This window comes from Melopsittacus undulatus, chromosome 2 (assembly GCF_012275295.1).
Source record: "Melopsittacus undulatus isolate bMelUnd1 chromosome 2, bMelUnd1.mat.Z, whole genome shotgun sequence".
Taxonomy (NCBI): Eukaryota; Metazoa; Chordata; class Aves; order Psittaciformes; family Psittaculidae; genus Melopsittacus; species Melopsittacus undulatus.
Genome location: NC_047528.1, coordinates 115,283,252 through 115,571,609, shown reverse-complemented (window position 1 = coordinate 115,571,609; position 288,358 = coordinate 115,283,252). Strand labels below are relative to the sequence as shown.

The 288,358-nt window shown below is 43.0% G+C and overlaps 3 protein-coding genes across 4 annotated transcripts; 1 reads left to right on the top strand and 2 right to left on the bottom strand.

Moving 5' to 3' along the window:
- Positions 1 to 26,893: 26,893 nt before the first annotated feature.
- On the bottom strand, positions 26,894 to 49,737 carry LOC115945989 (protein CIP2A homolog). The gene is made up of 14 exons (XM_034060229.1): positions 49,568 to 49,737; positions 48,098 to 48,245; positions 47,447 to 47,559; positions 46,287 to 46,381; positions 45,572 to 45,668; positions 44,596 to 44,718; positions 44,300 to 44,445; positions 43,544 to 43,619; positions 42,263 to 42,490; positions 41,627 to 41,783; positions 40,818 to 40,959; positions 40,413 to 40,567; positions 39,769 to 39,890; positions 26,894 to 27,552 (listed from the first exon to the last, which is right to left on the bottom strand). Exons 1-12 carry the CDS (start codon positions 49,667 to 49,669, stop codon positions 40,552 to 40,554), a joined length of 1,443 nt encoding a protein of 480 aa, XP_033916120.1. The 5' UTR covers positions 49,670 to 49,737; the 3' UTR covers positions 26,894 to 27,552; positions 39,769 to 39,890; positions 40,413 to 40,551.
- Positions 49,738 to 84,229: 34,492 nt separating this feature from the next.
- On the top strand, positions 84,230 to 114,945 carry CFAP91 (cilia and flagella associated protein 91). The gene is made up of 18 exons (XM_005143030.4): positions 84,230 to 84,263; positions 84,969 to 85,036; positions 87,685 to 87,842; positions 90,375 to 90,458; positions 92,023 to 92,079; positions 92,996 to 93,177; positions 93,899 to 94,076; positions 94,412 to 94,569; positions 94,830 to 95,012; positions 95,108 to 95,250; positions 100,676 to 100,795; positions 104,156 to 104,227; positions 105,742 to 105,888; positions 108,268 to 108,489; positions 109,739 to 109,887; positions 111,077 to 111,168; positions 114,348 to 114,664; positions 114,743 to 114,945. The coding sequence occupies exons 1-17, from the start codon at positions 84,230 to 84,232 to the stop codon at positions 114,644 to 114,646; spliced, it is 2,346 nt and encodes a 781-aa protein (XP_005143087.4). The 3' UTR covers positions 114,647 to 114,664; positions 114,743 to 114,945.
- An 11,116-nt stretch (positions 114,946 to 126,061) lies between these two features.
- Positions 126,062 to 267,972, bottom strand: GSK3B (glycogen synthase kinase 3 beta). Of its 2 annotated transcripts, XM_005143029.3 has the most exons (12): positions 267,747 to 267,972; positions 215,307 to 215,500; positions 189,768 to 189,851; positions 176,909 to 177,019; positions 173,906 to 174,036; positions 172,040 to 172,146; positions 162,253 to 162,350; positions 151,848 to 151,943; positions 141,676 to 141,714; positions 139,203 to 139,389; positions 133,342 to 133,440; positions 126,062 to 126,644 (listed from the first exon to the last, which is right to left on the bottom strand). In XM_005143029.3, the coding sequence occupies exons 1-12, from the start codon at positions 267,832 to 267,834 to the stop codon at positions 126,577 to 126,579; spliced, it is 1,302 nt and encodes a 433-aa protein (XP_005143086.1). In that variant the 5' UTR covers positions 267,835 to 267,972; the 3' UTR covers positions 126,062 to 126,576. The 2 variants fall into 2 exon arrangements, with proteins under 2 accessions (XP_005143086.1, XP_005143085.1); XM_005143028.4 differs by lacking the exon at positions 141,676 to 141,714.
- Positions 267,973 to 288,358: the final 20,386 nt, after the last annotated feature.

Below are 288,358 nucleotides of genomic sequence, written 5' to 3'. Positions count from 1 at the left end.
TACACCAGACTGGATACAGTACTTCCCTCTTCTACAGGTCAAAATCTAGTTTATTACTTAATGTGTATGCTGGTGGTAGCTTAAGATATGATTTTAGTCCTATGGTTGCTTCTAGAGTTGAAAACTATTACATTGGTACTAAAAAGCCATGAAACATCAGCTACAGAATTGACTACAAAAAAGGCAGAAGCCAGTGGCACTTTACCTTTATGAATTATCTGTATATGTCTTGTGAATATGCAGATTCTCTAAATCTGTTATGCTACACTTTGGAGACTAGGAAGTTGATGATACATGTATTTGAGCTCAACCAAAGCATTTTGGCATACCAAAAGAGAATACATAGCAATTGGCTTCCAGGCATCTAATGTCACTGGACTCAGCTGGCAGGGATATTTCTGTATTCTCGTCTCTGCCTCTTTTCCATACTCACTAGGTAGTCTCCAAAGGAAAACAATGGCAGCCAAGGAAGAACAAGTACTAAAACATTACAGTTATAAATGACTCCTCCAGTCCTGCTCCTTCAGGCTTTCTGTGAACTACAGAGGAATGGGACACTGGCTGTATAGGAGGAGGAGTTAAAAATCAGGGCTGAGAGGAAAGGGGAAAGAAATGGAGAAAGATGGGAAGTCCAAATAAGAATAGAATTAAGAAATAACCGAAGAAGAATCAACAAATTATTAAGACCATGGAGGTTTTCCATATATTCATCTCATTTATAAGAGATCAATCATTCTGAAGAAAAAGTGCCAGGAAAACAAACCAAACAAACATCAGTGATCACGTTTAAAAATGACAACATGTGAAAGCATACAGAAACACTGAGTTTGTACAAATGTTCATTAAAAATACATCTGTGAACAAGCCAAAGTGGACCACTATTTGTTAGTCCCTCTATTTATAGATGCGGTAGGGAATTAATCAAGTTTCCACTTACCAGTAAGGAAATGGTCCTTTCATTACTCCTTTTCCTGAGCTATATGCAGAAAACAGGCAGACCGTGTCTTCTATGTAGCCTGGGGAAAAAAATGGAATAGGAGCACCTTACAGAAAGTACTACCAAAAGATGAAAGAAGTGGACCTGTTCATTTGCTGAGTGTTTGAGGATGGCACCGTAGGCTTAAGTGCATATTTAAATGCATAGGCATTAAAAAACGATGCAGCTGTTGAGGCTCTGCTCAGTAGTATTTTTAGAGGACTTAGATTTCAGCAGGTTATACACCCACAACCTTCCACGGTGTGCCCAAATTTGCCCAGAAGCCACAATTTTTACATGAATTTCCAGAAGCGTTTTTGAAATGGTACAAACTACATACAGATCCATTCTTGCAATGTTAAAAGTTCTGAGTTCCCTCTACCTTGATCCCAAGTGAGCAATTTCAATAGAACTATCTAATGATCAATTCCTGACCTTTCCTTCACAGGAATAAAGGCAACATGATGAAAATAACCCAAACACAAACCCACTGCATCAATGGCACCACTAGCTAATGGAAGAGACAAACCTGAAGCACTCTTGAAGGTTAATAGGGCTACAAACACGCTCATCTACAGATAAGTGAAGGCTCAGATGTTGCCTTAGAAGTATCTGCAGACAAATCCTCTTGTTCTCTTGTTGTCCAAGACAACGTTTCCCCCAGGCCACAGGAGACTCAGCCATTGAAATGGGCAAAAATGGAAGAAAAATAATAAATTAGGTAGTGCTGTATAAAACAATGAATGGAATTTCAGGCTTCTGTGTCTGACAAGCCTAGAAGTCTTTCTATATAGTCTTAAAAATGCTTTTAGATAGCACTTGTCATTATATATGTATATCTTATTGAAATAGCTTGCTTGATTCCTAAACAGAAAGGACTCTGAGAATGTAAAATAAGCCTTTGCTTTATCTCAAACTGTCAAAGCACTCTATGGTAATGTGGCAATGAAGCCATTGCTCGTAAGCATAATATTTAGCATCAGATAAAAGCTGGTAAGTACATAAGAATTACAGACTGGTTTGGGTTAGAAAAGACCTTCAGAACACTTAATTCCAAGCCCTGTCATGGGCAAGGACACCTCACAATAGACCATGTCACCCAAAGGTTAACTTTGCAAGATCATGAACCAATTCTTTCAAGTCCCCAATGCTTAGCTAAACAACAACAATAAAAACCACCAAAGTGATAAAAGCAAGTCAGTGACAATATCTTTTAAGCTGAGGGAAAAAAAGCAACATCAAAACAACCTAAGCCATATCGAGAGTTACCAATATATTTAATTAGAAATGGATGTTAGATACAGCCGCAGGCTTTGCAGCTCACACACTAACCTCGGCCAAACCACTTCATTCCTTTCTTGCTCAATTTGTTTAAGTAGGAAATAACAATAAAGACTCTCCCTTCACAACAGCTTAGTCAAAAGGTTTACAAAGTGGAGATCTCAGGGGACAAGTCAGAACATAACAGCATAATATTTTTATTGCAATGGACAGGTATATTTTATCACCTGCTGGATAAGTCAGAGTGCAGAGGATTAAAGGAAGGGCATCAAAAGAGAAGTGTTCATGTCTGTAAGCTCCAATCTATGTAAATATATCCAGCTACAGTCTCCTCACGCCTCAGCTACTTAATAAAAGGCATGCAACCAAGCCACCACTCTGAGCAGAATGCCTTTAACTTATTAATTCCTCATGGACAAGATAAGGAGATGGGAAACCTCTGAGGCATGTAAATTCCATTGTTTTAAAGTGTAAGCTGTTTTTAAGTGTAAGCTCTTTTAACCCTGCATAGCCACGCCAGACGTTTGAAGCACTCTGTCAACATCTGACATGTCCTAATTTTGTTGTTCTGCTTCAAATTGCCTTGATCCAGGGAACAGCTTCCCTCCAAGTGTCAGCTAAACAACTCAGTGGGGGATTAAAATCACTGGTAAGGTTCCACACTTCAGTAATGGGAGAAAGTGGAAACTGTAGTGGGCAGCCTCGTGAAGCACTGGTGAACAACAGGGCAAGGATTTAGAAGAGTGAGAGTGTTCTAACTTTAGCCATCATCAAGCATGCAAAGACACCCAGCTTTCAGACTGAATTGAGAGCAGACAGGGGCTGAGACCTTGCCAGCAGCCGATTGTTTCCCCACATTGGAGCAGAGGAACACTGAAGTCCTCTCCGAAGCAGGAGAAAATGTTCCTTTTCCCTCACCATCTCTCAGTATCTTCAGAGAAACTCCAAAAGTTTGGAACAACCTTTAGTTTTCCTCAACAAAACTTGTTAATTACAAAAGCCACTGAAAACCATCCTTATGGAAGTAGCAACTTGATTCTGGAGACTTATGTGACAGAACTCCAGAAACGACAGATTTGTTTCCCTGAGCAGTTTTACCCTAGTACTTCTCTTGGCTTTATCTAAAGCAGCATCTAACCCTCTCATAGACTGTAAGTCTAGGAATCCATCCAGAAATAGGTATTTATTGCTGACAACCAAAAATACTGTGTAATAAACGGAATTCTTTTCTCTCCTGCACTGTTATTATCAACTCAAGTAACAAGTTCAGTGAAAAGAGCTTTTGCTTTACAGCAATTGGTAACAGAAATGGGAAAACATTTACAGGATACCCCACTAAGCGCAGCTAACAGAGCAGTTTGGCTGTACAGAAGCAATGCAGGGATAACTCTTACTCAGGCTATGGATCTCAATAGAAAAACACCCTGCTTTGCTCTGTGATTTCTCCCCATCAGGTGCAGATGTGGAAGAATTCAACTGATGCTCACCAACCCCAGTGTGCTGCTCCATGTAAAGGTAATGCTAATTCTTTGAGGCCTGTTGCATTTTAATGTCTTTCAGATTAGCTCCTCATGTCTCCTTGTTTGTCAGCAGCAGCTCCTTTAGCAGTTAAGCCACTAATGCTAGGACAAAGTGGCTGGTGAATAGAAAGACTGAAGAAGAAATAGTGAACTGTTTACCGAAGTGCAATCACTTCTGGTGAATCAGTGTCACCAAAATAAAGTACTGAGCTGGTACTGGACAGTCTTGCTTGAGAATGTCAGATCAAGTGATTATTACACTTCTTAGGTTCATTCTTTAAAAAGCAGACCATTGTAACTTGTGCTAGGAGTGAGTATATAAAGGCACTCACCTGCCAGTATAAGCTCAGAGTGGACGGGAAGTTAAACCTGACAGAACTTCCCTCACTGGTAACAGCCAAGTTCATAATGCATTTCAGTACCCAGAAAGGAAGGAAAAGGTTTGGAAAAGGAAAATATTGTAAGTTTCCAGGCACACCATAATATAAGCTGTTGAAAACATAATAATGTTCCTCTGACACCACTGCATCCTGGATGGATTTGGTATTTCAATCCTATAGTAAAATAGGAATTAAACCCTCACTTTGTTCTGATGGAAAACATAATTCAGTGCTCCAATAGGCAAAATTTTCATATATAAAAATGCACTGGATACACAGATGAACACGGGAAAAGAAGCAGCTGCTTCACGAGATACCTATGGGGTGCCAAAACATAGACAAAGTCTTCCAGACAGAGTTAACTGGGACACATATTGAGTAAGCTCCTCAGTGGATTTACATCAGCAGAGCTTCATTAGTCTTACCTTCCAGCTGCACAGCTGATCATCAGTTTGTTGTAACTGTGAGAGGCAGAGGTTACTGATTCAGCTGTCACATTCTCAGAACAGACATCTTTCTTTTCAGTAAGCGTGGGGGGAGATGTGAATTCCTACAAATAGGTACCAAAATGACATACCATTGCATGTCTTTCTTCTAGCAACATTTCCCTCTGCAGATGAAACAAGAGAAGCAGCAGTATCTTTTGTCTTCCATGATGTGAAGTTTCACTAAGAAAGCCAGGGCTCTTAAACTGCAAGGCTACTTTTGGTAAGCTGGTCTTCTACATCCTGCAAGGAGCATTAAAAAGAAGAGAGAAAGAAAATATCAGCTAGCATCTTATTATAGGGAAATCACATATATACATATATATTTATATATATAACTTGTATACAAATGTAGAGTGCAGGCAGGGCCAGCAGAGAACAATATTGGAAAGCTTTCTGAAATCAGAGCAGGTTTTCCAACAGAGGAGAAATTCAAAGACAGAAATACAAACAGGAGCCTGAGCATTATTCTCCCTACAAATATTCACTGCCACAGGTGATGAAAGCCACACAGCCTCCTTTCTTTGCTGAGTATGAGTCCAAGAGGTCAAGGAGCACAGCAAAAGAGACCAAAGCAATACTTTCCAGCTCCCAAAACATGATCACTGACCTCACTAGTTGTTCCCCCTGATAAGGTCCAAGTACTCAATGCGAGCACAGCACCTTTAAATCTTCTTTTGCTGGTACAGTATAAATGTCTCAACCCTCTTCCCTGCTTGTGTCCTAAAGATGAACCTGGCCAAAATAATTGACTCTCAATCTTCCAGATATAGCTACTGAAAATAACTTCATCTAATGTAATCTCTTTATTGCTATTGTAAAACACTTTCCCTTTCTTCAGGTCACAGCAGAAGGATAAGCTGCTTGAATGCCTCGGTGGTCCCAGGAATACAAAACCCCAGCAAATATTACTTGAGCTTCATATATAATTAGCACTGCTCTCAGCTGCAAGGAAATCTGATTTACATCAGGCTCCCACTGCAGCAAAGCCATGAAAGGTCCTGGAGAGATGCATAGCTCTCATAAATTCAGAAGCCATTCCAGAAATTAAACTGAGGGTCACATTCTGCTCCTGGTTATGCTGGAGTAATGGCCAGAGTTGTTCTTGATTTATATCATACCTGGTAGCACTACCTGGCCATCAGCCTCCAGAACCAGGCTCCATTCTCCAGAGAACTTTGAAGTATTTCTAAGCTTGTTATTTTTAAGCTTGCAGTAAGAAACAACAGAATGCAAACTTCTGGAAGCAAAGTATTTCCTCCTCCCTAATGAGGGTGGTAGAAGCAGAGCTCACTTGTGTGGTTCTCAAGAACATACAAACCCATGCTGAAAATAAGGAAGCAAAACAAAATCTCCCTAAGTTTGAAGGACCATAAACCATCACTTCTCAGATAATTAGTGGACCTCAATCACTAAGGACAGGATCAAAACAAAACCCCACAAACAAAAATCCACCCACTTTCTCCATCAGTGTATCACCAACATAGACGCTTTGAAGTGTCTATGAAGCATCCAGGGTCAAAGGAGTGTAAGGAGACAGAATACTTGAGTACCTGAAATGTTGACCTAATCTTGTACGTTAATTCCTACACTCATCATCTGAAGTAACAAAGAAGACTTGCTTACAGAAACACCAAATCTCACCTCTTCTGTAACAGCAACACTGTTGAGTTGCCTGCTATTCATTACAATAGCTAGCACCTTACAAATGCATCAGTTAGATGCAGATAACTAACTAGGCACACTATCTGAAACTAAAATCACATACACACAAAGCAAAAAATGTGTTTAAGATACACTTCCTTGTAGAATATACAATACAAAAGAAGAATACCAGATTGCTGTCTGCAGAGCAGTTGAATAGAGAAGTTTTTATGTCAGCATCTCATCCTGACCTCTTGTTTTCCAGGCAAAGTGAGACAGGTATGTGTTCTCCACCAGTGCTGAGAGCTGAAACAATCTCACAGGGTCTGCCTGTAGCAAAACAACATCAAGGCTGCAGCAAGATTGATTCAAGCCATTTTGGCTATTTAACTAATACGACCACTTCTCACTTCTTAGCCAGAGCCAAACTAAAAGAGCCATAACTAAAAGAGCTCTGCTTACATCCATCTCTTGGAAGAGAAACCTTCTTGTCCTCAGCCACTGTGATCTGCTAAATTCTACCCTAAAGGGTTACACATTTAGTGCTTATGATTCTAAGTTCTGTCTTCTAATCACAGGTAAAACAATCATAAAGTCAAGTGAACAAGCCATCACCCCCACCTCCTCCCAGGTCTGAGCTCACCCAATACAAAAGGTGAAAGAAGGCCACAGAAAGAGTGACTCATTTCATGCTCACTTTTCCAGTGCAGTGTGTACCTGTAGGTGATACTGGACTGTATCTAGTAATGATTTGTGCTGGATGTTTTGATCTTGCCCCATTACTCAGTGGAAAAAACACCTGCATTTCTATCAGAGACTGCAGAGCTGGAGACCTCCATATGCACCTGGGGTTAAAGCAAAGCTGTGTTACAAATCATGGTGCAATTAAAATGATTCAATATAACTGAACATCGGGATTTCATTGCAGAAGCTGGCAGATTAAAAATAGAAGGACTTACCCACAGGCACCAGATAACTGCTGTGCCAGGACACACAGCCTTCAGATAGTAGCGGGTTTTAATCAATATTTAACATCTGAATGATAAATATGCATTATGAAAACATAAGCCTAGTGTTCAGAAGAGATATATGAAACCCACTACATATTACAGCAGGGGTTCAATCAGAAGGGAACAAAACTCAAACTAAACAGCTTTAGAAGGTGACATTGGTAGATGTCATATAAGGAAAAAAGTATATTAAATACTAATTAATAATTTAATACCTATTTAACACATATAGACTGAAAAAGCAAAGACCCAGGTTACTCTAAAAGAAATTAAAAGAATTTATCTTAAAGACATCCATCCCTACAACAAGAACAAAAAAAGCCAAGACAAAATGAAAAGCAAAGATGAAACAAAGCATGGGACAATAAAGCCATGAAACAAGATCAATTATAATAGCTGTAGCATGAAATAATTGCCTAAGAAAGATCATCCAGGAGAACCATATCCTGACAATGATGCTTTGAGAGTTTTTTCCCCACTTTATTTCTTTTCTATCCCACATTCACAGGGTATATACCCCAAAAGACTGAACGACTAACTAGGGCTTTAGTGACTGGCTTCATGCACTGGTACAAACAGAGGGACAAGACTGACTCCTTTTGCAGCTGTTCTGCCTTTACCATCCTGTAAATGGAGGCAAAGCCTAAGCCCTACAGAACTGCATTTCTTTTCAGGTGCCATGGAAAGGAGGAAGTGCTATATCTTGGAAGCCCTCCATCATAACAGAACAGTGCAAAGGCAGAGATTAGGGCTTAATGGATTCCTTATCCTAAGGGTGATAAAAGCAGGAAAATTATTAAACTACAGACTAATTTTAATGAGGAAAGATTTCACTTCTACAAAACAGACACAGGAATGGGGAGAAATGGATGACAAATGGCTGAAACTTGGCTGACATTCAGTGAAACCTGGCTTTGTACTTTCATGTTCCCAGTTCTGAGGAGAGTACTGAAGAAAGTACCAGTAACTCTGAGCATACCCAGAGGTGCTGGTTGGTGAAAACAGATGTTAGAACCAAACTACTGTGCTTGGTTAATCAAGAAAACCTGAAGAAGGTGGATACAGACTGAAAACAATACTACAGAAGAATTATAGATGACAGCCAGGAGTAGAGAATATCCAAAGAAAACCCAATGGGAAAGCTACCTCTTAGTGCAGAAATCTTCCCTCACTTCAGCAACCACATTTCAAGAATCATCTGGCATCTACAAACAGGAACCTCTCCAACCACAGAGTTTCAAGGACAAAGAAGTACCACCACAACGCCAAATCTGCCTTTCATTATATTAACAATATCCAGTATCTTAATTCATTAGATATGAACACACAACCTTATATTGATCCACACAGGGCAAAAGTTACGTTCATTGGTTACCAGGCTGACAAGCTCTCTCTTCCGACCTTTTTGTTCATGGAAAGGTACAACTGTCTCTCCCATTCAGTATTTCCTCATCTGACACCTTCCACATACACTACAGAGGAATCAATTTAAGATGCCTCGAACAGCTGCTTACAGCTACCAAGTGTCTGCTTATAATTTTATACCTTCTCTTCCCACAGAAAGAGTAAGGATTAAATGGGGGGAGTTATTGATGTAAAATGAGTTTCTCTTTGCCAGGCTGGAGACTATAAACTGCATGGAACCCTTTCAAACCAAGCTGTGAGAGTGCAATAGGCACAGGTTTTCTTTCGCTCCAGCAAGTAAGTACTTGCTGTACTTACAGCCATCTGTCTTACGTTTCCTGCAGAAGCAATTTCCCCATTCTGCCTTTGAAAGCTGTACAGGGAGCTCATGTCAGCACTGGGGTGACATTGTCCTATGGCCTTGAGAAAAGCAGCTTTTCCAGTTACTGCTTTGAGCCGCAGTGTGCAGTCTCACACTACAGTAACATTATGCAGGAAAAGTGAGGGAGCATGGAAGAACAGAGGATGTCAATGGGAAGAAAGGGTTAAATAAGTGTGGCAGGAAGCATGAGGGTCAGGGGAAGAGCTATAAGTAATTTGGGAAAGAACACTTTAAGTATGGGTGAAGGATGTAGGCACATGAGCTCAGAGGAGGTGAATTTTCCACAGGTGACTGTAAGAGAAGTCAAGGCAGGGGGGTACAGACACATGAAGCAGGAGCACTGGGAAGACTTCTAGGCTGTGTGGGGCAAAAAGCCCATTATTATTCCTCTCCTCCGGCTTTTGCCCTTGGGCATCTCTTTCAGAGCAGAGCTGCATCCATCAGGGGAAGAGAGGATATTATCTCGCTCCCTTCTCAGAGGCTTTGGGAGGCAATTGCAGGTACTTGGTACTCCAACTACTATTAAAGTAAATCTAGTTCAGTGCACATGAGGCTACTATCTCCCGATTCGGATTTAGCCCAATGTTTCTAAGACAGAAAGCAGATGGTTCTGAGGTTAATTCTCTGACAAAAGCAGAACCTTTAAAATGATGCTGTGCAAGAGTCCTGCAAGACATTTGTTTAGAAGCACTTTCCTAAATAACACTGTTTGTTATTTGAAGAAAACAGTATTTGTGGACTGCTCTCACCTTTCAAATATAGAGCACATGCTGCAACAAGAGTCTTAATATTACTGTTTCATTTTTTATGCAGACATAGGACAGAACAGTGGCAAGGAGATTACAAAGCATCATAGATTAAGATACACTAACACTGACAAAGAAAGGACACAATATGTCCTTACTGAAGTGTAGAATGGTCTACTTGCAAGTGCACAAAATTCATTAATGCACAAGTTCTTTCACTCACCACTGCAAATTAGCAGACTTACTGTTCTGATTATGGGAATGGAAATGACAGAGGGACAAAGGAAAAGCTTTCATTTTCCAAAGCCTGAAACCCCTTCATTTTTATATCAAAGTAGATGCCTGAAGTCAAGGCAGTTTTTTCCCTGATTCTACCATTTCTGGATCACACATAATGTGTTTGATTTTCCAAAAGGCAAAGAACATATGTTTAATCATATACTGTATATGAAGCATGTACATATATATATAAAACAGCAAGCTTCAGCTATCTTCAAAATATAGTTAATTATACAGAATAGCTAGTTGTAAAGATTAATGAAGACTCTTAGTGCAAATTCCTACATTAAAGGATGACTCCTTCAGCAAGAGACTTCTACCATTTAAAATGGTTCAATTTACACGTTTATGTTTCTGAGATTTAAAAGCAGGACATGCACACCTATGTTTTGCTAGACATCCATGGCTGCTTTCATTGGGTTTTGACTCTATTGCTTCAATTAAAAAACTCTCCAACAAGACATTTTAGTAGCAAAATCTTATTTTAGTTTAGCAAAGTACCTTGATGTGGAAAGGGTGAGCTGAAACAAGGGACATTAGTGACTATACAGCATTAAATCTCTTACAAAAACAGCAAGACAAACAAGGTTTAGGAGTCGCAATGAATTTTGCTGTATGTTCATATTCGTTAGTTAATGGTACAGGTAACAACCCAACAGACTCAGGAGGTTCAGGCCAGTTGGCAGCTCCAGAAAGAGGATGGAATTCTTGCTGGAAACATTCTATGAAAAGACTGTACATTTATGTATGTTCCAATTTAACAGTTGCTGTTTGGGTTTCCTATAGTCTGCTCTCCTTAAATAAAACCCCATACCCAAACAAAACCCTAATAGCTAAAAGAGCAAAACAGCCTCCATGTTTATGCCAATTACCAGAAATGCCACCTATCTTTAGTGATAATGAGCCAAAGCACTGGCTTTCAAAAGCATGTGGAATAAGCCACAGAACTGATGCATACTCATCGTGCTGCTATTAAATTTGTTGCCTAAGTAAAATCGATTGTTTAAATCTCTAGAAGCTGTATGGGAAGGGAAAAAAAGGTTAATTCTTTCTACGCCTTTACTTACAAGGCTTCCCTATATTTAGAGAACAACCGTTCAGCTAATGACTTCCATCATCTTCAACTTGAAGGATCACAGATCCACAAAAAATGCTAGTGGAATTTGTATCAGAACAAGTTCAATGTAGAGCTTGAAAATATGAACTTTGAAGATCTGAAAATCCACTGAGAAGCCAATATTCAAGTGTGTCTTATTATTCAAGCCTGTTTAAAAACATGTAAGAAGGCTTAAGTCTTCTTGAAGTCCAACTAACTCAGATTACTGACAACTTGAGGCTAAGAAAGGGAGCAAAAGGCAGGCAGAAGTGAGCTGAGAAGCAGTCTCCCTGCCACCTAGCAGAGTTTAGCAGTGCTAACATCATCCAGCACGGGATGGCTTTTCATTAAATGGAAGGAGGATCACACAATAGCTGTCCTTCTCAGTCACTTGGTTCCCTGTGTATTCACAGGGTAGGTAGGAAATGCATGTACATCATTGGATCAGGATTGCACTTTTGGAGCAGCTCTGCTTCACCAAACTTTAGGTATATTATGGAGTAGTTTTGGAGTGTGAAAACTGGATTCCTTTTGAAAGAAACACAATCAGATGGTGCACTTCAAGAGTCCACCTCATGAGGCAGCTGATTACAATTACAGTAATGATCATTTAGCTCCACACTGACACGAATCTGTGTATTTCATTACACATATATTTCACAATATATGTTTAGGTGCATAGCTGTGCACTAGAACCTCATAAATTTAGACTGCAGAAACACAAGAAAAGGAGGACAGGACAGGTAATGCCCTCAGATGCCCTCTGTACAATAAATGGTATGACCTCAAAACCTGCTTGCTTGTACTCAAGAGCATGCAATTTTGTTAGGTAGGAAGGTTTTTAGGTGCCACAGCCTCCCATGGGAATACAAAAAATACTCCTTTTGTGTGGAGAAAGCAGAATGGTTTTCCTCAATACTGAAACACACCCAGACTGACCTGTGGGCTGCACAGACTCGTACCCTGTAGCTTTATCCTGTGCAGTCTTCAATGCCATAATCTAGGCTACAGAACAGCCCTTCCCTATGCTGCTTGGCTTGCTTGTTAGATCAACCTGAAACACGATGGAATATGGAAGTCTGTAGCCATTCAGTGATCAGTTAGCACAGCAAGAGAATGAGAGCAATGAAATACAGCTCAGGAAATAAGGCAGATAAACAACATCTGAATGCTTGGGTTTTCCCCCATACCACCTCCTTTCAGCTCTCCTCTGTCACTCTTACATGTTCATATGGCAGACAACTTGCATTAAGCTTGAAATGAGCTTACCTGTGATGAGGGTTGAATGTGCTTTCACATTTCTGCTGGTGTTTTCCTTTGGGCTGAGATTTATTAACAAGTCAGGTAAATAAAGCTATAACTAAAGATATTCTGCACAGCAACCTGCAGTGAAATAAAATACATGGATTTCTGGTAGTAAAGAGTAAAGATACTAATAAAGATTTTTATTCCTTTTGTTCTTATCCAGAACGCACAAGAGTTTCAGCACAGAAGTCAAACACGAGAGGACAGAAAAGAGACAACAGAAATGCAACACCAATAGCAATCTTATATTAAAATGAAGACTTAAACCTTAACCACCGAGTTAGGGAAAATCCAGTTATCATATCTCAGCCTGGTCAAAAGAAACAAACACTCACAGTAAGCAGCACATCCCTGACCCTCTTGACCTTCCAGATTTCTCTCATTAGTGCCATTTTGTACCAATCAATACACTGGTATTATCTGACAAGCAGGCCTATTGTAAGTACAGAAAACAACCTGTGCCACAAAAAATACTACATCACTGAATGTTCACATGTGAGAGTAAATAATTCAAGCAGTGCTTATACATTACATTGGCTTCATCATTACTGGAGGCATGTATTGAGAGTACACTGCCAGTCACTGAGATTTGGTTTGGCCAAATGAATCAGAATCACACACCACTTGCCCTGTGTGAAGTAAACAAACACACAATGAAAGATAAATGGACCTGGTGAACAAACAGTTGTGAGTCATCTCCTCTGCTGTCCCCTCCAGAGCTCATCACTCACCTTTCCTCCCACAGCAGATAGAAGGGAAAACCAACACACAAACAAGAAACGGTGTTGAAACTGTACAGTCAAGCAAGAGGTCAACACTTCTGAAGCCCATATTCACAGATGTAATGCAGTAATTTCATCATCGATGGAAAAACCTCTCAAGACCTTGTGGCCATTCAAAGCATACCTGAACAGCTAAGAACTAATGAAAATAGAAACAGAAGAAACCAAAGTGGAGATAATGCAGTCCCCCAAGATCAGCCAGCTCTCCCAGTGATCCTTGCTTCTCCAGAACAGGGGAGTGAAAGAAGAGGAGAAAGATTAGGGAATTAGAGAATTAGCTGCAGCAGCCTCACCAAGAAAAACTCACAGCACTCATGGACTTTCACATCACTGTTTTACCATGCTTTCTTTTTTGCAGGTCAGACCCACTGGCAGGCTGTACATCACAGCCCTTTTGATGTTCTTGGTGACAGACCAGGAAGGGCATTCAACATACACACGCCATAACCAACACAAGAGTTTTCTTGAATTAACACATAGAGGTAATCAACAAGGCTCAATAAACACAGACCTGTTCTTGCCAAGAGCATGTTACTTCTGCATTTTATACCACAGGTTGCTCTAGGACTTCAGCAAACCACAAGTAGAAGATACTGTACTTCTTTATGGGAAGGTTTTGTGCATCCTAAAAAAAACCCCAAAAAATCATAACTAAAAAAAAATAAAAATCATTCAATAAAATGCTACAGAAACCCCATAGATGTATACAGAAATTATTGTGAAAATGTGTACAATTTGTTTGATAAAATTCTGTTATTCTACAGAAATTAATGTGACAGAAAAGAATTTTATTAAACAGTACAGCATGGTCCAGTTTAAGATTGGTTGGTTTCCATTACTAAGACTCCTCCAGAGGACTTACCTGCAGTTGTCCTAGACCATACATATGTTATATGCAATATTATATATAGGTTTTGCTTACATATTGTACATATAAAATATATACACTATACTTTAATATTATATTTATGCATTAAATCTATATATTTCTATTCCCATATTTTGAGCTGTTTTACAATACAATGCCCAAGAGCAACTGCGAGTATGTAAACAGCTTTGTATCAAAGGACAACAGGTAATAAAATCATTACCTACAGTAGCTGAAACAGTATTAAATAGTCATAAATATTGGCTGATTCAAAGCACACCGGGGGGGGGGGGGGGGGTGGGAAAGGAAGCTCTGTTCTATGAAAAGCTGCAGGAATTGGAAGTTGCAGTCTGTGACACAGAGTGAGATCCAGAGAGCAGCAGGAAAATGGAAAGGAAGCATGAGCAATGAACATTATCATCAGCGGTAGAGAACAAACAGCAACAGCAAAGTATTGAATTTTATCTGAAGAAATGAATCAGAACCTCTTAAATAGTAATGAAAAAACCCCACAGAAATACAATACAAGAACTTAAAGTCATTTATAAGAGAATATTGTAGCGTTTTTCCAACCTAGTGCAGCAGGAAAATTCATGAATAATATTAGTGGCATTTATGTGATCCACTTTCTTCTTGTACAGTGTTTGTCTAATGTAATGAGATCTGGATTGACTGAATGTAATACAAATTTTAGAGTGTTACACCTGAAGCTCATCATGCATATTAGGAGGTGTGTGGGAGAGGTGTGTGGGAGGAAGCAAACAAAGCCTTTTTAATACATACAACCCTGTGTGTTAATATTGACATTCAACTGCACTAATATAGGAGGCGATTGCTACTGAATTAACAATGCTCACAAATTAGCATCCCTACAAGCCCTACAGATTACACAAGCCATATCTATATAAATATGTATTTTTTTAATTCTTGTTTCTATTCAGGTCAAGGCCATGACATTCTAATTCCATTTGAACAATTCAAATCCCATTCTCTAAGGCAGAAAAGACAGAAGAAGTATGACTGACAGGAGATGGATTTGCTTTATTCTCTGAAGTGAAAATTACTTTTGTGTCACTACATTTTGATACACTCTTCCCATGCATATACATATCAGTATACTTAACATATATATGTATGTGTAGAGATGCAACTTATTACCATTCTAGACACTAAAAGCTGAGTAAGTCTCACTTACAGTTCCAGGAATTCAAACAGGACTAGACAGAAAACTGTTTTTGCTTGCAAGCACTTCATAAGCCAGATCCAGTAGTTTTCACCAAACAGACAATATGCAAGTCTCTTCTACCCTGAGAATAAATGCAGACAATTTTAGGTAGGATAGGACTGGGCTTGCCTGCAGCATAAGAGAGAACTCTATGTTTAAAAAGGGAAGCAAGTCAGCAGTTTGGTAATTGTGGTCTTATGTGTCTCTTCCCTGCTTTCAGCTCTGTTTTCCAGGTTCTTAATTTGTGCCTACTACCATTCCAACCACCTTTTGAATAGCCAGACAAATCCCTAGTAGCTATAACTATGTTCGTGTCTTCAGAAAGTTTATGTTTGTTGGGGGAACCAAAGGACACCATTCCCTTTCCCCTGTGAAGAAAGTGACCTTCAGGGATTATTTTTGCTCCAAGCACACTGCTTACTTGATGAGGTTTGTACCCCCAGACCATTTAGGGATTATAGTCCTAAAGTAACTGCTAAACTAAGACAAAGTGAAAGCCTGGATCTTACAACTTATAAGTTCCACTAATCCGTTACCTCTCAAAGGATGGAGCTGATTCCTAGCTTGCACTGCTATCACTGCTCTGCTGAAACTGTGAGACTTTACAACAGTAGAGCATCTGTCTACAGAGAGCATTTATACCTATTAAGGATTTGCTCCAGAGTTTTGCTGCCTTGTAACAGTCCTGGTGACTACAGTCCCGGGAAGGCCTGTCTCCTGTAACATGTAAATGAGCTATGCATTTTTATCTCTTTTTCAAGCACTGCCTTTATGTCATCTCCCTTGTAACAGGAAAACTGGAGCTCACGTGTTTATATTTGCATCAGACATGAGGGTCTCAAGACAATTTCTTAACAAAACCTTTATAAGCCTGCAAGCACACCTGCCAACCTTGATAGAGGAAATATGTCATGCAGAGTACAACAGGTCTTTAGGGAAAGAATACAGAGCAACAGACCTCGTGACATGGACAGGAGAGGTTTTCAATGTGTAGATTCAGAACAACAGGGACTCCTAAAAGGTAAGAGCAGTTAAGAAGTCTTGAAGTCTAATATATGTATTGACATCCTTTAATGGAGTAGGTTTGTGAGATAAATGTGTTATAATATTGGTCTTGGGAAATAGCTATGAGTTGAAAGGAGATGACAGGTCTATATGCAAGGCTCAACAGACTCCTGTAAGTACACCAGTGAAACTGAGATTAGAGCTGACTCTATATCCAAATATCATAATAGCCAAGACAGCTCTTCCACAGTAGAGGCTGCAATAGCTCAGATTAAATGTAAGTTAAACCAGTGCATAACTTTAACTCCAGCTTGTATGGATTCTTGACAGAAAACAACCACTTTTCACTTTTTACCTACCCTGCAGTAAACTGATTAGGTTGGCATCCATTATAGACACTGCAGTTTTGTTTAAGCATAATCAGACCTTCTGGTACAAGTGAAAAAATCAATTACTCAACTGAATAATATTTAGACATAACAGAACAGTAAAATACTCCTACCTGAAGCCCGTAAGTGACAAAATGCTAACACTAGTTATGCACGTCCCGACCCGAGTAAAAGAGCAAAAGTCCAAAGAAATCATCATAGGCTTGTCATTACAGCACATGAGTTAAAGACAGGAAGGGGAAAGAATCAGATCTCACTCTAACTGAACAAACATATGGCAGAAAGCATAAGGAAGCATTAACACAGTGATATTCTAATATTACTTGTTAAGTTTAATTTCTTTCTCCAGGATATGTCACTGCCAAACTGGCTGTGTTTGGGTCTGGCTTTATCAGATTTACCAGTGCTCTGAAACACTGATTTAAAAAAGGTGTACATCACAGAAAGAAGAACAAAGAGCAGGTATACATTTTGCTGATCCAGAAGCACCACTGCTTAAAATCATACGAGTGATCCTTGCTAGTGCTCTTGATTGAATGCATTTACCCTGGATGCCAATGTAACCACCTAGAGCACTCCTCCCTCTCACCAAGCCATCCTACTCACCTCCATCCAGTTGCTTTTGCCTCTCCCACAGTTCTTATGTATTTTCTTTTTACCTCCCCTAAAGATTCTGCTAAAAATAAACAAACCAGTTCTCTTTACAAATGAGGAGGGTGCTGCACAAGTGCAGTGTGCTGCAGAGCCACAAGCAGCAGCAGCAGGAAGCAGGTGACTGAGGATGGCTGAGCTTCCCTGTGTGCTCACTCCAAGGAGAGCAGTGGAAATGCCCTGGAGAAGTGAGTGATCATTGTACTGGGCTGCACTTTGCAGCCTGTCAAAAATGGACATACAGACTGTTACAGACAAACTGGCATGATGGCATTTCTGTGTTCTTCCACTTCAAAACTTTATACCCATTCACGCCTGGTCCTGCTTTATTCATCATAGCATTGTTCAGTTAAATAGTGTAAACTATCTGCAGGTATTCCAACAAAACCTTACCTTTCCTTTTCCAAAACAAGACTACACTGTTTTTATTCAGCTCCCCTATGGCAGATCAATTCCCATCCACCATCAGCAGTAGTAAGTGGATATCTAAGGTAATCAGGGCAGCAGGAGGAAGAGAAGCCTTATAGAACTGAAACCCTGTCTATTTTGAGCTTTAAGTTAACATTTACAAAGTGCTGAAGTGATTTTGAAAGCTGAAGTCTCCAAGGAAGTGAATGTAACTTTGACACATAGGTCACTTAGCCACTGTTAACCTTACTCCATTTCAGACAGACTAAAGGTATCATGTAAAGAGTGAGAGTTCTTGTTTTCTTTTCAACATAGGATTCAAGATAGGATGTGCTTTCTTGGAAAGCTTTCTGTATTCCCCTTGTTTTATAGCCTATTACAAAAAGAGCAATTTGGCCACATTCTTTTCTTTAACAGGAGGAAAAAAAACTCCACCAACCTGAACTTTGGGAGGCTTAAGATTTTTAAGGCATTTCTCCATAGCAAAGGGTGTTTTTTCCCCCTTCCAAATGTTACTATTCAAAATATATAAAAGAAATCAATAATACAACAGGTTCAATAAAAGAGACACACCAAAACACACCTCAATGGATTTAATCAGCTTTCACTTATCTCTGATCCCATCAACCTAATCACAGTCTAGCTATTTGTAAGTATCTTTCAGGCAGAAGAGCCTAAACTAAAAGGCTCTGCATGTGCGGACATATTTGTGTAGTGGGAAGCTTACTGGTTGGACCATTTTCCACAGGAACACACAGCCTTCCTTTTGGCATCAAACAAAGCCAATACAGTCCAACCTTGAATCTGCAAAGAGTCACTGTCAATCACTTCAGAGAAAAATGTGGATCCACTCAGTAGAGCTGGCAGAGAGCAGCTCTGTCACGTTGTCTACCCTATGGTTCTCCAAAAGACTGCCCAAAGCATGAGGTTAAAACATCTCATCCAAAATTGGTCACCAGGAATAATGCTGTCTATTTGCAATCACTGCATATTACGCCCTCATTCTCAGAAACACCTTATGAAAACGAGCTTCCAGTTCAAACACAGGCATTGCATTTCAACTTTCTAAACCTGGAGCTTCCCAAGTTCTAATGATGAAGAACTTGCTGCTTGCGTAATTTAAGAAGGTCCTTATGTGCAAATTTATGCAAATCAGAGCAGAGAAAGGGAACAAACCACCAGTTAAGAGTTCTGTTTTGTTCCTAAGTCCCTTTTTCAGTTGAAGCCTGAATTCAAGTTATCTGTCACCTGAAAACACCTGAAAATAACTGTCACAATGATATTCCAGTCATTAAGATAATCATCTTAATATTAGTTCTACTCATTCTTCCAAATAGTTAATACAATTCTGCAGTATTTTGGTTCCAGCATGGGAAATTTGGGGCTCCAAATCTATCTTATGCATATTTGTCTTTTAACAGTACATATTAGACTCATACCAATTGTAGCTCCTGTGTAGTTCTTTAACTATAGTAATTACATCTAGCATAAAATCTGATAATTTTATTTCCCTCTTTAGCTCAATACGTCTCTTCTGTTCCTCCTCAGATAACTCTGGTATCTATTTCCTCCTTCAGAAAACCCACTTCCATTGCAAATCAACTACAAAGATAAAACATTTGTATCCCTGTAACCAGAAGATTGCCCTTCAGAGAAGGAACTTTGATAATGTCCTTTTTGGACATACAGCCTCTGCAACCCCAGAGCTGTAAAGGTTTCTCCAGGACACTCTCTTCTGCATTGGAAGCCACTTCGTATGATGCAACTTCATGAAAAACAAGCATGCCCTTTGTGTTTCTTGGATCAAGAATCAATAATTTAAAGCAGCAGCAGCGTACCTCAAACTAAAGCAAAGCTGAATTTAGAAGTTAGAGCACTTTGTATTCTGCAAAAGGAAAACGTAAGGGAGATGGGCTTTTGTCACAACTCAGACTTTGATGTCTTTTTGTCTAAGAATGAACACTTTATATTGTTTTTGTTTAACAGCTTTCACTTACTTTCATCTTTGACATCTCTGGAGTTCACAGAATACTGCCAACCACCACCGCAACATCTGCTAGGGAGGGCAGAAATAATGTGCTGGCTACTGACAGCAGCTGCAGATTGCAATACATTGGGTTTAAACAGAGGACATGGGATGGAAATTAGTGGCAAAAAGCTTCCCTCATCCCCACCCTCTGCTATTAAAGCATTGCACAATCCCAGCAAAAATAACAAATCCTTCTCATTACGTACAGAATTTCAAGTGTGAATTCCCAGGTTAGTCAGCTTCTGGAAACTGGTGGAGTCTCAGTCAGACCTTTACAAAGCAAACAAATGCTTCTGGACCAAGCTTGGCTTTTGTTGCTCTCTGTGGCTTACGTGTATGTGTGACTTCATCCTCACATCATTTCTGTGACTAAAACACATAATTCTCAGTAGGCAGGCGGAAAAATGAGACCTGGAGATGCTGAGGACAAAACAGCAGATGTCCTTCAAAAACTGTTAGCTCTGTTTCCAGCTGAGTCAAGAGGAGCTTTTTATTTTGACAGTGGAGTTAGGCCTACACTAAACATTTCTAAACATCACATCAGAAGCAAATTGCCCAAAGGAAATCAACAGAAAAACTAGGAACTGAACTCTGACCTCCTGAACTTTGGGCTAGTACTTTAACCACAATGCCATCCTCTCCACAAAGCCATAGTGGTGGCTTTACAGGTGCTTTACAAAGTCTAAAGACACTGAGACACAGCTCTACTGAAACTGCTTTCAGCACTTACTCTGTGCTTTCAGCACTTGAATTCAAGTTGTGTATTCTCTTGAGAACCACACAGGGATAGAACCCACCCTAAGAGTTCAAGTCAGCTTTGTAGCTCTAATTCATAAAAAACCAACTTAAATATATGTAACAACTTAAAAATACTTACATATTAAAAAAAACCCAAACAAACATCTGAAAATACCAGACAATGAAAACCAGCCAACCAAACGCATGTAATTTGGATGATAACTACTGGTTTCTAAGAGCAGCTGTAAGAGACTGGATGCAAGTGGCCTGCTTGTACATTTAGGTGATGCTGATGTCCTTCTGAATGATGTGTTTGTTCAATTACTGTACAACCTCAACACAGCTATCTGAAGCAACACATTCCTGGAGAGATACTTTTCAATGTCATGGCACTGACTAAAAGCAAGTGTACTTCAACAAGCTGGATATACTCTTGCGTACATACAGTCAAAGAAGGAGTTCGTAAGTCTTTGCATAATCCAACTCCAGGACCTATGACTGCCTCAAGCACTAAGTGGATGAGTGTATTGTACAGTAAGGCTCGATGATCCGTCACCTGCAGTGCAGCCTGCTGAATTATTTAGTCTCTACTGGTTCATAACTACTTTCTAAGAGTTTCAGTTTAACTGAAAACTTCCTATCTGAGTCCTTTACAAACCCTGTTCTCTCATTACGTTGAGAATGTGACTGCTCTCCAGCATACACCACTGTGAAGAAAGGAAGCTTCTTGAGTTAAGACATGAGCCTGTCAAGCAATTCCATTTCTAGTATGCACATGCTGAACACTGCTATGAATCCAGATCTTCCAATGCATAACCAACAGGGTTTACAGCTACTAAAATGTGACTCATACATTGCACATTTTCTTTAAATAGGGCAAAGGATGATGGGCTCTGGAGGAAACAGACACCTTACTACTGTTTAAAACATCTCTCAATAAGCTAAAATATCCAAAGAATCAATAAGTAAATGGGGTTTATTGTGTTTGTACCTTGCTAATTGAGTGAGTCACTATCCAAACAGATGCTTTCTGAAAGGGACCTTTCTTAGCCTCTGGTGCTGCAGACAGTGGTGTAATGTACTAACCCACTGATCCACGCTGCCTTCAATTTTCTTTGATACCTACTATTTTTCACACTCTGAAGCATAACGTTAACCTTGCAAGTGTAATACCTATTTCTGACATAGTTACCTCCTGCAATTTATTTGGGCACATTTTCTAAAGACAGTACTTTACAGATGGAGACCTTCTACAGGCAGACAGTGCCAAAAATAAATAAATAAGTAGATAAATAAATGTCAACCTTTAAATCTCATTTTGAAGACAAACCACGTTATCTCATCAGCTGGAGACTACATCAATGGTTGTGACTTAGAGGCTTTATAAAACATTCTCTGCACCTCAGACAAAAGGCACGTTATACAGGAAAAATAGTGTGTGCAGGAAATACACATTGTATATCTACAAAATGGGCCATATCCCACTGCCATTAAAATTGATGGGAGTTTTGCCATTCACTTCAATGGGATCAGCAGCAGTATATAAAGATGAATTGGCTATAAGCGCACACACTGGCGCTTTATGGGCGTGACAATATAAAAGCCCTGTGTGAAGTATTGAAATGAATTATAACAGTACTGGGTATGTCAATCTTCCTTTTCCTACCTTCAGTTTCTGTACCAGGAACATTAAACATTTCCCTGGTTAGCCATAGAATCACAAGAATTACAGATAAAGAAGTATTATTAAGTCTACTTCCTGCCAACACAAAATTATTCCTTCCTGTACCTTTTCTAATCCTCTGTGCAGTCAACTTCTACACCACTCAAATGTTCTGGCATCTTCTCCTCCCTGTAAAGAGTTATTCCATCAGCTCCTTAATCACACACCCAGCCAAGCTGGATTTTTCCTACAAAATAAATCAACAAAGGTAAAAAAAAACCCCAAACTCTATGAAAAGCCCATGATGTATCGCTCTGAACTTCATTTTGGGACAACTAGGTTAATACTTTTTGAGAACTCTACCAGTTGGATAGTGGAAAGGACAAGGTAACATCATTGCTAATCAGCTGAAGCACTAGACTCATTTGAATTTGTGCTGCCTTCTGGTGCTTCTATCTCCTGTAACAAGACTCATTTCTGCAACAACTTCTGGAGAACTTATTATGGCATTTATTATTACGTGTGGATTTAGAGTAGCAGATCCATTTCCTCTTCCTGTGAGACCATGAAGGGTTACATCGCCATGACACACTGGTAAGTCACTATGGTACTGCAATGTCTGTAGGAACATCACACAGTGAAGCAGCAAGAAAACATTTATGTGGATTACCAACCTTAAACACAGCTGCAGGGAGTGGAAATTCTTCAGTGAAATACAAAGACCAACACGAAATCCTCGTTTATGTTCCATCCCTTCCTTGCAACAGTAGTTGCGACTTTCTGACTCAAGCATGTCATTCTGGTACCACCTTGACCTCAAATCTTAAGATGTCTCATGATTGCTATGATCTATCTTATAAAAGTCTATCTTTAGTCAAGAAACATACAGTGGGGACACAGCAGCACCATCTAAAAGCTAAGACTAGTGACTGTGTATGTGCTCTCAGATCCAAGTTTGACAAATTCATACTTGAGAACTTCCAGTTTCACTTTTACCTGGAAGGACCAATAGGTGCTGCTCAAGATCACCCTGGAAGAGTCTCATTTATAGCCAATATTGCATCAAGTTCAATCCATTTACCAGTAAGCCATATCCTCCTACAGAACAGGCTATTTAAGCCAGATCAGATTGTCAATCTTTCCTCCCACAAAACCAATGCTTCTGATAGGAACACTACCATTCATTTTACAAGAAATAGGTAGCAATGCTCTATTTAAATGCTCACAGCTAATTTAAATGCCCTGCAAATTTAAAGCAAGCACCCTGCAGTTTCATGATTGATGTTCTCAGAAGACAGTTTTCTCCTAAGATATCCAGATGAACTAAGGGGCACCTCTCATCCCAGGACAGGTAACAGACTCTCTGCCCAAGGAACTCTCCCTTCCAGCCAGACACTCACAAACCTTTCCTTGTGCAGGATGCAGCATTGCTGCTATTCCATGCTAAAATCCATGACATCTCTTCCCCAGTAATATACATTTTTCTCCCATAGGTGTAGCTTTGATCTTTCTGCATGTGCTTCAAGTTCTCTTTGCACATCTTACTAAGAAAGCCAAGTGTTCATTAGTCCCCTACTTGACTGTAACAGTCCACAGCCATTTGTGTGTAATCTGTTTTTCCACTCTGTTCCACACTGGAGAATGCTTTTGGCAAGCTGTAACTGAATTGTGTCACATGTTACTGAACAAGTGATACAATCTGGCACATACCAAAGTTGCCTTCACAGAAGGTCTCAGTTTCTTTTTGTGCCACCCCCAAAAAACTAACAGGGAAATGGCTTTTGGTATGTTTGAAAAGGGAATGGCAGAAAAGCAGGATAGTATTTCAGCTCAAATTCTCTCTGCTGCCTCTGAAGTACACTGGCACTGATGAGCGCAATACATATGATGGTGAGTAGCTGCACACTCTCTCAATTGCCTTCATTAGAGATCATGAAGATTCCTCCAGTGACTCCACAATCCAACAAAAATAGTAATGACTTGCTTACCCTGGGGCTGCAATTTCCTCTAAGACAGACTGACTTGTTTGCTACCCCATTTCCATCAGTGTTGCTTCTTAAAGAGGAGACTGGACATAGTAAGGAATTCAAACACAATTCCCTGGAAAAAAGGTGCAAAAAAGGAAAACATCGCAGCCTTATTCTTAAGGTGAGCAGAAGCCATCTTAGGACCTCAGAAGCATCTAAAAGGTACCTGAACAGACACAAAACCTCTCAAGAAGCATCCCTGAGAGGACACTGTTTCCCAACAGGAGCAAACTTTGCCCCTTACTTCTACAGGCATGCCACCCATCCTTTCTGCTTTTCCCTTTTCACCCTTCTTCCCTGACATGTGCTTACCATACCACCAGCATCCCCCAGAACCGATTAGAACAGAACACAGCACTCTGGACTAACATTCATCTGCTGCAAGGCAAAAGAAATTACTTCTTAATTAGCCTCATTTTTACCTCCCTTTTGGGTGCATTTTCAGATTAGTTAAAAAGAAACTCCAGATCAGCAAAGGATTATGCAGAACACAGCGCAGCTTTTACACACACTAGGAGGCTTTGCTGCCTAGTTTAAGTCTCAATGCAGTACAGTTCACAGGGACTCACCCATATGCTGAAATTGAGCTAAGTTCCATCTTCAAAGACCCCTTTGTTCTTTCTGTGATTACCTAGACCATGTTCTCCTCAGCCATTCAGTTTAACTACATATTTGAAAGTTACATTCTTGGCTTGCCAGTTCAATTTCCACAGGGCAAATAAAACTGATGGAGAACATCTTGACAAAGGTATTGTTATTTCATCCAGTAGCCTGAGATGACTCCAAACCTGGATATTACATTCAACATTTCTGGGACAGATGCTGTTTGTTAGGTCTTTTTCATAGGAACACAATATCACCTGCATACATTAGTAACTCCAGTGCTTCAAATTGCATATGCTTTATATCCTCTTCAGTTTTCAGAAACACTGTTGACAATTTATTACTACAGAGACACCTCAAAGATTTTCATCTCAAAGTAGGGGAAGGAATAACCAAGGAAGCTCATGCACAGTACCTTCTCCATTCATTTCCTTCAGTAAAATGTGGACCAGCAAGACACCATTGTGAGGGCGAACCCCCCAACCCATCCTCTTCTTAGTCACAGAAGCCTGAAGAACCAAAGCTACTGCTCAGGATCAGCACCTGCTTTTAGGCAACTAAAGTCTTCCTCAGCTCAGGTGCTATGCCTTTAAACAGTACCCCCTCATTGCTCTAGTCACTATGGACAAGACCTTCCCAGCAGCCGCAATGCTCAGAGCGCTCCATGACCATGGGTGTACTGACAAAGTATTGCTGTGAATGCAAAGCTGAGGCTCAGCAATGTAACAAAGGGAGCAGGGAATAAAGGCAGTGAAAAGTCAAAGGAATTCTTCAGAGATAAAAGGCAGCTCAGTCATAGCTGTAACAAGTATTTGTGAGCTCACAGCAAAAGAATCCCTGGAGAAACTAATGTAGAACTACTGCATTTCCAGGGTGGTTACATGGAGGTACTTACAGGAGACCTCATGCAGTCAACTTCATTCCTGCCTTTGTTCATGAGGGGCACATTCACCAGTTTGGTAGTTTTTCCAGTACTTACATGCTGATGTTCTTTTGTATTCAGAAAAAAAAGATTATCAATTACGCATTAACAAGTCTCATTTGTGATTGCAAAAATACATAATTCCATATACAGAGATGTACACACATATCATGAAACATATAAACATGCACAGTTTCACAGACACATTTCCACACAAACAACTCATCTACCAGAAAGAAAACCCAAACTACTCTTTAAGCACCGTTTCTTAAAAACAATTGACAAAAGCTTCAAACAGAGAAAGGACTCCTCTTTGCTTCCAGAAGGATGAAAGGGCATCATTCTACTTCAAGACAAGCAGCTGACATAACATGTACACTATTACACGATCCACTCACAGGCATAACTCAAGCTCTGCTGGACCAGAAGTTCTTACACCTAAACCACAGGCATGTGGATACACATGAACATGTCTACATATTTATCCACATCATTATGTAACAGAATTGAGGGAACCCACAAACATCAGAACATGTTTGCACCGGGACTCTTTTTCCTTACACACCACAGGTAAATGCTAGTGAATTCGTCATGTGGATAAGCCACTTCTCCAGACTGCCTGTTCTGCTCTTTGTGACTGTAATTGTGTAACAAAACTCTCTGCATACTGTGCTATTATTGTGGTTATTAATCATTCTGCTTCTGTTTCAAATACATGCTCTAGAGACTGCTGGATATACTGCATTATGCCACGAAATTCTATGAAATGAGTACCAAAGCTAAACACATCTAAATCCACTGTTTTAAGGACATCTCAACATAATTTACTCATCAATTTATGTACTTTTAGAAGCTCAAAAATATAAAAAATACAGAAAAAGCTGTTGTCAATACAGCTGCTGACCTTTGCAACTGCAAGCAAAAGACAGTTTTTAACCAGTAAACAACTTAGCAAATATGAAACCTGTGCTTGGAATAGTCAGCGCTTAAGATGACAGACTCCGCATACAAATCAGTTCTTACAGAAAACCAGGTTTCTAGATGTGTTTGAGAGAGAATACAGGATTTCCACCACTTCAGACCATTGAAACCATTTATTTTAAAACATGATGTATTAAAATCAAGTAATTAAAAAACCACAAATGCAAAACACAAAGCCCAGGGCAAAACCCCACCGCATCAGGCTCCTGTTCTTGAACACAAATCCATTTAAAAGCAGCACCTTGAAACTAATACAAAGCTCTGTTGACTTCATAAGGACTTCACAAAGGCCCACAGGTCCACACTGGAAGACACATTCAGCATTTCTAGCTAAACTGTCTGGCTATCCTTTTATTAGTCATGAGTTGGTACAAAACAACAATGCTCTGAATTCAGTGGCCTTGGACATGTTCATATAGACAAATTACATTAGAAATCAATGTTCATTTATCACATATCCCTTATAAAAAACTAACAGGCATCAGATGGACTACATTTTCCTTAATTTAGCTACTGTACATTGGACCCCATGCTCTCCCTTTCTCTGGGAGAACCAGAACTTCATGCTGTTGCATACCACTGAGAAAACTGAATTCATGAGAAACAGCTTTGGCCATTTGACTTATATCTATAGGCATAACATTACTGCAGGAGTTCAGAATGAGGTTTATTACATCACTGTTTTCTGCCTTTGAGAGCGTGCATGTAGAATAGACCAACAATCCACCAGGACGCAAGGCTTTAATAGCAGACCTGCAAATAATGGGAAAAAAAAAATCAGATTAACATAAGAAGTGACATACTGATGATGTACAGCTGAGAATAGAATTTGCCATGGTCCTAGGACAACAATGGGTGGGAGGGGGAACATCTAAACATTTATAAATCTAGAGTTATAAATAGGCTATAAGTGACTGACAAACATCGCATTGCCAAAAGAAGTGATAAATGCTCCATCCCTGGCAGTGTTCAAGGCCAGGCTGGATGAAGCCTTGGGTGGCATGGATCTAGTGTGAGGTGTCCCTGCCCACAGCAGGGGGGTTGAAGCTAGATAATCTTAAAGTCCTTTCCAATCCCTAGCCATTCTTTCATTCTATGACTGGTTTTTACAGTATATAATTGACAGTTTAGGAAACTACCCACAACACATTTGTGCTTTCCCCTTTATTAATGTAGTCTCAGTTAACTGAAGGTATTTTATATACAGCAGTGACAGGTAGAAAGCAGCATCCATTCAGAGCTGCAGAATATACTTCAGACATTCATATGCACAGCACAACTGTGAAAATGCTGCAACCAGCTGCATACAAAATGGGTTCCACCACATCAAAAGTGCTAATCAGACAGCTAGCTGCTTGTGTGAACAGATCTCAGAATGCACAGTTGAAGCAGTAGCCTGAACTTCATCACTGGGCTGTACCTTTACAACCACTTTCTGCAAATGCTGCAACTTACACTGCAGGTAAGAGGACTCATGGGTTTCACTGAGCCACTGCTTTTCAACCTGATTTCCTAAGGAAATATGACTTATCAGATAACACTATCGTTCTTATTTGCCTTTCACCTATTAACCTGTTGACAAATTTTGACTAAACAAAAGCAAAACTAGTGGCTTAAGATTTTAAGTATCCCGAAAAGCTTCATGACTGGTGGACGGATGGACAGAACAGAGGGGTTTTTTTCCACTTTGTCACTGAAAGCGAGTTTAAGCAGACTGCTTGCTTTCCATTAAAGCAGATCTGCAAGGTCTATTTTCAGACAGACAAAATACAACCTATGATAGTACAGAAACGAGATGTGCAGTCCATATTCAACTACTGCAAATCCTAATAGAGTAAGGAGAAATATCCCAAGATCTTGCATCACAGAAGAACTTTCTCCAATTCTGGTACCACCACGTAACTGAAAGGGGAAGCTCCACTAGAAAGTTCATTTTGCTATAGAAATGCTCTCTTATCATAATCTCTTCTAATCAGACATTTTGGAAGCATTCAGGGACACAGTGACTCAAAGAATGAATTGTAAGCTCAACAGATCACCTCCCCACTCCTGGAAAACAGATACTACCGTTTTCCAGTACCATATTAAAGCAAGTATCACATTAAAATACAACTGTTCCCAATCAAACTTCTTTTGTTTAAAAACCAAGAGAACCTGATCAAGCGAATGCATGTTACTCAGCTTGTAAATAGCAGAGAGACAACAAGGTGCATGCTCAGGGGACTGCAAGCTGTGTCACTGGGAATTTAGTAAGTGCATGAGGGCAAGGCAGATACTGGAAGCATGGACTTGTGAAGTACAATGACACACAGAATCACACTGTATGGCCAAACACTTGAATAAATCTTGGATTGGTCAGTATTACTGATAATACTGCATCATTGTTTTCCCCTCTCAAAAAAAGGGGAAAAAAAAAATAAATCTAAGGGAAAAATAAACCAGTAGCTCCTCAAACTGAGAACTTGACAAGGGTGATATCTCAACAAAAACAATTGGGAAACGAAAGGAGAAAATACAGGGGGAAAGAGATAACTCCTTTCAACAGGATTTGGCCTTTTCAGGAAAAGGATAAAGAAAAGCCTCATCAGAAGCAGGATCAAAGCAGATCACAGATCAAAGCTAGTCTGAAAGTCTTGTCCAAAGTAAGAAGGAAATACCAGGACAAATGACTGTTTCAGACAGATAGAACACAACTTCTCTTCACTTTCCCAGGTGAAAACTCCTATGTATTATACCAAATTTGTTTCTCTGTGGAGTGTACAAATTACCTTGCCCATTTCTTCTGAGTCTTGGTTACATTAATCAGCAAGCCAAGTATGTATTTTACTTGCAGTCTATACCACTCCAATTTTAGTTAGCAGAAGAGAAGAAAAATCAGTGTTTAACACCTTTGTTGTACCAGTCTTCAGTGAAAAGCTGGATTGCGAGCAGATGGCTAGCACATTTAGCTGAAGTGAGTGAGCAGCTCAAGTTCAGCCTGTTAGAGGTGAAGAACAGATTACACAGTATTTAGGCAATCTGAATACCTTCAGTTTAACTGGGCTTTATGGACTCCTTCTAGGATTCTTCCAAAATTAGCTAAAGCTACCACAAACCTGCAAGCTTGTCTCAAACCTCTAAGTAGATTTTGAGTCTGTGAAGATGTTTAAGAATGTTTTAGACACAGGCTGATATACAACATTACACTGCCACCTTGAGACAGCAAACCAGAGCGTGTGTCGTTCCAGAAGCACTTCCAGATCTTATTTCCTAAAGTTCTGCAGTTGCCAGCATGCATTTGAACTGCCCAGCTCCAGATATTACATGCTTCTTCCCCTCTGTATCCCAACACACATATACTTCTTAGCAGGCTACAAAAGCAATAGTAACTGGACCGGAGGACTGAAACTGTCTCCACTGTCTCTCTAAGCTGCCTTCCTTGTCTGCAGCTGTCCTGCTGTGGCTGCAGCTGCCCATTTAACAAGCCAGCAAGAGAACTGTGTACTGATTCCTTGTCTCCTTGACCTCATATCAGCTCTGGAAAACATAAAAGCATTTTTTCCCCATGTCGCTTGCTTTTTAGCTTTCACATTAGAACTCAAAGAGAACCAGGACCGAAGTCTAAATGTGTTCTCAAAGTTGAGCTGATCTGCCCAGTATCATTAGAAACCACCTTCTTTAGTGATTTTCATAGAATATCCCCTGCAGCTATACGTTTTCCATGCATACAGGAATGCTGAGCCATGAGAGCAGCTAGTTGGCTTGGAAGTGTGAAAATGCTTTTGCAATACAGTCAAGAAGTACTTTTAGCATATCGGGTAACTTGACTCATAGAAGCAGATAACAGCAACTGCTTTCTTACCCATAAGAGAGATACTACATGAAACAAGTAAGAAAGTATTTTTATCATGTAAAAGTGGAAAAGGCAAAAGGTATACACCAAAGAAGTAGACATTGCTAAAGCAAGTATTAAAATATAATCACTGATATAGCAGAATTAAAAGCCTGGACATTCACTATGTGTCCTTTTCTTACCATATACAAGAGTAACAACCACTTAAGACAACACTTTCAAAGGCACCATGCTCTGACAGCTGAGTCACTGGGGCAGCACAGTGAAATCCCCAAAATCTCACATCAAACCCCCCTATTCTAAGCCTCCTTGGCCTGGGAATCTTCACTGGCCCATGACCCAGAAAGTTCAGGCTGTTCAGTGCAATTATCTTTATTCTGAACCCAAGTGGTGAATTAAACTATCTAAGGAGGATTACTTTACACTGCAAGGTTAATCAATGTATCTATCCTATCTTGTCAAGTTCAGCAACAGTTGTTTCAGTGCCTGTGTTCAAAGTCAACCACACGCCATCCCTGATTAAGCTGTGCTTGGCTTTTGATAAACCTGCACTGAGCTGCAAAATTCAAAGTGAAGAAGAGCTGGGCTCAAAGTCACAAGGGTGATACTGTGCTGGGCTAAGCAGATTCAGGGAGTTTGATCCCCTCATCATCAGCATGACAGAGGATTCATTCATAACAGAATCTGTCCAAATAAATTTGACAAACTGGTTTTCCTTCATAAACAATGGATGAAAACAAGCTTATCCAAGGGATAGGTTGGAGCAAGAGTATAAGTTGCAGGCATCTAGCACAACCCACTACTACCTATAATGACTCCATGGTCCAGAATGCAAGATCAATTTTGCATCAGGGCATCTTGATTATCCCCCAAATTCTTACTTAAAGCTCAACTCTTAGCCGAAGGAATTATATTATAAGGTACTATATTATAAGGCCTATTATAAGGTACTTTGTAACATCCAAAAATGGGCTCCAAACCTAGAATGACTTACAGGATGCTAGGGCAAGAGACCCTAAAATATTTCCTCACCTTCCTCTTATTACAATACAATGTTTAAAAATAAAATACATCACTTCAATATAATTAATCTGCAGCTATTTTTCTTTCCAGTGGTACAATGTTTATTAAAGAACTAGAACTTTCAGTCTCAATATAAACCTAGTTATACTTGATTCCATAACGTTAAATTCAGCTAGATACATTTACCATAATGAATTTTACATGTTGCAGGCACTTAATACTGCAAAGTTTCAAGATTCATATAGAGAAATGTAAGAACACATATTAAAAGCACAGGAGACTTTTCCTCGAAGCCTCATAACTTGTTCATCTTTCCCTACAACCGTTTTTGCTCTAGTAACATGATAACCCCTTAGTACTTGCAATCAAGACCCCAAAGAAGCAGCACCACTGCTGGCAGCTGATATGTGTAACTCAAGCTTTTATGCTACAGGCTGTTATGCTACTCCACATGCAGAAGTGTGAGGTTATAGACTTAAGGGATCACAAGATAGTCGAGGCACAGCAGAAAAGGACTGAGATGCACAACAATCCATTAACATGTCCTATTTACCAGGTAAGACTGTGTACAAGATCTCCATAGGTAGTTCTTCCAGGAGATGCTATAAAACAGTATGCAAAAGAAGTAATTACATAACTGCAGGATAGACTGAGGATCACTGGCACATCATTCTACAGATATTCACCTGATGCTTCTCCACACTTGCTTTGAACTACTGACCTTATGGCTTTACAGACACCCTATCCACACTCAAATCCTTCCAGCACATTAGCACAAGGCACCTCTGCAATCCAAACAAGAAGGTGGTTCATGTCCACTCCCATTCAGGAAGTAATCTAAAACGATTTAACACATGCAGATTGCTCCCCTCCTCATTCTAAACTGAGGTTGAAAAAAACCAATTATAAATACTTTATATTTTTGCAGGGTCTGCCCTAACCCCTCTTACTTACAGGAGCACTGGATAAGGTTTTTAAAGAATATTGGTCTTATAAAAGCCAATATTAGTTTATTTCTCAAGATTTCCTTGAAATCTAACAATGGAAGAGATAATAAATTCGGGGAAAACACAACAGTATTTTTATTTCATATCTATGGGGAAAAACACCATTCTAGTGGCACATGACGACTCAAAACCCAAGAAACCCTGACATCAACTAAATTTAGTTAGACACAACCCAAAAAAGAGGATATTTGAACTTAGAGAAAATGAAACATGAAAGGCTGACATTTTGTTCATTCTAAAAGTCCTGGTGTCTCAAACATCCTTTTAAAAATAGGCAAGGCAATAAATATATATTTCATACTATAGCTAGCACCTGCATGTCCAGCCTATTCTTCCTATGCTTGGGTTTATGTTGCGTGCCATAGGAAGGGTCAGCATTAATTATGTTAATCATTCAACCATTATCACTATTAAAGTAAAACGATTATATACATTTTAGGGCAATTATAAAAAGAATACAATACTTCAACAGTGCCATCTTTTGGCAACTGAGATGTATTTCTGCTCAATATGCAAGATAATATCTGATCAGAATAAAAACAGCCAACCCTTTAATCAGCTATTCAAGAGACAAAGCCTGTCAGGATGTATTTGCTTTCACCCTCAATCCTATCCTTTTTATTGACTATACATATCACACATTTGCTTCTTCCTCTCACAAGAGTCCCTCTAAATCATGGTCATACATGGCCTGCATGTTAAAGGTTTTCCTTTTATTTCTCCAAACCAACTCAAAATGATAAGGAAATCCCTCCTCTGTCAAAATACCATTATTATCATACTTTGTGACAGGTGGTGACAGAAGTGCACAGGTGACAGAGACACTAGTTCCAACATTCTCTCCATATCCAAAGCATGTACTCCCTCTATTCCTCTCTAAAGCAAGCTTTGCTACTGTGGAAAGACATTACAGTTCAGAATAGCATGGTAACAATAGGAAAAACCTTAAGTGAACTGCTTATTTTTGGCATTAGATTGAGCTATAAATAAAAGTAGACGTAGCCACCAAAAAAACCCCAATAACCAAACACCACAAACCCCAACCCCAACCTGTTCAGCTCTAGCCAAAATCTGTCCCCAAAATTCTGATAAGTAACATGGGTTTAGCAAATCATTTTAAATTCTTCTAAAGCAACGACCAAACCTTCAGTTTAACATTATTGAGCTTTCTCCTCTAAGGCATGGCTGACTTCTGAAATACTCATCCTGTTAAGACAGGGCTAGGAGACATCCTTTGCATTACCTAGAACTGCAGTCCTCAGTAATGGTAACTGAGTGGTTTACTTCCTTACTCTCAGATTCAAGAGCCACACGTGCAACTGCTCAAGAATTTTGCTCCCATTCCCAACACTGCAGCTGCCTTGCACACTCATGTGCTGGGTTTCCTGCATGCTCAGTATCACCAACAGTAAGGTTGTTCCTAGATGGCTAGCCTCAGCAGCCAGAGGTAACCCACTGTGACAAACCTTCAATCCTCCCATCACTTTAGTCACCCCAGGATTACTTTCTTACCTTACACACTTACAGAGCTCCATCCCTCTTCCCAACTTAAATTCACTGTCTACAAGAAGAAAAACATATATAGCCCAAGCAGGACCTTTTCAGCCACAGAAGGGAGAACAAGACACCTTTGAAGCCTACTACAGACTTTCACATACAGCTTTAGTGTTTTTTTCCTTACAGCTTATAAAACACACATATACATCGAAAGGACTGAAAGTGGAGTTTAAGTAAAATGTGTGTTTGAATGCAAATCCATAATCTCAAAACAACTGCCTAGCTGCTGGCTATCTTACTTGGTTATTTGTGCATTTATTAATTCAAGTTATTTATTAATTCAATACACTTTGTTTTGAAACATATCAAAAGGGACTTGATCCATAAATTACTCCCAGGGCACTACCAAAAACTTATGGAAGTAGGCAGTACTTAAAACCTGAAACTGTTTAACAGCTCATTTCTAAGGTAGAAAGTGGTTAAAGAAGGAATCATCCACACAACCTACAGATGTGTTGGTCCAGCAGTTGCAATTCTAAAGAATTCCCAGATAAGCTAATAGACTATATGGTTATGGATAACAAGTGGATTACATAGGCAGCTACAGAGGAGCAAAGAGAAAAATTCCAGGGAAAGAGCTAAAGCAGGATGATGAAGCAATCCTCATCATGGTTTTGCCCACTTTCCTATGTGCTTTCTTTCCCTTCTCCACAGAAAACAGCATCCACTTCTTTTCTTTCCCCAACTCACCTCTCTCTCCACCTAGGAACCATGATTCAGAATTCCCTAAGGTCACTTCAAACCACCCCTGAATTTCACCCAGAGAGCCCAGGACATCCCAAACCAGAAATCTGTGGCACAAGTCAGCTGCTGGATTTCTGGAGGAACTCTTCCTGTGCCTCTCCTTGCCCCACAACATTCAGCCTTGTCATCCTCTGTAATGCCCAACACTAAAACTCAGGCAACTTCTATGACAGTAACTTTTTGTAAGGTTTCAAGACACTGGATCTCCTTACCTTTACAAGGAATATTAAAGGCTGATAATCTGTTTTGTCAGTAGCAAATCACAAACAAAACTGGATTGCTTTGACTGGACAGAACAAGCTAATTGCAAGTATCTTCCTTTGTACTTCATCATTACATGCTCATGTGCTATAAAGGCTTTTGTCTTAAACAAAGCAGAAATAGTACAGTGGTACCATCTTCTATGAGAGTACATTTACAAAAAGAGATTTTACCTTCACACTATAGCAACACAAACCCCCACAATTAAGAGCATGCAATTCCTATTATAGGTACATGTAGAAAACTAAATGTCAATTAAAACACAGAAGTGACACAATGTGGGAGGAGAAGTACCAGGACTTTTTCCAGTAAATCACACTATTTACTACACACAATGTGAAAAAGACTTTCTCAACAAATAAACTACAACTATATGTATTCTATGAAACCACACCATTAATTTTCACATACCACAGAAAAAAAAGAGAAGCTTGTAATGTGAGGTTTGCTGTATCTGTGGCCTACGTTTTCATCACAACCTTGAACATTTATTCTAAGTAAGGCAAGGCACACTTTCAAAGGTTTGGACTGGAGAAAATAAAGCTGGTCCTCTAGCATGTAGATTAGCCTATAGAGACTTAGGGTTGCCAGTTGTACATGATGACTTAAAAGGAACAGGCAACTCCATCTTACAGCCCATGTGTGCAGACTGGTAAGCCACTATGCAAAGTGGCTGCATGATCAGCAGTCTCTGTTGTGGGAAGACAAATACAGATCAACAGTTTCATGAAGCCATTTGCACAACACCTGGTTACTTACACAGCATTAACTCATGGTTTAAGTACCCTTTAACTAAAAAAAAAACAGGTTCAGAATATTTGAGTTGAGGTTTTCATTCTTCTTTTTCCTTCCAAGTATAAGCATGAGCACAACCCTGCTACCAGCCTAAACTATGCAATGAGAAAGTAAAAACAATAACCTCAAAATTTCTAGAAACCTTGACTTCAAAAAAGATCACCAATTTCAAATGCCCTGTTCTGATGGATATCCAAAGCAAAATAGTTCCTTGTACAGAGGGAAACTTTCATTTTATCTGGCTATGTCAGCTGCAGAAGGTTTGTAAGAGGAGGTTTGTCTGTTATACAGAACCAGGAATAGTTCCTTAAAAATCATAAGCAAAAGAGGTATCGAAACATTTCCATAACTAGGAAGCATAAAGGCTTTTCTGGTTTTCTCAAGTCATGTTTAATGCTTCATCCCAAGTTTGGATGAAAGACAATACATACAACTCAAAGGAGAACAACTAAGAAAATAAGCATTTTGTGTGACTTATCTTGCTGCCAAAAGCACACTTCAAACCTCTCATGCACCCTGGAATCCCCCAAACCTCTTGATTTCGCATGTGCATGTCTTATGTATTCAAAACAATCTCCCTGTAAGATAACTACTAGGGAGAGAGAGGTGAAAAAGGAAATTCAGTCAATATGTATCTTTTAGTCTGCGATCCTGTGGACCAGAACTCTATTACACCAACTAGAACTATTTAACTACCAAGAGACGTGGAGAGAAAAGTTGCAGTAGTCTAAAAGCCTTTGCTGCACTTTCTAAACTGTGTCCTGTTGGATTTAGTTTCAGCTAAACCCTACCACAGTTTCTTCCAAAGGCAGTAACTGGAATAATCACAACATCCATAATAGCTTCACCACTAAGTTGTTATGCACTCCAGCTTAACCCAAAATTTAATTTCTATCTAAGAACTGATAACACTGGTAAATTCACTTACAGGAACTGCTCTATTTTGTGCTGGCATTCAGTATCAGGAAATGAACATTCCTTCCTTACTTCGCAATTTGTTTTCTGCATGAACAACCCAAATAATAACAAGATTTGCAATGTGTTCTTGGATTATAGCACTCAGCAGGGATGCTTTGGTTCTGGTATTAACAATCATTACAGTCTCAATTTCCTTCAAATCAATGGTGCCCCCACTGCTTATAAAATCTGATGTTCAGCATTTCTGACACTTATTTACATTTCAGATTTTGTTCAGACTGAAGTAGAAAGATCACTGCATCACTTTCAACACTCGTCCCAGCTCTTCATTCTCTGAAGCCTCTACGTACTTAACAAATTACATTGTATTGCAAGAAATACTTTTCCTTCCTTCACTTCCTCTCAATTAAGAAAGAAGGAATCTCAAGTTTTGGGCTGAGTGCCACTTGATAGAAAATGAAAACACAACTCCCCTTTGCATTTCATTCTTCTCATGTCTGTGTTATCCTTATACTTAATAGAATCATAGAATAGTCAGGGTTGGAAAGGACCTTAAGATCATCCAGTTCCAACCCCCCTCCCATGGCCAGGGACACCTCACACTAAACCATATCACCCAAGGCTTCATCCAACCTGACCTTGAACACTGCCAGGGATGGAGTATTCACAAACTCCCTGGGCAACCCATTCCAGTGCCTCACCGCCCTAACAGTAAAGAATTTCTCCCTTATATCCAAAACTGCTAAACTGAAATAATGCTTGGTCCTTATACTTGTAAGCTTCATATTCAAATTACATAGTATTTCTTACACTACCCTGAACAAAATTGCTGTGATCTGGCTTTATGCTTCTTTTTTGGTTTACAGATAAAGGAAACAAGATGAGAAACACCCACCAAGCACAAAGTACCAGGTAATCTGAAGAGATAAACCAGAGGTAGCTCTGCATGAGCTGACTCACATAAGATGCAGTACAGCTACATCTTTCCTGGTCTCATTTTACCATTTCCTTTTTCCTTTTCACAAGGGATCTGAGATGTCTTTAGTATTGAAAGTTCATTCATCATAAAAGATCAGATAAAAGGAACAATAAAAATGCAGTGGATAGCTATAACATTAACTAAGCAGATGTCAAATATTTTACTCAATAACGGTTGTAATCTCCAACTCTTGAACTTCGTCATTTATTACATATGCTCAAAAAAACCCCAAAACAAGAAAAAAAATCCAGTGCACATAACAATAGATTGGTCAATAGACAGAACTACTTGGACCTACGTTGAGCAATGAAATTGAAATTACCATTCTTTTACTCCAATTTACGTATCAAAAGTATTTTGTCCTTACCAATCTAATTGCCATTGCTGTTGCTACAGTAAATGCTACTTCAAATGGAAGCAAAGTTCTCTTCTTGATTTAGGAATAATTCAATTAAATCTTATTTGGGTTGACAGAAATTCTCCTGTTTTAAAAAACAAGGTTCCTGCTGTCACGAGTTCTGAACTTCAGGATTACACTCTGGAGTGATTTATGCAAATCCTCCAAATTTCTCTGCATGATATATGCTCTCTTTTGGTAGGGGTTCACAAATTGGATTTTATATGTCAAATATTGAAAAGGGAAAACTGAAACAGGTCAGTGTTTTAAATGTGATTGATTTCTTCAAAGGAAATGGGTGACATGATGCATTACTGCAATAAGATACTCATATTCCTGTTATAAATCATAGGCTTCCGCTAGGCCTTTTTCAACGGAAAGTCATGCAAAACTATCTTGAACTGCTGCAATGGGAAGTTTCCATAAAAACTTTCTTTCTCTCTCTTATAATATGTTATTTTTCCCTCAATTTGCCTTGACAGATGGACTTCAGGCATGAATGTTACTTTTGAAGAAACATTCAAGTCTAGAAACCACTTTTTTTTGCCCAATGACAAAAACTGTAGGGTTTGAAATGCTTCACAAATGTCAGCCTATGGCTGGTATCATTAAAAAGTGTAACACATGACAACCTTGATTTGGATTACTGGGTAGATGCGCTTGAAAAACAAACAATCTTCTCTTCCCCACCAAACCCCACATTCTTCTGCTTTTTTGCCTTACCAGTGATGACCAGTAGTCTTTCTGTGCTACAAACAGTCAAACGGGCATTAAATTCAAGGAACGAGTATGGATGTGCAACAGTGGACTCAATCTCTTCTTATAAATAGCCCAGAAAGCATATTCTGAAGCAACATTAGCTAATGACCAGCATCACTTAATGATGGTTGGCCACTCGTTAAATCCTGAATTACAGCTCAGTTATCAAAAAGGGGTGATAAGGAACTGTGAGGGACAATTCTGTAATACAACAGGAACAACAACAAAGGGGGTTTAGGGAAGAATATCCAGCTTGCCAGGTTTATAGACTACTTTCACAGATAAATGTTAAAACTAATGCTATTAAAAATCATATGCACGTTTTTGTTTCAGCTGAGGAATGTATCTGCAACCATTTTAGCTGTGTCCACCACAAATACTTCGATATGGTACCAAACTGTTACGAGTCATCTGAAAATGGATATATATGAGAGTTGAGGACTGTAGAAAAATGTTTTGGTTTAGATGTTTAGAAGATTTAGGACCTAAGCTTCACTGCTTATACTACCCCATACAAATTCCCATATTCACATTAACCTAGATCAGCTGTTTATTCCAACCAGCATTGCAGCAACATAACCTGCACATTCTTTTCACACAGTGAAACCTGATTTTGATTATTAAATATGACAAATCTTACTCCCGTGTAATTTTTATTAAGAAAAGCTCCTTAACAAGTTTCCTTTGAACTTCTCACCTTATCAGTTATCATCTCTGCAATTCCAGCTATTTCCTCTGTATTAGCCTAAGTGTCACTTGCTGAATATCAGAAGAGAATAGCCAACTTCTGTCATTTGAACAAGGAGCATCAACTAGTACCTATACAACAAATAAGAGCAAACAAGACAATTCACAAGATATTCACTTTCTGAACACTGTATGCCAAAACTATCTACTCAACATACTTTTTCACTTAAAATACCCTTGTAATTTTCTTGGGTTTTAGAGGCAGAAATTATCTAATTACTATTTTGAAATGTTTTTATGAGGCTACTCAGGGGAAATAAAAAATTACTGCTTAAGATGTACCATCTATCTGAATAGCTCTCACTCGCTTGCTCCTTCTTCATAATTACACACCATTGGAAGAACATAGCTACAAGGTCTTCAGAATACACTACCACAGCCAAATGGGTAACATTTGATTAAATGCACAACATACTTCGTAAGGTAATTCCTGAGGCTTTGCAAATCCTCCTGTATGTGACATTGGTTCCCTTTGATAGGTCAGATATTTGGGGAGTGGGGGAGAGGGCAAAGAATTAAAGAGAGAGCAGCATAGGAAGAAAAAAAAAGCAGCAAAATGCAGAAACATAATACGCAAATAAATAATATTGTTACCTTATCATATAATTCAGGCTTCAGATCTCCAATCTGTCTACCGTCCAGTTTAGAGACCATTATCAAGTTAACCAAAGGTTCTGGGATGAAGGATTCTATTGTCTGTTTCAACCATCTTGACCTCACATCATCATATTCATTACAGTGAAACTGACCTTCAAAAAGAGTAATAAAAAAGGTAAACACCCTAAAGTAAGTCTTTATGTTTGGTTGTCTGTTTTAGGGTTTTTTTCCCCCAATATAAGGAGTTACACCAATTTCAGAAGTTCTACCGTATTGCCATGACTGAGTTACACCTTCTGTTTATGCTATTGCACATTTTAGAACACTGCTGATATAAGCCAGAGTAAACAATGTCACAAAGAGTCTTACTAGGTTAGATTTTATATAAACTTGTGTGCTCACCACATTTTAGAGTCTCCTACTTTTGTCCCAAAACCAGGATCGATCCCACTATAGGTAAACTGGTGCTCTATTAGAGACGTGCATTGGCTGGCAGTCAGTACCTTCGAGGCATGCATTTTCAGCAAGTCATCTCTACAAAGCAGTAGACTGAGTTAAGAACAAATTTCACACTTATGCCTAGGTGTTGGCGCAAAAGGCAGTATTTCCTAATAAAAGAGGACACAAAAGCTGGTGTATCAAAGCACAAGAGCCTCCAAAAGCGTTTTTATAACCCAAATACATAAACCACTTAAGTCATGTTTAACTGACAAACCAAGTAAGCTTCACTTATCAATCAAAAACACTCATTTGGACACAAACAGCTAAGGAAACAACAGTAAAATGAGTGGCATAAAGATGAGCAAAAGCAGTCAACAATCAATCCCCAATACAAGAACAGGTTATCTAGGAGTGAACTAGCAAAGAGACTTCTTCACAGAACTCAGCTTAGATGCAGTCATGTTCTCCTCACTACGTGACACTGTGGACACTGAGGACTCCAAGAGGAGTGCAAAATTGTGTCACATCACATTATTTTTCCTTATTTCATTGATCTAAATTTCATCCTGCACCAGTATATTACAAAATAATTTCTTAGCAATTACAAAGCTACTTAAGGTCTCTCAAGATGACAGTCCTAACTAAAATTAGGGCAGTTATTGCCATTAAAAGATATTAAAGTCACCCAAGATAGACATTTTGTCTACTATATTAAGAGCAGATTATGGTCAGGAATAAATTAACAGTCGATAGGCACACAAAAAGGATATTCATCAGGACATCAATAGCCTTGGCCATTCTTTCACACTTCTTCACTAATAGCTCATCCACAATCTGCTCTGGCATCTGAAGATGATCCAGAAGAGCAGGCAGCAAAAGATCCACAAAATGCTCGGCTGAGGCACTGTTCCCACTATTAATAACATCCTGCAGTAAAGACATTTTATGGCAACTTTTAACACTACCCAGCAAGGAAGCCAAGCCTACTCTGCCCTCTCCTCCCTCAGGTGCCTTCTTGCTCTCCCAGCCTCTTGCTAGTTCAGGTTTAAGACTGCGGATCAGTAATGTACTTGAGGAGGGAGTTCAATGAGAAACAGCAGAAACTTCCACACTGCTTCAAGCCTTAGTAAGCAACTGTTTGATAGCTTTGCTAGCATCTACCTCATGACTTCACAAACTACCGCATCTTTCACTTAATTTTCAACACTGGCATATTTCCCTAAACTACAGCATGTCTTTAAAAGAAAAGTTGTTTTACCAAGTATGGAATTCTAGAACAGGAAGAATTTTATTTAGGATATATTTTTACATGCTATTTTTCAAGTAAAATGCTAACAGTTGCTTAAAAATCAATTAAAAATATAGCTGCTAACAAGCTCTTTAAGCTGAATTATCAGTCTTGGTACCTCAAAAATCTCTTTGAATAGCTGCAATGCTAGAACAGAAGAGTCTTCGGAGCCTTCCAATGGTTGGTTAGACAAGTGCACCAATGCAACAGATGGTTCAAAAGTCTTTGAGCGAGTTACAAGTCTGGTATTTCCAGAGACTGGCAAGCCAGATGGTTCCAGTATTGCCTGCCGCAGGACATGACGCAGTTCTAGCACAGAACAGAAGACAAGCAGGAGCTCGAAGATCTGTGTGAAGTGAATGAGAGTTTAAACGCTTTGAAATCAAGTACTTACACAGGGATTGTAACTCCCATAGCACAGGTCTAGAAAGATATACAAATTCTATGCAGCGCCTTTTAGCACTTTAAAAGTTATCCAAAGAACGGACATCTTGTCTTTTAAGTCAGCAACAGAACACAGTCCATTAGACTGGTGAAGGCTTGTGACAGCATTCAGTGTATTGCTTTCCCTTCTTCTGTAAAAAGCATGACTGCTGGTATCCAGTAAGCAGTAGAAATGCACACACACTCAGAATGAAGAAAACTGTGGAAGGGAAAATACTCTAAGCCATGAACAGATGCACATGTGCATACTTGGGGAGGAAGAGGAAAGCACCCTCGAAGGCTCCTTGCCAGTGTCTTGATAAATCAACAACAATATCACATATATAGAAACCCTAGCATTTATTATTTATTGTGATGTGAAACACATTCCTAGGAAAAGCTTCAGAGTTGTTTCACAGATGTATTTAGCCCAAATATTTTCACAATGTTTAATATTTTAGTCTTTAGCAACAGAAAGCCAATATTTCATTTATGCAAAGTGATAGTGAGTCAAAGTTGAATACAACAGTTAACTGCTTAACGAAATGTGGCATCAATTTGTTCAACTAATATGCGAGAATGTATGAATAAGTCTTGGAAGTGAGCATCACTGTTCCCTGATCAGAGAGCTAGTAGTATTAATTCAAGCTTTAGCAGGTGAACTAAGGTACACACTGCACTTGTGGTCAATCCCAAAATTTCCTAACAGCCAAAGCACAAAAGGTGTTCATGTTGCCTTTTTGCCTTTAGGTTTGCTAACTGAAAGCAGACACAATCTGGCTACACATCCAGCCTGACAGCCTTGAGAATAACTAGAGTATAGAAATCTGGTGTATACTATAGGTCATTTAAGAATCCCAAAGTCAATATATTTCATTATCAATCCTTGTACACAAGGAGCCTACTTATGTAGGCAGAAGTAGAACTCGATTCGGAGTTGCACCCTCTTAGACTTAAATTGGAAAAGTGTAAATACCTTAGATGATGAATTGGGATCCCTTCCATGAAGAAGATCTAATACTTGACCAAGGCATGAGGTAAAGTGCTCGTACCTACAGCATGCACAAAGGAGGAAAGAAAAATTAAAGGGAGCTTTGTTACCCCCAGACATTTGTACCAAGTGACGAATGCAAGTGCCCTGCTCCTCTCCTCACTCCTGAACACTTCAACTACAGTGACAGTTTTGATAATGTAACTTCTACTTAAAATAAACATAGCTTTAAAAATATCCTAAGAAAGAAAGAAAATTCCCTAAAATAAGCCAAGATTTTCCAGATATTTTTACTATCACATTTAGATCAAAATTCAGTCACTGAAATCTGCTAGCTCAATTTGCAAAACTAGTCAAGCTCTCTACAGCTTTAACACCCTTCAGTAAAATTCTTACAGCTTCAACCATACTATTCAACTTTGAGACAATATAGACCTGCAACAGGCAAAATAGCTCCTCACCAAGATGTCTGACCACCAATACTGTCCAGACAAATTACTGACCACACTATTAAATACTCCTTAAGGGATAATAAAAAACCACATTCATTGACACATGCATGTGAAACCAGTAACACAAGAAGCTTTCAGTTTCATATACAGCTGTTATTATCAACTAGTAACATTCAAAAAGCATCTAGGGACTTTTTTTCCAGGGTTTGGTTCAAAATACAAATAGCACAAAGAAACTGATCAAGAGCTTAGGAGAAATACCTTGTACTTTAAGGAAGTTAAGCCATACCTGCTAAGATAATCGGCAACTTTGGGGTTCTTCAGAAGATCCATGAATAGGTCGACAGAGTATTTTCTTGTTAGGGTACCATCTCCATTTACAACAATATTGAATATTAACTGAAATGTCTGATGGATATTTCGAGCATGGAAGAGCTGAAAGGAAGAAGAAAGTTATCTACAGGTATGTACTTACTTTGCCTAGGCTTTTAGTAAAACTAGCTGGAATTAGAAGCTTATTTGGCCAGTGTGAGCATTAGCTTTACCTACAAATTAAGAATATAACAGATTCAAAGCATTACTTACTTTTTCTCCTACTTCTTCATTTAAAGTAAGGCTTGACAACAGGGAAAGTGCAAACACAACCATAGTCAAACTACTATGGGCTAGGAAGCTTATTAAGGTGCGATAGAAATTCTTCACATGATTCTAAAGCAAGAAGGAGAAACACAGGCATTACAAACTTAATTCTGTTCTATAAAAATACCAAACTCACAGACTGCACATCCTTAAAAATAAGCCATACAAATAATGAACAATACAAGAAACATACGAGAACCATAACAGTTCTCTAGGAAATGCATGTTAGTCTTATACTGCACAATACTGGTGTTGATGTCAAGGACTAAATTATCTTTTGAACTTTCATAATGAAAATAAGCAAACATACAAAAAAACAAACAAAAACCAAGCCCAAGCAAAACAACAAAACCATCCAAGGAAGAAATTCCATCATTATTTTAATTTTACTGAAATTAAGCAGTTGTACTGAAATCTCCAATAGCAAATCACCACTGCAAACTGAGCCCTGTCCCTTCTCTGCTCAGAGAACAGTACTCATTATCTCTGCTTATCAAGATCAGTGGTGTTTTAATGTCTTTTAAAAGGCAAATCCCTTTCTTGGCCAAAATTACCAACCCAGCTTATGGAAAAATAAAATCCAAGCACAGTCTTTCTATGTTAACAACATTTATTTCTTCTAAGGAAGAATGCTTGAATTTTAAATTCAGCTTTCATTCACAGAGAACAGCTGCAGACACCGAACACATAACACAGGCTAGTGCTGTGACACAGCAATGGGGAGAAAGAAAAAACACCCAGTTTCCTGAGCTACTGGTTATTCCCTCAAACATGTGAGACACAAACACCAGCACTGCAGAACAAGCAGGCCAGGGTTATTACTGCCACAAAAAAGGGTGCCTAAGAAATACAAAGGTAATTCCCAGAGTCAAGTCTGTTGCACTCAAGCCAGACGATCACGCCACAAAAGCAAAACTCTCACCAAAGATTTGATCCGAGTTTGAACAGACAAGTTGTGACGACAGAGATTTGCCAGGAGGCCCAAACAGGGCATCGTTAACTCATCTTCAGTGTGTTGACTTCAACGTCCAGGAGTTTAAAAAAGAAAACATGTATTTATTAAAGCATCCAGAATTTAATTACAAGAAGTTGGAGCACGAGGGGCAGAGGGTATGGAGGATGTTTGGGTTTGGGTTTTTGTTTGGTTTTTTAATTAGATACCGTCCCACCAAGCAAAGCAAAACTCTAACTGCAGTCACCACAGTGTGAGCAGTTTTTAATGGAGTACCTCTGAAAAAACCCCAAACCCCAGTACCAGAGATCAATCCTATCAAAGATAACTTATTGCACGTGTTAACAGTCATTAGACCTTTCATGAGTACATGTGCACAACATTTGTATTCATCTAACAAGTTCACTCCTAATGACAGGCAGGAATTTTCTTTTGGCTTTTCTCTTTGTCAGCTCCCTGCTCCTAAAGGCGTGGGATGGGCTACAAGGCAAATGAATATCCAGTCACCCAAAGCTCCAAAATCACTGCAGATGGCAATCTGTAACAGCATGGGTTTCAAAGAATTCAGAACAAAAATGCCACAGCTTCTCCTGGAGCCCAGCTTAGTGCAATATGCTACTGGCCTTTGGAGAGTTTGGAAACGTAGCTACTTCCCAGAAGAAAAGACAACCAAGTACACACTTACACATGCTGCATTAGGAATGAAATCAGTTCATCGATGTTGGCACCAGCGGAAAAGACAGGAACATTGTAGGTTAGCTTCTGCAGCAACTGAATACTCTGAGGAAACAAAAAGATACATATGTCTTTTCTATAGCATATCACTGAAGAATGCTACAAGTTACAAAGCTGAAACCAAAAGAACAAAGAACAAGACACCACCACTAAACTGATTTTCAGACTCTCTAATGTTAACATAACAATTACATAAACTACTGCAAGCACAATGAATAATGTCCTACCACACTGATCCACTCAGTAAAAGCCCAAACAGATAAATATGATTTTATTTTGACAGAGAAGTTACCTTAAGTCCATTCAGTTCTCCCCATTGCCTCATTAGCAAATTCTCCATTCTGTCAGTGAGAAAGGGGCTTTTCCCTATTGGAAGATCTACAAGTACCACCAAAATCCAACAAGTACCTTGCAACCTCTAACAGAGAGTATGTTTACAGGAAAACAGGTTTGCTGTAGACTGCAAACAGATCCAGTGGTAGTAAAGTCCTCCCTTCAGCATTCTTTCAGCCCACAACTGCATTCATATGAAGTTAATGGAGAATCATAGATTGACTTGGGTTGGAAGGGACCTAAAAGTTCATCCAGTTCTAACCCCCTGCCACAGGCAGGGACACCCTCAACTAGATTTGTCTGCTCAAAGCCCCATCCAACCTGGCCTTGAACAGCTTCTTTCATGCCTTCACAATGACATGACAAAGATGATCAGTGTCCATGCTTCTGTTACAAACATTAGGAGAAATAACTAAATACCTCAACTGAAAGTAACCTTCCAAGCCCTCAAGCAGTGATTTCTTGAAGTAATTCAAAATATGGGGTAGCTTTTCTTTAGTTGGTTGTTCTTTGTGGTTTGTTGGTTGGGTTTTGGTTTTCTTTAAATTTAAGCAGGTGAGAAACACAAGCAGGATTAAAGACTGAATACAAGGAAATCTATGCAGTCTTATAATCCTGTTATACTAGCCTCATACAACAAATAAAACACACAGCTAAGATTAACTCTCCCTCAACACATTATCACAGACAGCACTTTGGAAGAGTTATAATATGCATACAGTATAATGCACACCACATAATTATAGTCAATTATAATTAAGCATTAGTTCTTGTTACCTGTAATAAGACTGGGTCGCTAAGATTAGTGGAACTTAGATGAACCACTCGTGCCAGCACGCTGGTCAGATTGTAGGTATCTTGAAGAGTTTCTCTGGTCTCATTGTCTACAGCTGGAATTTAAGAATTATTAAAACCAACACAAATCACCTATCTAACAGCAAAAGCAACTGGTGCATTGGCTACCAGTCTAAGCAGAAACAAGCAAGAGGCAGCAGAACCTATTTTGTAATTGGGAAACTTGATGCATACAGGCCCAGGCCATTGGAGACCCCAAACTGCAGCCCAGCAAATACTCCAATGAGAGAGGGAAACTAAAGAGATGACAGCTCTTGATGTAATAGGGCTTCTCTCCATCTCTGCATCCCCCTGGGCAGGTTTTGTCACTTCATTTAAAAGAAAAAGGGAGTATTTAAGCATCATTGTTGTTTCAGTGCTGACTTCAAATCTGCTTCTCATGGCCATATATCATCTTATCTGGCCTTGTGCACACATTCATGCGGCTCAGCCAAGCGCTCCACTAAAATGAAAACCACTTCATCTTTCACACCTTAGACTTTGTCCAGGTTCATCACCCACACCACAGAATCAGCACCCATCTCGTCTTTCCTTTCCCACATCAAAGATTAAAAGTTTAGATGCAAACCTTACCTAGCTGGGACAGCAACGTAACCACAGACAAGGTTAGAGATGGGCTTACATGAGCATCCTCAAGGAGTTCTACTAGGCAACTGAGATATTCACTTGGCAGAATCTGATTTGAAGCAAACAATCGTGTAAGCTTCAGTCCAGAGATAACCTGGAAAGGAAAGGAGAAAACCAACCTTCATTACTCAACTGCAGCAAAGTATTTAACACAGAAGCCAAAACACAGCTGTATTAAATACACTTTGCCCTATTTGCCAGGCTCAGAATGTAAATGTACTCTAACAGAACATTTGCACTCACATTTGTGGGAAAGGGGAAGGAGGGAAGAAGCCTGAAAAAAATCCCGTTTCCTTGTTGTGGATGTGCTCTCAGTACTTTTGGAAAACAGCAAGTTTTCATTGTGATCATTCATAACACATTGGGGCTTCTTTGGTTTGCTTGCTTACAGCATTCACAGTAACAGCATCCTTTCTAATCTCACAGCTGTAGCAGAGCAACACCTGTATTTCTGCTCACATTCAACAGAATTAATACCAGGTCATTCTTCCTACATGTGCTTTATCATCGACAGAACACAAGGATTATTAATTGTGAAAGAACAACCAAACAGATTGCAGACATTCTGTAAGCAGCCCTCAGCTCAGCCCAGCAGCCTGCTTTCTAACGATGCGGACAGGAACCCAAAGGTGCTGCTCTGCAGGAAGGATCAGCAGCAACAGGCAGTGCTGCTTTGGGACCACTCTGGGCTCGAGATGAAAAAATGGGAGTTCAAGGAAGCCTATAGAAGATGCTGAACATTATATACCTGTACATCAGTACAGGCAGAAAGCAATTACCCTTTCCTGTCAGAGCAGCATAATATTGTTGTTGCACATCCCATGGATTTATCTCTTAAACGGATACAAAGAAAAATTTAGGCTGAACACTAACTCGTACATTAGTGCTTTAGCAATTACAAAACCAATCTGTATTTGACAAAGGTCCCTTGCAGATCAAGCAGCTCAGTGTGCCCATCTCTCACCGTATCGAGCGTGCCTACTTGGAGATCTGCCAGACGGACAGGCCTCCCCTGAGCAACAAACACTTCTGATTACACGTTCCATTAAACCAGCAAACCCCAGATACAAGGGGTGAAAATGAATGATCCTCGAGGGTCAGAAACAGGGGATGGAGGAGGAGGCAAGTGCAAGTCACTCATAGGGCCCGTTACACGCTCAGCTGATGCACATGCAAGCACACTGACACAAACCCACCCCACAACGGTGTAAAGAAGAGCACAGCACTGGTCCAGAAACACTGCTCAACACTGAAACGTCTCCTCTGTCCGACGGCCTCCCCCAGCCGGTGACGGCGAGACGGAGACAGCCGAGGCCGGGCCCCGAGCACAGACCCGCAGCCCCCATACCCCAGGTGGCAGCACGGCCACCGCCATGTTCCCGGCCGCACCAGCACCCCCCGCTCCGCTCCCCACACCTCCAGGCTGCGCTGCAGCAGCGCCGCGTTGGCAGCCGTCGGGGCAGCCCGATACTGCCTGGCTGCCCGGAGCAGGGACTTCATGCAGCCTGAGGCATCCATGGCGCCGCAGCCCCGCTCCAAGCAGCGCTAACGGAGAACACAACTCGGATCTCCCGCTGCCGCCGCCATCTTGAGGTCACCACCCACGGAACGGGAGGGGCCCCGGTCCCGCGGGGCAGGACGGGTGGGGACCGCGGCCGCCATCTTGCTTCGGGGGGCGGGGCTTGAGGAGGGTGGGAGGGATCCTCACGGGTCCGGTACCGGTAACCAAACCGATGGGCTCGGACCGACGGGCGTGTAAAATGTCGGTGCTGCTGCAATCCAGCCCCGTTCGTCCGCGTTAGAAGCACTTCAGACTGGTTGATGGCGTTGGTTCACTCTCGGTCAGTTGCTGAAGTGAGTGCCTTGAGAGAGAGCACCTGCAGCACCGGAGCTGGGGGAGATCAGGGCCCAGGAGCCTCACCCCAGAGCGACAAGAGCCGCTGAGGAGGGAGCCTCAAGTCCTCACAGGACTTGCCCAGGAGCTCAGCTCAGCTCACCCGAGGAGCTGACTCACCGGGGCCGGAGCCAGGAGGAGCGGCCCCAGCCCTGAGGGGTTAAAAACCTGCCCAGGGAGCAGAGTGGGCAAACAGAGCGGGTCGAGGCAGTTTGCACTGCAGTTGGAGCGGGCAGGCGAGCGGGATAACTGCCTCCTCAAGAGGACTCGCCTGGAGCGCAGGAGGAGGAAGGACCGCTTGTTTGTGGGCAGAAACGTAGATGTGATTGATTTGCAAATCGACAGAGGTACTCAAAGATAGAGCCTTGGATAACCCTTAGTTTGAATATATTAGCACTTCTTTTTTTTCCAAGGTGGAATATATTGTCATCATTGAATTAAACCACAAGCAGTCTGCCAGTGATAAGTGTAGTTAATAGCTTTAAACAATTGCTGTAATTTACTTGATTTTGTAAAGTAAGTTTGCAAATAAATTCAAACCTACAATCAGCTGTCACTTTGTAACTCTCATAGTTGTTTTCAACATAGGGTAAACACAACAAAAGTTTATAAATGTTCCCAGATGTCAAAGTAGATGTTCCATCCCCATTAATGCAAGTTGTTTCTCTTTATCACATAGCTTCTTAGGCTTCAGCTGCACCCTCACACAAATGCTTATATATGGAAATATACCTACATCTTTAGTCAAGGATGAATTGCAAGTTTGGGTTTTTATTTAACCAAATATTGGTTGTAATCATATTTGTCAGTATCTAGTCAGCCTCCCATTTAAAGCTGTCCTGATTCTGCTTTGGTACTACCCATGAAATGAATGTTTCATAACTAACCTTTCAGGGTGATCCGATGGAGCCACATGGCTGTAAATGAGAAACTAATCATGAATAGCTCAATTTAAAAAAAAGAAAAATCCAAATAATCCAAATGCACAATGAACTTGGCAGCACCGACTCCAGCCTCTCAAAAATCCTAAGGGATGGCTGTGATATTAACTGCAAAACACCAGTGAGCCTTTCTTTGTTCAGTCTGCCATTGCTTGTAATTGAATTAGGATGTGCATTTTTCATGCTTAATACTCACAGGTAATTATGCATTCTCCAAATACTTACCTGTTGACATATTTTCTCTAAAGAATGATGCTGTTTGGCCTTTTCCTATTTCATCAAAACAGATCCTCAAGTGGTAAAAACCAGTTACGCTAAGCAGGCCACGCCATCTTTTAACTTACTTAAGCACACCACACTTGCTGTATGATGGAGAGGTTTCGAGCAGCAGTGAGACCCAACAAATAACTCATTGTTTCAAGTTCTTTGCAGAACTAAAAATAAATAACCCTAAAAAGCTGATGATTTTTGTCACCTTTGCTTTATTACTTACAATGAATGGCAACTCCAGAGCTGGGGAACTGTAATTAAACACAAAAGTTATACATCAGGAAAACAAAAAGAGCTTCTGTTTGCTTGAATTGACTTCTTTTGTAGGAAACAAATGACCTGCTCTTTTATTTGTTTTTCACCCTACAAAGCGTGATTCCTGGAATTGCTGGGAAGAGTAAATACAACAACTAACAAAACTTGAGCTTTCATAACGTAAAAGACACTTGGCTGCTCCTCCACTTTGCTAAAATCACAAATCACCTCAAAGAGTAAGAACAAAAGAGGAAAAGATGGTGAGGGAATGGGGAGAATCAAGACATGAGCTGCAAAGTAATCAAACCACTTAAATGAGAAGTAATGAGACTGCTTTAGAAAAGTGACATTGCTAATCCCATCTTCCATTTTTGACTTTATGCTTTTATATTCAGATTACTAACAACAGGGGGTCACGCTGGGTAGGCCACCAACAGGCAGAAAGCTGCTGGGGCACAGGAGTGGGGCAGGGAAATGGCCCTCCCCTGCTTACAGGGTGGCCTGGGCTCCAAGAGAGCTCCATTTCCCTCGGGTGCGGAGACGCAGGCTCTAACCCTCCTTACAGGGTTGCCACGCTCTCCGGGCAGCCAAAGGAGCAACACGGCCAAAGGCCAAAACCAACAGTAGCAAAGACCTGAGCCCTGCTTACAGGGAGGTCGCCCAGCACACAACATTCCTCACGGCACCCCAAAGGTGCCATCATGCTCTTACGTGACCTCCCCCTGTGCCCACAGGGGGTCCCTTTGCCCAGGGTGCCTTTCTCGTGCCCCCTCTTCTGCCCCACGCCGCTCCTCGCCGTTCCACACGAAGCCTCTTCTCTCTTCTCTTGACACGCCGCCTCTTCTCTCTTGACACGCAGCCTCTTCTCTCTTCTCTTGACACGCCGCCTCTTCTCTCTTCTCTGACAGCTTCTGCCAAGGAAGGAAAATGTCATTAGCTCTGGGAAGCGCCAACTCTTCTCCCTGAAGGAAACGTGGATCCCTAGCCCTGGAGGGAGCTCCTCAAGGCACCACCAGCCCACCCACTCACCCACCCGCCCGCACACCCTCCCTCAATTTCAGCCTGGCTCACCGCACAGATGCGCCGCAGAGTTCTGGCCGGGGCTAGAGCCGGGCTCGCAGGCGGGCACCCTGGGCAAATCCGCTGGGCATGCAAAGCAACGGCCACAGAGGCTGCGCACCCCTGCTCACAGGGGGCCCGAGCCGTGGCCTGCACTGTAAAGCGCCCAGGACTCATGGCCGGGCCCTGACTTACAGGGTGGCCCTGGTCCTTAAGGCATTCGGAGGCTCCTTCTCTCCGACTGAGGGGCACCTTCACCCTCACCCCACTAGCGGGGCGGTCACACCACACAGGCTGCCAGCTGAGGGAGCACAAAGGCTCCCAGACCCAGGACCTGCTTACAGGCTGGACGACACCCAGGGAGCCGCAGAGCTCGGCCTTCCCCCTGCACCAACAGGAACGAGACTCCACAGCCAGGTACCGGAGCTTCAGAGCTAAAGGCCGGGGGACTGGCGGATACAGCCCCGAGCCTCTCAAAGACTAGGGCCAGACATTCCCAAATAAGCTCCAGGGAGCCCAAGGCTCCGACCTGCGTCCGAGTTACGGGCGGGCCTCCTGGCTGCACCACACCATCAACATTACCATTATCATTGTCATTATCATTGTCATTATCATTATCATCATCATCATTATCATTGTCATTATCATTATCATTATTATCATCATCATCATCATCATCATTATTATTGTCATTATCATTATCATTATCATCATCATCATCACGTAGTCCTTCAGGAGCCCAGCGCACAACCTCGACCCCAACCAGGGGGAGGTCAGCCCAGCCAAAGGTGGGCCTGCAACCTGTGGCACTGCATTTCCTCAACCTGCACCCTCTAAAGGGCGAGGGAGGGCTCGTTCCTGTGGGCTGGCTAAGAACAACCTCCCATGCCCTGCTTAAAGCAGGCTGGGGCTGCTCCAGGGAACAAAGGGCTCCACAGATTGGGACTGTGCGTGGAAGCTGGAGACCTTCAACACGCCAAGGGGAAAATACTGCGACACACCCTGACAACAGGGGGTCACGCTGGCAGGTCACCAGCAGGACAGGCAGCCATGCAGGCAGAGACCCAGGTCCTGACTACAGGCAGGTCGCATTGCCTGCACCACAACTAAGTGGCTTGGCACCGTCCTTGGAAAGAAGGGGCGAGTCCAGACCGTCCCTCCGCTCATGGACTTAGAGGGGACCCCCCTGTTACTGCACAGATCCCTGCTCTCCCTCCAGGGAGGTTTAAGCTAAGCTGCAGCAATTAAAACAGGGGCCTAAAGGATAAGCTCACTCACTCCCTCACCACTCACACACATTGATTGACAAGGACAAGACACACAAAACAGAACGTCCCAAAAAGGGAGACGGTCTCTGTGCAGCCAATGTCTGGGGTTTCACCCTACTCACCAGCAAGAGAGGAAAGCCTCAGACCATGCCCAGGCCTGTGTGGAAGCCAGAGAACTTCAACAGGCCAAGGGGCAAATGCTGTGACACGCCCTGACAACAGGGGGTCACGCTGGGTAGGCCACCAGCAGGCAGAAAGCTGCTGGGGCAGAGAAGTTGGGCAGGGAAATGGCCCTCCCCTGCTTACAGGGTGGCCTGGGGGTCCAGAGAGCTCCATTTCCCCCTTGGGTGCGGAGACGCTGGCTCTCACCCTCCTTACAGGGTTGCCACGCTCTCCGGGCAGCCAAAGGAGCAACACGGCCAAAGGCCAAAACCAACAGTAGCAAAGACCTGAGCCCTGCTTACAGGGAGGTCGCCCAGCACACAACATTCCTCACGGCACCCCAAAGGTGCCATCATGCTCTTACGTGACCTCCCCCTGTGCCCACAGGGGGTCCCTTTGCCCAGGGTGCCTTTCTCGTGCCCCCTCTTCTGCCCCACGCCGCTCCTCGCCGTTCCACACGAAGCCTCTTCTCTCTTCTCTTGACACGCCGCCTCTTCTCTCTTGACACGCAGCCTCTTCTCTCTTCTCTTGACACGCCGCCTCTTCTCTCTTCTCTGACAGCTTCTGCCAAGGAAGGAAAATGTCATTAGCTCTGGGAAGCGCCAACTCTTCTCCCTGAAGGAAACGTGGATCCCTAGCCCTGGAGGGAGCTCCTCAAGGCACCACCAGCCCACCCACTCACCCACCCGCCCGCACACCCTCCCTCAATTTCAGCCTGGCTCACCGCACAGATGCGCCGCAGAGTTCTGGCCGGGGCTAGAGCCGGGCTCGCAGGCGGGCACCCTGGGCAAATCCGCTGGGCATGCAAAGCAACGGCCACAGAGGCTGCGCACCCCTGCTCACAGGGGGCCCGAGCCGTGGCCTGCACTGTAAAGCGCCCAGGACTCATGGCCGGGCCCTGACTTACAGGGTGGCCCTGGTCCTTAAGGCATTCGGAGGCTCCTTCTCTCCGACTGAGGGGCACCTTCACCCTCACCCCACTAGCGGGGCGGTCACACCACACAGGCTGCCAGCTGAGGGAGCACAAAGGCTCCCAGACCCAGGACCTGCTTACAGGCTGGACGACACCCAGGGAGCCGCAGAGCTCGGCCTTCCCCCTGCACCAACAGGAACGAGACTCCACAGCCAGGTACCGGAGCTTCAGAGCTAAAGGCCGGGGGACTGGCGGATACAGCCCCGAGCCTCTCAAAGACTAGGGCCAGACATTCCCAAATAAGCTCCAGGGAGCCCAAGGCTCCGACCTGCGTCCGAGTTACGGGCGGGCCTCCTGGCTGCACCACACCATCAACATTACCATTATCATTGTCATTATCATTGTCATTATCATTGTCATTATCATCATTATCATTGTCATTATCATTATCATTATTATCATCATCATCATCATCATCATTATTATTGTCATTATCATTATCATTATCATCATCATCATCACGTAGTCCTTCAGGAGCCCAGCGCACAACCTCGACCCCAACCAGGGGGAGGTCAGCCCAGCCAAAGGTGGGCCTGCAACCTGTGGCACTGCATTTCCTCAACCTGCACCCTCTAAAGGGCGAGGGAGGGCTCGTTCCTGTGGGCTGGCTAAGAACAACCTCCCATGCCCTGCTTAAAGCAGGCTGGGGCTGCTCCAGGGAACAAAGGGCTCCACAGATTGGGACTGTGCGTGGAAGCTGGAGACCTTCAACACGCCAAGGGGAAAATACTGCGACACACCCTGACAACAGGGGGTCACGCTGGCAGGTCACCAGCAGGACAGGCAGCCATGCAGGCAGAGACCCAGGTCCTGACTACAGGCAGGTCGCATTGCCTGCACCACAACTAAGTGGCTTGGCACCGTCCTTGGAAAGAAGGGGCGAGTCCAGACCGTCCCTCCGCTCATGGACTTAGAGGGGACCCCCCTGTTACTGCACAGATCCCTGCTCTCCCTCCAGGGAGGTTTAAGCTAAGCTGCAGCAATTAAAACAGGGGCCTAAAGGATAAGCTCACTCACTCCCTCACCACTCACACACATTGATTGACAAGGACAAGACACACAAAACAGAACGTCCCAAAAAGGGAGACGGTCTCTGTGCAGCCAATGTCTGGGGTTTCACCCTACTCACCAGCAAGAGAGGAAAGCCTCAGACCATGCCCAGGCCTGTGTGGAAGCCAGAGAACTTCAACAGGCCAAGGGGCAAATGCTGTGACACGCCCTGACAACAGGGGGTCACGCTGGGTAGGCCACCAGCAGGCAGAAAGCTGCTGGGGCAGAGAAGTTGGGCAGGGAAATGGCCCTCCCCTGCTTACAGGGTGGCCTGGGGGTCCAGAGAGCTCCATTTCCCCCTCGGGTGCGGAGACGCTGGCTCTCACCCTCCTTACAGGGTTGCCACGCTCTCCGGGCAGCCAAAGGAGCAACACGGCCAAAGGCCAAAACCAACAGTAGCAAAGACCTGAGCCCTGCTTACAGGGAGGTCGCCCAGCACACAACATTCCTCACGGCACCCCAAAGGTGCCATCATGCTCTTACGTGACCTCCCCCTGTGCCCACAGGGGGTCCCTTTGCCCAGGGTGCCTTTCTCGTGCCCCCTCTTCTGCCCCACGCCGCTCCTCGCCGTTCCACACGAAGCCTCTTCTCTCTTCTCTTGACACGCCGCCTCTTCTCTCTTGACACGCAGCCTCTTCTCTCTTCTCTTGACACGCCGCCTCTTCTCTCTTCTCTGACAGCTTCTGCCAAGGAAGGAAAAAGTCATTAGCTCTGGGAAGCGCCAACTCTTCTCCCTGAAGGAAACGTGGATCCCTAGCCCTGGAGGGAGCTCCTCAAGGCACCACCAGCCCACCCACTCACCCACCCGCCCGCACACCCTCCCTCAATTTCAGCCTGGCTCACCGCACAGATGCGCCGCAGAGTTCTGGCCGGGGCTAGAGCCGGGCTCGCAGGCGGGCACCCTGGGCAAATCCGCTGGGCATGCAAAGCAACGGCCACAGAGGCTGCGCACCCCTGCTCACAGGGGGCCCGAGCCGTGGCCTGCACTGTAAAGCGCCCAGGACTCATGGCCGGGCCCTGACTTACAGGGTGGCCCTGGTCCTTAAGGCATTCGGAGGCTCCTTCTCTCCGACTGAGGGGCACCTTCACCCTCACCCCACTAGCGGGGCGGTCACACCACACAGGCTGCCAGCTGAGGGAGCACAAAGGCTCCCAGACCCAGGACCTGCTTACAGGCTGGACGACACCCAGGGAGCCGCAGAGCTCGGCCTTCCCCCTGCACCAACAGGAACGAGACTCCACAGCCAGGTACCGGAGCTTCAGAGCTAAAGGCCGGGGGACTGGCGGATACAGCCCCGAGCCTCTCAAAGACTAGGGCCAGACATTCCCAAATAAGCTCCAGGGAGCCCAAGGCTCCGACCTGCGTCCGAGTTACGGGCGGGCCTCCTGGCTGCACCACACCATCAACATTACCATTATCATTGTCATTATCATTGTCATTATCATTGTCATTATCATTATCATCATCATCATTATCATTGTCATTATCATTATCATTATTATCATCATCATCATCATCATCATTATTATTGTCATTATCATTATCATTATCATCATCATCATCACGTAGTCCTTCAGGAGCCCAGCGCACAACCTCGACCCCAACCAGGGGGAGGTCAGCCCAGCCAAAGGTGGGCCTGCAACCTGTGGCACTGCATTTCCTCAACCTGCACCCTCTAAAGGGCGAGGGAGGGCTCGTTCCTGTGGGCTGGCTAAGAACAACCTCCCATGCCCTGCTTAAAGCAGGCTGGGGCTGCTCCAGGGAACAAAGGGCTCCACAGATTGGGACTGTGCGTGGAAGCTGGAGACCTTCAACACGCCAAGGGGAAAATACTGCGACACACCCTGACAACAGGGGGTCACGCTGGCAGGTCACCAGCAGGACAGGCAGCCATGCAGGCAGAGACCCAGGTCCTGACTACAGGCAGGTCGCATTGCCTGCACCACAACTAAGTGGCTTGGCACCGTCCTTGGAAAGAAGGGGCGAGTCCAGACCGTCCCTCCGCTCATGGACTTAGAGGGGACCCCCCTGTTACTGCACAGATCCCTGCTCTCCCTCCAGGGAGGTTTAAGCTAAGCTGCAGCAATTAAAACAGGGGCCTAAAGGATAAGCTCACTCACTCCCTCACCACTCACACACATTGATTGACAAGGACAAGACACACAAAACAGAACGTCCCAAAAAGGGAGACGGTCTCTGTGCAGCCAATGTCTGGGGTTTCACCCTACTCACCAGCAAGAGAGGAAAGCCTCAGACCATGCCCAGGCCTGTGTGGAAGCCAGAGAACTTCAACAGGCCAAGGGGCAAATGCTGTGACACGCCCTGACAACAGGGGGTCACGCTGGGTAGGCCACCAGCAGGCAGAAAGCTGCTGGGGCAGAGAAGTTGGGCAGGGAAATGGCCCTCCCCTGCTTACAGGGTGGCCTGGGGGTCCAGAGAGCTCCATTTCCCCCTCGGGTGCGGAGACGCTGGCTCTCACCCTCCTTACAGGGTTGCCACGCTCTCCGGGCAGCCAAAGGAGCAACACGGCCAAAGGCCAAAACCAACAGTAGCAAAGACCTGAGCCCTGCTTACAGGGAGGTCGCCCAGCACACAACATTCCTCACGGCACCCCAAAGGTGCCATCATGCTCTTACGTGACCTCCCCCTGTGCCCACAGGGGGTCCCTTTGCCCAGGGTGCCTTTCTCGTGCCCCCTCTTCTGCCCCACGCCGCTCCTCGCCGTTCCACACGAAGCCTCTTCTCTCTTCTCTTGACACGCCGCCTCTTCTCTCTTGACACGCAGCCTCTTCTCTCTTCTCTTGACACGCCGCCTCTTCTCTCTTCTCTGACAGCTTCTGCCAAGGAAGGAAAATGTCATTAGCTCTGGGAAGCGCCAACTCTTCTCCCTGAAGGAAACGTGGATCCCTAGCCCTGGAGGGAGCTCCTCAAGGCACCACCAGCCCACCCACTCACCCACCCGCCCGCACACCCTCCCTCAATTTCAGCCTGGCTCACCGCACAGATGCGCCGCAGAGTTCTGGCCGGGGCTAGAGCCGGGCTCGCAGGCGGGCACCCTGGGCAAATCCGCTGGGCATGCAAAGCAACGGCCACAGAGGCTGCGCACCCCTGCTCACAGGGGGCCCGAGCCGTGGCCTGCACTGTAAAGCGCCCAGGACTCATGGCCGGGCCCTGACTTACAGGGTGGCCCTGGTCCTTAAGGCATTCGGAGGCTCCTTCTCTCCGACTGAGGGGCACCTTCACCCTCACCCCACTAGCGGGGCGGTCACACCACACAGGCTGCCAGCTGAGGGAGCACAAAGGCTCCCAGACCCAGGACCTGCTTACAGGCTGGACGACACCCAGGGAGCCGCAGAGCTCGGCCTTCCCCCTGCACCAACAGGAACGAGACTCCACAGCCAGGTACCGGAGCTTCAGAGCTAAAGGCCGGGGGACTGGCGGATACAGCCCCGAGCCTCTCAAAGACTAGGGCCAGACATTCCCAAATAAGCTCCAGGGAGCCCAAGGCTCCGACCTGCGTCCGAGTTACGGGCGGGCCTCCTGGCTGCACCACACCATCAACATTACCATTATCATTGTCATTATCATTGTCATTATCATTGTCATTATCATCATTATCATTGTCATTATCATTATCATTATTATCATCATCATCATCATCATCATTATTATTGTCATTATCATTATCATTATCATCATCATCATCACGTAGTCCTTCAGGAGCCCAGCGCACAACCTCGACCCCAACCAGGGGGAGGTCAGCCCAGCCAAAGGTGGGCCTGCAACCTGTGGCACTGCATTTCCTCAACCTGCACCCTCTAAAGGGCGAGGGAGGGCTCGTTCCTGTGGGCTGGCTAAGAACAACCTCCCATGCCCTGCTTAAAGCAGGCTGGGGCTGCTCCAGGGAACAAAGGGCTCCACAGATTGGGACTGTGCGTGGAAGCTGGAGACCTTCAACACGCCAAGGGGAAAATACTGCGACACACCCTGACAACAGGGGGTCACGCTGGCAGGTCACCAGCAGGACAGGCAGCCATGCAGGCAGAGACCCAGGTCCTGACTACAGGCAGGTCGCATTGCCTGCACCACAACTAAGTGGCTTGGCACCGTCCTTGGAAAGAAGGGGCGAGTCCAGACCGTCCCTCCGCTCATGGACTTAGAGGGGACCCCCCTGTTACTGCACAGATCCCTGCTCTCCCTCCAGGGAGGTTTAAGCTAAGCTGCAGCAATTAAAACAGGGGCCTAAAGGATAAGCTCACTCACTCCCTCACCACTCACACACATTGATTGACAAGGACAAGACACACAAAACAGAACGTCCCAAAAAGGGAGACGGTCTCTGTGCAGCCAATGTCTGGGGTTTCACCCTACTCACCAGCAAGAGAGGAAAGCCTCAGACCATGCCCAGGCCTGTGTGGAAGCCAGAGAACTTCAACAGGCCAAGGGGCAAATGCTGTGACACGCCCTGACAACAGGGGGTCACGCTGGGTAGGCCACCAGCAGGCAGAAAGCTGCTGGGGCAGAGAAGTTGGCCAGGGAAATGGCCCTCCCCTGCTTACAGGGTGGCCTGGGGGTCCAGAGAGCTCCATTTCCCCCTCGGGTGCGGAGACGCTGGCTCTCACCCTCCTTACAGGGTTGCCACGCTCTCCGGGCAGCCAAAGGAGCAACACGGCCAAAGGCCAAAACCAACAGAAGCAAAGACCTGAGCCCTGCTTACAGGGAGGTCGCCCAGCACACAACATTCCTCACGGCACCCCAAAGGTGCCATCATGCTCTTACGTGACCTCCCCCTGTGCCCACAGGGGGTCCCTTTGCCCAGGGTGCCTTTCTCGTGCCCCCTCTTCTGCCCCACGCCGCTCCTCGCCGTTCCACACGACGCCTCTTCTCTCTTCTCTTGACATGCCGCCTCTTCTCTCTTGACACGCAGCCTCTTCTCTCTTGACACGCCGCCTCTTCTCTCTTCTCTTGACACGCCGCCTCTTCTCTCTTCTCTGACAGCTTCTGCCAAGGAAGGAAAATGTCATTAGCTCTGGGAAGCGCCAACTCTTCTCCCTGAAGGAAACATGGATCCCTAGCCCTGGAGGGAGCTCCTCAAGGCACCACCAGCCCACCCACACAACCACCCGCCCGCACACCCTCCCTCAATTTCAGCCTGGCTCACCGCACGGATGCGCCGCAGAGTTCTGGCCGGGGCTAGAGCCGGGCTCGCAGGCGGGCACCCTGGGCAAATCCGCTGGGCATGCAAAGCAACGGCCACAGAGGCTGCGCACCCCTGCTCACAGGGGGCCCGAGCCGTGGCCTGCACTGTAAAGCGCCCAGGACTCATGGCCGGGCCCTGACTTACAGGGTGGCCCTGGTCCTTAAGGCATTCGGAGGCTCCTTCTCTCCGACTGAGGGGCACCTTGACCCTCACCCCACTAGCGGGGCGGTCACACCACACAGGCTGCCAGCTGAGGGAGCACAAAGGCTCCCAGACCCAGGACCTGCTTACAGGCTGGTCCACACCCAGGGAGCCGCAGAGCTCGGCCTTCCCCCTGCACCAACAGGAACGAGACTCCACAGCCAGGTACCGCAGCTTCAGAGCTAAAGGCCGGGGGACTGGCGGATACAGCCCCGAGCCTCTCAAAGACTAGGGCCAGACATTCCCAAATAAGCTCCAGGGAGCCCAAGGCTCCGAGCTGCGTCCGAGTTACGGGCGGGCCTCCTGGCTGCACCACACCATCAACATTACCATTATCATTATCATTATCATTGTCCTTATCATTATCATCATCATCATCATCATTATCATTGTCATTATCATTATCATCATCATCATTTTCATCACGTAGTCCTTCAGGAGCCCAGCGCACAACCTCGACCCCAACCAGGGGGAGGTCAGACCAGCCAAAGGTGGGCCTGCAACCTGTGGCACTGCATTTCCTCAACCTGCACCCTCTAAAGGGCGAGGGAGGGCTCGTTCCTGTGGGCTGGCTAAGAACAGCCTCCCATGCCCTGCTTAAAGCAGGCTGGGGCTGCTCCAGGGAACAAAGGGCTCCACAGATTGGGACTGTGCGTGGAAGCTGGAGACCTTCAACACGCCAAGGGGAAAATACTGCGACCCACCCTGACAACAGGGGGTCACGCTGGCAGGTCACCAGCAGGACAGGCAGCCATGCAGGCAGAGACCCAGGTCCTGACTACAGGCAGGTCGCATTGCCTGCACCACAACTAAGTGGCTTGGCACCGTCCTTGGAAAGAAGGGGCGAGTCCAGACCGTCCCTCCGCTCATGGACTTAGAGGGGACCCCCCTGTTACTGCACAGATCCCTGCTCTCCCTCCAGGGAGGTTTAAGCTAAGCTGCAGCAATTAAAACAGGGGCCTAAAGGATAAGCTCACTCACTCCCTCACCACTCACACACATTGATTGACAAGGACAAGACACACAAAACAGAACGTCCCAAAAAGGGAGACGGTCTCTGTGCAGCCAATGTCTGGGGTTTCACCCTACTCACCAGCAAGAGAGGAAAGCCTCAGACCATGCCCAGGCCTGTGTGGAAGCCAGAGAACTTCAACAGGCCAAGGGGCAAATGCTGTGACACGCCCTGACAACAGGGGGTCACGCTGGGTAGGCCACCAGCAGGCAGAAAGCTGCTGGGGCAGAGAAGTTGGGCAGGGAAATGGCCCTCCCCTGCTTACAGGGTGGCCTGGGGGTCCAGAGAGCTCCATTTCCCCCTCGGGTGCGGAGACGCTGGCTCTCACCCTCCTTACAGGGTTGCCACGCTCTCCGGGCAGCCAAAGGAGCAACACGGCCAAAGGCCAAAACCAACAGTAGCAAAGACCTGAGCCCTGCTTACAGGGAGGTCGCCCAGCACACAACATTCCTCACGGCACCCCAAAGGTGCCATCATGCTCTTACGTGACCTCCCCCTGTGCCCACAGGGGGTCCCTTTGCCCAGGGTGCCTTTCTCGTGCCCCCTCTTCTGCCCCACGCCGCTCCTCGCCTCGCCGTTCCACACGACGCCTCTTCTCTCTTCCCTTGACACGCCGCCTCTTCTCTCTTGACACGCAGCCTCTTCTCTCTTCTCTTGACACGCCGCATCTTCTCTCTTCTCTTGACACGCCGCCTCTTCTCTCTTCTCTTGACACGCCGCCTCTTCTCTCTTCTCTGACAGCTTCTGCCAAGGAAGGAAAATGTCATTAGCTCTGGGAAGCGCCAACTCTTCTCCCTGAAGGAAACATGGATCCCTAGCCCTGGAGGGAGCTCCTCAAGGCACCACCAGCCCACCCACACAACCACCCGCCCGCACACCCTCCCTCAATTTCAGCCTGGCTCACCGCACGGATGCGCCGCAGAGTTCTGGCCGGGGCTAGAGCCGGGCTCGCAGGCGGGCACCCTGGGCAAATCCGCTGGGCATGCAAAGCAACGGCCACAGAGGCTGCGCACCCCTGCTCACAGGGGGCCCGAGCCGTGGCCTGCACTGTAAAGCGCCCAGGACTCATGGCCGGGCCCTGACTTACAGGGTGGCCCTGGTCCTTAAGGCATTCGGAGGCTCCTTCTCTCCGACTGAGGGGCACCTTCACCCTCACCCCACTAGCGGGGCGGTCACACCACACAGGCTGCCAGCTGAGGGAGCACAAAGGCTCCCAGACCCAGGACCTGCTTACAGGCTGGTCCACACCCAGGGAGCCGCAGAGCTCGGCCTTCCCCCTGCACCAACAGGAACGAGACTCCACAGCCAGGTACCGCAGCTTCAGAGCTAAAGGCCGGGGGACTGGCGGATACAGCCCCGAGCCTCTCAAAGACTAGGGCCAGACATTCCCAAATAAGCTCCAGGGAGCCCAAGGCTCCGACCTGCGTCCGAGTTACGGGCGGGCCTCCTGGCTGCACCACACCATCAACATTACCATTATCATTATCATTATCATCATCATCATCATTATCATTGTCATTATCATTATCATCATCATCATCATCATCATTTTCATCAGGTAGTCCTTCAGGAGCCCAGTGCACAACCTCGACCCCAACCAGGGGGAGGTCAGCCCAGCCAAAGGTGGGCCTGCAACCTGTGGCACTGCATTTCCTCAACCTGCACCCTCTAAAGGGCGAGGGAAGGCTCGTTCCTGTGGGCTGGCTAAGAACAGCCTCCCATGCCCTGCTTAAAGCAGGCTGGGGCTGCTCCAGGGAACAAAGGGCTCCACAGATTGGGACTGTGCGTGGAAGCTGGAGACCTTCAACACGCCAAGGGGCAAATGCTGTGACACGCCCTGACAACAGGGGGTCACGCTGGGTAGGCCACCAGCAGGCAGAAAGCTGCTGGGGCAGAGAAGTTGGGCAGGGAAATGGCCCTCCCCTGCTTACAGGGTGGCCTGGGGGTCCAGAGAGCTCCATTTCCCCCTCGGGTGCGGAGACGCTGGCTCTCACCCTCCTTACAGGGTTGCCACGCTCTCCGGGCAGCCAAAGGAGCAACACGGCCAAAGGCCAAAACCAACAGTAGCAAAGACCTGAGCCCTGCTTACAGGGAGGTCGCCCAGCACACAACATTCCTCACGGCACCCCAAAGGTGCCATCATGCTCTTACGTGACCTCCCCCTGTGCCCACAGGGGGTCCCTTTGCCCAGGGTGCCTTTCTCGTGCCCCCTCTTCTGCCGGACGCTGTTCTTGCTCAATGTTGCTTTTTTTTTAAGTTCAGCTGCATTCTGTTTTGGAAAAACAACACCAGGTTTTCTCAGATCAGTATGTTTTAAAAGCTACTCTGAGGTAAAATATATTATTTGGAGTAATAATCTGATATCTATACACAAACAAGACATTAGTGCAGTGTAATGTTTCACCTTCCCTCTAGATTTGTCTCCCAACTTCCTTTTTTCCCCTCTGCCAGCACCTTTCCTTTTTTTTTTCCAATGTCAGCTCTCTTTTTCACCATTTTGCCCTCCTCAAGCCAGCACACCTCCCCCCTTTCCCCTCACTTTCTCTTCAGTTATGCATGAAAATTCCTTTCTCATTCCCACTTGGATGGTGGTGGGAAAAGTCCTTCATACATCCCTCCTAAGTTTGTAAAAGCCTCTGCCTCCCACCACACCCATCCATTAATGTCTAAGGCACTAACGGCAAATGCGGGGGCTCCGCGCACCTCCTCTCTCCTCTGTTCCCCTCAGAGCTCTGAGGTGACCCTCTCCCGCTGCATTCATTTATAGCCCCCCCTTCCCGCCGAGCGCTCTGATAGGCTGGCTTTCCTAGCCCGCGAAGAACCCAGCCAATGGCAGGGCGTCTCCTCCGGTGCCTTGCCTTTCCCGTCTCCCCCCCCCCTTCCCGCCTCACCCCCTCCTCCCGCCTCAACCGCCCCCCGTCCCGCCTTCCCTGTTGAAAGAGGCTAATGGCGGCTCAGTGCCGGCTGAGGGCGCTGCCGTGGGCAGAGACACCTCAGGCTTTGGGTTTATCCTTTCGTGTGTTTATGCCTTTGTAATAGGAAACACAAACTTCACTGTTTGTGTTTATCTGTCTGTGTGTTTATTCCCTTCCTAACAGTGTTTGACAACACACCCCAGGGGGTTCCTCCACTCCACCGGTGTCTGAGGGAGCTAATGGACAGCCATTTTGTGCAGCCTTTCATGGTGGCTGGTTATTTTGCAGGTGCCAAACAAAACAGCATTCCAGATGTTCACTGTGATTAAGGGGTTTTATCTTTTATCAGTTCACTCCCAAAGTTGAACCAGAAGCACTTCTTGCACACTTGATGGAGCCCTAAGAAGTTTTGGACTAACTCAATTATAGAATTTATCAAAGCCCTTTACAACCAAAAACTTTTCACCAAACCCTTCCACTATTATTTTTCTAGTGAGGAAAATGAGATAAATGCAGGTATGTTTGCATCCAAAATGCCTATAGGCATTTTTCTCTTGCACCTTGACAGCCCTCAAGGAAGTGCAGAGTGGCCAATTAGCCAGCTGTGTATATAGGTAAGGAAGAAAAGAAGTTCACATAATAAAGCTAAATTATGTTTTGTTTCTTTCTTTACTTTTCACAGAAATAAATTAAAAAAACAAAAAAAACATAGGTAAGAATCATTCTTAAAGTCAAATTGCTCAGAAAAAGCATCAGAAGACTGAAGATGAATCAGATTATAAACCACTTTGGTCAGTCCATCGCTTTAACTCCAGCTCCTAGAGCCATTAACCACTGTATTTCAGATTGAGCTACAAGGTATCTGCAGATTGGCACTAACTGAGAAAGGTGTCTTGCAAAGATAGTGCAAATGTAACAGAACTAGATTATTTGTTTATATTTATAACATATTTATTATTATGAAGTTGATTCAGTGACAAGACACTGAAATCTTCCAGAGTGTGGCACTGGCAGGATGTATTTATCCCTACCTCTAATTTCTCATGAAATCAGAAAGCCATTATATCTCAGAATGCTCCAGTCCTATCAGGGCCATCCACACTGTACCCACTTCACAGCAGACATTCACATAACTTTTACAAAATAGCAGTTATAATTATGACTCACCATGCTTTTGGAGCAAGAAAATAATGTTGACCCCATTTTATAGAAAAGTATATTGAGACTAAACTAAATCATTTGTCCAAAATCATCACTGGTACCAATCCCAAATCCTGCAGGCCTTGTGACATTGGTTAATTGGGTTGGGCTGTGCTTTATCCAGTTTCCTGCTTTGACTTTATATAATGTGCTTCTATAAATCCTTGGCATACAAACTGAAAATCCAATCTCAGAGCAAACCAACAACCTCATTCAACACACAAAGAAACCATTCACAAAATTGAACGTCCTTTACTCAGCTCCTATTAAACAACAACCCCACACTATATCCTACAGAAACCCCTTAAATTTTGTCCGAACTTCATCCTTCTCTAGAGCTGGAAGCCAGCTCTGTTTCATACTCTAAAGAACCACACGTTCAGATGAGCATAATAAACTAGCAGAATTTGAAATGGCTGTGCTTGTTTTACAAGTGTACTAAAGGCAATGAATCATCTCATTATACCAGTGAAGAAAAACAGTAAAAACAAAATATCCTCACATTTAACTGCTCTTCTGGCTCCAGTCATGAAGTACTCGTGTGTTTTATTCAACAGCAATATTAACTGCTATGGGTATATAAGTGTTTTGTTGGATCATAACCTCAAAATATTAGTCAACAACCACAAAAGGTACGAAAGATTATTCACAGATTCAGACGATATGGCTGAACATAGGTTTCATGGTTTATGCAAGCCTGAATTACAAACATCTGAAGGGAGCTGTTCAGTTTAGAGACCTACAAAGCTCAATTTAAAAATGATATCATAATTTTTGCATTAACAAAAAAGTGAAAGCGTAACACCTGTAATTTATTGCATACCTAAACCTATTAAATATGCATAATGATTAAATTGGGAAAGAATAAAAGCTTATTTGAACAACGAATTCATTATAAAAAGCAGCTCTCAGCCCAAGAATGGACTTCTGCACTCTAGCTATAAACTCATACAAATGACTCTCAAAACCAAGAATTCCATCACACCATGTGCCATGGTGGTTTTGAACTTCAAGCACCACTACCAAGTAAGAATCCTTAAGAAAACAGCCCATCATTACATGGCAAGTAGACAATCACCTGCTGACAAGCTCTAATCTAATTCAAGCTTTTAGTTATATAATAAACTTTATTCCAGTGAATTAGGAATGGCTAAAATGGGGGAGGCAAGGCATTTAGATACTGTGACAGGCAGGCATTGTAAGAGCTAAGAAACTACATTTACTTCTTTTCATCATAAGCAGATTAGGTGGGTGGGAAGTAAAAGCAGAGAGACAGAGGCAACATCTGAGACTACCAAGCCCACCAAATACTATGTTCAACATGCCATGTAATATAACACCTTATTACATCAGCACAAAAAAAAGGAAATTTTAAAACTGTTAACATGTTAAACCTATCCATTGCAAAAGAGGATATGCAAATACCAGAAGAACATGATTTTTTAAAGCCCTACAAAACATTCAGGTCAGAATGACACAAAGAACAGGGGTAGGCACACACATTTTGCTTCTTCAAAGCATAGATAATGTTATTTTTAAGTTAAGATAAAGCAAGCAGTGTCTTCCTCTCCCCCATAAGAACAAATACATGGTAATAGCCCAGGCTCAGAGTTGTGCAGTTCCCCACCATTGTCAGATCATTCAAAACATGTACCTCAGCAGACAGTGGTTTCTGACCACCTGTCTTGCACCAGAGATGTTCGTGGTACTTCTGGTGCACTGTATGATATTGTAAGTAAATGAAACAATGAGAATTGAAATGAAAACATCATTTCTCAGAATTTGTTTACCCCTTTCTTTCCCTCTAAACAGCCATCTTATGATGTCTCATTAACGTTCCTTGAACAATTATGTACGTAAGAAAGATATATTCACTTTTCTGTAACTGTTACTATCTTGTTTGAGGGGTACAGACAGATGGAAATACAGTCTGGAAGAAAGTTCTTATCCTTCATGTAAATTTGTGTTAGAATATTTAGGCAACATTATCCTTTGAACTATACCTACAGTGTATGAGGAATTTCTAAAAACCTCACAGATGTAAATGTTCTTTTCCTCTTTTCAGATGTTGTAAGCAGAAAATAAGTCTTTTTTCTGCTATTTCTAGCATAAAGGGTTTTAGAACTGGTCAGATGGAAGAACTGCAAACCAGCCATAGCCAAAACACACTGCAGCTAGCAACTGCCTTGGGAGACTGATAATACAAGACTTGCCACTTCAGAGTCCCTCAGGTTTGAACCTGCCCTAGGTATGTCGTACACTTCAATGAAATATAACAGTTGCAACATATTTCAACATGGAAAAGCAGAAGATAGGAAAGAAAATAGTTGATCTACACAGATGTTAACAGCTACAAAGCCTGCATAGTTGGACAGAATCAGGGTCAAAGTTTAAATGTTTAATACAAAGAATTCAAAGTTAACATCTTGGCATTCAAATATGTATTAATCTTTGGAAACAAAACTATCTTCCACAATAGAGGATTATACTTGTACATTTGAGGGAAGCCTGGTTTTAAGGATGGAATTGGTAGAGCCAAGCAACAGAAGGGCAAAGTACTCAGACAAAAATTCATAGAGATATGAAATTCTAGGAGACTAGGATGGTTTAGATTCAGAAGCAAAACAAGAAAAGTGAAAATATCACAGCACAAAATAAGCAGACGAACACACACAGCTGCCTTTTTGAAGGGACAATGAACCAAAGATAGCCCCAGAACAGGCAATGGGCTCTTAACATGCAATTTAATATATCATGGTGGTAGTACATATGTTAGAAGAAGCACCATACATGCAGTACAGCAACTGTAAATAGAGAGGGCAGTCTTGGGCTGAAGAGCAACGTGTTTAAGAGAAGAAAAGTTGGCACAAGGTACCATGGATATTTCAGACTCAAGAGGAGGAACAAGGGGAATATAAATCATTACTGCTCACCCACATACACCAACCTCTAATTAGAATTAGAGGTTTCTCTAATTCATAGATACTTCTGTCATGGTAAAGGTTCTGTAAAGTAAGGCGCATCTGTACACACCACAATGTAGACCCTGCCTGAGAGCCTAGAAGTAAACCTTTGTCTTTGAAGCAGAAAGAAACTGTTTCTACCTGCACTAGGAACCCAGAAGAAATGTACCATTACTGAAAATTATCCCCCCCAGTGAGTAGAATTGAATGGCTAGACATCAGGACAGTTTTAACATCATAACTACTCATGTACACTAATTATAAAGGAAAGCAGCAGTAATTCTCCTCTGCATGGTAGATATGCTGAAGTTCCTTTTGGGGTGGGATGCTAGGTCTGTTTTTTAGCAGTACTGTAGTTCATAGCCACCGGTGCCTACTTAAGTCACCAAATGAAGTTTGTATCAATAACCTGGACCTCAAAGTCAGGAAAGGATGTTAAAATTAGAACTAGCATCTAGCAGAGTTGACTAATAGGCTGCAGAGATCAACATTGATCAGACCGTGATTGAAGCTGTCAAATACGTACACCTAACTACACAAGTAGGGTTCAGCAATTCAAGGTACCAATATATCAGTGACAACACATGCTGGAAGAGGCACTATACAATTGAATGATTCATTTTTTCGTTAGATCTGTAAACCCCACCATTTCTGACCCTCATTTTTCAGTCCATGCAGACACCCTCTCTTCTGCTCTGTTTTGTAATGCACTCAGTGGTCATTAAAGAAGTGTTTTCTGCAAACCTGATAGAACTTTTCTTTGCAAGCAGAGAGCATTCATACCATTGCTACAGGCTGTGCAGCCACACTGAAGGAGCTCTGAACACAGATACCAGGGCTCTAAGTCTTGGGCAGATGGTTACCTCTCAACACTCAAGTACTGTCTGCATCAGAGCATCTTCCTTTGAGAGCCACTACCAGTACATAACACCAGGCTGTAGAGGACTCAGGTATTAATAAACTCATACAATAGGTATGAGCCTGGAAACATTCACAAACATTCTGTGCCATATTTACTCCAGCTCTTCAACATAGATACACTCATTTCTAAAACCCTCCTGCCCATGTATGAATAGAATGGTCTTTGGCTGAAGACTACATTAGCTGTGCAGAGGGTTGGATAACACAGAGGGTGTTCCAGATGACTGTTTCCAACATGACAATGTAACAAATGTTAGTGTACTCTTTACAAAAGTTTATCTAGCTTTCATGCTCTGATTTTTTATTTGTTTTTTTCTGAATTTTCCACTATTTTTAGTCAGATACTTTGTCCATTTACACAAAAAGAACTTGTCAAATATGTGGCCTGAACTTCTTAAAGCTTTATTTCCAGATGTCAAGTCTTCAATCTGCTGTCAAGTAATCTCCAAATAAAGCCTTTGAAATTGGCTCTCTCATTCAGGATCCTAGTATAAAAAAGCCCTTAATTTCTGTGTTAGGAACTTGGGAGAGGAGGTAGTTGTTTGGATGTGAGGTTGTATTTGTTTTTCTTCTTATTTAGAAAAAGAATCCTCCTTAGACCAACTTTCTTGTCTCTTTGGGAACTGAGGGAAGCTGCTGAGCTGAAATCTAGTTGTTCAGAATAACCTGTGCTCAAATCACTCACTTCTGCAATGTGAATCCTGCAAAGCTATCCCTAAAATAGTCAAAACCCCCACACATTTCAAAGGGATGTGTTTATTTTATATAGGGAAAGTGGAACTTAAATAGCATTAATATATTTTGGTTTACTTTTATATTTAAAAGAAGTTTGCAAAGCAGCTTTCACTGTTTTTTTCCACAGTTTGAGGTATGCACAAAAAATTAACAGAATACAAAAGCAAAAATTACCACTTTGTTTCAGCTCCAGCAGAAATATCTTCATGATCTCAGGTACGTTGGAAAACATGGAGGGATTCGATACATTTCCAAACTCAGCTTGGCTTTCCAACAAAAACAAACCCATAAAGGTAAAACTTTCCGGCAGCTTGGGTCCAACAACCGACCTAGATGACAACTATGCTAAAAGCAGCAGTACTTATATTTGGGAACAACCCACCAAGGTCCAAGAAAAATGAATACCAAAACAATGGGCAAACACAGAGAGAGAGGCTTATAGTATCTAATACGTAGTTGTAGGCAACATGCACTTGGCATCCTACTTCCATATAGGCTTCACAATGAAACCTGAATATTAGGCTCATCCCCATTAAAGTGTCAAAGCAGTTTTGAGATGAATGTGAAGCAGCTAAGTGATCCAAGGCCAGTTTTTAAAGGTCAAATGCCTGTAGAAATAGTACATTTGTCAGCAAGTCAGCTGATGCAAGAAATTGCACTAGCACAGAAATTTGACTGCTACTCATCAGTGCTAGAACAAGTCCCTGAGGAACAATGCTGAGGTACATTAATAGGGCAATGTGGAATAAATGTTTTTAAAATGTGAAGTTTTACTTCTGCCAGAGCAATTCACAGGCCTTCGAGGGAGACCAGTATGTCATCCTTCCCACACAAAGGATTCCTGTGCACTAAGGATTACCTACACCTAGGTAATACCTAGGATTATTCTTCATAAGCAATGCCTAACAGAAAACACATTGATCATAAGGAATCCTCCTTGGTGCAAAGGACAATTATATCCTACAGAAAGATAGTACACAGATTTACAGCATGTATTGTTAGAATCTTTCAGCTACAGATATCCAAGCACTTTACAAGCAACTTGTTTTGTGTTCTCTCAAGAAAAGGCACAGTAACTTGGCCTTGGCTGCAAGTTTAAAATATTTGGAAGTGTAAATATTGTCTCCGCATTTTATGACACAATAAAAAGTGGTTTAATACAGCAATAAAAGCTCAAATATGCCTTGACAAAGTTATTTTAAACACAGTTCAAAAGCTCATAGCTTAAAGTTTTAGACAGATATAATTTCAGAAAGGCCTTGACACAAGTCCATTTAAAATGAAAGTAAAGTATTCTGCATATCAAGACTTACTAAATAAATCTCAAGGTTTTTATGGCACTAATGAATGAGTATGAGCACATTGGGACTGTTGAGTTGATGCGCGGATAGACTCCACACTCGCTTCGTAGCTATGCTACATCTCAGCCACACAGAAACACGAACTTACACATGGGATCCCACACACTCCCACTATGGTTCCGCTTACCCTCCTCCTGCTTCTTATGGTCATGGTCCTCAGAACTTCTTACGGTCATGGTTCTCAGAACTGAGATGCAGCAGAACCCTGGTGGGTTCGCTTACCCTTCACCTGCTTCCCTTGGCAGGTCCGGGCTCCCAAAACTTGGGATGCAGGAAAACCCGGGCTCACCCGATCCGCTCCCAGGATCGCTGGCAGCCGCTCTATCGGCCGGCGAGCCCCCCGCTTGCAAGCCACCTACCAAGGGGAACTTCGCTGTGCGCCAGACGTCTCTGCACGCCTTACCAGCACCCCGGGACACGCGTACGCCTTACAGGCCCCCTAAGTTACCATAACCCCAAACATACCGTTTCTCCGCAGCCGGCACAGGTCGTTGTCTGTCCCCGCAGTGAGCAGACGGGAAGCGGAGCTCCTCCAGGCAAGCAGCGGTGGCACCGAGGATGTGCACCCCTCGGCCGATCCTGCAGCCGGACAGAGGCCTCCTGCCTGGCTCGCCGAAGTGATGCGCGGACAGACTCCACAACTAGTTAAAGTTGTAAAGTAGGTGTGCTTTTATTCAGCGCTGAGGTGCATGGGGATAGCTCCTCCAAAGCATTCACACCTCAGGGGTGTTCTCCCTTTACATTTGTTCTCTTAAGGTATACATAGACATGAGGTTGCTCAATCCGCCTATACATATTTATTACCTATCCCCGCTTGGTATTATAATGAGCCGGAAGGTCCTTTGCACCTGCGCAGTGCCCCTTCTGGTCATGGGCAGGGGTCTCAGGATGAAGTAAATGAGTCTTCTTCTTGTGGGCAGGGGTCTTCAAGATGAAGTAAACAAGTCTTCCTCTTAAACTTTACACCTTTTAACCTTCAGACATGGCCTTAGGGTCTGGTCGGCGCCCAGTCTGCCTCTCCCAGGCTTATCAGTAGAACCAATCATCTGCTTTTGTCCCTTGTCAGTAGAACTGGCATCTGCTTCTCCCCCTGCAGCAGTGATCAGTGCCTTGGCAAGATGGCAATGGCAGGTACTTAGGCCAGACAATACTTTTGTTTAAGCAAAGGAGTTCCTTTAACCCCTTGTACAATTTCTCTGTATTACCCCCCTGTACATTGGTTACCCCTGTATCAGAGTCATTTGCATTAAAACTATATATTGCAGATGCAAAAGCAGAAACTGGCATATGCCTTAGTACTGAAAATGGGGTTTAGGACTACCTGGAATAACAGGGCTGCAAATGGGGAATTTTTTGTGGTTCAACAGTGACCTAGGACACAAGCGATACCAAACCATTTAAAGGATGAGAAGCAGCATGCACTACATTGTGCCTGTCAAAACCTTACACAACCAAAACAGTGAAAAACTATAGTGGGTTAAACTTGTTTGAAACAAGTTGTTTCAAAGCAAATAAGCCGCAGCAAAGGTACATGAACCTCACACCCTCTGTGATGAGATTTAACTTGCAGTTTTCCCAGCCACTGCATGGAAGGCCAGGGGTCCATGCCCTACCCAAGCCAAGTTCATGGCATTAATTACCTCACATAGCAGCAGGGGCACCCAGCTGTCCCCCACTCATCAGGACCAACCCCAAGGCGAGGGGGATTGCCAGCACACATGCTGCAGTAGTAGCCACACAGTCATGGCCAAAGCACACACCACTTCGGCTAAGCAGGACAAGGATGGGCAATTATCTGTGAAAGGTCCGTCCTCAGGAAGGCTGATGATGGCAACAATTATGGCTCTAGAAAACAACTAAGCTCAAGGTTAAGAGCCTGGGGAAAGCATTTCTCCTCAGAGCACCCACTCAACTGCATAGAAACTAGACTAGCCAAACCTTTACTTTTTAATTGAAATGAGGCAGGCACTGCTCTCACAAACAGCTGAGTTGACAAGTCCAACAGGACAGTGGGAGTCATCTGTTTCTCTGGCACCAGCACCCCCAAAGCTACACCACTCACATCACCCTCCCCACATAGATCCCTTTACTACCTTAGAGCTGCTGCTGCAGCACCAAGCATATGGACTAGGAAAAGGCAATTTTTTTTTCCTAAGCCACCACAATTAATTCCAGAACTGTTAAACCTACAGGGTAATGAGCCACAGATGCTTAAACATCTAGTGTGCAAAATATAATAGCACAGGTTTGGCTTTTGGAAAGTAGTTCAATTTGACTTTAAAAAATCACAATGAACAGAAGTTAAAGCACAGAAGTTTTACAGCATATGTAATTTGTCCAGGAATTTGCACTTCCATTCACCTGTGGTTTTGTTCCTTTTAATGTGGAAAATAAAAGGGGCTTATCTCATTTTAATTACTTTTTTTTTTGGTGCAGAGAAGCCTGATACCAACTGTTCCTGCACTTCTCTGGCATGAAGTACTTTTCCCTTACCAAGATCAGTCAGCACACTTCCAGGGAGTCAAGACAGTAATACAGCAAGATAAAAATACACAGCACCCCCACATCACAGGCAAGTAACTGGCAGAAATAAGACTCAGTCTTCTGAGTTAGACACTGTGGAGCCCAGTTGTTAATTCAAACAGGTTAGGTGAATGATTTAGGTAAGTAATTCAGAAGAATTATGAACCTTCCTAATCCTTTGTTCCAAATAAGAGCTGAAGTTTCTGGAGACTCAAAAAAGCTAACTTTAGTCACACATTGTGCTATGCATGCAGACATACACATGTGCACACCCTGTAATGCTTGTATCAATAATACATTTCTCACCCCATGCTGCCTTCAGTACTACCAAGTTTATTGTTCAGGGTCAGAACCCCAGAAATAGCTTGCCTATTTTTTGAAAGTGATAACTAAAAGGGTGATCCAAGTAATAAGGGATAAGATTTTGTTGTCAACCCAAAAACCCCCATTTTGATTAATTCCAGTTTGTACCTGACTCTTCAAAATGCCATTCAGGATGCACAAAAACTTATGAGAATCTTTAAAAAAAAGTGCTTTTTGACACCTCTAACCACATGATTGTTAACACTTTAAATGTGAAAGAATGCCCATTTTGAAAATACTGCTCAACAATTACCTTATTTGCTTTTCATCAGCATTAACACCTGCTCAAAAGAGCAATAGATGACCCCAACTCCTGTCCTCACCATGACTCATACGCCACCTCCAGTCCAATAGCTGTATAAACCACTTACACAGCAGCCCTAGGATCAAGGTGGCAGACCCTGCCAGCATGAGCACTGGGCTAATGTCATGATAACAAACCTGCTAGCTAGAGCAGTCTCACAGCTCATCTTTCTGAGCAGAGCAACGTCCTTCTGCCTATATAACATCCATGTAAAAATGCTTGCAGTACTAGTCATATATGTATCATCCAAAGAAACAATTATATGTAACTTCCATTAAAAACCAGAAAACAATAAAGTTACCAGAGACTGGGAGGTTTTATCTTGAGGCAAAGTGCATTCATTCCCAACACCAAATCTGAAAGAAAGAAGTTTGGGAACCTCTTTTGGAAACCCTTGAGAACGCTCTCTGTTCTAGCACCTCTGTTGTTACTGCGGTAGGGCTATGTTCCTGTTCTCCTAAAATCAGCATTATAAAGCTACATTATTGTAATTTACCACCACTAACTCCAGTAGCTCTCACTTCAGTACATCAGCCACGGTTTTTTCAGTCTGGAACAGCAACATCGTGAATCAGAGACCTGACATCTTGCACAAGGCAAAGTACCATTTAAAACAAAAACCAGAATTAAAAAAAACCCATTAAAATATAAAATGTGCAAATTTGTCAAATATTATACACCATTATATGGAACCATAGCAAAATCATCCTACACATACCAGGAGTTAAACCTCCAAATATTTCTTCTCTTGGGATCTTATCTCTTTAAAATGAGATGATCTAAGCTTTGTTCTAAGTATTCTGAAATCAGTTAAAAGGCACAATCCATTAAGAGAAAAACATTCAAACTGCAAAGTAAAAACAAGGCTGGCTTCTGCACAGGTTTCTACGTGATTCGTGATTCTATTTTGGTCAACTAACTCGAAATTCATACACCATTTCATGCAAAATGGGACAGTAAGTATTCAATTAGACCCTGAAACTGCATAAATGTGAGATTACGCATCAGTTTCACTTCCTCACTGAACTGGTCTCCTATATGTGATTCATTTGTGGAGATAAATATTGCAGAGGAAAGAAAAATAAACTTGATAGAATTCTTCCACCCTCCAAATAAAACATAAAGACAAGAACATGGAAATAACCCTGGCCTGTTATTTTGGTCACAGATCTATTTTACTTCTTTCATCTGCATAAAATGCTATGAATTAATCTGTTTATAATTGCACAGATGGAAAATCCAACACCTAATTAATGAATCTATCTGAACAGCATTTGAACTACTGCTTTTATATAAAAAGGCTTATGTTTCCCCCCTCTCCCTCCCAAAAGGCTACACATTGCTTCCTTGTTCATCTGCAAGGAATTTACAGGTGTTAAATTAGCCACAGCAGCCTTACCTTTTGTTCCCTGAATGCTATCAAAACATATTGAGAATTACAATAGAAACATATTGAGAATTACAGAGGAAAAGTTTATTAGAAACTTAAACATAAGCACTAGAAAATTCAAACAGCAGATTTTTCCCTAGTTTATACCAAGATCAGGCTGCATGCAAAATTACACAAAAATCAAAGCCCTCTGCTTCTTCAAAAAAGAAATAAACCTTTCCCCTTAAAATGTGGCTATACATTTATAAATAACCAGGTCCCCTATTATAGTCAATATCTTGTAGATATGATGTTGAAGTGATAAGATATGCACAAAAGGACCAAAATTCCAGTGATTTGTACTTCTGAAGCAATTTGCCAGGTTCCCCATGTAAACCCATCCTATAAATAGAGGTATTCTAATGGAAAAAAAGTTTACCAAGTATCCACTCTAGTCTAAAGACAAGTTCTCTCAGTGTCAGCTTACCACAAATAAATGATTGAGTTTAGCTAATTTCTAATTACATTCACAGTCAGAACCAAATGTAACAATAGCTAGCACTTGGGTACTGTTTTCCTCTCTCTCCTTGTAACTTAATAGGCTAATCCTCTAGCACTTGTTTCTAGAAGCTGAGAATACCATGCTGTGTGCAGGTTATGCTCACTTAGAGGGCACAAAGACTCAAAAATATCTCAGGAGCCCCAGTCCTATGAAGAACTCAGTTTTATTATTAACCCTGTGAACCTGGGCCAAAATCAATTGGATAGAAGGTCCAAGTTATCTAGAGCCAATGCAGAAGTACAAAATAGGCTAACGTAACAAGGACTAACTTTATACAACTGTACATATACAAATAATCACAAGACATGCTTTTTAATTACATAATATGCATATAACAAAGGGTCTCAATGCATAAAATCTAGCATCACTGCTGTATAGCCTTTAACACCTCTTCAGCAATGTAATCATTACCACCACACAGGTATACTTCCTTTCCATAAGGCATTCTTTCCCCAGCCAGAATAGAAACAGGGTTAGACACAGCTGCAGCCTCCCAAACAAAATGATTCATTCACTGCCCTGAAGCCAAGTAACAGAAACCTCACCAGGCTGAATAAGATGGACCAACACCTGCATCACTGGTTCAATCAGCTCTCGCAGGCCTTTAACTCACCTGAGAGAGCAAACACCATGCTAAGACATCTTTTCCAAGCCAAACCCAGAAAGTGCACTATTGCCTAGCTGTGCACACACAATAGTACTTGTTCAGTTATTGAGACATGTAGGAAGTTTGATTAGTATCTGAATGTTTGCTTTTAATATCCTTGCAGCTCCTGCTTCGTCTTATTCTGAAGGGCTTTTAGCACCTGGTAGTTGTAAGCAACCCTGAGGAGCACTAGAGCACACAAACTAGCTTCCAAATGCGTTTGAGACACATCAATAGAAGTTATGTTTGTAAATATACATAGAAACATTTAAACATGGTCAGCATACTGCTTTAAAAAGTGAAGTCTTATCAGTAAAAGTAGTAAGGCTCAACACTTACCCTGCTTTAGCTGCATTACAGATGACTGCTTGAGGCTGGCTGAAGCTCCTGTTAATGGATTTTGAATGGAGTTCTCTTTCTCCACCTCCAGTTTCAGAAGCCTCTTATCCTCTTTCCATGTACATCTTTCCATGTCTCTCCAATTAGCCAGTTAACTCACAGTCAAACTGGGAGTTGTGTCAGCCTCAGCAAGACTCCCCCCACAAGCTTGATGTGAAGCATTGCAATTAAAAGCCATTTCTGAGTCCAATCACACATATAGCAGAGAAAGGGCACACCAGCCCCACATACTGTGCCTTGCAGTGGTACTTCTGTGGCAGCACTTCATGGCACTTGGAAAACACTGCCCGCAAACCTTGCAGGGATCTCCACAGCCCTCAGGAAACAAGAGCAGACCAGGCCACCTCAGGGCTCCCACAGCAGGAGAAGAGACCTCTGCCAGCCTTGGCCCAGTTTCAAGGTACCCTAGAAGAGAAGTTCCAGCAGCAGCCAAGTCCAGTCAGGAGTCTATCACGCTTGAGAACAGGCAGCAATCCAGTCCGCAAGTCACCATCAGGTCCAGCAATTGCCAAGCTGCTCTGTAATCATAGAGAAGATCAAGCCGGGCAGTCAATCTGAAGTCCAGATTAAGAATCTTCACAGGCATGGACAGAGCTGAAAAGCAGCATTCCTCCTACAGAGCCCAAAGAGCAATTGAGGCACAGAGCTGGGTTTAAATAGGGCTCCTGGGTGTGGTTTGATGCACAGGTGAGGCTGTGGACTAGGAATTAGGATCTCCTCTGCTGATTCAGCCATTGACTGATGAGCAAGGAACAGAGGGAATGTAAAGTTCATTTTGAAAAGAAACATCTAAACACACTGGAACTTGAAAGCTGCAAGCTAACATGTTGGCACTGCCATTTGTTCCTCTATGTATTGCATGGGAGGAATGCAAACACTAGGAATTCACTAGTTCCCTAAGGAATTCAATCCAAGATACTTTTCCTACCAATGCGAGTAGGAAACAACATTCCTGACTGCAGCCAAGCAAATCATCCAAATGTCATCCCTGTTCATTAAGAAGCTTATCAAAAGCTCATCCAATCCAAGTGAAATTAAATACATGAATAGCCTTCACAAGATGCCTGAAATGTTGGTAAACTCGGGGGTTTGTCAGAAACTGGACTTCTCTGAACCATGGGCTAAAAATGTCCTTAATTCTCCCTTTTTTTAAAGTGCAGCTCAAAGCCATTACTGAAACCTCTCAGCAGGCTTCCTGCCAGAAGAGCAACCACATCTTCATCCTCCTCTTTTCCACACTCTCCTTCACCACCTCTTCTGGTGGGCTGGGAGGAATGCCCCCTTCTGGATTAAAACCACAGCAATCATATTGACTGCAGCCTTGTGCTGCTGCTTTCCCATTCCTTCTGAATCACACCTTTGGAAGGAGCTGTTTATTGCACACAGTAAACCGTGTGGGCTTCCCTTGGGTGAGTCCAAAGGCCAAATTAATTTGATCTCCTTTCACATTTAGTAGAAGCGCTGAACTGGTGCCATCCAGGTCAGCCCGGGATGGATCACACATGGAGAAATGGTGACATCCTGTGGCAAGAATGGGAAATGGCACTCTAACGGTTACTAATTTTAACTCCATTAATTTGGGCATTTCCTGCCGTCAAGGTCTCAACAGCGTTTTTAACACTATAGCTTGGTTGCTTGTAACGTAGATTTTTTAATAACTAGGGAAAAAAACCCACCACCACGAAGCATCACATGCACCCAGCATCACAAGTGTGCTGTCATTTGACAGAGAGCAGAAGAGGACTATCTGCATAATTCAGTTTAAAGCCTTTTAAAGATTACATATTGCCAGGGGTTTCACAGGTCCTCATGGATTGCAGGGGGGAAATCACATTCAAGAAACCCAGTTCCCTCCCAGGCTTTGGAGGGACAGAAGGAAGACACGAGTAGAGAGACTCGTCATCTGCTTAGCTCAACTTCTTTGCTTTCTCCCCTCCTGTCCTGCCTTTCCACACCCCTCCCCTGCTTTTTCAGCTCCACATCTAGGCCTCTCATTCTCTTGTCCAGATTACTTCTGCTCCACTTTACTGGCTGCTCACCTTGTCTCTCCCTCCTTCCCCTGCACACTGCTACTACCCCACTCCCCTAATTTTTCTTTGCTCAGCCAGCCAAGTTTCTCCTCTAAAGCTACACTTTCACATCCAATACATCTTCCTTGTCCAGCTACTCTGCCCTTAAGTAAAGCCCAGACTTACCCTCCTTGCCTAAATCTTCCACTTCTCTTTATCTGATTTTACAGGTCAAACACATCAGCAAGTCATCACAGCGTAACAAGTCCCTCAACTGAGCATCAGTAATTCATCTTGAAGCAAATTACACCATCTTATCTCAAGGTTAATGTGAGGTAAAATGTGTTTGGCTCAGGCTCTTTCACGGGACAGCGGAACTAGTGCACTTTACTGCAGTTTTTCAACATGCCCTGGCACAGGAGTTACTCCTGCAGAGTTACACTCGGTCACTGCACAGTAACTCCCAAAGGTGTGGACAGTTTGCTCATACATCTGAGCACCTGGTGTCTCCTCAGAGCCAAGTGGCTATAAATAAAATCAGACAGACAGCACTCCAGCTCAGCTACAGTCCTGTTCTAGAAAAGCTATTACTGGGAAGAAACCAATCAAAAACACCCCAAAAATCATGCTATGGCTGCAGGTCTGAGGAGAAAGCTCATCAGCCAAGTTCTCTGAAAACTGTAGCAAAGAGCTTCTTTTTGTTGGAAATGGCTCATCTGCATTTAAAAATTAAACCAACCAAACAAGAAGACCAATTCAGACCAAACCCCACCACTTGGCCATTGCAGTATATTCCACAGCACACACCAGCATGGCAGGGGCCCTGGCCAGGTTGCACTCCATCTGCAGGTCCACAGGAAGATAAAGACTTCAGGCAAAGAACATTCAAGATAGCAATAATCATAACACCTTTTCAACACTTGTAAGGCCTGTTCACTGTTCACATCTGTCATTCACAGAGATATCTCAGAAATACTCAGTTTAAAATAGGCCAGTATTTCACAAACAGCCCCCCTATCTAATCTAAGCAAGCTCCATAAACCTAAACCTTGAGCTTTTAGCTCAGCCACATACACCTGCCACCTCCCATGAATAACTATTAGTCTTCAGGGAGTTATGCAGTGACCTGAAAACTTTAATCTTTCCTTTTCTGACAGGGTAGTTTTCAGCCACATCAGTCTCCTAAAATGATTCCCCACAGTCTTTCAGCTGCAACACCAATAGATCAGAGGCAGTGGGGACAGGCAGCTCATGGTGAACAAAGTAGGTAGCAACTAACATTGAGTCCAATTTAATGCAGATAAAGTTAATAGTGGGACTACAGCTTTTGGTCTTCCACAACTCCAGAGAGCACTCATCTGTTGCATTTTGTTGTACTCTGTTCGAGAACTCATGTAATTGTTTTGTTGTTCTTCTCCACCTGGTTTCCACGGGGTTCTTTCATAGAATCACAGAATCATAGAATAGTTTGGGTTGGAAAGGACCTCAAGAATCATCCAGTTCCAGCCCCCCTGCCATGGGCAGGGACACCTCACACTAAACCAGTATCACCCAAGGCTTCATCAAATCAGATGTCAAATCAAGCTTCCCTCATCAGAAAGATGAAAGTCCAGGCCACCTGCATCCAGTCAACTCTGAAAGCCTTAAAGGGGAAAAATGTGAGAGGGTGGAGCCCATAAAGAATAATTTTTTGGCCAAAGGGCAGTTTACCCATCTCATTACATCAAGGCAGATGTCCAGCATGGAAAAAATGCAGCATTGAAATGACGGAATTCTAATGAAATGAGATACAAAAAAGGAAAACTCGAATCATTAGAAATTCTGGGCAACTCTACTGAAAACTGACTGTTTACTGTCAATAATTATAATAAGGTATCACACTGTAAAGTTCTTCAGTACAATGAGAGCCTTTACAGTCCTGCTGGATATCCTTAGGGCATGGATTAATCCACTGTGGAAAGTAGCATCCTGCAGATGTCATTCAGCCACAAAGCTGTAACAGCATTCCTTAGTTCACATCCAAATACTCCATCGACCTACATCGAAAGAAGTTGTTGCTTCAAACAAGTGATGGGCCTTTAAGAAGTTGAATTAAATTCAAAGTGGAGTTAAACTGTCTATGTGTAAACTGGCAGAGCCAAGGAATTTGGAACCACAATCTGCACATTGCTCTACTGTGATGAACACTGAGGAGTCCACAAGTTTATGTCAGGCATGAAAAGCTATGAATAATTCTCTGGTATACAGAGTTTTATACACAAAATAACAAACATGAGGGACCTGCTTCAAGAGTACAGGCAGAGGACAGGGCCCACTTGCAATTCTTTTTATGTCCAAGTCTCCCACCACTGCCCCCAGATCTCCTTAGGCTGACAAAAGCATTAGCCCCTCCTGTTTTAACAGCATAAAGAAGCGTCCAACTTTGTTCCTCATAGAAGATGGTGACCTCCTCCTTGCAAAAACAGGAACGTTTTTTGAAGCATGATGCTATTTTGTAATGCTTTGTGCAGGGCAATCGAGGCACTTCACAAATGCAAAACCACCTGCAGCCTCCCTGGGCTGGTAGGTAACAAACCTATTTTCACCAGTGTATGGCAGCGGAAGTCATGAGCAGTAACAAGCAAAGCCAGGAACAGGAATATTTAGGCCTGAATCCAATCCCCAGCTGTAATTGCTGAACTGGTTTTCACAGGAATGGTTTGGGTTAGGAAGGGACCCTCAAAGCTCCTCTGGTGCTGCCCCTTGCAATGAGCAGGGACATCTTCAACTAGATCAGGTTGCCCAGGAACCACATCCAGCCTGCCTTGAATGTCTCCAGGGATGGGGCATCCACCACCTCTCTGCACAACCTGTGCCAGTGTCTTATCACCATCATCGTAAGGAATTTCTTCCTCACATCCAGCCTCTTTTAGTTTAAACCCATCACCCCTTGTCCTGTCTCAACAGACCCTGCTAAAAAGTCTCTCCCCTGTCTTTCTTATAGGCCACTTTTAATAACTGAAAGGCTGAAATGAGGTCTCCCTGGAATCTTCTCTCCTTAAGCACCAAGTGAGGGCCGAAAGGAACTGGAGAGCATCACAGCAAAAACACCTCCATCCTATTTCCTCCACTCCTCCCCGCCGACCATTCCCCATCCTCCTCAACTACAGACAACCCTCCCCACACCAGTTCCACCTGCGAAGCCCAGGACCGGGGCTCTCCGCCGCTCCTCATCTGGAGAGCATGGACACCTGCTCCTCCACTGTCCACGCCTGCAGCAGCACAAGATGGAGGCCTCGGTGCCCAGCAGGGGACAGACAGCCCCTGGATCGGGGGAAGTGGGGCGAGAACACCCATGGGGCGAAGCCGTACCCGGAGAAAGCCCCATGAAGGGAGCGCCGGCGCTCACAGCCATAGCCCGGGTAGGCTGTGTGGCATCGGCCGGCGCCGCCCGCCGGTCGCCATGGGAACCGCAGCCGGAGGCGCCATGAGCCGCTCGGTGACCGGCGCTCTGCAGGCCCAGCGCCTTGGGGACGGCCGACAAATGGCTGCCGGTCGGACCCTCTCTTACCCCTACGGTACCGGGTCCGGGCCGGAGGGACAGCGGCTTCCCGGCCCCCCTGCCCTGTCTGCAGCCCCCGGGGAGGGGGGGGTCTGCGCAGGGAAGGAGGCCGCGTCCAGGGGAGCGGTGGTGGGAGGGTCGTGAGGCGGCCTGGTCCGCCAGAGCAGGCCCTTGTCCCTTCATGGGCCGTAGGATGAGGTGCGGGGTCAGAGCTGGCCCGGAGGTTGTCACTGCTGGGTCGGGAAAGAGGGTTTGGAACGGGAGGATGGAGCAGGGTAGAGCTGTACAGAGGGGAAGCCTTAGGGTTGGTAGCAATAACCACAGTACCAGAGGCGAGGGAGGCTTGGGACTATAAAACACCTGCGAGCTGGTACGAGTTCTTTGTACCTGGAGGGAAGCAGTGTTTACAGTGCATTTCCACTGCTCACCTGTGATTTGCTTGCTTCTGTGGTCATGTCTTCACTTTCTGTTTAAGTGATTCCAAAGAAACATTTTTCTTCAGTCATGTTCTACAGAACAGGTAGTATTTCAGCTCTGAGGCTTATTTGTATGATGGTGGAATTTCTTTGATACAGAGACATGTATTTCAGTTTTTTTCTTACCTAGTTTGTTTTATGACTGTCTTTTTTACAGACTTTTAAAGATGGTAGTAGGAGCCTTAACTGCTTCACACAGATTCCTCAAATATGTAACTAGTTCCATTTGTTCACTTATCTTTCAGACCCTCCATACACGCTGTCGAGTGAGAAGCATCATTCAAAGTCAAATGCCCTTGTTGGTGATAAAGTGGTAGGTGTTGGCCAAAGATAACTCACTTGTGCACTTGTTATTTCTGTGTACATGCACATACACATAGGTAGAAACTCTCTCAGTTCTAAGCTTAAAATACAAAGCAAAGGAAGCTGTTTTATCTAAAACAAGACTTAACACAGGGACTTTACCATGTCCCCTGGCTTAGGGTAGACTCTGCAGCAGCAGCCTGGAAATGCCAGTCCATGTCCTGAGTAATTTCCTAAATTGTGTCTCAGCATTAGCGTGACCAGGAGATCGAAGAAGGTGATCCTGCCCCTCTGCTCTGCTCTCATGAGACCCCACTTGCAGCACTGTGTGCACTTCTGGTGTCCTCAACATAAGAAGTACCTGGAGCTGTTGGAGCAAGTCCAAGAGAGGGCCATGAGGATGATCAGGGGCTGGAGCACCTCCCGTATGAAGACAGGCTGAGAACATTGGAGCTGCTCAGCCTGGAGAAGAGAAGCGGAGTGAAGACCTCAGGGCAGCTTCCATTGTCTGAAGGTGGCTACAAGGATGCTGGAGAGGGACTCATCATCAGGAACTGTAGTGATAGGACAAGGGGTGATGGGTTCAAACTGAAACAGAGAAGGTTCAGGTTAAGTATAAGGAAGAAGCTCTTTACTGTTAGGGTGGTGAGGCACTGACATGGGTTGCCCAGAGAAGTCTAAATGCTCCATTCCTGGCAGTGTTCAAGGCCAGGTTGCACAGAGCCTCGGGAGACCTGGTCTAGTGTCATGCCATAGTGACACATGGCAGGGAGCTGGAACTAGATGATCTTAAGGTCCTTTTCAACCCTGAACTATTTTATAATTACTGTGATTCTATGATTTATAATAGATTATCTCCAAATGCTGTTCACAGCAGCTGTTACTGAAGGTCTGAAAAAAGAACTGGACTGTTGTTAAAGCAGAGCTGTTAAAATGTGTTACTTCACATGGTGCCTCCTCACCTTGAATATACTTAAACTACAGCTCAAGTTAGCATACTTAGTTAAAGTGACCTAGGTAGCAACAGCTAGGTAGCCTGTAAAAAATCGCACACTCATCCTAATTCATGTTATCTTACTCACTAAGCCCTTAGTTAGTCCATTCTTTAGCTCCCTACTGCATTTGCTGCACTGCTATCAGTATTCACCCTAGCTAGTTTAAAACCAGTTAGGGCATGTGTCTGTGCGAGTTGCAGTCACACTGTTAGCACAGCAGTGACTGATGGCTGGACAGGCTGCATATAGGAAGAATGCCAAAGGCAAACAGAGTTGGTACAACTGCATAATGAATTGGATTTTAAACAGAGTCTTCTTGAAGCCGTGCACTTGACTGAGCCTGCAAGGCAAGATACTCTGAAACTCCATTGCTGTACAGTGAGGAGAAAATCCACGAGCAGCTTTCCAATAACAGAGTCAAAAAACATTTTTTAAGAATACTTCTGGATGTCTCTTACCCTATTATCTCAGTCTCTTTCCTACATCTACATGAAAAAAAACTAGTATGTTTGTTTGCCTCTCTATAGAAAGATACACATCTAGAGCTGGAAACATTACCTGTCATCACAGAGATCCTTGCAATAGTATGGCTGTGTTAGCAGTGAAGGCCAGACAAAGTGAGGTGCAATACTGTCACTAATGTTGTCATGTCCAAGGTGTGAAGTTGTGGATGGGTATGGTGACAGACTCTGACTTGCATGAAACATGGTTTAAGCATATGAATCAGCAAGGGCACAATGTTCAATTCAAAACAATGCAACTTTGAATTCCTAATGTATAGAATCACAAAATGAGTGGACAGAGTTTGGGATAATACTAGTTTGTAGGGTTTTCCAAAGTCCGGAGGTTGAATTCCCTTTAAAGAGAAATGAAACAAAAATGCAGTCTCATGCACAGCAAGCAGCTGGTCATAGTTGGGAGTCCAAATCTTCATCATCTGACATTCTGTTACACTCTGGTGAGTTAGTGTAGTTAGTTACTACTACCCTGTATGCATCCAGGTTAGCACCAGATGAAATAAAAGGCGTGATTCACAGTTCAAATCTGATTTCAGGCTTTAAAGAAGCTCAGTCCACTATAGCTACATCACTTCTATTTGAGTTATGGTTGCAAAGATTTATTTGTAATAACAAATCTGGAGACTTAAGGCATATCTACCCAGGGAAATAAGTGCTTAGAAGGAAGGGTGTGGATTTTAATGGGATCATTTTCATGTGCTAACTCCCATGCAGGTATTTTTAACACAGGCTAAAACTGTTCTGGTGTAAAATAATGAAAGTGGAATATGTTACTTCATTTCCAGAGCACACAAAATAGGAGGAAGCTACGTGGGGTAATGTGTTAGAAGTTCACATCACTACACATTCACAGTTACTGCACACTAACTTTTATGTAACGAGCCATTAGATCCTCAATTTTAAATGTAAGTTTAGCACTGGAAAATAGCCAGAAGACAGATCTGTGCATCTGCTGCTAGTCTGGTATGCTCCACATCTTGAGAAGTACCATCTAACCAGCTGACATCATTAACATATGTATGCCTCCTTTCCCATCTCAAATGTGTAGTTCTGTAAATCACAGCAAGCTGAAATTCTGATCTCTTCACTGCTGTTTGAAATCACTGAATCACTGCCACTCTTCTTTGTGTCCACACAAACATTAGGTAAAGGCACCAGTGCTCGGAAGTATGTTTAGAACCTTGATCCATTTCCCAAGCTATGGTGTGTGGTTGGAAGGCAAAGATCCAGCACCTTCATTTATTGACCAGAGATGGAAAGGGAGTGCTCAGCATCGCCTGGTGGCTCTTCAGCAGCTTGCTGTGTAAGTGTTCCATGGATGATTTCAAAAAAACATACAAACCCAACAAAACCCCATGCACACTGAAGTGGAGATGACTGCAATTTGTTCCTACTTACATTTCCCTTGAAATGAAGAGATTGCAGCTGTTGTGAAGTATGGTTGCCCATCTGTTTCTTACAGGGTGGATGTGGCACATTCCTTCATCCCTGTGTTATCCGCTTTGCAGCGGTTGCCGGGAAAGGGAAGAGAGTTATTTCAATCTTAAAAGATCAGATAAGTTATGAAGACTTCAATGATTCCTGTGTGTTACTTCAGTGGGAGCTGTTTCTTTTTAGTCCAGTGCAGGTTTTAACCAGTGCAGTTGCAGCTGGTTAGGTTACTTTTGCTGCTCATTCAAGGGTGTACGAGGCCTGACATGTAATGCCACCGCATGCCAGACAATAATCAAAGATGGTTTCAGAGTGGTACAGTACCTGGTTTTGTTCAGTTTTGAAAGCATATTCTTCTAATTTTCATAATAAAATAAGTTTTGAGCTTTTCCTTTTTAACTATTATTTTCAGCATTTCACATTGTCCCCACCAAATGAAAACCTCAGTGGCTTTTTCTATTTTGACTGTTATTCTGTAACAAGAACTAATTTGACACCTGCACTGCTTTAAAATTGATTTACATTTCAACAACATGTATTTGCAAAATGTCTTGTAATTAACAAAAAAAAGATAAATCCATCCCTTCTGTTTTAGCCTGCATGGATTGACAGTGTTGCTGATACAGAAGATAGCATATTTCCCAGCTGTCTTCTCAGTAGTTGCATTGCCTCTGCAAGGTTACCAGGAATAAATGCCCATTTATTTCAGCAAAGTCAGCAAATACATGTCAAGGACATGCAAGAGGCAGGATCTGTGGAATAAAAAGGGCTGTTTCACTGGGTTCCCATTGTGCCTATAACTATACCATAATAGGATGAACAGCTTATGCTAATAAAGTTAGATCATAAGAATAAGTGCCCACCTGTGCTGAATGAAACATAAACCCATCTGGATGGAGCAACAGCCTGATCTGTGAAGAGTCAGCTAGTGGAACTAGCCATCAGCTCCATTATCTCATTTGAATTACAAACACAACTTCACAATAACAGGTTGATTAGTGCTAAGCAAGTATCTCAGGTTGCTGCACTGCATCCCAAAACATTTTCCTCTCTTTTGTTACATGATAGGACTGAAAGCACTGGGAAGAGATGACTTTAAACTTACCTTGGCAGTAAATTGTATGTCATGGGAGGTTAATGAAGCATATCTCTGTAGGCTTTGCTGTAATAGGTGTCCATACAGTGGCTCCCGAAGTTCCACAGTGCATCTTGCAGGGCTTAGATGAGGTCTTTGAAGACAAGCGATCTCAGCATGGAATCCTCTTGTTTAATCCCAACTGTCAAGCAATGTTATGTATTGTTAATTATGCCTCCATAAATATATCTCTGTATTTAAAATTAGGCAATAGCAACCAGTTCCAGCACCCACAATCCTGAGGTCAGGTTTCTTAAAAGCTACCCATAAAATGGTCTTACAAAAAACATGACATTCAGGACTTGCCATATATATATATATATATATATATATATATATATATAACTCAAGAAAATTACTTATCTCGGAGGCATGGTATGGGCTTTTGGGTTTGGTTTGGTTTTAAAAAAGAACTTCAGTTTCTTGTCTTAACCATCTTGCAGGTTAAGAAGACAGGAAGACGAGTATAAAGTGATTCTGAAATCAAATAGGAGTCCTGATGCATAGCTTTCAAAGAACTCAATTCTACCCATTCTCTCACTAACTTAATAAGGTCTACCTCAATAAGGCCTACCTCAGAGTCTTCTAAAGCCTTAAAATAAATGGCTCCAAGATGTTCTAGGGGAAAATTTAAACAGTCTGCCTACTTTGAATTCAAAAATGGGGTAAAAAATGAAGAAAGACGGTTCTTGCAAAAGATACAGTTTTTGCAGCATAGGTTTTTGAAACATTCACATGGTCTTCCTTATTTTAGTCCTTTATTGGCGCATTCAAATTGAAATTGCTGATTCTAAAATATTTTACATTTGCTCAAAATCTCTTCAGCTATTTTTGCAAGGTAGAAAGTGACACTCTGCCCCTTTGTTCATTCTACTCCTTTACACAGATTTTCTGTTATGGAAAGGTTTTTATTCTTAAGGAAATGCACTTGCTCTCCCCACTCCCAACAAAAGTAGTTAACAAGGCCAAGCATTTACAGCTGGCAAATCCTCTTCATGACAAGCACATAGGAAGTTTTATTAAAGGCAGCAAATGACCATTTCTTGCTCATACATAATGAGCTGTATCTATATAAAGTGTCAAACTGATTTGTTACTTAAGTATGAAAAAGCAAAATATAACAATGTCTCATATTAGTGTATGAAAAAAACTATAATAATCTCAAAATATAATGAAGTATAAAGATAAGTAAAAAATAAAAAGGGCATAGTAAAAAGATCAGAACTGCTCTGAATGTACTTATGTGATATCCTGTACTTTGGCTTTTAGAGCTCCATCTTCTCTTCAGATACCTAAGATTGTGTATGAAGATCCTGAAGTTAGTGGAAGGAATCGCTACAAGTATTTTGCACGGTAAGGAATGACCTGATATGAAACAGAGCTCAGAAGCTTGCTTTTGTGCTGTTTAAAAAGCACCTAAATAAGTGCCAGAGCCTTATTTGTTTCAGTCCTTTGTGTCAGCTCTTTGATTGCTGCTATGGAAAATCTAAATAGTAACCAAATCTTTAATCATGAGATCATTTTAAATTCATGCTATGCCAGAATTCTCAGATAATGTTCAAGCAGAGCTGTTAATATGTGTTATTTCACATAATGCCTTCTCACCTTGGTATATACTTAAACTACAGGTCAAGGTAGCATACTTAGTTTAAAATGAGCTAGGTAGCAACAGCTAGGCAGCCTGTAAAGATTGCAGATCCATCCTGATTCTTCATACTAACTTCCTCACTAAGCCCTTAGCTAGTTAGCCTGTTCTTTAGCTCCCTGCTGCATTTGCTGCCCTGCTATCAGTATTCATTCTAGCTAGTTTAAAAACATCCAGGTTTTAAACTCAGATAATGAGTTACCATATAAGCAATTATACCAAGCATTCTGTACTTAATTATTTGTAGAAGGCTCTGGGCTGTAGATCCTCCTACACAAAGGAAGAAGATGCTCACAAAGCCCTTGCGGCTTTCCAGACACCTACAAAGGTGCCTTCTTAAGAAGGAACCTTTTGACTCCAAGTTTCTGCCAGGAACAGAAAGGCAGCAAAGGGAATCCATTATTAACTTTCCATCAATGTCCTCCATTGCAGAACTGCTCTGCTCCTTCCAGAGTGACACTGCAGATCACCAATGGACTCAAGATCTGAACCAACAGCTAGCATATAAACATTGTTAACTTAGTCACATATTCTTTGAATCACATTCACTGTTATAGACAGCACCTATCGGCAATAGGTCCACTTTAAATATAAAATTGCCAAGCTTAATAAACTAAAGTTCTTTATAGATCCTTTAACAACAGCAACAGAAGGGCGAAGATGATGTTACCTTCTGCAATTTGAAATTAAAGTCTCTCAAAGGCTAAGGGAAAATGATAGTGAACTGCAATACGCAAACTATAAGAATACCTAAGAAGGAATTATTAATATGTCATTGAGCCCATATTACTTTCAAGATAATTCAGAAAATACTGCAAAAAAAAAAGAAACAATAAAATCAGGTAAATTCAGCCCAGCTTACCTTAGCAGCTGACTGTAGGAATTCATTTCAGGGCTTAATTCAAGAATTATAAGGAAAAAAGCCCCAAAAACTCAGAGTGAAAAAAAGTAAACTAATCAGTGAAACATACACAAAATGTTGTGAACACACTCAAACCTAACCTCTTTTAATTGTTGTCTTGTTTTGCAATTCCACTTTCTGCTTTGATAGAAGAACACACAGATGTACTGGTGAAACTTTCTCTGTTACTCCTTAGCTGTGAAAGATTTACTTAATATTAAGGCACAATTCATAAACATGCAACTACAGAACCTGAGATATGGAAAAATCAGTGTAACTCCATTGAAATTTGTGGACTGCAGTTTTTCTAAACCTTAATGATCTTTTATGCTTATGGTTGTTGTCTTACATTTGCATTCTCTCTCTTTCAGACCTCTCATCACTTCTCATAAACTGCTTCCACTAAATATTACTTATTCAATGGCACAGTAAGTACTGAGTTCTGGAACATTGCTGTTGTAATGGGTCACATCTCACCAGAAAAAGACTGATGAACTTAGTTAGCTAATTTTCTTCATAATCCAATTAGCCAATATTTTTCATAATCAACCAACAGGGAAAACTTGTTAAAGAGGTAAGAATTTGTTCACCATTGAGAATTCCTGGTGAAACAGGTGACTGACTGTATCAGAATTTGCTTGCAATACATGAGTAGTACTTTGTGTAAAGGTAAAGGGCATGTGCCTCAAGTGTGTTATGATTATGTGGCCTGAAACAGAAAGCCAGGTGTGTGTGAGTACTAGTAGAGATACCAATGCAAGGAAGATTCTTCCCTACATCAATATTGTTGGAAAATCTTTTGATACTTTATTAAACTCTCTGTGATAGTTGCAATACTGTTCAGTGATGTAGAGCATCCATGAAGGAGTCCAATGATGTTTTCAGTGGGGATCAAATTTTGAGGAGACATAAGAAGACTCATTTCCTAGTGGAGTCATGGACATAGCACATGCGTAGATCAAAATTGAATTTTTGTTCTGGAATTGTTGGAAAGAGGATTATGTAAGCTAAATTGAAGCAGTCCTACTTCTTCTAGCACTCAACCATTAGTTACTTCTTGTGTCCATTAAAAACAATGCTTTAGAATGCATATGTGGGGAAGACTTGCATGCAATGACTTTTGAGAGCTGAAACAATATTTCTGGATTGTTTACATAAGGAGGGAGGTTACAGAGACTCAGTGTAGCCTCAGTCTGCTTTTACTAAAGACAATGGAGTTAACATCAATGGGAGCACAAACACGTTTGGATATCCTACCTTTGACTTTAGTGTTTCTGTTTTGTTTTGTTGTTGTTTTTTTAAATGAATGTGACTAATGTTCTTCCATCTTGCATCTCTTTTTAGGACAGAGTCCTACGTTTGTTCACTTATAGGACACAGCAAGGTCTTTACTCCCAGTTTACGAACTTTGGGCACACAGACAGATTACAGAGATGGTGAAGCCCAGACAGATCCCTATACCCCGGAATATGTAGTTCCTAGTGGCTCAGTCCCTGAACTTCTGACACTTGCTACACTCACTTGGGGTGAGTTGTGAAACTGAGATTAATTATAACAATCATATCACCTCTTTAGCAGGAGGATCTTTGTTTTTTCAATGTCAGGTTTCAAGTCTTTTGCCAGCTTTGACAGGCCTTTGTTGTCTTCTCTTGGGGCACATTATTTTATCTACTTTTTAAATAGGTATGGTATTTTCCTACCTAATAGCTTGTTCTGGGGTACTTCATAAAGAGTTTTGATATCACTCAATATAAAAAGTTTATATGTTTTACAGATACAAACTGGGAGCATTTTTTCCATTCACCTACCATTCTTCAGCTGTTCTGAGTTAAACATCAGTAGACATCAGTAAAAAACAGTATGAACACTGTTGCCCCAGAATATACCTGTGATCCTCATCTCCTCCCACTGTCCCACCTCTGATAATGATGGACACTGGACATGCCAAATAAAGTGCTCATTCTCAGAAAGTGCCTTCTTGGAAAAGCTTTTCCTCCTTTGCTGCCTGCAGTAGAGGAATGAAGTGCTAGTGTTAATGTCAGCTAAGCTACAGCAAATGCAGGTCCTACCATTCCTCATGCTGTCAAATTTTACTGACCTTAGAAGTATTTACTTCAGGCTGTGGACAGTTCCTTTTGTGTTTAACATGCGAGCTTGTGCCCATCCAGCCCTCTAATACTTTTTGTTGGTGGTTATTTGCTGGATTCACCATTCTCCTAAGGAGCTACTGTTTCTTGTCCCTGTAAGGACGGGGTCTACCAGCAGGACTAGCTGAAGTGGAGATGATTGAACGCGCTCGGGAAAAACGTGCTTGGGAAGCAACTCTTCCAGCCATGGACAGTGCCTCAAATGTCGAGAAGAGGAGGAAAATGATGGAGAATATGGAGAGGAAGGAATGGGCCTTTAGAGAACAGGAAATAGAAAAGTAGGAATCAAAGTTTATTCTTTATTTCTTGGAATTATTGGCCAAATAGAAAAGGAACAAGAAGGTCTAGGGGATTGGCTGAAGGGTGCAAGTCTTTAATTTCTGTGCAAAAATCCCCTGAGTTTGGAAAGTGACATTTTTGTTAGATTTAATATAAGACACCACTACCACAGTACTTTTCACCAGTACTAAACTCACTGATTAAAATGAAAGATTAAATAGAAGATATACAATATGAACTACATGTAAATTGGTTGGTGTGTAGTATCTGATGATGACAGCATTGCACAGAACACTGTGGAGTACAGTAGGTCATACCTGGCCTTTCCTTGCAGGTTGCAGAAGGTTCGACTGGAAGTCTTAAAGAAGCTGCTTTGGAGGCAAGAGGAGAATCAGAATGAGCTGGTTGCCAAGCGCTTGTATGCCCACTGGCAAAATAATCAGAAGGCTAAAGAAAAGAAAATGAAAAAGATTCAGAGTGACACTGCATTGAGTAAGTTTGAAAGATTGGAGAGAGCAGAATGAGACTTTGTTTTCAGACAAGGCATTTCTATTTTCACAAGGTTGCAGTACTTATTCGAGATGAAAAAGGTTACATCCACAATATAGATATTCATGGCCAGCATTTGTTCTGGTCAAACAGATTATATTTTTTTATATTAACTAGAAAAAGCTCTTGTGAATTTCCAAAGATATGGCTGGTTTAGAATGATTTGTATGAAGAACCTTTTCACATTCATATTACTTTTCCAGTGCTCCGGAAACTGATAGCTAAGAGGAAGAATGTGATGGGGAAGCTGGAGAGACGAGATATCATCAAAGAGTATACTGACTTTGCATCACAACCATATGCTCCTTTGTCTAGAATTGGTTATTTTCCAGACAACCATTCTGAACGTTACGTGGTAAAAAACTTCTATCTTAACACCTTTGCAGGTAAGGCATTTTGTGACATACTTACTTAAAATATGAACAAACCTCAGATTCTCTCCCCACCACTCCATTATTTAATCACTGTTTGTATTTCTTAGGACTGTGTGAATTGGAAGCATCTCTCCCAGATTCTGTCACCCAGGTCAAGATTAAAGCTCCAAAACCTAAGCAAACTATCACTAAGACTGGATATGTTAAAAGAGCAGCAAGGCTAGAAGTGGCACTGGAACAAGTTCACCAGGTATAGAGCTGCATCCAGCAGCATGTCAGTTCCTGTTAGATTTGAACCGCTCAAAAATGCAACTAGGAAGACACGTGTAAGATTTCTCCCCATTTCCTCTGCTACATTCATACTGTTTGTAAGACAACTTCAAGGACTGAGTGGATCAAACATTCAGACTGTTGTAGGTATGACCAGTACTGCTGTGCAACTCAGTCAGTCCACTCTGTACTGCTGCTCCAGCCCTATAGAAAACAAGTGTTACTGCTTCTGTCTTCCTACAGATCAGTTGTTTGTATCAGAACATATTATGTCAGTTGGAAATTCTCTCTTGCCATTTGCTCATTCTCATTTCATCCCTCCCTTTTGTAATGCACAGAAGAGAAGCCTATGGGTTACACTGTCAAAGTGCTAATAATTAAACAAACCAAATGTGGATTCATAATCTAAAAATTCTGTCCTTTTTAAAAAAATGCACATTTTTAAGTACATATTGTAAAAACACCTGCAGCAAAACAAGATTAAAATGACCCCACTCATAAAACTGGATGAGAACGGTGGATGCACAGCACTGCCGTTCCCTAACAACAGCTTCTGATTTCCAAACATGCTAATAGGTTTTTTGCATCTTAATTTGTCATAACTGTTCATGCAGATGAGGTGTCCATATATGCAATTAACCACTGGGGAAAGAAGTGCCTCATTTGCATCTACAATCACAATACTTGTAAATTACGTGTACTTTTAAGTATGCTTCTTGTGATGCTTTTGAGGGCTACCTTTGTTTTAAATATCGGGCATATTCTTGGCTGGCTGCCGTATCTCTGAAAAATACTGAATTTCATTCGTAAAGCTTGGCAACTTCTGCTTCATTTAGTGAAGAAATATTTCATGATTGGGAATTATATGTATAGCTTTCTTGCTTTAGTGTAATTAATAATACTCTCGATGGTGACAGTTACTTTCTACTAACAAATTTGAAATTGAAATCTTGTTCCAAAAGTTCAATCATATTACCTCCAATTGAAATTCCACTGGATCTTGCTGGAGATTGCCTCTGATCATGGTTCACAAAGAAAAATATTAAGATCTTGAGTACTACAGGAGTTGTGGAAGATCTAAGGACATTAATTCACAACAGATTTAGAACAGAAGACACAGTAGTATTGAAAGGGTTTGAGTTTGGCTGATTCTTGCTTAAAATTCCAGTAGTGACTAGGTATAATCTGGATCATAACACAGTTCCCATAGGCAGTGAAATGTTAGCCCAAACTTATAGAGCTGAATTCTGTTTGTTCAAAATGCAGCAATTGTATTCTGTTTGTTCAAAATACTTCTTGAGGTTCGAAAGTATGCCCTAATGCTGGCTGCTTACACAGTAATGTCTCTTCAAAGTAAAACTGATGACCAAGGGGGGATAAAATGCAGACCAAAAGCAGACAATTGTGCGTATTTTCTTTTCTCAATCAATGTAGATCACTTGTTCTACATTGGTTCTACCAGCTGAGGGGCTAACATAACTAATACTCATTTCCTCACCATAAAAAGGCAAAATGTATATTTTTTTAAAATCATAAAGCATCTTCTTTGTAGGAAAAGATGATAAATCCACTATGAAAATCTACCCGCTGCTTTTAGATAATACAGAAGTAGGCACCAGACTAGTTGGTCCAGACAAGAAGAAAGTACTGACACTGAAACACTCAGACTGCCTCAGCCACTGTTAGGTTTAATCAAACTTTTCTGTTCAGAGCCATATGAAATCACTGCCCTAATTAGCACTTGAGCTCTGTGGTGCTGTCACTGGTCACTTCTCCCATCTGTCTTTTGCATCTTAAGTTTGGTGGCTATAGCATGTTCTGGCTTAGCAGGGCCTCTCTGACAGGTCCACCTCATTAGGTACTGGAGCTGTTAAGAACAGGGCAGTAAAAGGTGCAGAGTACTTGAGCTAACAGAATTTAGCAGAATCCTCCTGGAGAGGACAGCTGTCTGACAGCTTGGCATAAGCAGTCCCAATTGTGCCAACAACCTCCATCAAACACAGCGTGAAGGAGGTTTAAGCCACACACTTAGGGATCATCTTAGAAGAGCAGTGTTTTCTTGCATTATTTCTATAGCTGAGCAGCTAGACAAGTTTTCTCTACAATAAGGTTTAGAAGCAGACTTCTTGAGGACCATCCTGAAAACTTTTGCATTATTATGTACACTCAGAATTCAGAATTCTCTAGTTCTCTGAAACAAGAGAACATGGCAGAAACAGGAGTGACCCAGGCTTCACTGTAAAAGCAACCATCTGTATCTTAAGCCAGATCTATAAAAGGACAAGGAAAGCTAGTTGCTAGCCAGCACAGATGACAGTGCTTTAAGGAATGTGAGCCATTACATAGAGAGCCTTCTGTGAAAATCCAAGGTATTGTGGAGATAGAATACTGATATAACTAATATAGTATTACTATAGTAATAGGAAAGCAATGCAACTAGGTAACTGAATACGCCAAGGAACAGAGGAGGTGCTAGAAGTCCCGGTGCAAAACAATATGTGATTTCAGGCAGACCCTCTATGCTCTGGTGTCTCAAGAGGGGTAAAGAGTCAGGTAGTTTTGAAGTGCTGGATCAAGATGATGTCAGAACAAAGAACCTCTCACCTCAACATTAAGTGCAACTCTCATCACATCTGTTTTCCTTTATCTGGTTGCTGGAAGGAGGTGGAGAAGTAGGGGGAGGGACAAGAATGTCTCTGGAGAAAATCTCTGCCAACTTCAAAGCATAGGGAAACCTGTTCAAGCAGTTATTTCATCAAGACCAGATCTCCATACAGTGTTAGCTGGCTTATGCGCAGACAAAGCTCTAAGAGCTATTATATCAGTCTTGATCATCTGAGATGCAGCAGCCATGCTGCATTGCAAAGTCAGTAGTCAGTCTGTCCTTGATGATTTCACTGTCTTCTTTCATGGGCAAAAAGGAAGAAAGAAAAACTTGACTATATACTCTGTGCTGTACATGAAAATAAAATGTGGCCAGTGTCTTGTGAAGAGGATCAGAAAGAAGATAAGGAATCTAAAGGATGATTTCTTTGAACAGAGAGGAGTTTCTCAAGCCATTATCCTGTCAAGAGTTCTGCTTCTATCAGAAGCTAGCAAAGAAACTAAGGTGTATGGCCAAAACCATGGGTGCCATTTGTTCTTCACTGCACTTGCCAGGAAGAGGTGAATTGGGTGGTCCTTCACTGTCCAATCCAACCAGACTATACCATGACTCTGAACCTACTACCTGAAAAAAACCAGTGTAGTCTATCTCAGAAAAATTAGTGTGTGATATATAGGCAGTAACATTTGAAATATCTTGTTCAGAAATTTGGCACTTTTTAAAGCAAGTATTTTACAGATTCTTGAGCCCTGGCCTCCCCATGTTGGAAAATGGAAACTTGTTAAGTTAGGCAGAACCAGTTCATGCAAACTCCCTTTTCTTTTTCTTTTCCTACATTTTAAAGCCTCAGATTAGAGAAAGCAAATGGTGAGCTTTTTTGACTTAGTAAAGATAGCAAAGCAGGCAGTAGACTATGCTGACATGAAAACATAAAACCACTTCTAGGAACTGCAATATTTCTCAAATCTACATTAATAAGTACTCCCTCTTGTCAGAAGTGCTCATAGATTTTTCTGACTTTAAAAGTTGTTATTCTGGTTGTATTTTGTTGTTCTGGTTAGCAAGAAATATTTTGGGAGGCTAAGGTTTTACTAGGAAAATACTTATGAATGCAACATTGTGATAACAAACATAGGAGCCATTGTTTTCAGAACCACAATTACAGCAGCTTTTTGCTTTCAATTTCCACCCCCATCATGCAGAACACCTTATAAATCATAGCAAGCACTGTTATAATCTTCATGCCAGAGAGCTCCAATGTCATCAAATACAAGAAACAGTTCAGAAAAATCTCACAGCATTTTTGAGCTATAACCGTTTCACATGGCTTATAAGCAGTTTATAGGTCTTGATTCGTGCATTATTAACATGGTCCATTTCAGAAGTTTTCAGTAATAAAGCATTTTATCCCCTCCACCTAGAAATCTCTCTCCCTTTCTGGAGCAATTAATGATCCTGGCTTGAAAGGTCAGATCCAGTGTGCAAGAGGAGTCCTGTACAAATGACCACTGGAGTTTCAAAGCTTCATTAATTTCACTAAATTCTTTGCAAGTGTCATTGATTTCCTTTTACTGGAGAGAGAAATTCAGCATGGGATTGTCTTCTTAAGATTTTCTTTGGTTTCCATCTCTAGTGAAACACTGTATTTGAACATTTGAAAGAGAGCAATAAAAGGGAGCATTTTTCCTTGCTGGAATTTATTTGTTCTTTCAGTAGTAAAGACTATAGATCCAACCCATATAGTAGTAGGATTATAATTTTGAAGGAGCTTTAAATGTACATACTCTATTCGCTTTCCTTTATCAGTGGATGTGTGATGTCCTACAGCAGGCAAGTGTTGCCATGCAGTTCGAAATGATTATCTCAATCTCTTGTTCTAAGCACTCTCTGATGGGAAGTTGATGGGACTTTGGCTCTCTAAACAGGTTGGAAATGTCTTGAAAGAGCTGAGGCTGTGGTGGCATTTCCACTCCTAGCCTGCTTTGGCTGAGAAGGTTTGGCCTCTGCCACTAAATAGCTGCAAGCAAGATAAACCCCACTGTTAGTAAGCTTGTGGAGTTTCTTAGGAGAAGGAAGTTCTCAGACAAGTTAGTTTCCTGTTCACCCTTAGTCCAGTCATACAGCTGCTGTGGGTGCCTCTGGGCTGCTAGGCTGTTGTAGATGAGCATTTCTAGCCCACAGTAATAAGTATTATACCTATAGTTAGAGGCAAAGAGTGACAACCATCTTGTAGAGCCATGTAAACTGTAATTAATTTGTGATATTCCTACCCATTTTTCATGTTCTGAAGGCATCTTTGTTGTTTTTGTCATTGCATAAGGAAAGTAACACAACTGCTTCTGCTTGCATACAGGTCAGTGTTTAATTGGTTCAATAAGATTCCTATTTTAAAATGAGAAAAATTATGCTTTTATTTAAAAATTACTTAAGAATTTACTTAAGAATGTATTAGACTAGACATTAAGTTCATACCAAATTTAGATTAATTTTAGGTGACTCACCCAATGAAATTGCTGATGACTTACTTGGAAATACAGTAAAATAATTCTTGCTTCCTTCTTACATATGATTTTGAAGTTCCCATCGGTATCTTCTGACCATACAATACCCTCAGCTACTGACCATACTTGGTTTTTCAAGGGGTGTGCAATAAGAAATAGAAGCCACAAGCCTGCAAAGTGCAAAACACTTTTAGCTCCCTTGTAGTCAGCGTGATTTGCAACAGTCAGCATCTAGAGGACTGGCCTTATTGTGGTGTGCTATCTAGCCCAGTTCTGGTTACATCAGATGTCTATTCCAGGCACTACTGGAGAAGAAGAAGGAAGTCAAGGAGCCGAAGAAAAAGCCCCACTCTTTACTTCAAAAAGTAGAAAAGCCTGTCCCTCAGCCACCCACTCCAATCCTGGAAAAGCCATCAGTTGTAAGTGGCTGGTTTTAGCACTTTTTTTTCCCATTGATCCCTGATTGTTTCCTATGTAGTTGTTAAAGGAATGCAAGACAGGGAAAGAAGGAAGCTTCATCTTTTTTGCGTATATTAATGTTAGAAATAGCCATCACTATTTCTCAAAACACTCTTAGTCTCTCTTTATTCTATAAAGATAATAGCAGCTGAAGAATTGAAAATCTTTTACAATAGCTGTGTATTAAGGCCAAATCCTTAATAGACTTCATTTTATAAAGACATAAATTAATAGGTGTTATTTCCTTGTTCTAGGGGAACAAAAAGGCAGAGGATGATGATATTGATAGTGATAATGATGATTATTATTATTACTACTACTCAGTGTATTCCAACCTTCTGATCTGACAATACCATCATACTCCAGCACAGCAATTAAGTTGAGTCCCACTGAAGTCAGTGAAACTTTGGGTGCTTAGCACTGAGCATGCACTTTGTTAATTTGCAGGATGCAGTCTTTGATGAGCCTGCTGCAGTTCACAAAAAAGGATTCTTCTACAGAGACTGAAATAGCAGTAATGATGTGTCATGGGGGATGTGATATGCTGTAGGAAAAAAACAGCTTTTTAAGGGAGCTGCAACTTCTTTTCCTTTCTTAAAGTAACATACTTAAGAGGTGGCTGCCCCAGTGGATTGCCTTGTCTGGTTATTAACACCATTTTCATGATGTAGTAAGAATCAGACACAGTTACCATTTAAACTTGTGAATTTAAGAGAATCACACAACCATGAAAGTGAGAAAGAGAATGTCTTATTAGATCATCCATGCTGTCTTGCTTTGTGCAGTATGGTGTCCTATGTTTTAGACAGTCTATTTTAAGATGACTGAAACAGGGATACCTCCTTGGGAAGAGCTCTCCACAGCTTTACTACCTCCTAGGTATTAAATATTGTATTGCAGTGCTAGATTTACACTGTTCAGATTTAGCAGTTTAGCAGCTTTTTGAGTACTTCCAGGTAGCATGAAAAGAAATCAGAAAGGTTTATCCTCCAGTTGTAGTAATTCTTGAGCGTGTTTACAGATTAGGGGTTATTTAAGTACACATTATAAGAGTGTTTGTTCCAGTACAATGGAATTCTACCTAAATGAGTTCTGTCAACATTTATTTTATCTTCAAGTGTTTTATGTGTGAACACATCAAGAGTAGTGCTCTCCAGTGAAGCTCCATCTGTAAAATCAGGCCACTTCAGCCACTGAAGAGCAGCACTAACATCTCCTGCCTTGCAGAATCCAAGTAGGGTTTCTCCTGCTAGCTGGCTGCAAGGAGCACTGAAAGCAAAGCTCTCCTCTGTTAATGTTTTTCTTTCTGCCATACACACATAAGTACCAACTGTTAAGTACAGCAGGCTCTTCCCACTGGAGTTGAGGATCTTGAAAGGAAAGTGTGCCAGGTGACGTGGGCCACAAAGGGCGTAAAAGAAAGTGGAGATAATGAAGGCACTACTGCAGGCCTCTTCAGCTCCTTTCCCCCAGTCATTTCTTATGCACTTACTAGCCACAACAAGCTCACAGGAGTGCCTCTGGGTTCCTTCAGTGCTTTATCACTTTCTCCCAGCCCCCTCTAGTTTTCAGCCTGCTCCTAGAGCCTTCTGTATCCTTAATTCACCCTTTTTTTTAGTATTCTTTTTATTTTTTCCCTGCAGGGTGTGATAGGCTTTCCATCTCCCCTCCCTCTCTCCTGCTGGTCTGTAGCAAGCAGATGGGCAGATGGAGAAGCTGATGATTGCCCTTGCTAAGGCATTATTTGCAGCACTGAACAACAGAAGTACAGAAATATGCATCTCACAAAAACTAGAACCAAATCTTAGTTTAAATCAAACCAAGCAGTTTGGCTTACCTGTCCAGCATATTGCTATCTCCATATCCAAAGCTTTGTCCTGAAGGGATTTCACACTGGAGCCAGGTGATGCGGTACTGTTTAGCTCTCTAACTGGACTGGAAATTATCCTTTCTTTCCAGTGAAAAAGAGCATACCAAACTGTATGGTAGTCCATGGGCCAGTTCTGTTTTGCTCCTCCTGGGTGGTGATGGGAAAGGCAGGAGAACTTAATCTTCAACACCTAAGAAAAAACAGATACTGAGATTCAAGCCCACAGCACTTCTCTCATCCCACGCTCTTCCCTGTTTTTCTGACACTTCTAAAATACCAAATTTCAATGCAGACCTCATATGCTCTTTATTAAAAAAACTTCCTTGCAATTTTTAGATCTCTTTTTCTCTTTCTTAGGCACCCAATGGGCTTTTTCTTTCTGCTACTGTCAACTCCAGACTAGAAGACCCCTCAGCAACAAAAAGTGTTGTCAACTACACCTCCTCTATTTAAAATAAGCTTGCTCCTTCCTTCCATCTCCTTCCTTTTTTTTTTCCTTCCTTCCTTCCTTTTCTTTCCTTTCCTTTCCCTTCTTTCCTTTTCCTTCCTTCCTTCTTTCTGTTCCCTTTTCCACTATGCTTTGTCATTTTTCCAAGTTGGTACCAGGGGAAGTTCAGGTTAGATATAAGAAGTTCTTTACTGTGAGGGTGCTGAGGCACTGGCACAGATTGCCCAGGGAAGTTGTGAATGCTCCATCCCTGGCAGTGTTCAAGGCCAGATTGGACAGAGCCTTTGGGTGATATGGTCTAGTGTGAGGTGTCCCTGCTTATGGCAGGGGGTCGGAACTAGATGATCTTAAGGTCCTTCCCAGTGCTAACCATTCTATGATTCTATGATCAGTCACACAATGCTAGATTAATAAAGCTCTTAGAGACAAATCACAATATAATGTAGTTAATTTTACTTCTAAACTATCACTTTCTGAGTCTTACATTAACTGAGTTACTCTGATAAATGTCACCACTAAAATAAATATATAAAAAAAAAATTCATATGTTCCCTTTTAATTTTATCCCTTTATTTATGGTTAACAAATCTCTTCAATAATAATTCTGTACCCTTAGTATCTTGACCTGTTAAATTAAAGTAGCTGATGCTCATTTTGCAAACTCAGATTCAGTCAAGTTACAAATAGTGCTTGTAATGCATATGGTAATTTTCTCCATCAGCATCTCCTGATCATTAGTTACTCATCTCTAAAGACCCCCTAAAATCTCAAATTGAATCTAATTATACAGCCTTTATTCCCCATCTCTTGTAAAACATGGAAGTATGTATTATTCTGAGTCACTTTCCTTTCCCTAGAAATTAGAAGATTGGTGTTCAGAAACAACTGAGAAAAAGGTGGATATGTTAGACTTTCTGGTAGTCAGATGGATAATCTATAGAAATCTCAGTCTGCAAAGACATAATCAATTACTGTGTGGATATATCTGTTGTGTTTTGGCAGGTGGAAGAGGAAACAGAACTGGCAGTGATCTGTCTGCAGCAGTTGCTCCGAGGCAGGGCTATTCAGAACATGGTATTCTATGTCTCTTTGTTTATGTGTCCCTTCAGAGTGATGGAGGGAATGATTGAAAGCATGTTTGCAATCTTTCTTCCACAGCATTAATCAAGGGTAATGAGGCTTCTACAGCATATCCTCCTGTATGTTGTCTGGAGTCCCTTAAGGCTGAAGTCTTTGGTCTCCAGCCCAAATTTCTTACAGGGACTTCTAGGTTCCTCCTCATGTCTGTGAGTGTCTCCCAGTTCCTGCCATTCCATACACTCAGCTCTTTAATTAGGTGCTTCATAGCCGAATTATTCAAATGGAAAATTCTAGACTAGATCTGGGCCGTGAGTACATTTTGCCTTGGTTATGCCAAGATCCCAGGCATAGGAAACCTCCCACGTCCCAGCAGGGCAGTTCGTATTTCATACCATCTTTCCACTTCCCTGTGATGGTGAGCTGAACCTTAGATGAGGAGCAATTGAAGCATACCACCATGATCTCCAGCAAATGCAGGACCTGTCATTCTGCTTTCAGTGGAGCAGAAGGGGGTCTAGGTAAAAGTTAATTGAGTAGCCATGCTTCATGGGCTTCATGTTAAGCAACTCTATAACTTTTGATCAGATCAGTCCAGAATGTTTGTACTCATGCCTGCTGAGAATATAACTGATACCCTCTCTTGCACTAAGTATTTAATGTTTGTGAAGTGTTTCCATGTGGGACCCTGACCCTGAGCTTTAGCAAACAATGCAATACTGTGAAAGTGGCTTGAGGTGGAATAAGGACTTCCCAAGTCTTCTCCAGTTCTGTGGTGATGTGTAAGAAATACGTTTGATGCCATTGCAGGACTGTTGTTTTCACATCATGAAACATCCCAGCATTTTAGGAATCTCCTTCCAGCTACTACTGGATCAGAAATACGTGACTTGAAAAGTTATGTCAGCAGGGTTGAGTGATCCCTTTGTTGCTGTTGGAAGTCCTATTGGAAGAGAGTGGGAATGACAGTATCAGGGAAGGGCTGGGCAACATAGCCTGAGAACAGCCACACCAATTTATTGCTTTGAACTGTTGCTGGACTCCCTGAAAATGAAGGTCAGAGAACAGTAGATATTGAAACAGGAGACATCTAATGCTGGACTGAGGAAAGGGGACAATGCTCACACTGGGAAGCTTTGACACTGAGGCTGATGTAACAGGATATCCATAAGGCTATTGCCCTTTTCACTTGACATGGGTGTTGCTGTTGTGCATTCCAGTGGTTTGTGTTCTGGGTGAAGCCAAACAGAATTAAAAAGAAATAAAAATAATAAAGTAGCAAGGGATCATCTATATTCCACAGGAGAAGGTCTCAATTTTCATCTTCCATGCAGGAGGGTTTAGGCAAGATTTACCTGACAGCTGTAGTGTTTGCATAAATGCAGCCACAGATTCATTACAGAGAGCTAGGTTTTGGAAATAGCTGACCTTGCATCTTGGAGAGAAAAGGCAAAACGTTTTGATCTGTATTCTCCATTTAATCTGCTTGGTTGTTTTACTTTATTTTAAAGATGTTTGAAGGGAAGGAGAAGCAGCTGGAACTGATCCGAGAGCTGCGCACCACTCATGCACTCCAGGAGGATGGACATCTGCTTTTGAAGGCAGAGGAGCAAATGACACGGGCTCTACAGCAACAGCATGAGTTACATATGGACAAGGTTTGCCTTTGTTGATGGGAAGGCTGATTCACAGCACTGTCCTGACCAGGCACTCTCTGCTTGCAGTACCACCAACATTCTCACATTTAATTTCTTTATGTTTCCTATTATCCACAGCACAGAAAGCACCCTAAGTAACAAATATGTTCTCCCAGAACAGGCCAAGCACTGAATGCCTGAGGGGCTAAAACTACTCTCTCACTGCTGTGGGGGCTCTGGGGAATCTCAGAAACAGACTGAGGTGCCCTGACCACAGCTGCTACCCAGCTGCCCTTTGCTTTGTTTGCAGACAGAGCACTTACTTATACATACAGGGCTCTGAACAAACTGCATTGTCAGACAAACCTCATTTTCCCCACATTTCAATCCATTTGACTGGTGCTGTGACCTGGCATCACAATAGACACTTGTCACTCACATCTGTCAGATGTTTTACTGAATGTGTATTACTGCTCTGTCATTTCCCTGTTCCTTTTCTAGCTTGACAACCTCTCACGCTCCTCCTTGAGCATAAAACACTGCAGAAAAAGCCAAGGCAGACTTACCTTGTAAATCTGGCTGGGCTCGAAACTTCTAGAACCTTAGCAATGGTGTCACATTGTTGTACTTGCCAGTGTTGTGGAGAACAGAGAAATTTTGGGGCTCAAACCTCTATCAAGGATCAAGTGAGAGCTGGGGATGCAAATTCCCATCCTATTTCCTTGCAGCACCACAACCTTCCAGAGCAAAATGAATCGAACGGCCAATGCTGGTCTGCAAATGGATCATAATGAAATTCACTGCACCTCACACATACAATATCTCCCACATTCCTGCAGGTTTTCGTGTCATTTTTACCACTCTCCTGTTTTTTCAGTGACCAGCTGTGAGGCAATTCTGCAGGTTCCAGGTTATGATAACAGCATCCACTGGCCTGCGGGTGGTGAAGCTAGACCACTGCTTCCTGCTGGGTGGGCAGCAACAAAATTACCCTCAGATCTCAGTAACAATTGAACTGGGTGACTGTGTTTATAATTTCCAGATGCTCCCTCATACAGAGGAAGCCCAGGTGTGGAATGCAGGAATGCAGAAATACAGAATATTTTTCCCTGAGGAATTCAGAGAAAAAGAAAAGCTTTAGGCATTAGGAACTTGAAATGCTCCTTTTCTTCTGGAAGGCCAGGTGAGGAGAGGTGAGAGCAGCTCACACACCAGAATGACATTCATAGAGGAGAAGAGAGATTATAGAGATGCTGACCTCTGATCTCAGAATTTCCTTCTGGGATAGCCACTATCCCCCCCTGCTGGTATCTACCTCCAGTACTCCTGCCTTATGGGGTTTTTCACTATGTCTCTGAAGACTTCGAGGCTGTCTCATATGTCTCCAAACATTTTGAACTGTAAAGCTCTCTGGATGTGCTTGGAACAGAGAATGAATGGCATAGTAACACTGAATACCTGGGATCTAGTCTCAATTGTGTCTCAGACTTTCTGATTTTCCTTTACCTGGAATTTTGAGGCCTTGTTCACACTTCTGCAAATGCATTATAATAACTGTTGATTTGAATTTGCTAGCAATTAATAACTTGTACAGTTTTAGGTAATAACTCCATACCTAAAACTGTAGGGATTCATGGTTGCTGTGTTATCTCAGCAAGTTGAATCACTTTGGTTGCATGTGAATGTCCAAACAAAGATGTACCATTTCACTGAGGTGACTTTGAATTGTACCAAACATTTTGTATCCTTAGGAGAGGATAGAAATGTGTCTGTACTCACAATTGCAGTTACCTAAATCTCAAGCTTCCTACTGATAAAGATTGAGGTTTTCCATTCCAAATGCTAGAAAGAAGCTTCATTTGCAACTTTTGACCCTATTTTTCTGTTCTGGTCTAGCTAAGCTTGGCACAGACATACAGAGGGCATGCAGCTGAAGTAATGTCACTGTCAGTTTTATACCTCCCCTTTCTTGGTCTGGGCAGTGGAGCATTCCCCAGTAACAAGCAGATGGCCTCAGCAACTATTGTAATTATACTCAGAGCCACAAAAGCAGTTCATAATCCCTGGAAATATGGCACATATAGTGCTTTATCTCCTCCCACCCACCCAAGCACAGGGGCTGCTTGTCCCAGTGTGACAGTGTCAGGGTTATTCCCACCCTGACTAATTTTGCCATCCTTTAGCCTCTTCATGCCATCAGAGCCCATTCAGAGGCTTATTATATTATGCAGAATCCAGGCCAGTGCATGTAAAACAAGAAGAATGCAAACCTCCTAGCATTGTCCCATGGTTGGTCTGAACGTTGCAGAGCTGTTTCACATGCCTGTGGTATTCCTGGGACTCTGGACAACATTCCAGGCATTTGTAACACAATTCTTTGCTTTTCTTTTTTCTTTAAAGCTGTCATCAGTGGAAACCCACTTGGCCAGGGAAGAAGGAAGGGTATTGGCAAACGTATTTGATTTCCTGTCCAAAGAGCTGGTGAGGCTGCAAGAAGAACGCAGAATCCATGCTTTTGTCATGCTGGCTGAGAGGCAGAGGCGCATGCGGGAAGCAGAGGAGAGTGGAAGGCGTCAGGTGGAACTGAAGCGGCGTCAGGATGAAGATGAGGTTTTCAGACAGGCAAGAGAGGGAGACTGGTGGAACTGTGAGCAGTTTGTAGGAGCTCCCTGCTTGTGGAAGGGTCCAGATGAAAGGGAGATGCTTCAGCTCTGACTTCTGTGATGGCTAGTTTTAAAATTGAGGGGGAAAGCTTCATGAAGAGAAGGTAGCTCCTTTATAAAAGAGCCATGCCCGTTAAGTTAAGGATGATCTAAATAACCCTACAAACAGTTCTGTTAAGTATATCATGGATGGATGTAGGTTTCTGAATTTCCACAGCATAAACCTATGGAGAACAGATATACCTAGATCATCTTTAGGAACAATGTTTTGTCAGTACTTGGTCCATCCAGCAGAACTATTAGGTGCTCTCCCAGGAAGGATGCCTTTAAGCAAGGCTTTGGAAACATTTTGCCCTCCAAAAACGAACTGCAAGTAATAAAAGGTACAAAAATTACTCTGAAGTAATGATAATGGCTAAGATAACCTCCAGAAACAAAAATCCTGAATTACCATATTCCATAACTATTCCCTAGCTCCTGACTGCATGAAGCATGTTTTTCCCAGTTGAAAGGAATGAGTGGGAGCCTAATTGACTAAACCAATAATTTTCAGACTTTGTGGGAGGAGGTTAATACCAAGAGAGTCTGGCATCATGTTTATTTTTCTTTTAATTTTAGCTGCTTCTCTTATCTTTTCTGCTTCTCTGAGTGGGAAGCAAGGATGGTCAAAGTGCTATAAGCTTATATACCCTTCAGAGTAGCAGAATGAAAACAGCAAGATTCTCTGCTCTACAACCGTTATAAAGAAGCCAATAATTTTATCTGGGTTTTATTTATGTTACCTTGACTGGCTTGATGGAACCTTTATCTTCAGAATTGGCTGGAGTCAATAGTGATGATTATTAGTTGGCTCTTGTTACTCAGGGGACCGTGAGGAGACCAGGGAACTGAGGAAGCAGCTGCCGTTGCATTCACAAAACTGACCTGCTGCAGCAGAACTGGATCTGTGGATAGATCTTCCTTCCAGCACTGGTTCTTTCCTGCCCTTGTTTCTGTTCTATTGGTTCTTGGAAAGAATTACTTGAAGATAAATTTTTACACAAGTTGGTCTTCCCAGAAAGCACCTCTGAAAACAAGTGTCAGGCTGACCTGCCTGAAGTTAAGAGTCTGGTGGAAATCTCTTGTTCTTGCTTCATTGGAAATCTGCTTCCACCACACTCCTGGCACAACAACAGGCAGAAGAACAACATGTTGGTGTTCTCTTCCAGGTGGTGAAAGTGCACCAGAGCACTATCGACTCCTACTTGGAAGACATTATCCTGAGTAGCATGGAGGATACAGCTGAAGAGCAAGCCAGGGAAGAGATTCAGAGAATGGCTATAGAAATCAATGACATTGCTTACGAAATGGAAAGTCGGTACGTTACTAAACAGCTGTTCACAGCAGTTTAGAACCTGCCTACCCATCTGAATATGTGGTTACATGTATAATCTAAGACATGGGAAAGGCAGAAAAATACTGTTCATGAGCACTTTGTTAGTCTGACTGCTGTATGGGAACCACACTGTTGCTATCTGGTACGCACACATTAAGTCCATCGGAGCCTTATTTCTATACAGCATGTGCCAGATTCTCTTTGCAAATCACTTGTGGGATCTGTGAATCACCCTTTCTAGGTTCCTCCATACCAATGTGATGCTGTGACTGAGCTTTAAGTGAATCTGGGAACTGCCTAAAGCAATACCCATTCATACTGGTCTTTTCATTTATTTACACTACTACAGAAAATCCATTTGAAAGAGATGCTAAAAGATACAGCTATACAGGAGCCTTTCATTCTGGGGAGGCTGTTCCTTAAGAACCTGCCAATTTCCATGGGGGTCAGTCGTACTGATGGCTGCCTGACAAGGCATTTTGAGTAAAGTTGTTGAGAACAGCACAGTGTTTGGCTGGGGCATCAGCAGTGAATACATTTTAGGACCTGCCAAACCTCCAGTCCAGTTTCTATGCTATTTTTTTGGAATTGAGCCATAAAATTCCCAATGACACAGTGACTCTCCTATGGTAGAGCAGCTGTGTATTTTGTAACTAGATGAATACAACCAGAATGTCGAAATCCTTGGGGAGAATGAAGCGTAGATAATGCATGCAGCCCCTGGGCCAATTGGGAACCCACCAAACACTGGTGTGGAAAAGAGCATGGGGACCAGCCAAATGCAGAGTCACAAAAGGGAAGAATTCAGCAAACTCAGCAATGGGCCAAAGACTAAACTGACAAAGATACAAACCCCCAGAGGTATGTGCATGTCTAACTCAGTTTGTCATCAGTGAGAACTGGGTCCCTAAATACCTTTGAGCATAAGTAGTCTAGGGTGATGTTCTTTCCTGGAAATACTGCTTTCCAATACAGTATTGAGAGTGCAGCACAAAGGGGAATAGTCACTGTCACCTATTTGTAGGATAAAGAGAGACCCAGCTTACAATTGCTGCCATGACAATACACTCCCTTGGAAATAGTGGAAATATTTGCAAGGGAGTCGCATGTTTGCAGAGGTGATCTGGAAAGAAAATGAAAGTACTGACACTACTGTGCATCTGTTCTGTAGCCGAACTCACCAACAATCAGAAGAGATTGTAGCAGAGATGGTTTATGATTTCCTCATTCCAGAAGCTGAGAAAATGTCTATCAGAGAAAAAGGTAAGGAGTCCAGTAACTTTGTTCTCTTTGTGAACTGGTTCACCCTCCTCACTCTAGCTCACTGAAAGGAAAGATGCAGTGCCAAGAGTTGTCCCATTTCTCTGAGATTGCTCTTTTGCACAATACAGGTAGATAGTTAAGCCCTTTGACCCTTTTTCACTAATTTCTCATGAGCTTTAGTCTTTAAAATAGTGGCCTGACTCCAGACTTGATGTAAGGTCTAGGCTGTGCTTTTGCCAAGAAAAGTTAGACCAAATGATTCTTGAGGTCCCTTCTGACTTGGTAATAAGCTATGATAAGTTTGGTTTATCTTCAATGATAAACTACATGAAAAGCAGCAGGCCATTGCATCTTCAAAATGACCTGGGAAGTGTCTTTAAGTAGCATGGCTGTGAATTGCCTATTATATGGCAACTTTTAAAAGCTGTATAAAGCTTTAACAGGCAGATTACTTCAATATATGTCATATGTGGAAGGAAGATTATATGCTTTTCTATGGTCTGTCCCCTTTCAACACTTGGGAGCTAGAAGCAAAGGTAAGGGTTTAGGGTTGGCTGTAGTGGCATCATATTTTAAGTAGATAATCTTCCAGTTATAAAGGATGCTTCATTTAGCCAAAATGGAATATTATCTGTCAAAATACAGAGAGAAAGGCCCTGGAAACCTGTGTATTACTCTAAGTATAATGAATAAATGGCTGTTCTTAACTGGGATGTTGTCACTGACCAGCACACTCCGAAGATCATAATTGAAAAGTCACCCACATGAAGTGGGTATAAGTAAAGCAGTTGTGTAACAATAGGGTCTGAAGTGGTCCTTGTTGCACTGTACTCGTCTGACTTGAGAACAAAGGCACTTCATTGCTTTTTATTGCTTTGTGAATGAAAACACAACCCTGCAAACACATTTTGTGGTATCTGAGTTGTGAAGACTTTTTTTCTTCATAGTTTGTGTATTTGTCACAACAACAATGTCTATTCAGCAGATGGCAATTCTGCATGAGCTTAAATCAGCTCCCTCCTCCTTAGCCCTCCTTCTGCAAGCCTACCAAAGCAGGTGATGTAATTTTAGTCAATGAAGCCTGCAGCTGGGGCACTAACACACACAGGTTAGCTTGTCTCAGAAAAACAGGAAGAGAAGACCTGGAGATGGCTTGGGATTCTGGACATACAGAGCTACCATAAAGGAAGAAGATACGTACTGGGTTTAAATGCAACAGCAGCTAATGAGCAAAGCACCTCAGATGCACTCCCAAGCTACAGAGGGGAAAGGAATTTCAAAATCAGTGCTAACTACAATGGGTTTGCCTGGAAAGCAGAGCTAGACCCACCAAAAATGAAAGTGGATGCTGGTTGAAGAGCCAGAGCAGTAGGTGACAAAGTACAAGAGCTCCTTCAGATGTGATAAGGTGAAATGTGCCACAGTATTCTTGTGACAGAAGACATCGAACGTCAGGAAGAGACCTGGTTCATGCTCTCTTCTGCTGTTGTTGCATGGGGTGGAGGATACTCCATGCACTTAAAAAATAGCTGGTCTACCAAAAGCACACTGTGATGAACACACCCTGCCATAAACCTCCTGCACACCCTCTCTGATACCTTCAGAGAAGCAGAATCAGTAACTATTCCATGTAAATCCAAAGGGAACAGTATCAAAGAATGGCATTAGATATGAGCATATCAGTGTGTTGCATTTCTGTGGCAGCTTTTAAAGCTCTCCCCATAGTGAGCCAGATTATTAATTACAACACCATGTTTTAGCAACCCGGGACACACTTGAGCATACACCTTCCTTGAAACTAGCAGGAGGTGATCCGAGAGCACAGTTGTCTGGCCTACCAGAGGAGCAAATCCATTTGTTGAACAAAAATTTGCAGGCTTGCACTTCCAGTCTTTGCCTACATTTTAGCTTCCCTTTAAGCATCTCTATTTCGCTGTTACCTAGTCTTTTTTTACTTTTTTATCCTCTTTTTATCATATTCCTATGCATAAAAACAGGGATTATCCAATACGGGCTCCTTTTCAAACCCCTCTGCACCTCACTTTTGAAACCTCACTCAGTGGAAGTACAAGCCAATGTGCTGATGTGAAAAAACTTGCATTCAAAAGGACAATCACTCACCAATTTGAGCCTGCTTTCTTCTAGATGGCATTCACTGTGGATGGAGGAAGGGACTACAGCAATAGCAGCAGAGTATTCCCAGTATAGCTGATGCATGACTGAAGCCAAAATGCTTTGGGTAGAGAAAGCTCTCCTGGGAATGGAGAGCTGGCTGGTGAAGGGCAGCTTTTCAAATACAGGCGAGATCCGGTTGCATTCACTGTTGACGAAATGGACCTGGGAGATTGATAAACATAAACAGGATGGATTAGGAAGGTTGAGCAACTGACTCAAGTGACAGTATTCAGAGCTATATGACAGCATGAAAGGCACCAGTGGTTCACATTCACAGTTAAGGTGCATCTCGGCCTTATGAAACAGACCAAAGCAGCAAGGAAGTCTTAGACTTTTGCTGGAAAGTGACCTAAAGAGAGCCATGGCTCTTTCCTGCAACATTCCCCACACCCTGCTTAGGAGCATGCAGTATTTCAAGTTGCATGATTTTTACCAGCATCAAGTCTAGAGTGAGAAAGAGGGAACAAAGAAGAAAGAAGAGGAATGAAGAGAATTGTAGGATGAATGTTTTGGCATGGGTATATACAAATGAGTAAAACACAATAAAGAACAATCCTGCAGTAAAAAAGGGAGATGATAAGGTAGGTGACTTAATGTGTTTATAATGTCTCCAAGTCTTACTCTGAACTCAGTAAAGGTTTCTCAGTGCAGGCAAAATTGTAACACAGGAGAGGGCAGATGTCAGCTCCAGTTTGTAAAGGTCTGCTGCAACTAACACACATTGAAGGGGCCTGATAACATCCTGGGCAGTTATGCCCTAAGCTGGAAGGAAAACACTGTGCTTCCCACTGTGGGGGTTAGTCTTCAAAGCGAAATGCAAAGTTGGTTGCTGCTATTAGGTGGCAGTAGAACACTTTCAGCCAAAGTTAGAAGGGCGTGATTTCTTTTTCCTGAGATAGGCTTCTCCACAGCTGCAGGAAGGCTAAAGCTGTCCCTCCCTTCTCCCCCACAGAGAGCACTTCAATGCACATTTCCAAGTAAAAACCTTACCTCTTTTTATGCAGTGAGGCAGTGTCAGAGAAAACACATCTACGCTGCTCATCAGATCATCCACAGGGACACAGAGAGGGTAGTGGCTGACCTGGCACGGCATCAGGAGACATCTGCCAGCAACATAAAGGGAGACCTTCCTGCTGGGCCAGCCAGCACTGGCGTGAGTGAGACAGCTGCTGGCCCAAGTGCAGCTGACAGCACTTGCTCTGCCACGGCTGCAGAGGAACTAGCTAAACCATGTGAAGAAAGCACAGGGCAGACAGCAGATTACCCTCCTGATGGATCAGACAAGGATCCCACAGCCTCCTAAAGACAGAAGATGAGCAAGGTGAGTTTCCTTTCCCCCTGTGACTGGAACTTGGAGCATGCTGAAGGAGAGGGAGCACATTGTATTTACTTTCTATAGGGCAACTGGAATGGAAGATCCTCTTCTCCCCTTGGGCTGTCCCTCCTGCTGCCTGCTGGCAATGTTGTCCTGGAACCACTCTGTATACATTCCGGTGTGGCAATCCCAGTCCAGCCCCCTCCCCAACCAGGTTTGGACCTCATTAGCTATTTTTCCTCTTCTAGTTTATTAAGAGAAGCCTAAGTGAGAAAGCACTGTTGGTATTTGTTGTTTGTTTTCCTGGCACAGACCAATAAAGATCTGCACCTGGGCTTTTGATGGTATGTCTTTACATCAGTAACATTAAATGCAACAATACTCCAGAAATGGGAAATTTTGAGTTAAGACCATGCACAATCTTTTCTCAAGCACGTCCCACTGATTCCCTTAGTGGAGTAAAGCAGAATGGTTTCCTGCATTAGCACTGCTGTTAATGAAGTGTTGAATGAATTAAAATGGTCAGATACCACATCATCTTTTCACATAATTAGTCCTTCATAAAGAATAGGCATCCTTGACCTCATCAGAGTGATTCCTGCCAACCAGGCAGTATCTAGCACTAGTAACTAAGGCCAGGTGATAGCAGAATGGTGTGATGGGGGCTAATGTATCTTGTGCAAAGAACCTGTTAACCAATGCTTATGGTTTATCCCAAAACTATAACCTTTGGGCTGACCTCTTCTTGCTTTTTTATCATTCCAAAGGAGGACAATTCTAGAAAGAATCTTATTTTTCCTAACACAGTGTCAGTGGCCCTGGTTTTCCAGCTCCAGGGGCAGAAAGGGTGCTGATTTTGCCCTGTTTGCAAGCAACAGGATGTCAGAAATGGGCAGGCTGCAGACAGGCACAGAGCACCTGATCTCAGAGCTGTCAGGGACTAGCTCAGCTCTCCAGCACTCACCTGTCAAAATTCCTGAGGTTTGTGGGTGTAGCATCTGAAAGGTTACACCAGTTACAGTTACACCAATACCAGCATCAAAGGCAGGAGTAAGCACAGCCACACCACCACTCTCAAAATGCTTACTCACTGATGGCTACAACTGCAGCAGGTAACAGTATCAGCTCTTAGTGCTAAGGTGGTAATGGGTTGATCTCTGTGTACTTCCATCAGAGACTGCCTGCTTTGTGCTGGGTCTGTGAGGCCTCAGGTATGGTGGTCCAGCTCACTCATCCTGAACATACAGCACTGCTCCTTCAAAACAAAACCAGCAGCTGGTCAAAACATCAGGCTTATTAGTGCAATCCTGGGGGGAAAAAATGTGTCAGCTTTTGTTTTCTGGATCAGGTTGGGGAGGGAGGAGAAGAGAGGAGAAAAAGAATCTGAGTACCTCTGTATTCCACTGAGCTGTGAATAGGAACTGGAGAGGGGAAACTGAGAGCTGCACCAGGAAACCACTGCTGGTCTCCAGGTCACTAACCAGGGGCAGCAGGTGGGGTCAGGCAGCCTCTGCAAGCACTGCAGGATCTGGCAGGAGTCAGAGATGGGTGATGAGTTCTGGTTAGGACGCTGTGAGGATGATCCCATTGGGGTTGGGGGAAATCCACATAGCTCCTTGTTAAAAAGGGAAGGTAGCACATGCAAAACACAGACAGAAACACTGCACACTGTGGGAGGAGCAGCTGTTCAGGGATCGGCTCTTTTGCCTTAGGCTACCCTGGACAAATTTAGCCTGCTTGAGAGAGGGGGGATAACATGAATCACAAGGTCCGGTGTAATAAGAGAGACATGGAAAACTTGATGCAGCAGAAGAGGAGAACGGGAAGACCGGGACATCAAGGCATTTACTGTATGTCTGGGATGGCATGTCCAAATAAGCGTTGTCCATGGGTCCGTTTGATGTGGTTCTAGAAAGACAAGAAGCATTCCAGCAGGTATGGGATGCAGGTTGAAGTGTTCTGGTCTCCTGGGGGACACAGCCCTCTGCACCACAGCCAGAGGTCAGGGGATTCCAGATGCTATGCACAGGCTGAGCTATAAATACCTTGTCTCCTGTTATGACTGAAGGGACACCGCCAGGCTAAAGCCATCTTTTCCACATGACATTGTCTTGCGTGTAAACTAAAGGCCATGGCAGGATTCCTGCAGGAAGCTCTGCTCTAGAAACTGCTTCCAATCAGCATGTGCAGGTGTTTTATTCAAGCTTTACAGAATGCTTTGAGAAGGAAAACGAGCATGGTGAGAGGGAATTGGGATCATAAATCAACAGCACAAGAATGCACCATTCCTTCTCACAGCAGGAGCTAGAACAACCCCGGGGAGGAGCCTGTACCCGAAACAGACACAGCAGATGCCTCCAGGGCTGCACCAGTACAGTGGAAACACGGGAATTCTGTTCATCCCACTATTCTTTCCCCAGCTGCCGGCCATAGGGAGCCTCGTTGTGCTGCCCTGCGGCTTCTGCATCCCAACAGGGGTGGGAGACCAAAGCCTGCGGGATCACTGCACTGCGGGAATGCTGCAGAATCAGCCTCTTGGCCGACAAGTGAACAAATGAATGAATGAATGCAGAGTGTCCCAGGCCTTCCCTGCTGATATTCCCCTGATCCCTGCTCTTGCAGTGTGGAAGGAGGAAATCCCATAGCAGTAATTGCAGTTCAGACCAACAAAAAGGACTTTCAGTAGGAAAACTGGAAGACAACACACCTTCTTCATGGAAACCTAGAATGGTTTGGGTTGGAAGGGACCTTAAACTCATCCAGTTCCAACCCCTGCCACAGGCAGGGACACATGTTTGGAGTGTGAACACCACCAGCGCTCTCGATGCAGATGCTGCAATAAGCCTGAAGGATGTAACTGGTGATCTTATGTAGCCCCTAAACTGAAAGCACACTAAACCACCTCCTCAATACCCTTTTTGGGCAGCATCTTTGGGCATTTTACATCACTAAAGCAGCTGCTCCCACCAGTGTTACAGAGACTGGAAACCTCCTTTCTCCTTAAATTGCAGAAGGATCAGTCCTAAGAACGAATCTTCCTTTTCCTTATTACTGAGCCAGGAAAAGTCAGCCCTTCCCTTTAAAGCCTCTTGCAATCCCCATGCTGGTTCCTCACCTACTGAAGCCTTTCTCCACCTGCCATGTAATTTTTCTGCCTCCAGCCAAATGCAGACCACTTTTCATTGCTGTGCAGGCCCCACATCTGTTGTCTCCAGCACCAAGAGCTGACATAGACCAACCTGTTCTTTGCCCTGGTGCCATGAAACAAAACTGTTGAGGGGAATGGGGTGGAACTGAGATGGTCCAGAGACTCCCCCAGCTGAGTCCCTTCATTTCCCTAGGCTGGTAACAAACAACAGCATCCCAGACATCATCAGTGATCCATTATCACTGCAGCAATGACTAGAAATGCCCTCAAAAGAACCTGAGGTTTACTAGCAATCACCATTGGCCTCTTGAGCACCTTGCCTGGTAAAGGTTTTGGTTACAAGAAGGAGCTGCAGAAGGGAGGAGGAGGAGATGCTTGCTCTTATGCTGTAGGAAACATAGAATCAAACATAGAATCCCAGAAACATTTAGGTTGGGAAAGACCTTTAAGACCATTCAATCCAACCATTCCCCAGCACTGCTGAGTCCACCACTAACCCATGGCACTGAGGGCCTCATCTCCATCTCTTTACCGCCAGGGACGGTGACTCCAGCACTGTTCCAATGCCTGACAAACCTTTTTGGGAAGGAATTGTTCCTCATCTCCAGTCTGAACCTCCCCTGGCACAGTTTGAGGCCGTTTCCTCTTGTCCTGTTGCTTGTTACCTGGGAGAAGAGTCTGACCCCACCTCCTCCAAGCTTTGAAGAATGCTTTGAGGAATGATAATGGGGTTGCCTATGCACTGGTGTGAGGAGGATGAACACATTTTGCTCCCTCTCAAGCCCACATGGCTTTCCCACTCTGTATCTGACCCCACCTCACTCCCTGCAGCCACAGCCTCCCTCTGACAAGACCTCCACGGGTCCATATGTCAGTGACTGGCTTCTGGACACCACAAACACTCACCACCTGCAGGGCCCATGGCTCCCAACTCCACCAGGCATCTCTGCCAAGGGCTGAGGCTTTCTTTGCCTCCAGCCACCTTTCCTCACTGTGCAGTGACTGAGTGGGCTCTGCAGCCTGCCCAGGGCTTCGGCTCTCCCTATGGATCATCCTGGCAGCACACGGTCTGCTGCAGCTGCTCACAAGCTTCCACAAGGGAAGAAGTTGCTCATTCCCCACTTACCTTGTCCTGGAGGACCCAGCCTTGCCTCTGGAGAGCGCAGACAGAGATCAGTGATGCAGAGAGCAGGGAATGCCTGAAAGAGAGAACTTCAACTCCACTGACTGCATGGGAAAGGTACCTGGCTGTATGCAGGCTCTCAGGGGGCAGTAGGAGGTACCAAGAAGAAAACATCTGTGCCAGGACACCAGGGCTGTGCTGGGCGTGCAACAAGGTCAGGATGCTCACACCAGGACCGGAGTCCATGTTCCCTGCTATGCCCCATGAGGTGCTGCTCCCTACACCCTTTCCTTCCCCACCAGAGCCTGGGGTTGGCAGCAGCTTGGGTCTGACCCTGCAGCCTTTGGGCATGGCTGGCTGAGCAGAGCAGCCCTGCCCTCACCAGGAAGGCCCCGAGGCTAGCAAGGGAACACTGGGTAACCCAGCCAAGCCCTTCCTAGGACCAAGGGAGGGAAGTGAGGTTCAAGACCGGATTCTGAGGTTGTGGACCATGTGCTGAGCTCGCTGCCTCCAGGGCTTGCTGCTTCAGGCACAAACACGGGCGCTCCCACCCTCCCCTCCCTGCTCTGATGCTTGCTTCCCTCCTGTTTTGTGGCTCTTGTTCTTCTCCCACAGAAAGAGACCTGGACCTTTATACCAGCAGCCTGAAAGCTGTCACCTCCGCATAACCAATACCAGCAGCCCTGACATTGACTTTTAATTCCAGCCCAGATGGCTGGAAGGTTGGTCAATGAACACAAAGCATGTCAATGGAGCAGACTTTTGTACCGCATTCAGTGTGGTGCTGCTGTGCGTTTGGATTAGCATCTTAAGTCATTCAAAGGTATCAGTGACTGACAGCTCAGTGCATTTAAGCCTGGTTTACAAGCAGGTCTTGGGAGGTATTCTCACACAGGGACCAGTGACAGGATAACTGTTACCTGGAAGGTTGTGTGGGAACAGGCTCTTGATGCTAATGTGTTTCATGCTATGTTTTAAAAGGGCGATTGGAATGAAAATACAGATGTCCCATTGCTAATGTCCACAAGAATTACAACTGGAGGGAGCTGTGGATAAAGTGGACAACTGCAGCCTCCACACAGAGGGGCGAACATAGTCTACAGGCAAGGAGACAACAGCACCACCTGCAAGATGCTCGCTAGTGCATCTTTGACAGTGGGGAGACTGTTGGAGGAATCCTCTGCCTGGTTTCGGTACCTGCTGCTTAAGGAGGGTATTAAAAGCTGTTGTAGAGGAGATACAATTAGAAAGATGTGAAGGAGCTCAAGTTCCCCTTCCAGTCAGCTTAGCAAGAAGTTATGTGGTGACTGAGTCCCGCTCAAGGGGCCCTGACATTCAGAAGAGAGACCAGAGGGTTCCTGTGCCAACACAGTGAAGAATGGGAGCCCACAGCCTGCATTCACCCAGAGAGAAGGCCAGGAGAGACAGAAGATCTCAGTGCCCATGTGTCTGGAGAAGTGCCCAAGGATAACTCACCGCTAGGCCGAGTTCCTGAGGATTGTGATGAGCAGTGGCAACCATCATATCAATGAACTCACTTGGCGAGGTGCTGCAGTTCAGGCAGTGATACCTTTGCTGATGGAAGCTGCCACCCTCAATCCCAAGGGCTGGACTTGTCAAGCAGAGCAGCTCCGGTCTCAGCACGAGGTCCTGGGACTGATGCAAGTGAAGCGATGGCATCATTGCTTCTGGAGCTGCCAGGCTGTGGTCAGCTCCCTGCTCCCCTTGCCCAGGTAACCCAGGGCAGGCCTGAATGGGGGGGCCGAACAAAACCAGACTCATGCCCCATGGCCGAGCTGGGGCTGGCACTGCTTTAGGGTCGCAGCTTTGCCTGGGTGCAGGCAGCACTGCCACCACACCAAGGGGCTGTTTGGAGGTGGCTCTCTCCATGCCATGGGCATGGCCAGGACCCCCCTTCCCACCCCGCTCCCACCTCCACAGCGGTGCCGGGAACAAACCAGGAGGAGGCTCTCTGCAATAGAAATCTGTTTTTATTGAAGCAGCAGTCACATACCTCGCATCTAGCCTTTAGGATAGCGACAGAGCGGCCCCGGCCGGGTCACAGAGCCCAGAACAAGGAGGTTGGTTGTAGCTTTTGCGCTAATAGACACGTCATGTTGAACACACACATCATCCAGTCCCGGAAACCCAACCCAGAGAGAGCTACTGCTGATTTGCTGGAGGAACGGTCCACTGGACGCGGTCTCGACAAACTTTACAGATCACCACCAAAGAACATTACTAATGGGATCCAATGATAAAAAGAAAACCAAAACCCAAACAACCATGAGTGCAGGATTCAAAGCCAGCCGTTTACACAGGTTCTTCAGTTCGCATCTATAGGTGGACGGTGAAGGAAGATCGGTTGGTTTGAATTTGAAGTTATTTGTGTCCCAGGGTTCCTCTCTCCATCAAATCAAACCGGTCTCAGAGACAAGCTGGCACCTCTTGGAAACCAGCATGGAACAACACAGCTCGGTTAAGACAACACGCTCATTCCGTGTGGCTTTTCCTTTCCATTGTCATGACACAGATTCACGTCCACCTCATTCTTGCGGAGTGGGAAGAGGTGTGAGGTGAGGAGAAGGGAGAGAGGGACGAGGGAGGAGGAGGCAAGAAAGGGGCAATTGTTTGAAATAAAGACCACACACTTGGTATTGTTTAAATTTCATTTCCAGGCTAACCTACGTTTTATTTAATGCAAATTACAGTACCAGGTAACTAGTTCCGAACCGAGTCACACAGAACAAAACGTATTTACAAGGGGGAGTAAGGGGCAGGGGAAATAATAAAACATTGAGCATACTTTCCACAAAAAAAAAAGAAAAAAAAAGTTTATATTTCAAATGAAAATAAAAAGAAAAAAAAGAAATAAAATAAAATCAGTCACAGAGGCATTCAAGTAGTAATAATGTTATACAGGTTTTGCTTCTCCTTTAAATCAAGACAGATTTGCACAAGTGTATGCAATAGTTTGTATACAACCCACAGTCCTTAATATATATATATATAATTGTTTAGATTTCCGTTTTTGGAGATGGAAGTGGTCACGCTAATCGGTGTGTACAGGCCCAAGTGATCCATCAGCAACACATGAACGAACGCAAATTTTACAGGCAAGCAAATTATATATATATAAATATATTTTATATATATATATTAAAAATAAATGGAGAAAGACCAACACAAGGAAGCTACTTTTCTCGAGCTAACCCCTTAGGTACTGTTTTCCTTTCCTGTCCGTTTTGCTGTTATTGCAGTGTTGCAAAACGAAGCCAACCACGACCAGAACCGGCCGAGAGCCCTATGGAAGTGAGCTGCCACCCCGGGGGCCTCGCTGGCTGTGCCCCAGAGGCAGAGCCCGGACCGAACACCCTCACTGTGCTTTCCTTTTCCTCTGCGGTGGCTGAGGTTCCCAGTACAGGAGCACGTGCCTGACAGGCTGCTTGGATTCTACTGTTCCAAGGACTGAAAACCAGGTCGGGGGGGATTTGAAGTTGTAAGTTACAGGCGCCTGCCGTTAGTTTAGGTAAAGCTTGGCTTCGAAATAAGAGGACAAAGTGTTGGGGATCTTCTACCAGCCAATTTTCTTTTGAAGGTCTTTTTGCCTTTCCCTAGCAAGGTAGGTAAATGTAAGGTTAAAGAACACCAGTGTCTCGATCAGGCGGCCACTGGGGCGGACAGACTGCGATGGAGTCCGGCTCAGAGACCCACGCCGCAGCAAGGCTGATGTAAAGGGCAGATCAAGACCAGACTGGGTTAAAACACAAGCCCGAAAGAGAATAACAGAAGAGAGGGACAGCTCTGAGCAGACTGTCACCAACAGCTTGGCATCACTGACCTTCGTGTCACCAGAAAGAAAGTGCAGCCTCTGCTTCACTGGAATGAACACGAGATGCTTCGAAATAAAACAGCAACCTTTGGTTTGGTAAAGAGTTAAGTGTTTTCCCATTCAAGACAATCTTATGTGGAATACTAACAAGGTAGTAAAACACAAGCAAACTAGTTTTAGAAACAAGGCCTTCGTGCTGGGCACAAGAAATCAAGAGTCATGTTCAACTGATCTCAAGAAACAAGAAGTGACTTTGGGGAGGGGTGGAGGGGAAAACAAGGAGAAGGAAGGGAAGGGAAAGTGCCCCCGGGCAGAAGAAACCACCACAGTCTCCTACAGTGATGCCCCCGCTCCTCAGCGGCCGAGGGGCTCCGAGCAGAGGGAGGGTGGGAAGGCCGAGCCCCCTGGAAGCTGTAGGACTGGGGGGATCTATGGGCTAAGTCTGAATGAGCTCTGGGGCAAGTGTCCGAAGGGAACCGGTGGCTGCCAGCGGGAGGAGAGGGCAGGATGGGCAACTGAGACACCCCCAAAGCCACAGCTCCCATGAAATGGATGATGGTGGAGGCGGTTTCCTCTCATTCCGCTACTGATCAGGGTATCACCGAAACCTTACAGCACTCAAAGAGTTAGAAAGCAGAGGGGGGGGAGCAGAGATGCGGGTTTGGGGAGGGAGGAAAGGGAGAGACATCATTGATAAAGGAGGGGAGGGGGAAAAAAAGGGAAATAAAATTCAAAAAATCATGGAAGCGAAGGCACTCCAAACTATATAGATACACTATACATCGCTAGAGTTATTGTTACAATAATACAGGCCGGTACCTACTGTACAGAGTTAAAACTATATGGCTTTAAAAAGCTCGTCTACATTTTGTCTGATTATTAAACAGAATCACTGCCCTGAACGGTAACTTTTTGCTCATTAATAACAGTTCCTGGGTCCACATATTTACATACAAAACAATACAACTCAAACAAGAACCAATAGCACGGATGTACACGCTTGAATTTGGTGAGGAGCTTTTGGGGGAGGTTTTTTGTTGCATTTTTGTTGGGTATTTTTCCTTTTTTTGTCTTTTTTCCTGTCTTGTTATTTACAAAAACGGGTGTTCAAAGACCTGGATCTGATGTATAAAAGAGTGTGAGATCCTGCAAGTGGTCCTTGAAAACAACAACTACAACCAGAGGGGCACCCCTGACCCTCCCCAGCCTAACACACACACACACACAGACACACACACACAGAGACACCGGCACAGTCACAAAACCAGAGAGGGAAGCTCTGTGCTCCCCTTCAGCCCAAAGGCAGAAGGGAAGAGCAGCCACAATTCCTGGCACAAGCAGTACCTTCTCTTCATCATTGGTATTCCTGTTTCCCAGCACTGTGTAATTCACTACCTTCACATGACAATGCCTGTGGCCAATGCCTCAGCAGTGTCGCCCACACAGCGGATCCGTCCCCTGCTGCTGCCCTGCTTTTGGAGCCTCCCGCATCTATCTGGATCACTGGGTCAGCCGAGCCCTTTCCACTTACCTTTTGGGACACTGACTAGCCGAGCTCTCGCGTTCAGATGCTCTTCAGCCCTTCCTCTTCAGCTACAGGGAAGGCTTTGGAAAGCTGCCTGTTTCTAAACGTGGGTGTGCTTTCCTATGCAGCCAGTGGGATTTAACAACAGTTAAAAAGCTTTAAAACCCCCTTTTCTCTCTGTGTGCCTGTGTGTGCCCAACAGCAAACACAACATGAAGGTGGTCACTCACCTCTTGAAACAGCTCCTGCCTCCCCAGACCCGCACTGGGTGCCAGGCAGGATGGAGAGGGCAGGTCTGTTCCCAGCTCCAGGGCTGCTAAGAGTGTCCACAAAACAAATCCCACATCAACAGCGTCAAAAGGTACAAGAAATGCACTGAGCTCATGTGCAAAAGCTCTGCTGCTGCTGCCTACCCCTCCCGAAAAGCAACCGCTTGCCTTAAGAGATGCCTGGGTTGGATGGAACAGCTCACTAAGCACCAGAGGTGATGGAATACAGCTCCTCCGGATGGGGTAAGGCCAGAGCAGACACCCACCACAAGCCTACGACAAGCTCAGGTCTCCGCATGTCCTGTTTCCATACCATGGCTGTGTCCGGCCGCTCACCTGACCCTTTCCCAAAGGATATTGCTTTGACTTCAGGAAGAGAGATGCGGATGCTCGCGCCACGCAGGGAGGAAACCCAGGCCCTGAGCAGATGGACTAGGACAAGCATTCACCTCGCGCTCCGGGCAGACTGGTTCGAGATCGTAGACAAAATAGAAAAAGCAGTGTTGTATCTATGTATACATGTATATATTTATATAATATATATACACACACACTCATATATAGCCAGCTTTCCTACAAGTCAGCAGGTACATATTACTGTCGAGAGCACTTGGATGTGTATTTTAATATTCTACCAAATGTAAAACCATAATGGCAACGTGGCAACACGCATCAATAAATAGAGATCAAAAAAGAAGCAAGAGGTTAAAAAAGATGAAATTAAATACAGGTTCTAGCTGTGGATTTCAAATCAGAGCTATCGGAGAACGTGGCATCCTGCGAGTTCAAACTGCCGTTAAAAAAGGAAGGTATTACAAAAGAAACCAGTAGCCTGTTAACAGTTCACATTAGAAACCCTGGTGTCCTCCTCCTGTACGCACCTTGGGAAAGGGCAGCCTATTCAAACCGAGAGCTGGGGAAAACAGGGGGGAAAGAAGAGGAACTGAAATAAACCCCGAAACCGAACCTGCTTTCACAGTGGCCACTTCCCAAAGAGTCCCTTAAACATCCCTGGCCAGGCCAAGGGATTTGTTCATCCGCTCTTCTCTGCTGAAGATGGGAGCTGACTGGGTACCAGCACCAGCCCACGACACGGAGCTGCTTCCATACGCTAACGGCCTGCTGTCGTGCATGTGTGTGTATTATATTATACATAACCCACAGGGGTAGACTCTTCCCTTACTGAAGCTGCAGTTTCCTCACCCCTAGCACTGGTTTATACAATGAAAGGCTTCCACTAGCCTTTGATACACAGCAAACCCTCCCACCCCCCCCACCCTATGGCAACCTATTTCACTACCACGGTGCCCGCTCCCCATCCCGAGCCGGGGCAGCTCTTCGGACAACCTGGGAGATGGATTCGCTGACAAGACACTGCCGAATGACCCCTGCTAAGCTCCCGACCAAATTCAAGCTGTGCACCTACATCAAACTCCGAAACGTCACTTAAAAAGAAAATAAAAAAAGAGGTTAAAAAACAGAAAAAAAAATAAATTTCAGCAGAGAATGAGGTTTGGGTTTTTTTTTTTTAGTTTTGGTTTTTCTTTTTTTCCTTTTTTGTGTTTTTTGTTCCTCCTTCTTTCTGTTGTGGGAGAGGGCATGAGGCAAGAGTCCTGGTTCTGAAGTACACAACAGCAAACTTCCAACATGAAGAGATTGTCGAGGGGAGAGACATTGGTGTGTTGTATTGCTCCGCTTTCCCTCCTCCCCCCCACCTAGTCCCCTGCCCCGGACACCCTGCAGAGTGAGAATACAATGAAACTGGTTTGTATTTATAGATATTTTACAAGGTTAAATAAGAACAACAATAATAATAATAAAAAATTGAACACTAAAATGAACAGGTTGCTTGGTTGGTTGGTTTTTTCCTTTTTTTTTATGTTTTCTTTCCTTTTTTTTGGGTTTTTTTGTTTTTTTTTCTCTCCTCTTTTTAATTTTCTTTCCAAATGAGACCAGTGTTGCTGAGCAAGACTCAAATTTACTGGTGATTTTTCCTGTGCAGCTGGCTGCTTGGGACTGGTTCAGGTGGAGTTGGAGGCTGATGCTGTAGCTACGCTATTGGTCTGAACTCGTTCTCCTGCGTTAACATCTGCAAACGACAGGCAAGAGAGGAAGGGAAGAGAGAGAAAAAACAACCAGCATTACCTCCAAGATACAGACACATCTGGAAACAACAGCCACGACATTCCCCACGCAGGGAAACCCGCAAGGCCCACTCCTTGGTTTGGATGCTCTCTTGGCTTCAGGGGCTGTGGATGGCACGGTTTGGGCTGGGAGAGGCTGGGAAGGTGATCTTCAAGGCAGACAAAGGCGAGCTCAAGGGCTGAGGGTTACAGGGCAGCAGGCAAACACCCAGCCAGGCTCTGGCAGATGGTGTAGGAAGCAATATTGTCCATGCTATGTAAGTGTAAGACAAGGCACACTTGCATTGCCAAAGCTAACGTCAAGTACCTGTGGCCACCACACTGGTGCTGAAGTTTTACTGTTGGGCCTTCTTGTGATAAAGCTGCCTGGAAAGGGTGTGAATGAGTGCAGCCAATGCAAGCAACAAGCCTGCTCCCCTGGCAGGAACAGCTTGTGTGTTCATGGGCAACTCATGCACTTGTGGCCTCAGAAAACATCCTTCAAGTCTACTGCTTTATTCCATGGTGCTCAACCAAAGCTGGATCTGCCACCCCCTGAACTGCTGAAGCAGATTAACATCAAGGCCTGAAGCCAGTGCTGAGGTCTACACAAGCCAATGACACTGTCAGAGGATCAGCTCTGCAATAAATGGTCTCTAACACCTTCTCTGGGAATGACAGTGCTCCACAGAGAAGCCAGCCACAGGGGCGTATGGCAAAGTGCATCTCAAGAGAAGACAGGGTTTGCCACGAGATCCCAAAAGGAAATGCACTGTGACTGTGTTCTCACAGGCCACGTGCATCAGGTATTCTCTCTAATTACCCTTGGTATGTGAAGAGCTGATAGGGAAAAAAGAATTGCACTAACTTCATCTCAGACCACTCTACATAGGATCTACCTAGCGCGGTCACAAAAAGGTAAGTGAACGAAAGGCTAAACACATAAAATACTCTATACAATAAACAGGAGATGTGAAAAAGACATTAAGAGAGGCTTTCTATGAGACCATCATGCGTTTCTCCCACCAGCAAGGTTAACTGCAAAGCCATCCATACTGCAACAGGGAGAAAAAAGGCGAAGACTTAGTGTCTCGGTACAGAAGAGGGCAGACTGGGCAAACAGTGCATATGAAAAGACAGGGGGAAAAGACCCATGAAAAGGAAGGACAGATTTACCGACCTCAGGCTGAAGTACAGTCTGACTAGCATCAGTAACAGACATGACAAATACAGCTGGTTGGCAGGGGGGGTGCAGTGATGCTTCTCCAGCACAGCAGAGCTTGTGGGGCAATGCAGCCAGGCAATGCGTTACCATCACCTGCTAACAAACCCCTCTCCTCTCCTGCCACACTGACCTCATCATAGGTGGAAGCGCAGCCAGGAGCAAAGGCAATGGAATGAATGAGAGTCTAGAGATGGGCAGCACTTTCTGAGTGACAAATGGAGTAACAGACATAGACAAAGGCAATGAAAATAGGAAATCAAACAAACAGCAGCATCCAGGAATACAAGGGGCAAGCGGGAAGAGAGGATGATGCCTGTTTGAAAAGGAAATGCTGTGAGGAGTGTGTGGGAAGAAAGGGAAATCCTCCTGGGGGCAGAAGATGCCAGACAACTGCTCTGGGAGTTTTCCATTCCCTTTCCTCTCATCCCAAATATATTGCAACCCCTCCCTCATGAAGGAATGACCACCATGATAAAAACCAGCTCATGCAGTTACAGCACGGAAGCAGCATGATGACAGTGCAATGTGTTATGTGGAAAGCCAGCCTTGCACATGAGAGACACCCTCCTATGTGGAGAATTCCCCCTAAGGAGCAATTCCCAAATCCCACATGCAGCCAGACAGCTGATAGTTACCACACTTAGAGTTACAAACTCTCGCTGTGCCTGGTCTAGATTAACGTTCAGGTATGGATAAGCTCCAGTTAATGCAACATCTGCCATGCCTGATGCAAGCAGTCCAGCTGGAGTCTGTACTGCTGTGTGTGTACGGAATGTGCTTTTATTCCATTTGCTGAAATGAAATGTGCCTTTTGATCTCCTGTTCTTGAAGACAGCAGAGGCTGAAATCGTTATCATTAAACTGCTACTGAGCAGAGATAAAGGAAAAAGGAGGAGGGGATGGAGCTACTACATGTAATGTATGTAACATATGCTCCTTTTCTATCATCACCAGTGGGGGAGTTGCTAAGAAATATATAGGCCACATGTTAAAAAGGAAATAAACCAGGTGAGACAGCCCAGCACCATTTACATGGGGCCTTTCACAACAACATACAGAAGCCCACCCAGGCTTGGACAAAGCACTGAGCCTGCTCAAAGCTTTAAGTGGCTCCAAACCTGCAGGAAAATGCAGTATTTTGATATTCCAGCTTGTTCTTTGCCTCAATAAGACATGTGGGGAACAAAAAGAGGCTTTTTGCCTTCGCTGAGGTGGCAGAGGACAGAGCACAATTCAAGTATGGGGGGTCTCTGGACACTGCTTTCCTTCTCACCATGAGACATCAGTATTTGGGTGTAAGAGAAGAAAATCTAGGCCTTCATCAATGCTGTTAGAACATCTGCTTTGCAAAACAGTGGGGAGCAGAGCTAGGAGCTTTCTGGTATGGGACAGATGACTTGGCCTGAGGTCAGGGCAGCCTCCTTGTCCTGTCACCTCTGCCTGTGCAGGCAAAGAAACCACATTAGGGCTTAAGTGTCAGCCAGCTCCAAAAGTGCTTCCAAACAGAGGGCAAAGTATCTCCCATCAGTGCACAGAACCTCCTCCCATTCAGCTTTTCCCTCTGAGGAACACCTCAGCTTTCTTGGAGGGTTACTCCTTAGAAACCCCCACAAAGACAGGGCTACAGTTCAGCAAGGTGTCAATTCAGTCTGAGAAAGCCCATTAACCCTAAGGACAGCATTAGCTGGTTTGATCTGTAATGCTGATGGATGGTGCTGCTCTTCTACACAGATACAGAAGCAAAGCTACCACCAGCCTGGGAGTTCTCACAGGACAGCTGAGCAGATGAGGAGGGGAAAAGCCTTGTTTTCCTATTGTGCCTGCATATGGATGTAGACATCCAGGGCCCAGAGCAGAACTAGAACATAAAAGCCTGAAACATGCAAGTTTTACTCCTCCAACTATGATGGACTCATCCCTGTGCTAAGCTTGCAGAGGCCTTAGCTTGCCCCTTTTCTGGTTAAGGAATTAATTTCCCAAAATTCCCTTGATGGGAATACTCTGAACGTACAAAATGCTGTTTTATTGAGCACCATGGTCTTTTTCAACTGCACACAGTGGCAGGTAATACCAGCTCTAATCTGCTTTGTTGCTGAAAGTTCAGGCACGCTATCACACTTGGGATTACACGGGATCAACGCAGTGGGATGCCCAAGACGATGACCCCAGTATTCCTGCTGACACAACTCCTCTGCAGATGGCAAATACGCTCTTCCCATCTTAATGCTGACTAACAGAGAGGTAACTACTGCTGCTGGCTGACCCAGCAAGCAAAACATGCAGTCACACAAGCGGATACACATTTGGCTTGGTGTGCATGCTCCCCTCTCCAATGCTGTGGCTGCACAGCTAGGAAACCATCCTCTATAACCTAATCAAGCCAGCACCCACACAAATAAAGCTGCATTGGCATTTCTGATCAATGGCCAATATAATCCACAAAAAGCAAGCACATCGTTTCAAGCAGCAGCCAATAACTCCCATCTTCCTTTTCCTCTGCTTTGCTTTAGACATGTCACTAATGTCACACAAGAGTTTCTCATAAACCTTCAGGTGAATTTGCTAACACTGGTGCAGCAAAGCTTCATACTCCCCAGGTTCTATTAGTACAGCAAATCCAGTTTTATCACTCAAGAGAAGAGGAAATTTGCAACAAAAACATTTTAACACTTAAAAATCAACCTACAACAATTCCCCTGCATTTAAGATCATGATCCCAGGAATACTGTTGCATTGGGCTGTTGAAATCACCACTGTGAAACTCTATTAACAAAATTTACCCATTTTTGCTGTATTTTAGAAATGCAGATTTGTGACATACTGGTTAGCACGAGTTGTATTGCTGGCTTGATGAAAACTGCTCTGTTATTGTGGCATGTTGAAAAGCCAATCTTTCCATCTCTTAGCACCATGGCACTGCTAAATGTCCTGACAAACACTGCTTTGGTAGACTTGGGACAAACAGATCTCACTTGTGAAGTTATTCTCTAACTATGACCCTGCCTTGATGCACGATAAAGAGCTGTGCTTTACACCTTGTCAAAAAGCAGAGATTCTGACATGGCTGCATACTAACACGACAGCTCTGAAAACAGAGTAAGTGCCTGCAAGCAGGTAACAACCACCCACCTGGGTTATCTACAGTGATGAACAAGTACACTGCGTTTCGATGTACGTGCACCTATGCCTCAAGCTTATGGAGGAGGCAACCATAAGAGTGGAAGCTTGGACCTCAGTACCAGTTCTGCTTGCTAGAGGGAGATGCAAGTTGCACACTGATAATACGAATTACAGTTACATATAACCTGCTTTGTTTGCCCTTTGAACTGCCTTGAGAGCTACATCTTGGTGCTTTATCATCACCTTTCTAGTTTCTGAATGTCTACTGCTTAGCCACATGTTGCAGAAATGTCTCCTGCCTATCAGGATGCTCTTGGTTAGGTGAGAGTTGCTCCCATGCTGCTTTAGCAGCTGTTGAAGGAGTAGAATTCTACTGCTCTGGGATGTGCAGGACCATAGGGAAAGAAGAGACCCCTTATTTGAAAATCTCTTGCTAAGTGTGGCATCAGTATGCAAAGCACAACATTAACATAACTGCATACAGGGCCTAATCCTAAAAATCACAACTCCCACGGAATTCCCACTGCCCACTGTGAGACCCTCTTGTGAATAAGAAGCTACCAATGGGCTGTGCTGCAGAAACACACAGCTGCAAGTTGCCCAAAGCTGAACTTCATCTCACAACTTCTTTTCCAAGCTGCAAGGGTATTTTATGGGTTTTGAAGCATGAATAACAGGTCCTGCCCCAACTTGGTGCAGTGCTTGCAAATAGAAGATTTAAAACTGTTGACATCAATAAGGTGGGGTTTTTGTTATTATTTTTGGGTATACTTCACATGTAGGACTCAGCCTAAATGCATCTCCCCCCATAGGAGCTCTTGGAAATTGATGGGTGAAAACAGATTTCTTAACCCCATTAATTCCTCCAGGCTTGTATCTTGACAAAGAGAACTCCTTGAAAGTCATCAAGGGGGACATTAAGTGAAACAGTGTTTTTCAGAGGGGCTTGAAGTGATTTTCCATATGTGTATTTTGTAGTTTTCCAATCACTTTTACTACTTTATCTGCTTTTTTTTCTCTCACTTGTTGAGCAACAGATGCACAGAAAAGGGAAACAGAGAACATGACTATTTACAAAATACTGCCAAGTGTATGAAACAAACCTACTAAATTTGAGGATACCAATTTTGCTTTCTCCTAAATTCAGAGGACATACAATGGTACATGCTGTATCTTTTACCTACTGCTACTACATCTTCAGGGAGGCCTCATCTTTCAAATCTGGGTGCATCTGGCTGTCCTGCAGTATGAACATGCTCTCTATACAGCACAGGCTGGACCAAGCACATCAGGTAACTGTCCAGCATACTGACCTGCAAATGCTTTCCTTCAAGTTTCGATATCACCTTTTTAATTAGGGCTTCCCCCTATCAGCTCTTTTACACTGAGCAGGCATCCTGCACCTCCAAATGGGGTCCAAACCCTTCTCAGATGGGGCTGATGTGCACACAAGCTATGCACAGAAGCACACCCATTCTGCAGCCTGCCTTGGGTTGCCCAATCCCCAAGAGCCGGCAGGTTTGCTGACTCAGAGGAAGAGTACCATGTTCTGAATCACCTCTACCACATCCTGCAGCACCTGGGATTTTCCTTGGGAGCCTCCCAACTGTTATTAGTAGGCTTTTAAGCTTTCACTGGGAACTGAATACAGTATGGAGTGGCTACAGGCCAACAGTGAGCTTTTAAAAGGTTTCTGACAGAAACTTGAGAGCAACAGAGGCAAGGAAGAAATTCACTCAGTGCTGGCCAAAAAATCATCTGCTTCATACCCAAAGATGACACAAGCAAACTCAATAAGAAGCAACTGCAGCTGCTTAGACGAGGCAGTGAGCACAATGACTGAACTGCCTAAGCAGACTTTTAAGTGCTAATGCCTTTGGGGAAGGCATCCAAGCTGCACAGAGGCCACGTGTACTGAGCTAGCTGTTTCTTCTCTTCCTGGGCACCTAGCACAAGCTCATGCTCCAAGCCAGTATTCATTTCAGACCAGCTGAAAGCTCAGAACTTAGGTGCAAACCAACCCATGAGGACTGCTAAAAACAACAGGTGATTGTATTAACAGTGGAAGTCTGAGCGAGAAGGACCAACAAACTGTAAGGTCAAATGCAGTTAAAGTGCCCTGGGTTAGGATTTGAGTTGGTGACCGTTGCTAGCACCCAAATGACCACCCACCAAGACCAAGCTTCAGGTGATGTTGGAAGAAGTCCTTCCTCCCCATTCACCCTGTGCCAAGGCAGCTCATGGGCTTCAGCAGAAGGAAGGTGCCTGGTCAGGAGGAGCAAGGGTGGGGAGGGAGGCAGGCGATTGCATGTTCTCACCTGAGGCCGCTGTAGCGTTTGTAGGGGCTGAAGCAGCTGCTTGGTTCCGGGCATGAGCAGGGATGAGGATCGAAGCCAGAGATGGGTTACTTGACAGTTCTGGAGGGGAGGTGGAACAAAACAAATTAGCTCATCGACACGAAGAGCCCTGCATGCAGTTTCAGCTCCTTGGGCTCCCCCCGTAACAGCAACCTCGGGTGAAACGCATGCCTTGACAGCCAGAGGTCACGTTACGTTCTCTTCTTTGCCAACCAGCGAGAGGAAACCACAGGGATATTGGGCAAAGCAGTCTCCAGAGCAAGACTGTCAGAACTACAAGTAGTGGTGCATGGGAATTGTTTCCTAGAGAAAGACAGCAGCCTGGGAGTTAGCAAAGAACCAGCCAAGCCTGTTCCTTATCAGCATCCTGATAATGCTGTTTCCTTCTAAGCACTGGAAGGATTCCCTTCACAAACCCACTTGCAATCAGTCTTAAGAAGGCTGATAACAGTGGTGCTGCTTTCGGCACAGGTTCAGCAAGCAAGCAGCTCCAATAGTTGCTCCAAGAGCTTCAGGGATTTGGTTCTTAGCATCACTTTCTCAAGGACCCAGGAACCCAAGACCAGTCTCCTTGAGCGAGGCCAAGAAGAGGTGGCACCTCCTTTAAAAGCACAGGGAAAAGCAAACGGAATTGATCATCAGGGCAATTTAAATGGACAACAAAATGATGCAACCATTCTTTCTGAAGACATTAACCAAGGCAAAAATAGTCATGTCTTTTAGGCTCCAAATCTAATATAGCTTCAACGTGTATCAGAATGAAAAATAGGCATCTTATAGCCACAACTGTGGGAGGATAAGGGCTACGCATTGCTAACAAATGACAGTCTTCTGGCACCCTTTCAAGAGAATCTAGTGCCTCACAGAAGGTGGAACTGAGCAGACAAGACAGGTCCTGTTTGCTGCAGAAACAGGAGTGACTTGCTGCCTCTTGAGAAAGCAGCATCCAGTTCCAGAGAAGGATGTGAACAGTCACCTCATAGAAAGGAGACTGACGAATTTTGGAGCCCCAGGAGGTCATCTGGAGGAGAAATGAGAATAGACAGCTTTTTACATACGACCTCCAGATAGCAAGGGCTATCCAAATCACACCGTGTGCTCAGTAAGGGAGTTTCGTACTAAGTCTTCAATTATTTGTGCTTATTTTCAAGAGCTTATTGCTTTTCTTTAACACAAGCTTTACACTTAGGGCCTAAAGGGATCAGAAGTCTACTTGGCAATTTCCCTTTTTTCTCTGTTAAGTTATATGGAGTTTCTTTACAGCTGCGAGGGCAAGAGGCAGAAGACTCTCACCTGCTCATTGCTACACATTTTGAGACTGTGTTTCAGCACTTATGAATCTAAGCTCCAGTCCAGAACCAAACAGAAGTTGCTACATTACCTGCAACCCATCCGATCTATCCTGTAATTCTCCATTCACGTCTAAACAGACCTAGCTAGCCCATCTAGAAAGCCCCACTACTCACAACATTTGTACAAATACTAGTGCTCAAATTCATGTGGGAGTAATTCACAATTCGTATGCTCGTAATAATTCAGCATTTGTAAGTCTCCATTTTAAATGGAAAAATAAACTGAAGACACATGAATCCTCAAGTGTCAAAGCTGAACAGCAGTGATAAACCTATACTTCAATATTACCTTCGGTATTAGCTGCTCTGTGCTAGGAAATGTTGCTCCTTTAATATTTTATCCAAGCTCTTTCTCAAATCTATTAGTGGGAATCTGCTGCTTACCTCACTTTCTGGAAGTTTTTATCATCCCCTCATTATTTTCTGCTCATCACAGGCAGCTATGACCCAAACAAAGGCAGAGCTGCACCATCATAAAGGAAACCAAATGACATTTGCTACCTTCCAGTGCACCACCTAAGTGGTGTCTTGAGGATGCAGCTACAGACTGTGCATTACTGCAGCCACAGATGCAGCTGATCCAACAGAACACCACGTTTGCAAGGCACTTCAACCCCATTCTCATTCCTCCCATGTGTTCACCCAGTGCCATCAGAACACCACCTTTTGCAGCACCTATTATGGCATGTACAGAGAGTTTTTTGGTTTTAAGGTAAATGCAACCATTTCTCTAAGCTACCTTAAAGAATGTGCAGAGGCTACAAGACTCATCTTGTCCCTGTCTCAAACCCCACGTTATCTTTCTTGGTATGAAGTTTCTTACATTCAGCATGACCTGATTGTCTTGATGCTTCACTCAGGAGCATGTTAATTCAGACAATAAATGATCTCAGTAAATTGAACTCTTGGCTGAAGTTTAGTAGCAGCTTTGCTTAAGAACTTGGTTGCATTTTTGTTCTATCATATTTTTGCTGCTATCACCTCTGTAAGGATGAGATATGTCAATATCAAGAAAAAAGCTTGACCTGTAGTATCTGCAGTTGACAAAGTATTGAGAAGGTCAAGCTGTTGAACTGTAGCTTGCTTAACTAATCAAACTTGCAATTCAAGGCTAGATTAATTACAACCAATACTGCTGCTGCAAGAAGGTGTTGTGATCAAGGCAATCCAGACAAAGCTTTCAATACCATGATGTGAACAGAGCTGCCATCCCAATTCATTTATGAGACCCAACCCCATTCACATCAGCTGGGAGAACACCTCTGATCAAATCATGCCATTTGCAGCCAGTTTACATATCCAGTAAGGAGATGTGTGTCTGGGATGGGAATGAAAACGTCTACTTCACTAGAACACCAGATTGTCTTCATTCCCCAGACACAAGAAAATGCCTGGGCTTGGGAAACAGTGCAGTGCTCTTTATCAGTATTGTTACACTTCATTTATCAGCATTCCCATAAAGCCCCTGGAAAAATTAGTCTTGTATCAGTCTGCTGTCACAATAACAAACTCCATGTAACTCAGGCTGTTCCAGCAGTTTCTCCTTAGCATAGAAGAGTGCTGGACTCTGTGTAAGTTTTGTTCTGTCCCATTGTCCTCTCTAGGACCTGAGCAGAAATACTGTCTTGAAAGAAAAACCTAGATGGCACTCAAATAGTACAGTGAAACACTTGGGTTAGAAATGCACAATAACCATTCCTAAGTGCTGAATCACACAACAATTTTACAGTGTTTAATGGCCAACATGGAGTGACAGTAACATTTGTGACCCAGCTCAACCACCGACATGTTATAAGGTCAGGAAGAGAAAAGATGCTTTCCATGCTGTGTTGCAACAGCCAGCTCTGTGGCTAGCAGAGATACTTCTTTGGCCAAAACACTTTCTTCAAACCCCAATTAATGTATAATATTTGTTTAAACAGCAACAGGAACTTACAGGTAAGACATTAAGAATGACCAGATAAAGCTCTCTTCGAGACATTCCATCTCTACAATAAAGTAAGCACCAACATGTCCCGCAACTCCTGCTGGCAGCCAAGGCCATGATCTTTATCTTCCATATACATTCACTTACTTTTCCAGACTCTATCTGAGCAGCATCAGTTCTCAGATCAGCAGATCTGGTGTGACACTTCAGTTCTGAGAATCAATCCAGTGCGTTAATGGTCAGATTTATGTTGTTATTTCTAACAGGTTTTGCCTTCAAGCCTTCTGCAGCTACCTCCTACTTCATGGGTTTCAGGCAACTGGATATAGCCAAATAAAACACTTCTAAAACTTAATATTGTATCTGTTGAAAACACATGCTCCTCAAAACAAAAGCTTGTCTTTCATCACTTTTTAAATTACCACAGATGACTTAACATGAGTCATCATCTGATTCCAATAACTGGATCTATTTCCCAGTTGGGATTTCTGCTCTGGACAAGCCAATTCAACAGTCTTGCACCACTTGGCTAAAGAGCAAGGACTGCAGAGTGGTTACAGCAGGAGCAAAAGCTTCTTGTGTATCTTAGAATCACAAAAACATTTAGGTTGGAAAAGACCTTTAAGATCATCCAGTCCAACCATTAACCTAGCATGGCCAAGTCCTCCACTAAACCATGTCACTAAGCACCAGAGCAGTCTCTTAAAACACCTCCAGGGATGGTGACTCCACCACTTCCCTGATGGCAGTCAGGACTGTTGCTACATGAGACTCACTGATGCACGTTTATTAAATACAAAGGTCTTAAAATCACTGTGCTAAGCAATGGAATTACTTATTAAAAAGAAATAAAATCAACTCTTTCTATGTGAGTTTGGCTGGTCACCTACACCAGAGCTTATCTGAAAACGTGTTCATGGCCAGCCTCTATCCTACCTTCCCTTTTTAGATGGTGAAACTGGCACCTGCCTAGGACAGAAACTCGCTTTTTTTCAATCTTAAGGAAACTGCTCCAGGGGATCTGATTTTGCTTGTCATTTCCATGAGTCATTGTGCAAGGGGAGAGCACATCAGCTCCTTTGGGAGGGCAAAGGAGCTTTAAATTTGCTTAAGCATTAGGGTAGCTTTCCCGGCAGTTTCCACACTGACTAGTGGAAAACCAGGGACACGTTCCCAATACATACATTAATTTCTTCCCTGAGGATTTTTACAGAAAGTCACTATGAAGCTTCTCAACTCTTTCGAAAATCCTGGTTTTGATGTGGTAGATGAGCCCAAACTTAACATCACTAAGAAACAGTAAGAAAAAACACCAAAAACAACAGGGGTGAAGTAGTATTATGATACTGGGAGCAGAACCCTCTTAGCTACTGAAGACAGCCTTCAAGTGGGCAGAAAAGGCAATTCATGGGTACTGTAACAAGGAAGGACCTGTAATGTAGCTACTAAATTCATAACAGTAGATGCAGAAATCAGCACAGAGGACAGTGACCTGGAAGCACAAGCTCTTTTCTTGATGGCTTTAAGGTGTTTGTGCTTTGGACACAAAACTTTTTGGCTCTCTCCCTGCTGCCCTTGGTTTCTGTTTCTAAATGAAAGGGTGCACGTGTTGAAGGAGAGGGCTCTTGTTTCACAGTTTGGCAGATGGGTACTGCATGCACGAAAGAGACTGAAAAATTACATTGATGCTAACTCAGCCAAAAGGTGGTTTGGACTTTCAACAGAAAATGTACATAGGTCTGTTCTTGCTCAAAGGATGAGAACTGGCAGCTAATCGCGTCAAGAAAGCTCCAGAATTAATTACTAGCATATTTGTATGCCATACTTCTCACGTGCTCTGTCTCGGCAGGCAAAACTCTTCAAAGGGGATATCAGTTTCCCATTTTTCACTTGTGTGGAAAGGAAACCAACCCAAACCACACATCAATGGCTTTTAAATCTGATACTGGTCTGGCTTCAAATAAAAAGTCAGTTATCTGTCATTTTTAGAGTTTCTAAATGACTGAGTCAATGTGATGCCAGACGAACTGTATAGCACATAAAATCAGGACACTAACACCTCTGTGTTTATCTCATACCCAGAACCAAAACGGGCAGCAACACTACAAACCTCCCTGCCAAACCTAATATGCATTACCGCTTGCTATGGCATTTCAGGTACGATGGAGCAAGATTACCTCCAAATGATAATCTGATCTCCATGCTCTGCTGACCGTGATGCTTCCTTCACACAAAGCCAGCAGTGAGGCTGCAGACACTCAACTGCAAATGTAAACCTTCATGATGCAATCCAATAGTAACAACTCTTGGTACCCTGCATGAAATTTGAACCGAAGGCACCAGGCATCTGAAAATCCCATAACCCATTTCTCCAAAGTCCCTTTCCTCTCTGTTTGAAACAGAGAGCTGGTTATGGAACCACTTAACAACCTTAGTCCTGCTCAAGAGACTTCTACTTTTGGGGGAGTGACATGTGCATCGCGGCAAACATTTATCCAAGTGCTCCTTCTGACAGAAGGGATCTTTCAACGCTCACAGGCTACCTTGAGTGGTGAAATTGAAGAGTGCAGGTTTCTCTCGCCCATTTGGTAACTTGACATTTGGGTCCCGTAGTTCATCGAAGAAAGAGTGCGCACAGGCCTCCAGGGGAGTCAGGCGGGCAGTGGGGGTGTACTCCAACAGACGGCTACATAGCGCGATTGCTTCTGGTGGAGTGCGGGGCCGGAAGACCTAAAACAAGACAAAAAGAGAAAACAAGCCAGGAGAAACAGGTTGTCTGGGTATGTTTCTTTTCCGTGCTGACCAGAAGCAAGTCAGAGCAATTAAACCTCTCATTGCCCAACAAGCTGGAACAAACAAGTTGCGGTTTGTGCTAATCAAAGTCCTCCAGTAAGCATGGGAAAATCCAGTTCCTGGGGTTGAGAAAGGGTTAATTGCAACGTCTTGCACTAAAGTGAAGGTGCAATGCCAGCAAGAGACGTCATGAGAGCGCACTCAGAAAAACAACTTGAAGAATGAAGGGGAAACTCATTCAAGAATCATGATAAACACACAGAGGTGCTTCCAGCCATGCACATGGGGTGGAGTGGAGGTGGGGAGGAGGGTTCAAATGAGCAGGATTCACTGAATGTAAAAACTGAATGAGGTTCTTGCTATGGTCTCGGGTTGGGGTGTTTTTTTGGCTAGAGAATGGAGTCTGAGTTACATGGACTTTTGCAGGCAGGCAGGTCAGATTGTTGCTATGGAGGCTGCTGTTCAGCTTTGCAGAACAACAAGGAAAGCACGGGTGGGGTGCAGGAAATGTCTTAGCTCTAATTTGCAAGTTACTTCTTCCGTGACCTTATTCTGGCAAGTCATTCCCCTAAGTTTATTGGGATAATTCCTGCACATTTGGTTTTTGTAAGGACAGCTGAAAATTGCGTCAAGAGAACCAACTATTTTACTCTAACAGATTTTTACCTCGAGTGATTACAAATAGGAGTTCTTCACTGCCAGCTTTGTTTCAGTCCTCTAAGAACAGTCCTACCCACCACTAATCACACCCCCATCTTCCTTTCTCATTATGTCAAAAGCAAAATACAAGTTAAAATGATGTGGATGGTCCCTCAAGTACTTCTGCCTTGCTATGTTGCAAGTGCTATGCAGGCTGGGGAAAAGGGAGTGGGGTGGTTGCAAGTGTTAAATCCTGATGCCAGCATTTTTGGTAAAAATGGAGCTAACCCAAAACCCTTTTTGCCCCACTGCAGGTGAACCCAAGCCACACAGCACCAAGGAGCAAAACAAGAGAAAAATACAATTCAGTGCATGACATGCTCATTAATCGCAGATGAGGAACTTGCACAGGCACTTAAGTCGGTTTTAAACCAAAGACACATATGCTCTCTTGAATGAGAACTGAACACAAATGCTAAGTTCTCCAGAGACTGAGGTTTTATCCTCTTGGTGCCCAGCTGGCTCGGGAGCACCCAAGACCGCTGCAGTGGTGCTGTATGAACTGGTGTGGCAGGGAGCCCTGACACGGGTACCAAAGAGCCAGGTACCCCAAAAGCACAATTGATTTCTATGGGGTATTGCAAAACAAACCAAAACGGTTTTCACACGAGGCCTAGACTGACAAAAAGAAAGGCATCAGCTTAACACTGCTGGCAAAGAACCTCAGCTGACCACCGTGCTGTGGGTGCAGGGGCAGCAGAAGCTGCTTCTGCATGCTGCTGGCAGAGCTTGGGCTGCTGACCACAGTGCACAGTGGATGCCAGTGGCACTCCCAAGCCACAGCCTGACCACAATAAAATCCCTAGCAAAAAACAAAAATGAGTTCTTTCCACTTTTTGCCCCTCACTAAGTAGCACAAATGAGTTTGTCTTGAGGTAAATCCACACAAGAGAAGCTGCTCAGTATTTAACATGAGAGTAAAACTATCGAGATCTCCCTCATGAACCTTCACACTGATGTTTTAACGGGCTTGATTTACCACAGCTTGAGACCAAAGTACTTGACTCTTGGCTGTGTTTTTCCCTCAGGACAGCTCACATATCAGCTATTGTACAGATTTTAAAAAGGGGGGAAAAAAAGGAACAGTTTTCCTTAAAGCAAGGATGAAAAGTACCTTGAGCACATTAGAAAGCAGGCACCAATCTGCCATCTGTAGGAGTGCTCCTTTGTCCACCCAAACTCATTCTCAGTGAAACCCTAGTGCCTGTTTCCTAAGCCCTGTTTTCTGCCTACCTTTGGCTCTGAAATGAGTTACTTGGGGTTGCCAGCTCCTGAAGTCTGCCCTGACTGCTTCAAACCAGGGATGGGGGGAAGAAATAAATGGGAAAGGAAGGCCTCACACGGCCTCCCTACAACAAGCGGTGACTAACATGAAGTGAGTTACGGTCGGTACTCATGTCATCTCTGTCACCTTCCATGGTACAACATTTGCCTGGCTGCTGCCTCAGAGATGTGGTTTGAACTCAAATATTCCACTTTTTCAAGGCTAGGCCTAGTAATTTGAGAAAATGTTTAAGTACATACCCGTACTCCTGAGGTGAAATGTCCTGTTCCTGACGAGTCCTAAAGATGATAATGCAGTGAAATAATCCAAACAGGGGGAGTCAATCCAAAAGAGAATAGTCCAGCAAGGAAAAATATAGCCAATATTATAAGAAATCCATGGTGTGGGGGACATAGAAAATGTTTATACAATTAGAAACTTTAAACATCAGTCTCCATAGCAGCAAGTCCAACTTCACCACAGTGTATGCCAAAAAATCGATTGTGCAATGGTGAGGCATAGTATCGAAACATTTCTGTATTCAATTTATGTTCCAATGCCAGTGCATTTAGTAAAAAAATAAAAAAAATCGAAATCAAAACTCTAACTTGAACTAAAAGGGTAATTGGAATTCCCATGATAAAGAATTGTCAGTCCTCGGTCCTGGATATAAACGTCCACAGACAAATGGGGCCAGGTTATTTTGTCCCCAAAGGTGCATCCCATTGGTAAATCTGTCCCAGAGACACAATGTAAATTTTGGGTGGTTTTGGTTGTTTTTTTTCCCCAAAAGTACCCAAACCCCAGGAATTTATAATTGGTGCTGAAGAGGAAGGAAAAATCCGAGAACTTTACTTTTCAATTTGGATGCTTTTAATTTGCGTGAGCTACGAGTGCCTCAGGCCGCCGCGGATTATTCTCCAGTTTGGATTGACTTCCCCCACCACTGGATTTTGTTTGCTGGCGTTATCTCTTTAGGATTCTTCAGGAACTGGACGTACCACCTCAGGAGTGCGGGTATGGACTGAATCGCTCTCTATTGCGGGTTTATTTCCTCTCATACCCGTCGCACCCGTTACTTAATTTTTTCCCCTCAATTTGTCCCCTCCCACCTCCCTTTCGAATAACACCCTGAGAAATAAAAGCAAAACCCCCTGCAGTCTTTTAGTGCTTCCCACTCAACACAGTTCCACCAGGAAAGCTGGCCAATTCACCCACGGAGAACTACACGAGCGGCTGCTGCCCGCAGCAATGGGTACACCAGCACTTCCATGCCACGGAGCGCCACTGTCAGGCCAATGCCGGGCTGGTGCTCCGTGGTGGGAAGGGGTGGGAGGACAGGCACACAGTGGGACCTGTAAGCCGGGAACCCCCTCGGATGTACGGCTCAGCAGGAGTATTGGGTCTCTGTAGTTCTCAGTGAGGGAATTGAGTTAGTAAATAATCCGCGGATTCTTTTTAGTCTGCGGACTAAAATTTAGTGCACGGACTAAAATCCGGCCCATGGAGCAAAGTCTGTCTCGGTCTAAAATACATCTGGGTGAAAGCAAAAGAGAAATTAAAAATAATAATAATACTAAAAGAAAAGAAAGAAAAAAGGAGAAAGGAAAACTAAAGGAAAACAAAGCTAAGTGCACAAAGTAAAGTGTTTGGGCGGACTAACATTTAGTAGGCAGACTAAATATGGCCGGGCAAAAGGCACAGCAAGTCCACAAACGAAAGAAAAAAGAACCAAAACTAAAACACTGACAGGAACTTTGAAAGCATTCCAATACTACCCCACCGGCGCAGCAATTCATTTTTCTAAAATGAAACAAGACCTTGGGTAAGGCTATTTGTCCACAGGAGGGACCGAAGGCTCAAGTTTTCATTTTAAAAAATGAACCTGTTTTGGAGATAAACAGATGCAAAAAAAAGAGAAAAAAAAGAGAAAAAAAAAAGAAAAAAAAAGGAAAGAAAAAGAAAGAAAAAACAAAAAAAGGCTTTTACATACAAATTTCTTCAAGGAAAATTTGCACTTGCAATAACTCAAACCCTCTTGTTTCTGCAAAGCAAATGAATTTCAGGCTGAGACCCAGGTCACTGGTTGTTTTGGTTTTTGGTTGGTTGGGGTTTTTTTTGGATGAGTTGCAAAAATCTCCATGATTTGGTCATGTCAGATGGAAACGCTGACTCACCAGAGCCACAGACAGCTTTTGGGGATGGGGATTTCATTATTAGTTTGGGTTGTTTTACTTTATTCCCCTTCAGATCCCAATAAATCTGTACCTCACCAAACGGCTGAGGGAGCAGTGCAAGTTCTTTCTTTGTTCAGGCATGCTGGTGACGCACAAATACTGACAGACCATATCAGCTAGACAGCAAGGTCAGACACACTCCTCTCTACGTTACGCTGCCATCAATGCCATTTATTTTATGCTACTTCCCCTTCATTTGTCTGGAACTACCACCTTCAACATTTCAAACACAACTGCCAGGCATAACTGCCCCTGTGCACTATGTAGCTCTCAACCCCAAGAGACTTCAATTTAGATGAAGTCTTTGTGCACTAGCAGAGCAGTCCCATTTTATCTTGCTAATTTGAAATAGCTCCTACCAGTGTGGCCAAGTTCACGCCCCTTCTGAATTTCATTTTATATGAAAGATGAAAGAAAAAGGATAGAAAGCAGAGGATTCTCCTATTTTACTTCACTCACATCAGCATTCAGCTCTCAAATAAAACCACATGGGGCAAGAGCTAAGTATTGTTTTAACAGAATGGTTGCTCTGACTTTCAGTTCATTGACATTCTTCAGACAGACTTCCCATGCACGACACGGAGCTCAGTCGTCTTGGTCTAATTAAGCCCCAAAGCCAAAGCTTCACAATGTTACACCAAGGTGCTCTTCTAGCCAGCGTGTATTAAAAGACATGATTTCATGCCATCAACCCCTGTGCGTTCTGCATGCAGATTGTGAATGCTGCTCGCATGCTGTGCTCCCTAAGAAAGCAGAGGCTTCTGAAAATGACATCTGTTGCTAACGCATCAAGTTTGTGACACCATGGTTAAAAATTTCCTCACCGGCTTCAGAGACTCATATGCTTTGCCAAGAACCACCCACACCACCAATTCAGGCTGACAGTCTGTGCACATCTCCTTTCCGTTTGTAAGCACATTTTTGATGGCACATGAACATTAGGTAAGAGACAAAGCTCCTCCTCCCTTCAAGCAAAAGCTTGTACTGTTTACAAGGGAAGCCGTCAGATGCAGGACACGACCCTCATATCAACTTTTAAATCCCACACTATGATTACCACAACTTTATGACACAAATCATGCAAGTTTAATGTAATAAGGCTTGTGATAAAACACGACACATTCATAAACACAAAAGGAGAGGGAAGAGACACGTGAAAGACAGCTCTGAGCTCTACCTGACACAAAGAAAGCCAAAGCTGTGGCTGCAACTCTGCCCTTGGGACTGGTCTTGTTCCAAGGGCCTGAGAATTCCAGAATGGGATTTCTGAAATACACCCTTTGGCTATTTTGAAGTGCCTAAAACTCATGAGATACAACTGGAAGTTACAAGAAGCCCACGACAGAGGCAGTGGTGTTGGGAATTATTTCCCATAAGCAGCTAAGAAATAGCAAATGCCTTTTTAGTTAAGAATGCCTGTCAGATGGCACTTAGGTAGGGGAAAATGAAATAAAGACAGAAGGGTTAAGTGGCTTACAAATGAGCCAACAGAGAACTGGGAACAGGACCAGGAACCTGTCTCCAAAGATACTTCTTGTTGAGACCACACACTTGTTATTGGGCTTCTTCCACTGAAGACCCGGCGGAGACAGAACGAGGTAGCGTTTATTACCCAGTGCATGTGCTCTGCTTCTATCAAGTTCTAAAGGAAAGCAACAAAGCTCAGCAGAACAAAACAGCTCCCCTTCTTCTCAGAGAGAACCCTCATAAGCAGCTCTCTGGAAGCACTCTCAGCCTCCATGTGAGAGCTGCTATGAACAGCCTAGACAGATGTGTTGCAGTGGGACAGCTAACAGATGGTACATTGCAGAAGACATGTTAAACTTAGCATCTGATTTCCGTAGTTGCACTGATGCAAATCATGCCTTAATGCTACATTCATGCTCACTCGTTTATTGTTATGCAGTTCTCTCTTTACTGCATATAAATTGGGCAGAGGCAGGGTAATTTACCACCCAACAAACCTGGCTTCTTTTCTCATGCTTTAGATGGAGATAAGAGATTTACACTGTCAAAAATCATTGCTCCTACAAAAGGAACTGGAAAACATGAGCTTGCCAGAAGAACTTGGGTCCTTTTCCTTTTAAGTTAGTCTCCAGCAGAGCTGTTTTCACTTTTTGCCTGGAAAGTCATTATATACCAAGTGAAAAACAGAACTGCACTCTTCAGAAAGAGGTCAGGGCATGATTTCACAACAGGCACGTATCACCACCAGCGAGTGCACCCTTCTCCTGGCCACGCACATCTGCCCTGGTCCCTTGTCCCAGTGCTTGCAATCTGGGCTGAATGGTGAGCCAGGTGAGAAAGGTATTCAAATCCTGAACATTCATGTTATTTAAGAGGTTTTTGCTACTCTATGAACAATAATGCAGAAGGGAGGCACCAGGAATATGCAAGTAGGAGGCAGAAAACTGACCCTGCCTCAAGATGGATTTAGGCCATCTAACTGCACCCAAAGAAACATCACATCTCCATGGTGCAGTTCTACAAAAGATCGGACCCCAATCTCTGAAATTTAAGTTTGCATTTTCAGCTTTAATTCAAATGTAAGTCCATTTACCGGACTTCTGACAAAAGAATTTTCACTGTCTTTCGTCATCATTTATAATTAGAAGTGACAATATGAGCTGCCTATTTCTACATTTTACTGTTTGGTATTCCTCAAATCTACAGTATGAGCAGTCACTTTGGAAGCATGACAAGCAAAACAATCTGCTTAAAAACCAGACAAGAACCAGGAGAGCAGGAGTAGGACAGGATGAAGACATAAAACTGATTCTGGAGAGTGGAAAAACATGGTCATGAGAGAGAGACCAGACTCTTTATGTCCCAGTCCCAGAGGGTGGGGAAGACAACAGGACTGCCTGCTACAAGCACAGAAAAAGACAACATTCAAAGTGAAGGGATTAGTATGGTAAATGTATACAAAGAATACACACACATGGAAGATACTCAGACTAAAATATTTGCCAAATATTTTAGCATATTTGCAGGGATTATTTAATAATACAGGCAGAAATAGGGATCCTAAAGTCAACATCCAGAGCTACTGTATCATACAACCAACTGTGGTTCTGCACAACTTCAGCTGCAGCCAGGAGTGGCTAATTGCTTTGGAAAAGTGCCAGAAGGGATGAGCTAGAGCTTGAAGTTTCATCTTAGATGCTGTTTCCCTCTGCTATAATAATTTAGCTTGAAGACACAGACAGAAGAGCACCCTGAACAGCATAAATAGCGAGGGAATGAAAAAGGAAGCACTTACAAAACCAGGAGAGACCCTGCCCTAATCTGCTGCAACTTTATTGTGATGGCAAAGTGCTGCAGAGAAAAGCCTTTGTGTGTTCATCCACAAGAGTGCACTGCAGAAGGGCAGAGATGCTCAAAACCAATGTAGACATGACAGCTTCTCTCTCTCTTCCACTGTCAAACAAATGACTCCTGTCTTTTTCCGTCTCTACACTGGCTTGGAAATTATGATTCAGACTCCAGCTCGCTATAGATTTGGGGATGGTGAATGAAGCCATTCTTTTGAGTACACTCAAGCTTATCTCACCAACTATGTATTTTAAAAGTGCTTGCATTCTTAACCAATCTGGCAAGTATCTTCAGAACAGGAGAAACAAAGGCCACTAAACTACAGCATGCTTAAGAGATGCACTGTCCATTTTAAAGAGCTGCCTGCAGTGAAAACTCCTTCCATGTCTCCACAACAGAGACAAAGCAGGGGTTATGATTTGACTAAAGAAAACAACCTTTGCTGATATAATCTGTTGTGCTGTTCTGCCATCACCAACCATGGCTATGCTTGCAGCTCAGTAGATAACTCAATGTCATTAACAAACATGGAAGTATCTTGGGTGGGGAAAAGAAAATAAATCCACATGAGTCATCTCCCCCATGCAGAAGAGACCTAAACTACATAATTATATTGCATTTGCTATGATGTTACTCAAATGAGATCCTTCACTAGCTGGATGCAAGCAGAAAGGCGGGCCGGCATACATGGACATTTTTTCATGTTTCTGGAAGTAATCACAGCGCTGTCTTTGTTTTTCAAAGCCCCAAGGATTTGAGATCTGAAGGTAGCATCTGAGTAATGCTAGGATAAAGGCCAGCTGTACTGGGGCCATGGTAAGCAACGCCTATCTAACACAAGCTTATGAAGCATGCATTTAGACCTTTTGTCAGCCACCCTACTGTCTCTGCCCCACTCCAAAAGGGCTGGAAAAGGCCTCAGAAAAAGCTATCTCCAAAGCTGAACTTTGACAGCCCTGCGATGTACAACCTTGCACTTGATCTCAGATCTTCTTCTTGGTTTTCCAGTCACACGTTTATAAAATATAGATGAAGCTTAGTCAGAAGAGAAACAACTATAAAGATTAGGAGCAGAGATCAGAATGCACTTCCAAGAAGAAAGAAGGCTCAAGGAACTGAGGCAGCTGAAAGACACAGAAAGAAAGTTCTGACCTAGTAAAAACAGCAGCAGCAAAGCCTCCAGAAAGGACAGTAACGTTTATTCAGTGATACTGTGGTTTAACCCCAGCCAGTAACACAGAACCATGAAGCCATTCCACTCACACCCTGCTCTGGGCAGGATGGGGAGGAGACTCAAAAGAACGTAAACCCCATGGGTTGAGATAAGAACAGTCCAATAAATAAAATAAAATACTACTGATAATAATGATACAGGAAATAACAAAGGGATAGAATATAAAACTAAAAGAAAAGGAAAAAAAACCTGTCAATAAACCCAAGTGATGCACAATACAATTGCTCAGCACCCGCCGACCGATACCCAGCCTGACCAGGGCAGCGATCTGGGCCTTCCAGGTAACTGCCCCCAGTTTATATAGTGGGCATGACATGCTGTGGTATGGAATACCCCTTTGGCTAGTTTGGGTCAGGTGTCCTGGGCTCTGCTTTCTCCCAGCTTCCCTTCCTCCCTGGCAGAGCATGAGACTCATGAAGTCCTTGGTCAGACTAAACATTATTGAGCAGCAACTAAAAACATGGGTGTTATCGGCATTGCTCTCAGACTAGAGGCCAAACACAGCACTGCACCAGTCAAAAGATAGTTCCAGCCCTTATAAGACAAGCCCTTGCTTCTAACTTTATGCTACTTACTCGCTGACCATGGCAGACAAGCAGTAGGATGTACCTCCATGAATACAAAATATTCTATACTAAGTGAAAACAAAGGAAGGTTGGGATGAAAAGAACAGCTACATTATTAAATTAACCACTCTGGTATTCTGGGAAGAACCAAAATATCCCAAATTCCTCCTTTGGGGCTGGGGTGTGGGGTGCTAGAAGAGAGAAGTCCCATTTTGGAAGAACTATTTAGAAGATTCCTGGAAAGTTCAGATTCTCTTTTCTTTTGTTAGCCAGGGACACAGTGAACTCCCATCATCATCTGCATCATGCACAGAACTGGTACAAAAACATGCATGTGCTTGAGCAACACAGAACTGTATTGGACAGAAGACAGAGAGGCCTCTGTTATGTTTTATATTGAGAGATTCCAGCTCTTAAGTTGCAAAAGAATTTCAATTTCAAATTGTCAACAGACTGAAAAACCAGTCCAAGAACAGCTTGCACTGTGAACTTGCATTATTGCTGCAGCATGGAAAGATACTGAGTGCTAGCTTGACTGCTCTCCTAATCTATGAAGGACCATAGTTAATTAAAAATCTCTGTCTTCATACTACTACATCACTTTGAATATCAATACTGTATTCGAATGATACCAACCCATTTCTAAGATACATCTATGAAGGCAGATTTCAGATTTCCACAAAACGGCTCAAAATTCCAATTTAGGCCTGAAACTGAATGTATCCGAGAGACAATATTCCTAAGGACAACTGAAGGGACACCAACTCATCCTTATTCAGTTCAAACAATTTGCCCAGCTCTTTAAAAAAGCCAGAACCTATTTCATTCTCCTACAGCACCAGCCGCCATTCTGCTTGACCTAGCACGTAACAGCAAATGCAGCAGATCAGACCACCAGATGGTAAAGGCTTGTGCTTTTGAGGTTGAAACCTGAAGTTCAAGTCCTTACTGGCAACTACCTGTAGCACTCTAGTTACATGCATAGTTATAACTAAAGAAACATGAACTTTCACTTCCTCAGTCATTCCTTTTCTGCTCATTAGACAGCTGGGTCAGCAGTGCTTCCTCTCCAATGCTCTATGGAAGCTACAAAAGGATGCACATGCCCACTGATGTGCCATCACATGTTATGCCAATACAGTTGGGTAAGGAAGACCAATTCTCTGTAACACTATCAATTAAATCCTTCAGAGCTCATCATGCTCCAAGTGTTGAAAGGAAAGGATCTTTAGAAGTAATACACAGAGGATGAGTACCATTACTGACACCATGCTGGATAATCCATTTTGCTAATTTAGCATTGGTAGAATTAGAAAAGTACAGACCTCATAAATGAAGTATCATGTAATGCAGTTGTAATAAGCTGGTTTAAATGCTATTCAACACCCAGCCAATGCCAGAAAAGAGTTGTGTGCAGAATGACTCAAGAATTGAAAGCTATGTTGCAAGCACAGCTCCCCAAAACCGATTCTGCCCTAATCAAGAATGCAGATTTAATCTTGTGGCAAGCTCCTCTCAATTCTTTATAACTGACTTAGTTTCACTTGTGATCCTTTAAAATGACCAAAAAAACATTCATATGAAAGAAGAAAGACTCCAGAAGGAAGTCTCATTTTTTTCTTAAAGTTTCTATTTGCCAGATGATCTCTGTTGTGGTTTAAGTGACCATCAAGTGCATAGAGATTCTTAAAAGATGATTCAGGCAGAAGATGAGTTGCATAGCTAGCTTAGATGCTTGCTTAACTCTGTGTCCTACAGGTCATCTCTGCACTCCTACCCCATTGCATACAAATTTAACCCATTCCTGATCCAAACACCTTCACTGCAGGAATTCAGATGTGCCCCTAATATTCAGTACTTTAAGTCTTTTGGACTTATTCTCATGACTCTAATGCTGATGTAATTCAAAACTGCAGAGACCACTCCCAGGGATTTAATTTGCCCTAATGTTTTTCCTTGTTAAGATATGGTATTAAAAAGGCTTGCTGGATTTACTGACCTCTTATACTATTATAAATCATTTAAACAAGGAAACTCTGATATGGAAATGCAAATGAGATCAGTGGGTAAAAGGAAAACTGAAGTGGCATGTAACTCATTGGAGGATCTGCCACAATAACAGTGACTAGCAGTACTTGGCCTGGCATGTACCTATCAAGTACATGCCCGCTATCACATCAATTAGCTCTAATTAGTTTATCCAGAGCTTCTACTGCCACAGAGCATTTGGTCCAAAAGAGCCTGACCTGAACGTGTGCTCAGCTAGGAATGCAAGCATTCCACATACACACACTGCTTTCTTAGCAGAGAAAAACCTGAGTCTTTAATATATGATGAGAATATACTGCAACTCTATCAGACATTTCTCAAGCAGCAAAGAGAGAATGTTAACTACCCAGGGTTTAATTGCTTAAACCTCTATATTTAACTTATTCCACAGCCAAGAGGCTAATTAAACCATTAATTGTTTCAGTGTCCCAAGTCAAATATTACTCATTCCTTGATACATGGAAGATGGCTCAATTGTGTGGCAATGTATTTATTTCAGTACTAGCAGCTTATTTTTGATCATGGAGGTTATAATATTGTGTGCATATACTGCAACAGTGTCTCCTTGTGAAAGCTAGTTAGCCTTAAGAAAGCAAAACCAACCCCCTCAACAGCACCCCTACAGGAGTACAAATATAATAATACCTATGACAGAAGCAGTTAAGAAAGTGACTGTCAGCCCATGTCACATTATGTACCAGCATTAGGAAAGTGTCACACATTATCACTGGAACATTCATAGGTGACTTTTGTGAATATCAGTTTATAGCATGACAGGATTTAAATATACTGCAATCTGCTATAGACACATTACTTAAACCCCATCAACACCTGTAGGCAACCTCAAAAAACCCCAGACCAACAGTGTACTGCTTCAATAGCTTCTTCTCCTTTTCAACATCAAAAGTTACCGGGTCCCCAGAGTGTCAGAGTGCTCAGTTTAGACTGAAAGCCAGTCACCAAGCCACTGAACTCCTTCAATTTTTACTTAGAGCCCACATGTCTTTATTAGTCAGTTCATATCGACTCACCTTAGTCCATGGATGTGCCTTAATCTGAGGGAATTTGAATTCAGTATAGTTCGGATTCATTTCTCTAATTTGCTCCCTTGTAGGCGTTCCCAGAACCTAGACAGGAGAGAGAAAAAAAGGCAAATCATTTAGATATGCTTCATAGACATATGGTAATGAAGAGCTCAGTATAACCCATCATACACTGAGATAACTGAAGTCAACCTGTGTAACTAGTAAATTAACACAGTGTTTAGAACAAAACAAACTTTTGCAGAACTGTTTAAGTTGGAAGGAACCTCCCTGTCCTGGGGGCTTCTGATCCAACCCCCTGGCTCAAGCAGAGTCAGCTGGAATCAGCTGCCTAAGACCATTTCCCACTAGGTTTGTAGCATCTCCATAGAAGGAGACTTTACAACCTCTCTGGGCAACCTGCTCCAGTCTTTGACATCCCTCACAGGAAAAAGAGTGTTTTATAGCATTCAAATGAATTTTCACTTGTTTTACTTCGTGCCACTGCCCCTTGCCCAGTCAGCAGGCAACACTGAGAAGAGCCTGGCTGTTTCTTCTCCATTCCCTCCACCAGCTGTTTTATACACATTGATAAGACCCCCAAGCCTTCTCTGCTTCAGTGCCAGCTCCTGCAACCTCTCCTATGACAGATGTTTGATGCCCTTAATCATCTTTGCAGCCCTTGCTCCAGCTTCAGTAGTCTCTTGCTTGCAGTTCAATTCATACTCCAAGCTAAGTGCCAGAAGTTTAATTATCTTCCAGAGTCTTTCACAAAATTCAAGCACCTTTCTCAAACTTAGGGTATTTCAATGGGGAAGAGAGCTCACTCTAATTAGGCTGCTGTAAAACAGTACTGCCAAACACATCCTGGGACTGCAGCTCGCTGCATATGGCTTATGAAGGATCAGACCAGTAGCACAGCCTGCACTTTACAAGTCATGACCCTCTGACGAGCTTAAAAGATCAGCCACTTACTGCTGAGGGGAGTCAGACAGGTTCTCCCCCACCCCAAATCGTGTGGTTTTGGTTGTAGTTCCCCATCAAAGTATTTCCACATGGAAGATAAACTTAGTTTAAACCTAACCTGGAAGCACCTAAAATGCATACCAGCCCTAGTCTATAACTTTGTATTCCCCATTCCCAGAATCTGTACAATGTTATTTTTACATGCAAATGAGTAGTTGTAGGAGAAGTAACACAATCACACACCTCTTTCTTGGGGTGGATAGATTTTGAAAGGATTTCAGAAATCCCCTCAAGGAATAAGCCAGACATATGGCATTAGTGCTTTCTGTTCAGTTAGCACTAAGCATAAGAGAGCCATCGCCTTCTACCTATATATAAAAACTGCAAAGCCTGTTCAAGGAATCCAGTTGTTTTCTGCTTGCACCCAGTTACTGGGTATCCTTTTGTTCTGCACAGAGAAGTGAAGAAGGCTGCAGGCAGAGGAGCCACTCCTCTAAGCTGAGCTCAGGTTCATCTTCCTATTGGAACCCTGTAGCCACGCTACTCTCACCCCGTGACAAATCCCTTGCCATAGAGATTAGCATAATGTTACCACCTCATCTCATGAGACTGCACTGTCACCAGTAGGAAAGGAATGATCTACAACATGACGTTAGCACTCTACCTCAGTGCTTGATAGAGAAGCATTTGATTACATATCTTGGTACCAAACACTTTCATTCTGTTAGAATAGTGGAGATTACACAAATGCACTCTAAAGACTCAGGTAAAGGGGGAAAAGAGCAAGTTAATTGCTGGTTAATTAATTTGTGCAACAGAGGAACTATCATCAGGTATTATGAAAGGAACTTGGCATCTATTATTTACAACACGAGCTGTACAACACAAACTAAAACACCTACGCACAAAGCAATCTTTTGATTAAACAGTAGCAGCAGAGGAAATAAACCCTGCAGCTTGTTCGGGCACTTGCTTCTCGGGTAAGAGATTTAACTGACAAGTATGAAATGAATGATCACGTAACTCCTACCTTCCCCATTGTTAACCGGGATTTAAGTCCTACCTATTCTCTCTAAAAGGGTTAACTTCAGAGCTGACAGGAGAGTTTTCTGTGCATGTCTGAAATGCTGCTTTCCTCAGGTGGTAGAAAAGGGGGTGTTTGCAGGGTTCCCTAGTATAAACAGGACTTTGTAAAAAGCATGGTTACCTTCTTTACCCTCTTCCTCCTCCTCCAAAACTCCTTTAATAGCCTTCCTGAGAAGAGGTAAAGAGTAGTTGGGGTTTTTCTTTAAATATAGCCAAAATTCAGCAAACTGGCTCAGTTGCCAAGGCTGCTCAGAACAGAAGCCTACATGGTGAGAATATCTGCATTTAAAGCCTGCCTGTAGCATTAGAGAGAACTGAGATAGGCAAGGGCAATGTCTCTTCATACACTATTTCACTAAAGACACAGCTGTAACTCCACATGATTGTCCCTGCCCATGGCAGGGGGGTTGGAACCAGGTGATCTTAAGGTCCTTTCCAACCCCAACTATTCTACGATTCTATGATGAAAGGGAGCAACTCTTAAGCACAGGCTTCTAAGCATCAGTGCTGAAGGTCTCATGAATGCTTAGAAAAACAGGTACTGAAGCGGGTTCATGCTAGCTGAAAGAAGAGACCACCTGCCCTTTCAGATCCATAGCAGCCTTTGACAGACAAAGTAACTACAAAAGGAAAAGCGACTTACATCAGCCACTCAGTGTATTTACTTTAATCTCTGTGCACTGTAAAGTCAGATTGTGCTTCCAGTTTGTACTGAAAGCAGTTTAGAGCAAAAATGAACCCCAAAATCCCTCAACCACCAACAAAAAAGAACTCCTAAACAAAAAGCCAAAAAACCCAAACCCCATCTTCCCAAAAAGACCCAACCCAAAACCACACAGAAAACACAGAGTAAATGAAAAGAGATAGGAAGAAGAATGGAAGTCTGTGACTAATTCAAATCACAATCCAAAAGAAAAACATGGGATGAATCAAGTGACAAGCTATAAAACTGTACCAGTACTTGACACATCTGGAAGGGATCTTGTAGTGGACCTTTCTTCAATGCACCAACGTTGTCAGCTGCGTGGTTTTGAAACTGCACCTCACTTATTCACAAGGAGTTTTCAGTATATTAGGAATACATTCAAGTAACCTTGATGAGTAACAGCAATCATTTAAGCTATTGCAAAATTGGGCAAAACTGTCTTCTGAAAGAAAACCCTGTCTGTATGTGACTGCTCTTTCCGTTTGAAATGCAAAGGAGAAGCATAAATTTGCACATTATGGGCAGAATTACTCCATGAAACAGCTGCTCTTGTTATACTCTGAAAATACTATGGAGCTGATGTTCCTTGGAGAGAGGTTTCACAGCATCACAGAACTGCTGAGGTTGGAAGGGACCTCTGGAGGTCTTCTGGTCCAACCTCCCTGGTACAAGTAGCAATGGCGAGAGCTGGTTGCCCAAGACCATGCCTAGGTGGCTTTTGAGTATATCCAAGGACAGAGATTTCACAGCCTCGCTGGGAAACGGGTTCCACTGTTGGACAGTGGTCCAACAGTGTCATCTACTTGTGTTCAGGTTGAATTTCACATGGTTTAACTTGTGCCAATTGCCTCTTGTCCTGTCACAGGATGCCAAAGCAGAGAGCCTGGATCCCTATTCTTTGCTCCTTCCCTTCAGGTATTTCTGTGCAAGAATTTTTGTGCAAATGAAGCCAACAGCTCAACTAGTTTTGCTCTTCCTTCCCAACTGTCATAATCATCCCTTGAGTAAAAATAAAGAAACATCTACTACAGTTAACTAGAGAATACACTGGCTGAGGAGACGGATGCTGCTCTGCTTCTCTGGCTGAGGAGACGGATGCTGCTCTGCTTCTCTTAGGACAAAACATGAACAGAAAAGGTTTCCCAAGTATTTTCTTGAACGTTTTCCTTTGACTTTAATCTGTAAATGGATGAAGCTCCCCAGATAAGTTTTTATTCAAGGGACAGGTTCATAAGGGAAGGGTAATGGTATGTGCATCGAGCAACTGGAGAAAAGCTACCACGTCCCAGTAATGGCATCCTTACCAAACAAGAAGCAGAGACCTATGAATCTAGAATAAACCCTGAATTTGATTACAAATAAAGATCTTCATTTTATGTTCTTCCAAGTAAGTTTTAATAGGAGGAGGATATTCAGCTCCAAAAGGCACCTTAGTTACACCCCAGCAGCAGAGACAGCTGCTGTCCACACCTGGTTTCACTGTGCAAAACTGCACCAAGTTATTTATGACCATACCCACACCACTGAGCAACACTGGAGGAAGGGGCAACTGCAATGGCCTCAATGAGCCCCAGTGGAATAAAGGCTGTTTCTGACAAACCATCATTACTGCTTAATATTAGCCCAAATGTAAAAATCAGTTAAAAGCACAGGGATACCAAGGGGTCAGAAGCTCCACTTGGTAATGCCTGAACCAGAGAGGGGAGAAGGTGGTTATTTAAATCAGAAACCTCTAGAAAGCCATTGTTACATGGTGGTACAGTGATCTTCCCTGGGAAAACAGAACAAGTTTATGAGGACTTGTGCTCCAGGAAGTCTGGTGTGCATGGCTCAGCAGATGGCATCATTAATACTTCCACAAACATGTCTGCACCTCTTCAGAAAGCTGGGAGAGGTGTGCCAAACAGTTATTGACAAAATTCACAGTGTAGACATCTCAAGCAGTAAACACGGGTCAACTTTTGAAGCAATATGTCAAGAGGACTGTGGTAGAAAAGAAACTTACCCATTTTATATACACTTTCTTTCAAAACACTCTTGTCAAACCAAATGAAAGCCAACTAAATATAGAGATTTCTTCTATTCACAAACACGAGAGCAGCTATACATCAGGAAGAGGAAGAAACCCATTGTCACTGCTGACATGACTATAATTGCTCATCAGCGTTTTTACACTGCCTGCCTGCAAGCACTGGAAGTGATGAATTGAAGCACAGGAACAGCCAAGTTGTGATGTGGGGGGGACATCAGGGAATTAAAATGCCAGGAGTCTTCCCTTAGGGATGAGGAGAGGACCTGCTGAGACAGGTCCACAGCACATGACCACATCCAATAAAATGAAAGGCGTTCTCCTACTGCTTATTCTCCTGGAAGAGACAGTTCCTCTCTCCCCATTAACCACTGTGACTGAATTTGCTTTATTTCAGAAACTGAGCCCAAAATAGTACCTTGACATTTGAGCATGAGCCATATATTATAATTGCAAGTTTATACTTAGCATCTGGCTCAGTAAAGCTGTCAGAGACCAAAAAGTTACACATGGATAGGATTCCTGATACTATTGAGTTTGTCTTTTAATATCTTTTCTCCTCCTTTCCCCCCCAACCCAGAAAACTATAGGAAGATGATTTTATTTCCCCTAAATGAACACGAAAAGCCAAGTTTTGGTGCAAGGAACAATCACTCAGCCCAGTAGGAACCAAAAAACCCAAAGCAGACACCCCGCAACTCCTTTCCTTTAGTTTTCACAAGTCAGCTTGATGCATCTCATACTCTAAGATTACAGCATATGGAAAAAACATTCCTGGTGAAGACAACACAAGGCAGATTGGCAGCTCCTGTCCTCCCTGTGTCCCAGGGCTGCTCAGACAATTATTGCTGCTTCCTTCTGCTGACAGATGAGTCTTTCTTTCTTTACTTTCAGTGTTGAGGGGAGGAGGGGAAAGATACTAAACGGAACCTTTCAGAAGATAGTCATTATCTTGGAAACAAAACTATTATGCTTCCGAGATCCCCTTTTTGCAAAGGGAATAAGAAGGTAACCACTGCCTACAGGAATCGTGGTTTAAGATGCTTTAGTTTGGGGAGGGATATCCCAGCCAGTTTTGATTGTTTTGGGGTGCTGTAGAACTGGGGGTGGGCAGGAATGCCCCTAAGCTTTCACAGGGGGCATGGCAGGCCTGAAGACATCCCTGCTGCACTGCACACTGTGTGCACAAGGTCAGAGATTTATGAAGGAGTCTGCCCTGTCTCCCAAAAAACACTCTTGGGGTCAAAGAGATCCTTCCTTCCAGCTGCATTCAGCTCAACTGAGCATATTTCTGAAAGGGATGTCACTCAAAAGCCAGCAGAGGAATGAATTTTAATGAATGTATTGGGTTACCCACTTGAGATATTCCCAGCAGTGGGATAACCTAACATCAGAATAGCTAACAAGAGCTAAAAATAAGGGAGAAGAGTCACCATTCGAGATCAAACTTTGGAAAAAGCACAGCACATGATTTCTCTCCTGTCATAGCATAAGTATTCAAGAAGAATGTACTTGGGTTAAATGATTTCTTCAGATGGAACTCCAAGACAGTTATTTCCCCATATCAAGTATCATTTTGTCAGGGTAAGCGGTCAAAGATCAATCCCTCCCAGCCAGACTGAGAACATCTGGAAAGGCTGTCTTTAAAGAAATAAGAACAAGAGACAAAGCAGCTAAGAAAGGGACTGTCTCTTGATCCACATGAACATGATGCTGTGGTTCTAGAGGGGCACAGTTTTTCAGAGCAGTTTGAAACTATGCCCTAGGCCTGGAGAAGCTCCAGGTACAAATGGATGGAGAAGATGGTGCAAGACTGAAATGAAACTACATGAAGACTGCTGAAAGGGATTCAAAATCTGTCAAAAGCCAAGAATGCTTCTGATACTGCAAGGGACTGCGGATGCTGGGCATGCAGCCTGCAGGAAGGACAAGCTGTACTGACTGACACAGACCAATCCTGTCTTCATAAACACAGCTACCGAGGGGATGTCACCATTGAACGGCACCAGAAGGAAGCACTAGTTTTATGCAATGGCATTTGGAAGTTACCCTCCAGCCTCACGCAAAAAACTCCATACCCAGGTGGAACATGCAAGTGCTGTGTTGTGAAATGAAGTCTGAATAATCAAAGCTGAGTAAGCAACTGGAGACAACTGGAGAATTTATGTTGGCTCAAGTTTTATGAGAGTGCTGTGACTCAGTCATCCTGAACTGACAAGAAGCAAGAGGAAAGTTTCTAAGCTGACCTCTCCTGCAGTGGAATCAAGTAAATTTAAGGGATGAAAATCCTGCATTTCTGAATGTGTGGATACATATTTTACTACAGCCCTTTTGGGGAGTTTACTGCATTTTCTCTGCCCTTCAGTTTCAGACAGTTCCAAAGGAAGTATCTGAAAAGAACAACTCCAAAAAGTAGTCAAACAGCAGCTCACAGGTTCCAACCTGCAACCTGCAAAGTTCACTGCCATTCTACAACTCTCAGATCCCACAGCTCTGCCTCTCCTACAGCCAGCTAGCATTAAATTAAGTCTGTATAACATTAAGAGCTTTAAATAGTAGTATTCTATGGCAGCAAATGGAAGAGGTGGTCACCATCTGTAAAAACATTTTTTAAAATGAATCCTAAATGTAATTTAATACAACCTCATGTTTTATGTTGTGCCCAGGACTTCACATTCTGGCAACTTTTATGCTGCAGAATTGGGTATGTCTTCAACTATACTGAGGCTACAAAAGCATAAAGTTCCTCTTCAGTTTTCCTGTAGGTCCCCTTTAGGTACTGGAAGAATGATATCAGGTCTTCCTGAAGCCTCCTCTTCCCCAAGCTGAACCAGCCCAGCTCTCTCCCTGTCTCCAGAGCAGAGCTGCTCCAGCATCTCCGTGGCCTCCTCTAGACTCACTCCAACAGCTCCATGTCCCTCTTGTGTTCTTGCCCCAGAGCTGGATCAGGACTGCAGGGGGGGGTCTTCCCAGAAAGCAGCAGAGGGGGAGAATCCCCTCCCTTGACCTACTGCTCACGCTCCTTCTGCTGCAGCCCAGCACACAGGGGGGGTTCCGGTCTCAAGCACACACTGAACCCACTCATGTTCAGTTTCTCATCGACCAACACCTCCAAGTCCTTCTCCGCAGGGCTGCTCTGAATCTCTGCCCAACCTGTAGCTGTGCCTGGGATTGCCCCACTTGGCTTGGTTGAACTTCATGAGGTTGGCATCAGCCCACCTCACAAGCGTGTCAAGGTCCCTCTGAATCACATCCCTTCCCTCCAGCGTATCAACTGAATCACATAGCTCAGTGTCATCACAAACTTGCTGAGGGTGCATGAGTCCCAGTGTCCATGTCGCCAACAAAGATGTTGAACAAGATCGGTCCCAATAGTGACTCGAGGAAGAGCACTCGCCACTGATCTCCACTTGGACATCAACCCATTGATCATAATTCTGTGTGCAGCCATCCAGCCAATTCTTTATCCACCAGGTGGTCCATCCATCAAATCCATGCTCTTTCAGTTCAGAGAAAAGGATGTTGTGCCGGACTGTGTCAAATGCATTCCACAAGTCCAGGCAGATGATGTTAGTTGCTCTTCCCTTATCCACCAATGCTGTGACCCCATCATAGAAGAACATCCAACTGATAACAGCTTCTAGCAAACTTTGAACCCAACCACAGTCTTTGCTTGGCAAGCATGTCAATAATGAGAGGACATCTAGTTCCTGATTATTTTACTTCCACATCGTGACAATCAAAGCACTGCTAGGGCAAAACACTCTGGTTTTGCTGGTAAGTCCTCTCTGCTCTCAGATTTCTGATCAAGCCACTGAAGGACTTACAGGAATTTCACCATTATATAAACAATTGTAATTACAAAAAAATTATTGGATCTAATTCCTCAAGATTGCAGAGATTAATAAAGAAGCAAACCAGGACGTTTTGAACATGTTGGAAGGCAAACACCGCAGATCATTGCACAAACTCCTGAGAAACTCTGGCCACCTAAAGTGTCCACAGGGACCACCTCACGTCTTGCAAAAGCAGTGTAGCAGAAAGCAGCACACTGCTCCAAGACACTTCTCAACAGGATAACAATGTCACTTACACCATCACCAGCCCTACTTCTGAGAGCAACTCTAATTTTTTCCAGTTGTGTTTCCTATGTCAACTGACCCAACTTGGATATGCTGAACATAGAGTGGACAGAGAAGCAGCAATAAGAAATCAAGAAATTCATAGAAGTAAGTGCAATACGTGGAACCTCTGGAGAAAAGTTGTTGACTGGAGGTTTTCCAGCAGGACAGACGGAAACCCTGTTTCTGTAAATCACAGAATCATAGACTAGTTCGGGTTGGAAAGGACTTTAAGATCATCTAGTTCCAACCCCCTTGCCATGGCCAGGGAAAAAAAATAAAGCTAAGTTTACATTGTCAAAGGGTGGAGGATACATGGCAAGAGCCTAGAAAGGTCAGAGCACACCCCATTGAGAACACAGAGCAGGCCACAGAAACACTGAGCCTCACCAGTCCATGCCCTCTGTGCAGGAGGAATGACCACTTGGTGTTAGAACAGCTATACACTGTAAGGACAGCTACAAAGACCCCAGCATCTCTTCTAGTAACACAGACACCAGTAGGAAGTTCTACTCTTCTACTCACACTTTGGTTTTGTGACAGTTTTTGATGCATGCCACACAGAGATACATGCATCAAGACAGCAGTGAATTTGCAAAACCAAGAAGGAAATTCTCTTAACACAGACCCCTTGTAGCGTTGAAACCAATACAGCCAAACAGTGTGTGCACACATTTTACCCTCTCTAAACCCCCGGTCTTATTAAGTGCATATACGGATTCAGATGAAAACCACTGTGCTCTCTAGAAACCTTTATGCCTTCACTGCAGAAGTTGAAGGAAGTGGGGGAGACCAGGGTGTTGCAAAGCCAGGTACCAATCTTTCAAGCTATGAGTTACTCTTCCATGCCTCTAATTTGAGAATCACAGAATATTCACAGCTCACCAAATGAAACAATCAAGATGTGTTTGGACATAAGTGATACACAAATGTTACGTATTCTGAAACATTAGGCCTTTCCACTTGAAAAACAACACTCTTCAGGTGAAAGATCTTTTTGCCCTAAATTTCCTGATTCTGCACCTGCAAAAAGGAGTGCCCTGTCTCACCCCTCATCTCCAAGAGCTGGAAGGAAGGAAGAAAGAGAAGAAGGCAACATATCTGGCACAAGGAGATTTAATAACACTGTTTTCAAAGCAAAGTACCAACTGCATACAACAAAGGAAAAAGAGCCAGATTCTTAAAGAATTAAAATCACACATTAATGAATATTGGCTCAGTAGGTAAGCACTATTTCCAAGCACACTGGAAGTGCAATTCTTTAAGAGAGAAAAAACCCCTGCATAGTTAAAAGATGACAAATCATTATGCATGACTGCAAGAGGTGCAAAGATCATCAAGTTCTCACAAAAAGCACGAGAAGTGTTCTCAAACATGGTTTACACGCAGCACCCTGTACAACGGTGACAGAGTTTTGTACATTCACAAGTTTATACCAGTGTATGCTTTCATACTGATTCCCAAAGAATAAATAATGCAGTCAAAGCAACACTTAAAATTCCATACCTTGATTATTTCCACCAACTGATCCACACCACTGTCACCTGGAAAGATTGGTTGTCCTAGTAACAGTTCAGCCAATACACAGCCTGCTGACCACACATCTAAAAAAGGGAAAGCAGAGGAAAGGTATCAGTAAAAGGTACATATTAGGCAATTTCTATAAACCCCAGCAATTTTAAGCTACTTACTTTATTCTTTGCCATATTTAATAGGGTATTTAACACAGCTAAAAATAAAACACATTCCTAGAAAAAAAGATACCTAGCATAAAGCAATAGTGAGTAGGCTTAGAAATCAAACCATGAGACAATGAGAACTGGGGAAGAATGTTAAATGCCATCATGTATTGACATTAAAACTTACACATGTAGGGATAAGATCTGAGAATATCTGCCATCTGAAACTTAAGGATTTTCCCAAACCCTGTGTTTTTAAATCACTGATCAGACAGTGGCTGATGTTTATACTGTTTCTGACTGCTGAACAGACTCAACTTTTCATCCACCAGCAGATGAAACAGTGCTGCAAGTATCACTTGTATCCTGCAGTACCTAATCTGTGAGACAGCCTCTCTAACTCAGTCACACTCAGACCTAATCTTTATGCTAATTCTATTTGCAGGGTTGGCTGGACAGCAAAACTGCAAGTCTGGATCAGGTCAACAGCACCCTCAAAAGAAGCCATCAACTAATGTTCCTATGTACACCAGAAGCTACAAGTAGTCATCAGCAGCTAGTCCTCCACACAAAGAAAACTTTCATACTCAATTACAGGTATACCTTACATAAAAATAAGACCATTACATACTACAACAGCAACTTAAGAATGTATCTAAATGTACTACAGAATATAGCATTTTAATTTTGAAACACAGCTCATTTAAATGAAAAATCTAATGAAGTAAATGCAGTAAGGACTGTGTAGCAGATGTTTGTGAGAATCTGCTGGAACTGCACACTAAATACTGATATTTAAGCTGCTCAACACAACAAAAGTATTGCCCCTAGATGCAGAGCTAACTGCTTCTCCAAAACCAGACTATTAGGCTTTCTAAAAAGTCATTTGCTCAATATACATCTGAAGCCTTACACTAAAATCCAGCCTCAAACAAGAAATTAGTGTAATGGAAGATTTGTAAAGCCTACAACACTGTAATGTCCCAAACAAGAAAAGAGCAAAACCAGTCCCCCTCCATCTTTGATTCCATTTGAAATCCTTGCCTACTTTTACAAGCTAAGCTCTCTCCCCAAAGCAACAGCATCATCAGCACTAAAAACCCCAAAGAATTTACCTCCTGAGGCCTGTTCCAGCCTGAGATAAGTCAACATTATGACAGAGATCCTTATTCCTCTACTGCATTTAAACTATGCCATTGGGGAGCATGATATGCATAACACTGTCAGTTATGGTTAAAGGCCTGTGTTAAGGAAAATGTCTCTGACAGTTCTCTAAACAGTCTATTATCATTTTGTCATAACCACTACAGACTGATGCAAATAATAACATTAATAATAATAATAAAATCCAACAAGATACCCCCAAACTTCCAGGATATCAAGACTGCTGATAAAATAATTTGTTAAAACAGATATTTCCTTCCCCCATTTCTAAATGAAAGAGAGGGCTATGTAAAAATACCTTCTCTTTTTCTCAAGAAAGACGCGGTTCAATTGGAACATACAGTGGACAAAAAGCACTGCTCATAACTGCAGCTTTCAACTGCTCATAACTGCTGCTTTCAAGATAATTCACTTTTGTGTCAAACAGATACATTTCTAGAAATGCCTTAGTACAAATATCGCATCAGGGTTTATCCTACAACAACTTACAGTATGAACAGCAGTCAGAAATAATGCACAGTTTGAGTCTTTAGTATCAAAGAAGCAAACATACCAGATTATGCTTTTTGATCTTTTAGTCATATTTAATAAAAGCTGATATGGTCACAAAGCGATCACTTTTGGACAACAAAAGAATGTTTAATTGTAACCAAATGCTAAACAAAGTTTCTCCCTGATAGCCCCTGATGTTGAACCAACACATACAACAAAAACATGAAGCAAAGAATCACTTTCTGTGTCATCCCATGTCTGCTGGGTTTATAGCAAATTATACAACAGTTCAACAGGTAGCACAGATTTCTTCACAAGTATCGAAGAAACATTAAATGCACTAAGCAGTTAGAACACTGTAACTCAGAAGTCTATTTAAAGGCACCTTAAAGGGATTTGAAAGAGTGAAGTCCTTTACATTGAGTATACAAAACAAATGGTACCCCAAAGCTATAATGATTACGTACAACTTCAACCCTTATTTTGCACTGAAAAAGAAACAATATATGGGAAGGGAAAGTATTTGTCAGAACATACGCTCAGTGTCAGCCCTGGGTTGGTGTAAGTCAGCATTCACAACTCACTCCCTCTACAAATGTTGAAACTATGCTAGCATGAGCTTTTTCAAATTAGACTGTGGCTTCTTAAAACTGTTTTAAATGACCTTCTGGTCTGGCTGCTCCATGAAGTTGCCTTTCTCTTGGCTTATCCATTCCCAGGCTCCCTAAATGCTTTTGCACTTCCCCAGTCAATTTCAGTCAAGTCTGAAAGGCCAAAGACTCAAATCCATTACTGAAGCACGTTGTAAAAGCAGCAGGGAGAGCATGCATCAGTGTTGCTGCTGAGGACAGGAGGGCTCATCCCTGTGGGATGTGCCAGGCTCGCCCCCACTCTGCCACACTGCAGCTGCCAACAAGCTGAAGGCTGCGCAGGTCCTTGCTCAAGCAAGAACAGCAGAGGGTACATGAGACAGATGAGGGCATCACAGGGGGACAAAGGAGAAAAAGAATGGAGGCCATGAGGGAAGTGGTGGGGATGTCTGAGGAATCCTTGCTGCATTTGCGATGCATTTAAACCATCAAACTTACAACTCATCCACTGGAAATCTGTGTAGTGCTTCCTTGTGCAGTGACACCTTCAAATTGGGTAACCTAACTCCTTATTAAAAGCCTACTTAATTTTCCTTGCTGACACTTTAAACACACACTGAAACAAGCTACAGGCATTCTAAAACTCCCAACTTTTTTTTCTAGGATTGTAATTTCACCAACTTCCAAATTAGGACTTGGGCAACATTCCCTGGGCAAGGAAGTGAACAAACCCCTGAAGCATCCTCCATAAACGCCAAAGAGCAGAGGCTAACTGCAGCAGCTCCAAGCAGGGATAGCAACAAAACACCATTTACATAGGTGTTTCTACAGCTCTCGTGAGCTATGTAGAATAAGAAAGCAAGTGGGAAATTGCACCTCTGCAAAACCTGGTGAATTTATGGCATTGGCTTTAAAAGGACTAAGATTTGGCTATAGGATGGTAACATTTTACTCAAGCTTGACATAAACAATGTACTACATTCTATATTTAAAGACACATTACTGAAGAGAAGTGATAAGGTAGTTCATATCAGGCTTTGATAGCTCCTTTCCAGACCCTTTTCTGCCTTAGCACAGTCACAGCTCAAATTATTACAGGTTAATAATCTTTCAGAGCAAGCTTGGGGTGCAACTACCTACTCCCATGGCTGTGAACTATATCTTTTTAATATGTGCAATTTAATTTAGGCAAAAGACGATTTTAAACTAATTTCAAACATGCTTTAAATGTGCCTTAAACTAATTTTAAACAAGGTAAGAGAGAACCCTAAACACTGACTTATTCATTGCAAACAAATCAACAATTCATCCCTAAGCCAAACTAGCTGGAACAATGTGAAATCTGAGGAGAAAATGTTGAAAACTATTAATTTTAAGTAGAAGAAAGTAGCCAAGCCTACTTTTTCCACACCTTCAAGTGAGATGCAGTCTAAACAATATGGACAATAAATGCAACTGCCAGCCAAAAGCAACCTTCAAATAGCTTACTTCAGATAGCTTCCACACACTCTAACAGCAGCTAATGCCATCTCTTTTGTAGACTGAAGAACACTTAGAGAAATACCTTCATGATGTGGCCTATCTGCACTAATTTAAGCACACAAATTCATGTGGCCTGTTACACTACGAAACTTTTCTTAAGTTTCTATTACTTTCTTGATAGTCACAATTGTTAGGTGGATGTTATCTTGTCTAATAGTATAATCTGTACAATGTCCTGGCTTTTGAATGCTGTTCCAGCATTAGGGAAGGTAATAAAAGGAAACTTCTCTTTAGTTCAGGAAGAGGCACCCAGCAGGACAATCTGCAAAATACACTCCTTAGCTTTAATTCTACCAGTGGGCAGTGGCCATTTCCAGTTGTCTGGGACAGAATACCCTATCAGCCAGTTTCATTTCTGTGATTCCCGATTCTGCCTTTCCAAGCTAAGAAGCTGGCCCTCTTCGTCATGGCATGAATACCATTCATTGTATTACATTCCAGCTCCACTAACTTGTTATCTGGAGGACAGAAGGATGGAAAGAAAAAGGAAGGAAAGAAGGGAGGGAAGAAAGTTGAGCCTGCTCTTATCTCTTTCGTACAATTATAACCTTTCCTTTATCTGACACTTCATTGGTCATGTTTACCTACGTTTATTTTCCCTCATCTATTTATCTTTGTGTCACTATTCCTTGGTCTTGATGGAATTCCTCCATTTTGGAGATAACTCAAAGTTACTGCTCTGGAAACCACAGACACAAACTAGCAGGGAAGAAACCAGGAGTCAGAGAAGCAGCCCTATGAGGTTGTCAAATGCCAGAGCCCAAAGTGTTCTTTACTGCTGCGTGTTTGGAACACAGAACAAGAACAGAGTTCTGGATTATGGGCACACACACTACATCGGTGCAAGTTCTGCACATTGAGCAACCACAGATCATGGAGATAGAATTAGGCTGAAACCCGAAAATGCTTGGAAAGCCATGCTTGTGTTCCAGTGTTTGGAACAAAAGCTATACACACGTATCTCTATTCTGCAATGAAGAGATGAAACTACAAGTGACTTTAGAATAGTTCAGTAAATTAACACACATGCTTATTTTCAGCACTGGAAGTTGCCATCCAAGACAGAGAGAAACCCTCTTCACTGTTTGGCGACAGGTTTTGAACACACCTCGTGATGGTTCTTCCCCAAGAAAGCCTGAGACATCCCAACTACGCACGCCTCCAGAGGAGCTTCTGCTCCAGACTGCTGAGATGAAATACTCTCTCCCTCCATCTAAGTGCTCGCTAAGAAAGTGAATGAATAACTTCATGATACCTATTTTTGGACACCCCAAGAAAAGCCAGCAATACATCCACGCAGATCAATCTTTCCCTGCCAGTGGCTATAAATGTTCCCTCTGGAACTCTCTCAACTCCCGCCAGCGCAGGGACAGAGAAACACACTGAGACCAGCAGACTTTTATTAGCTAAAAGCAGTGCCACGTTCTCGTGAGCCCTCCCTTGCCCCATCACTAACCTAGTAGAACAATGCACGTTATGGATGTAAAGCTTAACTGTGCAGCTTCTTTTTAGAGAAGAAGATCACGTAGCAACAGAAACATCTGCACCCACCCCTGCTCCAGCGCCTATGTTTGTCCCAGAACACTGTAAGGGAATGTGGGCAGCTATCCCATAGTTCTTTCAGCAGGCAGCGGCACCCATATGACCAGTGCAGCCAGCAGCATGCTAGCAACATACTCTGGGATGGCTTAACACACACACAGACCTACAAGGAAAAAGCTCCAGCCAAAATGCTGTCAAGGGATAGCCAAAGGGCTTGGTTTGCAAAAAAAACCAACCCTCCTGTAAATGAGCTGCTGGAACAGAACTGTGTGCCATGCCCAGCAAGCCTGAGGAACACGCACACACTTGCAGAATTCCTAGTCACATGTGAAGGAAGGCCCAAGCTATGAAGGCACCCAACTGACATGGCAATGCTTGTGCCTAACCACTGAAAAATCATAGAACCAGAGTGGTTGGAAGAAACCTTAGAGCTCACCCAGTTCCAACTCCTGCCTAGGGCATGGACGCCTTCCACTTAGAGCAGATTGCTCCAAGCCCCTGTGTCCAACCTGGCCTTGAACACTGCTGGGGATGGGGCAGCCACAGCTGCTCTGGGCACCCTGTGCCAGCGCCTCAGCACCCTCACAGGGAAGAACTTCTTTCTTGTATCTAACCTGAACTTTCCTTGTTTCAGTTTGAACCCATCACTCCTTGTCCCATTGTTACAGTGCCTGATGAAGAGCTCCTCTCCACCACCCTTGTAGATCACCTTCAGACACTGGAAGCTGCTCTGAGGTCTCCACGCAGCCTTCTCTTCTCCAGGCTGAACAGCCCCAACTTTCTCAGTCTGTCTTCATACAGGAGGTGCTCCAGTCCCCTGATCACCCTCGTGGCCTCCTCTGGACTTGCTCCAACAGCTCCATGTCCTTCTTGTGTTGGTGACACCAGAACCGCACACAGGGCTGCAAGTGAGGTCTCACGAGAACAGAGTAGAGGGGCAGGATCACCTCCTCTGACCTGCTGGTCACACTCCTTTTGATGCAGCCCAGGACATAGTTGGTTTCTGGGCTCAAGCGCACACTGAAGCTGCTCATGTTCAGTTTCTTGTCAACCAATACCCCCAAGTCCTTCTCCTCAGGCTGCTCTGAATCACTTCACAAATCCCTAAAGTTGTAAGGCAGGTAGACAACAGAGCTGCTATGGGCCTGGATTTGTAGCTATTTGGCAACAGGGATTATTTAAAAATCTGGATAGGTCATTTCCCAGGTCATTATTTTAACTATAGTCCCATGTCTGCCGGATGGCACACACAGAGGCATCAACTGCAATAAATGTGTTTTGTTGCTGCTTTCACTACAGTATATATTTAAACACTGTACCAATTTAGTACTCAACAGAAAGTGCAACAAACACTACCCTGGCTGTGAGGGTGTTTTTAAAGGTACTTTTCAGGTTAAATGTAAATCATACACTTTCACAAAATAATCAACATCCTTAAACACCAGTTGACAGTTCTGTTGTGACACCCAGGATGAGAAGACATCCTGGAACCAACTTTAGTTTCTGCTAATTGAAGAGCAAGTTATGTTGCAAGGACAAATTCAGGTGTTAAAAGACAAACTAGATGAAGCCAGACAGCCTAATGCAAGTCCTGATTACAGTGCTAAACAAAACAAAGGACTACTGAAAGGGTCATGATGCAGGCTGGCTGCACCATCAGTCTTGGGCCACCACAGTGCCACTGCCTAAGCTTTAAAAAGCACTTCTTGCTCAGAAACACTTCCAATAATGACTATATTGCAGTGTGTTATTAATCATAAGCCCTGCAGTAATGTTAGCAAACAACAAAAACATTATGAAAAGAGCAGATGCCTTGCAGATAATGTATACAAAGTTCTACCAAGAACACTTTTTGGCATCATATTCTTCACTTATTTTTCATATAGTTTTAAGATAGTGTATTTAAACAAAGAAGTGAAGATCCCTACCTTACACATAAGCTCAGTTTTTGTTACCACACACAAGTGAATTCTTATATAAAGAGACTCAGTAGCAGGAAAGGGTTGTTGCATTAGCAATTCAGAAAGAAACAAGATCTGGAAAACACAAGCATGTCTCTATTTCCAAGAAACAAGACTGAAGACTTTCACAGTTCCCTATACTTTGAGCTGTGGGTAAAGTACTGGTAATTAAATGTTCCTTCCTCTCTCTTTCATGTCAGAAACCTATCAGTGTTTGTTGGTTGGTGTAGAAAGAATGCTGGTTGAGTTTGGATGAGCAATCCTATGTGAAATGGGGAAGAGTTTCACTAAGTGCTATTGCTGCCTATCTAACAAGAATGAAGGAATATGCTGGTATTTACCACCACTGGATACAGCAGCATCACAAAACTAAACCCCTATTCACTTTTCAGCAAAGCTTCTGTTGAGAAGGAAAGGAAGGGGAAATGGATAGGAAGGAAGGAGTACTTGCTGAACTTCATTTTCAAGCTAGTCTGTGCAAGTTTCAGGCTTGAGTGGGAGAAACAGGGTTTTTTTGGGGGAGCACAACAAAGTCTGACCACTGACTGAAATGCATGATGTTTTTGGCAAGTGAAAAATGGTCTCCTCACTTCAGAATCCTATTCTTATTATAGCTGTTTTAGAGACCAGCAGGTAAGAAGAAACCAAACAACTGAAAGAGCAACTTTAAAAGAGCTTTGCAGAAAAGTGCAAGATGAAGGTCACTATGCCTTTGGAACAAGAGCAATTTACACACTTATCTATAAAGCAGTCGCTTGTGCTCACCTAAAGCCCTCCTTTATGCAGTTATCCTCAGGAACAAGTTGCCTCAGTGCATTCTGATAATGCAGTTGAGCCAATCTATTCACTTTCAGCTGGAAAAATTATGTCAGCCAGGATCAGCTGTCTTCTCAGTTTGCTTCTACCTGGGCTCTGCTGCTTATCGGACCATGCAGTAATGCTGGTTCAACTCACACATGGCAGCAGAATGTTAGCCTAACCAGATGTCTCTTGTTTGAAGCTGAATTGGTGTATTAAACAGTAAACTGTGAGAGCTAGGGTATCCAGAGGAAAGGAAGAGTAGGGCTGGGGCTGTCACTTTTGGCAGCAGCCAACCATTAAGTAAGTTCTGCCCTTTTACCTTCATTGTGTTATCACTTTTCCCATGCTTCTTACGGTTCTGCCTCCTGTTTTCCAGTGGGGAGACACACAAGTGTTGCTACAATACATACTGAAGAATAACTAATGGGAAAAAACCCACTAGCTAAAGCAGGTAAGTCTTCAGGAATACTTCTTTTCAAAGAACTGGAGTTGAAATGAGCCAGCCAGCCTCTAACACCAGTTAGAACATACAAACTCTAAACATACTTTAACTGGTTATAAACAATATAATGCCAAGAATTAATCATGATCTTCAAATCTTCTTGAACATATTAAACCTTGCCTAAGAGACTCAGGTCCATAAGCAATGTAAAAGCTTAGCACAATACTGGGGAACTCGAGAGCCAAATCTTGTCTCTAACCCTAGCACTCAGAGGGAGCCTGGGGAATACCTTGACTAGACACCTGAGAAGTTACCACAACCACCCAGCAAAAACTGCTGTTAAGTTTTGGTTTTTCATTATGCAATTCAGTTTTAGGACTCCATTGTAACAAAACCTGGCTGTTCCCTGATCTCTGCCAAAACCTCCCCAGTTATTTCCATGACACAGCTATGTGCCAGGTATCAGAAAGTCATCTTTGTGTTCAAAAGTAACGACTAAAGGACAGCGTAAGTTCACTGAATGATTCAAATCAGAAAGACTGCCGCATGTAATACATTAAACCTGTTAAGATTGTTTAAAGCCAATCATCAGGCTACATTTCCCATCCCCCTGCCCTCCCAAACAACTCTTTGCTAAAACCCAAGTAGCATTGCAGAATTCTACATGTCTAAATCACAGTGTATCAAGAGGCAGTAGTTGATAGTTCCACAGTCATTCTTCACAGTTGTTTTAAGTCATCAAAGCGCTTTTCTAGCTTGAGAGCTCTTATTTACTTCTAAACTACTTGGCAGAGCTACCTGGATTTTTTCTGTTTTGTTTGAAATCAGATTTCTCTTAATACATTAAAAAAGCCCCTTTCCTAATGTAACTGACATGGAAATCTCAAAAGGCATTGAAATCACAACAGCTGTGTGCAAAATGCGAGTATTTAATAAAGAAGTGTGACCTGACCACTTGCAATAAAATTCTGCCTCTAAGGATTGTATCCAAGATCTCTGAAAATCTTAAAACTTGACTGCAGAATACAAATTCATGTAGTTGGTATAGATTTTAACACACACACACACACACATACGTACCTATACTGGAGGTATAATCGGTGGCTCCAAAGATCAACTCTGGTGCCCTGTAGTACCGAGAGCAGATGTATGAGACATTAGGTTCTCCACGAACCAGCTGTTTTGCACTGTGAAGAAAGCAAAATAACAATCTTTAAGTAACTAATGGCTGTACAGCACTGCAGTGCAGACCCACATTAACCTGCTCTGGCACTCCTCACTCACTCCAACTCCTAAATACTGAAGTACCATGTTCTTCTAAGCTGATGAAAGCCATAAACTCAAATGATTTACCATGAAATCGGTTCAATCCACCGCTACCTTACACTGGACTTAGCCAAGGAAATTGTGCCTACAGATTAGGTGATAAATAGGGTCAGATTTTTGGCTGGCAGCTGTCTTTTGCCAGGTACAAAGGTTTGTTTACAGAGAAAAAGAGGACAGAATACAGCTCAAACACAGTTCCCTTTTAAGGTTCAAAAGCTCTGGATACTCACCAGAACTAAGAGCAGGGTTTGGTTTGAACATTCCATCACAATATTCTAACTCTCTGCTGTTTAAGAGAGTGTGTTAGAGACAAAGGAAAACAAACTTTGCCACTGCAGTCACATGATAATGTGCCACAATTAACATGAAGGCTTCATTTATACTGCAAGAGATCAGCCACAAAGGATTTAACTTACAATATTGGCCCAATCACTAATGTTGGAAGTAAATAAAGGAACACAAGAGCACATTACATTCAGAACATGAGTCTATGAACATGCTATGCTTCTTTCTTAATTAACCCCATGTGTTAGACAGAAAGGAGGTGGAAGACAAAACTGCCCTTTCAGAAATGACATTCAACTAAGTAGCACAAAACCCATCAAGCGGCAAGCCAGCCAGATCATACGTCCAGCCTTCCAGTCACTACTCTCAGCCTTTCACCACCCATTTAGTCTGTACTAAAAAGTCTCAGTTTTCCACTTTCTGTATAGAAACAACAATTAACGAATTCCCACTGTTTTCTCTGTTAGCACAGAAGAAGTACCATCTTTTTATGCATTGTTACTTTTGAGTTCAGTACGATTCCCATTTCATTCCAGCACTGGTGAGGTAGACCTGAGGAGGAGATTCCCAAGCCACAAGGCATGACGATGCGCTGCTTGAATAACCACCATCTGACATTCCCACTCAGTATGGGCAAACTAATTTAGCAACGGCAGCTTCTGTGACCTCTCACACATATGCCCTAACTATTTTAGTCTGCAAAGTTGTATCACAGTCTGAAGACAGAACTTTCATAGAGAGAAATCTGTCTCCTGTCTTAATGTGGACTCCCCAGATTTCTGTATCAGTTCTAAGATTGGGGTTGGACTCTAAAGGTGACTGACTTCAACAGAAACTGGAAATAAATGTGATACAGGAAACTAGGATACAGCCCACTAAGAGCTTCAATTAGAACTGTTGCTTCTGATCTTGAGCCTCTTATGGTATTTGAAATATTAAGGCAACTGGTGTATATACAAGTAGACTAATAAAGTGTAACTTTAGCCTTTTTAGGTTATCATGCCAATGTGCCTGCCCTCTCTTCCCCAAACACATTTCACCCTAATGTTTGGTTATATTTTTCCATGGTGTTGTATTTCACCTATATGACACTGTATTTATTTTTCTAATGCCTTCATAAATAAGAAGCCTGAACTTAAATTCCCCCTTCTTGATATCCTTTACCCCCCCATATGAACTCATTTTGAGAGGAAAACACGAGTATCAATAATTTCTCTTTCAAAACTACAGACGAAGACCTCCTGGGGAACACAGAGCCCTGCTCTGCAAAGCTGTACTCAGGTTCACTTTGAAGGAAGCTCTTCTTACCAGGTTTCAGGCCACAGATGCACTTACCTTCCGAAGTCGCAGAGTTTTAGAACAGCTGTATCAGGGTCCAGCAAGAGGTTCTGTGGTTTTATATCCCGGTGGCAGATCCCAAAGGAGTGGATATAGGCTAAACTCCGGAACAGCTGATACATGTATAACTGGAACAAAGAAGCAGCGTGTTAAGGCATGTTTTTCCCAGGTAGAAACAGGGGAAACAATTATTTTAACATAAACCCTTATTAGAAGAAAAACAAACCCAACAAAACCAAAACCCCCACTAAAAGATGACCCTACTGAAGGCACATTAGTGCTATGAAGATGATCAGGTATTTGCATACCTTGTTCACCCATCCTTTGACAAATACCAACACACACGGTTCAAATTTGTTCCTTTGCCCTTCTTCCAAAATGAGCACAATTCAAAAAAGAATAACTGTGCAGCTTTCCACAGTTATAAATAACGGGAGTCACAGAAAACATACAAGTGTTTCAGTTTGCTTCATAAATCAGCTGCTTCACAGAAATGAAGAATTACAGCTTATTAACAAGAACTATAAAAAAACCCATTCAAGCCAAACACCCAACTAAAATAAACTCAAACAACCAACACCCCAAACACCACAGAAAACCCTTTTGTTGATGAAGTTATTAACAATATACTAAATGTCACCCAAGGACTATGGTAGTGTCTCAGCCTGTCACTTGAGTGAATCTCACAGTTTCTCTTGGTGAAGGGACAGACTCATTCTAATTTCAACTCTGCCCAAAAAGGCAGATAAAACCAACTGTTCAGAATAATCTTATGCAAGCCACAGCAAACAAGTATGCTGAGGGCAAGTTTTCCCTCTTTCTAAGGCTGGCTAAACCCTTAGCAAGGATGAGTACTGCAAGGGGAGATGTTACAAAGCCAAGAGAGCATCATGTGGCAAGACCACAGGGTAAGGGGAGGATGTCCAGCTGCTGGACCTACACGCTTTCAGCTACGGAGAATAAAGAGCTGCTGGATACAATTAGGGTCGTATAGCATATATTGCCATAAAGGCATGGGAAGCCCTGTTTCAAAGTTGACAACAGGCTACCTGGTTATGTCTTATCTTTGTTGTGTCCCCCGCAAGGTTCCATTTAAAACTCAAGCTACAGGCAGGAGACAGTACTGGAGATGCACCTCCACACTTCCCTTTGCTAAGCACATTCTCCACAGTTCACCTTTAACGGCCTAAAACCAAGTGCAAGTGCCAGATACTGCTATCAGGTCCTGTTTGCTGCACTTTCACCACTATCTTTGTCTTTACACTTTTTCTCTCCCTTATTTTTTGTTGTTTGTTCAGTGGGGAAAGGAGGAGCGAGAGGAGAATCATTTGAATTTTGGCTCTAGGTGTTTGGTTTTCATATTTGTTTTTCAAAACCACAACTGTGCACAAAGACAAGCAAACAAGCATGGTTTCTGACATGTTACCTACGTATTGTGCAAGTGTATTGCAAAATAATGCAAGAGATTGCTCTAACTTGAGAAGTCAAGTTGACACAGGCAGGATTTAGAAGGAATGTTTTTCATCTCCCCACAGCAAAACCAACATTTCCAAGAATTTCTTCCAGCATGTTAGAAGTTACAAATAGAAATTAGTAAGTAGATTATTAGAAAAGCTTCCTTACATTTCTTTAACAGCTTTGTTGTTATGTAGGGTAAGTATCTCTCTGCCTAGGTACCAATCAGACATGAACAAATAGGTATGATCTGCCCTCTGTGTAGCCAAGATGGCTCAGGAATTCCAAAAGCTTTAATGACAACCAGGTAACATGATCTTTTTAAATACAGAATTATGAGAAAGGCTTGCTTTGCCACAAAAATAAGAACAGCTTTCCAGGCTGCTTGGAATGGGAAGCCCCAAGCATCCAGGAAGATTAAAGAGCTGAAGCAGAATTTTCTCTCAAAGAATAAGTAAGGACAATTTTTCCCACGTTCCCATAATGAAGAGCAATTAGGACAAGAGTGCTGATGAAAGTTATATGAACCATTTATCAAAAGCTAACAGATTTTGGGGTACACATAAACCTGAAGCTCTTTACCAACAGACCAAACAGTGTGACCTTGCAGTAGAAAGTGGATGATATTCTGTGCTTTCCTAAAAGCAGGCTCCAGTGGTGGCTACTGCAGAGACATGTCATCCACAATGAATGCGTATACAGCTGTGGCACAACACTTCATTACTGGAATAATTACTATTTGTAGCTTTCACCTCTATAACTTTCATCTTCTTGCAATCAAATTCATGTTCTTTTCTCAACCCCACTATCATGTTAAGAATTAGGCTTTTAAAGAGGATTCTGGAGGAATCAATACAAATCAGGAATATTTGTGGCTTATTTCCATTTAGTCTTACTTTGGTGCCATGTTAGCAAGTTAATGCCATGTGAAAATGTGATCATTCATTAGTATGTTGATTGCGGTCACCACACTGTATGAAATGGAACTACAAGACCCAAATAGGTCCCAATTTTACAGAGAAAAAGGAAATATTATTCATTAACTATCTCCTAAAAGACAACAAAAGACACAGACAACTTAAGTGAGGTTTTGAGGCTACACTGTGCATACAAGCTCCAAGTGGGGACAAAACTATGACTTTAATGCCCTCAACAGAAGGACACAAACTCTTACTCACAGGCCAGGAAAAGGGGAATACAACAGATAAAAGGACATTATCCTTTCTGACATCCTCTTCCAGATCCTGACCTTTGTACCACTGTGTCTTTATCTCCTCAGGAAACTGAAGCTGCTCATCTGGGTGGCATCAGTCTCCAAGGTACTTTAAAAGCCCAGAACTCGTCTCACATTGTCTCCACCACCCATTCCAAGACTTCAAGAGTGCTTTAAGCCTCTCCTATCCTTCCTTTGTCATAGCAATCAGTCTAGTATCTTTTTTCCTTGCCTCATGCTGTATATGCTCCTAAAAACGTGAGAAAGAGGTATCCAGAGAGTTTATTCCCATGATTTTCTTCTTCACCTAACGACATCTACCAGTTACCTACCTTGACATAAATCATAGGGAGTGTCTGTTTGGCCCGACTATAATGTCTGGCAACTCTGTATACTGTTTCAGGAACATAGTCCAGCACCAGGTTGAGGTACACCTCATCTTTCTGAAAGAAAACAGAGAAGGAAAAAAAAAGGGAATCAGCAATAGATTCAAAGCATGAAGTACAATTAAAGCACTCAGAGAAACCAACAGGGATGAGAAAACTGTGGACATTTGAAGTACACGTCTTTAGTGGGAGCATGAACTGCCACCAAACTGTTTTTCCTCCAGGCTTTGCACTTGTGCACTAATACTTAAGCCAAACGTACGTTTAAGCTCACATTAATGAACATGGTCTCCAGCATGAGGCATTTTCTGATTGTAAACGGGGACAAGGATGTACTTATTCTGCCCAGTCAATATTTTCATTAGGAGATATTTCAAGGTGACATCTGCATCATTATTTAAAGCAATTCGTTAACTCGGCAGTCCCTTACCCAGCAGAATCCAACAAGTCCAAATTTAAAGACACCAAACTCAGTCCTCAACAACTACGCACACACACACATGAAGCTTAAAACCCCTGCATCTTTTAGAACTGTTACTTTGATCTTATTGAATTCCTAACTATTAAGAGATTAAAAATACTATTAACCATTTGTAGAGCATACGCCAGTGTTACCATTTTTACCTATTCTGTTCATGCATATTTTGATGTCCCAGTTATCTCCAACTTAAACATACAAACTTAGTCATGGCAAAACAGAACAAGCCAAAGACTTGAGTATCAATTTTGATACCAAGGATCAAGTTAGAGGTCTACCTGAACTTAACACAGAGAAACAACAAAAGTAGCTTTATTATAAGGTACTTTGTTACAGAATACATCAGCAAAGGGAAGAAAGAACAAACAGGAGTTAAATGACAAAGTACCATAATCACATTGCTTAACTGTGGAACTGGGAACTCTCAGCTGTAAAACAGGTCTTAAAAATACTTCTGGTATTTTAATGCAGTCTTCTGTACAAATCTCATCAAGTGAATACACTTATGTTGAGGGGTGGGTATAATTTAACTGCATCAACCTGAAATCTTACTTTTGAAAGCTAGGTGAATTAATCAGAAGTAACCTCTCCTGCACTTGCTGTATTAACAGCTACATCTTTCTGCAGAGGAAGACAAAACATAGACACTTTACATGGATGGAAACAGTACAGAACTCCCAGGTCTTCAAGGGGAGCCCCTTGCTAGCAGATCCACTGGCTGGTATCTTAATACCAAACCTCAGTTAGCTATAGCAATTTAACAACATTACTGTGACTTTAAAAGGTCACTTCAAGCGTGGAGTGTGGTGTGTTACTCTCATAGTGCTCTTGTTTTCCTTACCCATCTCTGTGCTGCCTCAATAGAGAGCAGCAGTCTGCAGTGAGCAAAGACATGGTAACACACAAAAAAATACATGCCTTGAATAGACAATATGCAAAGAACTGCTGGTTTTGTGTGTTGTTAAAGACTCAGAATTCAAGATCTCTGTTCAGCATTATTTGTATTTTCAGGACATTTTAATAGCTCTTATCAATACTTCCTAATAGGCCAAATCCCCTTGCAAGGCCCTGCCTACATCACTCTTTCCTACAGAAAGATGCTCTTTTTTAACATCATTGCTTAAATGACTCTGGTAATAGCACCAGTACTAAACAAATGACAATGGCCCACTAACTTACATCTGTTCTTATGGTACTTCTGCAACACAGGCAAGGAACAGCAGCCTCCAAAACCCTGCCTATGCTGCTGCCTCTTCCAGTGCCGTTCTAGGAGCTAGGTAACATGAAGGAATCTGGGGACAAGGCTGAAGAGCAAACCTTTTGAAATGGCTGAGGAAGGACAACTATCAGCAGTGCAGAGAGAATATCGGATGGCTCTGGAACTCTGTAGATGTGCAAATGTATGCTAAAATACAAGTATGTAGCTCTCTTTCACTATCCCTCCTGCAGCAAGAGAAGTTCCTTCTTTCCCTGGCTCTTCTAGCCAATAAAAATCTACCACCTCCTCTTCTTAGGTCAGAGCTTTCAAGGTATTAATTATAAAACACAGAAAACCAATGTCCTGAAAAATCAAAGTTAACTTCTGCCTGCTAAGGCAACCTGTACACCAAGAGAGAAGACAGTCTCATGAATATGAATTCTGTTTGATCCAGTGTAGGTACAACCTGATGCACATGTTGAAAGCTTGCCTCTCAGAGGATGGGAAAGTCTTACTGGCAACAACAACAGAGCACTGTTGCTGAGGTCAATTTATTTCATTCAAAGGTTCATGTTCCACATATAAAAAAGATTTACATTAAAGATTAGAGAGAAAAATGAGCAGAAATGGAACTATAGTGGGTTCATTTTCCTTTCACAGTACAAGCAAAGGGAGACATGTAAAACAGTCATACATCTGATCCTTAAAACCTCCCTACATTACTTTACAACAGTGAGTTTTGAGAATTACAGAACTCTGTTAGTCCATACCACCTTTGATTTGCTTCTCTCTCCTCCATTTTTATGTTCTGTTGGAAATGGGACTAATTCAATGCATGACGTAAAACAAGCACAAAAAACCTCAAGGCACCAAAAGAGCAGAGATGGAGGTTTTGCACTCACTCACCAATGCCTGTGAGTTTTGATGCTACCCACAGTACTTGAAAAAAGCACATGGGTTTTGCATGGTATTGCTGTAAATGTGTATCACACATTATCATCTAGAACATGAAGGCACACAATTACCTTTCCCCCAGTCAACAAACACAAGCTTTGATGTATCATTTGATGTACCCAGAACTTTAGCACGCAACTATAAAGGCAGGGCTTATGGTGTAGGCTATACAAGTAGCTGCATATTCCACTCCTACCACAAGTAACTGACACTTCAGGAGTGCTCTAAATGCCTGCTTTCATGAATTAAAGATGATTCAAGTGCTCTGACCTACCTCCTCCTGGTGCAAATCTGATAAACACTTAGAATACAATTTTCAAGAGCCCTCATTCTTCTCTGTGAGCATGAACTGGATGAAAATAACATCTGAGTTACCTGGATTCCCCTGAACAAGATTCAGGACAAGCTAGGAAGCAGTCGTGGCCTGACAAGCTCTGAGGATGATGTAAGCTGGTTTGCCTGCCTCATGCATTCCTCCTAAACACATATTTTTCCAGTGACCCAGATGTACAGCAGTAGGAAACAGGGTTAGCTCCAAGAGCTTGCCAAATGAGGGCAACTGCTTGAGGATCAAGGCTGATCTTTCCCTTACAGGAAACCTCACCATGTATTCTGCACAACTTGCTCCAGCACTGCTATTTCAAAACTGCTGGGCTGGGAACACATCAAGGTAACCTCAGCATCAGAAGCACCTCTGGAACACCCCTGAAAAGTCTCCAGAGAAGACTGCATCATGTAAATGACAGAAAGCAAACACAAGATGTCATTAAGTAACCTGTTTCTCCTTTAAGAGTCTGGGATTGAACAGATCCCAAAGAGCAAGCTTTCCTTGGCAGGTCAAATGTTTACATGCATCCATGTTCTCCTGTGCTTGCTGCTAAGGTTACCATAAAATCATGGAACAGGAGGTCAGAAGGGACCTCAAGGATCATCTGGCAAAGCATGACCTAGACTGTATATACCAACATGCTGTCCAGCCAAATCTTAAGGCTGTCCTATATTGGGCAGTTCACCACTTCCCTGAGAATATTATTCCAATGGCTGATTGTTCTCATTGGGAAAACTTTTCCTCTAGTATCCAACCAGGACCTCCCCAGGAGCATCTTGTACACATTACCCCTGGTCTTTCCATGTGACTCCTTGTAAAAAGGGAATCCTCATCTCTTTTGTAGCCATTCTTTCAATACCGGAATATGGTGATAAGGTCTCCAATGAGCCTTTTCTCTGGGCTGAACAAGCCCAGCTCTCTCAGTCCTTCCTCATGTGGCAGGCTTCCCATTCCTTGGAGGATCTTTGTGGCCCTTCTCTAGACCCCCTCCAGCCTGTCCACATCTGTTTTGTACAGTGAGGGCCAAAACTGAACACAATATTCCAAGGGTGGCCCGACAAGTGCTCGGTTGAGTGGGATAATGTCTTCTTTACCTCTGCTGGTGATTCCCTTGTTGGTGTACCCCAGCATGCTTTCTTCGCCACAGCAGCATGCTGTTCACTCCTACTGAGTCCTCCACCAGCACCCCAAGTCTCTTCCCACAGAGCTGCTCCCCACCTTGTGCAGCCCCGAGCCTGTGCTGCACTCTTGGATCGTGCTCACCCAGGTTACAACCATGTACCTTTTAAAATAGGGAGAGCGCAGGGTCCAATCCCAGAATACAGGATCAGTGTATTTCAGTAGGATTTCTACTGTAGCAATGTGGCTCCTGTACCTGCAGCCATCTCAAATGTTAGAAGCTGCTTTTTGTCACTTGGCAGGTAAATCCTCAGCTGATAAACACTGCTCCAAAACAAGCCATAACAAAATAACCACCCCCTTGCCACTGAACTGCTCTGTGCCTCTCAAGAACCAATAATTCAGGCACCACTTCACTTTGGTTGGAAACACTTCATGTAAGTAAATACTAATAAAGACTCTAACATAATAGGAAGCATGAAAAAGTCTAAGACATAAGAACTAAAACATTCTAGCAACTTCTTTATTTTTCTTTGTATCAGCAAATGGAGATAAACCAGGCTGCAAGTAAAGTACCCTGGCACATGACCATCACACATTACATGGCTGAAGACTGAGAAAAACTGACATTACCCTACCAGCACAGGAAAGGCTGCACAGAGGTCCCTAATTTCACTTCCAAAACTCTTCTCTCCTTCAATCCCCACAAATAATCTGTTTTAAGCACCATCCATTTGAGCTTAACTGGGGCCAATATACAGCAACAGCCATTGACTTCAAAGATTCATTCTTCTGAATTGTTCCTTGCATGCAAAGTGCAAATACTTCTTCTCTATGATCCCCTTCCTGCCTCAACAAACCCCAAACTAGTTCTGAGTCAGTTCTACAAGCTTTCATTGCTTTTACTCATAGATCTCACACACATTTATAACTTGTATGCGTAAAATTCCAATCAACATTAGTCAGGCACAGTCTAAGTACCACCAACACAGTAATAGAACTTGGGGAGTTCATATATGCAAACACTAGACTGAGGGCAAAAGGAAAAACCAAAACAACAAAACCCTATAAAACCCCAAGGCAGAATCACAGAATCATAGAATCATACAACAGTCAGGGTTGAAGAGGACCTTAAGATCATACAGTTCCAACCCCCTGCCATAGACAGGGACATCTCACACTAAACCATGGCACCCAAGGCTCTGTCCAACCTGGCCTTGAACACTGCCAGGGATGGAGCATTCACAACTTCCCTGGGCAACCCATTCCAGTGCCTCAGCACCCGCACAGTAAAGAATTTCTTCCTTATATCCAATCTAAACTCCTCCTGTGTAAGTTTCAACCCGTTACCCCTTGTCCTATCACTACAGTCCCTAATGAAGATTCCCTCTCCAGCATCCCTGTAGGTCCCCTTCAGATACTGGAAGCTGCTATGAGGTCTCCACGCAGCCTTCTCTTCTCCAGGCTGAACAGCCCCAACTTTCTCAGCCTGTCTTCATATGGGAGGTGCTCCAGTCCCCTGATCATCCTCATGGCCTCCTCTGGACTTGTTCCAACAGTTCCAAAGTCTAAGTCAGCATCTAGTAAAATATTAGAAGTTCTCTTGATTTCCTACCTTGAATCTAAGGAAAATTTCTCTGAGCATCAAGTAATAGGATGAAAAGGTTAAGAAGCTATCCTGGGCACTCTTTCTTCCAGGGTGACTGAATTTACCAGTCAGCATTTGGACAAAGTGATGAGCATGCTCATGCAGTTTTCATCTCCTGGCAGATCAGTAACAGCATGGTTGTGAGTCTGATGTGGTTTGCAGGTGATTTCTCACTTTTATGCTTTTACTTTTGTTTAACCCCAGGTCACAATTTGAGTTAGTTTTCAGATGGAGTCCATGTGCTCTGCTGTGCTAGCACAACTGAGAGGAGATGAACAACACAGAGGTTTCTTTACCTTTGCATTTCATAGAATCCCTGACTGGTTTGAGTTGGAAAGGACCTTAAAGCTCATCCCGTTCTAACCTCCCTGCCACAGGCAGGGTCACCTTCCACTAGAGCAGGTTGCTCCGAGCCCTGTCCAACCTGGCCTTGGAGAAAGAAACGTGGAACTGCACTCTGATGAAACTCACTTTACTTGCCTACTCATGCTGAAAGCACAGAGATAAGCAATAAACCTAAAATTAAGGAACATGCCTCCAGAGTGCACTTCTCACTGAAATTATCTCAAGGCATCAGTATTGGGGCTATATGAGGTAAATAAGCCAGTCAGTTTACTCAAGGGGACCCTGTTTTCTTTATCCTATGACACCACCCACCAATGTTTTTCAGAGGTAGGTGCTACACACGGAGCTGTTACAGGATGGCAGCTACACAAGGGTTCTGTCAAGAAGCACTCAAGGGTTTAACTTGGGAGTCAGAAAGCAAGAAAACAGATTGCAGTATTTCACTTGGATTACGCCTTCTTTCAGAGTGCATTACTTAAACACCCGAGTGTCAGCGTGAAGTAAGATATGCCCTTCACCCTGGCTTAACCACCTAGATTTAGACAATGAACAAGGTTCAAAGTCATAGAGTTTTGGTCTTAAGAATAAAAAAAACCCATTATTCTACTTTTTCCTAAAGCTACAAGCAGCATGTATTTCACACACACTTACCAAGTGCCGTGAAACACCCATCTCCTTCTCTTCTCCTGAAGGCTGACACAGTACATTAAAGGTACTAATGCTTTGGACTTGCTTTCAAAGATAAAGTGAGAATTTGCAGCCTTCCTACTCTAACTACTGAGTAGCCATGATACACCGGAAAAATCTGAACATGCAAACCATTGTGTAGCTGACTTTATTTGTACACAGGAATGGTGACATCCAGTGACCACACTGCCTGTGTTTACTCGCAGTTTATAACCACATCTATTTCATAACACAGATGTGGCTGCCATCAAAGTAAAGGAACCGTAAGCTTAGAAATAAAGCAGATAACTCCAGGGGGGTAAAAGTAGTTGAAGACTCTACTTCAGTGTCTATTACTTTCTATGAGTACTACAAAAGTTGGGCAGAATATCTCCTTTCCTATTCCCTGACTCTTCATGACTGAGTTTAAGAACTGTCCCAAGATAGAACTCTGTTCCTATACCTACTTGTCAAAGCTTAAAATTGCTCTCTTAATGCTGGCTGCTTTTCAACATAACGCAGTCTGATGTAGGTAGAAACTGCCAGCTGGGTCAGCTATGATGATAGCGTAAGGACAGAAGTCAAGCCTCCCAGTATAATTCACATTTAAGAACCTTCCCAGGACTTGTTCCAAGACAATTGGTTTGCATTGTCTGCCTTTGATCAATGAAAAGACTTGGTTCTTAGGTTGTGTGCATTAAGCCTTTCCCTTTCATCAAGAAAGACATTTCCTGACATAGTTTTTCCTTCTCTGAAGAGAGAAAATAGTAAAGAGTTTATGAATCCTTGCTGATTCTTGTTTGTTTTATGCCCTTCATAAAATAATATAACTAGCAATAACTCTGTTGGAAGATGGAAATTACCAGGTAAAGTTGGGATCATGGGGCTATCCTGAGTACCTTACCATTAAAACAAAAAGCAGAGCCTTTGGAGATCCACTATTTTCTTACTTTCCAGACTCAGTGGAAATTTCTGAATCATGACACAGCCACGACAGCAAACCAGGCAAGATAATGCACAATAGTGGTTCAAACTGTATGCTTGCCTCAGGACGAGCAATATGAGCTACTTTCGTGATGGCCACCCAACACAGGAAGATGAGAGCAGTGGCTAGAGCTGCTAGTGGAATGACATAAGAGTGACTAACCAGATGTACTGGAATAGAGCAAAACCATGGAGCTTCCCATTTCCACTGCACACATCTATCACACTGAGAATGTAGCTACTGCTGCTTAGCCCTACCACAAGCAGACAAAACTGCTATTTCTATTAACACAACCTACTCAAAAACCAGAGACTGCTCATAACTACAACTAAGAAAATTCCCAGCATGTTGCAAGCCCTAACAGCAGTAACTGATAATCATTATCTAATGACTACTGCCCTTCCTGAAATGAGCTTGGCAGGCCTCAGGCAAGGACTACAGAGATACCAACATCACAGACTCCTCATAACTGGCATTAATTGCTCCTTTGTCGACAGCGCAGCAGTTCTGCCAAGGACTGAACAGAGCATAGTGACTAAATTCATGTCTAGTGCTAGCCCTTCAGCACGTCACTAGACTGGTGCAAATCATTCACACAGGCTCTGGCAATTCAAGACTGGGCTCATGGCTCTGCTGATCGAACTTCTTGTGCTGTTTCTTCATTTCTTTCAATGACGAAACCAAACCATTCAACTACAAATACAAATAACAGGGTGCACAATAGATGGCCCTTGTGAGAGGACTCATCTGAGCACTCCCGCAAGAAATGGTTGTGATCCATCTCTTCCCAACAGGAATACGAACCTGGAGAAACACCAACTATTTAAGCAAAGCCCAAACTTGCAAATCAAGTAGCTGCTCTCTTTCCAATCCTACCCATTCTATGATTCTTCCAAATGCCTTTGTTGCAGTTTCATACACTACTGTCAAAATGCTTCCACAGCAGCTTGTACATGCAGCTCCACATGTATCTCCTGCACGTTTATTTTAAACCTCAGTCTAAGTCTATTGGAGTAAATTTCCATCCTGAGTCTGCATGGACTTTTGGCTGCATGCCCTTACAGCTAAGGCTAAATAAGACTAGAAATCAATTAGAGCATGCAGAAGGGCTAGCTCAGCCTCCAAAAGAGTCAGCGTACTGCCTATCTGTGATCTCTCTGTGTTTCCATATATGCTTGCTTTGAGCCCTCTGAATCTCAAGCTACCTTAAAGGGGGAGGGGAAGGGAGAGTTACATAATCAGAGATGCAATTACTTCATAAAAACTACATTTACTTTACTTTCTTATGATTTGATGTAGGAACAAATCTCCCTGGTGCTTCTTTGCCTCTTTTGGGCATGGATATGAATTGATCAGACTATTAAACACTCAAAAGCACCCACAAAAGAAAACCTGACAGCTATGAAATATCACAAAGAAAGAGCTAAACCAGAAATAGAGGTGGAAGAAAAATGGGGAATAGGTTCTCATTTCAGGTTTTACACAGCTGAATAATTTTACTCAGCAGCCACTGATTTAAGAACTAAGGTCATGCTATAAAACATCAGGGAATACTTTCAACAAATGAGCTAGAGAAGTTATTGGGTATGTCCATATCTACCCTCCCTTGGAGCATGACTGAAAAAGGTCCTCAGCAGAATGAGGCTAAAACAAGACAGGCAGCAAGACCATCTGCCCCTGCTGCAGTAGCTCAACATTTACACTGATACACCATGCTAAACGCAAGGCAGGCCCTGAAATAAAGGAAAGGTAGCAAAAATCAAGCCACAGATGCATGCCTTCTTAATACGGCCTGATATCCCTTCCAGTGGCAAGCTGACAGGCAAACCAGGCATCTTACTCAAGACAATACCAAAACTACAAAACGCAGCAGAGTTGGCTAGCCCTATAATATTGATTGCTTTCTCTAAGGATTAACAGGAAAACCACAAATCACTGAAATACAGCATGGAAAAGACTTGTGTCTATTCCCACTAACAGAATCTTCCATATGCAACTCAGTCCATTATTTGGTTGTCCTTCTTTATGCTCTGGTTCAGTCCACCAGTTATAGTTACATGTTCTGGACTACTGAGAAGCATGTTACAGCTACAGAAGTCACTGCCCTGCCATCAGATATCTCATACAGCCTCAGAAAAAAGCTCATTAAGGAAAAGTCTTCTGAAAGAACTGGGTTATCCAACAGGTAGGTCTGACAAATGTCTGTAAGCTTAGAACAAGGAAAGAAACAGGGAGCAACTAGTTTATAGAAGCAACCCAAATGCCATGCCTGCCAACTGTCGTATTAATATACATTACATGCTCTCTTTGAGCTCTCTTAAAGTAGAAATCATTAGTCAAACATGACTGATATGTAGTCAGTACTCAGAATAATGTTTTTATATATACACACATGTATAAAGGCGTATCTGTGTGCATGTACGTGCATATATACACAGACATGCACACCCCCACCTCATATAGGGCATACCTATATAAAGGCAATGCAAATTCAAAGATGCTCACAGAAGAGGGAGCCACCCAGTCACAGAAAACAAAGGAGAACGAATCAGTCAAAGCCATGTTTGATACAAGACTTCCATGCTGAGGCTGGATTGTTTTTGGTAAAAGCAAGAAGGAAGTTTAAGTGAGCAGGAGACATAAAAAGGAGAGTTCACTGCAAGGAAAAAGAAAAGGAGGAGTACAAACACTTCAACCAGTTCCACAGATAGCCCCAAGGAAAAGCTATCAGAGAGCTCCAAATCTCTATAAACTAGCTACAACTGATACAGCTAAGGAATAGTCTTACTAACAAGAGTTATTTTGAATTCTTTTTCTATCTGATGCTATTTTCTGTTGTGTCAAGTTTTCTAATCATGAACTAAACCCACTGTTTTGCTAGAATAAAGCTAATTTTAAGGTTGTCTAAAAAATGCCTAGTAGTGCCTGTTAGGCACATAGTATTCAAAGAGTGCCATTCTGACTGGATTTGGAGAAATCCTTGACATACCTCCAAAAACAAGACAGATTTAAGCTTCTGGGGTATTAGCTAAGAAAGAGCCAAAGAAAGAAATGCCTCTAGGCTTAGAGACACCAGTATCAAGTAACAGGGAATAAGGGGGAAGTCCAAGGAACACTCCAGCTGGAACAAACAAGTGGAGTCATCACAGCAGCACAACAAACTTTATGCAAGAGAATGCTGCATTTACATTGGTATCAAAATTAAGTTCATCGGTGAATTATTTCATTAAAGGCATCAGCAGTATAACAGGTACCTCTCATTACTGCTAGACTTGAGTTATTTAGCATGAAACAGAGACTAAATGGCAGTGGACTGTTAAGTTCTCCATGAAAAGAGGCAACAATTGCAAGCCCCACTCATCGCTATGCTCCCACATAGTTATTTGGATTTTTACACTACTCTTCCCATTGGACTTAGCTTCAAAAATCAGCTTATATAAAGCTCTGAGTACCCAGCATCTAAATCCTACATGTTTTAGAGACACCATGTCTAACACAATTGCTTCCTACATGTCCTTCCTGGTTACCTTACACTTTTCTTCCTTTTCATCCACTGCCCTAAGAGTCAGTTTCATTATGAAGCCTCATGGAAACTCTTGCAAGCCTATTATTTATCATTCTGTATCGGACTGCAAAGAGACCTTGCAGCCGGAACTCCAGTATTACAGTGCTGATGTGTGCACCTTTGCTCTAGGGACTGCTTCACGTTTGTCCTGTTTTGCAAGAGGGCCGCAGTGGAAATCTCAAAGGCACAGAGCAGAGGCATGATGAAAGGTGAAAGTAATGTGAAAGAAAACTTTCCACTCGAGCATTAACATTTGCTGCTCATGGATTAGAGGTTGCAGTTTTAAAATCAAAACTCAGTGTTGCCAAGAATCAGCCACGTGGAGCTGAAACAGCAAAATAGAAAATCCAGTCTCAAGCTCAACACCAAGTTAAAGATTCCCAAAAGAGTTTTACTCAAGTTACTGTTACACAAAGGATCCCGATTCAGTGTCCTGAGAAGTTTTAACACTTTCACTGTCTGCAGGAGGTTTCTGAAAGCCATTAGATAAGGCACTTGCCTTCTGTTTGTTTCATTAAATTCTACTTCACCCTAGTCAAGTTACAAGCTGAACCCAAACCCTCCTTGACTCTATTTCACTTCTTGTACTCATGCTGCTTGAGGAATGTGTGGTTACGTGCTAAATGAGCACAATATAGCTCAAAAAAAGACACTTAACTACCAAAAAAACCTGCAAGAGCCATATCACACTGTGAACTCTTGCTATTACCAGGCAAGGGCTGACTCAAACAAAGAAAGCATAAAAACATTAAATCTCGTTTCTCCTTGATGCCTGCTACGTGGTTTTGCAAGTTTTCCATAGGCACAGGCAAAGGAGGTGAAGTGCAAGGCCAGGTCTCCCCACGCACCTCTCTGAGAGGTAACAAAAGAGCTCTTCCAATCACCCCTTTTGTGCACTGCACAAGACTGCAGCAACCTGCCACCAACAACTTGTCTACCTCCAAAGACCATGAAGTGGATGGGTTGCTGCTCCCATTCTGTTGGGGTAACAGCAGTTAATGGCCTTTTAGCAGCTACTAGCTCTTGTATACAGCATTGTGCACATGTTTACCAGCATCTAAAGAGAATGAAGCATGTAATCTGCTTTTAAAAAATGAGAAATCAAAAAACTTATAGAAATTATAGAATTTATATAAATGTTTATAACCATATATAAAAATACCAAGGCAGTTCACAAGGCCATCTAGCCCATCCTAGAAAACACATATGCACGTGTGAAAAGGCAGCTCTAGAATGTGTGAATGAAGCATGGCTGTGCTCCAGTAAGTTAAAAAGGAGATCGTGTGTATGCAGATCTGTTGCACTGTTGTTGTCTTGTACTAATGACACTACTCCTCATGGACCACACACTTCCATATTGAAAAAGATGTGTTCCAACATGATCTGCTGGGGATCACTATGGCATTTTCTCCATGCTACCATGTTTACTATCTTCACATTGCTGTCTCTAGAAATACAAACAGTTCAGTTATAACCAGGTGGTTACACCAAGAGGCACTGCCTTGTTTTCCATTCTTACCTTCTCTCCACTGGAGTAGAAGAAATAACGCAATCGGACAATGTTACAATGATCCAACTTTCTCATAATCTGGAGCTCTCTGTTCTGAAACAAGAGAAAAGCAAACAATTAAAGTCTTTGCTCACAGAGTACTGCAATGAACACACCTTAATATACAGCTACAGGAGCTGACAAACCAAAGAACAACTGAAGCTGTAAAATATGTCAGCCAGAATGGTTGGAAGCCTGTCCCCTTTAAATACTGTAACAATTAAGCAGGCAACTAAGTTTCTGCTTTTGTTCAACCAAGGTTTAACCAGGTTCAGGCAGGCAGAATAAAAAGGTTCTCATTTTATATCAGCCTTAAAAAGCTATTAAAATAGAATCAGTCCATTATATGCATGATAAACTGGGGACTTTACTGCAATATCCATTATAACAGAGCCCTGAACAAATGAGGGATCCTACAGCCCAGCACATAAAACTGAGTGAAATGTTGAACTGCAGGTATGAATGAAAACAAGCAAGTAAACTCAGCACAGTTCTGTTTGTTATACTTCGTTCCACAGCTGCTGCTACAATACTCCTTTCTCCTGTGGTCACATTTAGACATCACAGTGTTTCCTTCCTCAATTACTATATGATCTGCAGCTTCAAAACTAGAAGGTATTCCAATTGTTACTTGGATCACAGCGTTGGTAAATGTGCATCCTAACTACCTAGACTAACACACTGGTCCTACTAGCATCATGAACTCTGGCCAACTTCAGGAATACCTGGGAAAAAAATTCTTCACCACACATCTTCATACTTAAATGCACAAAGCTAATGCCTACTTTAGACAGTGCTGTTGTCGAAATAAGGATTTCATATTCTAGGTATCAGAGGGTCACATACTGTGCCTATCTATGATCGAAGCTTAAGGAACTCCACAAGAATGACTCAAGAGCTTCTAATGTGGATATGGCTACAAATGCTGCTTTTAATTCCTCTAAGCCATGTAGCCTTAAACAAACAAAAAAAGAGAGGTGTTAGATAGGATGCAGTATCATTAATCCTATCATCCCTACTACCCACTGACCAAAAACATACTTCAGTATATTAGCCAGCTCTTTACAAACATGAGTGACATCTCACACAGATATCAGTTAGCAATTATCCAGCTACTAGTAAGGAGAAAGCAAACCCTTCCCTGAGCCTCCCAGCTTCTGAAAAGATTAAAGCCTAAATCTGTTAGGTACACATCAAGACAGGCCTATTCTATGCCAAGGACAAAGCAATAAGAGAAAGCAGGGGGGAAACTTCTGAGACTTATACGTATCTCCTGAAATCCTATGGAGTGAATTTGTGAGAGGAAGAGGCTTCATGACATAATCCTGTCAACATACCTCACATCTCACAAAGGATTCTCCTGGCAGGAACAGGAGCTCAAATATTCTCCACTTATTCATTCTTTATTAAATACTACCAGAAAGAAGCACATTTTCAGAGTCATGGCTAGGATGCCTGTGACACATGGCACAGTTCAGGTTTCAGACCAACAGAAAGACCTTGTCATCTTGTCGTGCCTGAACCACACATCACTGCTGGTGTCTCCCTGGACCTTAAACCTGGGGCAACTAACAAGCCAACGTAAGGATAGCTCTAGATCCTGCCAATCAATGAAACACCAATTATGACAAGAGATTAATTTCTCCAGTTGGCTTTTACTACATCATTTAACACTGTTACTATAAGACTGAACCTTTCCCTGCATGTTCCAGCACCTCAAATTCCACTAGCAATTTATAGCACAAAATAGGCAAGAAATTTCCAATTCCCTTTCTCTCACTAGCTGTGAGATGGAAATACCTTTTCTCTCATGGAATTACTGGACAAAACATGAATACATTAAGCATTAATCTGCAAATATTATTTTGGCATTATCTCTACTAGCTCCTTAAAATACCCATATATAATCTAAGTCAGGTTATCACTTCATGTTCTCTAGATAGTATGTATATGCTGATTGGATACACTCAGCAGAAGTTATTCTAACTCTAGGCTGAAGTTATATTTATACTCTGGTATCTCATCCCAGCACAAGCACAGTCTGTGCCCACTTTGATGCCTTCCACTCTGATCCATCTCCTTCGGCTCTCATCCTGACCATCTGCTGCAGCTGCACAAACACAGCTTCAAGAGGTGCTAATATCAGGAATAACTCATAAACCAGTTACACAGTAACCTACATCTCGCATTCAGTGACTAGACAGAAGGAAACACATTTAAACTGTCATCTTAGTCAATTAGTCACCTCAGCCATCTTAAAACCAAGCTGACTTCTAATCACAGCTCCCTGATGAAGCTTAAACTGGAAATACTCGAACAGTTGCAAATACTTGAATTTATTGTGGCGACGGAACAGACTGATGCTTTGAAGAATTCATCTTTCCCTCAGATGAATATATAAAGTAGTGTCACTTTACCATGTATTCCCCTGTATACATCTTAAATAACAGCCTTTTTATATTATACTGTGAGATACTAATTGCCAAGGGCAGGAAATGCCAGATTATAAGCAGGGAACCTTTAGTGAAGCAAACAGGGACAGATGTCCTACTCTGAGTACAAGAGAGAAAATGCATGTCTAAATATAATGCAAACTAAAACAATTCCAAAACATGCTGATGAGAAAGGCTGACACTGCATGATCAAAATATAGGGTGGGTAAAGACATAAAGCTACTGCATATCCTCATCACTTTTCCAAGAGATATGGCTGTAAAGTCAAAGACTCAAAGGGAAAGTTACTCTCCTGTTCTCCCACCTATTCACATTGAGCAAAGGGTTTAGTTTTCTTACTGAATGAGAGTACTGGCCCTGAAGAAGTAATATCCTTCAGCACCAGCTTCACTGCAAAAGAGGACCCAGCAGACTCCTGTTGACACCAAACCGCAGAGCTCCTGCAGCACGTGTTTCTTTGAGGAGTTGCAAACCAACAGGACTACGAACAGATTACTCAGCAAATTTCTCTTGCAGTTTGATTTCTTTATCTAAAATAGGCTTCTTTATCCAGGAGGCAAGGGGCTGCTGACGCACAGTTCCAGAGGACTGCTTTACAACTGGTGGATGAGCCCTTCACTAACTATGGAAGCAAACCCAGTGTGACTAAACCCTCACGGTTTATCACTTCTGATGATGACTTTCCTAGCTCAGACCGTCTGCATCTGTTCATTATATTGAATAAATCTGGGTGCTCATCAAGGTTAAAGATTTGGTTAAAGGCTGCCAAGACCAAATCTGATTTCTAACTTCAAAGCATAGCCAATAAAGCTCATCCATGAAGACTCATGCCTTCTCTCCGAAGTTACAATCCCAGTTCCTCATAACTGTGCTAATGCTGCAGCTGATACAAAACTACTAAAGAAAGATCATTTCTGTCTCACTACCATAATCTGCTATTCCAGACTAGGATAACCATCACACACACATAACATCACATACACACCATCACACACACACACTCCCTTCCCTTCCCACCCAGAGATTTCTAAAGCTATGCCCGTTTGCATATTCATCACCCCTAACCTGGATCTTTGACTTTCCCCCCTCCTTTCTTTCTCCCCTGCCCTTTTTACAAGAGGGGATAAAATGACTGAATCATCAGAGATGACGCTTCATGGACTTGCAACTTCCTGAACTGGACCAGAGCAAATGAAGGTTTCGCACAGCTCAGCATGACATTATCAATATATACCCAATGAAGCGCAGAAATATCACTTGGATCCAGTTCAGAAAAGGATTCCTCAAAGTTTCCTTAGCTAAAGGGCAAGCTGGGGTTTGCCTTTCTCTTCAATTTTAATTTCTTCTGAAAGGCCTGTGTAGTCTCAACAAGGTTCTTTGAGGATTATGTTCAAAAGAGATGAAAGGGGAAAAATCAGAAACTTGTGTTTTTGCCTTGTGCCACACCAAGGACACAGCCGGGTTCTTGTAAACAGGTAAGAACTCCAAAGCTCTGGTCCTTTAAAGAGAGGATAGCTTTAATAGAAAGGCATGATAAGCTACCAATCTATTTCAACAAGCAACTTCAGCATTAGTCCTCTTGCTTAAATAAAGTAAGGCCAGCAACTAAATTTAGTACTCATTTTTTACACTTTTGGAATTAGTTTTTATTCTTCTTGGCCTAATACGTTCAAGAGCTGAAGCTTTAGTATCTTGTGTTCTTCTATCAGGTTGGAAGACCAGAAAAGGGAAGGTAATTGTCACATGGACTCTGGCATTACAGATGGGTGGAAGCAGCAAATGTACATCCCAGTTTCTCAGTATACACAATCCTTCTCTTCCACATCATATTTACAGGTTCATCCTTTCTCCTGCTTCCACCATAACCTTCTCCATTCTACCACATTTCTTACTCTTTGGTAAAGGTTTTCCCACACTGAAGAGCCAAGCAGGGAGCCATGAACAAAGATGAGGAAGAAACTAGTTTCAACAAGAGGCCTGTAAGCAGTGATGGAGCAGCAGGGCTTGCAGTTCTCCCCCTCCTGCTTCCTTTCACTTCAACAGCCTGAAGGACTACTCACCTCCATCCTCCTTCTCCAGCTGCACTGCTGAGCCTGCCCAGAGTGAAGGCTCAGGCTGAGATGCTGATTGATTTAAGGCACTTTCATACAGCAGGAGGAAGCCTTTTTATCCTGACCATCTCCCACCACTAGAAAAGGCTGGACTCCAAGCACAGGGCAGCGGGCACATGCTGATGAAGGTCTTTCAATGTGATCCTAGCCAGCTATGCTCAACGCCTTGCAGAGACATCTGCTTGCACAACACTTGAGCCATACCTCCTGGACTCAGCTTTGTAAAGCGTACAGAGACAAAACACTGCAGACCACAGAGGAGGACATCATGTTCACCATCAGCTGCCTCTGGTACTGAGACAGCCCCTGACAGGTTACCCAGGGGTAGTGATATCACCATGATCCACATATTTTCACTAATATCTTTACCAAAGCTCCACTCCTGGTATATGTCTGGTTTATCCTAAAGCTTAGTGGGACAGACTGTAAAATAAAAGCTGTACCACGTCTTCTCTAAAACTTCCTGAAGCTGCCAAAGGTGGATCTCCAACACCATCAGCTGAAGTCTACTTTTAACACTGCCTTGCTGCTAGCAAAAGTATTACAGAAATTATTCTATGGCTCACAGAACTAGTTGCCTTTCACAGATACAGGATCATTGAAGCGTTTTACAGAATAAAGGCTAAATCCTACATTCTTCTGCATTTGCACCAAGCTACCACTGAAATAATCAGTGCTTGGAGGAAAAAGAAGTGCAAAAGGGGCTTAATTAGAAAAGCCTGGGCTGGGAATCTGCCTATGCCAGTCGTTAATAGCTAGCCACCTATAACAAGTCCATTTTGTAGGCAAGTGATTTCAAGCAGAGACAAACGTCAACAGGGATCACAGTTTTCCTCGTTTGCATTTGAGGCATGGATAACTACAAAGCTCCAGTGTCCCTCCCCTGCCAGTCATGGCTTATTTCCAACACCAGCAGATCTAAGTTGGGGAGATCTCCATTTTTAACATACCTGTTACTCTCAAACTCATACAATCAGGACCTTTAATCCAGGAAGAGAGGACAATACCAACAAACAAATACTACTTATTAAGTATCTGTAGCCATGACATAGCAAGGGCTCTAATGCCACAACAATCACCGCTCAGTTAGTGCTGGCCCATTGACAATTGTTAAATACTTGCAGGCCAGCAGGCCTAACACACAGGTCAGAGGCCCAGAAGGACCATGTCCTGCTTCAACCTCTAACAATATGTAACACATGCACATGCACAGAAGCAGCTTTCAGGGTTTGCATTTGTAAGAATACTTTAGCTTCTAACATCCAGAAAGTCCCAAAGACACAGGTAACACTAATGAATAAAGTGTTAACATTTCCCTATGGGAAAATAAAGAAATCTGTGATAGCCATCAGCAGTTTATAGTGCAAACGTAAAATTGCTGATTTAAATACTCACCCCCCCTTCCTTGCACCTCTTCCTGCCTGCCACTCATAGGAATCTTAACCCTGATACAAAGGAAAACCCAAATACTGAGTGCTGATACAACATGAGAATAATTTGCCAGGAGGGTGTGCAGAAGCAGGTGGGTCCAAAATACAGAATACTTGTATATACATTTAACTGCAACCTGGTGAACAGCAGCTGTGGCATGCTCTGGTTGACCACTTAACTAAAAGCAATGCAAAAGTTCCAAACCCAACTTCATTTTGCTACTGAGCTCCACAACGCTGCCAAGCTCTCCACTATTCCCCCTCATGTAAAAATCTGACTGTTTAAGACCCTGAAGCAACAACTGATGGTGACACGCAGCAGGGTTGCACTGCAAAGCGTCTCTGAAACACTGGCCTGCGAACACCCAGAAAGAGTCAGGCACAAAACGCGTGCGTCAGCTGTATTCCAGCCAAAATTTATTACCGAGCACAGCGACCTTCAGCCCTGGCACTGGGACAGATCAGGGCAAAAAGTGTCAGTGACGGCTGCGGCAGCAAGCAGGGCCTGCCTGAAGAGGTCACTGGGCAGAGCAAGCTGGGCTGGAGCTGGGGCCAAGCCAGGGCAAGCCAAAGGCACAGGGTTCAGGGAAGTGTAGGTGGTCCCATCAGCGCAGTCCCTGCCTGCAAACCCATGATTTATTACAGGATTACAGGTCAACTGAAATTCAAGAGCAAACAGGGGCAGCGAGAGGAAAAATGTGCTTGAAACTACAGCTCTAGAATAAGGAGTGGAGCAGGAAGCCACACAGCCACCACAAATGGGGGCTAGACATCATTAACTCCTGAAGAAGGAGACAGATTTGAACCCCAACCATGCAGTAACAAGTGAGCTGACAGACATGCTGGCTGAAAGTCTTGAGATAAAAACACCTTGTTCCCACCCTGTCAATTCCTTTTATTGTATTACTGCCCCCAGTAAACTCAGGCATTCATTCCATCCCTTCACACAAAGGGACCACGTACTTTGAACTTCCTAACTCTTCCCATAGGCAGTCAGCAATGGCAAGTGCCATCTATCATTTCCAGCCTGCTCCTGTCAATGCAGGACACAGTCCCTAATCAGAAAACTTAAGCTTCATACAGCTATTATACATAGTTTCCTATAACTGGAGGCAGAAATGGGTTACTTGTGTTAAAAGAACATACGACAAGCCTCAATCTCTTGGGAGGACAGAAGAATTCCAACTCTTCTTTCATTTCCTCCATGTATCAGCAGTTAATCAAAAAGTGGAAGCCAAATCCTTCATTAAGTTCCCGCTGCTCTGAATGGAAGTGGAGTTAGAGAGCCTCTCACAGACATAATACCATCTCTAAACTCCTGCCAGCTCAGGAAGCTCGAGACTAAACTTGGAACACAAAATGATTTCCAGCATCACACCGGTTCTAGACCACAACCTGAAATTCACTTTATGATTCTCAAGTGATTGTTTCAAACACCGTGATCTGACAAACAGCTCAGTTCTACAGCATCTTCTGTGCTCTGCCAGTGGCGAGTCTGGATGTAGCAGGAATTACAGTGCACTCAACGTGAAAGTTAGAAAACCAGAGCTAGGTCTGAAATGCAAAGATAGTTCAAGTCCATTAAAACACTGAAATAAAGTGCAGGAAGGAGAATAACTGAAAGGCAAAGTATTTTCTAAAAGGCAGCCCTATGCCTTCACAGATAATAGCCATTCTTTTCCAGTGGCAGCACAGAGGATCTCTGTTGAGAAACTCTTGTAGCAAAAAATCATTTTCCTTTCAAAGAAAGAGCAGACCTCGTGCTTGAGTTTTTAACTCTTTAGCTAGGAAGAAGAAAGTAAGACTGCCTACAACATCAGTCCTCAGGGAGTCTGCAACATCCATGGAAACTTACACCTGCAATCACAACCGGAACAGGTTGCAATTAATCTGTTAATCAAATAAGTTCCAATCTCCCACAGGCATAAGACATTTGCTGGGCTGCTAATCACTATGTTATTAAACATTAATGAAATGCTTTATTACTCTTGGCCTTCACTTCTTACGTATGATGCAGCAGATGTTGCATGCAGACGAATTCCAAAGGACTTGCAAAACAAAAATAATTCATCCTTACCCTCCAAAAGAATAATGACTTATATAGGAAACAGGTAAGTGCTGTCTCCAGTGTTTAATGTTCCTCTGTCTCAGGACTGTTGCTCCATGACATGACAATGTCTGATGCTGGAAGTCTTCAGGGGCTTTTATCTCAGTCCAAAAGCTTCTGACTCCCTAAGACCTTAGAGGGAACATCCCAATTAAAAGAACACAAGAAAGGGCTGATGGACCTGGGGGGTTCAGTCTGCAGAAGAGAAGGCTCAGGGGGGGACCTTATCACTCTCTACAGCTGCCTGACAGGAGGATGGAGCCAGGAGGGGTAGGTCTCTTCTCCAAATAATTGACAGAACAAGAGGAAACAGCCTCAAGCTGCACCAAGGGAGGTTTAGATGGAGCTGAGGAACAATTCTTTCTCCAAAGGGTGCTCAGGCATTGGAACAGGCTGCCCAGGGCAGGGCTGCAGGCACCATCTCTGGACGTGGTCATACACCATGCAGATGAGGCCCTCAGTGCCATGGGTTAGTGGTGGCCTTGGCACTGCTGGGGTAAAGGGTTGGATTCAATGAGCTTAAAGGGCTTTTCCAACTTGGCTGATTCTATGATTTTACGAACTGGTGAAGACTGAGCAGGGAACCAAGGGGGAGAGGAACCAGCAAGTGGAATTAACTGCCTGCAGATGATTATTTGCCAAGCAGATTTCAATCTTCCAGAAGTACAAGTCTCAATGATGACCAAGCTTTTAAAAGGTTAAACATTCCCTCCTGAATTCAGAGGGAAACTGGGCTGCTCCTCCTCTGGGGGTGGGGAAATGGAAAAGGAAATTGGCTCAGCTCCAGCAGTTAAGTTATAATAGGGACTTGCACTCCTTACCTTATGCACATACACAGTAAGAGCTTCTCCCCAAATTCCTGGCAGGTTCCCTGCCCCCTGGTTTAGTAAGTTTTTCAGGAGCAAATATCAGCATTTACTAGTTACTGTGATTATTGAAAGCCACACATGTGAACATCAGGTCTGCAGTAAGCCCAAAATAGTAAACACCCTGCCAAATTTCAGGTGATAGCCACAGAAACATATATATATATATATATATAAATTCAAGCTTCCCTAAATATGTATCTTAGTATTTATACCAATAATTAATTAATATTAAAAGGCAGCAGCACATTCTTCCAATATTTGCATAATAATTTCACCAGTTGACCTTTGCTTCATACAAGAATCAACTGGTTTGGGTTGGAAAGGACTTTAGGATCATCCTGGTCCTACCCCATGCAGGAGCAGGGACACCTTCCATCAGACCAGATTGCTCCAAGCCCCATCCAGCCTGGCCTTGAACACTGCCAGGGATGGGGCAGCCACAGCTTCTCTGGGCACCCTGTGCCAGCGCCTCAGCACCCTCACAATAAAGAACTTCTGCTTCATATCCAACCTGAGCTACCCCTGTTTCCGTTTAAACCCATTACCCCTTGGCCGATCACTATCTACCATACACTTGAAAGGAAAAGCCACCTCTGTCAAAGTACAAGTCCACTGTAAGCTACCAGACAGCTTAGTATTCAGGTTGGATAAAAGAGGTTATGAGACTTCTTGCTTGAGGGCTTTCTCCTTAGTCAGCACTAGCACTTTTCAAACACTGTCCCATTTTCAAGAAATCATTTCCTTAGGCTAAAGGGTATCACAGCACTGAAATGAAAAGATTAGGAGATCTTTACATTCACTTCTAGACTAAACTGCCCCAAAAGAAAGAGTACAGAGAAGTTTCCATAACTATTTGCACAGCAAAGTATACTCTTTTATGACAAATTTTAGAAGCAGTGACACAGCACTATGGACAGATTCACCAGTTAGTCACACTAAAAAGTAATAGGGATCTCTAAAAGAAAGGAAAGAGCAGAGAGAAATTATTTTATATGCCAGGTGAGCACCATGAATTCCAAGTGGCATGCGTTAACCACATTTCAAAAGGCTACATTACCACCTCATGGACTTCCAGTCTCAGTTTCCCAAAGGACCAGGTCCAGCTGGACCAATACAAAGTCGGATTACCTAATTCCCATGACACCCCATCCTTCTGTCAGTATCTGCAAAGATCTAGGAATGTTATCGACTTGGTTGCTCCCTTTTCTGACTGGGATAAGAGATCTGAATTTAAGCCTACCCCAGGGTAAGTGTCACAACCAACATCTTAGCAATATGTTGCAATGAAAGCCAGCCTCCAGGCCCCAATCCATCAACAGCAGCAGCTTCAACTCGCAGGGCAGAGGTAGCCCTCCACACCCAGCTGCCACCCCACTTCTCCTGGGTGCCGCTGTCCCTGCACCAGGGTGACTCACCAGACACCACCTGATTCACCAAGCTCGCCACCCAAAGCACAGAGCTTACCAGGAACCAAGTTCAACACATATGCTAGGTCACAAACTGTGTTGGTTCAACAGCAGCTTTGAAGTTTTTGCTGCAGGGGCAGCAAGTGCTAAAGCCATCCCATCTGCCACAGCCCACAGGTCCCTTCTCTTCAGCTCTTTCAAGCATCCACTCACTGGCCCCACTGTCAGATGTCTGGGCTCAAATACAGCAAGATTTCAGGAAAGGGAAACCAAAAAGCTGAAGTTATAGCTGGGAACTTGGGCAGTAGTGTCACTGCCAGTGTATAAGAGAGCGATAGCTTCAGGAGCATCTTGGCTTCTACCTTGCTTCCAGAATAAAATGAGAACTTGCACATAACCCTGTAGCAAGTAAAGAAATGGACAACTGGTGAAAACAAGGGGCTGAGTGAACAAAGATGACTTGGTCAGCCCAATCATCTTGGCATCAAGTCACCCAACAGTTCAGTAACGGCCATCACCAGATGCTTCCGAGGAAGGATCAAAAAAGGCTGAGTTCCTAGCCATCAGCTGAAGACATGAACATTTAACCTCTTACTGAACTGGTAAACAGTTTTCAGAAGTGCATTTGTAAAACATAAGACTTGGTGACTTTGTGACACTGTGAGCCAGTCCATCACAAATCATGGCAGAAAGCACTCCATCACCTACCACCTTTTAAATGGACTACATGTTCTTTGTGTTTAACATGCAGTAGTTCGTGCAGGTAGCTGCATTAAAACATCCACTGTTACTAGCAGTGCCAATTGCAAAACCCTTCACTGACCTTGCCACATACTTTCCACTCCAAGATCTTATTTTCCATTGTTTAAGGAGGTCTCCCAGTGCATACACCATGCAGAACAGATACACTGTGGGGGTAACCTGGAGTTCAGTAATGAAGGATTTGTTTTTAGGATCCCTGCCTCATTTGTTAGAAAAGGGGAAGCTCTGCAGTGGGTAAGGTGAGGAACTGCAGAAATGGCAGAGCTCTCTTTTCTCACTCATAGCACTTCATAATGTTGCACTGTGAAAAAAAAAGACTGGAATCTATTGCTAGCAGAAAGAATAATCCACACTAACAGGTTACATCCGTTACTTGGTATTCTGAACTACTGAGTGATCCGATATACGTGAGAGAGATCAATATGACCACTGGTGTTCACAGCTGTCAAAAAGCCAAAACTGGCCTCTTCTCTCATTCCCCATGTCTATGCTTTAGAAGTCACATCAGGAGATGGAATGTGAGTTAACCAAGACAGACAGGGCACTTGCGCTGGCCCAAGGTGTCTTGCAAACACCAACAGCAGTGTGATAAGCGTGGCTTGTCCAGACAAGCCAAGAGCTCTCTGCATGCTAGCCTATTTCTCATCAGCTGCTCCATTTGTCCTCCACTGAGCATGAAGTTTTATTTGCACCGAATCCAAGCTATGCACAATCAGGTAGAAAATGTGTATTTCTGAGTAGAAAGAAGAGGTGGTTCAGTGTTTCTGCTCTGTGTTCAAACACCCGAATGTATCCTGAGGTACAAGGAACACCAGAACTGGTGCCATCCAGCTGCCAAACAACCTAGGCCCTTTGGTCCTCCCATATTAAGCTTCTGAAAGGCCCTCACTAAGCCCATGAAAAAAATACAAACTAATTCTTGCACACTTGGTAGCTTCCAATGATACCACAAACCGTCTAAGGACAATTATACCACCTTCAAGATCACAATGGTCCGCAATGGAGGAACAGTGACTCGCTCCACAGGGAACCTTTGCTGTCATCACAATGGTAAGGTATACCTTTGACAAAATTTATCCACAAAGAGCACAACTTGAAAGACTAAATACAGAGTTTTTAAACCATCAACCTACTGCTACCTGAAGCAGTCAAGATAATCACAGTTTTCAGACTCAAATACAATAGTGTATATCTCTGTGCTACAGCTTTTTTCCTCAAGACTTAAATTCTCTGGTTGGGGCATTTGTCCTCCTGCCCTGGTATTGAAGGGCAGCAAAACTAGCAAAATCCTGATCATGTTACTTGATTAGTTTTTTGGAGATACATATGTCATAACCATGGAAAGGCCTTAACATTTAGAACAGTAACAGCAAAACTTAGTTTATGACCCCTTGAAGAAAACAAGACTCACCTCTCACCTTTATCATAGTTCCTCTTTCACTGGACTAGAAGTCAGGGCCTATCTTGTTCTGTAGCACCTCTTAAAACTACAGATTAGGTGCTATTTAATACTCCCATAAGAAATCATAGCAAAGTCAATGAATTCAATTTGAAGCAGCATCTCCCATGATTCACCCATCTATTGGCAAGTCTTTACTGGGTATAGAAAACACTGTGCAGCTTTCCTAAGAACTACAGCACCAAAGAGGATGCTCACAAGTTCCAGCACTTCCCTAAAAATGAGGTGCCTTCAAAAGCAGCCTAATACATCCTTCCAGGTGAAGTGATAAAACCTGCACAAGACCATTTACCATTATGTTCTCCTCCTCAGCTCAGCTTTAGTCCAGAGCCAAGAGAGAATTGATAATTGCACAGGAAGGCAAACCCAGTGGGGTCAAAGAATGTGTGAATCAAGATGGATTCTTGGCTGTTTCAGAGAAGCTGAATTTTTTCCTGTTCTAGAAAAAACAACCACCAAACCAAAAAAGCAAGCTGATATAAATACTATCCATTTCCCTATAGAATGCTTGCCATTGCCAGTTTTATGAGCTGGAAAAACTAAGCTTGCTCCATAATGTTTTATGTGTATTCCTCCTGAACACTTTAAAATACAATCCTGAACTTTTCTTCTTCACATAGAAAAGAATTACATACTTGTCCTCTCAAATGACTGCAAGCCAATGGAAACATTACTGGTCTCAATATCCCTTTTAAGATTTCATTTTATTTCACGGACTATCTATAATTGTGTATTTTAGCAGTGGGGACCAAGGACTGAATGCCAGCAGCTTCATCTCTCTAACAACCCAGTGCTAGTGTCTCTGCAGACCAACAGTCACAAGAGCAAGGTTTGCAATATTGTTCTCTGTAGCCAGAACAGACCTAGACTTCAGCAGAACTTTTCAGGATAGACCCTCAGAACATTAGCAGAAACATTAAGCAGCAACATTCTCACTGGAAATGCAAAGAAATACTAGCAGATGCCTCTTATTTCAACAGAACTCTGCCTTCCAGGTTGAATTCTTTTCCTTGCCCCACTCTTGACCAGTGCACAATGCTTTTCCATGTTTACTGAAATCAAACTCTATGCAAATGGTTCCTGGATCCTTTTGATTTAAAATCCCAGCAGCATGAAATAATGAAGAGTTACTTCCCACTGAGGACTTGGTATTACGTAAGCAAGACAGCATCACTCTCTACACATTCTAGTGTTTACCCCACACAAGGTTAACACGGAGCCACCGCATCCTGAGCTGCACGTACCTACATTCGGAAGATATAATTCAAATGAGTTTTAAAGGTGAATCAGTCAAAACTTACAACAGTGTTCAGTTGGACATCTGAATGCAAAAGGGACTCAGTTAATTTTAATTCCCTACTAAAGCCCATTACCTACTCAAGAAGTCACTGACAGAATCATCACCCACAAGCAGATCCATGCAGACAAGCCAGTAGGACAGGATGCCACAGCTTAGTGCTCCATCAGGAAGGGACTTTCTGCTACCACCTGCACACAGCGCTGTGCACTTGCGCTGGGTACAGGCTGTTCCTACTAGCAAGATGGACCCTTTCCAAGAGATACTCATCAGGTTAGTTCCAAACAAGAGTCCTTGCACTGTTTATCCTTCCTGCTAATTGATGGCCTTCGTGCTGCCACAGAAATGGTTTGATGAGTACACTGACTCTGTTATGCCTCCAACACTCCAGGCAACCCTCAACGTGCCCTAATTTTCTTATGTCTCATGCTGCTTTCTTGCCCTACTAGCTCTGTTAGCCCCATGCTAAAGTAGATAACCTTTATGCCTGTTATGCACAGCTAAAGAAGCAGAGTCATTGCCCATCAGAAAAACTATTCTATTCTCTGTAAACCATGTCCTTTTTGCCCTTTCCTAAGTTATGTTGACTCTTCAGAAAAAAAGAAGCATTGTACCAAGTTCTTGGCTATTTGCTCTGCCTCTTCAAACACTGACTCCAATCACCTACTGTGGTTGCCAGCACACTGGGGGAAAGAGCATTTCTCTTTTGTATTTCATGCTGCTGCTTTTGCAGGTATCTAAACAACAAATGGATAGAATTAATAACCCCAGTTTAATCGAGGAAGCCCCAGGTCTCATGGACAAGAAGTTCTAGTACAGGCTGCTCTGATGCTGCACTAACAGAAGGCTATGACCTAAAAGGAATAGAACACAACTTGAGAAAAAACAGAACCAAAATCAAAGGACCAAGCTTCTAAGATCATTGGCTCAACTAAAAATTACCAGCTTCTTACCACCTTCTAATTTTATAACTCAGAACTGCTTACTATTTATAAAGTACATTCAGAAGGGCACGACAAAGAAAAACAGTTGAGTATTTATCCTCGTTTTTAGGAAGTCTTCAGAAATTCTGAGCTCTCCTCTGGCCTCCTGCTCTGCACCCCATTCATTTCTGTCAGACTTCACCTTAAACCTGCTCACACATCTGCTCAACATCAGAAGCAAAGCAAGCGTACCCATGTAAGACACTGAACTGAATCTTTCTGATGTTCCCCAGCCCATGCACTGTATTCTAGAGCAGCAAACTCTGAAGTGCTCATTTCCACACCAGCACACTTACTGATTACCATGTTAGTCAGAAGCACACCTTTTTAAAGCTTCCTCTATTACTTACCAGTAAAACCAAGCTTTTCCGCTAAGGTGCCTTATTGGGTTCACCCAGGCAATGCGACCATCCACTATAAACCTTTACTCTGGGGGGGCAGAATCCTTCTCTGTACACTTGCAGTGAGTGCAACGCAACTGGTGGACAGCATGGAAGCCAGAAAGGGGTATGCAAGTCCCACCTCAGCACCCAGGTATTTCTGTCCCATTTCAGTGACGAAGTAGCCCACAACAAATGATTTCACTCTTAACCAACATATTTGCACTATTACGTTCATCTGGTATAAATGAGATACCTGTTTTCAAGCCCCAAAAACTAGGTACAACCTTTATGTGTCTGGTGATATGAAACTAAAGATGAACGTGCAAGGACCTGAAAACTCACTCTGATGAGCAGATCCTTGGACAAATCTTCAAATGAAGAAAGAGAAGCAGGTGAATCTTTACAAGACTTGGAGTCAGATATTCTGCCTTCAGCCTCACTGATGAACTTTAGGAGGGGAGACAAGGAGGGAAAATGTACTCTAAGTCTCTGTGACAGAGTGCCTTTTGAATTATAAACTAAAATTAGATTCAGCTCTTCTTTTACATATGCATTGTTACTATGATTCATGCTGGATGTTTGTATTTTGCCTAGTTAGCTCAGGCCTAAGCAGTCTAATCACGGCGGCTGGGCTTCCAAAGGAGCATCACAAATGCAGAGGTGAAATGAGCACCTCTGCTGGGCCTGTAACAATTAGACCTGGCTTCAAATTTTAGAAGAACTTCAAAATATAGATGTATATAGACTGGGTATTTGCATCATGATTACTCATGCAAGCCTTGGTTACTCATCCCAGCACTCTGTACATACACAAAAGCCCATCCTGAAGAGAGCAGACTGCATTCTAACACATACTCAAAAATACAAACATCACAGCTCACATTTCACCCTGGAGCAGGTCCCTTCCTCGCTCCTCCCCAAAAACCAGTGTGAATGCATGACAACCTCTTCATTGACATCACTCCCTGTATTTTAAACCAAGTATTAACACAGTACCTAAACATTAAGCGCTGTAATTGGAATTTTCCCTCAATGGAGGAAGTTTCTCATTGCCTTTCCAAAAGTCTTTCTTATTCTGGGTTACTGCACAATAGAACTCTTACAAAGCCAGTTGGAGAAAATCAGGTTGTGTTTTAATTCCTGCAGTAGATTATGCAGCAGTCTAGGTCGTCCAACAAAATCTGTCTCCATCATCCTTTAAATTTAGTCCTGGGCACCATATGCCAAATTTCACTGCAGACAGAAAATGTGAGGGAAAAACCGAAGTGTGACATGAAGCCAAAACAAGCTTTTCTCAAAAACATGCAATGTAAAGTAGCAGAAAAGCAATTCCTTGTAATGTGTAGGCTAAAAATACTTGTGTTGGTCACTCACATCTCGCCTCCTCAGTTGTCCCAGGGACCAGGAAGCATCCAAGTCACCGGAAAAACCAGCAGTGTTGCTAATTCTAGAATATGCCCGACAGTCTCAAGTGCCTCTCTCTGCAATACAGATGCCTCACAAAACATTTAAAGTGGCTTCCTTTTACTGTGTCCCTATTATTACTTACCTAGTCTTGGTACTACTTTTTAAAGCAGCAATGGGCAGTGCATACTGCCCTTAGCAGCAAAGAAAACACTCAACTATATAGCTTTCAAAGATTTGAGAGCTTCCCAGAAGGAACATGCCGGATGGTTTTAAAATGCAAGGTCTACTCAAGAAAGCAAAGCAGCGATTCAATACTATTCCCATTTCCACATTTCCTTAAACCTCCTCTTTTTGTTTGCTGAATTTGAGTTACTCTCTTCAAGAAGGAATCAGGAATAAGAAAAGCAGCTCATGGACTAGATTTTAAACAAAGGGCTGACTACAAGCCAGTGCTGAAGAGCACAGAACAATGTCTTCCTGACACAGGAGCAACAAGATCTGTCTCCTCTCTTTGCTTTAGGAAGCCTCTGTTGAGCAGCAGGTGGATCTCTTCTGTCCTTCCGATGTCTTGCACTTCATCATTTATCCATTCTTTCCCCTCAAATGCAGTTACCACAGCAGCGTAATCCCAAATACTGAGTTCAAAAGGACAGTTTGCCACTACCTCATTTAGAAGCCCAGTATTTTGAGAACAAAGATCTGTGTTTAATAGCAAAAGATGAAGCAGAATTATTTGACAATAGAATCCAATCACGCTCCAAGATGTGCACATTGCACCAAAGATAATTCAACCAAGTAAGAAAGAAGTAAGCAAGCAGGAGCCACAGGTACAGAATGTTGCTGGATTTATATAAAGAGTGTTTATGCTAAATCTTCTGTAGCCAGACAGTCTCCTGCTGTGGGACTTCTAAAAGAGAATACACAATGGTACAACAAAAAGCCTTAATGTAACTACATGCACCAAACACCCAAGTGCTCTCAAAAGCACCATTTTCATCTAAACAAGTATCAGCTAATGTTCTATTTATACTCTACACAACACTCTTCTCCCTAGCTGAGAGAGACAGGTGTAGAAGGTTCCCACTGGGACATCATTTCCACCCAACATCCCCTTCAGTACCCAAGGCTTGCTCTTGGGAGCATTAGATGTGCTATTCTCTGGATGTTCATCTTCGCTAGAACTACAAGATGAAAAAATAAACCTAGCTTAGGACTGATGTATGAACTCACACAGTAGTGTGTGTTTAGTCTTCATAGCAATGCTTCAAAAAGACTATCACAGATCTGTCCATAAATCACAACGTCCATGCTTTTCACAACTGTTTTTGACCACTAGCATGACACCCCAAAAATGAAGACTGTTAAAGTCAGCCTTCCCCTCAGGTACACAGACTTTTATGTGCCATAAACGAGGCTCCCTCTAAGCAGAAGGTGTGATGAGAAAGTAAAACCTTGATTCACAAATGCGAACACTAAAGAGGTTATCCTGACTGCTTTTCTATGCCAGTCCTTTTCAGGCACACAAGCAGCAAAGTTTAAAAGTCAAAGGAAAGTGTGTTTAAAGATGGAACTTAATTTGACTAGGATCAGGAAGGAATTCAGTAGCATCTTCGACTATACTCACACAGTCACAGTATACTAATGGTATATGTCTGAGTGACAGCTATTTATGTGCTTTGAAGTATACATATTTCTGAATGAGTTTGGAATTCTTCTGAACTGTAATCTTCACTCTGAATACCATTATTTCAGAACAGCATCCCTACAATGTTACTCTTTTTTAACCTCTCTAACTCAAAGCATTCTCCAGCTTAATTTAGGAACATATATATAGAACATATATTTCATGGAATATACATAAATACATGTATTTCATGAACATCAGACATATGAACTCACTTCTTCCAGCAGGTGTGAAAGACAACAGGAAATAAACCAAAGCATTAACAGAGCAGCTATATGAATTATGTGGACCAGTGGAGCAAAAGGCTTTTTATAAATTTAATATACCTTAAGGTTCTTTCTGTTGGTCAGTAAATTCACGTAGTCTCAAGTTGTGAACTAGAAGGGGATGCAAATAGAAAACTGACCACAAACAGCTATCTTGTTTTAAAATCCTAGCTTTGGCCCTAGTCCAGAAGAACTTGTAGAAATAGAACAGCTCAAAATGTAAACTTGAACTGTAGCATGTATCCACACAAATGCCTCATGCCAGCATCCATGGGGTAGCAGAAAAAAACCCTCAAGGGCTCTTTATTCCTCCCTTTTCAAGGGACACATTCTTATGGCAGGTATTCCCCTATTAAGACATGGGTTTCCATATGACAACATGTGGAAACACATTTCTGCACACAAACGCAGCCGCATCTGCAGATGAGGAGCACTTTCTTGTCTTCCCCAGGCCAATTGCCCGTCAGAAGACAGATCTGTTGTTCTGGGTGCTTTCTAACCATTTAACAATATAATTAAGGCATCCTTTTAAGAGTACCACCTCCATAATGGTCTTATGAACAGTGATTCACTATTCCTCAGATCTTCAAAGAAGGTGTGCAAGTCTTCAAAGGCTTAAAAGATCTTAAATGTTATTATTTCTCATCACTATGGCTTTCCTTTGTGACTTTTTATCCCACGGGTGCTTCCAACTCAACTGAGATCAGGTAAAAACATAAGGCCAGGGTAAGTAAAACCAGACCTTTTGAGAGGTCTTACAGATCAGTGTTTGAATATTCAGCAATCCCTAGGTGGAGATATGAGGGTGCTCAGCTAACACACACACAGGTTAAATTAACAAAGGAAATGCAGTTCTTAGTTCAGTGAAGATCTGTGAAGATGGCCAGAGGTCACAGAGAAAGATGATAAGGAATACACTGGAGCAGGGACAAGCTCTACATTGTATTTAAGACTTAAACACTGACTTGAGATGAAGATGTTCATTCTAAACCTCAGTGATAAGGGGTAAAGTACTTCACTCAGATACTCTGTGCTTGAAAGAGTCTACAACTCAGGCACATACAAAGGAAGTAATGATTTCTATGTGGTATCTCAGTTTTCAACTATGGCTTCTCTTAAGCTATACATTTAGCATCCTCATGAGCAAAGCTAAAATACACAGAATGGGAGACTGAAAGACTTATTTGCTCAAACTTTACAAGACAAAATGCTTCTTGCACCCTGTCTGAACATGGTGACCAGAAACGAAACCTGCACTTAAGAGACAGCAATACTTTTTCCCTTAAAGTCCTCCAACCAGGTTCCCTGGCATGTATGAACAGGCTGGGTGTCAAACTCCTGTCTGTCAGTCTATAGACATGACTGACTACAGCCCAAGCTTACAGATTAGAAAACACCACTCTTATTTCCATCAGGTTACGAGGTATATCCCTCCTCAAAACAGATCACCTACACCAATGGTGACCTTAGCAGACTGAAGCCCCCTGAAAACGCAGCCTTTTTTCAACACAATGTTACTACCTGCTGTATCTTCAAGGGCCAAAGATAACCAAGAGCCAAGAAATAAGCCAAGGTCAGTCAAGAGGGGAACTAAACATGAAGTCGGACTCTCAGTGGTCTGTTAACTACTGAGATTCTGGGAGCAGAAGATACAGATCTCATTAGTCAATAAGCTCACACTTTTTGTATGTGCATGTTTACAGAATGGCACATTCCACCAAAAGCAGACACACAACCTACTAAAAAGAAAAATGCATCAGCTGTAAATGGTTGACTCCTTTAAACAGAGAGACCTCTTGAATTCAGAAATTAATGGAAGAACCTAATCACCTCCTCATCCTTCAATGAGAATTCCTTCTTGTGGACTTGTATTTTTCATGGGACCTGCTACGACCCAAATTGTTGTAATTAACAAAACAGTGGATATAGATTACTTTGAAAAAAGGATATTTTTATACTTAGCAGCTTCATATATTTGAGGCAGAAACCATAGGAACGCTATTCCTCTTTCAGAAGCATTTCAAATAGTTCACAAAAGTACACACACCCAGCAGATAAGAGAGAAACCAGGACCTCAACAGAGACTTATTTTTCCATCCTCTTGGGTTTTTAGGCTTTAAAGCTCAGATTAAAACTGAGATTTTACATATTGAAAAATAAATAAATAAATCATGCAACTGGTCACAGCATAAATTCCTCCCATAGCTAAAAATAGGAAAGAGCACTGCCTATTATTTGGTGGCCTCAGCTTTATCATGTTTATGACCATCAGGGCCCTAGCTTGACATCCTCTCACACTCCAGAAGCTCTGCCTATTTAAATAATTCTGGCAACTAAGCCACATGCACACACAGTTGCATTGCTGAATGATTTGACAGACCGGATAACAGGAATGGTTGTTGTAACAGAATTTGGCTTCCTCTTGCTGCACACTTCAGGTCTATGTGAGCCATTAACAAGAAACATTAATGTCCGCTCTAGGTTATCTGAGAAGATGCACAATTATGAAGAACCCTATTCATCATTTAGATGAACTTTCTTCTTTGTTTCTACTCAGTAGGAGTACTGCAATTCAGATACGAAGGATTTAAGTACTTATTCCCGGTGAGCTGAGACATTTTTCTAACAATTCAGACATTCATTGCAATGGGATTTCTTAAGAATGACAGAAATAACAAAAAGTAGACTAACATTTTCCTATTTATGCTAACATATCTGTTTGCTTATTACTTCTTCTTCCGGAATTAGACAGCAACATGACTGACTCTTACTCTGAAGGATATCCCAAAGAACATGCCAATAAAAGCAGTACAAGAAAATATATGCTACCAGTGTTTCCTTTTCAAACATCACAATTAGGCTGACAGATGTGGATGAAAAGAGCTGAAATCCTACAAATCAACAATTTAACTGCACCTATCTTTATCAATGCTTTTTATAAGGACCTATTCATACACATCTGTGGGATGCAGAAATGGTAAAGATGTGTGAAAGCTGAGATAGAGTCTTTAGGGAATTCTGCCATTTGAGAGATTTTGGTCCCAAAAGCTTGTGAACAGCTGGCTTATACTTTTTTTTCAAAGAGCAACAGCTCTCTCTTACCCTGTTAAACTTTTAACTGAGAAGAACCAAAAACTAAACAAAAAAATAACAGCCCAAAGAAAGTACAATGCTCCATACTGACTGGAGAAAAATTCAATGGTCCGATGGATGAACAACAAACAGCATGCAGTTTATGAGCTACTCACTTATGCATCAGTTAAGTTTCCAAACCATATTATTCAAACTCTCCACACTAGAGATCTAGTTTAATGAAGGCAGGAGAGCCACAGACCAAAATTAAGAAGTCTATAGTTTAGTTTATTTACCCCCCTCAGCCATTTGTCTCTGTCCCCAGTGTTCCAACACTATTGCTCTAGGTTACACTGAACTCTAGACAATACCCGCTTAAACCCCAGAATACTTGAGAGACCCTGTTTAAAACCAGCCATGCAGGAACTGCACTGCCAAGCTGAAGAGCCACTGAACTGCAACAAAGGAGTAGAAAGACATAGGAGCATTGCAGACTACCTTTACCATCACAGAAATGGTAGCATTCAACTCTTTAGCAAAGATATACAGTCACTTTGTTCTGACACAGTCCAATGCTAATTCCACTTCAGTGCCGAGAAACCTGCCATAATAATGGAAAAGGAAAACAAAGACAACCTTCCTCTGGCAATTCCAGCTTTCCAACTAGTTTTAAACCTGGATTAAAGTATCTCAGCTTCCTGTCAGAGATCTAAAAACCGGCAACTGTCATGCAATTTCCAGATGTTTACAATAAACTCATTCACATTCACAAAATGCAGAAGGAGGCTGTAAGTTTCACTCTCTTGGGCCTTCCCGTAGCATCTGAATCATGCTCTTGCAGTTTCCAGACTCCCTGCTGGCTTTTTTAAAAGCTTCTTTTTTATAATTTTATTAAGACCTAAATCACAAAGGAATCATACTGTATGTGCTAAGATAAATCCATCAGGATATAGAGATTAGCAGGCACAAGCTTGAAGCATACAGTTGAGTGTTCTGTTGATGATCTACAGCTCAGGAAGCAACTCTATGCATTACTTTTCTGTTCTTGCTTCCCCATCACTGGGAGCACAGTGAAGACAGGTATTTCTAAAGTGCTCCCTCTCTCCCCTCAGAGGTTGATTACCTTGATTTAAATCAAGCAAGCTATCCGCCATCCTGGGCTGTCTACAAGAGGGTATTCCTCATCATTGCCAAAGCTGGGATGTACATTTTGAGAGGTTAAGTGGCAGATTTCTGAAGGAATGTTACTCACCAGGACTTAGATCCAGACTTAGACAGCCATGCCAGGTGACAACAACCCAGCTGAGCTCTACACCACAGATCAGCTCTGTGAACAGAAGAACTGGTCCACTCCTACACTGCAATCAAAATGTACAGCCAACAGACATTCAGAGTTTCCCCTGTAACTGGTACAGTACCTGGTCGAGCTTTTACAACCAATGAGTAGCATACCCTGAAGTACTTGTATGCTATTCCTGATGTAAGACACATTGTCTCTTCCAAACCTATCCAGGCAGAGACTTTCATCCAGCCTGGAGGAATTTACACTTCCTGCCAACAGAACATACACTTCCAGATCAGAATGTGAAAAGAAAGACAGGACTAAACTGATGAAAAAACTGATGAAAAACTAGGGATCTAAGAGCAAAGGTAAAGGATGATGCGCAGCTGGGATACAAGTTTAGGATAAGACCATAAAACCAAAATGCATAACTTGGGTATTTCTGCACATCTGTGCAAATTAGGAATTTAGAAAAAGATTTTATATTTATATTTAAAAGTATTAAATTAATGCTATCTATCTTTAATCTACATGTGCACTTATTGCTAATCCCACCCAGTTTATTGCTATAAAAGCCTCCATCCAGTTACTGGATACTTTCAGCTTATATCATCATACACAGGCAACTAGTTCAGAGTCCAAACTAGAAACATCCTACTTAGCTTTTTAGTTTAGTATTTGTCCTTAAAGAAAAAGAGGGATAATATTCCAAGATACCATGTTTTTTGAAATCACTCTCTGAAATACAAACATAACCAAATGCCTCTGAATCAACTGCTGCCACAAAACCAAAGCCCTACATTTTGTTGTAGATGCCCAATAGAGATTTATTGGAGGGGGGAAAAAAACACAATTAAAAATGAGATGTCACCAACTTTTAGTATCTGATGGGCAGAAACTAAAATGTTCAACCAAGTTTTCCTTTTGACACCCTACAGACCTCATTCATGAGAGTAAAAACATCAAAGATTTTGGTCCAAAGCACTAGCCGACATCAACCAAGCACGACATGCTAAGGGAAATGTCCTTGCCTCCCCTCTAAAACCACACAATGAGAAGAGATCAAAATGGTCTTTTAAGCATGGCTAATTTTAAAGCTTCTGTTATGCCACTGCCTCTTCCATTCTTCTAAAATAACCCACTCTTACATCACATTGCATGTTTCCTCAGTACTAATTGCCTTCCACATATAATACAGTCCAGAAATAACTCAGATGCAAGAACAATGTAAGAACCTTACACACCTTTCTCAATTAGAAGTTAAATAATGCTGTATGATTAGATTCATTTAAACATATCTTTCCTCTTTCATTCTTCATCTAATGCATCTGTGATATGCCTGTGGTGATGACAGCATTAATTTCAAGACTCAGGAAAAGGCATATACCAGTTCCTTCGAAACACCTCAAAAGAACGGTTTTGCTCCCAAAACAGGATGTGAATTTAAAACGTTAAGCAGTAAAGCTACCTGTGCTTGAAGTCTTAAGGAAAAATGGAGAGAACTGAGGAGATTATAAAATGTAATCTAACAGTCTTCAGGATTTCTGAACCAAAGTAAATTGCAAAAAAGGAGTTTCAAATCACTGATTTTTCTTAAATATGTTTCAACTTCTTATTTTTAAGCTCGGAAGTTTTAGTATCAAGACAATGCCAAGATTATCTGTGGCACTTTCTCTACTAATTATCTGTATACTTTTATAGTCGCGGAGGCTGTGGCCTTCAGCTCCACATCACTGATTTAAGACACTAAAAGCAGTACTTATGGTATCATTCACTGCTTGCACAAGTTTAACTGCAGGCCATCTGACAAGGGAAACAGTCAAGCACACCAAGTACCAAGCATAAGACTAATAGCAGTGGGGATGTTGCTGATTTGCTGATGGTCCTTGATTTTTATTTGGTTTAAACACCACCAGATAAAAATACAAGTTTCTGGAGGGCTACTTGTTCAGAAGGAAGATCTTGTAAAACCACCAGATCATGTTTATAAATGAGATAACGAAGGGAAGTAACTCGCCTTCAGTCCAAACTGCCCTGAGCTTGTTATTTGTTATCCTCTTGCTTGGCCTGAGGACTTACGGATTTACTCAAATACAGTCTTTCACCTGTATGTGCGACAAGCAAGAATAAAGCCCAAAGGCTTCTGTTTCTTCCAGGAGCTTTATTACTAATGACTGGAGAAGAGTCTACACTAGAAAGAAGTAAGCCTAAGACAAGCCTTTCTCTTGTTTCCATCGCTTGTTGTCTGAAAAATCTATTGTACGACCTGGAAACAGCACATCAAATCAGGATGTTTAGCTTCCTGTTCTCCACTACTCCAAATAATCGGAACAACAATCAGTGACTCACTGATTTTCAAGTTAAACTATATCCCTTTATCATAAACCACCTAATTAATCTTTAGTTCTTGATTTTTTTACCTGCATTTATGAGCTCTACAAAAATAAATTAAAAAGTAAAATTAAAAACACTGCTATCAAAGACACATAAAATGAGATAACATTCATAAAAACATTACAAACTTATGCATAGGCTCACCTTAAATCTTTTATCCTGCAGGACTTTCTTAATGGCCACAAGCTCTCCTGAATCACAGAGTTTGGCTTGATACACAACACCAAAAGATCCATTTCCGATAACCTTGGTGTCTGTGTAGCTAACTTCTTGTGGTCGGTCCGGACCTTGTCCAGGCGTTGCCACTACTGTAGTCACTTTGCTGCCATCTTTGTCTCCTGGGAAGCAAGAAATACACAAATAATCAAAATACACACACAAACAAGATGAACAACAAGTACTGATTTCTGCATCTGATTAACGTAAGTGGTATTAAACACAGTGTTGTCTCTATTACCAAAATGAGCATTCCCCTCTATCTTCCTGTAACTGAAGAAATCAGCCTGTCAGTATAGCCCTTTACAAGCATGTATCTGGCAACAAAACCCAAGCACTGACAACGTTTATTACAAACCCACATACATGTAAAGCTTCAGCTTGCGTGCCTTAGGAAACAAAACCTGTGTCAGAGCTTGCTGTATGGACCTGAAGTGAAATCTAGGCTGTATAACAAGGTGCAGGCTTGCTCCGCTCTCTTTCTTTGTAAAGGAAGGCATGCACTGGGATGGGGAGATGAAAGGGAAGAAGGATGATGATGGCACGCACTTAGCTTGCATCTCAACATGAACCAGAATGCAGTGACATGCACTCAGGATGCCAGATCATGGTGGATGCTACACAGGTTCTTTGGTGCAGACACAGTGGCTGCAGGTTTCAGCAGTCCACTGCTGACCACAAGAACAGTTTCCCATCAAAAGACAAAGCCACTGCCACCTACTGTTACCACTACTGTTATCGCCAACTGTGCTTCCCCTTGTTCAAGGTCTGATTTTGTCTGCAGTAAGACCAAAGTTACAGACATTTTGCAGGCACACATTAGTCATTTACTGCCCTTCAGTTATGATGGCTCAAGTCACAGAATCCAATAGGGCTGCAAGAAAAAACACTCTGCTGCTCCACAGTCATCACTCAAAATCTACAGAGACTTCACTCAAGTGCTCACAAGGCCAGAGCATCACCATTACTGCTAGTGAGGTTTGGTCCCTGCTTTCCAATAACTTCAAGACTATTGAAATTTTAGAGATGAAAAAAAAAATGTCTCTGGCAATACTGGTTGAGACTTGAATTATTTGGTCTCAAGGGATCTGCTCTAAGGACACTCTCCAGAGCTGCAATTCCTTTAGCAAACCCTGAATTTCAGGCCATGTCAGACAGGCTGAGACAGTTGGGGCTGTTCAGCCTGGAAAAGAGAAGCTGTGTGGAGACCTCAGAGCAGCCTTCCAGTATCTGAAGGGGGCCTGCAAGGGTGCTGGAGAGGGACTCTTCATCAGGAACTGTAGCGACAGGACAAGGGGTGATGGGTTCAAACTGAAACAGGGGAAGTTTAGGTTAGATCTAAGGAGGAAGTTCTTTACCATGAGGGTGGTGAGGCACTGGAATGGATTGCCCAGAGAAGCTGTGAATGCCGCATCCCTGCAGTATTCAAGGCCAGCTTGCACAGCTCCTTGGGTGTTCATGGTCTAGTGTGAGGTGTCCCTACCCATGGTAGGCGGTTGGAACTGGATGATCTTAAGGTCCCTTCTAACCTTAACTATTCTATGATTCTGTAACTACACCAAGAATTATTTTGACCATTACAGAGCATTAAGCCTCTAGATGTTTCTCCCAGTGCCCTTGTTTCAATAAACAATGGCTTTGCAAAAGATGCCATAAGGACTCCAATCTTTGAAAAACAATAAGCCTGTTAGAGTTTCAGTTATATTCCATTACAGGATAGTTGATCCTGAGGGACTGCAAGGATTAAATCCACCTTTCACCTTTGACAGCTTCGATCTTGAAAATATCTCACTGCTTTCTGAAGTACATAAATAGTATGTATTTGTATCACAGCAGCATCCAGTGGCCCCAAGACTATTCTGCCACTTGCTGCACTAACACAGATGTATGGAGTTTAGAAGACCACACACAGTTCAGAACGGTTATGCCAGTTTTTATTGCCTAGACACCAAGAGTTGACTTGCCAGACAAAGAGCATACAGTGGAGATCACTAAACACTAAACTAAGCTCTGAGAAATGCTGGATTTAACCTCAGTGTGACATACAGGTAAGAAACATCCTTTTCCAGCAACCTGCAGTACCTCCAAATTGAGACTCCTAAAAGCAAACACCAAGAAGCATTACACCCCAGAGCAAGTCTTAATGAGAAGCCTAGGCAGTTAATGTCTCATCCCTTTCACTGTTTCGGACTGTCACACGTAATGTCCCCAGTGGATAAATAGGCATTGTAAAACACACAATACCCTCGACACACTCAGTCGTAGGTCTACAATAGAACTAGAACATTAAATTGAAAAACCAAGGAAGGAAGGAAGGACCAATCACCAAAACACTAAACAGCTCTTATGGCACAGCTCACATCAGAAGGTCTCTAGTATTTGTCCAGGAGCTGCTGCTTTCTGGGGTAATATGACCTAGCTTACTGTAACAAAAACCAGATTCACGTGCCTGTACAACCAGCATCTAGGCAAGCCACCCTTGTAACATTCAGGACAAGTAAAAAGAAATAGCTAGCACTCTATAGGATGCTTGGTATGTTTCACGCAAACCCTTAAAGGATTTCCCCACACAATGTTGATGTTTAACATCCATGGTGTGCTACTGAAGAATGGGTTTTGATGACAAGATTATTGTAGAAGTCTGATGTGCAACTGAAACCAAAATCCAGACATTTTAATTCCCAAATGCTCTGATCTTTCTAGCTCATTTTGCACCTTTAGCACGTGATGACTGCATAGGACAAATCATAAGCATTAGGTAACGTCAGTGGTTTGAAAGCAGAGAATACTCATCAGTTTGTGGGAAGAACATACTCCACTTACAAGACTACTGTTTATTAGAGCATCAGCACAAGTTCTAACTCTATTTTCCAGTACCTTGGCATAACTTTAGAATGGCTCATGTCATCATTTTACCTAATGCCAATGGCCACTTGCCTTTTCAAGCTGAGTCTAATGCAACGTTGTACACTCAGAAAGAAACAGAACATGTTAAATTGTCTTTTATTTATATAATTCAGCAACTAAACCAAAATTAATATGGAGCAGTATTATTTTAATGAAATAATTGTATGGTTTGGCAAAAAGAGGCACAAAGCTCAGAAAAAATGCTGGCAGGTGTTGACCCAGGTGGGTTAGTAGCAGGGATTCTGCTATAGGACAAGCATTTTGTCTCATCAATACCCCACCAGCTGCAGGTTCCTACACAAGCTCAAAGCTGACCATTTGACAAGTGCACTGCACATATACTTTCTGCCAGTGCCTAAACTAGCCGTCAGGAAATAAAATTCTCTTCAGCCCTCAGAGACCATGAAAGACATCCTTTGCTATTGATCAGAATGCACCCCACGCTTTCTATTGAATAGGCCTGGAAAAAGTCCAAGATTATGTCTGCCCTACATCCCTTCAACTGTTTAGCTTCTGACCAAGCGGTACAACTGCACATCAATGCACATATAGCCAGAGGTCTATGACTCGTTTTTCTTTTAAGTACATACACACCCTCTTCCTCCTCTTCTGTACATTTTGAAGTTGAAGAAACAATGAATTATTAGGAAGTTTACAGCTGCTTTCTTCCTGCTTCACATGCAACCTGTCCTCTGTGCCATCTACAAACTCCTTTTCCTCTTTTTGTTGGCTTTACCCACCTACTCTAACTTCCCTCCTTCAATTGCTACACTCCTCACTGGTATGCACACTGGTTCTCCATTAGATATTACTTAGGTTGCTTTGAACTTCTAAAACTACAACACACTCTGAGGTCTCCACTCAATTCAAGTATCTTCACTGATGTAATTATCAGTGTCTCCTCCTTATTAAGGTATGGCTCAGTATTAACACTGAGCACTTCTCCCTTTCCTGAGTCTGAGGCTTTTCCACACTCTTTCACATTAATCTGCTCAATGCTCAATGCAATCAAGAAGTCATTTAGTGGAAACCTTACACTGCTGGATCTAGCCCCCGCCAATGTGAACAGATCACAACCAGAAGCTGACGCAACTACCTATACAGAAACAAGTGACCAGACAGGGACGGGAACTATCAGAACTGCATTGGCTTTTTTCAGTCATTGATAGTTGAGAAGGTCAAAAGATCTGAATACTCTGTGAAACAAATCTGTTAATAGAAAGCACAAGAAAAGTTATCTGCTGGCATCTGATGCCGACCATCTGATTAGGCTATGAAATAAACACCTGGCTTCTTAGATACCTGTTCCTGGCATGTGAAGGAAGGAGGAGGTTATCAGCTGCTCTGAGAGTCTTCAATGTGAACAACATGCTTGGGGCACACTGCCAGCAGAAGTCACAGTGCTAGATGACATTTACCTGAGTATTTTGGCCTACTAGAAGGTTAATTTCACAAAAAGCTAATAATTAGGAGCCCCTACAGGGGAGAAAGTCTGGAAGTGATGTTTATGAGCAGTCTCACTCGACAACTTCCCTTCTTCATCAGTGAACTGCGTGTTACCTAATGGGACACAGTTCAAGATCGAAATATGTATTCCAGGATCAAACTGGAAAACCTCAGGGAATCTAAGAAAGGAGTCTAACCAAAAACACAGTGTGGTTTGGTTTCACATTTACCCCAAACAAAAGAAGTCCAGGAAATTTCAGAGGCAGTTTGGAGCAAACATTAAACAAAACCCTGTGAGTGTGGCAATCACCACCAGGAGAAGTATTCACTAAATACACACACACACACACTTGTTGTAGACAGGAAATGTCGGCTGACTTCTTGACTGAAACTGAATACCTCAAAATAAAAGAGTATCCATCAGATGTTATTTCAGATCAGAAGAATCTCACAGTTTGTATCCAAGGATTTTGGAAAGAGCTAGCTAAAATGCCTGGGAAGTGATACTGATTTATGGAAGGAATCAGAACACTGGGAGAACAAAGGTAGACAAATGATCCATATGACCCTGACAGTTCGATGACAATTTCAGATTAATTACTATACCAGCTACTTTGATAATGAATAACAGAGTAAGGTGGTTTATAGACACTGCATTCTTAGAGGTTGGATTGTTACAGGTTCATGTCAAAGAGGCAAAAGTACTGATGCAAAAGCACTGTGACTTCTGTAGGGTTTCTGACTTGCTATCACATCCTGAATTAATGAGAAAACGTTTATTATATAATTTGATGAATAATCATGTATACTCTAGTCCATAAGTTTCAAGACAACAAAATATAGTAGGAGGCCCTACCAGCACTAGCTTTTAGTCTCATGCTTACTGCTTGTATTAACAAACACGACAGAATCGCTATGAATCATAGAACAGTTTGGGCTGCAAGGGACCTTAAAGCTCATCCAGTTCCAACCCCTGCCATGGGCAGGGACACCTTCCACTAGAGCAGTTTGCTCCAAGCCCCATCTAACCTGGCCTTGAACACTGCCAGGAATGGGTTATGAAGCTCTCAGATACAAGATTTAGAGTTCTGCACAGGGTGGAGATCAGTGAAGAAGCAGCTGGCCTGCCTTCTTAACCCAGGCACAAATTAAGCAGAAGGATTCAGGACCTAAGGTGACAGACCATATCGCCAGACCAAGTAAAGGCATCTGAAAACTGGAGACATCAACTCTGGCTTGCAAAATAACCTGGCACGGACGTTAAGTGCCTTAAGTACAACACTGCTACTGTGATCTAAAGCCATCTTTAGATGTATAAGGAGGGGAACATCAGCCAGAAAACAAAACCCAACTAACCAACCAAAAATGCAGAAAACCCCCACCCCAAACCAACCAAAAACCCAACAAGAAGAAAAACGGGGGAAAAAAAGTAATCTTTCCTATTTGGGATGATGCATCAGCTACTGGAATAGTGCACTCAGTCCTGATAGCTACAATTCAGGAGTGATGATTCAAAACACCAGAGATTCACAAAGAAGCCACAGACATTATAAGGTCAGAAAAACGCATTACTTTGAGTAAGACTTTAAGAGCTCAAACAATTTAAGTCAAAGAGAGAAAGCTAGAGGATTACATCTAAAAGCAACCCGGTTCAGGAACAGCCATTTCAGAGAGGGTTCTGATCCGCAGGTGGAAAAGATACTGCCCATAATTACTACAAATAGAAACTGCAGCAGTTTGGGACAGAATGTGGGTGGACAAAATTAATAAAGAAATTATTTTTTTCTCCAAAGCCTCTGAAAGTTGAGGTTATTTTTGCAACAGATTTTTATTCTAGATGGGAATCTTTTCTAAAGCATACAATGTATCTGATCTGCAACTGCTAGGCTTGAAATAAGAAAGCCTGCACTGGATGGACATGCAACTTTGGGTCTTAAGAAGGTCAGAAGACGTTCAGTACTTACAGAAATCATTCTTTCCTACCCAGTACTAATGCAGTGGTTTCATAGCTCAACACCAACTACTTTGCTTTGCACAACAATCAAAATCTACATCCAATTTAGAAACATAGTAAAGTCATAAATGGTGAAAAGGTGAAGCAGTCACTCATTGCCTTTATTGATAATGATCAAATGATTGGCATGGTTATTTATGCATCAATTCATTGCAGTTCAAGATGGAGACAAATAAATGAGGCCCAATTTCAGCAACAATTGCCAAGCCAAAGGTCACTAAAAGGCAGGAGGCTTCTTCAAGGAGGCAAAATCTGTAAACCCCCAAAAATTTGGGGACCTCTTCTTTTTGCTCAACAGCTTCTAAAATGGCAATACAAATTCAAAATCCTAAGTACTAAGAAGTTTATGCTGGAAACAACTGGAAAATGGAGTAAATAGCAAACAAACAGCAGTGACTGACTCCTGTCTAGTAAACCAAACTATACCATCACTACAGAATAAGCAGCAACAGGCCAGATAGTCAACAGAACTTTTGTTATATAGAATAAAATAGCGTGTAACTCAATTGACCTGTGTCGTCAAGCCTTTTTGAGGTCAGTATGTCACAAGGAAGAAGAAATTAAATCTATTTCCAGCAAAGTGTGACAGGTAATGGCATGTCTCATATATCTATATTTGACATAACAAACATGTAAAATAGCATCAAGAAGCAGGGGCTTTTTCCTTCTCTATTATTTATCTGTTGGGATTAATGCCCTAAAACTTAACTGAAAGAACAGCATCTGGATTTCCTGCTTCTCAGTTCAGTCATTCCAAATGGCAGCAAAGCTTTACGTGTCCTTCAGAGGTAATCATAATTTTTTGGAGGGGGCATTCAATACACTCTCTTTGAAAGGTTAAAACTAAATACTACAAAGAAGCATTCAGAAAATGAACAAGGTACTTAGCAGGTCACAGAACATTTACACTGTAGGCTTGTTAAAACGTCCACTACAAGGTCACATGAAGCTCCAAGGCATTACTTTTTAGATCTTTACTAAGGAAGCCAAAGCAAGCACCACACAATGACAGCTGTGACAGTCTACCCCAGCATAAAAGCAAAACAAGAATACCCAAGTAAAAAGGATGGGAAGAGCCGTTTTGATCTAGCCTGGATGCCTATCACATTGGCCATCAGATGACCTCCCCTGGATCCAGTGGTGGCAGATGGGATTCCAACAGCCAGCTGCTTGAATTGGCCACCAAGGAATCCCAGCAGGTTCCCATCCCACTGACTTAAAAACCAAGCATCTGAACCCAAAAGGAATGTTTACTCACAGCATCTGAAGAAAAGACTCATCTTACTAAAGCCTTCCTTCCTATCACTGCATAAAGTGGTGCCCACACCTTTCTGAGGCACATCTAGGGCTTGCATCAACCATCTCCCTCAGTAACACATAGCTTACTTCTGGTAGTCCATCTGGCATAGCAAAGACAGACAAAGGCAGTACCTTTCTAAGCAAGAGAGCCTTCTCAAGCTGCCATTAACACCAAGGTGGGGAGGGAAAACCCTGCCCTAGTACTTTAGGGAGCAGCATCAGAAGAAATTCTTCCTGTGACTACAAAAACTATCCACTGGAATGTTATACTTTAATTTCTGCTTTGGAAAAAAAAAATGGCAGAAACATACAATTAAGGTAATCTAAACACTGGCTGCCAGTGGGGTTTCATAAGCAGTCTCATGCTCCTTAACAGGTTATTTTTAGTAGGCACTCTTTCTGTTCTCCTCTCTCCTCACCCACATGCAGACGAACGCAACCCCCAGAAGTTATTCAGATATATCAATTAATTTTAAATGTAGATAAGATGATTCCACAGATTAGGAAGCGAGTACTGAAGCAAGCAAAACAGCATTTGTTTTTTATAATCTCAGGTCAGGTCATTCCTGCCCCCAAAGAGCTTACAGATTATGAGTGGCACAAGAGACAAGGACAGAGATAGGGAGTGAGCAGAAACAGTATGACAACATCGCTTTAGCATGAGACTATAGCCTCAACACTATCCCCCTTCACTATATAGCTCTGAGTTCATTTCTGGATGAGGAATTCAGCTATACAGTACTAGGATCCTGAAGTTTCCTTTAGTTGCTCCTGCTCTTACATTGTCAGGGACCATGATTTAGCAAACATTTGCCAAAGACGACTACAGCAGTTCAGCTGACACGTAATAACTTATAAAAACCCTGTAACTGAGCCCTGACAGGGCACCGGAGAACCCCAAGTTGCAAACAGATCGTATGTACCCACTTGTTCGTGCCATTCAACAGTTGACCCATCATTGGGCACCTACTGATATGCCTCCTTTAGGAGCACTGTCAGAGACTGTAAACCTCCCTCACCTTGAGGACTAACAAATGTTAAAGAGCACATCTGGGTAATACCTAAAAGCCCTACAATCTTCCCATCAAAATCTCTGGTATGACCTGCAAACCTTTCACTACAGTAGTTTCTTGTAAACCACCTAAGCAAAAGGCTTTCTACTTACTGGAGACCTCCCCGGGTCAGTTTTAACTGCATTTGTTATAGTTTCTGAATCTAATTAAATGTGCATACATTGCCTAGCCAACTACATCTCTGATCACTGAGAACAGATTGTCACTGGGTTCTTAACTTTTCATTCTCTCTGCATCCACTAAGGTTTCCATTGCACAAGCCCATTCCATTAAGCATAACCCACAGAATAGCCACCTGCAGTAGCTGCAAGTTGCCAAGACTCTCCCTATCACACACTTGCACAACTTAAGAACGTCTTAATACATCTGAGAGGGAGTCTCCATTCTTGCACTAGTGTTTAAATAATAAATCTTTCAATTGTGTTTATTAGTGTTTAAGTACCAAATGTGAATAGGACCCCATAGTGCTAGGCACAGCACCAGGAATAAGAGACAGCTCTTGCCAGGCAGGCCTGCAGCCCAGCCTAAAGAGCAGACAGACAGAGACCTAGGCTGGAGACAGCACAGCCCACAGAGGAAACACTATAATGGGCAGTTGTTTCAGACGAGTGCCAGTTATTTGAGATGGAAGGAAGGAAGGAACGGAAAAAGAAAAGACCTAACAGGGAATAGGCTAAAAAACAAAGAAATTAAAGAGAAAAAGATGAAGGAAGAGCAGAGACAGGGGAAAAAAACCACAATATTCCAACCCCCAAATCCCCAAGAACAACATCAGAACCAGACTAAAGAGAAAAGCAGACAGAAGCAGAAATGAGCAGAGATGCAAGGAGCGAAGAGAATTTGGAGCAGGACTATTATCAGATTAACACGGAACAGAGTGAGCCCCCAAATGAGGTTGAAGCATGCGCATATGAAGCGCTTGCTGTCACCACCACTGCAGACAGTGCAGGCCAGCAGCCTCTGGGTAGTTCTCTGTGGCCTCTGCAATCCCTGCCAGCCCATGAACCTGCAGAGGAAGGAGCAGGGGAAGAAGCATGTAGCTCCGTATCTGCTGGACTCTCTTTAGCAGGGTCCCTACTCTTACACTGCTAGGGGTATCTGCCACAGCTTCTGACCCTTGTTGCAATGTTGCACCCCCAAACCTCCAATTTTTTGCCTAAAAAAATAGCAAGTTCTATATTTACAAGTAACATATGTGGCCTTGAAAACCTAGGTGCAATGAATAACACCCACTTGAACCTGCAGTTTCCCTGAGAGGACAAAGGATCAGGCTCTCCCCCCAGAAGATCCCTGGGTTCCAATGCATGTTCCTCCTCTCCAGGACATGATAAGACTCTACTTTTTGCTTTCCAATTTCTCCCTTCTGCCAAGTACCCCACAATTAGTTTCTGTCCTACTAGGACTTGATATGCTTTTTTACTTTCCAATTTTACTGAAAGCAGGGCAGAAACAAAGCATGGATCAGGAAACAGCATCTCAGACCCAGAGTCCAAGGTAGAAAAGTGAATTGGACTGAGTAAAATCAGTGAGAAACATTGCCTGGAATCTGATACATCAGCCAAAATCCAAAGAGAAAGACAGATGAAGCTGGGTAGGATAAGGCATTCATTTGATGCCCATCTTCTAACACTGTAGGAGGAGTAAGAAAATTGCCAGCTGCTCAGAACCAACACGCACCTCAGGTGGGAAAAAGCCACAGAGTGAGAAGCAGCTTAATTTGAATGCCTATGATGAATCATGTCCTGTGGTTCAACACCATTCTAAGAGTAAAAGGGGCATTACAACCACTTCTACAGAGGGCAAAATCAAGTTGTCTTTGTGTGTTCAATTCATGCTGCAAAACACAGACCAGCTTAAAGACACTACACATCCTCTGTGTCCACCCCAAGTTAGTGCTTGAGATGACACAGAACTGCACAGAAATGGAACAAGTCAGTTTAGGTTAGAGGTGGTTTTGAATTCAAGGAGAGCATTCTCTCAATTAACATTAAGAAACTGCAGGCATGCCATCAGTGCAATGCAGATATTTCCTATGGCAGGAATAGCTATCTCAGTGAAGGAGCTCTCATTACAGATGAGGCAGCATTTTTACAGCTAGATGTATAAAGCTTTTCATCACTGGCCAAATCCTGCTTTTTAATTTATTTTTTAAAGAATAAAAATAGTAGAGCAAGAAGAGGAAGAGAACTACATGTTGGGCATCTTTAAACAAGAGAGACCACAGCTCATTTTCACGTTATACAAACCTGATCAAAGTGGGGCTACTGCCAAAAAGGATGGTCTTGTTTCCCACCTTCACGCTCCTGCAATGGTAAATTTGGCAGTCTTGTAGCCTGAGTTTAGCTTACTGATCTGACCAACTAATCCATCTCCAACATAAATCTAGCCTCAAGTCAGCAAGCTGAACCGACTCATCCTGGGGACAGGCAGTTGTTTGTTAGATCTGACAAAGGAAAGAATGAAGAACAAGTGAGTCCTTTACTGCCTATACTCCCAAATCCACACCCTTTGACTCAGCGCCCTGGTGGAGGTGCAGCCTGCAGAGGCCACCTTCAGAAGGGCAGTACTAGTCCTCCCATCCCTCCTTGTGTCCTGAGATGGCTTGGCACTGGTACGAGGTATTGAACAGCTACTATCAGAGGGCGAGCTGGATCAGAACTGCTTCTGGAGGAACAAAACGCCCTGCCCTGATTCACCCCACAGCAATGGGAGCGCTTCGGATGGGAGAGGAAGGAGATGGAAGCAGGCAGAAAGTCCAGAGACATTCCTCATGGTGACAGCTTGCATCAAGGGCGGGCTGAAGCAGTCAAACCACAGCCTTGGGCAAACTAAAGTGACAGCACCCAGCACCGCATCCACTACTTTCTCCAAGCAAAACACAAACTCAGGCTGTCAAACAACCGAGTAATACTTCAACTGGGGAGGGAGAATGAATAAATAAAATACATAAAGTGTTACATTGCACCAGCACAGGCACTTTTTCATAGACAGTAACTATCTTGCCTTAAATTCCATACTTTGGCCAGCAGAAAGTACTTTTTCTTCTAGGGCTTCTTAAATCTATATAATAGAGTTTATTTTTCCTCTCTCAGAACAATACACTTACTTCAATAAGACTGTTTTCCCCAGTAAAAGGACAATAACATAATTCAAACTACAGAAGAAGTTTCCAAACATTTTATTGCAATATACAGACCTTACTAAAACAAAATCCTACACAATGGGAATTAGTCTTCTCCACAAAGAAGAAAACATGAACAAAAGGAGTATTTCTCCTTGTAAGAATGAGCCCAGACATCTGGGAATCCAATTCCCTTCTGCCAGCACATGAGCAGACTAAGGCTTTCAGGGACAACCTCTACACACAGAGCTGAACTCCTCAAAACTGTTCCTGTTATTGTTTGTTAAGGAAGACTGCTGGAGCTTGACATCCTAAAATAGAGATAGGTATCTGGAAACAGGGAGAGGAGGGCAGCAATGCTTCAGCAGAACTTCCTCTCAATGATGTGAGCAAAACCAATAATAACTGGCAAAACCAGACCTTGCCCAAATTCTGCAGGTTTCCATGCCAGATAGTGTCACTTTTGAAGATATGACAAAGCAAAAAATGATACTAGCTAGTATCGCTATAATTAGTAGGTAGATGCTAAGCCTAAAAAAATACAAGAGTAAATTTTGAGACATTAAACATGTCAATGTCTGCAAAAGTTGTATACTAACAGGGGAAGTTTAGATTGGATATAAGGAAGAAGTTCTTTACTGTTAGGGTGGTGAGGTACTGGAATGGGTTGCCCAGGGAAGCTGTGAATGCTCCATCCCTGGTGGTGTTCAAGGCCAGGCTGGACAGAGCCTTGGGTGGCATGGTTGAGTGTTAAGTGTCCCTGTCCATGGCAGGGGGGCTGGAACTGGATGATCTTAAGATCCTTTCCAACACTAATATTCTATGATTTTATGATTCTACCCACAAAAGGAGGCTTTTCAAGGCCTGCTGTTCCAAATCTATGTAGGTTTTGAAAGCACCTGAGGCTTTCTTGCCAGTAGCACAGCAAGTTTTCTTAATTAGAAGCTTGACAGTCTTTGAGCGAAAACAGACCAAGGTCTTAACATTGCTGCCTATTCCTTCTCCTCCTACGTATGTTCTCATCCTAGGAATCTCAAGCAAGATAAACCAGGCATTATGAAGCCAAGACTCTGTGTACATGCAAAAGATTACCATTTCTGGAAGGGGATAATGGAGAATAATGATGTGACTGAAGAATAGGCATCTTTCTCAGAGAAGAGTAGACAGAGGAGCAGTCTAATGTTCTTCTGCAGAGATTTACCTGATTCAGAAGACAGTAACTAACAAACAAAGCATTTTGAACAATATGATTCCTTTATTAGGAAGGCTCAGATAGAAGAAGGATACTCAAATATGGTATCTACCGAGATAAAGGAAGCACATAAGGGCAAAAGCACAGGTTCATCCATCCTGTTTTCCATTCTCTTACGGCAGCCAACAGGAAGTGTTTAAGGGAGAGGATGAAACAGCCTAAGCTTGAAAAGACAGCTATCCCAGCACACTCTCCCAGCCCCCAGCTATGGATGGCTTGCGAACTTCCAAAGCCAAAGGCAGTACTTCTGGATTTTTCTTTCTGCCTTTGCAAACCCAGCCCAAGATCTGAAGATACTACAAACAATAAACCAACCAACCCTTTCTTTGCAGACCTAAGAAGTGACATCTCAAAAGCATGTTAGCGTCAGGGCTACCTATTAGAAGATGAAACTTTATCTCAACATCTACAGTAGCAAGCAGTGCCTACTCTGTTCAAAGTCCAGGATGGCTAAGGCATGTGCATATTGGGCAGCACCTAGGCACTTTTTACTAAGCAGGGTTAGACTTCACCTTATTAAGAAACTCATCTTTCACCCTGGGATTGGATGGAAACAAATATAATGTAAAATTGACATCTTTAAGCAGACTAAATAAAAGAAGATCAGAAACACATTGCAGGAGTTTGGGAACAGGAGGAAATCACAGTAACAGAAAATAAGTATCAAGTACTGTTGACTCAGAGGTGGGAAGAAAGTCATTCCTGGAAAGGAGCACACGGAATGCTTGAATGCTTGCCTTTTGGTGGAGATGGCAAGTGTTGAATCAAAGTTATTTGCCACAGCAGCAGCCACTCACCTGGCAGCCTGGCACTGTATGAATGCATAAATCAAACTTCCCATAGAAGGATTTTGGTAAAAGCAAGATGAGGCCCATTACCTTAAAAAGCTATGGCAAAAAACACCAAGAAAGCAGGAAACTTTGCTCATGTTTCTGTTTACCTAACATTATTCTGAAATAGACCCTTTGTTCTTCCTTTAGTAAAAACATTCTTCTTCATAAACATGTTTCTCTAACAACCAAATCAGTAACCATCCTTTATCTGCCAAGGAATGAACTTGGAATTCTGTTTTCCTTTATACTTGCATAGAAGAAAACATCTCATAGCACTTTAGATCCTTGACAAATCAAACAGCACTACAATTCAGTGTGCAATGAAGGAGAAACAGCTCTTTTCCCGGTATCTTCTTTGAAACACTGACATGTAAGTGAGTTGGTACACAATTTTACATTTGTGTGATCAGTTTTCGAAACACAAGATGAGCTGAAAATACAATCGACATTTTAAACTAATTATGGTCCTTTTCAGTTTGTTACAACCAAAGAGTCTGATAGGGCAAATATGAACTACTGGAAGTAATGCACACTGCCTCCATCACAAATGAAAGAACAAAGAAAAACCTTTAGGTACTTTTATATACACTGCCCATCATCAAAGGAGGTTAATGTATGAGTTCATCAAAATTAGATGGTTGGTAAACTTTAAACTCAAACTCATCCCCTTTCCAACAGCAAAGATTACGACAATACTGACATTACTCAGAGGTCTTTTAATTTAATGATTGATCCCCACCTATCACAATGATGCATCTCCATCTACCTTTACACTCAGCTGATTTGCCAATGCAGGGGAATTATTCCTCAGAAAGGCAGAATCAGATTAAGTGTATAGGAGGCATCACACCTGTGCCAACACTTGTACGTACACTTGGTTTCATCCATAACTCCAAGCACTTCAGAAGTTCTCTTCATCACCAGAGAATTTACCCAAGATTAGGCCATAAGAGTAGAAAGACAGGACATTTTATTACAGCATTAGAAATTGCATCCTGAGGAGAGAACACTGTTTGTCATTACAGGGACCAGTGGACTTCTGAGACTTGGAAGCAGAAAGTTGCTTATGCAACAAGAAAGCACTGACATTAATTATACTGCAATTTCTTAAACAGATAAGTTAATTATTCCCTTGATATAGTAAAACTGAAAGACCCACAGCTAAGATAAGAACATGATCCCATAAAGCATCTCAGGTCTTCGCACTGTCTAAGAAACAACACTAGGTAAAACCTCAGCCAGAAGAACTAACAGGGTTAGCACTGACAGGTTTTCACATAATTAAAAGAAGGGATCCCAAGAATACCCCTTATGTTTTAAACATAAGACACACATTATGTATGGTGTTTAACAGCTGTAAACTGTTTTCATTGAAACTGAACTTCTTTCAATTTCAATCCATCCTCCTACCATTTGCCCCACCAGATATAAAGTCCCCACAGCAGCCACACAGGACAGACCAATGCAAAATCATCTGCAAAATACACTCATATAACAGAAAAATATATAGTCATGTGCACACAAAAATATTAACTCAGACAATCCATCTTTCAAAAACCACACAGTCAGCCAGTCCAATTATGAGAAACAAAACTTGTAACAGGAATTTTCCCTTATGACAAGAATTGTTTCATATACAGATGCTTAATGGCTTCCAACAGCCAGGTTGAGCTTCAGGTTTTTACAGCCATCAGCCCCATCTCCAACATGATGCAGGGTTTTACAGCCATCAGCCCCATCTCCAACATGATGCCATGGCTTTGCTTCAGAACTACAATGTCTCTTGCAAGTATGTAGTGGATTCAGAGTGTTTCAGTTTTACAAGTACATGTCCTTTTACTTTCCATTATTTCAGTTTTAGCATCAACAGGGACAATCTGAATGCAATAAAGGTTATTTCAAGCAGAAAAACCATTTACTGTCTTCCATACTTCCTATAAGGATTCAAAATTTACTGTCACCAACACAAGTTTTTCTAGATCAAAGCAGTGCCACCGAAATTCAATATTCTATTACTGTACCCTATGGCCACAAGTCAACATTTGCTGCCTATTACACATTTGAAATGAACTATGACACTGTACCGAGAATGGCAGCAGTGAGCTTCATGGAGGCAGCATCACAACCATCACAGCAGCCATAACTGCCAAGTATTATTGCCTGTTAAACCTGGCTAGGACTCCTAACATCCTGGTTTTACATACAGTTGCTTGCATAGCTGAAAGTTGCTCCCCTCTGCTAGCTCGGTCAGATTAAGTCTCCCACACACCACGGCAGCGTAGTCCTCTCCCTGCTACCATCATTCACCACGCACTAAATCACACTGATGAAACTGTTTGTGTGGCTATGCTATAAACATCAGTAAAGTCATCTGGGAAGGAAACCAAGCTATGTTTTTTATTAAAAGACTTACACTTGCAAGGCTGGATCATCTCCCTGACTGGGTTCACAGCACAGCTGGGGAAGAAGCTAGCATATGGACTGAACAGCTCAGGGTCAGGCAGGAAATTAAATGAGCCCTCCCACTAGGAAGGTGAATATAAATCTGTACTCAGAAAAAAAGCAGCACAGGGTAAGAGGTTTGTCAGCCTTAGCACAGGTATCTGCCTTTATCAGATCTACCATGTGCCTAATTTAGGTCTAATATGGCACAGAACATAGTACAGTTAAAGTCTACAGGACTGCTCTAGTTATAATTGAGCCTTCACTTCCCACTATCCAACCCTGCAGGTTTGTGCATACTAGGTCAGAAGAAACTTCACATTACTTGCAGGTTTCTTTCAAGTTCTTCAATAACCGGCCTAGTGGGCTCCAGTGGGAATCTTAAGAGCTACCTGGTAAACTTGATCTCCATCCATGGCAAGATTGCAGATACAGGGGCACAACAACCAACCCGCTGGGACAAGCTGAACATGGCTCTGGCAAAAAGAAACCCTGCTGGCACGCCAAGCATACAGGTAATGGGATCCAAGGAAAACACATACTTGGACTTTCAAAATGCCCAAGCTGCATCTTTAACAGTCCATGGCAAGAAGTCAAGTTGCCTGGTTATAGAGGAAAGGTCCACTTATGGCCAGAAAGCTGGCTATAGATTAGGAAGCAAGGGTAAGACTTAATAGTCAACTTTCCACTATAGAGTCAATAGTGGAGCTGGCCTGGCATCATTGCTAGGACTCATGCTATTTAGCATCTTCAGTGACCTGGAAAGAAGTGAAATTCTCCAAGTCTGCAGACAAAGCTAAGCTTTTTCAGGTCAGCCAGCTGCAATGGCAGTGACTATGCATTCTGGAAGGACCACACTAAACTGAATAAGCAAAGTGTGGTACCTGAGCTTCAATGCAGATAGGTCTAAGACAAAACATATAAATTTATAGCTGGAGTTCATAATTCAAAAGAATTAACCTTGAAGTCCTCAGGAATGACTGGCTCAGTGCATCACATTCACCAAAAACATGATCTAGATGTTGGACATCATCAGGAAGGAACTGAGCACACAGCAGAAAGTTATTTTCCTGCTATGTAAAGACTTGGAGCTCTACAGTCATAAGAACCAAGATGTGGAGACAAGAATGGCATGCAAACAGGGCAGAGGAGAATTAAAAAAGGTAGAGAAAAGAAAAGGAGACAATTAAAGGAGTAAAGCGACAGAGCAGCTGTCTTGGGGGAAAAGAATGAAGAGGTTGGGGCTCTTTAATTTGGATGCAAGATGAGGGGCGGGAGGGTATAATATATTTAAAGCTTATAAAAACCTGATGGCAGTAGGTAAAAACCAACATTGCTGGCAAGGAACTCTAGGAATCTGAAACCACAGGATGGTGAACAGATACTAAAGGGAACAGACAAGGATTTACCCTCTAATGCTGCCAGTCTGATGAGTGGATGCCAGAACAGTAGGACAGCAAGCCACAGAGCAGCCATGCTCACATGTTCTTCCTAACTAGCAATGTCACTGCCAGGATAGAAGACCACTTGTTTGGCTACCACATAAACTACTGACCCAAGCCAGTATGGTATTTCTTACCTTCTAAATCAAAACTGGAGAGATAAATGTTAATGTGAAATTTCCTGACTTACCATCAGGAAAACTTCTTAATATACAATTTAATGATCTGATGTCCGTTATATTCTTACAAGGAGACCCTCTCTGAAGAATAGAAGTGCAGATGCTAAATAAGATGTAGTGAGGAAGTTGGCTCTCAAGATGGAGGAGAACAAAGAGGAAGATGAGAACCTTAGCTATCTCTATTATACAATACTCTCGGTACTTAAGAGTCAAGAACAACTTACTTCCAAAACAGCTACACAGCTCCATGCCACAGGCTCCATCTCTGAAAGCTTCAATGCCAGCAAAGGCAGCCCAGGTTAGAAGTGGTCTGTCTGCCGCTGGCCACATGACCAACCGTGGTTATGGTTCCTTGATGTCATCTCATGGGAATTCTACCTGGAGTAAAACACCCCTTTAAAAGGCAACATCTCCTTCTCCACAAAGGCTCATCCTCTCCAGGCAAGTCTTAAATTAGGAGGGACAGAAAAACAAAACAACTGAGTCACTGCACACTATCTCAGCTGCTGATGTTTCTTCAAAAGAGACAAGACTAAGGTAAGCATTTGTACTTGGCTGGTTTCAAATACTGGCAAATACAACAGTCTCACCAGTATTCCTCTATGCCTTGGAAACACCATGGAAGCAGGGAGGTAGTGAGACTCTCATCCTAACTGCTGCTGCTGCAGCTATACAGCCTACTTTTCTGACCCAGGCCTCTTGAGTACCCAAGATGCAGGTGGCTTATTTCCTTCCCATGTTTTCCTCAAAGCAGTCACCTGCTCTGCTTCATTGCTTCCTGCTCCTACCACAGTGGATGGCAGAAGTTAGCAGAAACAGGTTCTGAAAGCACTGGGACTGACACAGTCCTGGAGGTCATCTTAAGGGAATGAGAGATGTGCTCTGTTACAGGTTCTCAGCAGATGGGCAGAGCTGTCTCCTCCTGGAGTTAAGCTTCAGGGGCAGCAAAGGTGTATGTTTCAGTACAGGGCCAGTACTCCTCGGGAACACAACTTAATATTGCTTTGATCTCTTGTTCTTTACAAGATGGTCTGGAAACAGCTTTTGATGCTACATGAGATTGCAATATAAGACAGACCTAGAGCACGCTAGCTCTTTGTACCTTGAGACAGGAGCTGCATAGAACAGAACTCTTATCCAGTGTACAGTCTCAATCATAGTTGAGGCAAAATGGTTCAAGAGCACTTGACTGAGCTGAGACCTGGCAACACAAACAGACCCTGAGCTGCTACCTGGTCTAATCAGCCACACTGGACATGAAAACTGTGGGACCAAGGGATCCAATACAATTCTTGCCTTGGGTCAGCATCCTGACCCCACTGGAGATGGAGCTCAGTGGCACCTTCCAGGACCCTGTGAGGCTGTGGGGAGATCAAACCTGCTGCAAGACCATGCTCTCTCTCCTTCCATTTGCAGGCTGTGAGGAATCAGCATTTATGGCAACAATAGAGGAACTGGAAGAAAAATGATCCAAGGCTTTTCCATGTCTTCAGATATCAGTGACAGAAAATGACCCATTTAAGTGGCACCAGAGAGAAGAACCCAGCCTGAAGCACTGTAAGAACACAGAACCACCTGAAGCATGGTTCAGCACTTGATCAATCAAATATACAGCAATGCGAATACCCTAAGCACTAAAGACCAACGGCTTCATCCCCACTTAAAACCATTCCAATTGCCATTTTAAGCGATTAAGAACACATCCACACAACTTGCAACAAGCAGGTATAAAAACAACAAGTTTTGTTTTACTAAGGGATGAAGATTCAGAGTATATTTTAAATTACTAGTCAGTTTCTGCCCATGTATTTAGATTAAGATATGGTAAAAGTCAACAGTTCCTAACCCTAAACACAAGACCTTCTTTCTCCCATCTCAAGCTAGGAAAGTGTTGTAATTCCAGGCAGCAGTGTTTGGGAACAGTTGACAATTACAAAATCAGGTACAACAGGCAGTTTTTGTTTGTTTTAATGCGAAACACAGCCAAGTTGAGCTCAGCACATATTGGTTTACTCGGAAGGCAAGCACAACTCCAAATCCCCATAAAACTGCACAGATCTGGTGGCATTACTGGATTTAAACTAAAATTAGTTTCTCAAACATACTTATACAATGTTCCAGACCAGTTACTTCCATCTGACAGAACTTGATATTGCCTAGCTTCATTGTATCTTTCCTAATTTGAACTCCCATATTCTTTTGCTGTTTACTCCAGTTGCCTCTTGAGAGCTATTTTCCTTCTTTCAGCACTTCTTCTGCCCTGCTTCTTCCTTGTCTGTGACTCAGAATTATGGTGGCAACCTCTAGTTTTCCCCCTTCTATTCCCTAAAATGGGAAGAGTATCTCTCCTTGTACCTGACCGCCTATACTAATCTGTCTCAAGAGGTGAGTGATGAAGCCCCTGACGTTATTTCAGCCTCCCTTGCAGCTATACAGCCTCCCTGTCATTAAAAGCAAAGCTCAATTTGTGTACAAATCACCACTGTCCAGGTATACACACAACCACATAGTGGTCTACATAGCGTTTATCCAGCAAGCATCAGTTACCCATTTGAGGCTGCAAGTCCCCTCAGAATTTAAAACCATCCCACCTAAAGGCTGAGGTGTGGAAAAAGAAGTGCAGAGCACCACAGAGTTAAAATGACAGAGTATGTGAAGGGGCTGCAAGCACTGACAATCCTGGGTGGCTGAACAACCCCTGACAGTAAGAACTGCCTCACACCCCACCGTGGTGACAGCTCAGCCTTGAACACACATATGCATGAAGGCTTGTGCCCCCTCACCTGGGCTGGCACTCCTGAAACACAAAGGCCAGAGATAACAGACCATTCTATACCTGCAGTAACCAGTCTGATACCGGGACTGCACAGAGGGCCACCAGCTAGCAAGCTAGAAACTGCTTTCATAAAGCTAATTATTAGCCTGCCATTACATTCAAATCCAAGCCAACTCACTTAAAAGAGCTGGACTTGGTTTTAGCCTCTGGCTACCTTTCAAGAAGGTGCTTCCAACCCCTGAAGGCAAACCACCTGAGAGCCAACAACCCATTTACACTGGTGAGAGTGGTGCGCTCTCCAAATGGTAGTATATCAGGGTACATCACCCAATGTGTTGCTTTAGTATTTTTATCTGTTTACTGCTCAAGAACACATTTTTTTCTTGCAACATATTTTTCCTTCAGAGGTTGAGCAAGTGCTTGTAAAGTTTCCAGAACCCATAGGGCACTTAAAAGCTCCTAATCCAAGTTTATGGAAGCAATTATAGCAGCTTTCAAATGTTATTCTGATTGCCTTCAGCATATATGCTTTTTGAAAGCATGGACTAAAAAGCACCGAGTAAACTGTGTTTCTCTACAGAAGAAACAGACTGGAAACAACTCAAAACATTTATTCTTGTACAGCAGAATACATTATATTCTCTCAAACGGGATAATTCTAGAACTATTTACCTAAAGTACTACTCATACACATTTTTTACTTAACCCTGTAATTCACATGGCTGTTTAAAATGTCCTCATAATACAGAGGAAGTTTAGAGAAAGACAGGCTCAAACACCACACTGTCATATCACAACTGCAGATCTCCTTTCCACTCATCACAGCATTCAACACCATGTAAAATGTACAAATGTGCATTTTACACACCTAAGAATATCAGGAGAACGTATTTAAAAGGTCCTTTTTAAACTGTTTGTGTGGAAGCAGAAACCAGCAGAGATTTCAGACCTGTGCCCAAGCACTGCAAAGACCTCACTCAAATCAACTGATTTTGTGCTGGAAGATTTCTGGAGGCAGTATCAAGAAACTGCTAAGAAACAGTATCACCCAGCACTGATAACCCCTCCAATCTCTAGCTACTCGCACAGAACAAGCACTACTACTCACAGAAAACCACTTAATTTTCATGCTTGCCTAAACCAAGACAGCTTTGCACTCTTAATTGGATTCCCACATCTCCAAATGCCAATTTGGAAGAGAGAAGCTGTTTACTTTGATGACGGCAAACAGCAGAGCTGATTGTGCATCATTTTCAAAACCACTTGCTTCATTGCAGAAATCAGCTTCTTTCAAATGGTTTTTCCAAGCTGAGTGTAGTGACAAGAAACACTAGAACACTACTTGCACAAGCTGAAGAACAAACCTCAGTGATATGGTTTAGTGGTGGTCCTGGCAGTCCTGGGCTAATGGTTGGACTTGATGATCTTAAAGGTCTTTTCCAACTGAGCTGATTCTGTAACAGGAGCATTAGGAAAGCTGGGCTTCCTGTTTCCTGCCTTTATGTGCAAGTTTCAGTGGATTAGGCAAACTCCTCATGTGCATATAATTACTCTAAGTACTAACTTACAGCTGATCTCCACTAAGCTAGATATCCACCTTGCAAAGGTGAAAGCTGAAAATCTGAGATGTCTTTAAGCACCCAAACAACTTCCTCCATAAAAATCATTCCCAATGATTATCTACTCTGTTATAAAAAGAAATAATTTAATACTGCAGTGCCATAAGTCTGTCAGACTTTAAAATGCTGCTCATTTCACCTTGAAACTAGTCATAAAATACAACTATTACATACAGAATATGAACCACATATTTTTCCACATCATACATATACACAGCAGTATCTGACTAGACACCACGTCTGCACTTACAATTCCTAAATACAAAACCTGAGCAGAAGTTTCTACACTCAACATGTCAATTGCTACATGAGGATTATTCTTCCAGGTACAAGAAACAAGCTGCCAACTACAGCTCCCCACATACCAGGGCTTGTCTGCATTCCATTGTCTTAAAAAGCAATGGTGAGGCCAATGAACATCTTCAGGTGCTGACAGTGTTTCTTTAGCAAGTACACCCATCTCTCAACCCCCTCTCTTCCTTATATTTGACACAACTTGCACTAGAAGCAGAGGCTTCATAGGTAACAGAAAAGCACCTCACCCTTTGCAGTTTTTTGGTTGTCAGTCATGGAGAGAGGGAAGGTAAGAGCGTATATATGTGTGTATATATATATGTACATATATGTAAAAGTGTTGTTAACTGGATGAGGCCAAAGCCTTGCTGCTTTCAAGTCATAACCATACCCTTTCACTTGCAAAAAGAAACCCCAGCCTTTGCTGTCTCAGGTTTCTTTTTCAATTCACTATCAGTAGGAATGCGATAGTAAAAACCTGCTTCAGCAGCACTTCCAGCCACTGTCACGAAACACCTTCTGAGCACAGGAAGTTTCAACCTGCTCTCTCCACCTTACGAGAAGTCATCTGCACACAGACCTGTGTCTGGAGAGCTGACTGCAGGTTTCCATCTAAGGAAGGAAACTGCTGCTCAAGGAGGAATGTCTGCCAGCCCTCCAGGACAAACATGAGAGTGCCTTTAGTCTTTAACTATGTTGCTCTGGGTGTGGTTAGACAAGGCTGCTAGGGTGACCTAATACTTAATGCTTCATTGCCATCAAAAGGAACACTCTTCCCTCCCCCCCATACCACCTGCCCCATCCCTTGCCATCGTATCTACAGAAATGAGCCAATTCAATCTGCTACCCTGGCAGAAAACTGTTTACTCTCATATTGAGTAAACTTTCTGATGACTAAGCAAGTTCAACTGGCTCGTGGTGTGGTCACATAGGCTCCAGTGAGACCACAGATGAGAAGCAGTAGGAAAATGGCCTGCATGGAACCCCATTTTGATAGCAACAAGACAATTCTGCTGAGTTAACAGCTAAATGTACTCCAAAGTGATGGTGAAAGAAATGACATTCAAGAGAAGTATCTAATTAGATTACAACCTAGGACTTTCAAGCAAACACCAAGTCCTTGCCCAATACATTTAGATGTATGGATGCACAGACACTATATATTAGTGCACATATAAATATACCATATATAAAAATATGTGTCATTTACTTCAAAGGGAATAAAAACCTGTAAGGGCAATTCTTGACCTCACGTACAAGTTACTGCTACTATTTGTTGTTTGTGAAGTATCATTGAACAGAAAATGAGGAAGATTATTCAATATCTGTGACAGAATTGCATTGACTTCGAAGACTTACTTTTAGGGGCAAACTCAAATAAGCCCTGACCTGAGTACTTCCATTAAAAAAGTCACTTCTAGACCTACTGGAGGCACAAATCTATGAGAAGAAAAATACTAAGGCAATGCAGTGTTCTAATTCCAATGCCCTCGCAGGGCATCCACTTATTTGTTCAACACTTTTCAGGAAAAGAAAGGCTGAGCATATGCTGCTGTCTCTCTCCTGTCTTGTGAGCAAGGTGCTGACAGAGAGACGTGGCTCCATAGCTCACAGTTGTAACTTACTTCATTAAAATCCACTGATCCTGTGGGATCTGACCCATCGAAACTGACTTCATCAGAAGTTACAGATATTATAACCAAAATTCATTAGTTCGAGTGATGAAAAACGGTCTTTATGGTAGGTGTGAGTATGACTCACCCTCACATCAGGATAGACACCATGTCTCATAATCTTTACTCGCAGCAGTAAACAAGTAGCAACAGAAACAGAAATTACAGCCAATGTATCACAAACAGGCTGCCCTGAAAATAGATGGCTTCCCACACACTTAAATAGAAACAAGAAAGGAAACTTTGTTAGTATCAACATAACCTGATGACAAGTCAAGGGAAAGCTGAGTAGCCACTGAAGCAGATACCTGTATTGTGATACTGACTGAAGGAAAAAGTGTTATCTACCCTGAGAGGGAAAGAACAACGTGGAAGACAGGCACAGAACAATGAAGAAGAAAGAAGGAGAGTAAATGTGCCGAAAAAGAAAACGAAAGGAGGATTACAAAGCGAAAAGGAGAAAAAGAAAACGCCACGTCCTTTGCTAGCATTTTAAAGTACATAAATTACTTCCAGTTAACTGGCAAGAAACTGGTCATTTAAACAAGGAAGTGGGTGTTATATGTGCAAATAGTAAGACAGAAAGGTCTAGAATCTCATCTTTTAGCAGTTGGATGGGGTTTGCATGCTTTAGTTCACAGCATTCACAATCCCCAAAAGCACCCACGTCAAGAAAACCCACGTATCACTGTGTTTGGCAAGATAGAACAGATGAAAGGCACTGAGGAGTCAAGTTTTGAGGTCAGATGCTTTCTATTGGCAAATGTGAGCATGCAGGCCCTTTGCTTTGAAAAGAAATCACCCCAAACTTCTCAGAAGTATACTCAAAAGCTTTCTTCCCTTCCATAAACAGATTAAAACTAACAAATGTGGGAGAGAGCAGGGGAGGAGACCACAGACACAGAATATAAAATACTGGTACCCAGCAGGGATTCAGGAGCAGGGGAGGAAGAGGATGTTTAGTCAGTACCTTCCAGAAGTAATGACATGCCCTGCCTCTTCCTACCTAAATTACTTCAGACTTGTATGAAACAATGCATACTGCACTGCAGTGCCTCAATACTTAATTAAAAAGGCCAAAACACTTTGTTACCACATTCATATTATTTATACATTACTTGCCAGCTACACAACAACCTTTAGAAAAAGTAGGTATGTATTTTAAGCAACCCTTGGTGGCATCCCCTTGGTTGCACAGTGAAGTCCTGCAGAGCTATACATGCAGCAACCAAAATCTGTGTGCTCAGGGGACGAATCGGAGCACAGCCCCAGAAAGGGTGATAGGCTGGAAGCGTCCTCATGTCCACGTACAAGGGATCCCTTCCTCCCCTCACATGTGTTACCACTGAAGCTGGCTCCTGACATACAAAGACTCATAATATTCTGCTATGCTTCCCAAAGCCTTACAAAGGAACCAACTCAGGTGGTCTGTGACTCTCTTCTTCAGAACATGGAAATGCAAACAACCCACTGCATGGAAAACACATGATTGAACACTACGGAATAGCTACTGTTCTACAGCTTTCTATCTGCAGTCATCCTGAGGTAGTTTCGCTGTAGTTAATTTCCTTGTCTAGACTCTGAATGCACACACAGAGCTATCAGAAAGCAGTTTCAACTCAACTGACCTGCAATGATTGTCCACATGTCCATCTCCTTGGGCCCATATTACTGTAATACACAAGGGCTTTATAATCTGTAACTGCCCTCAGAATATCTGGTAAGATAGCAAAAGGCCATTAATCATATTTTTGAACTGGGGCATTGCACAAAGCAGTATTTGCCCATATCAGACAACAGTACTGACTGAACAATAACAGCCATACTACAGACACAATCTCAAGGTTATAAAGCCATTTTTACATTGGTATAACCATTTCCACATGGAATAAGAATTGCACATGACGATAGAAAGTTTCTCTACACTGGTACAATGCATCCACATCAGAGCTTTCCACAGTATAAGCACTGCTTCTTCAAAACAGAGCTAGCAGGATGGCCATCAGGCACACACAGCTTGCTCAGGGTCTCAGGACAGCAGCAGCAGCAGATGACCACTCAACCCAGAGCTCCCAGCTCCCCCATTTCCTTCACCAGTAAGGTACTGCTGATGCTCTTCACCCCGTTCTCTCCACTCTGTTCCCTGCCAGTACTGACAGAACCAAAACTTGCAGGAGCTCTGCAGCCAAGCACTTGTTTAGAGCTCACTTCACATAAGAAATGCAACACAAGAGTGGTACAAGCCAAATTGTCTCCCCACTATTAAGGAAAAACTGTCCTTTGACTAAAAGTATGGCAAAACTAAGAACTGGGATACACCAAGGGACTCTACTGAGAGCCTCATACTATGGGAAGTCTTTCTGGCTGACAGCTTCTTTAGGAGGCAATGCTCCATGATAGCCTCATTAGGCACTGCTTACAAGTCACTCAGTGTAATGATGGGGATTAGGGGATGACTTGCAAATTGATATGTTGGGGAAAAGAAAACCCCAAACTTTTGCCTGAAGGGACAAATTATAAGCAAAATTCATCTCTACTTCTCTCTGGTTTGTATTCTACTGCATTTCCTCTGTACATTCTTCATCTCGACCACCACTGCTTTTAAATTGTTTCCCTAAGATAATTAAGCTTAGGTGGTCACTATTTTGCCCAACTCCTTTTCCTCCCTACCATCAAAAGTCCTGAATGCCATGGGCCATTATCAGCCTAGTCTGAAAGAGCAGAAATCTCAGAGACATTCCGGACCCTGTCAAACCAGCAAACCAGGTCATGCTCCCCCAGCTCTTTTACACTGTTTAGCAGCAAGGAAGCCAACTGATTCGCACCCATAGAGCAGACACCAGCAAAAACCAGACAAGCCAGAATCCATATGTTCTCTGCCTGTGAGAGGAGGAAACCAAGGTCACCAAGTTAGAACATATAAATAAATAAAACTGGGAAAATCCTTGAGGAAGGAAGCATTGTCAGTTCCACTGATGTGTGGGTTGACCTTAGCTGGACACCACGTGCCCATCAAAGCTGCCCTGTCACTTCCCTCCTTAGATGGAGGGGTGAGAAGATACACAAAAAGCTCCTGGGTGGAGATAAGAACAGGGAGAGCTCACTCACCAAATACCACCATGGGCAAAACAGGCTCCACTTGGGGAAGAAGTTAATGTAATTTATTAGTAATCCAATCAGAGATGGATAATGAGAAATAAAACTAAATCTGAAAAACACCTTCTCCCCACCTCTCCCTTCTTCCCAGGCTCAGCTTTACTCCCTGTTTTCTCCTCACCCCCAGCAACACAGCTCGGACGTCTGTGCCATGTGTGTCCACAAGTTTCTCAATCTCTGCTCTAAAGCATCTCAGAGCTATTCTTCTTTGACTTCATCTCTTCACCCACCCTGATTCAACCAACTTGCTTTACAAATCTTGACAACACAGAATCTACATAGGTGCGTATTTGTACATATCTGGCCATGAAGTAGATACTTCATTTGTACTATGGATACTCATACTGCAAACCAAACTACAACTACAACCCACATGCCCTGTGGTGTAACAGAAGCACACCTCTGCCACCAAGTATTACCTACATCTATGTAGTGACAGACAAAAATACTACAAAAATCTCTTGAAGTTCTAAGGCCCTAAAGTCTTATCCACAGGCGGAATATTAGTCCTGGAGACCAAAGGTGCAAGATAAACTTATTTCTAACATGAGAATTTATTGCCAAACCATGTAATAATCTTTGCTTTTAAAAAAATTATTGGCAACAACCTGGTGACAGCTTAAAGCAGACCCATCTGAATGAGATACACAATCAATCAACCTCAATCCTATACCCTATAGAGAACTCACATTTCAGCTGCTGAGGGCTGAGTGCTTTCATTTTCTTAATGCTACTGCCATCTAACAGGCTTCAACAGCGAAGCTGCTAACCCACCGATGCTCATGCTTTTCTGGGTAAATACTTCAGAGACAGGCAGGGACCAACCCACACACAGCTTGGGAAATTAGCATTCACACACAATCTTACTGAACACCACCAGAAGGGAAATGGCTCTAAATGAGAGAAGGAAATCTTTAGCAACAAACCTTAAAAAATAACGAAAAGCCAATTTCTTCTGATCAAGAGGACAGCAAGCAGAACAAACGGCTTCCTAACCTTTGCATTTAAAACAGACTGCTGCTTTAAGCACACAAAAGCTAAGCCAACATGTATTAAAGTACTGAAGACCTACAGAACTGACAATCCAGTTTTCTATTTTTGTCTGCTTACCCTGCTGCTCCTGCCTGTAAACATTTTGTAGGAGGATGTGAAATTCAACAGAGAGGGCTCTGAACGATGAATGACTCCGCACTGGCACATTCTTAGAAGTGCGTGGTGGTGCCTATGAGCTCACTCACACATGCTAACGTCACCGGTCAGGGTCAATTCAAGCCAGCTACAGCTCTACTTGCTAACAGCTGAATGTCAGTTCATTAATGGGGTAGTGCCTTTTCTCCATCCCTAGTGGTAATTTGAAGACAGAAAAGGGGAGAAGAGGGCTGAGGAAAAATGAAAGGGGGTGGGGGGAGAAATATGTCAATATTTTAGGGAAATTAGGTTAACAGGACACGTGGTTAATACCTTCAATTCTTTGCTGGTCTTCAACATTCAGTAAAAACATGCACTGAACACTGGTTTATTTCATTAGTCCCAATAATTTAATTTACCCTACTGATTTTGATTAACTTGATGGCTTGAAAACCTCTGTATATGCAGCATAATTTATCCTGAATGCCTTAATTCTGGATCACTCAGCTTGTGAGGCTCCTTTGCAACCTGTATGAAGGCCAATCCCATTTTCCCACTATAACGTACATAACCAGCTATGTAACACCACAACCAGTGATTTAAGCTACTAAAACACAATACAAAAATCACCCTACGGTCTTACCTACACAGGGCTCAGGAGAGTAAACTGGAGAAGATTAAAGTGAGACATTACACATAGGTAGTCCTACTTCAAATCAGGTATGCACAATTTGCCTTTAATATACCTTGACCTGATCAACCAAGGTCAATGCAGTAAGGAAAAAGACGACTTTAATAATCACAGTTGAAAGATGCAACTTAATAGTTGAGGAGAACATCGCTTAAACCTATCAGAACAATCATTCATTTCATAAACACACTGTTAAAACAACTTTTCATTGCTTCTTCAAAACAAAGTCTTAGTTGATTCAAGTCATTTAACTATACCATATCTAAGACTTCTATCAGAAGAACCTACTACACATGGCACACCATCATTAAGTGTCTGAGAAGAAGGACAGATGTAGGTTTCTACACCACCACGGTTTCCATCAGCAAAAGACAATGTACAGGGCTGCCAGTCACAGAATGCAAACTGTAGTAATAACAAGGGACTTGAAACCAACAACCCAAAAGGTGGCAAATTGTATCTTCTGTTTTATAGAAGCACATAGCAACAGATGGAGGGGAAAAAAAACTATTCTAAACCAAAACCAGAACCAACACCTGCTTTTAAACAGATGCAGTTTTACCCAACACATCGCAGCTTTACGTCAATTAAAGCAGGGGAGGGGAAAAAAGAACATAACCTAATCTTTTTAATTCTAAAACAGACTGTTGTAACAACTTCAGCACACCCTGGGGTTGGGATAAGTCACACTATTTAGAAGCAAAACAATACAAAAAACACAGACCACATGGCACAAGGAGAAACGCAGTACAAAACACAGCATCTCAGACAACCTTGCTGTTTCTTCCTCATCAGACACATACATGCTCAGACAGGGAAGCTGAAACTCCACCGTTCCCCAAATGAAATCAAGCTGAAATATGTACAAATCTATCAAAACCCCACTAGGTGATTTTACCACAAACCTAGGAAGAACACAGGATAAGGGCTCCCATTATCAACACAAGGCAAAAAATTATTCATCATGCAGAGGTTTACTGGAGCTGGAACCTCCCCAGTGTACAGCACCCAGCCAACCACGGATCAATCCATCCAGCAACCCAAACTCAGGAACAACTAGTTTAGACTAAAGACACCCAAGTCCTACCACTTTTTGTCCTGACTGTAGCAGGGCTTGACCAAACCAAAGTAACATGGTCACTGCTGAAACAAAGCACACATATTGGGAAAAAATAATAAAATTAAAGAATTCAGGACCAGAGCCTCTTCAAGAGAGAATACTTCCCAGGATTCCAGTTTCCAGTACTTATAAATAAGGAGTTTTCTGTATACACAGCTTCCGCCTTCTATGAACTCTACTTTCAGCCTTAAAGTATGTACTACCATAGTGAAGTAACACTAACTTCTGCCAAAAGAGAGCTTTCCCACCAACTCCATGCAGCAAACAGCACATTCAAGCATCGTCCAAAGGCCTGCAGCTACTGCACAGCAACCCTAGAGATGAAAACTAAGCTCTGCATTAAAGACTCATCACGCTATAGGACAACTCTTAGAATAAAAACTATATGTTTTACCTTGTTTTGACCTCAGTCTTCCACATACAGAGATCTGAGTCACAAGACAGTGAGTCAACAAGGCAGAAACTTGAAGTCAAGATTTTATCAGCCACTAGATTCAGTATGTAGGTTGCCATACAGAGGCTCACAGAACATTGGGCAATACTCTGACACTCCAGAGGCAACATCTTTAGAGCTGTTACCACAACACAAGAGAGAACTCTTAAAAAGCAATCCATACTTTAACACCTCTTTCCATAGTAGAAAATTAAGTATGTCATTATTTCAATGTTCCAAACATAACAGAAACTCACCATGTTTATTGCTGGAATAAAGCAGCCTAAGGACAAGCTAAATATACCGAAGATATTTTTAAAGTTTAGAGAAACAACATTTGTTATTCCACACATTTAAGTATATAGCCAAATTTTTACCATTAAAGCAAGGATTCATCCACTCTGCTGTGTAAACAAACTAGTGTTGCCTCAACAAATTAACAGTGGCTTTCCCTGCGTGTTCTGAGAATCTGTAAGTGGATATATTATACACACGAAACCAAGAAAGTCCTCTGAGAGCCCTCAAAACGCCTAATACCACACATCAGCCAGAGAGTTCCCAACTATCTTAGCTTTTCAAGATGGTTTATAGAGTTTAAACATATTTGTGTTCTTTGCTAGTTACGCTGAAAGACCTGAAACCCTTCACACCCTCAGAGCAGTAATTACGGCCATCATTTAGACATGCACATTTCAAACACACATCTCTTTATAGGGGACTCTATAGATAATTACTGACTTTCAAAATGACTGTTTTTTCCTGTAAATTAACATCTGACATGCAGGAGAACACAAGGTACAACATGTAGCATCTCACGGCATTCTAACTGTACTTCCTTTGGGAAGAGAGGAAAATGAGACATTTTGAAAGCAAGCATTACTATTCAAGTACAGTACCAGCCCCACATCCAGAACAATGGATGGCAGCTACATTACATTTCAAGGAATTCTGTGTAGAAAGAAAAATGTTATTTTTTGGGAAAACAATAAAATTCTGAGCCCGGATCACAGCCAAAAATAACAACTGTAACTTGGGGTGTGTACTGGGAGAAGTGGTGAGGTAAAACAGAGGAGTCTGAACACACTGAGAAATAAGAAAGCCAAGAGTGAAGGTAGGACTTATGGTCCACGTGCTCTGTGTTTCCAACTGAAGTAAAGTAGCTAGTTCTTACTGCAAATGACTCAAAATCCAAAGTGTTCATCTAATATCTGAAACTATCAACCAATAACATTAGAGTATACATTTAACTATGATTGTTATACAATCAGATGGAGAGCCCATTTTGTCAGTAATTGAAAAGCAAACATGTTTACAGAAGTTAGACCAAAATAAATATTTCCATTCCTAGAGTATAGATGAATATTTAATTTGAATTCACATGTTCAAGAGAGACAGATGTAAAACAACATCAATTCCTCCTTCTGGACCCACCAGCAGATAATGTACTTAGCGGTTAGAGGAAACCGAGGAGAGCCACGGTTGGCCACATGCAAAATTCACATGAAATGTGTTACACCTTCCCTATAACTGTGGTTATTTTATGGCCTCTCTAAAAGGTGGAATATCACCCTCAATGCATGCAGCAACTTACATGTCTCAGCACCTCAGATTCCACCTGCAGGTTTGGTGAACTAACTCATACTCCAGTAAAAGGTTCTACATCAAAAAGGGTATTTTGGTTTTCATGGAAATAAAAATAAAAACCCACAACAAGGCTTTAAACCAGGGTTTAGAAGTTCAAGCCTGTTTACATCCATTTATAAATGGGATGCATGTGACAGCACTGGAGGAGGCTGACACCTCACAGCCATAAGACATGACTTGCCTGGTTTTCAAGAAGCTGTTGAAGGGTTGTGTCAAGACTTGAGCATGCTTCTTCTAAACCCTGAAGTGATCAAGCTACCAAATAGTGAGGAAGCTACTCCAAACAACCAACCAGTTACTCCTCAAATACAATTCATTTCACTGCCTGCTACGGTAAAGCTTCACAATAACCAATTGCAGAAGAAGCATCTTCAAAGAGCATATTCAACAGGTACTTCATTTTTACACACTGCAATTTCTTTTAATCTGCTACAAACAAAGTGCAAACACATTCTGGACTGCTTGATAGGAAAAAGAAAGCATGCTATTTCCATTCCATGGATACACATGTTCAGTAAGAGCTCAGCAATGATAGCAGGTCTCCCCAATGCTATTTGTCTGAAGTATCCTGTAGGATCTTGTTGCTGAAAGAAGCATCAAACACCACTGTCACCAAACTGGTTAAGGTATGAAGCTCAATTGTCCAAGGACAATACACCCCATGTTACTGAAGGAACATCACAGCAATGCTAAGTAGATTCCTTGTCATTTCCTTTAAAGCTGTGTTTATCCAATTCAGAAACATCAATTAGAGGGGGAACAAAAAAACACAACAACAAAACAAAAACAAAGAGTTTTGCCAAAATGTTTGAGGCAGAACCACCATGGCAGGAGAGTCAGCAAGGAGAAGAAAACATACTTTAAAAAAAACTAGCACACCTCAGTAGGACATGAAGAATAAACAACCCATGATAAGCAGATTTTTGCATGCACTTGAATGCATTTCTATCAAAGTCCAACAAGGCTTCAAATAAAGAAAAGTTTAAAAAGTCATGATCCAAATAAAAGCTCCTCAAGGCTACCTATGCTTGGAACCACAGCACACACTACACTGATGTGTTCCCAATTGCTCAGATTTAACTCCCCAACAAAATGAAGTTCTTCTGATCTTCTTTGGGTATACATGACGCTGAACCTGCTCACTTGCAGGAGCACTAGAAAACAGATGTCCACAATCAAGCCACACTCAACACTAGCAGTCTTTAACTTGTCCAGGATTGCTGCCCAACGGCTTGAAATATAAAGCTCTCAAGAAAAGGGTTTTGTTAGTAGGTTAGGGACCTGAGAACAGTAAGTGGAAATCGGTGTGGCATGCTGACTAAACCCAGGTTTTCTCTGCCATTTTTGTTTCTTCACAAAATCCTTTGAGAAAATAGGTCAAGAACATCAGAGAAAGAGCTCTTCTCTCCACACCTAAAATACAGCAGCTCTGCTAAAAGCAAAAAGAGACACTGAAAAAATTAATACAATAAAAAGAAATAAAAAGAAAAAAGAAAATCAGAACTGGACAGGAAGTTAAACTGGACTTAAAGTTGAGCTCGTGTAAGTTAGTCTGGCTGCCTTCATTATAAGGCTTACAATTTGAAGGGTCCTCTACACAAAACCTGACATATACTTCCTTGCTGTATATATATATGTGTGTATTTAAAAAAGCAACTCTAAATATGATTTAAACAGTTTTCCCACATTCTTCTCCAATGTACTAGATTTATACATAAATACGGCTGTCACGCTGATGGCTTACAGAGGACTGTTCTAACAGTATAATCCCATTCACCTCAAGATGAATTCCACAGTAATTTAACTGTACCTTAAGTTTCAGCAGGTCTACAGTATGTTCAAATCAACTTGGTTTCCACTACATCTCAATGTGCAGTAGTAGCTAGTACATTCTCTCATATCAGATAGAACACTCAACTCCCTTCTAAATATCAAATAATCCAACTTCAAAGCAGGCTACACCAATGGTGACAGCTAACAACAATTTAAACTTCACGTGAGACATAGTTCATTGCGTAATACTCATTCAGTCCCTGAACTTGGATTACAACCAGAATACTGGCAGTTATGGACTTTAAAATGAGAAGGGGAATCCCCTAAATAGTGTGTGAGTATTCCCAATATGCTAGAGACTACAACAAAAAATATTAATGCCTCTTAAAGAATGGTGGAAAACTTGGACAAATCTGACACATTCAATACAGTTTAACTTCTCCTTGTGGAAAACATTCAGGAAAAAAGCAGGTTTATCATACAGACAAAATACTTCTTTTGTACCAGTCTCAAATCTTCAAGAGAAGAGAAACTGGAAAACAAGTCTGCTTGCACAGAAAGTTCCTAAACTCAACACAAGTCAAGACAGCTCAACATCTGATAAAGCTACATGGCTGTTCTAGTTACTGCTAGCCACAAAACATTCCATACACGTTCGTGAACAACTAAATTAGTATGTTTCTATTTATTCATTTTAGCTTTATTCCAGCCACTTTAGTGGTCTGGATGAAGACACACAACTGTTCTTTTATGAGAGCAACCAAGGCTTTCTCTTCAAGCCACAACAAAGGATGTCTCCATATATGCCAGAACATACCCTTCAGCATTGCTGAAGTTGGGTTTTTGAGGGTTTAGTTGGTAGTGGTTTAAAATCATGAAAGCTTCTCAGCTTTAACTTCTCATGTATGTATCTTATAATAAGCAGAATTAACTTCTCTCATACATATCTTAGAATGAACAGAAAAATGAGTAGGATCGCTTAGGTCCCAAAGTCCAATTTCCTCATACTGAAGGAAATTACATTGTACAGCCCTGACTGTGTACTCGATCGAGGTAAGTCTTTCAGGTTTTACCCTTTCTTGAGGAAAGATTCTAAAAGACTCATTTTCCTTAGGTGGGGAGAAGAGAAAATAGATTAAGGCAGAAAATACATCATTTTATCACTTCAGGGTCCTTGTTTTTACATAAGCATTGTACTTGAGGGAAGTAAAAGCAATAATGAATGTTTGCTCACTCTGCCTTCAAAGTATTTACAGAGATCAACATCCTCTCTGACTATTTTGCTGAAGTCAAATTATCATCAGTTTCACTTCCAGGTTCACCATCCCCCTGATAATCCTGGCTTGTGCTTCAAACTGAATTCCCCTTTTGTGGAGCCCAAGTGATCCAACAGGCATGCAACTCTCCACATGTGACCTACCCAGAATCACTTACCACATTGACAGCTGTATTGTTCAGATGTCCCAGTCACATCAACATCCTCACACGAAACCCTGCCCATGCACGCTTCCAGAGGACAGGTTTTCAACACAGGAACTCTCCATGTTAAAGTATGCTAATTCTAAGACACCTGCATTCATGGCCACTGAAGTATTCCTGTACATTACTGTACTCTTGTATTGGTGAAAGTAAGAATCTGTCCCATTTTGAGAGTTTTAAGACTAGAAAAGGCAAAATGCACCAAAATAAGAAGAGTATAAATATTACTGCTGATACCCAGATATTCTTGAATTACTTTAGACTTGATATTCTCTTTCAACTGGCAGAAGTTTTAAGGGTGGTACAGTGATGTATTTCTCCTTCACTCACAGCCAAAGCAACAGCTGTTGTCCTCTATAAGCAAGCATTGCTTTTGGGTGTACAACTTCACTAATCAGTGGTGCTTCGTTAAAAACCTTCCCAGCTGGAGGCACTGATCTGCACATCAGTTTTAGTCCAAATCCAAAAACCTGGGCCATTTGCATACACTTCTACCACTACCTCTAAAGAGCTCCAAAAGCCAGTATCAAAAAGTTATGAAACATTAAAAACCAGACATATTTAAGACATCAGTTAAGATCTGAAACTTCAAGTTACCATTGCTTCCTGTTTTTAATCCACAACCATTGCTGTGATTTTCTTTAAATGTAACCTATTTTCAAGTTTGCCATTCCACTTACACTTTTTCCTCTAAAAAAAACATTCATCTATTTGTAAAACATATTTGCATAAAACTCAAATCCACAAAAAAAAACCCCAAAACCAAACTCCACAAGCCCTGTGAGTAAAACATCAGCTAAACTCTGGAATTACAAACAACAAACACAACATTTCCCAGGGATAACTCCATTCCAGAGATGTGGTTCCATGCAGTTTCAAGCACAAATACACGAAAACCATGATAAATGAGCAAGAAAGTGAGATGTGACAATTCAAACCAGACGAGTCTTTTTATGTGAAGTTTTGACAAATATGGAAGAGAAGGAACAAGTACAGGAAAAAAGAAGGGATTATTTTTTTCCATTGTTACTATTATTTATTTTAAAGCCTTATCCATATTCAGAAAACTCCACTAATCTGAATGATTCCAATAAGCCAAAAAGACCACTTGGTTAGCCTCTAACTTTCCTTTTCTAGCAGACAGTTCTGACTTCTGGCAGGTTATTCTGTTGACTTCTTGTCACCATCACAGCACTGAAGCTGAAGAATGTCAACAGAAGCACCCCAGTCTCTCACAGCTATCAACAGGGAAGAGGCACAAGTTTCCACAATACCCAAGTTGTAAACTCTTCCATCATTCAGATGATGACAGCTGCGGACAAAAAAAGAACTGTACGCCCCAACAGTCTAAGCCATCCAAGAGATGGTCTATTTTGTGCATGACAAAGCCAGAGCAAACACTAAGCAAAGCCTTAAGCAAAGTGATGCCTAGAGATGAAATACACAAGTCTCCAGCCAGAGCCTCTTAATCCTTTCAAAAGACAAAGGTTTAAAAGGGAAAAAATAAAAGGCATTCTGAACTACTGCTCTACCTTAGGAGGACTTTGGCATAAAGCTTCAGGGTTATCATCTCTTCTCTCTCATTTAAGCAGATTAGAAGGAAAAGAAATTAATCTGATATCTAGCTTTGCATATTCAAAGTCACTTGGAACATGGAAGCAGGGAAACGATAATTTGACAAAACCAAATTATAATTTTAAAATGAGTTGTATTAAGGATAGATGAGGATTCTAGGCTTCCACAGGAACCTCACAAGTACACTAAATAAGACTCGCTTTGGGAGGCACAGAAAAAGCAACATTTGTTTAGTTCTAGTCAAAGTTTCTGCACCAAATGGGGAACCATGTACCAGTACAGATGATCAATTTTGCTCTGAAGGATCTCTAGAGTTTCTCATGTGAGAACTCTAGACTTAAGTTTTGCACATGCCTCTTACCTGTGTGCCAAAATAGCAGGTATAACTCACTTAAAATCCCTAAAAAAAAAGGTAATAAAGAAGTCATGAAAGCCAATACTTGGATTTTCAAGGTCCACATCAAACCTTTGACCTCTGAGCCAGGGCACTGATAAAAATGAAAATAATCTATTTCCATTCCACAAGACCAAGAATTTATTTTCTTTCTTGGCTCATATTCTATGCAACATCTGGTTTCTACACAAAATCTTCCCATACTTGTCCATTTATTAAGTAAATCCTAAAGCAACTCCTGTGAATAGACACGTATTATGGGATGAATAATCTTCATTCACTGGCATTATATACCAAAATAATTCACTTATTCTGCAAGCTCTTTTGGGCAGACACCCCCTACCATAAGCTTAGTACTCACACAGCTACTGGAGCATGGTCCTGGACTATGCTTGAAGCTCCGAGCAGTTCTTCACTTGTGCTAAATTCTTCTGTGTTGAAGCAAGAACCACAGGATCAAAAACTGAAGAAAAGCATTGTATTTCTCAGGACCCACATGAAGCAGGCTCTAAAGATTCCCCCCAGCCAGCCTGTGGTTCTCAACTGCAGTACAATGAGGGTGGGAAGACACTGGAACAGAATGTCCAGAGAGGTGGTAGATGCACTATCCCAGTCAGTGCTCAGAGCCAAGTTCAACAGGGCTCTGGGCAACCTGATCTAGTTGAGGATGTCCCTGCTCATGGCAATGGGGTGGACTAGATAACATCTAAAGGTTCCTTTCAACCCAAACTATTCTATGTTTCTTCCAAAATTGGAGCTACAGGCCAAGGCTAGAACAAGCCATTACATGTGCTAAATTCTCAGGGTGTAGCTAACTAACCTCTAAAAGATAATGCATCTAGCCTTTCAGTGTTAAAGCTATGGCCAGTTTCACAGATACCCATCTTCATATCCACTACCTGCCTGCGAGCTGCCAGTAGCATGAAGCTATTTAATCCCAAGGGGAGAAGGAACAGAATTAGTGAGCTATAACTGAAACTCGCCATGCAGAAATAACCAGAATGACAGAAAATAATACCATAAGGGACCACAGGCTGTCTTAATTAAAACCTCTCCAAACTCCTATACATAAACTACCTGGCAAACTTCTTCATTTTTAAAACAGGCAGTACAGGGAATCTGACAGCCTTCCTAATCGATTCCAGTGCTCCCATCATTCTTAGAAGTTGACTCAACTAACTTACAGCATGTTTGCTGCAGTTTAAGCCCACACATTGTTTCATTTCCAGTGGAGAGGACAACAGCTCAGCCTTTTCCTTCCAGCTATCTTCAATGTATTTAAAGAATATCTAGTCTCCTCTTAAAAAAAAGAGGCACCAAAAGTGTTTTCAGCTTTCCCTTAGAGCCCATTTTCTAGATCTCTGATCATTTCCCCTTTGCTTGCAACTATTATTCTCCTAATACAATACCAAAACTGGGTGCTGCACTTTAACATGGGCTTATTAGCATGCCAAGAAGTGAGAATCATACAATGGTTAGGGTTGGAAAGGACCTTAAGACCACCTAGTTCCAACCACACTGCCATGGACAGGGACACCTCACTAAACTATGTCACCCAAGACTCCATCCAACCAGGCCTTGAACACTGCTTAACTTTATTTATTTTACATACCATTCCTGTTAATACATCCCTATCTGATTACTTTCTAGACTTGTGGATGCATTCCCATCAGAGGCACTCCAAGGACAAAAGAGCATGTGTTCAAAATGATCTTGACAAAGCAGTGGTACCTAGGCAGGATGAAATCTAGCAGGGATAGATGTAGTCCATTAGTCCTCAAGAAGACTTGGCATTGCCTCCGATGGAAACACACTCTGCAAGTCTCGACTGTTCTCTCAGATAAGGTCAAAAAACTTACTACTACACTTGAGAAAACTCAGCAGAACTCCCTTGACCTATCCTTCTAGTATGACCACGAGTACCGGCTAACTTCAAAGGCACACTTACTTTGTAATAGCCCCAGACCCTTCTTAGACAAACAAAAGCCTGAGTTTCTGACAGGATATACAAAACAGTTAACACTGTGAAAACCAGCACAGACAATATAAAGACGTTTCATTTGTAAGAACAGACATACTGTGTCAAATCAAGACATAGCCTCGTCCATTTTCCTGTCTTTGAGAGCAACCATAAGCAAACACCCAATGAATAACACCACAGCAATTAACAGGAGTTATACATAGATACACGCCTTAAATTACATATACAAGTCATATTTTAAGCACATTCAGTAACTAACAATAAATTATATCACTCTCCACCGCTGCATCTTGTCCATATATCAGTCTATAGGAGCAAAGAGCTCTCAGCTGCATAAAGCCAAAAAAACAAAACGATGTTCTGATTGGATTACTGGAGGAAAAGATTAATAGTACTGCCTAAAAGCACAAACTGAAGTTTTTAGTGGATGATGAGCTTTAAACAAGCACTTCCATGCCACACCGTTCACTCCATGTACCAGCATGTTCCACGGCTGATCTCCTTTTAAGAGGTTTCAGTTATGTGGTCTACGGATCTTTTTCTTCGAACAGGCACAGGGTGGGTCACTTTGTAGGAATCTGAGTACCATATGTTTTTAAAGGGCAGTATTGAATAACTTCAAGAGGATTTCAGCTATTTCTCATTCAGTAGCACAAAGGAATACTTTTTTCTTAACAGTATGCTAAGATGAAGCAGAAGTGATTCAAAACTGCACCAGCATTCCCGCATTCTACAGGAGAAAATACGCTCTTGAACTTCCAACAGCATCACCAACTCACAAGTCACATCACCCAACTTCCAATATGGCACTATAGTTCAGCTCCATTTTTCACACCATCTGGAGAGTTACACATCACATAGTTTATCTCAGGACATCCAAAGAGATACACTTCACGAAAGAGAACACTTCATATGTCATTTACAAATCTGGTAGAATGTTAGTATTATTGCATTAGATCTTTGTATTTTCATTTAAAGACAGGCAAAAGTATTATGAGGCAGTTGTATACTTAAGGTTTAATGACTTACTTTCCATACAAGCACAAAACTAGTAACAAACATGGCAGAGTTGATTCCACACACAGAATAATTGTATGTAGGGTTGAAGAAAATGGTAAGAAACAGCAATGGTCAAATAATCACTACCCGACTTGCTGTGTGTTTAACTATGAATGGGCTTCACAGCAATACAGCCAGCATGAGAAATCAAAGTAAAACAGCACAAGGGATGCCCAGAGCAATACAAGGGATTTCAACAAACAGATCTCCAGGAGTTCAGTAACATCTGTTCTCTTCAGTGTCAGCTGAAAAATCATTATTCCTCTTCATCTGCAGACAAATTCCCCACCTCTTTGTTAGCTATCAAAATCCTGGACATTACCTGCATTTTTAGAAATACTCACCTTTGTTCTCTGCTCAGAAATAACAGCTCTTTTGAATACACTACAGCCAAAAGTAATTGCTTCTATAGAGTATTAAAGGGTTTTGCTATGGGACTATGTACAACAGTCTTCTAGAAAGTCTAGTCCTCCATGCTGATACTTTGTTCTCCTTACTGCATAAACACCCTGAATTGGTTTTACTATTTAATGGACTACCAGCCTTTTTCTCTCTTCCCTGATTCCCCCCATCCCAAGAATTACCTGAATCATTCCCACAGACTCAAGGCATACCTGCAAAGTACTAGGTGAGAGCTGCTCACCTCCACAGATGAATCCATCCACCAGCAAATCCCAGTGCACCACGACTTTGGGACCTCACCAGAAACACAGCAGTACACAAGAATGCTGGGAGAGGTGAAAGCACCACAGAACAAAAGACACCAGGTGGCACAGTAAGTGTGAACAGCCAAAATATGCAAGGTAAAAATCTATGTGCTACCAGTCTTCCCAGAAGCTCAAACAAGAATATCATGAGCAGCTTTGAAGTTCTGTACTTTTGTACTCACACACTACTAAGCTGCAAAATCAACCTACCCAAAATTTATAACGAGAAAAGGCTGCAAGTCCACAGCATTACTGTGAGAGTATATACTACATTAGCAGAAACCTGGCTTGACATACCAACTGCATTATCAAATCTTCATGCTTTTTCCATATTAGTCATACCAACACTACAGAAGAATGGTTCAGCATAATGCTTGAATCACCTAGGCAGTGTCAGAGATTATCATTTCCTTTCAAATAAAACCCCCACACCACCAGATGTACAAGATGAAAAACCTATGGGCATTGAATCCTAGTGTTCAGTACACATTGTTACAGGTTCACTCAACAGTGCTGAAAATACTTGCAAAACTCAAGCACGTCTCAAGCCTCTTCCTCCACCAAAAACTTCAACACTTCTTGAATGAAAATAAAGTCTTATTTTAAAGTCACATAGCAAATATGTCTTTATCTGAACACTAACCTCTTGCAAGTTTTAAAACCTCTCAATGTTACAACCACATACGTTGTCAAGTTTTTGTGTGTATCAGATCAAAATCCCATTTCCTACCTTACCAGTAAGTTATTTAACAATTGGCTAACAATCTGCAACCAGGAGAAAATTCTCCTATCATCACAACACTCAAAGGGAAAAAGGCGTTTAGAGTTATAGAAGACCACACAATAGGTTCCAACGCTGCTTCTTTTAGGGCCCCCTTGGCAGCATCAAAATTAAATGTTAACGCTAGTGGGACAGGACATTCCCAAGTCACAGAATACATCATGTGAAGTCAAATGAGAAACAGGCTCACTGTTTCTGACAAAACAATTATTGTTGAAGTATTACAACATTACTCCCAAGTTTGGGTTGCAGAAATGTAAGTGGTCAACCTAGAGCTGGCTATTTTTAAGAACATTTTTAAGCAATCTGTAAAGACTTTAAAGCAGAAGCTCTAAAGCTAAGCCTTCACAAATGGTCTAGGTTCAACTTCCAGATCTCAGAAACCTACATCATCTCCTCCTCTCCATATCACATTTCTGACAACATCTATGTGTCTCTCTCCACTCACAAATACATGTAAAAAGTAATAGAGTAAAAGCAGCTGCTAGGACAACTTATCATGATTTATTCTCATCTGGAATCTACTTATTTTGTCCCTATCTGCTAGGAACCCCATCTGAATTCCAGTTGCTCTTCAGAAAAAATAAACCAAACCAACCATCCCAAACACCCTATATAAAAAAAAAAGGACAAAACACACACCAGATGCACCCACCCCAATGTCCAAATAAACTCAAAGGTATTTGCAGCTACTATGTAGTTTGAAGCAACTCCAGAAGAAATGTGGATTTTGTAATTACAGCACCAGGTAAGAATAAAATCAAAAAGGCTTCCAATAGATTTTTTTAAATGCAGGCAGCATCATTGTCTCAATGAGCACTGCTGAAGAATCAGAATTATGAGACGTTACTACATAGCATAAAGATCTCTGCATTGCTCCCTTTTAGACTTAGTCTACCATAATAAAAACTTAGTCAATCCTGAACTGCTGAAACATCACCAGTGAAAAAATAACCTAGTGTATTATTAAATAAAAATAACCCACAGGCTATTGCATAAAGCCAAAGCATTGACACTTCACAGAAACCGTTGTTTGTTGCCTCATTAATATCTATACCTGTCTGCTAAATCCCACAGGCATTTCATATGTGCCATTGTTCTTTTGCTGTCGCATAGCAATGCCCTTGTCAGCTTCCATGGACACCGAAAGTCAGTAGCTCCAGCCAAAGAGAAGCTTCAGTTCATCAAAATTGAGTCTATCATGAAATACAGACTTGCAGATTTAGTAGTATCATTATCCTACTAAGGTAGGGTCTATTAAGTCAATTACATTTCTAAAACACCCTCCAACTGAATGACACTCAGAATTCCCTGGTGAACTTTATTACTCAGACATGTCAAGAGTCCATACTCAACTGCCATCCTCATGTCACTTTCATAATCTATACTCAACCCTCAACTAACTGAAGTAAATAAACTAACTGAAGTAAACCTACTTCAGTCTCTGAAACTGAAATCTGATTAGTAAGGTTTCTCCATTCTCTGAAGAACACAGGAAAAAACACCTTAACCTGCAACACTACAAATACCCATGGCTCCCAAGCCAGTACATACAATCATGAGTAAGATTAGGAGTGAAATGGTCAACAGATACGATCTTCTCAAGGATAACATTATTTTCCATTTCTTTAGGTTTCAATTGAGCAATTGTATATATAAAGAAAAACCATTCCAAAAGCCTTCCATCTACTCACCTGCAGAAGTATGCCTTGCCAGAAAGCTTTTATTCTCTCAGCAAGGCACAAAACATTCTTTCTGATGCTGATACTCAACCTCCCACAAATGTAGGGAAACTCATTTATGGCTATGGACTTCATTCACAAGGACACAGATTTGTGCCAAATGATTCATGTGTACTTGGCCAACAACCAAGTATTCTGCTTATTTAAGCTGATGAATCTGTGTCCCCTTCCTCCCTCAAGGAAACCCACTCACACAGGTCAATTCACTACATTACTTTTTTATGAAGCACACGAGAGATGGGATCCATATAATAATATAGGTTCTATGAAACTGTTTGCAACAGGGTGTGAATCAGGAAAACCAAACAGATCGGCACTATCAACTGTGACTAAGTAGTTTTTCCTCTTTCTACACTGCAAGAAAATCACATTCTTCTCTGCAGCAAGTCACATTTTAATCTTTCTGCATAGCTTATTTTTGGCCTGTCTGAAAATTAAAGAATTGCCCACATTCCTGGCAAAGTTACCTCTTTGAACTACAGAGCTTGTAGCCAACAAGACTTACATTCCTACTAAAAAAGTCAGAAGAGATGATGTTCTACAGTTGTGGCTGTAAGAAGTCTGCCTTGGTTGGAAAAATTCAACTGCTGCTTCCCTTCTGGTTATAACTTCAGAGCCAACACTCAACTTCTCTCCTTCTAAGTGCTCTGATTCAAAAGCCTGTGGTAAATTTTGCCACTACACATGAACACTTAAGTTCGTGCAGGCACAGCAGCACAGTCCCACGCACCCTCTACAGCATTACTTATCCAGTGGTATCAACCAGGAACATCTTCCTTCCCCTTCTGACCAGCAAATCTCTTACTATATTCATCTACTTTCAGGCACTTGGGACCACTAATAGGTTTCTTCAAATCCGCCCAAATGCCAGAAAAGACACGCTGAGCCATGTAACCACACATTCCTGTGATATATGATGTTTAAAGGATGCTTTCCAGCCTCAGAATCAACAAAGGTTATCTAAACAAATGAAAAATACTAGCAGCTATTCTAAATAATTCAACTCAACCTTACCATAATACCAGCATAGCAGTCATTCACTACTTTCAACATGCCTACATTGGTCACTGCAACCTACAAAGCAAGATACTTGGCCCTAGTTCAGATCTAACACAAAGTTACAAAACTGTATTTTTCTTAGCTCTAAATTCTTACCTACAAGGAGGCTAAAGCGAACATGGAAAATACTTGTCAACTCCCTTTAGCCAGGTTAGCATCAACTCACTAGTCCAGTGCATGTGCAGGCAGTACTGGTAGAAAAATCAAGTTAACAACCCGTCAGCTGATGAGGCTCAGCCAGAAAACACTGGGTCCACCTTTATGGAGAAGTAGCAATACTCTTAACAAGGACTGATGTCATCCCTCCAGAAGGAGCTGTTGCCCTGTATGCCTTTTGTTTAAAGAGAAAAGGCCCACAGTGCTTTGACACTGACAAGCTATCTTACCAGCTTCTTCCATTACAAGACACTAGGTGAGAACACAAATTGCCTTAAATGCTTAGATCTACTTCCTGTCTGCAAGAGATAAAAGTACAGAATGAACTGCTTTGCTTTATTTTCTTTTCTGAACAACAGACAAGTCATCTGTGGCAGAAGCACCTAATGAAAAGATTCTTTGATAGCACTGATCATACAAGAAAAAAATCACTGCCCGCTTCTGTTAAGAGGCACATCAGTCTGACTTCCAGCATCCACATTTCTGACAATCCTCAGAGGGATCTAGAAATGATTCCAGTAAGGTCTCCAACATGGAATTCTGTTGAAATCACCTTGTATCATCTCATCTCTCCTCCTGCACAGACCAGACATCACACAGCGGCACTGTTAGATATAGGACTGAGTTGCACATGTGCTGTTACACCAAGATAAATGACCCTCTCTCTATGGCATGGTAAGCCAGTACCAATAGGAGCAAGAGGGATCCTGAAGATTTGGTGAGAGCAGTTCTTCTACCTATAGCCATTATGAAAATCTAGTTTGCTAAAGCCTCAGTTTGTTTTATTTTAAGCTTCTGTTACATGAGATACAGCAGCACTGACCAGGAACACTTAGTCTGAGCATGTCTATGATGTGTTAGCCATTTCTCACAGGGTTTATCTTGCTACCATGTCTCACACCTTTCTCACCTTAAGACCAGATTGCTGCAATGCACTAAATATATGGTTACAATTTAATTCAAAAATACAAAGTGGCATAGACCAACACATCTCCAAACTTATATCTTCCCCATGGCTTTATGCAGCAGCCAGCAACAATCTCCATCAGATGAGAAGTGCCAAGGGGGTTCATAGTTCTAAAGAGGGGGATTGTCCTGTACAGCAGTCTATGGGTTTTAGCCTTTATGTCTGAGGGAGTATCTTGTAAAAGCTGTAATTAGCATTTTTTTTCAACATACATAAGTAAGAGAGCACCTAAAATGCATCTAAAAGCATGGCTTAGTGAAAGAAGTGCTGACAAGACAAAATCTAGGGGTTTATATGGACTTGGGTCAAAGAAAAACGAGGAGAGCTGTTCTGCAAGGCATTTAAACTTGCAATAAGCTCCTTTTCAGAGCTGCTTGACTTTAAAAGTTTTGTTTGTCTTTCAAGGCTGCTCTGATCTGATGCTCATTAAATTCAGAAAGCAGCCAAGTAGCTCCACCAGCCATAGAGCTTCTGCAGGAGACAGCCACTTTAGCACTTCCCACACTAGCTATGGGTGACTAAAGAGTCCTCAGAGTAAAGTTAATTTCTTTTTTTCTTTTTTTTTTTAACAAAAAACAAAAGGGAAAGAACTCCAGAAAAAATGTCTTAAGTCTATAGAAAATTCTGGAAACTCAAAGACAACAGACATGATTTAAAATGGAACTCATCACGTCATTCAAAACAAAGAGACTCCCAAAAGCTTGAACCAAGAGGCTGCAAATGCTATCCAACCACCTTGCATATTATAGCTAAGGTGTTCAGATAACTAAGGGGTGTAGCATTAATTCATTTCATAAAATGCTAGCTCTGGTCACAGCGCAAAGCTTTAACTGCCTTTCAGAATCATCTTCACTCATCTATCCAGTTCAAGAAAGACCATGGGGTGAGGGAACAGCAACAGGCAATATCCCACAGATTTGTATCATTATGAAGGCCTGTGATGAGTAAACTGGACATCAATATTGTGGAAAATCCTTTATATTCTATCCAATGAGTGCTTAAAGATAGATCAAAATTAAAGAACTCTGGGGGCAGTAAAGCAAAATCCTTCAGTAATATAGGCCAAGGAAGTACTTCTTTCCTCAACCCCAAGAAAAAAAATACATGGTACATAAACCATCACTGCTTTGTGATACCTACAAGATCCTATCAAGTTAACAGACAAAGCAGTACCGCAACTTCCAGAGCCAGGATGCATACACACAAGGAATATGCTCCATTACACCATGAGATATACAGCTGTGTAAATATGTGAACAGGACTGTTAAATACTGCTAAGAAACACAAAAGGTAAATCAAGTGATACTACATTGCGGGTCATCTCCAAGAAGCACTGTAGGAAGCATGCTGAACAATGATGGAATAAGAAAAGGTTCAGGATAAACAACCAACCCAGGGAAATAAGACATGGGGGACGCAATAGAATAATGAATTGAATTATCATTTGACGGGTTCCATTGGCAGGCCTCACTTTTTTTATTCGTTATTTTTCTGCTCAACTACCCCTAATGACACAAATAAGCCGAAAATAGTTTGTCAGCATTAGAATTCAGTACAGCAGACAGCTGGTTCATTCCTTTTCAGACTGCAAGGATGATTTTGGGGCTCTATAGCATGAGACACTTTTCCCTGTTGCATACATGGTCATTAGCTGACCCCAGAAGTGCAGTTTGTTCAAGTTTAGGCACAAGGAAAGCTGCTCACCCAGCAGCACTCAGGGTTGCACAGGGCTAGAACCAGTGATGGCCAGACACAGACCACGCAGCAGGCTTCTGGAAAGGAGCGATCTTCCCCTCTCCAGCAAGGAGAGCAGGATGGGTGGCTTCCAGTTTCTGAAACCAACTAGGCAGAAACTGCTATCAAAGCAATAGGGCCCTACCCTAACTGGGTTGAGAAACAGAAGGTGGCATTATCTCAATTGTTTCACCAGTTTCAACAGCCCCACTCATTCCTTCACACTGAAGTTGGCCAGGGTGCTCTATTCCCAACATTCTTCCATACACCTACCTGGACACCACAGTGTATAAAACCGTCACATACATGTCACATGCTACCTAAAACTCAGCCACTTTTTATGTCCTGGCTTGTGCAGTGGTTACCAGCAGAGCAGTAAACTCTCAGTCTTTATTCCTTTATGAACCACTTCTTAAAGTGCCATTACGCTAACAAAAGTAGCATCACACTCAAATGCCAGCAATAGAACCATGTGTGAACAGTACACAGCAATATAGGTTTAGCAAGCTATTGTGCTTTCAGGAGATTAGAGTACAAAAAACAGTGAATCCAAGAAGAAACAAAAAACAAACAAAAAAACCCCAAACAAATAAAAAAAACCAAACAAAAAACCCAAAACCTTAACAAAAATCACTGGCACCACTGACACATTCTTCAGAGTCCAAAATGAATTATTACAAGATTGTCCTTTAGATTTTGCAACCAAGAATAAGCACACAACATCAGAATTAGCTAAAGCAAATCAAATTGCCTTCCTCACCCTCCAACTGAACAAATTCTGCATAACCAACTACAGAACCACGACACACATGGAGCAAAACCTCTTCGTGGCAAGCATCAGCCATGACATTATTTACTGCAGACAACAAGATAATTGGCTGCAGTTAGGATAAGTATTGCTGTCTACAGAGACATGGTGTTACTTGAAAACACTCATTTTCCAGAAGCTCAGGGAAGTGGAAAGAAAAAAAATACTAAAAAAAAAATAAATCAATTCCACGGTCATTAGATGAAAATCCTCGAATTGCAAACTTCAAAACTTCTATTTTTATACAGATATTTTTGGTCATGTGTTGCATGGCTACCCTTTATGTTTCAGGATTATTTTTCCCCACTTAGGAAACAATGTACATCTGGAAGCAATGCAACAACAACTAGGTGAAGAACAAAAGAAAGCTTTAAGCTCATATCTCTTCTCCTATACTACAACCAGCAGACTGATAGTATCAGCAAGGGGAAAACTGGAAGCTCAGCTCCCTCCTTTTGAGGGACAGGCTCAACATGAGGAGTACATGCACTTTTTGTGTGTGCACTGAAAGCCTACAAACCCAGCAATAGACCAAGAATAACCTACTTGAGAATACCTTCAATGCAGAAATCCATATGGTGGGCTGGAAAGAATGGTGAAGTGATTTCAAAACCACCAAAATATTAATAGAGAAAAGAAAAATAATCAGATTTCAGAAGGTACTCTTGATGCTGGTATGGCTTGAAAGAGATACAAAAAGGCCACAGGGTTCCTACTCTTGCAGAGATGTTAAAACCCTTGTAATGTCAATTACAGAGCAATGAGAGCAGCATGCATGACAAGTCATCTTTCCCAACAGCCAGAACAGAAGCAGCTGTAGGTTATCTCCCATCCTTTCACTCAAGGATCAAGCTTTCTTACCAACTTCTGAGAACAAAGTCTCATAAATTAAGTCTAATAAATTATAAAGGGAAGAGATGAAAAATCCTTATTCACTCTTTCTCCCCCATGTACCTCAGAGAAAAGCAATCACCCTATGCTTCTAGTACTGCTCCTCCCAGGTAACACAAGGATCAGAGAGCCTTCCTCCACTACTTTATCAATCTGTTCCTCCACACCTGGATCCATCCTTCCTAGGTAACTGTTGCAGTGCTCAGGCAGAAGCAGCAACAGCTGCAGAGACACCAGAACAAGAGTGACCTCATAATTAAATTTCACCACTACTCTGGGCTTACAATAAAGCAAAAAGGTTGGCACAAAACAAGTCAGGTTTTGTTCCCTGATGACTTGAAGAAGACCTGTACCAAGAAAGAGGTAATAAAGATGCATGAGAGACTCAAAAGATACCAAACCATCAATTTTCACTCACCTCACAAGGACCCTTTTGTCCCAACTTTCACTTGAAAGGGCTCAGAATGTAACCAAGTTTCAGTAAATACACAGCAAAATGAAAGAGCCAAGCAAACTCCTAGCTCACCACACAAGTGATCTTCCTCAACGCCCCCCCCCATCAAGCACTCAATACTGGCACTAGATAATTTGCTACATCATTCCATAGATGCTATTCATAAGAATTCATGAGAACCAGACAAATACAACGCTTTTTGACACCCAGATATTTTTTTTACTCTTACAAAGCAAAAGGAAAAAAAAAAAGGAAAAAAAAAGAAAAATAAAAGTTAACTTTGTGGCCTGTCTTGCATGGATGGATTAACTGAAAATTTCAACTGCATTTCCCATAGAGTCCTTGTCTGTGGTTCTCTTGCTTTGTTCTGACATCTTTTTCCAGACAGCAGAAGGACCAGGAGCACATGACTAGAGCGACTGTGGGGGTTATCGCATACGGCCTTTGTTTCTCCCTCGGTGTTATACACTTGGGATTGAATCATATTTGCAAACTTGTTAGTCTGCATCAGTTAGCACCCTCTTTACAGGCAAGCATCTGTCTAGTCTCTGACCTCACATAAACGGAGGGAAAGGAGCATCAACGACCTTTCAAGAATCGAGCTATAGAGCTTGAATAAGACAAATACTGCTGCTGAGCATGACAGGTCTAGGTCTCACTTGGTTTAGACAGCTACCTGCAGAAATACTGATCAACAAAACCTGCTTCCTATTCCACATGTACATAAAGTAAATCAGTAAATTAAAATGGAGTCACCCGCGGGTTTTCTCCATACAAATCAAGAATCCTTAATAAACACTAATGCTGGACCTGACAAAACATATGCCCTTATGGTGCTAACGTGGGTTAACTGCACCCATGGTTTTTTGAATGCTGCAGGCACGCTGATCATGCAGATACAAGGTAGGCTACAGACCCTGAGCCAAACGCTCTCTTCAAGTCTTCAACCGCAGTGGAAGACATTTCAGTGCAGAAAACCGGGAGAATTCCTCATCTGTCAGAAAGCTCACAATCCTACAGTGCTTTGGCATGAAACACACAAACCAATGGGCTATATCTACACACATGCACACACAGAGCCTTGTCAGGTGTGGCTGCACGCAAGGATCAAATACATCAATCGAGTGGTCACACATATCAAGCATTCTTGGTCCCATAAAGATGCCACCCTACATTTCTATAAGAAAAAGGAAAATACCCCTGTAAACTACACTATTATTAGGAATCTGGAAGTACAATTAATGTTAATGGGAACATATTCAAACCAGGAGTTAAGACATTCTCTATTATAATCAATTAGCCCATCTTAAGCAACTCAGAACAGGCCCTATTCCATCTGCACTGTACATTTGTTCAGATTTAATACATATTTTTATTTCACATACACCAGCTAATCTTACAAACTTGGATACAAAAGATGAGCACGTATTAAACACAATTTCCAACACACCTGTGCAGAATAAAGCACAAGGCCTCATTCTTAAATATATTCCTCTGATCAGAAGGCTGGAAAAGGCATGGCCAAGCCTGAAATAACTACTCCATAGGCTCACATGTCAAAATAGCCATTTTCTTACCCCCTCGATTGAGCTTTCTCCCAGAGCCTGGAAGATATTAGAAAAGCACCTTTTGTAAGCTCCCCTCCCCGTCCTTTTTTGGTTTTTTTGCCTTTTTTTCCCTTTTTTTTTAATAAAAGGGCTGGGCTAAAAGGTGCTCACACCCGATCTACGGGTGCATGGAAAAAAAATCTTCCAAGCTCTCTTCTTCAGAGCCAGGAGTGTATAAAAAACAACACATAATGAACATTAATGTCACGGCCATACCTGTGTGCCCGCAATTCGCTTCCTCCTTTCAAGGGGGAAATCAAAAGGAAATACACGCTACGGAGCTGCCAATCCGTTTCACAAAGGGGGGGGGGGGGAAGAAAACGGGGGGGGAGGCTTTTTAATTAGCCAGAGGCTGCTTACAACGCTGGCAGCGATCGGGGGCTAAAGAAGAGGACAAACCAGCCGGCATTTTTTTTGTCCAACAGGCCCCAAACGAAGCGGCGGCGTGCGCCTATTCAAGGTTAATGGAGGGGGAAGGGGAGAGAAAGGAGCTGCCTCCGCCGGGGCTGGGGCCGAGCTCTCGATCGCTCTCTCGGCCCCCGGCCGGGCTCCCGCCCGCCGCCCTATCGCCTCAGCGAAGGGTGGAAGAGGGGGGGGGGAAAGCCCCGTCAGGGCTGGACGGACAGACACCCACCCGCGCAGGGCGGCAGGATACTCACGGCTAACTTTCATGCTGCCGAAGGCCGAGGGCTGCTGCACCGGCTTGCAGCTCTCCGCGAAGGAGGTGGTCCTGGGCCGCCCGGACATGGTTCTCCCGCTCCTACTGTGCCCCGATCACCGCTCTCTTCCTGCCTTTCCCCCTCCTCCGCCTCGCCCCGGCGGGCCCGTCTGCCGCTCCCTCGCTCGCTCAGCTGGAGGAGACGGGCGGCACTCGCCACATGAAACGCCGGGGTCCCCCCTTCCCCCCCCCCCCGGGGAAGCCCCCTCCCCTCGCGGTCTCTGTCGCGCTCGGCGGCGGCTGCTGCTTCTCCTTCGTGTTCCTCTTCTTCCTCACGCCGCCCGTTCCTCACAAAACCATCCTTCCCGGCAGCGCCGGTGGCTCCGAGAGCTGCCTCCGCCCAGTCCGCAGCCCCCCCGGGCCGGCGCCGCTCCCGCTCCCGGCCGCGAGCGAGGGGGGTTGGCTAGGCCTCGCTGCCCCCACCCCGGGCGCCAGTCACATGGGGCGGCGGCTCACGGCCCGGCTCCTCTGACCCCGCCGCTGCGTCTCTTGGGGTTTTTTATCCCCTTTTCCGCTTTTTTCTTCCCCTTCTTTTCCTTCCTCCTCTTTCTGCCCCCCTCCCCTCTCCTTTCCTTCACCTCGCCTCTGAGGGAGGCGGCAGCGAACGGGACTATTTTTTCCCCGGCGGCGGAGGGATCTCTGGGCTCCAAATCCGCCGACTAGAGGCGATGCGACCGCTCGCAAGGGGATCCGGCAGTGGCGGCGGGATCCGCGGCGGGCGGAGCAGGGGTGAAGCGGCCCCGGCGGCCTCGCTCGCTCACGAAGGCTTCTCAGTGCGGCGCTGAGGCGGCGGCTCCGGCGCGGCTCCTCATTGCGCCCGCAGGGGCAGCTGGCGGCGAATCAGGCTGGGGACGCTGCACTGCGGGAGGTGGCCGGCGGCGGTGGCGCAGGCCATGACGACGGCGACGGCTCCGCGATTCCTCAGCCGGCTTCAGAGCGCGGACGGCGGCGGTTAGTGCTGCTTCCCCGGGCGCCCAAGGCACATGGGACTCGCCCGCCCGGCTGAAGCCTCCTGCCGCTCCCTCCCGGCGCTGCCTGCCTCCTGCCGGGCCCCCCTCCCTGTTTGTGCCGATCAGTCCCTTTGTCCCCGCTGCTGCCTCCGCTGCGTGCCGGGCTCCTGCTGCTGCGCTCTGTGTGTGCGCCAAAGCCGCGCAGCCGCCTATGCCTGTCGCCGCCCTACGCTGCGGAATGGCCGTAAACGCCTTCAGTGAATACCCAGCCGAAGAGTCCGACGCATTCGTTAGACCCCAGCCCGAGGTCCTCACGGAAACATCCGAGCGTCCTCGGGACCAATCCCGAGGTCGTTACGGAAACGCCTGTAACCAATCAGGAAGCCATTACGGGCGCAGCCGAGTCTCCCCGAAGTAAAACGGAGACCCAATCGGAAAGCGCTGCCACCGCCCTAGCAGCGAGCTCGGCAGCCAATAGGAAGGAGCCATCTCTTCCGGCTATTGCCGGGCCGAGCCGAAGCGTGAGAGCCAATCAGAGGGCGCGCTGCCGCCGTCACGCAGCCCTGGGACGGGTTCAAGCCCGAGGCGGAGCCCGAGCGCGGGCTCCCATTGGCTGCCGGCGATGAGGCGGCCCGCTGACGTCATAGAGCTCTCCGCCACCGGCCAATCCGGGAGCCCGTTGGGGCATGGCCGCTCACCTTTATGACCTCACCGTGCGCTGACGGCGGGGGGGGGGGGTGTGCGGTGCGCATGCTCAGTGCGGCACTAAGGGCCGGCAGCCACCGCCCCGCTGGCTGGAACACCCGTACCACACACCCGGAGGTGGCTTCTGGCTCTGAGGCCGCTTGGGCGGAGAGGAGCCGGGGGAGAGGCGCAGAGTTCCCAGCCTGGTTTGGGTTGAAGGGACCTTAAAGTGCATCCAGTTCCAACCCCTGCTACAGGCAGGACACCTTCCACTAGAGCAGGTTGTTCCAAGCCCCTGTGTCCAACCTGGCCTTGAACACTGCCAGGGATGGGGCAGCCACAGCTGCTCTGGGCACCCTGTGCCAGTGCCTCACCACTCTCTCTTGGTTTGTGCCTGAAACTGTCAGGGATTGAGGTCAGCCCCTCATCAAGCTGGTATTAGGGTTCAGTGTTTGGACCAGTGTTGTTTAATATCTTTATCAGTGATCTAGATGAGGGGATCGAGGGTACCCTCAGTACATTTGCAGATGACACCAAATTGGATGGGAGTGCTGGTCTCCTGAAGGACAGGAAGGCCCTGCACAGGGATCTGGACAGGCTGGATCAAATGGGCTGTGGCCAATGTGATGAGGTTCAACAGGCAAAGTGCTGGATCCTGCACCTGGGCAACAACAATCCCACACAAGGCTCCAGGCTTGGGGAAGAGCAGCTGGAAAGCTGCTCATAGAAAAGGACCTGGTCTCATGGTTTAAATCAAGTCCACACACAGCTCGTTCATTCACTCCCCCCCTTCGCTCCCCCAACTCCCGGAGAGTTAGGAAGGAGAATCCAAAGAATGTAGCCCCCAAGGATTGAGATAAGAACAGTTGAATAGCTAAGGTATAACACAAATCACTGCTGCCATTACTACTACAAATAATAATGATAAAGCCAATAACAAGTGAAGAGAATACAACACCTCACCAGCCACCGACCCATTAACTCACCCCAACCTGCCCGACCGAGCACCGACCAATACCTCCTCCATGCCCCAGAGCTCCAGCCCTTCTGGGTCTCTCCCAGTTACATCCTGGGTATGATGTGCTATGGTATGGAATACCTCTTTGGCCAGCCTGGGTCAGGTGTCCTGTCTCTCCTTCCTCCTGGCCTCCCCTCCTCCCTGGCAGAGCATGAGCTCAGAAAAGGCCTTGGACAAACCAAACATTTGAGCAGTAACTCAAAACACACTTGCTATCAGCAACTGTTCTCAGCCTGAAAGTCAAAACACAGCACTGCACCAGCTACCGAGAAGGAGAAAAATGACTGCTACTGCTCAAACCGGGACACCTGGGAATGCTGATTGATGGAGCTGAACATGAGCAGCTTGTGCCCAGGCAGCTGAGAAGGCCAACAGCATCCTGTGTAGCATAGCCAGCAGGGCCAGGGCAGTGATCACCCCCCTGTATTGGGCACCGATGAAGCTGCACCCCTCACTACAAGAAAGACATGGAGGTGCTGGAGTGGGGCCAGAGAAGGGCAATGGAGCTGGTACAGGGCCTGGAGCACAGTGTGATGGGGAATGGCTGAAGGACCTGGGAGGTTCAGTCTGGAGAAGAGAAGGCTCAGGGGGAACTTTATTGCTCCCTACAACAGCCTGACAGGAGGATGGAGTGAGATGGGGGTTGGTCTCCTCTCCCAGGTAACAAGAGATAGGGCAAGAGACCTCAAGTTGAGCCAGGGGAGACTGGCTATTAGGAAGGAATTGTGACACAAAAAGGTTTTGCGCTGGAACAGGCTGCCCAGTGCAGTGCTGGAGTCACCATCCCCACAAGTGTTCACACACCATGTAGACAAGGCCCCCCGTGACATTGGTTAGTGGTGGCCTGTCAGTGCTGGGGAACAGTTGGACTTGATGAGCTTAAAGGTCTTTTCCAACTGAGTTGATTCTGTGATTCAGTGGAAGACAATGACATTGAACCAGCTGTTGCTACCATGTTGTTGTCTGTAGGCCTGTGGTGTGGTTGGTGGGAACCTTCAGCAGCTGTAGGAGAGGAGCACAGTGTGGTGAGCTGGCTTGTTATAAAGATACGGCACCAGCACACTGGAAGTGGCACATGGAGTGATGGTAAAGCTGTTCTTCAGAAACTGGGCAGAGCGATGAAGATAGAAGATCAACACTCCTAGAAAACTCTCCCTATTCAGCTGTTATCAGCAAGACAGGAAACACAGTTTGTTAGAGCTACTAAACTGGCCCTTACATCCAGTGCCACCACGAGTGCATTGAGCTTGGCCCTGGCCAGAGTCCAGGCACTGTTCTGGAAGAGCTTGTACTTCAGGGCTCTGAAGCACCCCTGGGGCATCAGTTCCCAGCCCTGCCAAAGCAGGCGCTGGAGTATTGCTGCCTGCTGTGACCTCAGTAAAGATCCTCAGCAGTCCTCAACAGAAATCGAGCACCACTTGCTTATGCCATTAAAAAAAGTGTTCTTGCCAGAATAGTTTATACCACAAACAAAGTAACTTGGACTAGCAGAAACACTCCTTGACAGTGTTAGATTCTAAGAGCTGCTGGCACCCAAATATTGCCAGATTTACTTTTACTTCTTCCCACTGCCATTCTGAACCAGCTTGCTATGTGAGCAAGCTAAGCTAAGATTTATCCCTTACAAGAGCTGTTTTCCAAAGCAGAAAACAAATACAGTCTCTCTAAATGGCCTTGTTCAGCAGTTTGCTGCTCCAGGGTCCTCAGTTTGCTGTAAACCTTTTTTTTCCTGTCAAATAAATAATATCTTTACCTACTACAAAGGACCTGGGACTGTTTAAGGTTTGATTCTTCATGAGCTACCTGTGCAGCTCTGTACAGCAGGAAGCTTGACGGTTGAGAGTGGTGTGCCCTAACAAAGACTAAAGACACAGTCTGTAATCACAGTATTGGAGTGGTGCTGCAGCCACCCCACCGCAGTCATCATTCCAGCCCCTCTCTGAGACACCACTGTATCAAACATTGCTGAGGCACAGACTCAATTGGCCATCAGCCATGAAAATGACATCTTCTCTCTTGGTTCAGCACAGCTGTTGAACTCAGCCATGGCTATTTGTCAAAAATTAGGGCTACAGATTGGATTAGTCCTGTAAAGGATGGTCTTGCACAAAAAGACAAAGTAAATATGCAACTAGGCAGTGGCTAGCTCTCCTCTACCTGAAATGCACCACTAGACGTTCTACTTATGAGCTTGAAATTGGGTTTTTTTTTGCCATTGAGCACCAAAATGCCAATGCAAATCACATCATTCTGGCAAAGTTCTTTCAGAAGACTACATAATCAGGAGAACCAACTTGAGAGACAGATGAGTTCTTGTTAACTGAAAAAGTTGGTGATCTGAAAAACAGCAGGGAGGGGAGGGTGAGCTCTTTGCCTTAGCATTTGTTGTTACTCACCATAGTAGTAAATGAAAATCAGACCAATGCATACTTTATACTGACAGTGTCTGCTTGAAAAATGTTCATTCCAGCTTTATAATGAGTCTAGAACCTGAAAATAAAAATGGGAAACCAATTTCATTCACTTACAGAGAACAGGTTTACCTCAGGAAAACAGCTTCCTGCTTGTCCTGTATATGGGATAGCCCATCCCTAAAATCACCCAGTCTCCTCTTCAGTACCAAAACAACCCGTATCAAGCCCAGAACTCTTGGTTGCTGCTAATGCTGCTTTTCTGAATGCCAAGTCTATCCATGCACTTGGGGAATGCACAGGACAAAAATCCCAGCTGCTCTGTTTCCTATTAGGCAATCCTGCCCACATTTCCAAGTAATAATTAACCAACCAACCCTCCAAAGCCTGTCCATTCAAGTCGTAGCGTCTGCTCATCTACTAGGAAACCACACAAGTGTGCTTAAAGGAGGATTATATGTAGTTGAAGGGGTGGGAAACTACAAAGCATCTTCCATTTCTGTTAGTCTTCTCACAGATTCTTTCCTTAGCTAAGTCTACTGGCAGAAAAACCCTCAACCCATGATAAGGGCATCTGTTAATCTTTCATCCTCCATTGCAAAACTGGGCTGACAATTAAAATCATTCGGGAGAGTCATGAGTCTTTTTTAGACTGAAAGGTTCTCTTTTGACAACATCGCAAAGTTCATCTTTATTTTCGGCCCCTCGGCTGATGAAATGACCTCCCTTGAGAATCTGCAAATATAAATAGAATTGACGTTTTCATGATCGGTTTTCACAAGCTTGTATAATCCAGCGTCTCAGGCACTGATATTGTTCCAAACCTGGCTGCAAGGGGCAGGTTTACAGCTGCCGTGTTTCTGTAACAACCGAGTTCCCAGCGACACTGCCTGAAAATAGGAAGCGTCCAATAGGAATTACTGAAGTGTCATCTCTCTGAAATGCCATAAGGTGGCAGTGAATTGGGAAACTGGTGCTATTCCTGGGTAGAACAAAGCTTTAAGGAGCTCAGCGGAAGGGGGGTGGTGGGGTGTGCTTTGTTTGTGTAAGGCTGTTCATTTGTCTGTTTACTTTTCATATATCACCCTAACCATCAAATCCAATCATCTTAATCAGACGCTGAACAGGTCTGCTCCAACATGCACCCATAGACATGTTCCTGCACAGGGAACTCCTGCCTTGTCTTTCTCCATTGCTTCCTTTTTGGGTGCTCTGTAGGAAGATGTTCTGTTTGCTTACCTCGCAGCTCTTCCTTGGTTGTTCCACCAGGAACCATGGTGAGGGGGATACCTCCACAAGCCTCATAAAGAGGCAGTCATTCAAGGCTGTTTGAACTTTTGTTATGCTTTGCAAATCTAAACAATACTAATGGATCTAGCAGTCTTGCATTTAATTCCTTAATATTGCCAGGGGAATTATCCACAGAACAAGCTACTGAGATATTGTAATGGCTTGTCTCTTGTTTGATTGGCGTGGGCTAACTCAATGGCTGTGGTTAAACTTTAACTTTTCTCTTTCTTTTCCAGTGGAAAATCAGAGATTGTAACAGTAATAGATTTACTGACTGCTCAGGCATTAATGATTAGAACAATAAATCCTGAAAAGTGGGTTTGATTTTTGTCCTAGAACAAAATCTGAAGGAATCTGTGTTTAGAACATACCGGTTGCATTTATTTTCCTGAGCTGGATGCGTGTTTTTCATCCTGAGAACCAGGCATTTTGCAATGATTTCCTGTCACAAAATATGTCATCACCAACAGTTGCTTCAGAGAGCAGCAGATGTTTTGCTGATCTGGATGTGTGGGGGTGAACCTGGGCCTTGCAAGGCTCCAGGTAAGTTTGCCAAAACCAATAGAGCCAAGTGGTTTGAACAGTTTCATCTAACAGGAGCTACGGACGACATCCATTTCCCAATTCAGCACAGTGGAACAAGCAGAGACACCAAATACAGGTTCAGGGCAACATTGCGACACATGGAAAACATCAATGACTCACTAGGCGCGCAAATGCATCCTTGTGTGGAAGTCCTCCCTGCTGCACAGGTTTAAGGTTGGTCTTATCCACTGGCTCTTGAAAGAAGCATCGGGTTTCCCACTGTGCCAGGAGAACATCTTGTTCTGTTGGACAGTTTCCCTTGCTCCAGCATTTATTTGGCCACACCTTCTTCATAAATAACCCTGGAAAAACCACAGTGTCCAGAGCCAGAGAAGCTCTGTCATTCCAATGAGCCTTTGACATGTCTTCCAGATATTCATTTCCTGGAAAGCAAAACTTATGCCTGCTTCCTGAGGAGGTTAAAAGAGTTCAAATCTAGAGAATTGTACTTCTGTGTGTATCGTCTCCCTCATATTCGATGCAGACAAGCAGCTCAGACTGACATCCACTTGTTTTCTGTTTGCATTTTCCCACAGCAGGTCTGTCTGTTCCTGTAAAGAGGCTACAAAGAAGCAGATGGGTCATTCCTACAGCAGGAAATCAAAACAACCCCGTTCCCCAGCATTTACTGGGGCTCCCTCTGTGGTACAGTATAGGTAGAAAAGAATATGAATGTCCCATGGTCACTATTTCCTTGCCTCTCCAATCAAGTTCCACACTGTTGAGGAGACTTTAAAATGGCAAAGAGTTAAAGCCAACCTGATCCCTGAGGCCTTCAGACCATTCTAGAAAATCATGTAGGGCTAGGAAGCCTTAATGTGAGACAGGGAATAAGGAGTACTCTTTAGCTGGGCCTTGGTAGACATATGGGAGAGGCATGGGCAGGGGAGAAGACCCAGGCTGGTTTCCAAGCTGTCACAATGATCTAGAAATTGTAGAAGGATGCAAGCACAACAGCCAACAAAGGAGATTTTGGGGTGCTTCCTCCTTCAGACAGTTGGGGGATGTTGCAACAGGGTGATGAGATCTACTGTGCTTTCTCACAAATGCAGGAAAAGGTTTTTCTAGTTCCTATTGAAACAGCTTTGGAAAGAAAGCATTGCATACTGTGCAAGGTGCCAAGAGAAGGAGAAAAAGCCATTGGGAATAGATGTTTGCATCACCAAAGAAGCAAAGAAGGCAGCAGTGCGCCTGGTGGAGCCTGCCTGGGATGCTGTCCTTGCTGAAAGGGCTCCCTGCAGACCAAAATTACCATGCTTAGCTGCAATGAAATGCTCATCCAACTCTTGCTGTCACAGCTGCTTTTACCCAAGTTGAAAACAACTGCATGGGTACAGGTCTCCCCTGCCAGCTCCCTGAGGAAGTATGGGGACAACAGTGCTTGGTGTTTTAAAGCCATTCTTGATATCTACAAGGTAAACTGTGGGGAGTATAATACACTTCTGTCTGCAGAGAGGAATGATTGCTCTGCATTATACAGCATATAGCAAAATGGTTGAATAGAGCTGTGAAACCTTGGCCATTCTACATACATCAGCCACAGTAGTGAACTTGCACTGTTGCTGTATGTCTCACCAATGGACTGAGGGTCCTCAGTTTGGAATTAAAGGTAGTGATTCTCCTCAGAAGCCAGGAGAAAATGCACATTTAATTATGAAGGGGCCAAAAATGTAACAGTATTTTCATTTTGGGTATTGAGTTCTTACCAAGCACTCTAACTGAATTAAGGAGCCTTGTCCCTGCCTGCTCCCTAATCACCATTGCACACTACTTCCTTCATCTTCGGCTTGTAAATGGTTACTAATTGTTGCTGCATCTTGCATTGTACATCTGGTGTTGACAGCTGTCTTGCCCTGAGATGGAAACAGCTGTTTTTAAAAGGAGAGCTCTCTCCCAAATCACTAAAACATCTGGAAAATATGGCATTGAAACTGAGTTATCCAATATAAAAACTTAGCAAGTACATGGACAAGCTAAAGGGTCTGCAAACACAAAGCTTCAAAGTAGGCACAGGAATCATAACAGAAAAGACTCGTGTCTTTAAAACACAAGTCCTGGGTGCTTCCCCTAAAATCACCTATTTCCCCTAGTTCTCTGTGGACTGCTTGACATGGCAAAATCTTTTACACTCTGCACAACAGTGCACACCTCTTAATTTGATCAGACCAACAACCCACATTGCTTTTGCTTCAGCCCTATTACATGTAATTCAAATGCCTTCCTGCAAGGCAGGATTGAGGATCAGGCAGTTATGATCCAGCTGGCTGGAGACAAGAAATAAGCATGAAAACACCAAAAAGCCCTAGAAATCAATGGAAACAATTGCATTCCTTAAATAAAATAATTCCAGAATCTCATTTCCTCCTGAACATTATGTGACCTGATTGTTACAAGCAACCTATTTTTTTCCCCTCCCTGTTTATTTTGTGTATTTAACAGCACTGAGCATACAGTCCATTGTTTTGCTAATGGTCAGCAAAGCTTATCTGCCGATCTGGCCCAGCCGCTGTTGCTCACATGCTACATGTTCTGCAAGATTTGGATGAGCACCCCTCTCAAGCCCTGCAAGAGGCTGCAAGCCAGCAGCAAGAGCAAAGCTGAACTCAACAGGCAACAATGAGTAGGCATATAAGGACACAGAAAGGAAATGGGTGAGCTTAAACGAGGTTAGCATGATTGGAGCAGCAGTCACTCCAAATGACCCCTAAGGAAAGAGCCTACAAGCAGAAAAAGCCCGGCAGGATTAACAATGCCTTTTTATAAAGGAGCCATTTCAGGACATGTGACTTAAGGGAAATGCTACATTTATTTGTTTTTAATTGGACTGGATGCAAGCCATATCAAGCTGATGATGCTGGTCTGAGTTCAAAAGGATCTCCTTTTGCCATGTAGCACAGGAGCAAGGGGACAACACAATTAACAGGAAAGGTGGCCCTTTCAGTAGAAGGAAGTATTTCTAAGTTAAGCAGTTATTGTATATGTCAGGTGCTTAAAGTAGTTTTTTCTAGGCCCTGGAAGGTGGGAGGCTTCTCCAGGAGGTGATTCTAGTTCTCTAGCGGGGTTGCTCTTAAACTTCACCTAGAAGAGCCTCTCTTTTCTCCACACCTACAGAAGGACACTAAAAAGACCTACCTGGTGAGTGGGCTTTGGGGCAAGAAGCCTCCCACTAGGTGACAGAAAGGCAATTGTATTTCTAACTGGACTCTGAATGTCACTGGTGGAGGATATCACTGATGGGCAAGTACCAAGATAATACTGACCCCATCAATATATAGTACTAAACCTCTTTTTTTTTGTAAAGGGCTTGAAACATGGTGTTTGAATTCAAATCACTAAGCGTGGAAGTAAGGGAAGGTTTATAAAACACTCTGAAACATCTTGCCCTGACACAATCATAAACAAGATACTGGACTAGAAGCCAGGGGCTGAGCTGTTTGATAATCAGGGATCATCTCAAAACTCAAGAGTAGTTTATCCTGACAAGAAGAAAATCAAGCAAATGTGGCAGGAGGTGTGCATGGATGAACAAGGAGTTCCTGACTAAACTGACATAAAGTAGAATTGTACAAAAGGTAGAAGCAGGGGTAGGTGACCCAGGAGGAAGCCTTATGGATATGAGTGTCCTTCAGGAGTCCCAGGCCCCTGAGCAAGGGGCCCAAAAGCATTTGAGGAGCTGGCTATTGTCACTGCAAGGCCACTCTTTGAAAGGTCATGGAGAGGTTCCTGAGACCTGCAAGAAAGCAAATATCACTCCTATCATCAAGAAGGGCAAGAAGGAAACTACAATCCAGTCAGCCTCACATCAATCCCTGGAAAGGCAATGGAGTAAGAAGTCATAGAAACCATTTCAAGACACATGAAGAAGGTGGTTGAGTGTAGTCAGCATGGATTTACAAAGGGGAAATCAGGTTTAACCTACTTGAGCATCTTCCACAGCAAGATGACTTGGTTGGTGAATGAAAGCAGTGGATGCTGTTTGCCTTAACTTTAGTAAAGCTTTAGACAGTGTCTCCTGTAACAACCCCATAGACAAGCTGTATGGGTATGCAACAAAGCATGGGTTACAGAAGTGGACAGTGAAGGTGACAGCTCTAGCTGACCATCCTTAAGTAATGGTGGGTTAGACAAGATGATAACCAGAGGTCCCTTCTGTGCTCCACAATCCTGTGATGATTCTCTGACCCACCGCAGCAGTTCCTGGTGTCCTGTATGCTGCCAGTTCTTACACACTGATTTTTCCCTGAGGTTATTATAGATGTTACTGGTGTAATTAATTGTACCAAATGCATATATACCTCCGAGGATGAGGTGGTTATGGAGAAACCTGAACTGAATAGGATAGTCAGAGGAATCATCCACAAACAAAATACAGCAACTAGGAATCATCATGCATGACTGTAAGGTTCTGTATACATGCTTTCAGCAGAACAAGCTATGTATGGGGAGATGGAGGCTGACAGAGTGCACAGGGCAGGGCCAGATGAGAAGTGGAAGATGAGCAACTTATGACAGCCAGTGCTGAGCATGGTGAATAAGCATTTCAGTTTCATTTCCCAGTCTATGGCAACATGAACTGGGCTATTTGTGTAGTGGTCATAAAATTCAAGCCCTAACATTAAGCCCTCTGGATTAAAACAGAGCACCAAGCATGAACAATTACATCAGAGGCAGCATTTTCAAGCTGAGCACCAACAGAATGGAGAAAACACAATTAATGACTGCCTGAGAGAAGTCCAATTTAAATGACCACCCAGGAACATTGAAGCAGAGGCAGCTCTCCAGAGCAGTTGTCCACAAGTTGAACCGTGCGCCTGTCTTTTTAACAGCAGCATTTCCAGTCTCCTCCACAGCATGGCCCTGATACATTTTGTGCACTGAGGCAGGATCCCATTAAGAAAAAGAATGTGATTGTGCCATTAACATCTGTCTTGCAAAAGAAGATTAGAGTTTGTCAAGAATGGTCCTGCCTTGGGGGAAAGAGATGGACTGGAGTTCCCAGATGGCTCCTTGAGGTCCCTTCCAGGACTGTTTTCCACCAAGTCATACATGCCAAAATTAAGCTAAATTAAGTTTGCACTAATTGTTTTAATTCCAGCTTTCCATGACTCCGGAATGCTTGATTTCAGAGCCTTTTCAGCACAGATTACAATGTGCTGCTTTTTAGGATCCTGGTTGGTTTGTTTTAAAGCCAGCTCAACTTAGCAAGAACACTATGATACGCACATCCAGAAGGTTCATTAGCAAGAACAGATCCACCACAAGGACCTCTGACAGGTACTGGCAGAGGCAACCCAGGCGATTATGCCCTCTCCAACTAACAAAGGTAAGGGTGGCAGTAGGAAGAGATTGCTGTGCTGCTAGCCAGCATCAGAGGCTTGCCTTTCAAATCCACATGCTAGCAGCAGATGAGTTGAGAGTTTCAGAACAGCCAGGTTCCCTTCCAAATCCTGGAGAGCAACATGTGCCACCAGGAGCTTTCTGCTTGCTTCCCTGTTCCCCCCAGTCTTACTTTTTCAAGGCCATGGAATAAAAAAACCCAGCTCCTTTGCTACCTCCTTTGCTCCACCATTGTCAAGTCAGATTCCATCCTCTCCCCAACTCTCGCCTTCACTAATTGCATCTCACCTCAAGTCACATCTATACCCCACCTCTGTCCTGCTCCAAGTCATCTGACTTGTCCTACCATCACCTCTACCCTTTCCCCTATTCCCTTGCCTTAATTTTACAACAGCTGCTCCCAGGTCCTGAGCTCTTGGTGCTTTAACCCTTCCCTCTATCCTCATTTATTTTGTTGGTTCAGAAAACAAAGCTCCCCACCTTCCCTTTTCTGCCCCAGCCACACCATCTTTCCTTCTTTTACTCCCTCCTCCCCCAGCCCCAGTTACAACAGGTCCTTCAACCACATTTACCTCTTTCCTCCCACAGTGGCTTCCACAACCACTTCTTCTTCCATGCTGCTTCTGTGGCAGCATGGTGGGCATCACCTTTATGAGGGGAAGCCCATTTTCCCTTAACTCAGTGCACCCTCCCACAGTGGTAATGACAACGACTTGCAGGTGGGACAGGCTTGGCCACCATCTTCACTTGATACACTTTATACAATTATAACACTAATTCTTCATTGGAGACTTTTTTGCTGCAGGACAAACTCCTCATTATCTGGAACACCCCCTGAATTAATTTATTCCATTGGTTACTGCAGACTCATAAGAATAGTGGTGTTAAACTGGGGACTTGAGTCAGAGGTGGTGTTAAAGGAGCAATCTGCTTGAGCAGCTGAATTGGTATGAGCAACATCCTTCCCAGCACAGTGTCACAGGCTCCTCTTACACTGAGCTCTTCGTTTTGCAAAGATGACGTACAGGTTTATTAAATGAATTTAAGTTATCCTGGCCTTGGGCATCCTTGCTGAGTGCCACAGCCACAAGGTTTATGTTAGGGGTGGAAGTCACCCCTGCTCTCTCCAACAGACACAGACATCAGTAAGACAGCTACTGCTGTCCAAATGACATGAGCAAATAAGTGTCTTTTATCTGTTTTGGCCAGCCCAGCCTTTCTTTCCTACTCTACAGGTAGGTTGCAACCTTGCAAAACCCAATGAGACACTGGAAATTTCCCTGTAATGAAAGCATGTCTCACAACACTTCCAGGCATGTTACAGCAGAACAAAGCTGTGACCTGTTCTTTCATCTGCCACCCTAAGGGTAGGAAGATCTTTAAAAGTCAATGTCTCATTTATGACTCTGCGTTAGAACAGCCTAAACTGGTCACGGAGGGAAATGATTTTATAATAGTCCTGTAAAAGCAGAGACCAAGTCTGGGTTGCTCAGCTGTTAGCTGCACGGAGCTTGGCACCAGGCCTGGAACCTGATGAATAATGTTTGAAACTATATTGTTCCCAGGTTTCCAGCTGTACCGGAAGGTAGGTGGTCAGCACACAACCTACCTTACCTCCCGCTGCTGCTTCAAGATTGATGCTGTCTGGATCAGGCAGAGGATAGCCCAATTCTGCCAAATAAATAGGCTCCTGCTGTGTGCAGCATAGAGGCAGCATCTCTCCTTGCAGGGCTGTGGCCCTCCTGCAGGCCAGGGTCTGATTGCTGAGCAGGGCACTCATTTTTCCCAAGGGAAAGAAGCAAGAGGGTTTTTTTATGGAAGTGCTCTAGCAGATGTATCTCACATGCTTATGGGGTTGTTCCTAATGCTGTCATTATCTAGAAAAATCATTGCTTACTGGTAGAAATCTCATCCTTGCTGACAGGGAAAAGGGTTCTTGGCTCTTTCTGATCTATGATTGTCAAATTCCAGTTTTTCTGGACAATGGGGTGATCCTGAAAAAGCAGGATGTTTCCCCATTGTGTAAGGACACAAACATATACAGGAACATGCATATAAATACTTCATATACTAAAAACCAGATGCTGTGAGCAAACCATCCACATAGAGCAACTACTGGCTACTCAACAGCAAAATGATTGGTCTCCACTGTTGATGCCCCAGTTTGTTGCCTGAAATCCTTTCCCATCTTTCCCAACTCCTCTCTCACTTTTTCCAGAGGACATTTGGGATTCTCACTGAGGTCCGAGACTTGCTGGCTGAGGAAGTTAACCAGGACCCAGCTGGAAGCATCAGCTTTTGTTTTCCTGCTTTTTGATGGGTCAACCTGTCTCTCAGGCCTTTCTGGCAAAGCACCCAAAGCCTTTTCTGCAAATATTTAGTGAAGAAGCTTTGATGCATCTCAAGGAGGTGGCTTTGTGTTCACTTGAATGGTGCCAGTGAGAGAGAATGAGAACATGGGTTTTCTCTCTGAGATGAGCACAATGTTCAGTAGAAGAGACAAGGCTCTTGACTCTGGAGTCTTCTCCTTGAGTAAATTAGACTCCAAGTCATCCTCAGGTTCTCTTTGTTGTTGTTGAGCTTGTCTGCTTCAAAGGCTCAATTCAGATGCCCTCAAGCAGCTATTGCTGAAGGCAGTGGCGGCTGAGGGTGGAATTTAGCCAAAGGGGTCATACTGTAATACAATAGATACCCAGTACTGCCAGGCTTCCAGGAGAGCCAGCCTGCCCCCTTGACTGCAGCATGCTGCTACCAGGTATTAGAACTAGGAAAAAGACCTCACCACTGAGGAGTTGTGAAGAATAGATTGCAGAAGCAGAAAAGCACTAAATGTGGGTTTGTTACTGACGTGATAAAGGCTGTAATAGCGAGGAAATGAGCTGATATTTGCAAAAGCATGATCCACCAGCAAATGAAAGATTCACCTGTCAGAGGAAAAGAAGTCTTTATCCAGCACCTGTATTTGGGGGACTGTTCAAAAAAAAGCCAACCAAAACCCAGCTGCTTTCAAACAAGGGCTTGAATTTGCTGTGATTATGTACAGAGTAACCCACTGCTCATGGATCTGCCTAGCACTGCTGTAAATTCAAGGTGCGATTGCATCAGCTAATATTATTCCTGCAGTTCTCTTTGGTTTGAAATATTGCCCACCTCATTTGGGTTAGATATGGGATGTAATTGCCTGGAAACCAACACACAACTCCAGAAGGGTACCTTGCTAGTTATATTCACCTTATCCATGCTATTCCTGCATTGGATCGTGCCATCAGGACAATGCCTTCATTTTCCCTTCCTATGGGCCCCTTGACTGGTACCAGGAGCTTCCTAAGGAACTTGGGTCCATATGGATTACCTATGCCATGGGAAGCTTCAAGAAGCAAAAGCTCTTTAGGGTTTCTGCACCTCTCAGCACTTGCAGGAGGTTTGCTGGGAGGAAATACAGACAGACAGGCTTTCCTCTGTGAGTATATTAACATACTGCTGGTAAATCTAGCACCTGATGGGTGCTGGGATCCCCGTGTCCATTGCAGACTTGCAGGGAAAATGTCAAGTTCCTGCTGACCCACAGATTTTGCCTTTCAGATGTCCTAACTACCAATGAGTATTTCTTCTCCAGTGCTTCAAAACGTGGGTGTGATCCTGTCCTAGCATCCTGCCAAACTCTTTCTAGACTCCTCTGCAGCTGGAGGCAGGGACCAGTGTATACAGCCATCCTCCCATCGCTGCAATGGGTACCGATGAAACCAGGGCTACCCCTCAATGCCTTCCTGCAGATTGAAAGAGTGGCAGGTATGAACTGTTAGAGGGAACTAAAAATAGATAGTCTCTTCTCCAAGTAGACCAGGGATTCTGGGAAGAAAAGGCCACTTTTCATCACATGTAAGAGGCTAAGTTAGGAAACGAGAAGGAAGAACAGCTACTAACTAGAAGACAGCATTGGCATGAGAACAAGTAGATAAAAATAGGCTATGAAAAAATGTGGGCTGCAAATCAGAACCAAGTTTCCTTCTGTCAGAGTGAAGTTCTGGAATAACCTGCCAAGAAAATTCCCAATGAATTTTCCATCTTCAGATGGACTGTGATATATTAACGAGAGGGATTTCATGACTCAGTGCTTGTCATAGCTGGGGAATATGATGATGATTAGGAGATCCCTTCTAGCCCCGCATTCCTGTTGGTATGATAACAGAGGAGCTGTGTAGGGTGCAGCAAATGCTGAATCACTGAGTGCTTTATATAGCTGTCTGGCAGGACAAAGTCCTTCGCACCCATCCTGTCTGCAAGAACCTCCAGGACAGAAAAAAGAAACCCTTAAATGCTTGTGATCTGGCAGCACAAAGCTCCCGATGCCTGAGTTAGGAGAAAATCAGCTGAGCTATTGGCTGCTTTAGCAGGGGAAAGGTGATGATGTGGGCATGAAAGCAAGAAACCTCACTGTAAACACCAAGAGGTACACGCTCTGAGGTCAACGCGCTCCAGCAGCTTCAACACACTGTTTTAACGTGGGAAAGAAACCCAGCACTTGGAATCATGTAGAGGTATCCCATGCACTCGCTCAGCCACGTGTATACAGGGATCATTCCCACACAGTGTGATCATATCATGTAGTGGAAAGTTCCTGCAATTAACACCAACTACTAAAACATCCATGGTTCTTTTGCCACCCCAGGACCCACAACTCTTCTGATGGTGTTTTTCCTGTCTCCTAGGAGTCCCCCAAGGATGAGACCACTTTCTGCAGCACAAGGCCAGCAATCAGGCTGCAGCTTGCACTGGTGTGATTGATGCCTTGCAACTGGATGTCTACAGCTTTGCTGCTCTAAGAGCAGACCTTGGGGTAACAGCAGCAGCTGCAGTTTCGGTAGTACATAGCTAGAGGTAGGGGCCAAGGAGAAGGACCCATGAAAAACTGGATAAGGCAGGACATGAGCTCAGGAGAGTAACACTGCTCAAGAGGAGAGAGCTTCTCACAGCCCTCATGGCTGTTGGATATAAGGAATACTTCTCTGCAGCTTTTTCTGGGCCTGTGGAGGTTGGGTACAGATGTGAGTGCTCTCACCTCTTCAAAACCTGTAGCACAGGACACCTGGGGCCCCTCACTGCAGCTCCCCACTGTGTCACAGGAGCATCCCTGCACAGATGTGGCACCACTGTGGAGCTACCATCTCAACAGGTTGCACAGTCTGGTTATACTGGGCCAAGGATACTTGTGGGATTTCCCTCATGCAGCACTTCTGAATACTGCACCTATTATTTCTAATAACTGCCCCTGGTATCGAAGCTCAGAGTGAGAGGTTCCCCACAGATCCCAGCTGCTACTGCCAACACAAGGCAGTGGGGAAAAAACTCCCATGCCAACAGCCATCACTCTTATCCCAGAGAGTGAGGCTTAATCCATCTCTGCCATAGCTAACAAAGCTCTGGTTTTGTTGTTGGATTGGGTTTTTTTCCCCCTTTTTAGGCCAGGAAGCTGAATCACCATCCAGATCAATTTTGTTACTTCCTAAACAGTCACAAGCTGACAGGGTAACAGGCAGACTGAGTGATGGCAGGTGGTACAGCACAAGAGCCTCCAGGCTTCCTGCCTTCCTGGCTTTTGCCAAGGCACAGCAAGCAGGCAGACAGAGGCGTCTCGCACTGGGTGTGATGTGACCCTGCCTAAACTGCCGTCTGCAAGGGGAGGGCATAAAGGTGTCTGTGCACCCCTGGGATCAGGGGGAGAGGGCAGAGGCCACAGAACTATGTGGAAGAGAAGCACCTGTAAATGGGTGTGTGGGAAGGGAAAGGCTCTGCTCTCTGGAGCATCTCCTATCACACTGTGCACAGCACAGGGATGCTGGCTGAGATGGACTCATAGCTTCCTATGGTTTGCAGACAGCAGTAGGAACAACAGAGCTGGAGCCTGTGGAGATGCACAGCTAGAAGGGGAAGGATAGCTTGGAAACATGTCTCAGGAACATAAAAATACTCAAAGAACCTCATCAGCATCAACTGCTGTGGCTGCCCTATGTGTCACTGGAAGCAGCAACCTCTCTGTTGGCAGACACAGCCTGGATGGGTACAGGGTACTGGGAGAAGGCGTACAGGATTACTTTAGCTTCTGGGTAGCAGGAGTTTCTCACATGCCCTGAAGTACAATGAGCACATTTGTAGGGACAGTGAATCCAGCACTCACCTGAGAGCCAAGCAGGGAACCTCCTTTAAGTCACTTACCTTTCATTTTGATTTCTGTCAGATGAAAGGTCCTGCCTTGAACTGCAAAGAGGCACAGCCTTTCCTAAGCAGAACACATTTAAACAGCAGATACACTGGAGAAGGAACTGCTCATGTGGGATATGGATACTACAGCCCCCCTTGGGTGGGAGCCTCTTTAAAGGCTACATCCATCATCAGTGACAAGGCACAGTTGTAGACAGTTATAAATCAGAGCACTTGCAGTCCTGCTGCCAAAACCCTCAGCTCTCAGAGCCTTTCTCTGCACCTTCCACAGCTGCCCCTACAGCTGCTCAGAAACCTTGGATTCAGGGCAAAGCTGTAATTAAGATGCTTTGAATGGCTTAATGGGAAGACACAAGCTCCTCCAAAGACTCTACAGAGCCATGGGGGAACCAAATGCTGAAGTCAGTGCCTAAGCCAGGTGCCTCAAGTTAAGCAGCGTGAAGGCTCCTCTGTGTGCCTGATGCAAAGATCCTGTAATGGCAGTGAAAGGCAGCCCATCACCTCACTCTGTTCTTTCTTCTCACGTACAGGCAATCCAATCCATCACACACTGCTTTGACTCTTCCCCTCCTGAATTGAATGCATATTTCTTGGTAGATACAGGAGAAGGACAGAGTTGGGAGTCATCAAAAACACCAGTGGGGTTTTGTGTTTGCACACACGTGTATGGACAAACTGCATCAGCCTTCTGTGAGCATGAAGAAAGTAGAATCATAGGATTGTTTAGGTTGGAAAAGATCTTTAAGACCATCAAGTCCAACCGATAACCTGGCACTGCTGAGTCCACCACTAAACCATGTCCCTAAGGACCACAACTACGCATCTTTCAAATTCCTCCAGGGTACTGCCCCGGGCAGCCTGTTCCAGTGCAAAGCCTTTTGGTGTCACAATTCCTTCTTAATATCCAGTCTAAATCTCCCTTGGCTCAATTTGAGGCTGTTTCCTTCTTGGGAGAAGAGACTGACCCCCCCTCACTCCATCCTCCTGTCAGGCTGTTGTAGGGAGCGATAAGGTCCCCCTAAGCTCTCTCTTCTCCAGACTGAACCCCCCAGGTCCCTCAGCTGTTCCCCATCACACTGTGCTCCAGGCCCTGCACCAGCTCCATTGCCCTTCTCTGGCCCCACTCCAGCACCTCAATGTCTCTGTTGTAGTGAGGAACCCAGAACTGAACACAGGATTCGAGGTGCAGCCTCACCAGTGCCCAGTACAGGGGAATGATCACTGCCCTGGCCCACACTACGTCTGATAGAAGCTGGGATGCTGTTGGCTTCCTCAGTAGGTGCATCCACATGACATGCAGTTGTCACTTGGTGGCTGCTGGTCATCAGACAGAAAAGCAACTGCCTTAAATTCCAGTGATAAGTTTACAAACAAACCACGGGTTGAAAGTCCTCTGGAGGGTTTTTCTGCATTCACTAGTGGATTTTAAGTTAATTTTTTATATCAGCTGCTTCCAGGTGGCTTCATGGTTGATCATTTCCTATGTCCATGCTGCAGTATTCCCTACCCCCAGAGCAAAGTGCTACTCTGAACGTACTTAGGGGTGGAGAGAAGTCAGTCCCAATTTGCCCCATGTGTAGCAGTGTCTCTACAGCGTCCCAGCGTGGGGTGCCCGAGGTTTGGTACCGCACCCGGTGAGGCAGCAGCAGCCCCTGCTGCGAGCACTGCAAAACTGCAGCCGGCTCTTCCCCAGCCCGGCGGAGGGGATGGACGAGGAGCACCCGGGTCTCATCTACGGGACCCTGCAGGGCTCCACAGCTGTGCACGCCACGGGGCCAGATGTGCTCCAGCCTCTTGAAGCAAAGAGGGCTATAAAACACCATCCACTGCATGCTGGCATGCACAGAATCCCAGACTGGTTGGGGTTGGAAGGGACCTTAAAGCTCATCCAGCTCCAAGCCCTGCCACAGGCAGGGACACCTTCCACTAGAGTAGGGTACTCCAAGCCCCATCCAGCCTGACCTTGAGCACTGCCAGGGATGGGGTAGCTGCAGCTTCCCTGGGCACCCTGTGCCAACACCTTCCTCACAGGGAAGAGCTTCTGCCTAAGATCTCAATT

Coding starts and splice junctions, on each gene's coding strand:
- LOC115945989 (XM_034060229.1), bottom strand. CDS start 49,669: ATGGATGCCTCAGGCTGCATGAAGTCCCTGCTCCGGGCAGCCAGGCAG. Junction 44,446..44,595: donor ATGAAGAAGTAGGAGAAAAA/GTAAGTAATGCT, acceptor TCTTCCTTTCAG/CTCTTCCATGCTCGAAATAT. Junction 41,784..42,262: donor TATTCAAAGAGATTTTTGAG/GTACCAAGACTG, acceptor TCTTTACTGCAG/GATGTTATTAATAGTGGGAA.
- GSK3B (XM_005143029.3), bottom strand. CDS start 267,834: ATGTCCGGGCGGCCCAGGACCACCTCCTTCGCGGAGAGCTGCAAGCCG. Junction 215,501..267,746: donor CGGCAGCATGAAAGTTAGCC/GTGAGTATCCTG, acceptor CTTGCTTCCCAG/GAGACAAAGATGGCAGCAAA. Junction 162,351..172,039: donor CGATTATACCTCCAGTATAG/GTACGTATGTGT, acceptor TCCCTTTTTTAG/ATGTGTGGTCAGCAGGCTGT.
- CFAP91 (XM_005143030.4), top strand. CDS start 84,230: ATGGCTGCCGGTCGGACCCTCTCTTACCCCTACG. Junction 84,264..84,968: donor GACCCTCTCTTACCCCTACG/GTACCGGGTCCG, acceptor CTTATCTTTCAG/ACCCTCCATACACGCTGTCG. Junction 109,888..111,076: donor GCTTACGAAATGGAAAGTCG/GTACGTTACTAA, acceptor TCTGTTCTGTAG/CCGAACTCACCAACAATCAG.